General features: G+C 44.2%; 2 protein-coding genes across 3 annotated transcripts; both read right to left on the bottom strand.

Annotated features, from left to right (window-relative positions):
• Positions 1 to 31,204: 31,204 nt before the first annotated feature.
• On the bottom strand, positions 31,205 to 39,785 carry TAF11 (TATA-box binding protein associated factor 11). The gene is made up of 5 exons (XM_089677556.1): positions 39,634 to 39,785; positions 35,774 to 35,916; positions 35,596 to 35,683; positions 33,889 to 33,985; positions 31,205 to 32,405 (listed from the first exon to the last, which is right to left on the bottom strand). Exons 1-5 carry the CDS (start codon positions 39,763 to 39,765, stop codon positions 32,275 to 32,277), a joined length of 591 nt encoding a protein of 196 aa, XP_089533682.1. The 5' UTR covers positions 39,766 to 39,785; the 3' UTR covers positions 31,205 to 32,274.
• Positions 39,786 to 61,233: 21,448 nt separating this feature from the next.
• DEF6 (DEF6 guanine nucleotide exchange factor) lies at positions 61,234 to 194,508 on the bottom strand. 2 transcript variants are annotated; one of them, XM_089677554.1, is made up of 11 exons: positions 194,121 to 194,508; positions 149,268 to 149,408; positions 146,696 to 146,872; positions 118,688 to 118,906; positions 95,803 to 95,949; positions 91,352 to 91,460; positions 82,807 to 83,105; positions 78,208 to 78,374; positions 73,363 to 73,561; positions 72,223 to 72,313; positions 61,234 to 61,577 (listed from the first exon to the last, which is right to left on the bottom strand). In XM_089677554.1, the coding sequence occupies exons 1-11, from the start codon at positions 194,214 to 194,216 to the stop codon at positions 61,426 to 61,428; spliced, it is 1,797 nt and encodes a 598-aa protein (XP_089533680.1). In that variant the 5' UTR covers positions 194,217 to 194,508; the 3' UTR covers positions 61,234 to 61,425. The 2 variants fall into 2 exon arrangements, with proteins under 2 accessions (XP_089533680.1, XP_089533681.1); XM_089677555.1 differs by lacking the exon at positions 149,268 to 149,408.
• Between the last annotated feature and the right edge of the window lie 12,182 nt (positions 194,509 to 206,690).

Genomic DNA, 206,690 nt, shown 5'->3' with positions numbered 1-206,690 from the left:
AAATAGAGGATCTATAAAGAGTAATATATAAACCTCTTTCTCTAGTCATCTTCCAGGACAGTACACCTGAGAATGACTAGCTGCACCTGACAGGAAACACAATCAAAACAACAGTGTAAATTCCCCACCCTTCGCTCCACTCCTCAGTTTTTGATTGTTTCCCGGCAGCAAAACATTTGTTGTTTTCTGGAGACCTAGAAGCCTGAGGTTGTATGGTCCCCCTGGGGAGTTAATCCGTAAAAGCCGGGGAGGGCATGCTGGTTAGCCTGGGTGATTTACCCACTCCAGGGGTTCCCAAGGTTCAGAGTTTCCCAAGCACAGGGAAAGTGTGCCCGGCGCTTCACAGACCAGAGCTCTTCAACCCTTTTGCCCAGACAGCAGGGAGGAGGCTCCGGAGTGGATCTCGTGTGTGTGTGTGGGCAGTGGGGAGAGACAGCCGGCCCGGCGCTACTGTGCAGAGCAGGAAGTAGCAGGGGCCAAGCCTCGGTCTCGGACCAGCTCCCAAGGGCAGAGCTTCCGTTTTAAACATGGTGGCGCTGGTCAGAGTCTCTTCCCTTATGAGGCTGGTGAGGTGCTGCCGGGACTCCCCAGTGGAGTTGCGCGGTCAGGTGTCCCCTTGCCCTGCAGAGAAGCAGAACATCATGGAAGGGGGTGAACAGGCGTTGGCTGCAGCCAATGAGAAGATCACAGGTGGCGAGTCTGACTCTACTTGCGCTCCCCCAAGACCATGCTGAAGAATAGAAGGATTTTTTTGTTGCTGCAAACAGAGATGTTAGCTACCCTACAATCCTTTAACCACTTGCTCTCCAGAGGATTTACCCCCCCCCCCCCTTCCTGACCAGGCTGTTTTTTGCATTACAGCACTGTTACTTTAACTGACAATTGCGCGGTCATGCAACACTGCACCCAAATTAAATTTACATCCTTTTTCCCCAGGAATTGAGCTTTGTTTTGATGGTATTTGATCGCCTGTGTGTTTTTTATTTTTTTGCGATATAAAAAAGAAAAAGAACGACAATTTTGAGAAAAAAACAATTTTTTTACTTTTTGCTATTAAACATGACCAGTAAACAAATTTTAAAAAAAATCAAAACTTCATCATAAATTTACGCCAAAATGTATTCTGCTCCATGTCTTTGCTGAAAAAAAAAAAAATCCCAGTACATGTAAAATTAATTGGTTTGCGTGAAAGTTATAGCATTTACAAATGGCGGTATATATACTGGGATTTTTTTTTTCAATTTTACCAGCAATGGCGGTGATCAGCAACTTATTGCGGGACTACGGCGGACATTCTGACACTGAGGGGAACTGACTTGGTGCCACTGACATCCCAGGGACATCAATACAGTGATCGATGCTAAAAAAAACAAAAAAAAAGCACTGACACTGTACTAATGGCACTAAGCAGGAAGGGGTTAACATGAGGGGCGATCAAAGGGCTGTGTGCCGGAAGTGTTTTACTAGGGGGCTGTGTGTGTGTGATTCACTGTAATCACACTGTTGTGGATGGCTGTGCTGTACACAGCCATCCACAGCAGTGTGCCCAAGCTGACAGGGAGGAGGACTGTTAGTAAGCAAAACTGTCCTCCCTGTCGGAGATCCTTGGAAATCACCGAACGCCGACGAGTAATTACCTGGAAATGCAAATCACGTATATGTACACACACGTGATTTTGCACACCGCTGCCGCCCTGTAGCAGTATTTCTGCTCTAGGGTGTTCGGCAAGCGTTAAAGACAGCTCTGACATTCATTGAGGTGGATACACGGTCCTCTAGGGAAGGTTCATCTTCCCAGGAGGGGAGTTGGACGGGGAAGAAGTGGGGTGGGGTCTAGGACCCTCATCTTCTCAGGTCACGGAGGATGAAAACCTAGACGAGGAGGAGGTCTCTGACCAAAGCTCCCTGGAAGAGGGGGAGGATTTGGAAGGTGCTAGCCAGGCTAGTGAGGAATCCAGGCCGGGTAGACACCTATTTGTGGTGGAGGACATGGTAGGACTCCAAAGGGCTATTTATACCTCAGAGGACATCCCAGAACCACCGATGCAGGCCTCAGCCCAAAATAAGATGTACAGGGGTTTCGTGAGACCTCAGGCTAGGGCAGTGTTTCTCAACTCCAGTCCTCATGGACCCCCAACAGGTCATGTTTTCAGGATTTCCATTATTTTGCACAGGTGATTTGATCAGTTTCACTGCCTTAGTAATTACCACAGCTGTTTCATCTGAGGGAAATCCTGAAAACATGACCTGTTGGAGGTCCATGAGGACTGGAGTTGAGAAACACTGGGCTAGGGTAATAAAGTGCATCAAACTCTCAAGGATATTGTTTTGAGAGAATGGAAGGATCCTGAGAAAAAGGTTTTAAAATTAAGAACTTGGAACTTCAGTTGATAAGAGAGGCGTATTGGTTGGAATTCACTTTGTTCCCCCCTCACACCTTTGTGTTGACTCATCCCCCCAGAGACAGGACGAAGGCAGAGAGTCTCTTGGGAAGTGTCAAGGAACCAGCAGAACAAGGTGATTGTCCCAGTGCCAGCGGATCAGCTTTTCCGGAGTTTTATTCCCACATTTTTGTAGTCCCCAAACCCTCTGGGAAATTCCGCTTGATCATAACCCTAAGAAGGTTAAACAGTTTCCTGTGGTACAAGAAGTTCTGTATGAAAAATATTTACTGTATAGAAAAATCTGCTCAAGGGAGTTTTAATGGCCACCGTGGAGCTCAGGGATGCCTACCTCAATGTTCGCATCGCCCCAGAGTGCCAAGCCTTCTTATGGTTCACCATTCTCACAGAACAAGGGGTCAGTCAAGGCTGCCATCCCTTCCTTTTGGGCTGGTGGCCAGTCCAAGAATATTCACCAAGGTTTTGGCTGAAGTAGATGCTTATGTGCAACTCCAGGGGGTTTCCCTCATCCGATACCAAGATGATCTAATAATCTACGGCTTCTCACAGCAGCAAGTCTTCAGAGATTTGGAAAAAGTGATCCTCACCTTGGAATCGTTGGGGTGGAGAGTCCTCATTGACTCCCTCTCAAATCAAGTTGTTCCTGGGGTACGTAGCGGACTCCACAGTCCAGAGGCTCTTCTTATCCCCAGAGAAGACTGGAAAGGTAGTGGGGGCTGTTTCTGGGTTGATAACAGCTCCATATTGCTCCCGGAGGCACATCATGAGAGTCCTAGGACTCATGGCAGCCTGTATACCGGCCGTGGAGTGGGCACAGCTGCATTCCAGGGAGCTTCAGTGATTCCTTTTTCCTGTCCCAAGAGAATAGCAGGAAAAATTGAAAAGAGGGTTTCCCTCTTGGAAAATGTAAGAACCTCGCTGAGGGGGTGGCTCAGGCTCCAGAATCTGGGGGAAGGTTGACCGTGGGCTCACTAGGACCCAATCAGGGTAACCACGGACACAAATTAGTGGGGCTGGGGGGCTCGTCTAGAGGAAAAGCCCAGGGCCTGTGGAAGCCGTGTCTAAGGGGGACCTCCTCCAATTACAGGGAGCTTCTGGACAAAAATTGGCCCTTGAAGTCCTTCAAGGGCAGGATCTGGGGAAAGGTAGTCCAGGTCCTGTCAGACAATATGTCGATGGTGGCATACCTGAATCACAGGGGGGTACCAGATCCTGGAGGCTCCTGGACCTATCCCAGGAGATTCTGGGATGGGCAAAGAGCACAGTCGTTTCAGTGGCGGCAGCCCACATAAAGGCGTCAGCCAATAGGAAAGCAGATTTTCTCAGCCGACAGTTTATTCCGCCAAGGAGAGTGAGAACTCAATCTCAAGGTCTTTTTACAGCTAAGTCAGGTTTTTGGCAGTCCAGAAATAGACCTATTTGCCTGCAGGAAAAACAGGAAGGAAAGGCAGTATTTTTCCCTGGCCCGGGAGCAGGGTTCTGAGGGGTTGGATGCGCTATCACAGGAATGGGATTTCAGGCTGGCATATGTATTCTCCCCCCCCCCCCCCCTCTGGCATTGATCCCACGCGTACTATAGAAGCTGAACAGGTCAAGCTGCAGACTGATCTTGCTGGCCCCACGGTAGCCAACAAGAACCTGGTTTGCCACTTTGAAGAGGTGGTCCGTGGCTCCCCTGCAGCATTTTCCAGTCAGGAGGGATCCTCTCTTGCAGAGGCTAACTCTGCACCCCAATCCAGAATTTTTTCGGTTAACGGCTTGGCTCTTGAAAGGGAGATCCTTAGGAGAGGGGGTGTCCTGAGAAGGTGACCGAAACTCTCCTCAGTAGGAAGCCTGTCACTACAAAGATATGCGCCAAGGTGTAGAGTGTTTTCTAGCTGGTGTCATTAGAAAGGGGTCTCCTTTCCCACGGTCCTTGTGGTCCTAGACTTTCTGCAAACTGGGGTGGATAAGGGGATAGCCATGAACACCCCTAAAGGTGCAAGTGGCTGCCTTAGCGTTCTTTCCAGACCAAAGACTTGCGTCAGAGCCCTTGCTTAAAAGATTTCTGGGGGCCAGGAAAAGGGTGATCCCCATTAAGATACTTAGTTTTCTGGCTTAGGATTTGGCCTTAAGTGTTATAGGCTTTAACCTTTTGCACAGATTTCTGTTAGAGTTTTATCTTTTAAGTTAGCCTTCCTTTTAGCCGTCACAACAGTAGGATAGGTAGGTAGGATAGGCAATCTACAGAGCCTGTCAATCAAGGAACCCTTCCTGGTAGTATTAGGACAGTGTAATACTTAGACAGGATCCTCTATTTGCCAAAGGTGTCCTCACAATTTTATAGGACACAACAGATGGTCCTACCGTCTTACTGTCAGAACCCTAAGAATGAGAGGGAAATTTTTTTTCCTTTTTTAGATGTCAGGCAGTGTTTGCTGATGTATTTGAATAGAGTAAGTGACTTGAGAAAGTCAAGTCAACTTTTGATTCGTTTCGTGGTCCGAGGAAGTGACAGCAAGCATCTAAGCCAACAATAGCTAAATGGAGCAGACAAGCCATCTCCGTAGCTTAGGAGCAGTCAGGAGGTTTCAGTTCCCTTACACCTGAGGGCTCAGCCTAATGGATCCCTGGCGATCTCTTGGGTAGAGAAGGCTGGAGCATCAATTGAACAGATCTCCAAAGCGGCCACATGGACAAGCCAGGACACCTTCGTGAGACACTACAAGGTAGAGGAGTCGTGACCTCAGGTGCTGGCGTTCGACAGGAAAGTATTACAGGCAGTGGTAGGCCCAAGTTCCTTGCTTCTCGTCTCAGTTGTGCCATCCTGGAAGATGACTAGAGAAAAATACCAGTTACACTTACCTGTATTGGTGTTTCTGGGAAATCTTACAGGACGGCAGGCCTACTTCCCACCTATGTTTGACCAAGTGGAGGCAAAATACCCTTCGTGCACCAGGGTGTGGGAATACTCTTGCATAACTGAGGAGTGGAGGGAAGGGCAGGGAATTTAAACTCTGTTTTGATTGTGTTTCCTGTCAGGTGGAGCTAGCCATCTCTCAGGTGTGCCGTCCTGGAAGATTTACCAGAAACACCGTTACCGGAAAGTTTAACTGGTATTTTTTTTGCCATAGGTTAATGGTACTATCCTTACCTCAGCTCCAGCAATGCAGTGTCCTTGAGCTCCCTGCTGACATCTTCTGTCAGCCTGCTTCCAGCTACCGAGCTCTGGCCACACTACAGGCCAAATAGGCAGGTAGGTCATTTTAAGGCAAAAGAGATAAAGCACATCCCTTTATGCATTAAAAATCTTGCCTGTTCACCCATTTTTGTTTTTTACATATAGTTCCACTTTAAGGAATAAGAAGCAATAATAAGACAAAAAATATAACCATTAAATCTAATATAAATCAGGAGTTGCATCCAACTTCACTTTGAGGTCAAAAACAGTTGGAACACTAGCATTTCCAAAAGGAAGTCAGCAATGGCAGCCTCTGTTTCTTTTGCTATTCAATATTTTTTTTTCCCAACAACAAAACACAGCACAATCTAGGTTAAAAGAGAACACACATATAGCTGTCCATGTTTGCCAGGTGGAGAGAAATTTCTCCATTTCATCATTGAGTTTAGCCTCCTGTTTTTAATGCAAAAAAAAAAAAAAAAAAAAGGAATTCATCCTAAACATGGTTTCATGCAAGGATGCTGTATGGAGATGTAATATCAATTTAAAGTTGTGTTTAGATATACCCGGGGGGTTAAGGTTAAAAAGATCATGTTGAGCGATAAAAGGAATTAGAGAAACGGAGAGGTTGGAGGTTATATGTAGAGATGAGCGAAGTATTCAAAAATTCGATTCGACTGATTCGGCGAATTCGTGAAAAAATTTCGATTCGAGTCGAATATATTCGCTGCGAATTTAACTTATAAAAGGGTGTTTCTAGGCTTCAGAGAGCCTTTATATTAGTGCAGAACACTGTACCTTTAATTTAAATGCCCTTGGAGTCTGCTGGGGAAGAGAAATAATACTGTCAGTCAGTATGACATGCAGATGAGTGCCGTCAATCTTAGAATCACCGCACACTTCACTCATTTGGGCAGTCACGGGGCCAAAACCAGAGTGTGGAGCCACAGTGTGGCGGTGGAGGCAGCAGCAATGGGAGGCCATACAGCACCCTATGACAAAAATGGAAACCACCAGCAGTGTGAGGAGACCTGAAAGTGGCACATGGCAGAGTGTGGCGATGGAGACAGCAGCAATGGGAGGCCGTACAGGGACCCATGACACACTCTGGACCTGGCAGCAGCATGAGGAGGCGGTACAGGGGCCCATGACAGATTACGGGCCTGGCAGCAGCATGAGGAGTCGGTATGGGGGCCCATGGCAGATTAGGGGCCTGGCAGCAGCTATGGGAGGCCCGTAATCTGCCAGCACCCTATGACAAAAAATGGAACACACCAGCAGTGTGAGGAGACCTGAAAGTGGCACATGGCAGAGTGTGGCGATGGAGACAGCAGCAATGGGAGGCCGTACAGGGACCCATGAGAGACTCTGGACCTGGCAGCAGCATGAGGAGGCGGTATAGGGGCCCATGGCAGATTAGGGGCCTGGCAGCAGCTATGGGAGGCCCGTAATCTGCCAGCACCCTATGACAAAAAATGGAACACACCAGCAGTGTGAAGAGACCTGAAAGTGGCACATGTTTGGGGCATGATTCATGGCGGATTTAGTCAGTTGTGTCAGGAACTGGTGGTTTGAAATCCAGACTAATCCACGCCTGATTCATTTTCACAAACGTGAGTCTCTCCACACTTTGGGTGGACAGTCGTGTCCTCCGCGGAGTTGCAATACCTCCTGCCGCACTAAACACGCGCTCCGATGCCACGCTACTGGCCGGGCATGACAGGCTATCAAGGGCAAATTCAGCTAGTTGGGGCCAAAGGTCAAGTTTCGTTGCCCAGTAGTCAAGGGGATTGTCTACCTCGGTTGGCAGGGTGCTGTCCAAGTAGGCCCAAGCCTGTTGTTTGAGGTCCTGCTCCAGGTCCACCTGATGCTGCTGCTGCTGCGGCTGGTTAGTAGTTTCCTCACTGCGCTGGTGAAGAAAGCTACTCATCATCGACTGCAGACTGAGGCAGCCGCTGCTGGTGGAGCTACCACTGCTCCTACCACCCCACCCCTCCCCTGCTGCCATGGCAGCGGAACGCGAGCGCACAGGGCCCACAGTGTCTGAGGATGGACGTTGGCGCACAAAGGCAGAGACCAACTAACTACATAGGTGGTTTTTATAGTACGTTATTTTGGCCTCCCTCTCAGCAGGTGTGAAAAAGGCCACCATTTTTGAACGGTAGCGAGGGTCCAACAAGGTGGACAGCCAAAAGTCATCCCTCTGTCTGATGGTTATTATTCGGCTGTCGCTACGCAAGCAACCGAGCATGCTATGGGCCATTTGTGCCAAGGAATGCGAGGGACTCCCTGCCTCCATCTACACAGCACACTGCCACGGTGCGTCTGGGTCCTCTGTCTCCTCTTCCTCCTCCTCTACCAGATGCTCCTGCTCCTCCACTCCTGTCCGCTGAGTGGAAAAACCACCCATTTCACTCAATAATTCCTGAGCACCAATGTCCTCCTCTACCTCCTCCTCTTCTTCCTGTCCTGCCCCCACAGGGGTCATGTGGCGTTGAGATCTGTGCGCCACGTCTACCGCACCCTGACCAGCCATTGTTAACAGCATTTGTTCCAGGACGTGCAACAGAGGAATGACGTCGTTCATCCCATAGTCCTGCCGACTCACGAATAGCGTGGCCTCCTCAAAGGGCCTGAGCAAGCGCAGGTGTCACGCATGAGCTGCCAATGGCTGACATCTAAGTTACACAGGGAGTACCTTTATCCGCTTTTAACATCAGGAAATCTGTGATGGCCTTTTGCTGTTCGTAAAGGCGGTCTAACATATGTAGGGTTGAATTCCACCTTGTTGCAACGTCACAGCATGAGGAGTCGGTACGGGGGCCCATGGCAGATTACGGGCCTGGCAGCAGCAATGGGAGGCCCGTAATCTGCCAGCACCCTATGTCAAAAAATTGAACACACCAGCAGTGTGTGAGGAGACCTGAAAGTGCACATGGCAGAGTGTGGCGATGGAGACAGCAGCAATGGGAGGCCGTACAGGGACCCATGAGAGACTCTGGACCTGGCAGCAGCATGAGGAGGCGGTATAGGGGCCCATGGCAGATTAGGGGCCTGGCAGCAGCTATAGGAGGCCCGTAATCTGCCAGCACCCTATGACAAAAAATGGAACACACCAGCAGTGTGAGGAGACCTGAAAGTGGCACATGGCATGAGACACTGTGGACCTGGCAGCAGCATGAGGAGGCGGTATAGGGGCCCATGGCAGATTAGGGGCCTGGCAGCAGCTATGGGAGGCCCGTAATCTGCCAGCACCCTATGTCAAAAAATTCAACACACCAGCAGTGTGTGAGGAGACCTGAAAGTGGCACATGGCAGAGTGTGGCGATGGAGACAGCAGCAATGGGAGGCCGTACAGGGACCCATGAGAGACTCTGGACCTGGCAGCAGCATGAGGAGGCGGTATAGGGGCCCATGGCAGATTAGGGGCCTGGCAGCAGCTATAGGAGGCCCGTAATCTGCCAGCACCCTATGTCAAAAAATTGAACACACCAGCAGTGTGAGGAGACCTGAAAGTGGCACATGGCATGAGACACTGTGGACCTGGCAGCAGCATGAGGAGGCGGTACAGGGGCCCATGGCAGATTAGGGGCCTGGCAGCAGCTATAGGAGGCCCGTAATCTGCCAGCACCCTATGACAAAAAATGGAACACACCAGCAGTGTGAGGAGACCTGAAAGTGGCACATGGCAGAGTGTGGCGATGGAGACAGCAGCAATGGGAGGCCGTACAGGGACCCATGACAGACTCTGGACTTGGCAGCAGCATGAGGAGGCGGTATAGGGGCCCATGGCAGATTAGGGGCCTGGCAGCAGCTATAGGAGGCCCGTCATCTGCCAGCACCCTATGACAAAAAATGGAACACACCAGCAGTGTGAGGAGACCTGAAAGTGGCACATGGCATGAGACACTGTGGACCTGGCAGCAGCATGAGGAGGCAGTACAGGGGCCCATGGCAGATTAGGGGCCTGGCAGCAGCTATGGGAGGCCTGTAATCTGCCAGCACCCTATGTCAAAAAATTCAACACACCAGCAGTGTGAGGAGACCTGAAAGTGGCACATGGCAGAGTGTGGCGATGGAGACAGCAGCAATGGGAGGCCGTACAGGGACCCATGACAGACTCTGGACTTGGCAGCAGCATGAGGAGGCGGTATAGGGGCCCATGGCAGATTAGGGGCCTGGCAGCAGCTATAGGAGGCCCGTCATCTGCCAGCACCCTATGACAAAAAATGGAACACACCAGCAGTGTGAGGAGACCTGAAAGTGGCACATGGCATGAGACACTGTGGACCTGGCAGCAGCATGAGGAGGCGGTATAGGGGCCCATGGCAGATTAGGGGCCTGGCAGCAGCTATGGGAGGCCCGTAATCTGCCAGCACCCTATGTCAAAAAATTGAACACACCAGCAGTGTGTGAGGAGACCTGAAAGTGGCACATGGCAGAGTGTGGCAATGGAGACAGCAGCAATGGGAGGCCGTACAGGGACCCATGACAGACTCTGGACTTGGCAGCAGCATGAGGAGGCGGTATAGGGGCCCATGGCAGATTAGGGGCCTGGCAGCAGCTATAGGAGGCCCGTAATCTGCCAGCACCCTATGACAAAAAATGGAACACACCAGCAGTGTGAGGAGACCTGAAAGTGGCACATGGCATGAGACACTGTGGACCTGGCAGCAGCATGAGGAGGCGGTACAGGGGCCCATGGCAGATTAGGGGCCTGGCAGCAGCTATAGGAGGCCCGTAATCTGCCAGCACCCTATGACAAAAAATGGAACACACCAGCAGTGTGAGGAGACCTGAAAGTGGCACATGGCATGAGACACTGTGGACCTGGCAGCAGCATGAGGAGGCGGTACAGGGGCCCATGGCAGATTAGGGGCCTGGCAGCAGCTATAGGAGGCCCGTAATCTGCCAGCACCCTATGACAAAAAATGGAACACACCAGCAGTGTGAGGAGACCTAAAAGTGGCACATGGCAGAGTGTGGCGATGGAGACAGCAGCAATGGGAGGCCGTACAGGGACCCATGACAGACTCTGGACTTGGCAGCAGCATGAGGAGGCGGTATAGGGGCCCATGGCAGATTAGGGGCCTGGCAGCAGCTATGGGAGGCCCGTAATCTGCCAGCACCCTATGTCAAAAAATTGAACACACCAGCAGTGTGTGAGGAGACCTGAAAGTGGCACATGGCATGAGACACTGTGGACCTGGCAGCAGCATGAGGAGGCGGTATAGGGGCCCATGGCAGATTAGGGGCCTGGCAGCAGCTATGGGAGGCCCGTAATCTGCCAGCACCCTATGTCAAAAAATTCAACACACCAGCAGTGTGAGGAGACCTGAAAGTGGCACATGGCAGAGTGTGGCGATGGAGACAGCAGCAATGGGAGGCCGTACAGGGACCCATGACAGACTCTGGACCTGGCAGCAGCATGAGGAGGCGGTATAGGGGCCCATGGCAGATTAGGGGCCTGGCAGCAGCTATGGGAGGCCCGTAATCTGCCAGCACCCTATGTCAAAAAATTCAACACACCAGCAGTGTGTGAGGAGACCTGAAAGTGGCACATGGCAGAGTGTGGCGATGGAGACAGCAGCAATGGGAGGCCGTACAGGGACCCATGACAGACTCTGGACTTGGCAGCAGCATGAGGAGGCGGTATAGGGGCCCATGGCAGATTAGGGGCCTGGCAGCAGCTATAGGAGGCCCGTAATCTGCCAGCACCCTATGTCAAAAAATTCAACACACCAGCAGTGTGAGGAGACCTGAAAGTGGCACATGGCATGAGACACTGTGGACCTGGCAGCAGCATGAGGAGGCGGTATAGGGGCCCATGGCAGATTAGGGGCCTGGCAGCAGCTATGGGAGGCCCGTAATCTGCCAGCACCCTATGTCAAAAAATTCAACACACCAGCAGTGTGAGGAGACCTGAAAGTGGCACATGGCAGAGTGTGGCGATGGAGACAGCAGCAATGGGAGGCCGTACAGGGACCCATGAGAGACTCTGGACCTGGCAGCAGCATGAGGAGGCGGTATAGGGGCCCATGGCAGATTAGGGGCCTGGCAGCAGCTATAGGAGGCCCGTAATCTGCCAGCACCCTATGTCAAAAAATTCAACACACCAGCAGTGTGAGGAGACCTGAAAGTGGCACATGGCATGAGACACTGTGGACCTGGCAGCAGCATGAGGAGGCGGTATAGGGGCCCATGGCAGATTAGGGGCCTGGCAGCAGCTATGGGAGGCCCGTAATCTGCCAGCACCCTATGTCAAAAAATTCAACACACCAGCAGTGTGAGGAGACCTGAAAGTGGCACATGGCAGAATGTGGCGATGGAGACAGCAGCAATGGGAGGCCGTACAGGGACCCATGACAGACTCTGGACCTGGCAGCAGCATGAGGAGGCGGTATAGGGGCCCATGGCAGATTAGGGGCCTGGCAGCAGCTATAGGAGGCCCGTAATCTGCCAGCACCCTATGTCAAAAAATTCAACACACCAGCAGTGTGAGGAGACCTGAAAGTGGCACATGGCATGAGACACTGTGGACCTGGCAGCAGCATGAGGAGGCGGTATAGGGGCCCATGGCAGATTAGGGGCCTGGCAGCAGCTATGGGAGGCCCGTAATCTGCCAGCACCCTATGTCAAAAAATTCAACACACCAGCAGTGTGAGGAGACCTGAAAGTGGCACATGGCAGAGTGTGGCGATGGAGACAGCAGCAATGGGAGGCCGTACAGGGACCCATGACAGACTCTGGACCTGGCAGCAGCATGAGGAGGCGGTATAGGGGCCCATGGCAGATTAGGGGCCTGGCAGCAGCTATGGGAGGCCCGTAATCTGCCAGCACCCTATGTCAAAAAATTCAACACACCAGCAGTGTGTGAGGAGACCTGAAAGTGGCACATGGCAGAGTGTGGCGATGGAGACAGCAGCAATGGGAGGCCGTACAGGGACCCATGACAGACTCTGGACTTGGCAGCAGCATGAGGAGGCGGTATAGGGGCCCATGGCAGATTAGGGGCCTGGCAGCAGCTATAGGAGGCCCGTAATCTGCCAGCACCCTATGTCAAAAAATTCAACACACCAGCAGTGTGAGGAGACCTGAAAGTGGCACATGGCATGAGACACTGTGGACCTGGCAGCAGCATGAGGAGGCGGTATAGGGGCCCATGGCAGATTAGGGGCCTGGCAGCAGCTATGGGAGGCCCGTAATCTGTTAGCACCCTATGTCAAAAAATTCAACACACCAGCAGTGTGAGGAGACCTGAAAGTGGCACATGGCAGAGTGTGGCGATGGAGACAGCAGCAATGGGAGGCCGTACAGGGACCCATGACAGACTCTGGACCTGGCAGCAGCATGAGGAGGCGGTATAGGGGCCCATGGCAGATTAGGGGCCTGGCAGCAGCTATAGGAGGCCCGTAATCTGCCAGCACCCTATGTCAAAAAATTCAACACACCAGCAGTGTGAGGAGACCTGAAAGTGGCACATGGCATGAGACACTGTGGACCTGGCAGCAGCATGAGGAGGCGGTATAGGGGCCCATGGCAGATTAGGGGCCTGGCAGCAGCTATGGGAGGCCCGTAATCTGCCAGCACCCTATGACAAAAAATGGAACACACCAGCAGTGTGAGGAGACCTGAAAGTGGCACATGGCAGAGTGTGGCGATGGAGACAGCAGCAATGGGAGGCCGTACAGGGACCCATGACAGACTCTGGACCTGGCAGCAGCATGAGGAGGCGGTATAGGGGCCCATGGCAGATTAGGGGCCTGGCAGCAGCTATAGGAGGCCCGTAATCTGCCAGCACCCTATGTCAAAAAATTCAACACACCAGCAGTGTGAGGAGACCTGAAAGTGGCACATGGCATGAGACACTGTGGACCTGGCAGCAGCATGAGGAGGCGGTATAGGGGCCCATGGCAGATTAGGGGCCTGGCAGCAGCTATGGGAGGCCCGTAATCTGCCAGCACCCTATGTCAAAAAATTCAACACACCAGCAGTGTGAGGAGACCTGAAAGTGGCACATGGCAGAGTGTGGCGATGGAGACAGCAGCAATGGGAGGCCGTACAGGGACCCATGAGAGACTCTGGACCTGGCAGCAGCATGAGGAGGCGGTATAGGGGCCCATGGCAGATTAGGGGCCTGGCAGCAGCTATAGGAGGCCTGTAATCTGCCAGCACCCTATGACAAAAAATGGAACACACCAGCAGTGTGAGGAGACCTGAAAGTGGCACATGGCAGAGTGTGGCGATGGAGACAGCAGCAATGGGAGGCCGTACAGGGACCCATGACAGACTCTGGACCTGGCAGCAGCATGAGGAGGCGGTATAGGGGCCCATGGCAGATTAGGGGCCTGGCAGCAGCTATGGGAGGCCCGTAATCTGCCAGCACCCTATGTCAAAAAATTCAACACACCAGCAGTGTGTGAGGAGACCTGAAAGTGGCACATGGCAGAGTGTGGCGATGGAGACAGCAGCAATGGGAGGCCGTACAGGGACCCATGAGAGACTCTGGACCTGGCAGCAGCATGAGGAGGCGGTATAGGGGCCCATGGCAGATTAGGGGCCTGGCAGCAGCTATGGGAGGCCCGTAATCTGCCAGCACCCTATGTCAAAAAATTGAACACACCAGCAGTGTGAGGAGACCTGAAAGTGGCACATGGCATGAGACACTGTGGACCTGGCAGCAGCATGAGGAGGCGGTACAGGGGCCCATGGCAGATTAGGGGCCTGGCAGCAGCTATGGGAGGCCCGTAATCTGCCAGCACCCTATGACAAAAAATGGAACACACCAGCAGTGTGAGTAGACCTGAAAGTGGCACATGGCAGGGGCATGATTCATGGCGGATTTAGTCAGTTGTGTCAGGAACTGGTGGTTTGAAATCCAGACTAATCCACGCCTGATTCATTTTCACAAACGTGAGTCTCTCCACACTTTGGGTGGACAGTCGTGTCCTCCGCGGAGTTACAATACCTCCTGCCGCACTAAACACGCGCTCCGATGCCACGCTACTGGCCGGGCATGACAGCCTTTCAAGGGCAAATTCAGCTAGTTGGGGCCAAAGGTCAAGTTTCGTTGCCCAGTAGTCAAGGGGATTGTCTACCTCGGTTGGCAGGGTGCTGTCCAAGTAGGCCCAAGCCTGTTGTATGAGGTCCTGCTCCAGGTCCACCTGATGCTGCTGCTGCTGCGGCTGGTTAGTAGTTTCCTCACTGCGCTGGTGAAGAAAGCTACTCATCATCGACTGCAGACTGAGGCAGCCGCTGCTGGTGGAGCTACCACTGCTCCTACCACCCCACCCCTCCCCTGCTGCCATGGCAGCGGAACGCGAGCGCACAGGGCCCACAGTGTCTGAGGATGGACGTTGGCGCACAAAGGCAGAGACCAACTGACTACATAGGTGGTTTTTATAGTACGTTATTTTGGCCTCCCTCTCAGCACGTGTGAAAAAGGCCACCATTTTTGAACGGTAGCGAGGGTCCAACAAGGTGGACAGCCAAAAGTCATCCCTCTGTCTGATGGTTATTATTCGGCTGTCGCTACGCAAGCAACCGAGCATGCTATGGGCCATTTGTGCCAAGGAATGCGAGGGACTACCTGCCTCCATCTCCACAGCATACTGCCACGGTGCGTCTGGGTCCTCTGTCTCCTCCTCCTCCTCCTCTACCAGATGCTCCTGCTCCTCCACTCCTGTCCGCTGAGTGGAAAAACCACCCATTTCACTCAATAATTCCTGAGCACAAATGTCCTCCTCTACCTCCTCCTCTTCTTCCTGTCCTGCCCCCACAGGGGTCATGTGGCGTTGAGATCTGTGCGCCACGTCTACCGCACCCTGACCAGCCATTGTTAACAGCATTTGTTCCAGGACGTGCAACAGAGGAATGACGTCGTTCATCCCATAGTCCTGCCGACTCACGAATAGCGTGGCCTCCTCAAAGGGCCTGAGCAAGCGGCAGGTGTCACGCATGAGCTGCCAATGGCTGACATCGAAGTTACACAGGGGAGTACCTTTATCCGCTTGTAACATCAGGAAATCGGTGATGGCCTTTCGCTGTTCGTAAAGGCGGTCTAACATGTGTAGGGTTGAATTCCACCTTGTTGCAACGTCGCAGATTAGGCGATGCTGTGGAATTCCGTTCTGCCGCTGCAGCTCAAGGAGGGTGTGCTTTGCGGTGTAGGAATGGCTGAAATGCATGCAAAGTTTACGTGACATTTTAAGGATGTCTTGCAGTGGGATGGTGGATTTTAGGAACCGCTTGACAACCAGATTGAACACGTGAGCCATGCATGGCGCATGGCACAACCTTCCTTGACGCAGAGCAGACACCATGTTCTTTCCGTTGTCGGTCAACATGGTTCCGATTTTGAGTTTGCGCGGAGACAGCCATCTGTCGATTTCTCTGTTCATTACACTGAGAAGTTCCTCCCCTGTGTGACTACGTTCGCCAAGGCATACCAGGTGCAGCACAGCGTGACACCGTTGCGCCCTGCACATGTGATATGCCGGTCGGGTAATGGGACTTGGCACGGGGGTGGCGGCTGAGGACACGGCGGAAGAAGAGGTGGTAGAGGCGGACATCTTTGCCGGACCAAGGATGTGCAAACGTGGAGGCAAAAGCGGCGTGACCTGTCCAAGTTGCTGGTGCGGCTGTGACGGCACCACGTTCACCCAGTGGGCCGTAAATGACATGTACTGTCCCTGACCGTAGTTACAGCTCCACACGTCGGCGCTGCCGTGCACTTTGGCAGAGACCGACATGCTCAAAGACTGGCCCACCATGTCTTCTACATGTGAATGCAGGGCTGGCACTGCCTTTTTGGCGAAGAAATGACGGCTTGGCACTCTCCACCGCGGCGCGGCACAAGCCATCATTTCTCGGAAAGGTGCTGAGTCCACCACTTGGAAAGGGAGGGACTGCAGCACCAGCAACTTGGACAGGAGGACGTTCAGCTTTTGCACCGTCGGGTGCGTGCTCGCAAACTGTTGTCTCTTGGAAACGGATTCCAAGAAAGACTGCTGACGGAATCCGTGAAGAGGAGTAGCAGGAGAAGGAGCATCTGAACGAGCGGAAGATGCCAACGAGCGACAACTCCCCTCAGCAGAGGTGTTGGAGCCTTGACTGGCTGATAGAGGGCGATTGACGTCGGGTGACGGAGCAAGTAACGGAGCGGGTGATGGAGCGGGGGCTGGGGCGGGCAGAACCGCCGTATCTTTATCACGGTTTTCCCAGGCCACCAAATGGCGACGCTGCATATGCTGCCGCAACGCTGTAGTCCCAACATGGGCCCCCTGGCCACGCTTGACTTTCTGGCCACATAGTCGACATACGGCTACGTTTACTTCCTCGGGCGGCTTGACAAAAAATTGCCACACCGCCGAGTAGGAAACTTTGCCCCCGATACTCCTCACTGGCTGACTGCTGCTTCCTCCGTGCACACCGGCACCACTACTGGCCGTGGTGGTAGGCTGCAGTGGAGCTGGTGCTGTACTCCGTGGCCGTTTGCCTCCACTGACACTGCTGCGACCCTGCTGCCTCCTGGGCAACCCACCGACTGTTTTGCTCGCTGCCAAGCTGCCACCCTCTTCTCCTGATGATGCGGAAGCAATAGCCTGATGACGACGAGGCTGCCAAGTGCGATCAGCCTCCTCATCATCAATTAGGGTCTCCGCCTCACTACTAGCCCCCTCGGCTGCGTGTGGGTCAGGAGACAGACCTGTCTCTAGACCGGCTACCAAGCCACTCTCCTCGCCACTACTTCTTCGCCTGGCTGCTGAAGAGGCGGATGTCTCCCCCCGTTCCTGACCGCCCTCTGTTTGCTCTTCCTCACTGTACAGTGGGGCTGAGCCCACAGCATGCGATACTTCGCTTGGTGAGGGAACACCAAAGGACAGGGGCAGGTAGAGGACACGTGATTTCAGTGGGCTTGGTCCCGGGCCATGCCAACTAACGGTTGTGTCTGACGTACCCACCGACCGTTGGCTGTAGGTGTCAGAGGTGACCTGGGAAGAGGAAGACGACCGAGCCAACCAATCGATGACGGCAGGGTTGTCGGTGGAGACACGACCGCTGGACGACACCGGGAGCACTGGCCTCTGGCTGCGAATAGTGCTGCCTCGACCCCTTCCTCTGCTGCCACGTCTGCTCGCTCCTAAAACATTGCCTCCTCTGCCACTCCTCTGTATGTTGTCTGACATACTCTTTAATTAAACGATTCTGTGTCCCTGAGTAACAATTCTGTGTCCCTGAGTAACAATTCTGTGTCCCTGAGTAACGTTTCTGTGGCCTTAAGTAACAGTTCTGTGTCCCTCAGTAACAATTCTGTGTCTGTCCCTGAGTAACAATTCTGTGTCCCTGAGTAACAATTCTGTGTCCCTCAGTAACAATTCTGTGTCCCTCAGTAACAATTCTGTGTCCCTCAGTAACAATTCTGTGTCTGTCCCTGAGTAACAATTCTGTGTCCCTAAGTAACGGTTCTGTGTCCCTCAGTAACAAATCTGTGTCCCTCAGTAACAATTCTGTGTCCCTAAGTAACGCTTCTGTGTCCCTAAGTAACGATTCTGTGGCCCTAAGTAACGTTTCTGTGGCCCTAAGTAACGTTTCTGTGGCCCTAAGTAACGTTTCTGTGGCCCGAAGTAACATTTCTGTGGCCCTCAGTAACATTTCTGTGGCCCTCAGTAACAATTCTGTGTCCCTCAGTAACAATTCTGTGTCTGTCCCTGAGTAACATTTCTGTGGCCCTAAGTAACGTTTCTGTGGCCCTAAGTAACGTTTCTGTGGCCCTCAGTAACAATTCTGTATCCCTCAGTAACAATTCTGTGTCTGTCCCTGAGTAACAATTCTGTGTCCCTAAGTAACAATTCTGTGTCCCTAAGTAACAATTCTGTGGCCCTAAGTAACGTTTCTGTGGCCCTAAGTAACGGTTCTGTGTCCCTCAGTAACAATTCTGTATCCCTCAGTAACAATTCTGTGTCTGTCCCTGAGTAACAATTCTGTGGCCCTAAGTAACGATTCTGTGGCCCTAAGTAACAAATCTGTGTCCCTCAGTAACAATTCTGTGTCTGTCCCTAAGTAACGTTTCTGTGGCCCTAAGTAACGTTTCTGTGGCCCTAAGTAACGATTCTGTGGCCCTAAGTAACGTTTCTGTGGCCCTCAGTAACAAATCTGTGTCCCTCAGTAACAATTCTGTGTCTGTCCCTAAGTAACAATTCTGTGGCCCTAAGTAACGTTTCTGTGGCCCTAAGTAACGGTTCTGTGGCCCTAAGTAACGGTTCTGTGGCCCTCAATAACAATTCTGTGTCTGTCCCTAAGTAACAATTCTGTGGCCCTAAGTAACGTTTCTGTGGCCCTAAGTAACGTTTCTGTGGCCCTAAGTAATGATTCTGTGGCCCTAAGTAACGATTCTGTGGCCCTCAGTAACAATTCTGTATCCCTCAGTAACAATTCTGTGTCTGTCCCTGAGTAACAATTCTGTGTCCCTAAGTAACGTTTCTGTGGCCCTAACTAACGATTCTGTGGCCCTAAGTAACATTTCTGTGGCCCTCAGTAACGTTTCTGTGGCCCTCAGTAACGTTTCTGTGGCCCTCAGTAACGTTTCTGTGGCCCTCAGTAACAATTCTGTGTCTGTCCCTAAGTAACAATTCTGTGGCCCTAAGTAACGTTTCTGTGGCCCTAAGTAACGGTTCTGTGGCCCTCAGTAACAATTCTGTGTCCCTCAATAACAATTCTGTGTCTGTCCCTAAGTAACAATTCTGTGGCCCTAAGTAACGATTCTGTGTCCCTCAGTAACAAATCTGTGTCCCTCAGTAACAATTCTGTGTCTGTCCCTAAGTAACAATTCTGTGGCCCTAAGTAACGTTTCTGTGGCCCTAAGTAACGATTCTGTGGCCCTCAGTAACAAATCTGTGTCCCTCAGTAACAATTCTGTGTCTGTCCCTAAGTAACAATTCTGTGGCCCTAAGTAACGATTCTGTGGCCCTCAGTAACAAATCTGTGTCCCTCAGTAACAATTCTGTGTCTGTCCCTAAGTAACAATTCTGTGGCCCTAAGTAACGTTTCTGTGGCCCTAAGTAACGATTCTGTGGCCCTCAGTAACAATTCTGTATCCCTCAGTAACAATTCTGTGTCTGTCCCTAAGTAACAATTCTGTGGCCCTAAGTAACGATTCTGTGTCTGTCCCTAAGTAACAATTCTGTGGCCCTAAGTAACGTTTCTGTGGCCCTAAGTAACGGTTCTGTGGCCCTCAGTAACAATTCTGTGTCCCTCAATAACAATTCTGTGTCTGTCCCTAAGTAACAATTCTGTGGCCCTAAGTAACGATTCTGTGTCCCTCAGTAACAAATCTGTGTCCCTCAGTAACAATTCTGTGTCTGTCCCTAAGTAACAATTCTGTGGCCCTAAGTAACGTTTCTGTGGCCCTAAGTAACGATTCTGTGGCCCTCAGTAACAAATCTGTGTCCCTCAGTAACAATTCTGTGTCTGTCCCTAAGTAACAATTCTGTGGCCCTAAGTAACGATTCTGTGGCCCTCAGTAACAAATCTGTGTCCCTCAGTAACAATTCTGTGTCTGTCCCTAAGTAACAATTCTGTGGCCCTAAGTAACGTTTCTGTGGCCCTAAGTAACGATTCTGTGGCCCTCAGTAACAATTCTGTATCCCTCAGTAACAATTCTGTGTCTGTCCCTAAGTAACAATTCTGTGGCCCTAAGTAACGATTCTGTGGCCCTCAGTAACAAATCTGTGTCCCTCAGTAACAATTCTGTGTCTGTCCCTGAGTAACAATTCTGTGTCCCTAAGTAACGTTTCTGTGGCCCTAAGTAACGTTTCTGTGGCCCTAAGTAACGATTCTGTGTCCCTAAGTAACGTTTCTGTGGCCCTAAGTAACGTTTGTGTGGCCCTTAGTAACAATTCTGTGTCCCTCAATAACAATTCTGTGTCTGTCCCTAAGTAACAACTCTGTGGCCCTAAGTAACGTTTCTGTGGCCCTAAGTAACGATTCTGTGGCCCTCAGTAACAAATCTGTGTCCCTCAGTAACAATTCTGTGTCTGTCCCTAAGTAACATTTCTGTGGCCCTAAGTAACGATTCTGTGGCCCTCAGTAACAATTCTGTGTCTGTCCCTAAGTAACAATTCTGTGGCCCTAAGTAACGATTCTGTGTCCCTCAGTAACAATTCTGTGTCTGTCCCTAAGTAACAATTCTGTGGCCCTAAGTAACGTTTCTGTGGCCCTAAGTAACGATTCTGTGGCCCTAAGTAACGATTCTGTGGCCCTCAGTAACGATTCTGTGGCCCTCAGTAACGATTCTGTCTGTCCCTGAGTAACAATTCTGTGGCCCTAAGTAACGTTTCTGTGGCCCTAACAAACGATTCTGTGGCCCTAAGTAACGTTTCTGTGGCCCTATGTAACGTTTCTATGGCCCTAAGTAACGATTCTGTGGCCCTAACTAACGTTTCTGTGTCCCTAAGTAACGTTTCTCTGTCCCTAACTCTCTCCCTGCATACAGCCAGGTCTGCCTCTGTTGAATGACTGGAGGCAAATGGAGAATTCTAAAATGGCCGCCATTTATAGCTCGACCATTACACTGTGCTGGCTGGCTGGCTGCTGATTGGCTAATGCGATCACATGTCATGAATGAATGCATTATGGGTCAGCGCGCCTTGTCTGCGCGCCTTCCCAGACATCCCCGCTTCGTCGCCGCACATGTCGCCGCCATTTTAGGAAAAATTTTCGAAAAAAAAATCGAAATTTTCCTAATATTCGAAACGAATTCCACTTCGCCTACTTCGATTCGCTCATCTCTAGTTATATGGTATCTAGAAGAAAATTGGTGTACTACAGGGCAGGACCACCACACATGAAAAAGGTGCCCCGCTGACCTACTCTTCTTGTTTCTTTTAGTAATTATGGTACACTAATAAAATACAAAACTGTTCACTTTGTGACACTGGTCAAAATTGCATGTGAAAGTGTTAATTGGGAGGAATGGTTTCCGTGCTGAAATGGTTTCCGTCTTAATTTATGTTCATATGAGAACTAGGATAGTACTTGGGTATGTGATCCTAGTTCTGGAGGGGTATCATCGGAAACCTACACTGGCTAATAAAGGTTGGCATTGTTAACCCCCTGGAAACTGTAGCCCAGCCCATGGAATAATCCCTCCTACTAACATCATGTCCTCAGGCTAGTGTCCTAGGATGATTGATGTTTTTTTATTTAACTCTGCCGTTTTAAAAACTAAACGTACGACTGCTTTTTTCTTGTCAATTAGGACTCCTCTACACTTCTGCTGGTGGTTTACAACCACCAAATTGCAGTGACCTGGTACAGTCGTTGTTGGCTTAGTATGGGGCTTTACACACTAAACAAAAAGATATTTCCCAGCACACTTATGCATGGAAATATATAGCAATGGCTAATTTGAGAGTGGGTTTTGCTTGTTAAGGTACAGCAACACAACAGAAGCACAGCCGTTACCCAAGGCAGATAAAAAACGCCCCAGTGTTTTCTGTACCAAATCCAACTGCTTAATTCAATGTAAAAACCAAACACTGGGCATCTTGAATTTCATAGTTTCACACACACTTTAATAGCTTTCACCTTTATGTGCTGCTTGCTTTCATGTAAACTCTTCCAAATGCAGTATTTAGCTGCCCCAAAAACTTCAGTCCTACATCGCATCCGAGGCCTCTGTTGCCCTTCTGTGTTTATTTATTAACAGTGCAACCTTTATGCTACTGCAGGTGACTATATATTAAAAGATGTTCTCCCTGTATTAATGAGAGGACAAAAGACACAGTAGGGATACAGGGATTGGAAGAAGGAAGCACAAACTGCCTTCCAAGTATAACTCCTGTTTCTAATAGGCTTGGACAAGATACAGTTCAAAAAAGTGCACAACCCCAACTAGAGGCTGTGTCAGTGCTCCTGCATACAAGTTCAGTTAAAGGCCAACTCCATGTTTAAGATGCAACAGGTTGCTAAGCAATCCCTCCCACCCCCAAAGTGCTCTGTGAATGAATTACAAGTCCCATCTGCCACAGCCGTAGACCATAGCAATGGAATTCGAGTGCAGTGATCACTGCACTTCAAGTCTATTGACACTTCCTCCAGCTATCTAACTGAAAGCCTGTACTGAGGTTGAGACATAGAGCTGGAGGAAGGGTTTGGGGTTGCAATGCTTTATATTCTCCTGTGAAAAATAATAAATACACAATTTTTTTGTGCTGCAAATATATTTATTTATTTATATATACCTAGTCTTTAAGCTAAGTGTCCCAAGGAGCTAGGACATCTGCTTGCTGGATTTATAGTTTCTGGAGATTCTTCTGTCAGCTGCTTTTGTTGTCAGATCTGATCACCAAATCCTGCATATTTACTCCAATCGCCAACATATAGTAAAATGACGGATGCAAGGCGGTTCTCTCGTTCTCGCTCTGGGAGCACGCAGTGCGGCGATCGGCGGTGCACTGTGTCTCTAGGACACAGCGGATCAACGGAAAGAGCCGAAGCTGTCGGCTCGTGCATGTGATCAGCTGTGTCCAATCATAGCTGATCCCATGTAAACAGTGACATGCCGGTTATCGGCTTTTCTCTCCTCACAAGCTGTCACGCTGACAGCTCATGAGGAGAGGAGAGCTGGTAATCGGCATTCCTTGGAGGGGACATGTACACAGATCATCAATGCCAGTCAGTGCCGCCTATCAGTGTGCATCAGTGCCGCCTATTAGGGCTGCCTTTCAGTGTCCATCAGTGCCCCCTATCAGTGTCCATCAGTGCCCATCACTACAGCCTCATTAGCGCACATCATTGAAGGAGAAAAATCACTTAATTTACAAAATTTTATAACAAAAACTAAGAAAAAACTTTTTTTTTTCAAAATTTTCAGTGGTTGTTTAATAAAAAAACCCAGAGGTGATTAAATACCACCAAAATAAAGCTCTGTCGCAAAAAAAAGGATACAGTTTTCATATGGGTACAGTGTTGCATGACCGCGCAATTGTCATTCAAAATGTGACAGTGCTGAAAGCTGGAAATTGGCCTGGGCAAGAAGGGGGTATAAGTGCCCTGTAGGCTAGTGGTTAAAGACCACCAAATTCAGTTTTGTCACTGATGGCTCAATCATTCCAAGGACTCATCCATTACGGACTCATCCATTACCCTCCAAATTCGTGAATCTCTGACCAATTATTTTAACCACAAGCCTACAGGGCACTTATACCCCCCTTCCTGCCCAGGCCAATTTCCAGCTTTCAGCGCTGTCGCACTATGAATGACAATTGCGTGGTCATACAACACTGTACCTATATGAAATTTTTATCAGTTTTTTGTGACAGAGCTTTATTTTGGTGTTATTTAATCACCTCTGGGTTTTTTATTTTTTCTTAAACCAAAAACCTCTGAAAATTTTGGAAAAAAACCTTTTACTTAGTTTTTGTTATAAAATTTTGTAAATAAGTGATTTTTCTCCTTCACTGATGTGCGCTAATGAGGCTGCAGTGGTGGGCACTGAAAGGCAGCACTGATACATGGCACTAATAGGCAGCACTGACTGGCACTGATGGGTGACACTGAAAGGCAGCTCAGATGGGCACTGATATGTGGCATTGATGTGCACCGGTAGGCACTGACAGGTGGCACTGCTGGGGCTACACTGATCATCAGTGCTCTGATGACCAATATACATGTCCCCTCGCGGAAAGCCGATTACCGGCTCTCCTCTCCTCTCAAGCTGTCAGCGTGACAGCTCAAGAGGAGAGAAATGCCGATAACCGGCATTTCCCTGTTTACATGTGATCAGCTGTGATTGGACACAGCTGATCACATGACCAAGCCGACATCTTCGGCTCTTTCCGTGATCCGCTGTGCCCTGCGCTCTCTGAGCCGTGCATGCGCGGTGAGAATGGGAGGACGTCATATGACGTCCTCCCAGAACAAGAGAACCACCTTGCGCCCGTCATTGGGCTATATGGCGGGCGCGAGGTGGTTAAAGAAAATACGTCCCTGGAAACGACACCTCTCATTCAATCGGAAGCACACAAATGTGCGATACGTGGGCTCCTTCTTTCAATCACTGCTTCTCGAAAATGCATAGCTCAGGCATCTTTTACTTCTATACTTCATAAAGTACGTAAACTTGAATGCTCACATAAATGCTCGAAGGCTGTAAACTCTGCGACCGAAATTGATCAGGCACGCAAACAACTTTGAGACATTGTGGAAAAGGAAACCAAGCGTAATTTTACTTTATCTCAGAAAAACTCTTTTATGAACATGGAAATAAGAGCGGCAAATCTTTAGCCAGGGCCCTGCAATCTAAAAAACAGGTGAAAACGAACTTTCCTTTCGCATGGCAGTCCGAGGCCATTACATACTTAGGAATCCAATTACTGACTCACCTTACAGAACTCTATGCCAAAAAGTTTTTACCCATTTTACGTAGCATCACCAAAGATCTACAGACATGGGACAAACCATTTTTCTCTTGGTTTGGCAGAGCAGCTATTCTTAAGATGAATGTGCTTCCCAGACTACTATACCTGATGCAAACGATTCTAATTAAACTGCCCAATTCCTTCTTTAAGTCCTATAAAACATTATGTACCTCGTGTCTATGGTGTAATCGACGCCCCAGAATTGGTTTTGAACAACTTACCATGCCCAAGATGGGCGGAGGTATTGGACTGCCTGATATCACCTGCTACTATAGAGCCTGTCACATGGCAAGAATAGTAGATTGGTCTACGAACCGCAACCGTAAGGCTTGGGTTAATCTGGAAGCTGCATTTTCGGGGACACCGTTCGCCACTTCCCCTTGGCTGAAAAATTCCCACATCCCATCTGAGTTCAGGGAACACCTTCTTAAAGGCACTACTCTATCATGTTATCATCTGATAAGTCAGAAAACAGGTTTTTCTTCAACCCCTGGTCCACTCACTCCTATCAAAATGAACCCAGACCCCCCCCCCCATGTATGTCTCATGCCTTTCTCGCCGGGTCTAACCCCCTAGACAATTTGACTCTGCATCAACTCTTCAAAGATGGGACATTCTTACTCAGAGACCACCTTTTGAACAAATGGCCATCTCTAACCCTGACACTGTGGATGTACAGACAGCTCCACCACTTTATACATAGCTCCTCATAGCTAAAAAATCCAAACACCATTGACCTTCTGTCTAGGAAAGCTTGCAAGGCCTGGAGCTTTTACTTACAACTCCAACTATCGCCAGAAGATTGGGATCACATTTACGAACATATACAGTCAGGTCCATAAATATTGGGACATCGACACAATTCTAACATTTTTGGCTCTATACACCACCACAATGGATTTGAAATGAAACGAACAAGATGTGCTTTAACTGCAGACTGTCAGCTTTAATTTGAGGGTATTTACATCCAAATCAGGTGAACGGTGTAGGAATTACAACAGTTTACACATGTGCCTCCCATTTGTTAAGGGACCAAAAGTAATGGGACAATTGGCTTCTCAGCTGTTCCATGGCCAGGTGTGTGTTATTCCCTCATTATCCCAATTACAATGAGCAGATAAAAAGGTACAGAGTTCATTTCAAGTGTGCTATTTGCATTTGGAATCTGTTGCTGTCAACTCTCAAGATGCGATCCAAAGAGCTGTCATTATCAGTGAAGCAAGCCATCATTAGGCTGAAAAAACAAAACAAACCCATCCGAGAGATAGCAAAAACATTAGGGCGTGGCCAAAACAACTGTTTGGAACATTCTTAAAAAGAAGGAATGCACCGGTGAGTTCAGCAACACCAAAAGACCCGGAAGACCACGGAAAACAACTGTGGTGGATGACTGAAGAATTCTTTTCCTGGTGAAGAAAACACCCTTCACAACAGTTGGCCAGATCAAGAATACTCTCCAGGAGGTAGGTGTATGTGTGTCAAAGTCAACAATCAAGAGAAGACTTCACCAGAGTGAATACAGAGGGTTCACCACAAGATGTAAACCATTGGTGAGCCTCAAAAACAGGAAGGCCAGATTAGAGTTTGCCAAACGACATCTAAAAAAGCCTTCACAGTTCTGGAACAACATCCTATGGACAGATGAGACCAAGATCAACTTGTACCAGAGTGATGGGAAGAGAGGAGTATGGAGAAGGAAAGGAACTGCTCATGATCCTAAGCATACCACCTCATCAGTGAAGCATGGTGGTGGTAGTGTCATGGTGTGGGCATGTATGGCTGCCAATGGAACTGGTTCTCTTGTATTTATTGATGATGTGACTGCTGACAAAAGCAGCAGGATGAATTCTGAAGTGTTTCGGGCAATATTATCTGCTCATATTCAGCCAAATGCTTCAGAACTCATTGGACGCAGCTTCACAGTGCAGATGGACAATGACCCAAAGCATACTGCAAAAGCAACCAAAGAGTTTTTTAAGGGAAAGAAGTGGAATGTTATGCATTGGTCAAGTCAATCACCTGACCTAAATCCAAATGAGCATGCATTTCACTTGCTGAAGACAAAACTGAAGGGAAAATGCCCCAAGAACAAGCAGGAACTGAAGACAGTTGCAGTAGAGGCCTGGCAAAGCATCACCAGGGATGAAACCCAGTGTCTGGTGATGTCTATGTGTTCCAGGCTTCAGGCTGTAATTGACTGCAAAGGATTTGCAACCAAGTATTAAAAAGTGAAAGTTTGATTTATGATTATAATTCTGTTCCATTACTTTTAGTCCCTTAACAAGTGGGAGGCACATATGCAAACTGTTGTAATTCCTACACCGTTCACCTGATTTGGATGTAAATGCCCTCAAATTAAAGCTGACAGTCTGCAGTTAAGGCACATCTTGTTTGTTTCATTTCAAATCCATTATGGTGGTGTATAGAGCCAAAACTGTTAGAATTGTGTTGATGTCCCAATATTTATGGGCCTGACTGTACATAAAGGATCCATATGTGTCTCCACACAAGAAAACAATTTTAAACTATATTCTAGATGGTACAGAGTTCCGTCCCTGCTTCACAAATTTGACCTTAACATCTCAGATTCGTGTTGGAGATGCCACCAGGCGACGGGTACATTCTTGCATTTCTGGTGGGACTGCCCATTGCTGCAGCCTTTCTGGGAGAAAATCCAACTCATAATCACGCAAGTAACTACGTACTTCCTAGACCTCTCCCCCACACAATTCTTGCTCCACCATTCCACACTTTCATTTAGGACATACCGTAAATCACTCGCCATGCACATGGTAAACGTGACAAAACAATGTATCCCAGTCCACTGGCGCTCAACACATGTTCCCACTATTCAAGAATAGTTTGCTAGGATCAACAAAATTGAGGAAATGGAGAAATTGATTTCTGTAGCAAAAGATCATCCCGAGAGATTCAGGAAGACATGGGCTTGTTGGAGTAATTTCAAAACCACCACTACCTATCACCTATTATTGCATGACCAGCCTACAGCCCCTGACTAAATAATTGGACACAATGTTATCTCAAAAGACACCCTATCCACCAGTGACGCATTTAATGCACATTTACAGTTGCAAGAAAAAGTATGTGAACCCCTTGGGATTACGTGGAGTTTTGCATGAATTGGACATAAAATGTGCTCTGAACGTCATCTAAGTCACAACAATAGAAGAACACAGTCTGCTGAACATAATACTACACAAACATTAGATGTTGCCATGGTTTAATTGCACATAACATGTAAACATTCACAGTGCAGGGAGGAAAAAGTATGTGAGACCCTAGCTTAATGACTTCTCCCAGAGCTAATTGGAGCCAGGAGTGAGCCAACCTTGACTCCAATCAGTGTGATGATATTGGATGTGTTGCTGACAGCTGTCCTGCCCTTAAAAAACACACATCTGTTTTGGGTTTACTGGTTTCAAGAAGCACTGTCTGATGTGAACCATGCCTCGCAGAAAAGAGCTCTTAGAAGACCTACGATCAAGAATTGTTGACTTGCATGAAGCTGGAAAGGGTTACATAAGTATCTCCAAAAGCCCTGATGTTCATGTGTCCACGGTAAGACAGACTATCTACAAATGGAGAAAGTTTATCACTGTTACTACTCTCCCTAGGCGTGGTCGTCCTGTAAAAATGACTGCAAGAGCACAGCGCAGAATGCTGCATGAGGTAAAGAAGAATCCCAGAGTGTCAGCTAAAGACCTACAGAAATCTCTGGCACATGCTAACATTTTTGTTGACACCTCTACAATAAGGAAAACATTAAACAAGAATGGAGTACATGGGAGGACACCACGGAGGAAGCCATTGCTGTCCAAAAAGAATATTGCAGCACGTTTGAAGTTTGCAAAAGAGCACCTGGATGTTCCACAGCACTACTGGCAAAATATACTGTGGACAGATGAAACCAAGATTGAGTTGTTTGGGAAGAACACACAACACTATGTGTGGAGAAAAAAAGGCACAGCACACCAACATCAAAACCTCATCCCCACTTTAAAACATGGTGGAGGGAGCATCATGGTTTGGGGCTGCTTTGCTGCCTCAGGGCCTGGACGGATTGTTGTCATCGATGGGAAAATGAATTCCAGAGTTTATCAAAACATTTTGCAGGAAAACGTACGACCATCTGTCCGCCAACTGAAGCTCCACAGAGGATGGGTGATGCAACAGGACAATGACCCAAAGCATACAAGCAATTCAACAAAACAATGGCTGCAACAGCACAGAATACGCCTTCTGGAGTGGCCCAGTCAGAGTCCTGACCTCAACCCGATTGAAATGCTGTGGCATGACCTTGAGAGAGCGATTCACACCAGACATCCCAAGAATATTGCTACACTGAAACAGTTTTGTGAAGAGGAGTGGTCCAAAATTACTCCAGATCGTTGTGCAGGTCTGATCTGCAACTACAGGAAACGTTTGGTTGAGGTTATTGCTGCCAAAGAAGGGTCAACCAGTTATTAAGTCCAAAGGTTCACATACTTTTTCCTCCCTGCACTGTGAATGTTTACATGTTATGTGCAATTAAACCATGGCAACTTCTAATGTTTGTGTAGTATTATGTTCAGCAGACTGTGTTCTTCTATTGTTGTGACTTAGATGACGTTCAGAGCACATTTTATGCCCAATTCATGCAAAACTCCACGTAATCCCAAGGGGTTCACATACTTTTTCTTGCAACTGTAGATGGATTGAGACTCAACATCATAACCTACCTTTCAGGTTCTTGACCCACATATTGCCCCATTAAATGATCTTGCACATATTAAATACTAAGCTATATAGCTATCTTTCTGGCTCGTATAAAACAATGCGATTTATTTTATCTGCAGCTACCCATTCTAATATCCCCCCCCCTCTTTTTTTTTTTCCTCATACTCCCCCTTACTACATCTCTTCTTACATCTATTCACCTCTCTGACTTCTCTTTATCTCACACCTTTTGTACGCTTTCATCATTCACATATCACCAGCAAAACATAGCATTTAATCTCTGGTACAAGTGTGACTAATTTCACACACTCCCGAAATGGGCACAGAAATCATAACGCACACATCATCATGTGCTATTCTTTCCCAGCACTTCACATTCCCTCAACATAAGGGCTTATAAGTAGATAGGTCAGTAATTAATATACCTATAACGATGTATCTATTACACTCTTTGTATCTGCTGGTTTTCTATACACCTTTGATATAAAGATATACCTCATCTCGATTTGTACTACAATTCAAACCCATAGCCCGTCTGCGAAACGGGATGCTGCATATTGTGTCTATGTTCAGACTGTAATACATATTTGTATGTACATTGATCTGCCTTAACTTTTCTAATAAAATTATTTTTGGAACAAAGAAAAAAAAAATCATTCCAAGTGGCTCTCAATTAGTGACTTTAGTAAAAGCTGTATTGTGGATCTCACATATTCAGTGAGCACATTGATCAATCACTGGAACCCTCAGGTGTGATTGCGGGTAGCATTTCAGGCTTGCATTCATTACCGGTGCTTGACAGCTTTGTATCCCAATCATCCAATGTGATGAACCAGGACATTAAACTTGCAGGAAGCGACACCCTTCATCTCCCGTGGAAGCCACTGGCATAGGACCTAGAAGATTGGAGCCACACTGTAGTAGTGCCGATTGCTTCAGTGATTGCCTGCTTCCCTGGCAGCTTCTCATGTACAAGATATGCATACCTACATTGGTCCAAGCTGGACCAATGCAAGTATGCAATTATCATACCTGGAGTTTGGCTTTAAAGTAGTAATAAACTCTCAGCAGTCCTTAACACATTTAGCAAAATAAAACAAACATTCACCAGTAAACTATGTTAAAATTCTTACCCCAGCACTTGCAGTTTTCAACTTTTATTGCTGCTGGATCTTGCTTTCTCAATGCTGCTTTCCTGAACTTCTGGTGTTGACAGAGTTAACAGTGGACAATGCAGTCTCCAGTCAGTCTGTTAGCATGGATGGAGGAGCAGGGGAGGACCTTTCCATCCTAGGCTATTGGGCTGTGTATTTTTATTGATGCACACAGTGTTGGTAAACACAACTCTAGTCCCTGCATGAAAGGGTAACTCCATAGAATGCTGCAGGAAACCTGGGACAGCAGTCAGGGTGCCAGCTTAAACTGGAACATAGGCAAGGATTAGAAGATTATGAGGTTGCATACTCAGTAAATGATTGTACTGCTTTGTCCACAATATGCTTTATTTATTACAATCTCTTAATCCCATGTTGATAATATACATCGCAAACAATAACTGCACAAAAGGCAGTGGAGAAGCCTGTAGTTTTATGGTAAAAGACGATTACAGATTTGTTGCTGCACCATTTTAATTTTTTTGTTTAATTAAATAAAGCCATATAAAACTGTTACTACTAAACATGGTATAATCACATAAAAAAAACCCCATTTTACTAAAGAAAAAAAAATGTATGTATATTCATAAATGTGTTTGTAAATACACCTGACAATATTTTGATCTAATATGGTACAGTTATTTCTACATCTTATGCATCTTTCTTCACTTCCCATACACGTTATGAAACAGTACACATCTTGCAGTATCGACGACGGTCAGTACATTATTCTGCAATACTCATCGTGTAGCTTATATTTAAAGTGAACATAGTGAAAAATGCCACTGCTGACTTGTTTTAGGCTTTGTATATATGTCCTTCAGTATGAGCAAATCCTTCAGAAAGCATGGAGATGTTAAACATAGATCTTAATGGTAGCACTGACTGTCACTTTGAACAAGCTGAAGCCTGCTGAAAGGCTGCTAGCAGCTAATTTAAAGTTACAGTCAGCACTACACTTGAGGGGTATCAGACACCGCCCACAGTGGAGGCAAAGGGAAATATAGAGGCATTCAACAAACAACAGCATGTGCTTTTAGAATTTGTTAGCAGTCAAATGGATGTATTGATGCTATGTGTTGTTATAAAATTATTTTTGTCCTTTAAAAACAGGTCAGCAATGGCAGCTACACATACTTGCTTTCTTTTTGCCCATCACTACTTTGTTTAATCATCGGGCATGAAGAACGAAAGCCCTAGTTAAGTTTCAAATCATGCTTTTTCTTATGTTCTTGGCAGTCAAAGTAACAAGGATGCAAAGTAAAGTTTCGTATGTACTGCTGGTGGGGATAACCTGTTGCTTGACCCTGCAGGAGCAAAGCTGCAGGTTTACCACCAATCCTCAAAGCAACCGCTCTCTTCTTAGAAGGTACAATAGGTCAATCTCATGTCCAATAATATTAACTGAACAAGATTTTTTTATACTTGGAATCTGGAATTTGCCCCCTGGACTTCAATCTTCTGAGTGCTTCTCTCATGTGTCGAGGCTGCAGTGGAGGGTTTTCTCCCCATTTTTCACAAACATCCAGAGCTGAGAAAACAAAATAAATATAAGATGAGGATGTCATAGGAAGATATGGCTTATAATTGAAGACATAATATACCAAGAATTGGGCACCCCCATCTCGGAGCTTCTAGCGGATATCCAAGAGAAGAACTGACTGGTAAATTAGGTGCTACAGTCAAAGAATTTTGTGTGACCAGTCAGCTGACAGGTTCGCTGACTGGCAAAGAGGTCATATTCGAACCACTATGGCTGGTGTCTCAAACTGGAAAAGGGAACTGCAAAGAAAGAAGTATTTGAGGGAGAGGGGATGTGGAGGGGAGCAGGGGGAGTGGGTACTCCATCATGGCTAACTGGATGCTGTGGAAAAGTGATGGTTTGATCAATGATTGGTCTGAATTTCCCTCTCCCAAAATAGTGTGTAGGAGGGGAGGTCTGGTATGGGGGCAACTATAAGAATAGAATATAGTTGGGCGATAGTATAGGTGGGTCTTTCTGTAGAAGGTGAGATTCGAAGGTAGTGGAGTCAGGAGTGATACTGGTGAGTTTGTTAATGGATCGGAGGTAGTATAGAATCTGCTGCCTTTGTAGCCATTGTATAGGAATGTGTGATGAGGTGTTGGAAGAGGTATCTATGGTCAATGGTTTGGATTGTAGAACCAGGGAGTGTTGTCGATGGTCTTGTATGCTGAAGCTTTCTTGTGTGCTAACCAAACGTTTCGGGGAGCACTGAACCTGGTACAAAGTGCAGGGCAAACACAAAAATTACAGTCAGTAGAATTTGTCCTTCCTGCTTATTCCTCTTATGTTAGTGAAAATCTTCCTCCACCATAATCTGTACTACACTACAGCTTCAATGAATGGAAAGCAATGAATGTAAGACATGCGGATGATTAATAGGTTTGTCCCCACCAATTATAGATCTCGTTTCATTCAAAAAGCTGTAGTACGGCTTTTACTCAGAATAGCGGATCGAGGCTCTTTTGATAACAGCCTACGACTGCCCGTTAGTTCTATTAACCCCTACAGAAAAGGAATCAGCACAAGGGACACATCCTACTGACTTGTAAGTTACGTGCCTTTTACTGATTTTTCTCTTTGTGATTTTGGCTGCTCTTAGGTTTTAGAAATTCTCGTTTTCACAGAGAATTTACAATACAATTCTGAAGGGCTCTTTCAACACCATGAAGCATAACCCAACACGTGCCCCTAACGAAGCAGTAAAAAATTAACTGGCAATTAAGAGTTAGCATATCATACATCCCACATAATGTATGGAACATATCTTCAAGTAAATTCTGTGAATCACATTCCTGATTTTAATGCAAAGTGAAGTAGGAGACACATACATATAAAGGGTTTTTGAGGCTGCTGCAAAGATATACAGTCACCTTCTATGAGGGGAACTAGCTACCACTCAGAAAATCTAGTTCTCTTGGAAGTCCTCAGAGTTTGATATATCGGCACAGCAGCAATACTCAAGTTTTTAAAAAGCAAGTTCTAAAAATACCTTCTTCTACAACCTCTCCAACAAAAACCTTTGAAATACCAGACATGGCAATCACCACATTCTGTGACACAGAGCAGCCTGTAATGGACTGAATCAGCTGAAAATAAGAACAAAGAGAAACAAAATGAAACAATTCAAGATATTTCCAGAGACTAATCTTCAATAAAAAAAAGAAAATAAATTACAGAACAGCACAGGGGTCTATTTATATATTTTTCACCCAGGATTCAAATTTTCTTCCAAATGAATCCAATTAGAAAAATGTTCAAAAGTTGTGTAAATCTCATGTGAAAAACATGCATAAATAGACTCAATCTGTTTTGTTTTTTTTTTAAACTTAATAAACTTTTCTCATGTTATCACATTTTACAGTAAGTAATGATAAATAGTACAGTACTGACCTCAAAAGGAAACTACATGAAATTAATTGCTTGGCATGTTTGTGTGAATAACCTGGAGCTTAGGGAACCAATGTCCAGATGAAGCTAATCAATAGCTCTAGGATGTTTGGCCCTTCAGCAGAAACCAAATAAATGCAGATGCATTCATTTTGCAACTAAGCACTGGAGGGATGCTAAAATAAGTATTTTACATACAAAAGAACACTTTCTGCGATTAATGTTAAAATCACAACTGCAGGCTCCTATCAAGCAGTATTTTATGTTTTATACGTACCTATTACAGATGCCTTTAAACAGATCACATAATACCCCAGGGTCCAGATTTCCCCGATGAAGCCATGTGACTTAGTGGTGTAACGTATAGGGAGGATCTTGACGACATAACGCTCGAGGTTTAGTGAGATGTGGTAATTATCAGCTGGTTGTATACTGATCAGTGTATGTGCATCATTGGATTATACTTGATGTGCGATATAGTGTAGTGTGCGAAGACACCTTGCAAATGTGAGTTCATTTATTGGAAATGATTTATATAAATACATTTTAAAAGGCTAAGCACTACGTTGGTGATTTTTTGCTTATGTATGTATGGCTGAGGAGGATCGATAGGAAAAGGAGAGGTGGAAACATAAGGAGTGCGGTTTCATCTGACCCAACTGGGAACACATCACTCCTATATTAAGGACATAGGCACTATATGACCTCACTTAACGGTTTGGTCATGTATTCACGGTGAGAGCACATCTGGTGAAGGGTGGTGTGTCACCATGCTGGAAATATTATTTTGGCACAAAATGGTGGCGGAAGAAGTTCCTATATTTGTGAAGTTGACTCATAACTGAAGAAGTTCTTTAAGTAGGAGTATCCTTTAGAATTATTTATTCACAATTATGTGCGTGAACATTACATTTATGATGTTGATGATTATTTAATGCACTAGTGTTATATGTAGAATTTTGGCGCATAGCAATTATTAATTGCAGCGCGGCACTTTGATGGTTGTATTAATAACGCATTTATATTAGAGTGTGATTAGTGTGGGAAATTCACATTATTGTATAGATTTATATATTGATAGCAGCTCACAAGATTCACTTGGTTTTTGAATTTGCCAGTTGCCTTGCCACCCCTCTAGCTTAAATGCATTAAAGCAGGAAATAGAAATAATGCAAAGGCTTTGTGACTTTATGCAGACTTTTCTAGTTTTTAAAGTGACCCTGTGGTCACTTTAAAAATTATTACTGAATGTTTACAAAGATGGTACAAGTAACTTTAAATAAGGGTTCAAGCAAATTGAACATCGTACCCGTTTAATAGCGGCTTTAGGGAATGCAGAGCGTCTATACATCTCATAGCGATTTAGTTGTTCTTCTGAGAAGGATGACACCAGAATTCTACATAAAAAACAATGGGTGACATATTTAGGTATGACTGTAATAAAAAATCTCAGGAGTGTCAGTTCCAATGTATTCACAGTTACTTACTGCATCTTCTGTATCTCATCCTCATCCACTTTCTGCTTCTTTTCTTTTTTCTCCTTTACTTCCATTTTCATTTTCTTAGAATTGAGTAACATATCTGGTGTCTCTCCAACTGCTGCCGTCACAGGGATTTCCTCTGTTTTCACCTTGAAGATAGAGTTTTGAGTAATAATAGTAATGCAGAGGTTTACTACATACAAACATATAAAACATGAATAATCACAAATAGAAGGTTTTCTTTCACCCCTGCCCAGAATTTTTATTATAAGTGTATAAAGACTTCATGAGGGAAGTAGGATACATCTCAAGATTCATACATGGTAATCAGGTATGAATGGCTAAAGCTGGACCTATTCGGCTCAAGTATTGGCAAATTCCTGTATAATTGCCTAAACTTTGAGCCATGGGTGGCCCTGCAAGCGCCACTTAGCTTGACAAAAGTCGAGTAAACGTCGAGCTGGGTAGAAAATGATTACCAGAACAATGCAAAATCCTATCAACTGCAGTTACTGTTCAGGTGTTCATACAGCTGCTGAATACAATAGCAGGCAGTGGAGATTTCTTCATCCATAGTTTTTAGTGTGAATGGGGGACTCAAGTGATTTTTCTCTCATGGAATCTGTGGACTGAACAAAAGAAATCTGGCTGTGTATGGCTATTTGAAAAAGCAGTATCGTGGTACTAAATAAGTGAATAATTTAAACAATAATGGATGTTGCCTGCTCTAAGCCAGCAGAAGTTACCAGCTGCCCCTAAAAAGTGAAATGCATGTAAACAAATGAATATGTGAATAAGCGCTGTAATGATTATATAACACAAATGAAAAATAAAGCGAAATAGCAATATCATTAAACAAATAGTAGTCCTGAACAAAATATGATGAATAGTGAATATATTATGGTGACAGTCCCATAAAAGTGTAGTCCCATAGACCAAAAATATGATCTTTCACCACGTGCAGACAATAAGTGAATTTCTCACTCACCAGAAAAAATTGACCCCGTTTAATGTGGTCAAATATTGCTTTCTTGTAAGTATTGATGACCAGCAACAGGCTCTCCTGGAACAGACCTCTCGGTCTCCTAATAAGAGATATGGATCCAGGGGGTCAAAGATGACTGCCCCCAGTTGGAAGATCACAAGATTCTGGGTGCACAAATGGTGGATTGATTCACACTCCCAGACTTTCTTCAAGATAAAGATAATGCTCCAATCAGCAGTGCAGCTGGTAAGAAGCTGTTGAATGAAGCTGTCTGGGAGATCTGTACGATCCAGGGTCGGGCTCTGTCGGTCATGTATCATGTATGTTCATATTGAGATGAGATCCACACACATGTGGGGCATGCTCATGCCCCCTGCTAACCTGCACTGCAGTTGGACACAGCAGGATCTTACCAATGATTTATGGTTGAGACCTGCTGATAGTGCCATGTCCATTCACAGCACAGAGCCCTGTGTTTAAAAACACAGACCAATGATCTTGGTGTTTCTTCTCCCTGCAAAGCAGGGAGAAAAAAAAACAAACAGCCAAATCTCTTAGTAAAAGCAGCACACATCAGGCACATAGTTAACCCCTTTACTGCCTCCAAATGTTAACCCCTTCCCAGCCATTGTCATTAGTACAGTGACAAGTGTACAGTGTTAGCACTGATCACTGTGATTAGTGTCATTACTGTCAGTAAACCTTCCAGCCAGTGTCAGCTAGTTCCAGATTGCCCACCATACTATCACAGTCCCAATATAAGTCACTGATCACCGCCATTACCAGGACAGCGTCATAGCTGTATAAATTCCAGTATATATACCATAGTTTGTAGACACGATAACGTTTGCACAAACCAATTAATATACTCTTATTGGGATTTTTTTTTTTTACCAGGAGACATGTAGCAGAATACTTTGTGGCCTAAATTTATGAAGAAATTTTCTTTTAATTGGATACGTTTTATATGAGAATGTAGAAAATATTTTTTCTCTCCAAATTTTTGATATGTTTTTGCTTATATAATAAAAAAATAAAAAAAAACATTTGTGATCAAATACCATCAAAATAAAGCCTATTTGTGTGAAAAGAATGATAAAAATGTTATTTCCATATAACCGCGCAATTGCCAGTTAAAGTAGCGCAGACAAATTGGTTTGGTTATGCTGGTGGTTAACAATGTCCTCAAAACAACAATACCATAGAACTGTAATTATATAAATGAACTTGTGAGCCACTGGAGTCAAAAATCAGTGTATTAGATCGCTGGAATTTTTTCTCACCCTCATAAGATGTAGACTACATAAAAATAATTGATAATTACCGCGCTCTAATACTACCGTGCCAATACTATATACTTAAAAATACCACTAATTAATATATACTGTGACAATATCAACTTATCAGCTGCATTACCAAAATTAATCAAATTATATTCCCACAGTGATTGGTAAAAAAATATAAATAAAGAATATGTGAATAAATCCAATAGTGATAATTTTACAATATAAATATCTCATTAAAAATAAATTCATAAAAGTCCACTGTGCAAATGTGTAAAACAAAAAATAATTATAAATATCTCATTAGAAATAAATAAATTCATAAAGTCCAATGTGCAAAACAAAAAATGAATTATATATATATATATATATATATAAAATAAAAATTTTTTTGAAAATATATATAAATTTATGAAGTTTCAACAGCAAAAAAATGTGCAAAAAGGAAGATGTGCAAAAAAGTTTTTTTAAAATTCAGCAGGGAGAAGATGATGATAATATACTCTCCTTTCAAGCTGCTTATGATGGTGTGGTTCGAAACCTACGGATTATCTTCTTAGCCTATACAGGCATAAGGATTTCTCCCTTCTACAGCCTCTCCTCACTCCAATGCTCAATCAGCCTGGGGAGGGGGCAGTGACGTCACCACGTATCGGATCATCATTACGGCGAGTACTGACGGAGTATGATAACACTCCTACGAGGCTGATCATTACCGCACTCTGCGGCTTAAATTGCAATACATGCGTGTTTATTGTTGAAACACTGTGAGTGCAATATGGGAGCACATTAAAGAGTGTTTTTATTTACCTTGGATAAGGCACTATATCTTTTATTCTTTTTTCCTATGGGTCATATGAGGATACATTGAGCATTGGAGTGAGGAGAGGTTCTAGGAGGGAGAAATCCTTATGCCTGTATAGGCTAAGAAGATAATCCGTAGGTTTCCAGCCACACCATCATAAGCAGCTTGAAAGGAGAGTATATTATCATCATCTTCTCCCTGCTGAATTTTAAAAAAAACTTTTTTGCACATCTTCCTTTTTGCACATTTTTTTGCTGTTGAAACTTCATAAATTTATATTTTCCAAATTTTATATATATATATATATATATATATATATAATTCATTTTTTGTTTTGCACAATTTGCACATTCGACTTTATTTCTAATGAGATATTTATAATTATTTTTTGTTTTACACATTTGCACAGTGGACTTTTATGAATTTATTTTTAATGAGATATTTATATTGTAAAATTATCACTATTGGATTTATTCACATATTCTTTATTTATATTTTTTACCAAACACTGAGGGAATATAATTTGATTAATTTTGGTAATGCAGCTGATAAATTGATATTGTCACAGTATATATTAATTAGTGGCATTTTTAAGTATGTAGTATTAGAGCGCGGTAAGTATCAATTATTACCACAGAACTGTACTTGTGTTTACTGAGACTTTCAATGTGGTACCAGAGCTATGTACCGTATTGCTGTGTAGTCCATTTATCAAAGGAAACACGTCGCCATTACTTGTTTCTTTATACTGATTAGGTGAAAGTATACATTCTTTTCCATGCATCCCCCTCACCACGTTCTCCGCCTCATCCACCTTCTCCTGCATTTCTGCGGCTTCAGCTGTAATCTTCTCCTCGCTCGGAGCTGCCGGTTCTAACTCCGCCATGTTTTCCTTCCAGATGAACTCCGGTGACATCATATGCATGCGACCCGTAAGAACACAATAGAGGAGGACGTGATGACGTTTCCGAGGAGGCTAGAAGGAGAATACGTGATGACGCTGCCGGTGAGGCGGTCAGGCTTTTCACGTCAGTGCTTGCTGAGAATACGTGATGACGCTGCCGGTGAGGCGGTCAGGCTTTTCACGTCAGTGCTTGCTGTGAGTCTAGAGAGTCTAGAGAGGTTTTGTTATGGGACGTCTATAGGTATTGGTAGGGGAATACGTTTTCCATCTAAAGCTACATCTCTACGTGTTAAAAAAGGGATTTCTATATTTTATATTTTCTTTGCTTAGAATACTCCCTAGGGTCCCATTACTAGAATGCACAAAAAACTGCCTGTGTGTTTATGTGACTTACATGATGTATTGCGTTTATGTGTGTCCTGAAGTGTCACGAGATGTGCAGAGGGGTACAGCCTACAGGGCCTCATCGCAGTCAAACTTCAAAACTCCTCTTTTGTTTTTAATGAGTTGCATTATTATGATACAAGATTTATATAGCACCAATTGTTTGCACAACACTTGATTTGCATTGTGTTTGCAAGTGTTAGTGGAAGTTGCTTTCTGAAAAAAAGCAGCCTGCTCCATTATTTAAAGGACAAGTTCACCTTTGGGAACATGTGATATATTCCCCCCCCCCCCCCCGCCCTGTTTTTAGGGTGGAACATGTAGCCATAGCTGCAGCCAAGCTCTGACAGTACAGGGATAAGTTTCCCCATACTGTCAGATTTGAAAACTGAGGCTCCGCCCTCACAGCCGACAAGTCCCGGCATCCTTAGCGGCTGTGGGCTTGTACTTTTCAATCAACTACAGCGGCACTGTGGTAGTTCATTGATGCTTCCTGTCAGTATATCTGCTTGCTCGTACATCCCATAATGCTAAGCAGATATTCTGGCAGGTCTGCAGGAGACCTGCATGGTATCAGGGATCTACTGATCACTGGTGCAATGCTTTCCAGGCCCCTGTAGACAAAAATAATAAATGCAAATTTTTTTACCTGCAAAAAAAAGTGCATTTATTATTTTTGTCAAAAAGGTGAACTTATCCTTTAATCGCACATCACCACAACACAATGATGTGAACTACACTTATTACACACTATTTTGTATTGTCTATGCATTTACAAACACATCCAAATGAGTCTGGTGTGAACAGGCCCTAAGCCCCGGTTCACATATATGCGGTCATGCAGGCCATTTGAATTCATTCATTTGAATGGACTCCCGTGACCCTGCACTTCTTCCGAAAATGCAGCCCGCACGGCACCTCGGTTTCCAGTACAGTTGCATTTTCCAGTGCGGGTGGCGTGCCATTAGAACTACCGGCACTTGCACGCGGGTCCATATTCCTCAGTGCGGGTGGTGCGGCTGCACGGATTTTCGTTCAGATCCGCAGCGGCACCAACTGCACAGGTGTGAACCTAGCCTGAAAGTACGTCTAATGGTTTCTGTGAGATTGTAACATTTAAAAATCATTATCATTCCAGACAAATCATAACAAGGCATTGTTGGCAATGTGAATATTATGAAGCTGATTTAGTAAAAGTGCTGAGTCCACAGTATAAATCATGTAAATATTCACTTCAATGATGCAATCATGTAAAAAGCGAATTTCTGTTTCCTTCATCTGCATGTGATTGAATCATTGAACTGAAAATTTACGTTATTTATTGTGTTGGATGTTACATAGGTTGAAACAAGACACAAATCCAACCAATAGAAAATTTCCATATGCACAATCCTTTACCCATTGTTGAGCCAAAAAAATGCTTCTTGATTCCCCAGAAGGCAATTGTATGTTCCCTAGATCAACTACCACTAGTGTTATTAACTTTCAGCGGAACTAAACACATCAATTTAAAGCAGAACTTTACCCATAACAATTTGATAAAAAATAATATTCTTTAGCAAGGAGCATACATTCCACATGAAAAATTATGCTTTCAAAATTAGTGTGTGCTGTAAATTGCCTCCAGCGTTGTTCCTGTTTCTTCTTGCTGGAGGCTGCCATTTTGCTGAAGCCCAGAGCCCCTGAACAACAGGAAATCATAAAGCGGAACTAAACCCATCAGTTTAACAGTTTCAAAAACCAGTATCATTCCTGGAATGCCGGGATTGCTAACTGTTGCATTTACTTTTGTGTCCTCAACCAAACTGTGAAACCATCACATGGCTGGAGTCAAAACTGATCACATGTGCAGCACCATTGCAGTTGCAGATCAAACAAAGCACCTTCCTTGGCTGTAAAGGATTTGAATTTCAGAACATGGCTATATTCTCTCTATTCTATTCAAATTCAAATTTCAGAAGACGACTATATTTTTTATTGTATTCCATTCTGTTCGAAATTTGAATTTCAGATTTTGAATTTCGGAAGACAGCTATATTGCTTCTGTTCTATTCTATTTTATGTTTTCTGTTCTATTCCTTTATTTTCTATTCTACTTAATTTGGTTTTATTCTATTCTTTATTACATTCTGTTCTATTCTTTTCTTTTTTTACTTTCCATTCTATTTTATAATATTCTATTCTGTTTTATTCTATTTTATATTCTACTTTTTTTCTGTTCTATTCAATTCTGTTTTATTTTAATCTATTCTTTTATATTTTCTACTATTTTCCCCTTTTTATTTTCTATTCAATTCTATACTTTTTTTTTCAGTTCTATTCTACTTTATTCTATAAAGCAGCCTAAGTAGGAATCATCATCTTATTTCACTTGTATACCTTACTAAATAACTTACATATGTATTGAAATATGTTTCCATTTGGAACTCAAATTCAGTTTCTAATTCTAATTTATTTTCCAGTGCAAATTCCTTTTTTCGAATTTTAATTGGGATACTACATTTCCTTATTTATTTTGTAATCATTGAAATTCATTACTACTGTGAGTCAGAAGTTCGGATACATGCAAATCTCTAAGTAACAAACACTTCGTCCGAAGATCCGTAACTACATAAATTGCATATGTCTAGTATTGGGCACAGTAAGAAGTGGCATACTCTATAAAGCGCTCATTGACCTCCTTAAAGTAGTAGTAAACACCACTTGGTGACTTCTACCTACAGGTAAGCATATAACAAAGCATACCTGTAGGTACAAAAAATATCTCTTAAACGTCCACTGTTTAGGAGATAATCACTTTTTCTTTTTTTTGTTTGTTTTACCATACATTGCTTATAGGGCCGTAGCCTCCACAGCAAAAATGTCCTACATTGTGGTGGGAGACGTATATGGGAACATAGCTGATGTGTACATACCAGGATGATGGCACAAACTGGCAGGTACAGAGTCACTAGGAGGTGGGGAGTGAAACATAGACCTCAGAAGGTGAAGGACACTTTGCCTCGCCCTCAGAGCAGCAGCACCTTGCGGTCTAGCATACCGGATAGCATTTTCTATCTGTTGGAGGGAAAAAGTAGACACCTTAGGTGTCTAGGAAAGTGGAAAAAGAAATAGAGGAAAAGAGGTGGGACGGTGGAGTTAATGGTGCAAGAAGTCAGGTTCCCCTAGAGCAGTGTTTCTCAACTCCAGTCCTCATGGACTGGATGAAACAGCTGTGGTAATTACTAAGGCAGTGAAACTGATCAAATCACCTGTGCAAAATAATGGAAATCCTGAAAACATGACCTGTTGGGGGTCCATGAGGACTGGAGTTGAGAAACACTGCCCTAGAGGAATAACCTCAATTTAGCAATAAGTAAAATATTCATTCGAGAAATAGAACATGTCCCAGTATAGCCAGTGTGTGTTGTGTTCCTCCATCCAGTCCCTGAGGGCAGCAGTCAGTTGTTCCATCTGTTGAATAACGTTCACCCTGGCAAACCATTGCAAAACAATGGATAGGGATTGTTGTTTCTATATGCTGGGGATGCATGCCCTGGCTGCATTCAGAAGATTCTTCAAAAGGTACTTATAGTATCTCTTTTTTTTTTTGCATGATACAGTGGGGCAAAAAAGTATTTAGTCAGCCACCAATTGTGCAAGTTCTCCCACTTAAAAAGATGAGAGAGGCCTGTAATTGGCATCATAGGTAGACCTCAACTATGAGAGACAAAATGAGAAAAAAAATCCAGACAATCACATTGGCTGATTTGGAAAGAATTTATTTGCAAATTATGGTGGAAAATAAGTATTTGGTCACCTACAAACAAGCAAGATTTGTGGCTCTCACAGACCTGTACCTTCTTCTTTAAGAGGCTCCTCTGTCCTGCACTCATTACCTGTATCAATGGCACCTGTTTGAACTTGTTATCAGTATAAAAGACATCTGTCCACAACCTCAAACAGTCACACTCCAAAATCCACTATGGTGAAGACCAAAGAGCTGTCGAAGGACCCCAGAAACAAAATTGTAGACCTGCACCAGGCTGGGAAGACTGAATCTGCAATAGGCAAGCAGCTTGGTGTGAACACATCAACTGTGGGAGCAATAATTAGAAAATGGAAGACATACAAGACCACTGATAATCTCCCTCGATCTGGGGCTCTACGCAAGATCTCACCCTGTGGGGTCAAAATGATCACAAGAACGGTGAGCAAAAATCCCAGGACCACACGGGGGGACCTAGTGAATGACATGCAGAGAGATGGAACCAACGTAACAAAGGCTACCATCAGTAACACACTACGCCGCAAGGGACTCAGATCCTGCAGTGCCAGACGTGTCCCCCTGCTTAAGCCAGTACATGTCCGGGCCCGTCTGAAGTTTGCTAGAGAGCATTTGGATGATCCAGAAGAGGATTGGGAGAATGTCATATGGTCAGATGAAACCAAAATAGAACTGTTTGGTAGAAACACAACTCGTCGTGTTTGGAGGAGAGAGAATGCGGAGTTGCATCTAAAGAACACCATACCTACTGTGAAGCATGGGGGTGGCAACATCATGCTTTGGGGCTGTTTCTCTGCAAAGGGACCAGGGCGACTGATCCATGTACAGAACAGAATGAATGGGGCCATGTATCGTGAGATTTTGAGTGCAAACCTTCTTCCATCAGCAAGGGCGTTGAAGATGAAACATGGCTGGGTCTTCCAACATGACAATGATCCCAAACATACCGCCCGGGCAACGAAGGAGTGGCTTCGTAAGAAGCATTTCAAGGTCCTGGAGTGGCCTAGCCAGTCTCCAGATTTCAACCCCATAGAAAACCTTTGGAGGGAGTTGAAAGTCCGTGTTGCCCAGCGACAGCCCCAAAACATCACTGCTCTAGAGGAGATCTGCATGGAGGAATGGGCCAACATACCAGCAACAGTGTGTACAACCTTGTGAAGACTTACAGGAAACGTTTGACCTCTGTCATTGGCAACAAAGGATATATAACAAAGTATTGAGATGAACTTTTGATATTGACCAAATACTTATTTTCCACCATAATTTGCAAATAAATTCTTTCCAAATCAGCCAATGTGATTGTCTGGATTTTTTTTCTCATTTTGTCTCTCATAGTTGAGGTCTATCTATGATGCCAATTACAGGCCTCTCTCATCTTTTTAAGTGGGAGAACTTGCACAATTGGTGGCTGACTAAATACTTTTTTGCCCCACTGTATCTTTTTTATTTATTTTCCAGTAATCTTGTGTTATCATATATAGATCTATTTGGGAAAAAACAAGAAGGGAAGAAAAGAAGAAAAAAAAAAGGGGGAGGGAAGGAAGGGAAAGGGGAAAAAATGAGGAAAAAGGTTACAATACAATTCATACCACTATAGATTTGAAACAATACCTATATGTATTTTAAATTATTTTTTCTACAATTTTATTTGCCAGAAAATATGAGGGATATGTGAAATTGGTGTTTTATCCCTTTGATGGTCTTATACTTCCTCTACAGATGAAATCTGTGGAGAGTAGTAGATCCATGTAGCCCATGTGAAATTTCTCATAACTCCCCTTACACTTATGTATCCAACATTCTGCTTCCATAATCTTTTCCACCTCTGATCTTTATTCCTGCACTGTGGGACGTCTCACATTTCTTCGATAGCGTGGTATTAAGCTTTTAGCCACATTTACAAGAAAAGGTAGTATACTACTTCTATATCTTTTAACCGATAATGTTGTATTATGAAATAGAGTTCGAAGAGGGTTTTTCTTAACTGGAAGAGGAGAGATTCTATTAATCCATATTAGGACTTCTTTCCAGTATTTCTGTATTTTTGGGCAATGCCACCACAAGTCCACGAATGTTCCCAGTTGGGTACAACCTCTCCAACACTCTGGTGAGAGCTCCTGATTCATATGTGCTAATTTAACTGGGGTTCTATACCATCTGGAGGTAAATGTATATCCTGATTCTTGTATTTTTGTACTTATAGCTGTAGAATGCGTGAGAGTAAATATTTTTAACTTATCTAATGGAACCTTTTATTCTAGTTCTCTTTCCCATTCCGTCCAGAAAGGTAGTTCCTCAGGTGTATGTGAATCATTTGTTTTACTTAAATCTTTTTTCCCATATTGTTAAGGAATTTTTTGGGCATAAGGGGTTGTCTAAAGTTTTAATAAAGTGTGAAAGCTGTAGGTGTCTCCAGAAGTCCATTCTAAACGAACAATATTGCTGCCGTAATTTGCCACTGGGAGCTAATTCTCCACAGCTTATCACTGAACTTCCTCCCCAGGTACCAAAAAAGGATATATCCTCTCATAGTACAAACCAGGGGAATCCTCCCAGTGAAGCAAGTGGAGATACTGCAGGGGCCAATTTCACTGTTCTGGTTAATGTGTCCCATAATGTAGAAGTAGTTAATGGGGAAACAGCCTCTGACAGACCTCTATATTCAGCTGGTACCCAGAAATCATGGGTGAGGTGTTGTCCGGCCATGTGATTACAGTATCTTTTAGTTTGTGAACGATCTGCAAGACATGTTGACATGCGTTTGTCACAGAATTTCTCTACAGTATGTTCAAAATAAATGTTTATTACCCAAAATAAAGAAAAAAAAAAACTTACATTAAAGAGAGCGCAACAATGGTACATTTTAAAATTAAGGTTTTAATTAATTTTTCCTATTCCTCCCACTGGCACCAATGATAGGGCACTATTCCTCCCACTGGCACCAATGATAGGGCACTATTCCTCCCACTGACACCAATGATAGGGCACTATTCCTCCCACTGACACCAATGATGTGGCACTATTCTTCCCACTGACACAAATGATAGGACATTATTCCTTTCACTGACATGAATGATAAGGCACTATTCATCCCACTGACCCACTGATACCAATGATGGGGCATTATTCCTCCCACTGATACCAATGATGGAGCGCTATTCCTCCCATTGACACCAAAGGTGGGATGCTATTCCTCCCCCTAATACTAAAGATGCATGGTTTACTTCCACTGATGCCAGGACAATTTCTGATCCCAAAGACCACAGTCTGGCCCCCAAAAACCTCAAGGACCGTAAACTGGCCCTTTGATCTAAATTTGGGGTCTTCAAACTTTCTAAACAAAGCATATTCATGGCCCAGTCACAGTCCAGACCGAAATCCAATGGAGAATCTGTAGCCAGACCTGAAAATTGCAGTTCTCAGACGCTCTCCAACCAATAACAGAGCTTGAGTGATTGCAAAGAAGAATGGGCAGAAATGTCCCTCTGTAGATGTGCAAAGCTGAGAGAGACATCCCCAAAAAGGCTTGCAGATGGAATTGCAGCCAAAGGGGGTCCTACAAAATACTGACTCCAGGGGGCCGAATACAAATCCCACCACACTTTTCACAGATTTATTGGTCTCAAATGTTGGAACCATTTCTCATTTTCCTTCCACTTCACAATTATGTGCCACTTTGTGTTGGTCTATCACATCCAATCCCATTTAACATGACAACATGGTGCACATTTCAGGGGGGGGGGAATACATTGTAACATGACAACATGGGGGACATTTCAGGGGGGAATACATTGTAACATGACAACATGGGGGAAATTTCAGGGGGGGAATACATTGTAACATGACAACATGGGGGACATTTCAGGGGGGGAATACATTCTAACATGACAACATGGGGGACATTTCAGTTGTGAGGAAGACTTTTTCAAGCCACTGTATATATCACTGATATCTGTACATTGCGTGCTATTCCCTATATATAACACTGATATCTGTACACTGGGTGCCACTCAGTGTACAGATATCACTGTTTTATATAGGGAATATAGAATAGAAAACTACTATTAACCCCTTGCCTACCGGGCACTTATACCCCCTTCCTGCCCAGGCCAGCTTTCAGCGCTGTCGCACTTTGAATGACAATAGCGGTCATGCAACACTGTCCCTGTATGAAATTTTTATCCTTTTTTTGAGACAGAACTTTTTTTGGTGGTATTTAATCCCCTCAGGGTTTTTATTTTTTGCTAAACTAACCAAAAAAAACTGAAAAATTTGAAAAAAAAGTTTTTTTCTTAGTTTCTGTTATAAAATTTTGTAAATGAGTAATTTTTCTCCTTCACTGATGTGCGCTAATGAGGCTGCAGTGATGGGCACTGATAAGGCGGTACTGATGGGCATTGAAAGGCGGCACTGATGAGGACGCACTGGTAGGTGGCACTGATGGACATTGACAGACATCACTGATGGGCACTGAAAGGCAGTACTCATATATGGCACTGATAGGCAGCACTGACTGGCACTGATATGTGGCATTTCTGTGCACTGGTAGGCACTGATATGTGGCACTGACGGGCACTCATAGGCGACACTGACTAGCACTGATAGGCAGCTCAGATGGGCACTGATATGTGGCATTTATGTGCACTGGTAGGCACTGATATGTGGCATTGATTGGCACTGATATGTGGCATAGATTAGCAATGATATGTGGCATTGATTGGCACTGACAGGTGGCATTGACGGACACTGACAGGTGACATTAATGGACACTGACAGGTGGCACTGATAGGGCTACACTGATCAACAGGGCACTGATCAGTGCCCTGATGATCAGTGTAGATATCCCCTCTGAGTAATGCCAATTACCGGCTCTCCTCTTTTCACCAGCTGTCAGCGTGACAGCTGGTGAGGAGAGGAATGCCGATAACTGGCATTTCCTTATTTACATGCGATCAGCTGTGATTGGACACAACTGCTCACATGACCGAGGTGACGTCTTCGGCTCTTTCCGCTGATCAGTGATCCGCTGTGTCCCAGGGACACAGTGCACCACCGATCGTTGGAGTGGGAAGATGTCATATGATGTCCTCCCAGAACAAGAGAACCGCCGCCCACCTGTCATTTCCTTATATGACGGGCAGGAGGCAGTTAAGCTGCAGTGCTGTCAGTATCACCGGGGGTCAGGGGTTTACACACTGACCTGCTGCAGGATACAGGGCAAGTCAGCACAACGATGACTCCGCTCTCTTCTCTGGCTGCCCGTCCTGTGGCAGGGATGTGGGACCCGACCCTCTGAGGAAACTCCGAGGAGAGGCGTCCGAAGCGCCTGCCGCGGCGCTGCCCTGTTGCAACATTTCCTTTTTTCCAACTTTCAGTAGCGGCATATCCAGAAGACGGACTGAGCTTCTCATGGGGCCCTCTAGTGACCCCTTAGTTGTATTCTGCAGCGTTACCCTAAGGGCTTGTTCACATGTAAAGTTGGGGGGGGTGGTGGTAAAACCCTGCTGTTATATAAACATGCATGATATCACTCTGAGGGTGATCAATAAATACAAAAGTTCAGTGTAATAGTGCGGATCATGGAGAGATCCCAATTCAAGGTGAGTGGACGTCCTGATCCAAGGTGTGATGGTAGGTGTGATCACACAAATAGGTGGAAAACGCACTCACCAGATGTGCGTTTAATAAACGCAATAAGTAATCCTGCGTCACCAGGCCATAAAACGATCATCAGATCTCAGATCAGATTGTACCCAGATCACCATCTCAGTTCCACAGAAGTGAAGTCATCTGAAACCGCTACCAGGTATCACCACCAGGGTCCTGAGTCCTCCAGATAGGCACTGCGAATGATAGCACTCACACAGAGTGCCCAATAAGAGACCTCATAGCGTGATACTGCTTTAGATGCTTTTATTCAGGGTTGGTTGGTGTGGGGTACATACAAAGATAAACCAAAAGTTTACTGACCATATGCATTCCTAGGTGGTTAGGTGTCGGGGCTGCTGCTGCTGCCCCCCTGACGCGTTTCGTGCGATGCACGTATTCATAGGGTCCAGGGCTGGCCAGGACATCCTCATCAGTGCTATTTATAAGTGTAAATGGCAAATTTGCCTAATACGGCCGCCATTTTCTCGGCTATCCGCGCATACGCAGAACGCCGGCGTCGTCTTCCCACACTACTGCGCATGCGCGAGCGATCGACGCCATTTTGTCGTGGATCGCGGATGCGATCTACAGCAGGAAGTCTCCTACAGTGCGGCGCCATTTTGTTGGCAGTGTAAAGTGATAAGGGAGCAGTATTAACTGCTCAGGATTTATACAGCCAAAAAAGCCCTTACAAAGGCATCCCTGTGCAAACCGAGAAGAGAGATTGCTCACACTCCTCAGATCAGATTCAGTGCACAGGGGATATTCTTTAGGAACCAATTGTAAATAAGAAGACCTGGAAGTCGCTCAGGATTATATATATATATAAATATATATATAAAAAAACTATATAATATTACATAAACTCCATTCTATTTTGCTGAAATCAAATCAGGTCAGAGATTAAATCAGCATAAATATTCTCTATTAATATACAAATATAAATAGCACTAAAATATATGGTCAGACAGAAATGCATAAATACAATATATGTGTACAATTAAAATTAGCAGTTAATGTATATAAATATATATGAAAACATATGGTCAAAAACTTCAATACAATCCAAAATCTCATGATTACATAATAAAAACACATGATTAAAATAATATGGTACTAAATCCATATATCACAATGAATATTTAATATTGAATATTAAAAATTAAAAACGCCAATTAAAAACGTCTAAAAAACGATGACGGGAACTGAGAAGAGACATTTCATTAAAATAATGATAACAGGAAATCGGCCCGATTATTGTATGCCAATAACATGTGTATGGTTATATTCATAATAATATGGTATTTAATCCTAAAATGTTCATAATAGTTCAAGTAAAAATCTATATATATCTATATGGACCCAAAAGGGTAGGAATACTTCATCCTTCTGTTATCTATTGTCTAAAAAGCAATTTAGATCGATCTAAATTGCTTTTTAGACAATAGTTAACAGAAGGATGAAGTATTCCTACCCTTTTGGGTCCATATAGATATATATAGATTTTTACTTGAACTATTATGAACATTTTAGGATTAAATACCATATTATTATGAATATAACCATACACATGTTATTAGCATACAATAATCGGGCCGATTTCCTGTTATCATTATTTTAATGAAATGTCTCTTCTCAGTTCCCGTCATCGTTTTTTAGACGTTTTTAATTGGCGTTTTTAATTTTTAATATTCAATATTAAATATTCATTGTGATATATGGATTTAGTACCATATTATTTTAATCATGTGTTTTTGGATTGTATTGAAGTTTTTGACCATATGTTTTCATATATATTTATATACATTAACTGCTAATTTTAATTGTACACATATATTGTATTTATGCATTTCTGTCTGACCATATATTTTAGTGCTATTTATATTTGTATATTAATAGAGAATATTTATGCTGATTTAATTTCTGACCTGATTTGATTTCAGCAAAATAGAATGGAGTTTATGTAATATTATATAGTTTTTTTTATATATATATATATTTATATATATATATATAATCCTGAGCGACTTCCAGGTCTTCTTATTTACAATTGGTTCCTAAAGAATATCCCCTGTGCACTGAATCTGATCTGAGGAGTGTGAGCAATCTCTCTTCTCGGTTTGCACAGGGATGCCTTTGTAAGGGCTTTTTTGGCTGTATAAATCCTGAGCAGTTAATACTGCTCCCTTATCACTTTACACTGCCAACAAAATGGCGCCGCACTGTAGGAGACTTCCTGCTGTAGATCGCATCTGCGATCCACGACAAAATGGCGTCGATCGCTCGCGCATGCGCAGTAGCGTGAGAAGACGACGCCGGCGTTCTGCGCATGCGCGGATAGCCGAGAAAATGGCGGCCGTATTAGGCAAATTTGCCATTTACACTTATAAATAGCACTGATGAGGATGTCCTGGCCAGCCCTGGACCCTATGAATACGTGCATCGCACGAAACGCGTCAGGGGGCAGCAGCGGCAGCCCCGACACCTAACCACCTAGGAATGCATATGGTCAGTAAACTTTTGGTTTATCTTTGTATGTACCCCACACCAACCAACCCTGAATAAAAGCATCTAAAGCAGTATCACGCTATGAGGTCTCTTATTGGGCACTCTGTGTGAGTGCTATCATTCGCAGTGCCCATCTGGAGGACTCAGGACCCTGGTGGTGATACCTGGTAGCGGTTTCAGATGACTTCACTTCTGTGGAACTGAGATGGTGATCTGGGTAGAATCTGATCTGAGATCTGATGATCGTTTTATGGCCTGGTGACGCAGGATTACTTATTGCGTTTATTAAACGCACATCTGGTGAGTGCGTTTTCCACCTATTTGTGTGATCACACCTACCATCACACCTTGGATCAGGACGTCCACTCACCTTGAATTGGGATCTCTCCATGATCCGCACTATTACACTGAACTTTTGTATTTATTGATCACCCTCAGAGTGATATCATGCATGTTTATATATTGTGTGTATAAACTGTGCTGTAGCATTTAGCGCTGCACCATTTATTTAATATATATGTTTGATTTGGAGGTTTTTACTTGGTTACCTTTTCGGTGTATCAGCTGCTCACTAACGTTTTTGTGTATACACATTGATACACTTTTTGCATTTAAGTCGCGCTCACTATAACATCTTTTATTACAAAACCCTGCTGTTGAATCACAGTTTTAATGTCCTCCAATTCCTACCCCGTTTAGCTGCTGAGGCAGCAGCCAAAGGTGTACACATGCCGCAGCAGGATTTACGCCCCCTGTTGCTTTTGGTGGGTGCTACCGCCTGTCAACCAAGATCCATTTAATTAAATGGGCCACTCTGCAAGTGCCATGCAACTGCATGCTTTTGCGGGGTCCAAGGGCAGAGGCATAAATAAGGTGGTGAAAAACCAACACACCACTGCCTGTTTAACCCCTTGTTTGCTGTACTGCACAAGGTTGCAGGGCAATTGCAGAGCGGCCTCATTCACTTGAATGGGTCATGTTACACCCACCAACCATGACAGGGTGTAGGAGCAGCACAACAAAAGAGACATCAACTTATGCGGCTCTTGCTCCCTACTACAGCTCCAACTTTAGAAGTAGTTCCTCTGCATTGCACTCTGTTTGATGCTCTGGGATGGCGGGTCAGGAAGCCCCTATCGCAATCTACCAGTCACATGGCGAGATCTACTGGTTGCTGACCCCAATTTAAACCATCTCAAACTAAGTGGAAGGGTCTTGCTCCGCATTCGTGGATGGAGAGTCTACCCAAATATCCCAAACCTTGTGAAATTTGTGGGGATATCCCCGAGATAGGTAGGTAGTCTTATACAATGAGATCATGGAATTAACCTCTTCCGGAAATTAGAAATGAGTGCATCCAGAGATTTCCAATTCAGCACAATAATTTTCCTAGCATAAAACAATAAGATTCCTGTTAGGGTTCTGTAGGCCCTACTGTGTGCCAGAGAGTTGACCAACCCCAACACGACTTTTGACCATATTAAATTAGGGTTTTCACTGAAAGTATAAGATCACTATTACCACTTTTAATTTTTTACTTACAGTACCACTAGAGGTCACTATTGTAACAGCACTCTATATAGTAGGAATACAAACAATAGTTGAATTTTTACCCTCCTAAAGTAGGTGACATCCATCATGTTTTGACTTTGAAGAATCCTTTCCATATGTGGAATTAAATACAGTCTCAAATCCTTTAGTAAATAAGTCTCAATGAGGGTTGCAACAGCCCATTAGCTTTGGCACCATTCGTTACATTAAAAAAGGTTAGTTCACCTTTACCAAAAAACTGTCTGTGCAGATAAGTAATGTTTGTCGTTAAAAAAAAATCCATCTTTGACCAAAGTTGACTAACCTCCCTGGCGGTCTGATTATGTCAATAATTTTGAATGTCAAAGCGGTACATTGTTTTGCATGGAAATTTTGTTTTATATTGTAGGCCTGTAATCCTTAAATCTGTCCAAACAAGAGTCTAGTAAATATCCCTGGTATGATATGATTGTTTTTGTTTTCTCTAAAAATTGTCAGTCTTTTTTTTTTATAGCACAAAAAATAAAAAAAACTCACATGCGATCAAATACCACCGGAAGAAAGCTCTATTTGTGTTGAAAAAAGGACGTACATTTAATATGGGTGCAGCGTTACATGACCGCACAATTGTCAAAGTAATGCAGCGCCGTATTGCAAAAAATGGCCTTGCCAGGAAGGGGGGGGGGGGGGGTAAATCCTCTGGATGGCAAATGGTTTACAATGGATGACTCATTCAGCTGTCACCTGGGTTCCCCTGCTGACAGCTGAAGAGTAATGAAAGGCAATTGGACTTGTCAGAGAAAAAAAAAAAGCAGTTTCTGAACAACATTGTTCAGCCAATAAAACAGAAAGATAAATAGAAACATTGTTTCATTTTGTATATTTCTCTTTATTTATCTACAGATCAAAGGGATGAACTTACATCTGCAGATTAAGTCAGTTACAAGCAACCTGCCAACCAGACTTTACCTGGGCTCCTGTCTCTCCCCTCCCAGAGCATGCTGGGATTGCAGTTTTCCCCTGTCCATTCAAATGGGGCTGCCTGTCTTTCAGGACTACATATCCCATTATGCTCCTCTCTGCCTGCTGATTGGTCTCTCTCTGCTGCCATAAGGGAGAGGGAAAGAAACAGTATGGGCTGTGACCCAAGTAAGAGCCACTCAGTCTCCCAAAGTAGCAGCGTGGGAAGGGGAGAGGGAGGAGACCGCAACAGCTCCACATGGTAGCACAGCCGCACCGGTTCCTATCCCAGTCTCCCAGAATGGGGGGGGGCACAAGTGGGGAGAGCTGGGGAAAAAGTCACACTGTGTGTGTCTTTAGATGTATACAGCTCGGCTTGGGATCGAGCCCGCATGATTGCTCCCATAGCAAGTGGTTTGGTTCTGTGCCTAATTAGGGATCATGGTACATTTCAGTACAGAAAACAGCCACAGATCCCCATCAGATTGGACTTAGTGTAAGGGATGTGAATGTCTACTGTTAACCTTGGAAGACAGCCCACATGCCTCTCTTTGCCTGTGCCGTGAACACACTACATGGGCAGCACCTGCATATAAACAGGGAAAGCTTCTGTTCCTGCCTAAATATCTGGCTGTGAACCCATTAATTGATTAACAGATTTTCTCCTCTCAGCTGAGCGCGAAGCTTCATCTGTCCTACTCTCTCTATGCCATGTCTGGTGCAGACTCAGCATAGTAAACAAACAGGTATAGGGGTTTGCTGCCTTCTACTGTCTGAATTTGTAAATGGATTTTGTTTTTTAATTACCACAGAGTTAATGTGTATAGGCAGGTACTTCCTGCCCCTGCTACTTGGGTCAGAAACCCCCATGGAGGACTGTTGTTATATAAAAGTTGGTCTTTCTATCCTTCACATTTCCCTTGTGAGTGGCATTTTAGTTATGCTCTGTAGGTGTGGATATTCAAACCGGGACAGCCACAGGGCAATTTGAGTATGTGGTGATCTCTTTATGGGATCCAACTATTTGGTAAGGAGTGTGTCACACAAGCACACAAGGTGGTGTTTTGGAGTGCTTTTGTTTGCCATGTCACCACCAGTTCTTCCCTGAATATCATATGTGCAGCTATTGCAAATTTTTCACTTGTGGGACTTTTGTTCATTTTTTTTGTTTATTTTTCACAAACGTTACACACCTAAAAATCTTTAATGAAATATGAACATTTGAATACTATTTATTTATTGATTGTATTGATTACAAAATGTATTTAATGATTGTATTTATTTGCTAAATTTGCACCTTTAAAGCAGCAACACACTATTTTTTGTGCACCACTGAACTATGCGCAGGGTTTTGTTTTTTTTTTCACAAGGAGTGAATCAAGCCTGCCTTTGAGTTACACAATGCACAGGTTTTCATTGTGCACCATTACAACCTTCTAGCCCCCGGCATCCTAACAACCAATGACAACATTGCTTGATAAGGAGGATGTCGAATGCCTGCACAGCATACTTGTTTGCTCCTCCCCGTCAGAACTGGGATCGCATAGCTGAGTGAGGGAGAGGAACTGAGGGAGAAGAGAAACGATGGAATACTAGTCAGTACCAGTGTGCAAAAGTGTGTTTGCTTTGGAAGAATAAATCATCTCTAATGTTGGTGTCCTGCTATGTGAATGTTGCTGTATTATGTAAAACCATGAAATCAAAAAGCATATGGGTATAGGGTTAATATTCCCTCTTGAGGTATCATCCCTCAATATTGATGTGAGACAACAGCACTTAAGAGTTGGGACTGTAAATGTACCTCCTGAGGTATAAAACAAGAACAGATGTCAGTACATAAAGGTAGTATTTTAATATTCACATATATTAGTATCACAAATACACATAAAAAACTAATAAAATGAATAATGTTGCTTGGACTATAATCCATATAACTGTTCAAAAGATCAAAATATATATATAATTAAAGACATCATATAACAGTCATAGCGCTTTCCCTTCCACATAACTTTCTATTAATGTGCTTTGATACAGCACTTTGGGAACATCCAACTTCTTTTGCAATTACCTTTTTTAGGCTTTCCCTCCTTATGGAGGGTGTCAATGATGGTTTTCTGCACAACTGTCAGGTCAGCAGTCTTTCCCATGATTGTGATTCCTACTGAACCAGACTGAGAGACCATTTAAAGGCTCAGGAACCCTTTGCAGGTGGTATGGCTTAATCAGCTGATTAGAGTGGGACACTTTGAGCCGAGAATATTGCACCTTTTCACAATATTCTCATTTTCTGAGATTGTGGATTTGGTGTTTTCATGAGCTGTAAGCTATAATCATCACAATTATGACAAATCACGGCTTGAACTATCTTGCTTTGCATGTAATGAGTCTATCGCATATATTAGTTTCACCTTTTAAGTTGCATTACTGAAATAAATGAAGTTTTGCATGATATTCTAATTTTTTGAGTTTCACCTGTAGGTAGTGAACCTATGATTTCATGGTATGTGGAGAGAATCAATGGTTTACTTTAGTTCCCCCAAACCAATAGCCTCCACATGGACTAGCCAGTAAAATCCAAGGTTTCTGATATTACACATAAATTATAATAGATATTCCTGCATTTGGGTTTTTTTTTTATTTTAAAATTTAGGGTTTATTTATTATGCTACTAAAATGTTAGCAATTCATTGATAAGTGTAGCAGTAAGTTGTCAAACAGGTGTAAACACAGATCCCTACTGCATAAATTACACAAGTAACATCGATTCATGCCATAATAACTGCTATAATGGCTGCTATATGCTACATGTACATTAAGGGAATTGAAAACTAACTGATGACCATCAAAACCCTTTTTTCCTTTCCTCGATGCTAGCTATGAATTCATGATTTCTTCACACATCTGATATGGACAGAAGATGCAGCAAAATTATGAAAAAAGGTGCCAACTCAACATCTACACCTTTCATTATGATCCTACTAGCATAGCAAGGACTTAATATCTTCTTCTTAGATGTTTTATTTCAAGGATTCCTAAACAGATTCTCCGGAGTTATGTTATGGACCTCCTATGTTAATGGTGACCTTAGCTGAGATGGATCCAGTGTATTGGGGACTGGGGAGGGACCATGTAATAGATGCCTGATGCTGAATAACATTTAGCTTCATCAGTGGCCTCATCAGCCTCTGGAGGCCAGTGGTTCTCAGTGCTGTAAAAGTACTGTATGTCCTCCTCAGCCTCCAGGTGATTCCTGATGTATCTCCACTGGGGAAATTTCCTCTAACTTCCTGTCCTAAAGATACAACAGAAAGTGAAAGGGGTTTTTCTTAATAAGAAAACAATACACCTCTGACACTTGTCTCTAGAACAGGTGCTAGCTTTGGCAGATTGTGCTCTACTCTTGTTCCAGTGCCAGCTGTAATATTTTAGATTTCTTCTCATCCTTTTTTTAGATTTCTTTTCCCATGACCACCAGCAGGGGTGTGCCTGACATGTTTGACACCCAGGGTGGATTATTTTTTTTAGCACGTCCCCTCCACCATGCATTAATGGGTCAAAATGACATATCAATAAGAGTTTTTTTTTAAGAAAAATTAAAATGAAAAAAATAAAGTTAAGTCAATAAAGATTTTCTTCATCTGAATGTTGTATATAAATAATGTTAGTAAAAAAACAAAAATGGTAAAAATAAAAATTAACACTGCTACTATCCCCATGTTTTACTGAAGCACAATATGCTTTGATAGTGATGGGTCCACATTATAGTCTACATTATTAGGTCTACATTCTTATTAGTCTACATTCAATCACAGTGGCCTTTTACTACATGATCAGCTCTGCCCAATGACACAGATCACCGGGTAAATACAGTTGCCGGTTATCTGCTGCACTTTCCTCACGCTGTCACAGTGTGAGGAAAGTAATGCCGATAACTGGCAATTGTTAGAGGACGGATCGGCACTGACGATCAGTGCCAGCCATCTGTGCCCATCACTGCCACCCACCTGTGCCCATCAGTGCAGCATCATCAGTGCATCCTATCAGTGCAGTCTCATCAATGCACATCGGTGAAGGAAAAAAATTACCTGTTTGCAAAATTTTATAATAAAAAAAACCTTTTTTTTTAATTTTTAGCTTTTTTTGTTTAGCGCAAAAAAATAAAACACCCCAGTGGCGATTAAATGCCACCAAAAGAAATCTCTATTTGTGTGAAAAAAATTATTTAAAGTTCATATGGGTACAGTGTTGCATGACCGTGCACTTGTCATTCAAGGTGCAACAGCGCTGAAAGCTGAAAATTGGCCTGGGCAGGAAGGGGGTATAAGTGCCCAGTAGGCAAGGGGTTAAAGAGTAACTTCACATTTGTTGAGAAAAAAAAAAAACTGTTCTCCTCTGGGTGATCTATGTACGTTGTAGTGATTTTAACAAACCTTGTTATTCCAAAGAAATAACTTTGTTTTTCTGTGTCCATGTGCAGAGTGAATCTAATGGGAGTGATTTTATAATTGTCAATCACCTGCTGCACCTGTAGGGCTCTAATGAGGAAAGTGGCAGGTTTTGCATTCATTTGGATGTGTTTTTTCTTTGGTAGTATCTCACTAAAAATGACATTTTTGTTGCAGGGGATGCCCAAAATCTGACTTGTATCTTAGTTCAGATGTCTGGGACAATCACTAAGCCAATCACACAAGCAGGAAATTACATTTCTTAGGGTGTTCTGTACACCATCTGTGTACAGAACACCTCCAGGTAGCCCTACTGCATTGAACTTTACAGAAAATTACTGTGCTGCAGATTGAGGCTGCATTCACACGTGTGTTTTGTAGCTCAAAGCTCCAAAAACGCTCAGACTTAAAAAATCAATTGTTCTCTATGGTGCTTGTTCCCCTGATCAGGTGTGAACAAGCACCATAGAGAACAATTGATTTTTTAAGTTTGAGCTTTTTTTGGAGCTTAAAGCTACACAATGCTCAAGTGTGAATGCAGCCTGAAAAGGGAAGGTAATTTTTAATAATATTCAATGACAATAGGACTTTGAAAATTATATTTTGAAATTATACATGCTATGTTAGTTTAATATGCTATTCCCCCCCCCCCCCCGAAAGTGGTGCTACACTTTAAAGACAAAACAAAAACAAATCTAATTTAACATGTCTATATTGAACACACCCATGAACTAAACAAATTAACGCTGTCACCTTCAGGCTGCAGTGGTAGGCTTGTTTTGTCAATGAAGTTACCAGCCTACATGTGACCTCTTTGTCTTTACTGACATAATGATCACATAGTCAAAGAGCAGGGCCCTCGAACCCCTCGTGTATTGTATTGTTACTGTCTTGTCTCATGTTCTGTCCCCCTTGCTACTGTACAGCGCTGAGCAAACCCTTTGGCGCTATATAAATACTGTATAATAATAATAATATTAGTCATGAAACACTGATTGGGTCTCAGTGGGGACCAGTGAGCCATCTGTGACAGTTGGGTTTAAGAACCACTAGCTGTGCAAAGTTGTGGCTGGTGACTTATAAATGGAGGATGTTTATCAATTGTATCCCCTGCATGGATCACCATGCTGAGGAATGTTAATATTCAGATTGCAGTTGGGAAATTGTTAACTAATGCATAGACTCCAAAGGAATCCTGTACAGTATCAAGAAAGAAGACAGTTCCTGTCAGCAATATTAGAAAATCCTTCCAGATATTTATCTATACACCCTTTGTGGTGGGGCAACATGAAGAGGGGGATGAAACACAATCACCAATTCCTTTGCAATGTTACATTCTTCTCCTGTGTTGAGGCTTCATTCCTCCTCCATTGTCATTGTGCAGCTTTACTGGAGACCAACACGCTATAGAGAGATCATTTGTTGAGAAAATTATGGTGGTGGACTACTCTCAAAGAATGAAGCAAAGAGATTAAAAATGTACAGTCACCGTACACAGTCCAAAAACAAACATAGTGGGGTTTATTTACTAAAGCTGGAGAGTGTAAAATCAGGCTCACTTCTGCATAGAAATCAATCAGCTTCCAGGTTTTTTTGCCAAACCTTAATTGAACAAGCTGAAGTTAGAAGCTGATTTATTTCTATGCAGAAGTGAGCCTGATTTTGCACTCTCCAGCTTTAGTAGAAAAACTCCCGTGCACACAGACCGCACACACCCACAGGCAGATTCAGTAAAAGTGCATCCTTAGAATGTGTATGTGAAATTGAAAGAACCAATAGGTTAAAACAGGGTATCTGACCCTAATCCATTAAACTCTGCAAATATTGTCTCTAACAATTTGCTCTATTTTCACACTTCAATTTAAATGCTGCCAGTAATTCTAACAAAAGACAGAGAAGTATACATTTGTGTATATTTAAGTGTTTAACATCCCACACCATAAACAACTTGATTAGAATCCATTTCCTTTAGCTCATGAATGTGACAAGGAAATTACCAAACTAATTTTGGTTCTCTTATATACATCACTCTGCTCATTACTAAAAACAGATTGAAAAAAAAGATCCTCTTTGCAGTAACTGTATGTACAATAGATAGGAAATTGTGCAATATGACTGTAAAAGATGTACAGCATGTGTGCTTTCTTGTCTCATACTACTGCAGTCTATATCCCTCTTTTTTTTTTTTTTTTTATTTCATTCTCGGTTAACTAGAACAGTAATTGTAATAAGGCCAATGACACAGGATTCAGATTTTATGTTTTAATAGTTACAAAGAATCTCATAAGAATGATTAAACAATAACAATTGCAATACACTGATATCGAAATGCCTTTTTTCTTTTTTTTTTTTTTTTTTTTTTTTTTTTTTTTAGAATATATACATAAATGTTTCATTATCTATACACACAAACTAAATTTCAGTGGCTGACAGATTATCTCATAGGTTTACTGAATTTTCCAATTGGTCTCCAGTACTTTGAGGGGCTTTTTTCTCCTCTAACATCTGCAGTCTTTTAATAGATAAGTCCCGACGAATGAGACTTGGGCCCCATAATCCCTGAAATCCACCAGCAGAGGCTGAGCGTTTTTCTGGTCAAATAAGAAGAAAGGTATTTATAAATGTAGTTAAGGTGTTCTGCCCCTTGATGCCCCAAGGTAGTCTTTCAGACTCCTCTTTCCCCTGTGTGTGGTTGTCTGCACCAAAAGAGAAAGCAACTAATGGATTTTTGAAAATGAAACAAGGAAGCCAATTGTTTTCTGGGGCCATCACAGACATCATGCTGACCTATTAAAATGCTGCTCATGTGAAGGTTATCATAGTATCCCACATAAAAACTTTGTTGCAGAAGCATTGTATATGATGTTTGTAAACAATATGTGTTGGGGCTTACTAGTTTTTTTTGTCCTGCATGAAATATGTTTTCAGGTTACTTTTACCAACAAAGTATGTAAAGTCAAACCAAAATTACTGAAAGTAAACGACTTCACCACAAATTAAACAGTCTGATTTTCACTCTTCCATGAACAAACACTAAAAAAATCAGAGAAGACACCCACGCTCATTTCAATGTTACTGTTCTTAACCCCTTCATGGCTAAGGGTAAAACAAACCTAAATGCCTAAGCACAATTTTGCAACGTTGACATGTGTTAGTAAAACCGTACATATCATCACAACTACTATGTACATCCAGGTGAATTATACCTTGTTTTTTTCAGGACAAATTGGGCTTTCATTTGGTGGTAAATGGTAATGGATATCTCCTGATTTTTTTTTTTTTTTATATCAAAGGTAAACTGGCCCAAGATGGTAAAATAATACTTTTTTTAATTTAACTTTGTGTTTCTTGTTACTGCCATAACCTACCACCAAAGAACAACCCAAAATAAATTCTCCAGCTCTTGACGATCGCATCATATATGTGTATGTTATTTGTTGTTTGTACCCGTAGTACAGCCCAGAAACAATAGTGCGCATTTTGTTTTTGTCTTTTTTTTTTTTTACCTAAAACACACCAATTTTTTTTAATCCTGACCTTTGACCCTGACCTTTTGACCCAAACACTAACCCTGCACTAGATCAAACCTTGATCTAGGTATTTTTTTCTTTTATTTATCTTTTTTTTTTTTTCTACAAACTTTTTTTTTCTCTCTATGCCAGGAGTTAGGAGATACAATGTATCTCTCTTCTCCATTTATAGAGAAAAAAAACAAGGGGGCTGGGCTGTACAGTGACTGATCACTGTGATAGCCAATCAGAGGCTATCACAGCGATCATGTGAGCCGGAATCTGGAGTCCTGGGTCCCGATCGGTAGAACGGGACCCGGGGCTCTCTATGACACTGAAGTCTTTGTGCTGAGAGCGCGCTGTGCGGCGCTCTTCCAGCACAAAGACAGGTATGCAAATATGCAGCCCCACGGAAAAAAGCCCAGTTCCGTGAGGCCGCATATTTGTGTTACGTCAGCGTCAAGGGGTTAAATAAAAGCTAGCATCTGGGTTTTTTTACGAGTTTGTGGGATTTAACCTTTAAATACGGAAAGGCTTCTTTATGATAAGAGCTGTGAAAATGTGTAGTAAACTCCCTCTGGTTTTAGTCAGCTCAGTAAATTGTTTTTTTAAAAAGGCCTGGATTTTTTCCTAAATGCACATACTATAACTGGATACTAATATTTATAGGATTTTATGATTAGGAATTTATTTCCCTTTCTGGAGCAACCTGGATCATGCTTTATTGGGGGTTTTGCCTACCTCAGGATCAATTGTGGGTATAGGATTGTGTATATATGATGTCGCTCCATTTCCTCATGCTTAACTTCTCAAAAACAGAGCTCCTTGTCTTTCCCCCTGCTCACACCCCCCCCCCCCATCCTATCCATCACTACCAACAACACCACCATCAATCCCGCCCAGCAAGCCAAAGTCCTTGGCGTCACTCTGGACTCAAACCTTTCCTTACAACCTCATGTCAAATCACTTACAAACACATGTAGGCTCCACCTCTGCAACATCGCCAAGATACGCTCCTTCCTTACCCCAGACACCACTAAACTACTCGTTCACTCCCTAATTGTCTCACGCCTTGACTACTGCAACTCCCTTCTCACCGGCCTACCCCAGTGCAGGCTCTCCCCACTTCAGACCATCCTGAACTCAGCGGCTAGACCAGGGGTGGGCAAACTTTTTGACTTGAGGGCCGCAATGGGTTCATATATTGGACCCGGGGGCCGGACCAAGAGTAGATGAATGATGTGTATGTGTCATCCATAGTAAGTATAGTAATATTCCCCCATAGTAAGCATAGTAATTAATCCCCCATAGTAATTAATCCCCCATATAGTAATTAATCCCCCATATAGTAATTCATCCCCCATAGTAATTCATCCCCCATATAGTAATTCATCCCCCATAGTAATTCATCCCCCATATAGTAATTCGTCCCCCATATAGTAATTCGTCCCCCATAGTAATTCATCCCCCCTATAGTAATTCATCCCCCATAGTAATTCATCCCCCATATAGTAATTCATCCCCCATATAGTAATTCATCCCCCACATAGTAATTCATCCCCCATATTAATTCATCCCCCATATAGTAATTCATCCCCCATATAGTAAGTCCCCCATATAGTAATTCATTCCCCATATAGTAAGTCCTCCATATAGTAATTCATTCCCCATATAGTAAGTCCCCCATATAGTAATTCATTCCCCATATAGTAAGTCCTCCATATAGTAATTCATTCCCCATATAGTAAGTCCTCCATATAGTAATTCATCCCCCATATAGTAAGTCCCCCATATAGTAATTCATCCCCCATATAGTAAGTCCTCCATATAGTAATTCATTCCCCATATAGTAAGTCCCCCATATAGTAATTCATTCCCCATATAGTAAGTCCCCCATATAGTAATTAATTCCCCATATAGTAAGTCCCCCATATAGTAATTCATTCCCCATATAGTAAGTCCTCCATATAGTAATTCATTCCCCATATAGTAAGTCCCCCATATAGTAATTCATCCCCCATATAGTAAGTCCCCCCCCTGTGTCAATTCACTTACCTTTGGTCCGCGCGTTCCTCTCGTATTCCCGCGCCGTTCTGGTCTTCAGGGAGGACTGTGAGAGGAGTTCGTCACGCTGCCCCGCCTACATCCTGACAGCTGCAGAGTCCTGACGTCCGAGAGGAGGGAGGGGGGCGGCCATCCGAGAGGGGGGGCGGCCATCCGAGAGGAGAGGAGGGGAGGGGAGAGGAGGAGAGGAGGGAGGGGAGAGGAGGAGAGGAGGGAGGGGAGCGGGCGCCCGGCACACAGGAGAGCCGCATCTAAATTTGTAAAGAGCCGCGGCTTGCCGACCACTGGCCTTGCGGGAGCCTAGCTCCGCGGGCCGGATTAAAAGGTCCGCCGGGCCGTAGTTTGCCCATTGCTGGGCTAGACTGATCCATCTCACCAACCGCTCCACCTCTGCCACCCCCCTCTGTCATTCCCTCCACTGGCTCCCGGTTGCCCAACGCATCAAATTCAAACTACTGACTCTGACCTACAAAGCCATTCACAACACTGCCCTACCTACCTCACCAACCTGATTCCCAAGTACCACCCTACCCGTACCCTTCGCTCCTCACAGGACCTCCTTCTGTCTTGCTCCCTGGTCTCCTCCTCCCACGCATGACTGCAAGACTTCTCCAGGTCCTCCCCCATCCTCTGGAACTCACTGCCCCAATCCATCAGATTGTCGCCTTCCCTCCTCACCTTCAGGCGCTCCCTGAAAACCCACCTCTTCAGGGAAGCCTACCCCACCCTTACCTAACAGCCATCCTCCTTCATTTCTCCTACCACTCCATCCCCCACAGCCACTTCCTCCTGTGCCACTACCCCCTCCCTCCTAGATTGTAAGCTCGAAAGAGTAGGGCCCTCTAACCCCTCGTGTGCTGTTTGTTGTTGCTGTGCTGTTTCATGTATTGTCCCCCCCCCCCCCACTATTGTACAGCGCTGAGCAAACCCTTTGGCGCTATATAAATCCGATGTAATAATAATATGGAGGTTTTCCATTTGTGTATGCGTGTGGGTTGAACTGGATGAACTTGTGTTTTTTTTTTTCAACCAACTAACTATGTAACTATAGCAGATGCTAGTGGGTGCACCCCCCAGTACAACAACAAAAAAAAGTAAAGAAAGAAAAGGCAGTGCTACCTCCTCACAATCCTGTGTGAGCCAAGATAAAACAATTCACTCAAAAACTCTATAGAGTGCAAGCATGAAAAAAATGTGTATACTTTTAAAAAATATTCATGTTTACAATACTATGCAGATGTGTACAAAAAATAAAGCAATATGTAATAAACAAAAAAATTAAAGAAAAATCGCACTAGGGCTTAAATATGTGAAAACAATAAACAGCAGCTGACACAATACCCTAATACCTGGTAACATAATCATTATGAATTAAAATATATGTGCAGAAATAGAAGTTCTAAAACGAAAGCTAAATGTCCCAAATTAAGAGCTGAAAGACAAATCAGATCTTCTGTGTATAGCAAGAGGAAACTAACCGTAGATCCCCACAATAAAGCTGCGCACCACCTCAGTGTGAATAGAAAGGGGGGGCTTATCAGAATTGAGTAACCCCAGTAATGAGTGGTCATACAACGCTTTGCGCACTCCAAAAGGATATCCAACTCTCCCTTGATGGTCAAACAACCACACCACCACAATCTCTCAGGTCAGTATACAATTGGGCTCAAATACACTGCTCAAAAAAATTAAAGGAACACTTGGAAAATGCATCAGATCTCAATGGGGAAAAATATCATGCTGGATGTCTATACTGAAATGGACTGGGTAATGTGTTAGGAATGTAAGGATGCCCCATCATTTGATGGAAATTAAAATTATCATCCTACAGAGGACTGAATTCAAAGACACCCCAAAAATCAAAGTGAAAAAATCATGCAGCAGAGTAGTCCGTTTTGTGTAAATTTCATTGCAGCAACTCAAAATGGTACTCGGTAGTTTGTATGGCCCCCACGTGCTTGTATGCATGCCTGACAACGTCAGGGCATGCTCCTAATGACATGACGAATGGTGTCATGGGGTGTTTCCTCCCAGATCTGGACCAGGTCATCACTGAGTTCCTGGACAGTCTGAGTTGCAACCTGGCGGCTTTGGATGGACTGAAAAATAATATCCCAGAGGTGTTCTATTGGATTTAGGTCAGGTAAGCGTGGGGCCATTCAATGTTATCAATTCCTTCATCCTCCAGGAACTGCCTACATACTCTCCCCACATGAGGCTGGACATTGTCATGCACCAGGAGGAATCCAGGACCCACTGCACCAACGTAGGGTCTGACAGTGGGTCCAAGAATTTCCTCCCGTTACATAATGGCAGTCAGGGTGCCATTGTCTAGCCCAGCAATGGGCAAACTACGGCCCGGCGGAAATCCGGCCCGCGGAGCTAGGCTCCCGCTAGGCTCCTCTCACAGTCCGCCCTGAAGACTGGTGTAGCATGAAAATCTGTCTCCTATGAGGATCTGTCCCCCTCGACGTATCTGCGCATATGCCGGAGATCGCCGATCGGCTGCTAATGCCTGAAACTGGCACATGCGCAGATACGTCGAGGGGGACAGATCCTCATAGGAGACAGATTTTCATGCGACACCGGAACGGCGAGAGGAACGCGCGGAGCAAAGGTAAGTGAATTGACACAGGGGGGACTTGGGGACTTAATATGGGGGATGAATTAATATGGGAGATGAATTACTATATGGGGGATGAATTACTATGGGGGATGAATTACTATATGGGGCATGAATTACTATGGGGGATGAATTACTATGGGGGACAAATTACTATATGGGGGATGAATTACTATGGGGGATGAATTACTATATGGGGGATTAATTACTATGCTTACTATGGGGGAATATTACTATACTTACTATGGATGACACATACACATCATTCATCTACTCTTGGTCCGGCCCCCGGGTTCAATATATAAACCCATTGCGGCCCTCAAGTCAAAAAGTTTGCCCACCCCTGGTCTAGCCTGTAGAGGTCTGTGCGTCCCTACATAGATATGCCACCCCAGACCATCAGTGACCTACCACCAAAACGGTCATGCTGAACAATGTTACAAGCAGCATAACGTTTTCCACGGCTTCTCCAGACCCTTTCACGTCTGTCACATGTTAAGGGTGAACCTGCTATCATTTGTGAAAAGCACAGGGTGCCAATAGCGGACCTGCCAATTCTGGTGTTCAATGGCAAATCCCAATCGAGCTCTCTGGGGCTGGGCAGTGAGCACATGGCCCACTAGAGGACGTTCGGCCCTCAGGCCACCCTCATGAAGTCTGTTTTTGCTTGTTTGGTTATTTTGTAGGGCTCTGGAAGTGCTCATCCTGATCCTTCTTGCAAAAAGAAGCAGACACCAGTCCTGCTGATGGGTTAAGGACCTTCTACGGTCCTGTCCAGCTCTCCTAGAGTAACTGCCTGTCTCCTCGAATTTCCTCCATGCTCTTGAGACTGCTGGGAGACACAGCAAATCTTCTGGCAATGGCACGTATTGATGTGCCATCATGGAGGAGTTGGACTGCCTGTGCAAGCTCTATAGGGTCCAGGTATTGCCTCATGCTACCAGTAGTGACACTGACCCTAGCCAAATGCAAAACTAGTGAAAAACAGTCAGATGAGTATGTCAGTGGCCTCCACCTGTAAAACCATTCCTGTTTTGGGGTCATCTCATTGTTGCCCATCTTGTGCACCTGTTGTTAATTTCATTAACACCAAAAGCAGCTGAAACTGATTAACAACCTCCTCTGCTACTTAACTGACCAGATCAATATCCCAGGACTTAATGCAATACTCTCATTAAAAAGTGTTCCTTTAATTTTTTTGACCAGTGTATATTATGAAAGTGCTAGGTCCTGCCACTGTGGAAAAATAGGAAAAAGTGACACAGGGTTCTCACAGCTGCAGAGTGGGGGTTCCAGAATGTCAATTCTGAGCAGAGAGACAATTTTTAATTTCTGGATTAGGGTCTGGATTCTTTCAAGAGCTTTGGTAGGAAAGAAACCTCCAACCTTGTGTTGAGTGTTACTGGAAACCAACAGACTGAGTGTACAGGTGTGTACACCCTTTATAATCAATGGCATAACAGCAGGTCAGGGCTCCCCCCCCTTCCCAGGAGTCCATGAGGCTGCAAGGGACCAGCCAGAGGTGTGTGTTTGCACTGTACCAGTGAAGTCTTTGAGGAAACAGACAGGGCCCTTAAGTCTGAGGGCAAAAATGTGCAGGGAGCTGTGAGAAGTGCAGAGATTGCACATAAGCACTGTGAGGCAGTCTGAGGGATCATACCAGAGGCCAAAGCTTAAGGTATGAGTAGTGGTGCTGCAGAAGCAAGCCAGGAGGCTTAATGACATTTATTTTTGTGTTGTTGGTGGAACCCCCTGTGAGGGCAGCAGTGTATTTTCTTGGACTACATATTCTTTTCAATAAAAAGTGGGCCATCCAGCCCTGAACAGTACTATGGCATGGTCTGAGCTCACTGGAAAACTCACTACACTTGAACCAATACCCCTGCAATATTACAATATACAACCCAAATTCCACAAAAGTTGGGACACTGTGTAAAGTCTACATACAAACAGAATGCAATGATTTGCAAGTCTCATAAACCCATATTTTATTCACAACAGAAAATAGAAAACATATCAATTTTTTAAAATGAGAAAATGTACCATTTTAGGGGAAAAAAATTAGGTGATTTTGAAATTGATGGCAGCAACACATTTCAAAAATGTTACATTACATACTTCGGACACCTGCATTTTGTACATTACATACACCTGATATCTACACTTTGTATGTTTCATACTTTTGACCCCTGTGCTCTGTACAAGCTTTATATCCCTGCTGCAGTTTTACCACACCCAAATTTCTCCAGGATACAGACTGCCTGCAGGCTAAAAAAAGGGTGGTCAAGCTCAGCCCCTGGCCTTGTGAGGTGGGTGGGCCCTGTCAGGTAGGCTGTATAGGGTCCTATGACTTCCAGCAGTGGCCCTGCCTAAACTACTCACAACATATACAGTAATTTTGTTTAACCTCTCTAGCGGTCTGATTATGTCCATATTTCTGTGCTCAAAGCGGTAAATTTTTTTGCATGGAAATATGTAGTTTTTTTATTGTAGGCCTGTAATTTTTTAGGAATAACTCACTGAAATCTGTCCAAACAAGAGTATAGTAAACATCCCGGGTATGTTAAAATTTGAAACACGAAATCAAATTATAATTTAATAATCATAAAAAATAATAAATTTAATTCAATAATATAAGCAAACCAAAAACACTGAAATTTGAAATATAGCGCCAAGTTTGCACATCACTAAGCAACGTCGCAAAACGGAACCTGTAAGACGGAGGACATTGCCGGGGACACTGCAGGGAGGACATTGCGGGAGCACAGGACAAGGTAAGTGCAGAAGAGATCCCGGAGCAGCGCTGCAAGGTGTTCCTGAGTGTAGCTCGGGGTTACTGCTTGTGGTGCTGAAACTTTACCCCGAGCTACACTCGGGAATACCGCCAAGGAGGTTAAGACTCCAAGTAAAATCTGCAAATATACCCAATCAAAAAGAATTGTAGCTATGTGGTTTACTCAGCAAAAGCACATACATGCAATGCTATTTGGAGGAATTAGAAATCATTCAACACAGTATAACAGACTTTATGTCCTGTACCAGGCATATTCCTTTACAAATACATTTATTTCTGTTTTGCGTCCACAGGAATATACTGTATAGATGTTTTGATTCTGTAGGAATTTACCTTGTTGGCGCCCACATAACAAGTGTGGCGGCAAAAGAGTCACCACATATATGAATCACTGGTCAGCTGATATTTCTTTGCACAGAGCATGCTTACTGCAAGTTTCCAGTACAGAGACCAAACTGTCAAAGACAGCTCTTGGTCCCCACTATTGATCAGAACTTGGCGGGATCAGCTCCCAATTATGTGAGCACTGTGGCAGCCAATTGCAGTAGTCACATGATCACCCTATGGGCATTTAGAACACTTTAAAAGGATGCCAGAGTAGGCGGCATGGGATTAAGAATGAGCAAAACTAAAACAAATAATATTCCGTCCAGCCCGTGCCTCATTGGCCTACATCATCGCAGGCTATCCCCTCTTCAGTCTATCATGAATGCTGCTGCCAGACTCATCCACCTTACTAACCATTCTGTATCTGCCACCCCTCTCTGCCAATCCCTGCACTGGCTTCACATTGCCCAACGGATAAAATTCAAAACGCCCCAAATGACATCACCGATCTTGTCTCTAAATACTCTCCGCTCCTCGCAAGACCTCCTACTCTCTAGCTCCCTTGTCTCCTCCTCCCATGCTCGTCTCCAGGACTTCTCCAGAGCTTCCCCCATCCTCTGAAACTCTCTACACCAATTTATTAGACTATCACCTACTCTGCTCACTTTTAGGCGATCTCTGAAAACCTATCTCTTCAGGGAAGCCTATCCTGCCCTCAGCTAATACGGGAATCTTCTACTCTTCCAACCAGTCCATCCCCCACAGTTACTACCTTTTGTACCACTAGCCCCTCCCTCCTAGATTGTAGGCTCCTATCCCTCTTGTATTGTTGCTGTATTGTCTCCTGTTATATTGTAAAGCGCTGAGCAAACTGTTGCCACTATATAAATCCTGTATTATAATAATAATAATAATATGAACTCATAGTAACACAATATGTTCAGTTTAAAAGCCCTGAAAGTGAACCTGTGCTCTACCGATGCAGCACAAAGCAGAAAAACATTGAGTGGTTCACTGAGTCTACCCGATTTTTTTTTTTTTTGCTTTTGTTTTTTTTCTTTAGGGGGGGGTGTTGTGTGTGCATTTTATGTTTTGTTTTTAGGGGTTCTGGGTTTCTTTTTTGTTAACTTTTTTTGTCTGAGTATAGATCTATGTTTGTCCCAAGCATGTTTGAAGCTATTTACTGTTGACTGGCTCACTACCTCTGCTGGAAGTTTATTCCAAGCATCAACTACTCTTTCAGTAAAATAGTACTTTCTGAGATTAGTTTTGAACTTTCCTCCAGTTAGTTTTAAGGTAATGTCCCCATGTTCTTGATTTTGGTTTCATGTTTAAAATACTGCCCTCCTGAACTTTATTCACCTCCTTGATGTATATAAAGGTTTCAATCATGTCTCCCCTTTCCCTTCTTTCCTCCAGACTGTACATGTTAAGTTCCTGAAGTTGCTCTTGCTATGTTTTATCCCCCAGACCTTTCACCATTTTTGTTACCCATCTCTGGACTTGTTCTATCTTATTAATATCTTTTTGTAAGTGAGGTCTCCAGAACTGGACATAGGATTCTAAATGAGGTCTAACTAAAGATCTATATAGTGGAATCAGAACCTCCTCCCTCCTGTTTGCTCATTTTGTAATCATCTGAAATAAGTTCCCCCAAGTCTTTTTCCTCTGAAGTGCTGACTAACCCTGTACCCCCAATGTTGGACGTGAAGAGAAATTTCCAGTACATTCTCCCATGCGAGAGTGTTAGGGCTTGGATACTGGCTGCTCACAGACCCAACACTGTCATCCTGCACAGGCAAAGCACACAAACAATTTAGTGAGGGACCCATTTTTCACAAAACATTTAGTGAGGGACCCATAAATGCAGCTTTCAATGCAGCTAATTTAAAATGGAAATCTGTACATAGAGGACCCACCTCCAGGAGATATAGGATGCATTAACCTGTTCATCTGAACGTTCCAATGTCGGACATTTGTACTGGCTTGGTGAAGTTTCCTTTGTGCCACCTGCATTTAACATACATAAATACAATTTTAAACAAAATAATATTAATCTGTGGGTAATAAAATCTGTTGTTTTCTAATTGACTTAAAGCAGAACTACGCTGTATCTGAGCACCAGAAACCAAAAGCGCAATGTAATTTATTTTTAATATTCAAAGCAAACTCACCCATCCATGTCTAAATGCTTTATTTTGCTGACAAATCACTTTTCAAAATACCCCTCTTTCATTTCTGTCTGTGGCCATCTTGAGTAAGGGCAGATGAAACCTGTAGCATTTACTTCCTGGAGTCCATCTGTCCTTACTATAGCTCAAGCATGCAGACAGGAGCATGTGCTTAGCTAAGAAAGCCCCTCCTCCCCTCCTGAAGACTCCTGGGATGTATAACATCATTTGCCTAGGCATGGAAACTAGCAAGTAGCTAAAAAGATGTAAAAACTGTTTTAAACAAGTAAATATAATATACTTTCCTTTCTATTTACTAATTCTAGCAGCATAAGGATTCAAAATAGTCAATGTTGATTGAGCATATGAAGTTTACTTTAAGCAGCTAAATTAATTTGCTTTATTTTAATCTTTCAAACCATAACAGTACAAAACCTCTTTAGGGCACATGTTCACAGGCATTTGTTTACTTCAAGTGGGTTTTGCATTTCTATAGAAGTCTATGGGAATGCAAAACCTACTTGAAGCACATGAAAATGCAAGCCAGAAGGAGGACAACTGCAGGTCAAATGCATCTGTCAATTTATTATAAATTATCACAGAAGCAACTCAAACTGATATCAAATGGATGCCATCAACACAAAGCCTGTGAGTCCATCAACACAGGCCTTCTGCAAAGAGAACATATGCATTGTGAGCAGAGGCCAGTCTCATTTCAGAGTAGAAGAAAACAGCTATTACCCTTACAAGGGCATGGAAGGGCCAACATACAGTTTTTCCTATCAAGGCTGCAATAATTGCAAGTTTCAATATCTTGAACTTCTTAGCTACTAACGAGCACAGTGATGACAAAGGCACCATTTTAATTGACCTTAATGGACTACACACCTGTACATCTCTGTCAGCTCTTTGTCTGTTTTCCCTTACATCTTCTAATTGTCTCTGTGCCTCTAGTAGTTCTTTGTTCTTTATCTCCATTTCTTGTTGCAGCTCCTGTTTTTCCCTCTGCGCTCTCTCTACAAAATGTGCCTGTTCTTCCTGCATTCTAAGAAGAACTTGCAGTTTGTCTTCTTCTTGCATAAGCAGCCTGCCGGGGGAAAACATACAACAGAAAATATATATGAAAAAGTATAGTCAGACAGCACAATACAGTACTACGAGCAGAAGTACCTTGACTGAAAAAATTTCCCATAACCCTGAAATAATCTGTCCTTCCCTGCTTTTGTGCTTAGATTATAGTCCAGATAATTCACTGGCAGTCACCGTGGTAAGTGTAGTGGGTCTTAAATGCGGGCCCTGACGTGTCCAAGGGGTCTTTATTAGCTTTGTTTTTTGTTTTTGTTATTTATTAGGAGGGGGGTAGACAGCTTTTCAGGCCTTATGTACACATGATGTTCCCTAGATGTTTATCTCTCCTGGCAGCAGAAAAATGCTAAACGTGGCAAAAATGCATCTATACACGGTACCGCACTTACCAGCATTTAGCGTTTGGACATTTATTCATTTGATTGGCCACAGTATTTTCAATTGACATGAATAAATGCACAAGTGCTAAACGTGGCTAGTGTGTAGATGTGTTTACATGCGTTTTTGCCACGTTTAGGGTTTTTTGGCCAAAACTTTCCTCTCCTTAACGCAATTCTTCTGCTTTCAGGAAAAGGAGCGTTTAACTGCCCCTAAACTCTGCTGCTCCTAAACTCTGGTAAAAGCCTATGTGTACATGGACACATAGGCTTTTACTGAGTCGAGTTCAGGGGCTTTAGCAAACAAATGCCAAAAGCTCCTAAACTCATGTTTAGGATCAGCAGTGTACATGAGGCCTTAATCTTTAGATTTGGATTAATGTTATTTTATCTAATATGTTTTAATTAGGTAGAAATAGGGAAAAGATGGAAGAAAATGCATATTCCTATGCTTTTCCTAACACAATGTTTTATATTAACCTGAAATATAAAAGAGCAAATCTAATTAAAAGGATATCATAAGTATAGTTTTTAATGTAATGCAGTGGCATTGTAAAGCTCAAAGTGAAATTTTGGACTCTGATTTAGAAATCCTTTTTTCCTCCTTTTTGTCATTGCATTGTAACACACATTAGAATAAACATGCTTTGTTTATATAAATGTTAGGTTTACATTAAGATAAAATCCATTTGCAGACTGAAATTAGCACGATGATGGCATTTTTACAGAATTGCGAGTATTAAATTCCAAACTGCATTATGCTCGCTAACATTAGTATCTCACATAAATGTCATATAGGGCACTCAACATATTTTTTGGGGCCTAGGGATTAATCGAGAGAGGGAATTGTGTTTAATCCGTTAATTGAATTTACCGGTTTTAAACTTGATTTTTTTTACACTTTCTTTATGAAGCCATCTGAGCCATTAAGAAAAGAAGTGTTGGAGAATTTGGTCAATGACCCTTTATCGAAATTATCTTCTCTTTGCTTTATGTGATCAACATTTATTTTTAAATTATGGGCCGTGATGATGAATTAAATGTTTTACCTATGCATGCTTCTAAGTTAAGCAAGGGAGTTTTTCGATTTACTACCCTGATTCAGTCAATATGGCACTGAGTGGAGGGCAAAAATATTGCAGTGAGCTATGCCTGCTTGGCTACTTTGTCATGTATAGTGCAATATACAAGACTAAGTTGCAGTCTTTGCTGGGAGGTAGGTTTTCTTCCAATGGCAAAGACTTTAAAAATGTTATGCTGTATGGTAGGGGTACATTATATTATTAGGCACAATCTGTTTCTATAACAAGGGATAATACAGTGAGAGTGCAAGATTACAAAGAATTATGCTCAGGTTTGCAAGATAAAAAAAGTTGATACAGTATTATATAGTTTTGATGCACATTAGTAGAGTTATTGCACCACACCTTCACAGAAGGTACCACACCTCTGCACGATGGTTAAAACAACTCCAACTCACTATTATTTAAAAATGTAGCACAAAATGTAAGTCACTAAAGTGGTCCCCAGATACTGCAGGAAATGCCCTTTACTAATGGTTCTCTGAAAATCTTTTTGCACAAAATTGTAGGTACTGCACATAGACAAATCCACACTATACTAAAAAAAAAAACAATTCACTCATTACAGTTTATTTCAAGTATTCAGTACAACATAACTAAAATATGCATAGTAACAAATTTTTTAATGTATTTTTCTGTGCTTTCAGTTAATGAAGCGCTAATTTTTTAATGTGTGTAAAATAGGCCCTAAAGGGAAATGGTTAGGCATTATCTGCACCCTAAAGTAATGCAGACTGCACAAGATGCCTAGAACCTTTACTATCCAACTATATTAACCTAGCTTGTTTTGGCACCAAGCCCGAAATCATCTGCCTCTTCTATATTGGCCATAAAGAGTACTGTCAAAGGACAGGGGGAAGGAGTGTGCAGCTCTGGGATATATCTTAGTCCCAAAGTTAGGAAAGTTAAGCCCTTAGTGAAACAGGCACATACCATCCTAAACATTAGTAACACTTGCTGTACCATCCAACCACAGCAGATGTCAGTCTCTTATAGACTTTTACAGGCTGCCGACAGGGGTCTGGACAGTGCACCTGTGCATTCCACTGACCACCTAATCATTGAAGCCTCATGCACCAGGCTTAAGGCTCCATTCCCTTCTGAGCATAGCGGTTTTCAGCGTTTTTAGCGCAATTTTTCGTGCCTATTTTATCGCAAATTTCATGCGTTTTTACACAGCGTTTATAGCTGTTTTTTGAGCTTTGGCATTTTTTATTACACAATAGAGAAAAATGGGCCGCCGAGTCCCTAACGACCTATGAGTAATCAGCTGTCAGCGGGGTTCCCCACTGACAGCTGAATGTAAAAAGAAAAAAAAAAGCCAGCAATTACAAAATAATACAAAAAAATGATGTGGGGTCCCTCCTCCATCTATACCAAGCCCTTTGGGTCTGGTTGGGATTTTGAGGGAAACCCCCACGGCAAAATAATTTTTTTTTTAAATGGTCTGGGGTACCCCCCAAAATCCATACCAGACCCTTATCCGAGCATGCAGATCACTCGTCCTCCCCCCCTCCTGAACTGTACCAGGTCACATGCCCTCAACATGGGCCTCTTTTCCACAACCCTGGGGTGCGGGGGTTTATCGGAATCTGGAAGCCCCCTTTAATAGGGGGGCCCAAAATCCCGCCCCCTCATGTGATTGAGTATGGGGTACATGGTACCGCTACCCATTCACAAAAAAAACCTGTAGTGTGAAAAAAGACAACAGACAGTTTTTGACAAGTGCTGGCTTGACAGTTCTTAAATATGTAATGGGCGGGGCCATCACATATGTGACCCTGCCCCCATGTGACATCATTGACTCAGCATGCCCCAGTCGCTGTCACATGGGGGCGGGGTCACGGGGGTGATGTCACTGGGTTGCCTCACCCCTTACATATTTAAGAACTGTCAAGCCAGCGAAAGAGTCAGATGGTGGGAGCCAGCTTTGGGAGCAGAGCCTTTTCTTTTCCTTTTTTCGGGTGGCGGCAGAAGTGGGCATCGTGATTAACGTTGGATCTACTTCGGGAGACATTCTTTTATTTTCCCTCTTTTAATAAAGGACTTGTCAAAGACTGTCTCCTGTCTTTTTTCACACTACAGTTTTTTTGTGAATCGGTAGTGGTACCATGTACCCCATACTCATTCACATAGGGGGGGCCAGGATCTGGGGGTCCCTTTGCGAAAGAGGGGCTTCCAGATACCGATAAGCCCCCTGCCCGCAGACCCCCACAACCACAGCCCAGGGTTGTGAAGAGGCGGGGACCCTACGCCATTTTTTTTTTTTTTGGCGTGGGGGTTCCCCTTAAAATCCATACCAGACCCAAGGGCTTGGTATGGATGGGGGGGGGGGGGGGGCGGGCCCATGCTGTTTTTTAAATTATTTTTGAATTGCCGGCAATTCTTTCATTTAAATTCAGCTGTCAGCGGGGAATCCCGCTGACAGCTGAAACATTAACGCATGGTTTTCATTACTAAAATATCGCATGATTTGATAAAATAACTCATGCTGTATTTTAGTAGCGTTTTTCTTGTGAATTCAAACTTTTTTCTTAAAAATGCTATGCAGTATCCTACCACATACTCGGATGCGGTAAGATACCGCTTACTGAATTGTGCGCAATATCATCTATTGCATCATTTATGCTAAGTAAACATTCCAAAAATGTGCAAATCTGCCCAATTTGAGCTACAAAAGTAGCTACAAAACTTTTTTGAGCTTCAGGGGACTTGGAGTGGAGATGTGAACCATCTCCATAGAGGAATATTGATTTTATTTCCCCCTGAGCATTTTGGAGCTTCAAGTTTTGCACTACAAAACGCTCAGGTGTGAATGCAGCCTTACACCCAGGGGCTGATTTACCAAAGCTGGAGAGTGCAAAATGTGGTGCAGCTGTGCATGGTAGTCAAACATTTTCTAATTTCAGCATGTTCAATTAAGCTTAGAGAAAAAAAAAACTGGAAGCTGATTGATTTCTATGCAGAGCTGCACCTGATGTTGCACTTTCCAGTTTTAGTAAATCAACCCTCCCCCCCCCCCCAAGTGTTCATAGGGCCTTAAAATACTTATAATGTTTATATTTACTGAACAGTTTTCAAATAGGACGTAAACTAAGCACTACTTGTATCTAATGTGGAAACGTGTGATGTAAATTCAGATAAATGATCCTCTCTGTGACAGAAAAGTGATGCTAATGATAATTTACTTTGCTTGTGCATGTCTGTACTCCTCTTCATCTTGACGTGCTTTGATTTCTTGAGCCAAAGCTTCCTGCAAACGCTCCTGCAGTTGTTCCAGCTCCTGAATCCTTTGTCTCTGGCGCAAAGCCTCCATCTCCTTCTGCTGCATCTCTGCCTGCATAGAAGCACGTGCCTTGTGGAAAAGTTACATAAAAGTGAGCTTGTAAAAAGCAGTGGGCCTCTTTTATGAAAAAACTGTAAAAAAAAAAGTTTCAAAATATCTGTGCTGCCCAATAGCAACAAACAAGATTCTGCCTTTCATTCTCAAACACAACAAATGAAAAATCTGAGAAATGGGTTTTGTTCCCTATAGACAAGCAGGGGACGTCATCAGACAAGTTCTGCAGTTGCAACATCTGGCTCATATTTGCAAAATCGATATGCTGCTCTTATCCTTGGACATCAACTAGGCTTTTGACACTTTATCCTGGCCTTACCTTATGTCGGTCCTTCACCATTTTGGTTTCGGTCCCTCGTTCTTGCGTTGGATTTCGTCGCTGTATACGTGTCCCCAAGCAAAACTTAAATATTATGGATTCGAGTCTTCAATGTTCCCGATTGGTAGGGGTACTAGACAGGGTTGCCTGCTTTCCCCTATACTTTTCATTTTGGCTTTGGAACCCCTGGCAGAAGCTATTTGTATGCATCCTGATATTAAGGGACTGGATGTTGCTGCCTCTCAGCATAAGTTATCCCTGTTTACTGACGAATCCGAGGATCACTCTGCCAAACCTACTCGCAGTTTTGGATTCCTTCGCTTCTCTTTTGGGCCTTCATGTCAATTCTGACAAATCTACGGCCATGTCTGTAACCCTTTTAACGTCATTGTTGGCGACCCTGAAGCATTCATTCCCTTTTCAATGGCTCCCGGGATTGCCATATTTGGGGATTAAGCTCACCCCGTCTTATGAGGGACTTTATCAGGCTAACGTCCCCTCTGTTTTTAAGGATTTGACAGAGATGTCCTCCTGGACTCATTTTCCGCTTTCATGGTTCGGTAGAATTAATGCGATTCGTATGACTTATCTCCCTATATTACTGTACGTGTTTCGAGTTTTACCGGTCCCTGTCCCTTCACATATATTGTGCATTCGTCAGCGGAAACTTCTCTTTTATTTGGGGCTCCACTCGACCTAGAATTAACAAACAGATTTTATTTGTCTGTAAGACTGTAGGAGGGTTGTCCGTCCCGAATCTTCATTCTTACTATTTAGCGGCTAATATTGCTCCCCTAGCTCATCTTCATGCATCCCGCAATATTCCCTTGTGGGCTACTGTGGATCTGATGGATTCTCACCCAATACCACTTTTTTCTTTGTAGTGGCTTCCTCCTATTCATTGCCCTTCACCCCTTAGCCTGATGTTGACGCACACACTTCGACTTTGGGTTTCTATTAAATATTCTGCTGGTCTCATTTCTCCCCATCTGCCTTTGCTATGTTTGCTCCATAACCCATTATTTCCCCCAGGCCTTGACAATCCCGGACAGTTTACATGGTGGACAGCTCATGGCTTCCACGATGTACATTCTTTGCTTTCTGCCACCCGGATACTCACCTATGAGACTCTGCGTTCTTCCTACGATATCCCATTGTGGGAGCACTTTGGCTACCTTCAAGTCCGTCACTTTATCAATACATTAATACATGCACATTCGGGACCCTATAGGTTGACCCCTTTTTGAAAGTTTTTGCCGGCATAGATCCCATGCCCCAGGCTTGATCTCTCTTGTTTACTCTGCAATTATTTCTTACAGAACGCCCCCGGTTCGCTCTTTTCATCAGCAATGGCAATCGGAACTCGGGGGGAGTCTGGATCAGCAAGACTGGCAGATCGTGACTCAGGCATTGTCTAAATGTTCGAGGAATGTTATCTTAGAAAATACCTATAAGGTATTTTATAGAGGGTATTACAAACCCGCACGTTTGGCCTGTTTTTTCCCCGCATATTCCCCAATTTGCTTCCGGGGTTGTCAGCAAATAGGCACCATGGCCCATATTTGGTGGACATGCCCCAAGGTTTGCAGACTGTGGATTAACGTTTATGCCCTTCTTCACACTGTTTCACACAAACATTAAGTGTAACCCATACGAAGCATTACTATTTAAGCCATTAGTGGGCCTACTCCGTCCTGAGCAGCAGCTGGCATCACATCTATTTATGGCTACCAAATCGGATGAATTTTATAATGGTTAATGAAAAACTGACGGCTATGTTGTTGGACACTCACCCAAAGTTTCTACAGATGTGGCGCCCCTGGCTTGATATAGTCCAACCGTTTAGATTTGATCAGACCCTTTTGTCAATATGAGACTTTTTTTGCTGAATCCCCTGAAACCCTTTCTTTTTCTCTTTTTTTTTCTTCTTGTCTTCATTCCTTTCTTTCCCTTCCTCTACTCTGGTCGGTTTGTCGTCATGATATTTGTGCTGATTGTAACCTCTTTTTCTTTTTTATATAAACAAACTGCACTACTGTATCTATCTGTTGGACTTCCTCGGGAGTCCTGGATGTGGAATGCCAGTGTGCCTCCGGTGAGACTCTGTGGTCCACCTTTCCTGCCTTTTGTAGGCGGATCATGTGCTGATCTTTGATCATTGTGTACTAATTCCTTGGTCTCTAATTGCCCACCATTTTTGCAAATTGTGATGCTTTATTTTATCTCTTCATATGCTGCACTTGTGTATTAAGTTTATTCCTTGTCTATACGTATGTGCATTTTTTTGTACTATTCATCAGAAAACTTGTAAGTTTTATTTGTTGTTGGTCAGTGCCCTTGTTTCTGACTGTTACTCTAACGTCTATTATATAATAAAATCCATTGTAAAAGAAAAATATGAGAAATGTAGGCTGACTAAGATGCTTTCATTCACAAGACAGTAGGAAATCACAAATATTGGAAAAAATATGGTAGATAATGATTAGAAACACAAGACTTGAAATGTAAAACTTTGTTATAACTCCTTTACAACACAAGTCTATACCACCTCCTTTAGACACAAGTCTATACTACCTTACTACAAGTTTTTTTTACACTGTGCTAGGTTTCATTTAATTTACAGGAATGGAACTATGACTGAAATTTGCAGCAATATGCACATATTGCACTTTTGTGCTTTTTTTTTTTTAATTTTCAGCTAAGAGATCATAAAAAGCTGAACTCTAATTCCTTATTGATCAGTGAAGTTTAATGCAAATGTGTCGTAGACTGCAAATGTGTCACAGACTATATTCTCTTTTCCTCAAGTTATGGTAGCCATAACCCTATGTATTAAAATAATTTAGATTTAGGCATCATTTGAGATGACCGTGTCTTTACTATGTACCACCCTCCTAGGTAGGTGCTAGGATTTGTATAGTTAGGATAGTATAGCTGTGTTTCTCTGCTTATCAGAGAGGCTGTCATGAAAATCTAATTGGGCTCTCTGCTTAACAGAGAGTTGACATGAATTAGTAAGGTCTGCTCATGATGCTCTGGTGCTGTTTGTTTTGAGTTCCCCCCACCTTCTGAAAGCAACTGGAGCCTTCCAGAACCTGGGTGGGAGCTAGGCATATGAACAGCATGAATATGGATGCAGCCCTAGCCAACTGCAGGGGAGGGTGGCCCTTTTGCATGCTAGGAGTGGTATTTATGTTCTGTGAGCACAAGGGCTCTGGGTCTTTCCCTGGAGACGATTGCACCAGGCCTCACCTCACCTGGCACTTGCTGCTATGCGGCCTCAGGTGAATGACCTGAGGGCGTAGAACTAGAAAGAACAACCCTGGTTTGCTGACTGAGGGGAGCTATCTGCAAGGGATCTGTCTGGTATCACTGAAGGGTGTCACTGGGAAGATTGGAAGGAGGCTACCATTTTGTCCTTCCTGAGAGATCTTGGGAACTCTATATGCTTGCTACCCTTCTGGTGCTTGATAGTCAGCGTGGGTCTGAGAAAAGGGAACACTGGCTAGTGTTCTGAAGAGCTTGTCCAATTGTCGCTACTGCTAAGGGACTTTGTGCAACTCTAACCTGCTTGTTGCTATAGTTGAAAAGGAAGTCTGCTATCTGCTTTCTCCAAGGACTTCAACCGTGCCTAACTAAGAGATCAGCTAGATGTCCTCTGATGTGACTAGTTCTAATCTTGGAGTATCCTACTAAAGTTCCCAATCCCTATCCCCAGTTCTACAATAAAACTCCAAAAACAACATCCCCTAGACTGGTCATTGAAGACAGCGAGCAAAAGTGTGTGTGTGTGCAACTAGTAATAGAAAATACCTTGTGCCTGACTGCGGGGCGAAGCAAGGGGAGACCCCGGGCAAAAATACAAGCAGCTCCTGCGGGGTTAGCGCTACAATTAGGGAGAAGTAAAGTGTGCTGATCACCAGTGGTGCTCACTATTGCCTATAAACGTTTCCTAACTTGTGTGAAAATTTTTTTAATGAGCAGAGAAACTACTTCTCTATTCTATTAACACACACTGAATGCCAGTCAGACATAAGACTGTAGTAGGGTCTTGCTGTTGCAGAAAGATTTGAGGAGTGGTAGATGTTTCAAAGACAGATTTTATCAATATCCACTTCTCTCACTCACCTCCTCTGCCTCTTTTAACTTTCCTGCCAGTAGTCGCTGCATCTCTTCTTGCTGTTCTCTTTGCCTGTGCTGTTCTTGTATCATGGCTTCTTCTGCCTTTTTTTGTGCCTCTCTCAGCTGCTCCAATTCCTTTTGCTGTCTTTCTCTTTCACTCTGAAGTTCTGCCAGTCTCTGCAACTCCTGCTCTCGTGCAAGTCTGCGCTGTTCCCGTTGCTCTCTCTGTTCCCTTCGCCTACTTTGCAGCTCACGGTGTAACGAGACAGAGCTGGACTGCTGGAGTCGGATAGCTGTCTGGATAGCTGCAATAGTAAAGACATAAATGGTATTGCTCACAGCATCAGTCAGAAAAGCTACTGCTGTATTGACGCAAATTGATTAACCATTTCAAACTCCTAACTGTCCTGTTTAAGGGCAGAACCTACATGGTGCCTGCTGTTATTATATTAGCCAGAAAGCCCTTTGCTGTGTGCACTTTTGAAACTGGTTTCACATTGCCATTAAGGGTCTCACTTAACTGATTTCAGGACTAAACCGCACCCACCACCTCCCTTTCCATTGAAAGAACCCTGACTGCACACTGAGGTTCTTTCATCAAACAGAGGTATTGCATTAGTAAATATACTGATCCATGGGCCACCACTTTTAACACCTCTTCCTCAGAGGTGTGCTGTAAAGGGTGGAGAGTGTCCTCCGCTTGACTGACACGGGCCTCAGTCTCAGTGACCCGGTCATGGAGCTTCTGCATGTCTTGTTGTATGAGAGAGATATCTAACTTCACCTCCTCTATTTTCGTTGTTAGTGTCGCCTGACACGAGGATATTGCCTCAAGAACTCTTGCTGTGTCAGTGGCAGTAGAGCCCTTCCTCCAGAGGGCCCCACTCCTGTGTGCAAAATTTGTCCAAGGAAGGTGTAACAGAGGCAGTCTTCTGAGGGGGAGACATGTTAGAAGATGAATAGAAGGTTCCGGGTAAGCAGTGTCAGTTGCAACAGCTCGCCCAAAAACAAGATAAGCTGGAGAACTGGTCTCGATGATCTAACCTCCGCTTTATTGGCCTCCCAGACAGCTCAAAGGGCCGTGACCCGGCTATGTTCTTGGAAAACCTGCTCATTACTACTTCTGGCAGGGAGGCCTTCTCGTCCACCCTGGTAGTGGAACGAGTGCATCACATGCCACCCTGCCAGCCCCTCCTCGAACCTTCATTGCAAAACGACTCAATTTTAGGGATCGAGACACTGTACTATGGCTGACTAGAGAGACAGGCAGCATCTCCTACCAGAATGTTAAAATATTGGTGTTCCCTGACTTCTCGGCTGAGATTCAACGTCAACAATCCCGCTTCATGGATGTCAAACGGCGCCTCCGACCTAAACACTTGAAGTATGCCATGGTTTTCCCTGCCCGCCTTTGGGTGGTGGGTGAGGATCGGGTGCACTTTTTCGAGGACCCGGAGACAGCCTCATCCTGGCTCCACCAACATGATGAACATCACAGTCACCCCGCTTGACCCCGTTACCATCTTACGGAGTTCGTGAGACCCTCCTGTTTTGAATTTGGATGTTAAATCTCTCCCGGGTCCCCATCTTTTCTTTTTTCCCAGTGACTCCTATGGCTCAACACATCATCGAGGACCTCACTATGCTCCTTTCCTTCTACCCTCCCCTATCATTTTTCTTCCCTCACTTTGGCCCCCCTATCACTGTCCCCATCCTGCTCCATTGATACTAACACCCCCCCACTTTTTGCCCCCCTCCATGTTCCTCTTATTCCCACCTCAAGCTACCTGAGATTGGAGGACAGACGGGATATTCTCTTTCTTCATAAGGGGGGCCTACTACTCTGGATTCTGCACCATTGAGCGGACGCTCTCACATCTAACCAGCTTTCCAACGGCCTGCCTCAAGTTGACATTTGTACCTTGTGTTCTGCTGCCCACACATCTCTCCAGTGAGAGTTTGTCCCCTCATGACTGTGCTAGCTTCTTATGGGATTGATGCCCCCACCAAGTCTGGGATGTGGGGGTTGCGGAAACGTTTAGGTTTGTTCTCACATTTGTTATAGTTTGCATTTATCAGAACTGTTGGTACAATGTAACATGTTTCATAATTGCACTATATTCAGGATGCTCCTCAAAGTCTCAGCCAAGGGGGTTCTGCTACCTGTTGCCTGCGGATCCATGATACACAACACCTTATGGCTCCGGTGAAGTTTCTCACTTGGAATGTCCGCGGGATCCATGATAAACTCGAATGGTCAACCATGTTCAACTGCCTTAAAACTCATCAGGCAGACATAGTAGTGATGGTCAAAATGCATGTCAGAGGCCAACTTCAGATGGCCTTAAAACGACCATGGATAGGCTGGGCATACCACATACCATGCCACACACACTCAGTATCCTTGTGGTGTGTCTGTGCTGGTGACTAAAACGGTATACTTTGAATTGATTTCCCTTAGCATTGATCCCCTTAGCAGATACATTTTTATGCATGTGACCTTGCATTGGTGCCCCTATTTAATCCTGGCTTATTATATTCCACACCCGTATAACTCCGCGGTGGTTGGTGAGGGTTTTCTTTTCTTGGCTGAACACCCACCGGTACCTGCAATATGGCTTGGTGACTTCAGTATGGTTTTGCATTCCACTCTGGACCGACTGCACTCCTCGACAGACCCCCCTACCCTGACAACGACCAGACTTAGCCATTTGTTTACTGACTTTGCTCTGACAGACACCTGTTGTTATAGATACCCCTCACACGCATGCGTTCTTTTGTTTTTCGGCGAGTCACTCCACCATGTCCCATATAGATCTCATACTGGTGTCCGCAATTTTGCTACCTCTATTGAAAGATGCAGGATTCCACCCAAGAATATTATCTGACCATGCCCCTTGCTGGACCACTCTTCATTGCACCCTTTTTGGTTATCTGCCCTAACAGACCATGAGGATATCCAACAGGAATGGCAATATTACTTTAATGCCAATCACAACACGGCGTTGGTGGGATCGGTGCGGGACTCATTTAAATTACATGCTCGTATGGTGCTTTCAACATGCATTAATAGACTGAAAGGCTCTTCTAACCTCACTCTGCGACAGGCCATCGACTGTTTGACTTCCTTGACTAATACTTTCCAGACTTATCCCTCCCCTTCCAACTCTGCTGCATTGAGCTCTCACACTCGTCTAGTTGAACAGCTACACTTTGTAAAAGCCAAGGGGGAATGAGCTGGTAAACTGTTAGCCTACTTTTCTCATCAGAACTCGAGACCACAAGTGGTCGTTACACTCACAGACCCTGTCAGAACCCATATCACTGACCCAAAGCTGACCGTGCAGAATTCTATAGGTACTATACTTCTTTATACTCCTCTCAGGTGACGGTTACAACTCAGGAAACCTGTTTATTTCTGCAAAATATAACTCTCCCACGGTTGTCTGTATTCCAGAAGAATGACCGTAAGGCCCCTATTTCTGCATAGGAGATTGCCATGGCTATCGCCACCTTAGCCCCAGCGAAGTCTCCTGGCCGAGATGGGCTTCCCCTGAAATTCTATTCTATCTACTCGGAGGTTCTGGTTCCCGGAACTACAGCACCTCTACAAAAGTATTTTCACAGAGGGTGCTCTGCCGGATTCTATGCATGAAGCTCTAATAATAGTGATCCCTAAACCTGGCAAGGACCCCTCCCATCTAGAATCATATTTCCCTTTTACAGGTAGATATTAAGATCTTGGCTAAAATTTTGGCTTTACGTCTCAACCAGGTTATCCTATCTTTAATACATCCTGACCAAACAGGATTTATGGGAAAAAAACCGCTATGAATATTCGTTGTTTATATATGAATATACAAGCCTCCCATGATGAAGTCGGTACTAGGGCAGTGGTAACACTGGATGCTGCGAAAGCATTCAACTCAGTGGAGTGGCGTTGTTTCTGAGAGTGTCTGGAGGGCTTTGGATTTGGGCCCAATTTCATTAAATGGGTGCAATTGCTGTATTACTCCCCTATTGCCAGGGTGGCCATCAAAGGGTGGATATCAGACACCTTTCCCTTGGGCCGAGGGACCCGTCAGGGTTGCCCTCTGTCCCCTTTGTTGTACGCGCTTGCAGTGGAACCCCTGGTCACTTTGCTCAGACGTCATCCTGATATTAGGGGCCTCTGGGTAGGCTCCTTGGTGGAATCAGTTAGAATGTATGAGGATGATATGCTTCTTTACCTGGCTGACACAGGCCCCTCTCTAAGCACCGCTTTACAGATCATTGAGGAGTTTGGAATACACTCTGGGCTATGTGTCAACTGCAGTAAGTCGCTGATCCTTCCCCTGGATGCATGTCCTCCCCCATACATTTCTGGTACCCTGCCCTTATGCAGAGTCTCTACAATTCAATATCTGGGGGTATACAGTATCTCACAGAAGTGAGTACACCCCTAACATTTTTGTAAATATTTTATTATATCTTTTCATGTGAAACACTGAAGAAATTACACTTTGCTACAATGTAAAGTAGTGAGTGTACAGCTTGTATAACAGTGTAAATTCTCTCTCATACTTGTCACTGGAAGTTCAGCATGGCAACTCATGGCAAGGAAGTCTCTGAGATCTGAAAAAAAGAATTGTTGCTCTACATAAAGATGTCCTAGGCTAGGGCTTGAAAAACCGCTCGCCCACTCGCCAATTACGACGAGAAATTCTTGTGTGGCGAGTGGCGAACACAGATGATGGAGCGGCTGCACCTGCGCTCCAAGCCTCATTGTGAAGCTGAGTTCCGGTGTCCAACTTCCGGTTTCCGGCTTCTATGGCACCGCCATTACACTGGCAGCACCGCTGAGGGGACAGGTGCAGGAGAGGTCCACTCTCCTCCGCTGAGAGGAGACACCCTCTCCACCGCCGCAGGGGACTCGAGGAGAGGTTTGCTCTCCCCCACCGCGGGAGACACGAGGAGAGGCCCGCTCTCCACCGCCTTGGGGGACATGAGGGTATTACACAAGTCTTGGTCCTGCTGTACAACAAAAACCATTGCAAATATTGATGTGAAACTTGCTTCCTACTGCTTTTTGTCATCCAAAAAATGATTTTTTTTTTTGGTGTTTTTTTTCTTAATTGAATAGAATGCAATCTACACACAGCTATTGAAGTGGTATTTTGCATCATTTTGCGGTTGGGGGCAGGGTTGGGCCGGGGGTGGGGTTGGAGGCAGACCTGGGCAAGGTTGGGTGGGGCAACTGATGGAGAGTAAGGTTTGTGCCTGGCTAGTAGATCTAGACTCAAAATTTTAAGCCCTCGCTTAGGCTATAAGAAGATTGCCATGAAAACCCTGAAACTAAGCTGCAGCACGGTGGCCAAGACCATACAGCGGTTTAACAGGACAGGTTCCACTCAGAACAAGCCTCGCCATGGTTGACCAAAGACATTGAGTGCACGTGCTCAGTGTCATATCCAGAGTTCAGGTGGTGTCAAGCGTGTGTGGTGGCAACCAGGTAAGGAGTACAAAGACAAATGTGTCTTGCCTGGTGGTGGGAGTGTCATGGTCTGGGGCTGCATGAGTGCTGCCGCCATCGGGGAGCTACAGTTCATTGAGGGAATTATGAATGTCAACATGTACTGTAACATACTAAAGCAGAGCATGATCCCCTCCCTTCGGAGACTGGGCCGTAGGGCACTATTCCAACATGATAACGACCCCAAACACAACTCCAGGACGACCACTGCCTTTCTAAAGAAGCTGAGGGTAAAGGTGATGGACTGGCTAAGCATGTCTCCAGACCTAAACCCTATTGAGCATCTGTTGGGCATGCTTAAATGGAAGGTGGAGGAACGCAAGGTCTCTAAAATCCACTAGCTCCGTGATGTCGTCATGGAGGAGAAGGAGGACTCCAGTGGCAACCTGTGAAGCTCTGGTGAACTCCATGCTCAAGAAGGTTAATGCAGTGCTGGAAAAAAAAGGTGGCCACAGAAAATATTGACACTTTGGGCCCAATTTGGACATTTTCACTTAGGGGTGTACTCACTTTTGTTGCTAGCGGTTTAGACATAATGGCTGTGTGTTGAGTTATTTTGAGGGGACAGCAATTTACACTGTACACTCACTACTTTACATTATAGTAAAGTGTAATTTCTTCAGTGTTGTCACATGAAAAGATAAAATGTTTACAAAAATGTGAGGGGTGTACTCACTTCTGTGAAATACTGTATGTTTACTAGAGAGCTCCGAGACTACCCGACGCTTAATATCGAACCACTATTTACCATCCTCAAGGCACGCATCCAATCGTGGGCAAGGCTCTCTCTGGGGGTTATGGGAAGAATTAACCTAGTTAAAATGATCCTCCTGCCTAAAATCCTTTACATATTCTGGCACTCCCTGATACTGCTACCCCTAAGAACCTTCAAAACACTTAAAGGAATTCTTAGTTCATTCATTTGGGGATCGGGTAGACACAAGCTCTCCTGGCTCATTCTCAAGAACCCTACTACGATGGGGGGAGTGGCCCTCCCAGATTTTCACTCCTACTACCTGGCAGCACAGCTCTCCCATTTTTTTCACATAGCTAAATCGGAGGCCGATCATTATCAAGCCCTGGTGTGCGAGCAGCCCGGCTGTACCTTGTTTTTCCCCCTGCAGGTGGTGTTGTGAGACAGCAGGCATCTCGGTACCCATGCGCCTCGTGACACAATAGCGCACCACCACAAACGTACCTGGGAACAGGCTCTCCGTTGCCCCCCTTATCATTCACATGTTCCCCTTTGGCTCAACTCCAGGCTGCTTGAACTCCTCACTATCCCCCAACCTGAAATTTGGTCTTCTATGGGCATCATATATCTCCACCAGGCAGTTACGTCTACTGGGCCCAAGCCATTCCAAACTTTAAAATATTTGACCCCCCTAACCATATGTTATTTAGATCTCTACAACTACGTCATGCCTTGAGGGCCCAATTTTCGAAACCAGCTCCTCTACTTCAACCCCTATCTTTGATAGAAGTGGTGCTTGGGTCCAAAACTACCAAGCTGATTTCGGTTTTATACACCGCTGTCAGGAATGAACTCGCCAATGGTGGTGAGACTCACCTGCCTTGTGGGCTACAGTACCAGGGCTGGCCAGCGGGGGTGCTCTTAGCAGCTAGAAGCTCACTCCTGCAATAAAGCCATCACCTGAGGCTGATTGCAGGAGGTGTATTTAAGGAATGGCCAGGCCTGCAGTCAGGGCCTTTATGTATTGTTCCCATGAGCCCCTGTACCTGCATCCTGTCTGATCCTGACTCTGCTTGAGCTCTGCCTGCACCGACATCGGCTACTCCTGACCAAGTTTCTGCCTACTCCTTGCACCTTGTCTGCCCGTTCGCTACCGACCCGGCCCGCCTGACTACGTTGTTCTCCATATTTATATATATATATCAGTTAAGGTTTGGGTTTGTTGCACCTTGTTGTACGTATTTGTGTTAGTTTTGGGTTTGGTTTGTTGCACTGCGTTTATGTTTGTGTTGCCCTTAATAAATTATATTGTTTTACACGCTATACCTGAAGTCTGTGTTTCCCTGTGTCGGTCCACACACCTCTGGTCATACCCGGAGCCCTGACAATTGTACACTTCCACAGTAACTAGTGTAGTGGAGGGGGCAAAATCCCACTGGGTGCCAGATATCAAGGCATTGGAAACAGAGATCTGGGATGAAATATTGGAGGGCACCAAGTTGGCTTCACTGAGACTCCCTGACAGACTTACTCAGCTTTATATAGTGCATCAAGCTTACCTTACCGCATTTCCGGTCTCTAGATTTTGCCCAGAGCAGAGCCCTCTTTGCCCCCGATTCCTCAGGGACCCTGGCACCTTTTTCCACCTTTATATGGTTCTGTCCAATTATCAGATGTACTGGGAACAAATCAAGTTCCTGCATGATCATATGGGCTCACCTTTACAACTAGATCCCAGAGTGTCTTCTTGATCTCCTCCCAGACCTGCCTGAGGACAAATTCCTTGTTATTCCCTTACGTGAATCCCTATTTAGTGCCCGAAAAATAAATCGCACGCCACAGGATGCAGACAACCATCTCCACCCTTCAGGCATGGTTAACTGAAGTCAATTCAACTCTTAAAAAAAGTGCTAATAAAGCTTCTTTTTTTCCTATTAAAATAATAAACATGGTATACTTACCTGCGTCGGTGGGAAACTGTTATACTTACCTGCGCCGGTGGAAAACCTGAGAAGACATTTCCTATGGGGGCACTTGTGCATGCTCGCTCCCAAACCACCCTGTTTGCATCTATTGACACAGCAGGATGGCTCGGCCCTGCCCCCCTGCTCCCTCGTCAAAGGATTTGATAAACAGCAGCTGAAGCCAATGGCTCCTCCCAGAGAGGAGGGACATAGCTGGGAGAACTTCTGCTCTCATGCACAGCGCTGGATCAGGAATGGGCTCAGGTAAGTATAGGGGGGTGGGGGATTCTGTTACGCAGAAGGTTTTTTTAAACCTTAAAGCTTTAGAACCACTTTAAATTTGTTTTATAAAGCTGCAAATAGTTAAAAACACACATATACCTGTCACCCATTCTTGCCGATGCTTTGTGTCAGATGCACTCATTTCATGGGTTTTTGTGGGAGTTTTAACGCAGAACATACATCGACGGCCATCTCTGTCAGGAAGTATCTAAGACAGAAAGATTGTATAGGTAGTACATATGTAGCCAACCCATTTCTTGAAAATGTATAATTTAGGAATTATGCAAGGTTAGTACTTCTTAATTTAAAGCAAAGAAACCCAACTAAAAACATTTCAATTGATAAAATAACATCTGTAAAAATTATATTCTATTCTGTGGTTGGTTAGTGTGGGTTATGCAAGTACGGATCATACCTGCTCTTATTATAAAAAGTCACATTAATGAGGACAGAGTAAACTTCTGTACCACATCAGGATTTCCCAAGATACTAGATTTCACTAAAAGAACATTGCGGAACTGGAGAAAGTACAGAGAAGGACAACCAAACTGATAAGAGGCATGGAAGAACTCCGCTATGAGGAAAGATTAAGGGAAATAAATTTATTCTCTCTTGAGAAGAGGAGATTAAAGGGGTTATGATCAACATGTATAAATACATCAGTGGTTCATATAGTGAACTTGGTGTAGAGCTATTCACCCTGAAGTCATCACAGAGGACAAGGGGGCACTCTTTACGTCTGGAGGAAAAGAAATTTAATCTCTAAACACGGAAAGGTTTTTTCACCGTGAGAGCTGTTAAAATGTGGAATAGACTCCCTCAAGATTTGGTTCTGGCCAGTTCCGTGGATTGCTTTAAAGGAGGCCTGGATTCTTTCCTAGATACACAGAATATAATTGGATACTAACATTTATAGGTAAAGGGAATATCCGATTGCCTCTTGGGGGATCAGGAAGGAATTTTTTTTCCCTGCAGGAGCAATTTGTGTCATGCTTTGCTGGGTTTTTTTGCCTTCCTCTAGATCAGCAGTTCTCAACCTGGGGGTCGAACGACCATTTCACAGGGGTCGCCTAAGACCATCGGAAAACACATATTTCCGATGGTCTTAGGAACCAAGACACCGCTCCTCTGACTCAGGCGATGTGTGGGCGGGATGATACGCTGCCCCTGTCACCTGGCCACACCTCCGGGATCACTCAACAGCTCCGCCTCCTCGCCGCTGATTGGCCACCGGAAATGTAGCTCAGGAGAGGCACACAGGCGGCCAATCACCGGCGAGGAGGTGGAGCTTGGAGAGGAGGAGCCGAGCGGCAGCACGCTTAGATCAAAGAAGATCGAGGGAGCTGCCGGAGTAAGTGAAGAGGAGAGCGGCCAGAGAAGGAAGACAGCTGACAGGTAAGTGAGAGAGCGAGCCCAGGCTGGAGCAGGGGTCAGCAAGGTAAGTATCATTGGTGTCAGTGGGAGGAATAGTGCCCCATCATTTGTGTCACTAATACCAACGATGGGGCACTATTTCTCCCACACATACACCAACGATGGGGCACTATTCCTCCCCCCACTGACACCAACGATGGGGCACTATTCCTCCCCCCACTGACACAAACGATGGGGCACTATTCCTCCCCCCACTGACACCAACGATGGGGCACTATTCCTCCCCCCACTGACACCAACGATGGGACACTATTCCTCCCCCCACTGACACCAACGATGGGACACTATTCCTCCCCCCACTGACACCAACGATGGGGCACTATTCTTCCCCCCACTGACACCAACGATGGGGCACTATTCCTCCCCCCACTGACACCAACGATGGGGCACTATTCCTCCCCCCACTGACACCAAGAATGGGGCACTATTCCTCCCCCCACCGACACCAACAATGGGACACTATTTCCCCCCCCCCACCGACACCAACGATGGGGCACTATTCCTCCCCCCACTGACACCAACGATGGGCACTATTCCTCCCCCCACTGACACCAAGAATGGGCCACTATTCCTCCCCCCACCGACACCAACAATGGGACACTATTTCCCCCCCCCCCCCACCGACACCAACGATGGGGCACTATTCTTCCCGCTGACACCAACGATGGGGCACTATTCCTCCCGCTGACACCAACGATGGGGCACTATTCCTCCCGCTGACACCAACGATGGGGCACTATTCCCCCCGCTGACACCAACGATGGGGCACTATTCCCCCCGCTGACACCAACGATGGGGCACTATTCCCCCCGCTGACACCAACGATGGGGCACTATTCCTCCCGCTGACACCAACGATGGGGCTCTATTCCTCCCGCTGACACCAACGATGGGGCACTATTCCCCCCGCTGACACCAACGATGGGGCACTATTCCCCCCGCTGACACCAATGATGGGGCACTATTCCCCCCCGCTGACACCAACGATGGGGCACTATTCCCCCCGCTGACACCAACGATGGGGCACTATTCCCCCCCGCTGACACCAACGATGGGGCACTATTCCTCCCAATGACACCAACGATGGGGCACTATTCCTCCCAATGACACCAACGATGGGGCACTATTCCTCCCGCTGACACCAACGATGGGGCACTATTCCCCCCGCTGACACCAACGATGGGGCACTATTCCCCCCGCTGACACCAACGATGGGGCACTATTCCCCCCGCTGACACCAACGATGGGGCACTATTCCCCCCGCTGACACCAACGATGGGGCACTATTCCCCCCGCTGACACCAACGATGGGGCACTATTCCCCCCGCTGACACCAACGATGGGGCACTATTTCTCCCACTGACACCAACGATGGGGCACTATTCCTCCCACTGACACCAACGATGGGACACTATTCATCCCACTGACATCAGTGATGGGGCACTACTCCTTCCACTGACACCAATGATGTGGCACTAGTCCTCCCACTGCAAAATTACAGTTATGAAGTAGCAACGAAAATAATTTTATGGTTGGGGGTCACCACAACATGAGGAACTGTATTAAGGGGTCGCGGCATTAGAAAGGTTGAGAACCACTGCTCTAGATCAACTGTGGGTATAGGATTATAACTTTTTTTTTTTTTTTATTCATTGAACTGGATGGACTTTTGTCTTTTTTCAGCCAGACTAACTATGTAACTAGGCGAACCAGAATTCCCCTGAGCACAGCTTTGGCTTTATATATGTACCAAATTAATTTGCTTGATCATTCGTGTACTTTTAGAAATTCGGTAAGGATGAGTGATACATCTACCTAAAGTTAAGGCAGGAACAAACTGTTGGGGTTATATCCATTTGGAATGGATATAACCTTTAATTGGATAATACGATAATGTGCTGTTATAGCCTAATGCTCAAACAACTCCCCAACCAACTATAATTTAGCCTTTTGGGAAGTCAGTGTGGTCAGACTAAAGAAAGGTGAACTGTGGCTGGTTTTATGAATAGTTACCACATGTACTTTTTTCTACTCATCTGATCAAGTTCATGAACCCAAGTGGCCCTGAGTAAAGGGAAGTGAAAAAGTAGATTATTTGGAGCAGGATCTTAAACTGAATCATTCTAGGAAACTAGTTCTGTGGTTACTCCTAAAAGAAGGAAAAGTAACCATGCAGTGATGCAGGTAAACATCAGCACATGCTGCAAACCTAATTGTCCCCTAATGCTGCACCTTCCCTGTATGTGTTCTGATGTAAAGGGAGGCTGATATCAAGTCAAATACAATACTTTATGCTAGTTACATTTAAAATTTAACATCTAACGATTTTAATGAAATTTTAACCAAATTAACTTGTGATTTTTTTTTTATATTTGCTTGGGCTTTATTTTAAATTAGGGAAAATTTTAATTTTACAAATGTAAGATTTACATGATTGTCACTCATAAATAATTTTTGTACACAGCATTTCACATAGTCCTGAATGTTAATGTCCAAACCACAATATACAGCTCTACCACAATATTGTCCTTAAAGTGACTGTAGAGGTAATTCATAAAACAAACAAAAAACAAACATGTCATACTTACTTGAGCCCAGTCTCAATCCAGCAATGTGCATGAGAGCAGAGGCTCTCTCGGCTCTCTCCCTCCTCATTAGACAGAGAAGCAGCAGTGGGAGCCAGTGAGGAGGAGGGGGGATTCAGCAAAAGTCTGATAATTGGAGGAGAGAAGCACAGCCAGAAAACTGACCATATTGTGCTGTCTTGCCTAGTGTGGTCAATTGTTAGCAGGAAAGCAGAGGGACTGGCAGGAACACCAGGGATTTCACACAAAAAAGAAATAAGAAAGAGAACAGGATACATTTTCATACAAGTACATGGGACAGGAATATGAAATGTTGGTTTACATATTCTTTAACTATTGTATGTAGAAAAAGGAAGTGTCCAAAGTACTATGTATACAATGCTGCCCCTGTTCAGTGAGAAATGCAGTAGGATCCTAACACTCATAACTAAAATGAGAAAAAAACAAGAAGTGGTAAAGGAAAAAAGTGTTCTAAAATCAGCAATGGTTGAAGATGAAAGAATAAGCACAAAAATTGTGCCTACATACTGACCTCAACACCACAATCTTTGTCTATAGCAATTGTGCCCTTTTTTTCTTTACATTCTTCGCTCACATAGTAGCAGAAAACATTAGGCTTTAGAACAAACCAACGCTCAGTCCATGTTCTTCTCAAATTAGCCTTCTTTAAAAGGTACCCCTGGAACAATATTCAAGACACAACCGAATGAATGGGCTCCATAAATAAAGAATAAAAGTTATAGGATTTAAACAAGAAGTCATATACAGTGTGCAGGTAAAAAGAAAAAGGGCAGAAAAACCTTATAACAAGAATATAAGTGTAAAACTATTCTTCTATACATTAGATGGCTCCAGCATCCCTGGATCAACTTTACCTATAAATCCAGTTAAATTATGTGTTTCTAGGAAAGAATCCAGGCCTTTTTAAAAACAAACTACTGGCCAGAACCAGCTCTTGAGGGAGTCTATTACACTTTTTTACAGCTCTGACTGTGAAGAAGCCTTTCCATATTTTGAGGTTAAATCTCTTTTCTTTTAGGCATAAAGAGTGCCCCCTTGTCCTCTGTGACCTTAAAGTGAATAACTCTAACCCTCTCTGCCTGTTTAATCAGTTTGTGGCCAAAGGCTCTCAATTGCCATCGCTGTCTTGACAAGCTCTGCGAGATCCTGAACCTGGCTGGTCTGCTCCTCTGGAGCATTCCTGGATCGAGACATCCCCTCTAACTTATCTTACTGAGCCAATGTTACCAGTCTAGGACTGTTCCATCTCATTTCCCCAGGGACATTTGGACTAGAGGTGCAAGGGAGGTCCCCTTGTGACTTCTGTCTCCAGCAAGTTATTTCCACCCCCTTCCCCTAATTCGCCTTTCTCCCCTTTCCCTCTCTCTCTTATCTGTCTCCACTCCCTCTCTCTCTTTCTTAACCTGTGTTCTCTCTCATTCAGTTTTCCTATTTCCCTCCCTCTCCCCCCCTTTCCCTCACACATTAAAAGCCCTGTCTAAATGCTCATTTGCATATTCACCCACTACACAAAGGCTGCTCAACTATATGGCTACTTGCTCTCAATCAACAACTGCCCTGTTGGGTTTTCCTTGCTCAAACAGCACCACAGGCTATAGTCTGTGGCGCTAATCAGTGTATTCTGTTGGCAGGGGAGTTTCCCCAATATCGGAATACAATAGCTCAGCGGGAAGATTCCACTATCCACCCCAAATGTGTGGTAAGCTTTTTTGAACTAAAGAACTGACTCATCTATGGGCTGCCTTATACACCTGTGATTGGACACACATGGGCTAAATGCCTAGTGTGTAAGTAGCATACCAATTTCACTAACAGCAGGGAAAAAGACAGCAAAATAGATTGCTTTCAGGCACACATATTGGGCACATTTTATCAAAATCTCCACGGATAAAGAACCATGTCTCCATGTTGATATGGACAAGGGTCTCATCGCCACCACCCTGGGAAGTTGTGGGGGTGTGGGGTGATCATAATCTAGAAGCTCTCTTTAACAAAAGGCCCCCCAGATCCCAACCCCACTGTGAATGAGTATGGGATACACAGTACCCCTGCTCATTCGCCCAAATGGCCAAAGTAAATAAGAACCTGGGGCCAGTTTTTGGCAAGTCCTTTGTAAAAAAAAAAAAAAAAAAAAAAAAAAAAAAAAGGAAAAAAAAATTGTCCCCTGCACGAAAAAAAACGCCCCAAAAAACGGTCTGCACCTGACGCTTGGCTCCCGTCAACTGACAGCTCCACTACCCACTTGCCACTAAATAACTAAGGGGTGTGGCCACCCGGCGACATCACTGGATGACCCTCCCATGGTGACATCATTGACTGGGACATGCTGGGAGACAACCTAGGGGACATCACATGGAATGTTTAGAAAAGTGAGAAAAGTAATTTGGAAATTGTTTGTTTATAAGCCCTGTGATGGAATTATATTTCTGGTAAGAGTATCCTGGCACAAAAGAGATAGTGAGCATGGTGGAGAGTGGAATTTCTTTTGGGGCACTGTGAACCACAATTTTATGTGAGCGAATTATATTTAATTTGCACATAATATGTGTATGGAAGAACATACTACACTATAGAAGATTTTTGTTTGTCTGTTTATTCATGCTGTGGTAGACTACAAACACATATCAATCTGTGGGAGATTATTCGGCTCGATGATGATAGGGTGATAAATTCTGGTAAGTGCAGATCTGCATGCCGGATAGGATACATGAGGGAGATGGTGTGTGGTAATGACATGCAAATCATGTAAGCGCAATTATGATTTGATATGTCAGGTGTGTTTTATGGCATACTACACTATAAATTTTTTGTTACACTTCTCAGAGCTTGAGCATGTGGAACAGAGAAATACAGACCACATGGAGGATTCTTACATCTGGAGGTGTTTTTTGAGCCTGATATAACCTGTTCACATGTGTAGGGTCAAGGAAATTTGATGAGAGTTTATGATTTTATGGGGAGGAGGAAGATGGTAGTACATTGAAACACCTTGTGTTTTGATTATAAAGGACTTTTGTCACTGACAATTTAAAGTGATATTAAAGCTTCTTTTTTTCCCTATTAATATAATAAACATGTCATATGCACCTGCGCTGTGCAATGGTTTTACACAGAGCAGCCCTGATCCTCCTCTTGCCGGTTCTCCCTTGGTGCTCCTGGCCCCTACTTTTTTGGTGAGTGCTCCCTTAGGAAGGAGCTTCCTATGGGGGCATTCGTGCAGACTCACTCCTTAGCCACCCTGTCTGTGTCTATTGACAGATAGAAAAGCTCAGCCCCGCCCTCACTCTGTTCTCATAGGATTAGACTGACAGCAGCCAATGGCTCTTGCTGCTATCAGTCTACCCAGAGAAGAGGGGCATAGCAGGGAGAGTCTCTGCTCTCATGCACAGTGCTGGCTTGTGAATAGGCTCAGGTAAGTATAAGGGGGAAGGGGATTCTGTTACACAGGTTTTTTTTTACCTAAATACATAGAATGCATAATTACATAGTTACATCGTTAGTCTGGCTGAAAAAAGACAAAAGTCCGTCCAGTTCAACCATTAAAAAAAAAAAAAAAAAAATTTTTAAACCTACACCCACAGTTGATCCAGAGGAAGGCAAAAAAAAAAAACCCCAGCAAAGCATGATACAATTTGCTCCTGCAGGGGAAAAAATTCCTTCCTAATCCCCCGAGAGGCAATCAGATATTCCCTGGATCAACTTTACCTATAAATGTTAGTATCCAGTTATATTCTGTGTATCTAAGAAAGAATCCAGGTCTTTTTTAAAGCCATCCACTGAGCTGGCCAGAACCAACTCTTGAGGGAATCTATTCCACATTTTCACAGCTCTTACTGTGAAAAAAACCTTTCTGTGTTTAGAGATTAAATTTCTTTTCCTCCAGACATAAAGAGCGCCCCCTTGTCCTCTGTGATGACCTCAGGGTGAATAACTGTACACCGAGTTCACTATATGAACCATTGATGTATTTATACATGTCCTCTTCTCAAGAGAAAATAAATTCAGTTCCTATAATCTTTCCTCATAGCTGAGCTCCTCCAATGCCTCTTATCAGTTTGGTTGCCCTTCTCTGTACTTTCTCCAGTTCCCCAATGATCTTTTTGTGAATTGGTGCCCAAAATTGAACTGCATATTCCAGATGAGGTGTTACTAATAATTTGTACAGGGGTAGAATGATATCTCTCTCTCTGGAGTCTATACCTCTTTTAATAAAAGAGAGGATTTTCCTTGCTTTAGAAACCGCAGCTTGGCATTGCATGCCATTATTAAGCTTGTGATCTACCACAACTCCCAGATCCTTCTCCACCATTGATTCCTCCAGTTGTACTCCCCCTAGTATGTATGATGCATGTATATTCGTAGCCCTTAAGCACATAACCTTACATTTATCAACATTAACCGTTTTCCACCTGGCCACTGCACAAAAATGGCCAGGTGGGAGCTTCGCCGTTCTGGGTGGTCGTTCAGGAACGTCCTTCAAACCGTACAGCTGCATGCTCTCGTTGTGCCTGTGTCTTTTGGAGACAGCACAACACTACTTGGTAGAAGGGCCCTCTGATTGGCCCTTCTGACCACATGATGGCGTCCAATCACAGCCGTCATGTGATGTCAACAAAGACGCCATTCAGTTGAACGGCTCTGCCTCTCCTCACACACAGCCTATGAGTGAGGAGAAGCATAGTTGATCTGTGAGTACACACAAGTACATCGCCTCCACATCTGTCACAGTGCCAGTGATCCACATCTGTCACAGTGCCAGTGGTCCACATCTATCAAAGTACCAGTGATCCAAATCTGTGATTCACATCTCTCACAGTACCCGTGATCCACATCTGTCACAGTGTCAGTGATCTACATCTGTCACAGCACCCGTAATCCACATCTGTCATAGTACCAGTGATCCACATCTGTGATCCACATCTGTCACAGTACCCATGCTCCACATCTGTTACAGTACCCATGCTCCACATCTGTCACAATACCAGTGATCAACATCTGTCACACAGTATCAGTGATCAACATCCGTCACAGTGTACCACTGGTCATCCACATCTGTACCAGTGATCCACAACTGTCATGGTGTACCAGTGTAAAATTCACATCTGTACCTGTGATCAACATCTGTCACTGCCTACCAGGGTCAAATCCACATCTGTCACAGTTTGCCAGTGCTCAATGTCTCTCACAGTGCACCAGTGTCAAATCAACATCTGTACCAGTGATAAACATCTGTACCAATGAGCATCAAAATGTCTAACAAATTATACACCAGCGAGGAGGCTTTCCAGATACTGAGTATGACGGATGAGAGTAGCGGGGAACTCTCATTGTCAGACTCAGATTCTGAGTATGAGCCAATTTAAAGCAGTGGGTCAGCAACGGATTCTGAGGAGAAGAGAGTCCAAACAGGTTCAGGAGATCTGAGGAGCAGGCATCCACCAGTAGCGCAGCGGGGAGTACAAGCAGCTCAGCACTCCCAGAAGATATGCAGACATCCAAGGGTAATTCCATTGGCCTGGTGCTTCAGGGCCTTCAACACTGTGATAGGTAATCAGGAAATAAGATGTGTAATTTTTGCCTCGAGAACGCCTGTAGGTCCTACTTGGATGTTAGGCCTCTGTATGTGGCCAGACTGTGGAAATGTCTTACACATGTGGTATCCTCATACTCAGGAGGAGTAGCAGAATGTATTTTGTGGTGTAAATTTTGGTATGTACATGCTATGTGCTAGAAATATCTTATAATTGGACAACTTTGTGTAAAAAAGAAAAAAAATACATTTTTGTTTTCTTTACACATTTTCTGAAAACGTGTGGAAGAAAATGACACGTTCAAAAGACTCATTATGCCTTGTAGAATATACATTGGGGTGTTTGCTTTCCAAAATGGGGTCATTTTGTGGGTAATTCTATTGTCCTGGTGCTCCAGGGCCTTCAAAAATGTGATAGGTAGTCAGGAAATGAGATGTGTAATTTATGCCTCCAGAACACCTGTAGGTCCTACTTGGATGTTGGGCCTCTGTATGTGGCCAGGTTGTGGAAAAGTCTTACACATGTGGTATCCCCATACTCAGGAGGAGCAGCATAATGTGTTTTGGGGTAAAGCTGCAAGTATGCATATGCTGTGTGAGAGGAATAACCTGTTAAATTAACAGCTGTGCGAAAAAAAAACACAATTTTATTTACTTTCTTCATTTTCCAAAGAATTGTGGGAAAACAATTACAGGTTCAAAAAACTCACCATGCATCTTACTAAATACCTTGGAATATCTACTTTCCAAAAAGGGGTAATTTGGGGGGTATTTGTACTGTCCTGGCTTGTTAATGTCTCAAGAAATGAGATAGGCCGTCAGTACATCAGGTTTGATCAGGTGTGTTCAATTTTCAATTAGTGGTACCTTGAAGACTTTATAATGCAGGCCATAGACGGGGAGAAAAACGGCCGATTTTTCTTTTAAAAAACGAAAAATCGGTCGTTCAAGCGGCCGACGTTACCAGCAATGGTAAAAAAAAAAAATCGGCCGATTTTCATCCCGTCTGCAGCCGGCAAAAAGTGTCCCTGCAGAGAGCTCTGCTATTTCTTTGACAGTTCTCGGACAGTTCCTTGACATTTACACAGTTTGCAACAATGTATCTATTTGTATCCATTTAGGATACAGATGTTTTTATTTGGAAACAAATAGATACAATGTTGCAACCTCTGTAAATGTCAAGGAACTGTCAGAGAACTGTCAAAGAAATAGCGGAGCTCTCTGCAGGGACACTTTTTGCCGGGCTGGAATTCCTCTTATTTTTCATTCTTCTTCTTCATCATCATCCTCTTCATCATCATCATCATCCTCTTCTTCTTCATCATCATCCTCTTCTTCTTCTTCTTCCTCTTCTTTTTCATCATCATCATCATCCTCTTCTTCTTCTTCTACTTCTTCATCATCATCCTCTTCTTCTTCTTCTTCATCATCATCATCATCCTCTTCTTCATCATCATCCTCTTCTTCTTCTTCATCATCCTCTTCTTCTTCTTCATCATCATCATCATCATCAGCATCTTCATCATCATCATCATCCTCTTCATCATCATCTTCTTCTTCTTCTTCATCATCATCATCATCCTCTTCTTCTTCATCATCATCCTCCTCTTCATCATCATCATCCTTCTACTTCTTCTTCATCATCACCCTCTTCTTCTTGTTTTTCTTCATCATCATCATCCTCTTCTTCTTCTTTTTCTTCATCATCATCATCCTCTTCTTCTTCATCATCCTCTTCTTCTTTTTCTTCATTATCATCCTCTTCTTCTTCATCATCATCCTCTTCTTCTTCTTCATCATCCTCTTCTTCGTCCTCTTCTTCTTTTTCTTCTTTTTGTCTTCCTTTTGCAGGTCACTGCTCATGCGCAGATTTTTTATTGGTAAAAAATCGTCCGATTTGCCCATTATTGCCGCGAAAATCGGCCGATCTTCAAAATCGGCTGATTTTTTTCCCAACTTTACCGAATAAAAAAATCTGCCAAAATACCGAAAAACGGCCGAACAAATAGCCCACTAATGATCCGAAAATCGGCCGATTTTATTCTCGGCCGAAAAATCGGCCGATTTTCGACCCATCTATGGCCTGCATAACTTCCACACAGACAAAATAATACACACTGATTTGGATTATTTTTACCAAAGCAATGTAGCAGTATACATTTTGGCCCAAATTTATGAAGAAAAATTACTTATTTACAAAATTTTATAAAAGAAACGAAGAAAAATGCATTTATTTTCAAATTTTTCGTTCTTTTTTAATTTACAGTGCAAAAAATAAAAAACCCAGTGCTAATTAAATACCATGAAAGGAAATATCTATTTGTGTGAAAAAAAGGACAAAAATTTCATTTGGGTACAGTATGGCATGACTGAGTAATTATCATTCAAAGTGTGACAGCGCTGAAAGCTGCAAATTGGTCTGGGCAGAAAGGGGATAAAAGTGCCCTGTATTGAGGTAACCTTATTTGCCACATAGTTGCCCAATTAAACAGTGCATTGAGGTCGGCTTGTAAATTGGAGACATCCTGTAAGGACGTTATTCCACTGCACAGCTTGGTGTCATCTGCAAAGACTGAAATGGGATTTATAATCTCAGACCGTATATTGTTTATAAATATATTAAAAAGTAAGGGTCCCAACACTGAACCTTGGGGTACACCACTGACAACCCTAGACCATTCAGAGTATGAATCATTATCCACCGCTCTCTGAATATGATCTTTTAGCCAGTTTTCTATCCATTTACATATGGATTTTTACAAGCCTGTAGACTTTACCTTACACATTAGCCGTGTGTGGGGAACTGTGTCAAACGCTTTTGCAAAATTCAAGTATACCACGTTCACCGCCACCCTTCTGTCCAAGGTTTTGCTCACCTCATAAATAGAAATCAGATTTGTTTGACAACTTCTGTCTTTCATGAATCCATGCTCTGTTGCTTAAAATATTTTTTTCCAGCAAGAACTCATCTTTGTGATCTTTTATTAACCACTTCCCGTCCGGCCGCTGTTTATAAACGGCAGGACAGGACACCTACAGGAGCGGGTTGCCGTCTCTAAACGGCACCTTGTATCTGAGGCTCGTGCGCGGCTCCTAGAGCGCGCACCCGCGAGCTCGATGATCGCCGAGTCCGACGGACACGGTGGATTACGTGACATGGTATGGGACCAATGAAATCGGTCCCATACCATGTGATCAGCTGTGTCCAATAAGGACACAGCTTAAGTGTAAACAAAAGCCGCATGGTGCGGCTTCCACCTCCTTCTCCTCTCACGGAGTTGTCTGTGAGAGGAGAAACAGCGAAGAAGAGGGTTGTAGCTAACTGCCCTCCACCTCAGTGACACCTGATCGCCCCTAAAGTGTCCCTGATCGCCCCTAAAGTGGCCCTGATCTCCCCTAAAGTGGCCCTGATCTCCCCTAAAGTGGCCCTGATCTCCCCTAAAGTGGCCCTGATTGCCCCACGTGTCCCTGATCACCCCAATAAGTGGCCCTGATTGCCCCAACAAGTGGCCCTGATCGCCCCCACAAGTGGCCCTGATCGCCCCCACAAGTGGCCCTGATCGCCCCCACAAGTGTCCCTGATCGCCTCCACAAGTGTCCCTGATTGCCCCCACAAGTGTCCCTGATTGCCCCAAGTGGCGCTGATTGCCCCAAGTGGCCCTGATTGCCCCCAAGTGGCCCTGATTGCCCCCAAGTGGCCCTGATTGCCGCACAAGTGGTCCAGCAGTGTCCCTGATCGCCGCAGTGGCCCAGCAGTGTCCCTGATCACCACAGTGTCCCTGATTGCCGCACAAGTGGTCCAGCAGTGTTCCTGATCGCCACAGTGTCCCTGATTGCCGCACAAGTGGCCCAGCAGTGTCCCTGATCGCCACACAAGTGGCCCAGCAGTGTCCCTGATCGCCGCACAAGTAACCCAGCATTGTCCCCGATTGCCGCACAAGTGGTCCAGCAGTGTCCCTGATCACCACACAAGTGGCCCAGCAGTGTCCCTGATCACCGCAGTGTCCCTGATTGCCGCACAAGTGGTCCAGCAGTGTCCCTGATCGCCGCAGTGGCCCTGATTGCCGCAGTGGCCCAGCAGTGTCCCTGACCACCACACAAGTGGCCCAGCAGTGTCCCTGATCACCGCATTGGCCCAGCAGTGTTCCTGATCACCACACAAGTGGCCCAGCAGTGTAACTGATCACCGCATTGGCCCAGCAGTGTTCCTGATCGCCACACAATTGGCCCAGCAGTGTCCCTGATCCCCACATTGGCCCAGCAGTGTTCCTGATCACCACACAAGTGGCCCAGCAGTGTCCCTGATCACCGGATAAGTGGTCCAGCAGTGCCCCTGATCACCGAAGTGTCCCTGATCACCGCAGTAGTCCAGCAGTGTTTCTGATTGCCACACAAGTGGCCCAGCAGTGTCCTGATCATCGCAGTGGCCCAGCAGTGTCCCTGATCGCCGCAGAAGTGGTCCAGCAGTGTCCCTGATCGCCCACAAGTGGCCCTGATTGCCCACAAGTGGCCCTGATCGCCCAACAAGTGGCCCAGCAGTGTCCCTGATTGTCAGTGTCCCTGATCACCACATAGTGGCTCAGCAGTGTTCCTGATCGCCACAGTGTCCCTGATCGTCACAGTATCCCTGATTGCCGCAGTGGCCAAGCAGTGTCCCTGATTGCCACACAAGTGGCCCAGAAGTGTCCCTGATTGCCGCAGTGGCCCAGCAGTGTCCCTGATCACCGCAGTGTCCCTGATTGCCGCACAAGTGGTCCAGCAGTGTCCCTGATCGCCGCAGTGGCCCAGCAGTGTCCCTGATCACCGCAGTGTCCCTGATTGCCGCACAAGTGGTCCAGCAGTGTTCCTGATCGCCACAGTGTCCCTGATTGCCGCACAAGTGGTCCAGCAGTGTCCCTGATTGCCGCAGTGTCCCTGATTGCCGCAGTGGCCCAGCAGTGTCCCTGATCGCCACACAAGTGGCCCAGCAGTGTCCCTGATCGCCGCACAAGTAACCCAGCATTGTCCCCGATTGCCGCACAAGTGGTCCAGCAGTGTCCCTGATCACCACAGTGGCCCAGCAGTGTCCCTGATCACCGCAGTGTCCCTGATTGCCGCACAAGTGGTCCAGCAGTGTCCCTGATCGCCGCAGTGGCCCTGATTGCCGCAGTGGCCCAGCAGTGTCCCTGACCACCACACAAGTGGCCCAGCAGTGTCCCTGATCACCGCATTGGCCCAGCAGTGTTCCTGATCACCACACAAGTGGCCCAGCAGTGTAACTGATCACCGCATTGGCCCAGCAGTGTTCCTGATCGCCACACAATTGGCCCAGCAGTGTCCCTGATCCCCACATTGGCCCAGCAGTGTTCCTGATCACCACAAAAGTGGCCCAGCAGTGTCCCTGATCACCGGATAAGTGGTCCAGCAGTGCCCCTGATCACCGAAGTGTCCCTGATCACCGCAGTAGTCCAGCAGTGTTTCTGATTGCCACACAAGTGGCCCAGCAGTGTCCTGATCATCGCAGTGGCCCAGCAGTGTCCCTGATCGCCGCAGAAGTGGTCCAGCAGTGTCCCTGATCGCCGCAGTGTCCCTGATTGCCACAGTGTCCCTGATCGCCACACAAGTGGCCCAGCAGTGTCCCTGATCACCGCAGTGGCCCAGCAGTCTCCCTGATCACCATACAGTGGCCCAATCAGTGTCCCTGATCACCTTACAGTGTGCCTGTTCATAAAGTGTCCCTGATCTCTGCCACACCAGTGGATCCTGTTCACTGCCATCGTCTGTGAGGAGAGAGATCCAGTACAGCTAACTGTGAGTAATTTTCAGCCTTTGCACAGAGTTTACACACACTCACAAAACATTGCCAGCCACCTCACTGTATCTCTGATTTTTGCCCAACAGTGACTAGTGTGAACCAACTGCAGCCAGATATCTGTCCATCACTGCAACACCATCCTGATCACTGCCATACCAGTGGGTCCTGATCAGTGTCAAAAATATGGCCAAAAGATCATATACAAGCGAGGAGGCATTTCAAATTCTGAGTATGACAGATGAGAGTGACGGAGAACTTAAAACATACCTTGGGGTGTTTGCTTTCCAAAATGGGGTCTTTTTATGGATAATTCCATTGTCCTGATGCTCCAGGACCTCCAAAACAGCAATAGGTAGTTAAGAAATTAGATGTGCGATCTTTGCCCTTAAAACGCTAACAGGTGCTTATTGGATGTGGAACCCCTCTATGTGGCCAGACTGTGAAAAAGTCTCACACATTTGGTATCACCATATTCAAGAAGAGTTAGAGAATGTGTTTTGGGGTGTAATTTTAAGTATGCCTATGCAGTGTATTAGAAATATCTCATAGATTGACAACTTTGTGTAGAAAAAAATAAATTTTCATTTTCTTTTTGCATTTTCCAAAAACTTGTGGCAAAAAATGAAGTCTTCAGAAGACTCTGCATGCCTCTTAAAACATACCTTGGGGTGTTTGCTTTCCAAAATAGGGTCATTTTGTGGATAATTCCATTGCCCTGATGCTCCAGGACCTCCAAAATGGCAATAGGTAGTCAAGAAATTAGATGTGTAATTTTTGCCCTTAGAACGCTAACAGGTGCTTATTGGATGTGGAACCCCTCTATGTGGCCAGACTGTGAAAAAGTCTCACACATTTGGTATCGCCATATTCAGCAGGAGTTAAAGAATGCATTTTGAGGTATCATTTTAAGTATGCCTATGCTGTGTAATAGAAATATCTCATAGATTGACAACTTTGCGTAAAAAAAAATACATTTTCATTTTCTTTTCACATTTTCCAAAAACATGTGGCAAAAAATGAAGTCTTCAGAGGACTCCCCATGCCTCTTAAAACATACCTTGAGGTGTTTTCTTTCGAAAATGGGGTCATTTTGTGGGTAATTCAATTGTCCTGGTGCTCCAGGACCTCCAAAACTGTGATAGACAGTCAAGAAATTAGATGTGTAATTTTTGCCCCTAGAACGCCTAAGGGTGCTTATTGGATGTGGGGCCCTTCTATGTGGTTAGGCTGTGAAAAAGTTTTACACATGTGGTATCGCCATACTCAGGATGAGTAGCAGAATGTGTTTTGGGGTGTAATTGCAAGTATGCCTATGCCGTGTGAGAGAAAGAACTTGTTAAATGACAACTTTGTGGGAAAAAAAAAAAGAATTTTTTTTACTTTCATCATTTCCTTAAAAAATTGGCAAAAAATGACAACTTCAAAAAACTCCCCATGCCTCTCATTAAATACCTCAGACTGTCTACTTTCCAAAAAGGGGTCGTTTGGGGGGTATTTGTACTGTCCTGGCATTTTAGGGCCCCAAGAAATTATATAGGTAGTCCGTGCATCAGGATTGATACATTTTCAAATATATCAAATATATATACCGTGGTCTGTGGACTCTATAACTTTCACAAAGACTAAATAATACACACTGATTTGGGTTATGTCTACCAACAAAATGTAGCACAATGGATTTTGGCCTAAATTTATGAAGAAAGTATATTTATTTGCAAAATTTAGTATCAAATACTAAGAAAAACATGTTTTTTTTCAAAATTTTCAGTCTTTTTTCATTTTTCTAGCAAAAAATAAAAACCCCAGTGATGATTAAATACCACCAAATTAAAGCTCTATTTGTTTGAAAAAAATGATAATAATTTCATTTAGATACAGTGTTGTATGCCTGAGTAATTGTCATTCACAATGTGAGAGCGCCGAAAGCTGAAAATTGGCCTGGACAGGAAGGGGGTAAAAGTGTCCGGACAGGAAGTGGTTAAACTCTCCAGTATCTTCCCAACTATAGAAGTTAAACTAACAGGTCTATAATTACTTGGTAAAGATTTTGACCCCTTTTTAAATATTGGCATCACATTGGCCTTATGACAATCCAGTGGTACTATGCCAGTCATTAAAGAGTCCCTAAAAACTAGAAACAATGACTTTGAAGTGACAGAGCTCAATTCTTTTAGGACCCGTGGGTGTATGCCATCCGGTTAAGGTGCTTTATTCACCTTTATTCTGTCTAAATATTATTGGATCATATCAATTGTGAGCCAATGTGGATCATCTGGAGCTGTGTCAATACCATGCCCATTATGGACAAGAGCTCCCCTATGCTCCTTTGTATATACAAAGCTGAAGAAGTTATTTAATACATTTGCCTTCTCTTTGTCCCCAGTCACCCACTCTAGGTTATTTTGTAAAGGGCCTACATGCTTGGACCGAACCTTTTTACTATTAATATATCTGAAGACTTTTTTGGGGTTGTTCCTGCTATCTTTGCAGTCTGTTGTTCATTTTCAAGTTTTGTGGCCTTTATTTCCTTTTTGCATATTCTGTTATATTCTTTGTAATATTTAAATAATGATAGCATTCCTTCATTTTTATATTTAATAAAAACTCTTTTCTTATTATCTATAGCTTTTTTAACTTTTAAAAATGTTTAGCCTTTTAAACTTATTGTCTATGGGAATACATTTTGTACTGTGTTCACATACAGTCTTTTCGAAGAACTCCTATTTCTGTGTTGTGTTCATTGATCCAAATATTCCCTCCCAGTATGAGTCTTGGAGAGCAGCTCTCAGCCTTGGAAAGTTAGCTCTCTTAAAATTAAGTGTCACGGACCGACTGGCAGTAGCCTCTAGTGACCCACAGGCCAGAATTCCTCAGGGCGCGGAGTCTAAGCCTCCGTCTACTGTTTCACCAGGGCCCCTGATGGTGGGGATGGACTTGAAGCAGCCTGAGACCAGGTCGCGACTCCCGAGTACAACCAGCTGTGGTAGAGGGGTTTTGCCAGTGGTAGGTAGCAGGTGAGAGCCAGATGTGAAGAGATAGTGTGTAGCGTCGTCAGACAGGCCAGGTCGGTAACAGCGGAGGCAGACGGTACAGATCGGCAGGCAAAAGGATAAATGAGTCACAGGCCAGGTTCAGCAACAGGAGGTCAGGTAAACAGGAGAAGGCAGAAGCATGGTCAGACAGCCAGGGATCAGGGCAGGAGAGGATCACGATAATCCGGGTCAGGCAGGTTCGGCAACAAGGAAATCTCAGAACTAGGAACAGGAACACAAAAATAAGACCATACGGCACTTGAGAATTGCAAGAGCCGGCTTTAAATAGAGCGCCCTGCGCTGTCATTGGTGACAAGCGCGCGCCCATGTGCGCGAGTGCGCATGCGCGGCTGCAACTGCTGCCGCAGGAGCCCAGGTCCTAGCGCCCGTGTGTTAGTGCGTTTTGGCAATCTGCGCATGCGCAGACCTATGCGCCGCGGCAATCCCTGACATTGCCCCCCCCCCTACGGGCAGCCTCCAGATGCCCAACTGCTTTCTCCTTTGTGGGTGGTTCCGAAAAAACTTTTGAACTAGTCTGGGAGCGTGGACATTTCGGGCTGGTTCCCACAAATTTTCTTCTGGTCCATAACCTTTCCATTTTATGAAGTACTGTGTCTCTCTTCCTGCTGTTTAGGATCGCTTCTACTTCAAATTCCTCCTCCCCCTGAACGTCTAGGGCCACTGGTGGCTTTGATCTACGGTCCAGGAACGGATCTGGAGTGGCAGGTTTTAGCAGGGATACATGAAACACTGGGTGTATTTTGAAAGACTCGGGCAAAGCTAATTCAAAAGCCACTTGGTTAATTTGCCGCTTCACCTGAAATTGGCCCACGAACTTGGGTGCCAATTTCCTCGATGGGCATGCCATCTTTAGGTTGGTAGTTGCTAACCAAACTTGATCCCCTGGGTGCACGACCAATTCCCCTCTTCTTCTTTTATCAAAGGCCCTTTTGCTATCTTCCTGAGCCTTTGCCATTGCCTCCTGTAACAGTTTGTTGTTGGACGCGAAGAATTTTAAGGAGTCTTGAACTGCAGGAACCAGGTTTTCTGGGATCAGGTTGAGCAAGAAGGTGGGATGGAAACCATAATTGGCGAAAAACAGGGACTGTCTGGTGGCAGAGTGATTTGCATTGTTATAGGCGAACTCCGCCAGGGGCAAGAGTGCCAACCAGTTGTCCTGTAAGAACGAGGTGTAGCATCTGAGCTATTGTTCCAACGTTTGGTTGGTCCACTCAGTCTGCCCATTCGTTTGTGGGTGATAAGCTGAGGAAAAGGACAGTTTCACTTCCAGACTTTCGCATAGAGCTTTCCAGAATTTAGAAGTGAATTGAGCACCCCGATCTGAGACTATATTTTTGGGTACACCATGCAGTCTCACTATTTCCCTGATGAAAACTTGTGCTGTCTCGGAAGCAGACGGGGTACTTTTCAGCGGAAGGAAGTGGGCCATTTTTGAAAGGCGATCCACCACCACGAAAATTGCAGTATGATTCTGTGATGGTGCTAGTTCCACTATGAAGTCCATGGAGATCATGCTCCATGGTCTGTCGGGCACCGGTAAAGGACGTAACAGGCCCCAAGCTTTGTTCCTGGAGGGCTTATTCCTGTTGCAGACCGCACAGGTTCTTACGTAAGCCTCGCAATCTTTGGCCATACTTGGCCACCAAAATGTTCGCTGCACCAACTCTAGGGTCTTGTGTACTCCGAAATGGCCTGCTAACGGATGGTCGTGGCAGTAGCCCATGACCAAGGTCCGAGCTCCTTCTGGTACCATGATCTGTTCCCCTTTCCATAAGAGACCATCTCTACTCTGTATCGGGACTCCAGGTAAGTTGGGGGGCTCCATAGACGCAACCTGTAATTTAGACCACCTCCTCCTATTACTCCACTCTCCCACTGAGCCAAACACCTCCACTAGTAGTTTCTCACGCTCCTGCACATCCCGCTCCCATGCCACCTTCCTCACCCTTCTCCTCCTAACCGCGGGGGACATCTCCCCGAATCCTGGCCCTCCACCTTCTCCCTCACCCGCACAACACCCTCCCGCCTCCACGTCCTGCCGCAACCCCCGTAACTTAGTATCTGTCCCCCTGCTCCCTAAAATCTCCCCCCCCGTTTTCATGTGCACTCCTGAACGCCCGATCGGTGTGCAACAAGCTTACCGCCATCCACGACCTCTTTGTTTCCCGCTCCCTCAACCTTCTAGCGATCACAGAAACCTGGATCCAGCCCACTGACTCTACCTCCCCTGCTGCACTCTCCTACGAAGGTCTCACCTGGACCCATTCACCCAGGCCTAACGGTCGTAAAGGTGGTGGGGTTGGTCTGCTCCTGTCACCGCAGAGCACCTTCCGAGTCCTCCCAAACCCCCCCTCCCTATCCTTCTCCTCCTTCGAGGCCCACTGCGTCTATTCTCCCCAACCCCCCTGAAGATTGCTGTGATATACCGGCCTCCTGGATCCATATCCCGCTTCCTGGATGACTTTTCCTCCTGGCTATTCTTCTTCCTCTCCTCTGAGCTACCCACCATCATCCTTGGGGATTTCAACATCCCTGTCAACCTCGACAACCCGGACACAACCCATCTCCTCCACTTAACCTCCTCCTTTGCACTTGCACAGTGCATACAATCCACCACCCACTCCAATGGTAATATCCTTGATCTCGTCTTCTCCAACCGCTGCGCTCCCCACAACCTCACTAACACCCCCTTCCCTCTCTCTGACCACAACCTGATTACCTTCTCTATCTCCTCGTCCTCCAACGCCTACCCCTCCAAATGTCACACTACTACCAGCCGTAACCTCCACAACCTTAACCCTGCCCCCCTCCAGCTGATCAACTCCACGACAGCATCCTACCCCTGTCCTGCCCCGTCTTGGCTATGACTGCCTACAACAACGCGCTGTCAACAGCCCTTGACTCACTAGCGCCTTTAACCACACGCAACATCAGACCCAGACCGCTCCAGCCCTGGCAGACTGATCACACCAAAACCCTCAAACGACACAGTCGTGCCCTGGAGCGACTATGGCGCAAAACCAAATCCCAACAAGCCTTCACCCGCTACAAATCTGCCTTCCACACCTACACCTCCTCCCTCCACGCAGCCAAACAAGCCTACTTCCTGACCCTCATCAAAGCCCTCTCCTCCAATCCTCGCCGACTCTTCTCCACCTTCAACTCTCTACTCTCTCCACCCCCACCTCCACCCAGCACCTCACTCACTGCCCTTGAGATTGCCAATCACTTCAAAAACTAGATTGACACAATTCGCAAGGACATCTCCGCAACTCACACGCCCTCTCAACCCGTCCCCTCTCACACAGCTACCCCCTCATCCCCCCTCTCCCTTGACATAACCCGCAGGGACTTTGTCACTGCTCAAACTCCCTCCAACCCTGTTCCCCCTCACTCCACTACCCCCTCATCACCCCTCTCCCACGGCCCCACCACTGCTCTGACCTCCACTTCCACCCCACCCTACATTCCTCATACTGAAGCCCCCCCAACACTCCGCACCTTTGACCTTACTACCATCGAGGAAGTCTCCAAGATCCTCTCTGATGCCCGCCTCACCACCTGCCCCCTCGACCCTATCCCCTCACAACTCCTACGACCTCCCTCCCCCTCCATCCTACGCTCCCTCACCCACATCTTTAATCTCTCCCTCTCCTCCGGCACTTTCCCCTCCCCTCTGAAACATGCACACATCACCCTCATACTTAAAAAGCCCTCCCTGGACCCCAATGACCGGAACAACCTCAGACCCTTCTCCCTGCTCCCATTTACATCTAAACTCCTCAAGCGCCTAGTCTACACCCACCTAAGCTCTCACCTCAATGACAACAACCTCCTCGATCCCCTACAGTCTGGCTTCCGTCCCCTACACTCCACCGAAACTGCCTTACTCAAACTCTCCAACGACCTGCTAACCGCCAAAGCTAATGGCCACTAGTCAGTGCTCCTACTCCTTGACCTCTCTGCGGCCTTCGACACAGTCGACCACCCCCTCTTCCTCAAAAAACCACACTCCCTCGGCCTCAGAGATTCTGCTCTCTGCTGGCTCTCATCCTACCTGTCACAACGCTCTTTCAGCATTACCTATAATGCTACCACCTCCCCCTCTCTGTTGGGGTCCCTCAAGGCTCTGTCCTCGGGCCCCTTCTCTTTTCCATCTACACCTCCTCCCTTGGCCAACTCATACACTCTCACGGCTTCAACTACCACCTCTATGCCGACGACACACAAATCTATCTCTCAACCCCCCACCTCATCCCCTCGGTCTCTGCCCGAATCACACACCTACTGAGCGACATATCAGACTGGATGTCGCTCCACTTCCTTAAAATGAACCTCTCCAAAACCGAGTTTCTTGTCTTCCCCCCCAGCTCGGACACCACCCCCCATTGACTTCTCTGTCACATCCAACAACGCCACCATCAAACCCGCCCCGCAGGCCAGAGTACTGGGTGTCATTCTGGACTCCAACCTATCCTTCCAGCCCCAAGCCCAATCTTTAACAAACTCGTGCAGACTCCGCCTCTGCAACATCGCCAAAATACGCACGTTCCTAACCCCAGAAACCACTAAACAGCTCATCCACTCCCTCATCATATCACGACTCGACTACTGCAACTCCCTCCTCACTGGCCTGCCTCGCCGCTGGCTATCCCCGCTTCAGTCGATCCTGAATACGGCTGCCAGACTCATTCACCTTTCCCACCGCTCCATCTCTGCCACCCCCCTCTGCCAATCCCTCCACTGGTTTCCGATTGCGCAACGGATCAAATTCAAAATCCTAACACTGACATACAAAGCTGTCCACCATACTGCCCCGTACTACATCTCTGACCTAATATCCAAGTACAGCCCAGCACGCACACTCCGCTCCTCACAAGACCTCCTTCTCTCTAGTTCCCTGGTCTCCTCCTCCCATGCCCGCCTCCAGGACTTCTCCAGGGTGTCACCCATCCTCTGGAACTCCCTGCCCCAACCCATCAGATTATCACCTACTCTCCTCTCTTTTAGGCGCACCCTGAAAACCCATCTCTTCAGGGAAGCCTACCCCACCCCCTGCTAACCTGCCAACCTCCTCCACTCTTCCTACCACTCCATCCCCCACAGCTATCTCCTCCTGTACCACTATTCCCTCCCTCCTAGATTGTAAGCTCCAAGGAACAGGGCCCTCGATCCCCTCATGTTTTGCATTGTATTGGTATTGTTCTGTCACATGTTCTGTCCCCCTTTGTAATGTACAGCACTAAGCGAACTTTATAAATACTGTATAATAATAATAATAATAGACAGGAGCTCTGATTGCAGTAATAGGAAATTACCTGCCGGCAGGATGGTATCTGGTTTGGGCATTTCTTTGGGGTCCTCATACATACGCGAGAGCGCGTCAGGTTTTGTATTCTTGGACCCTGGTCGATATGTTATATGGAAGCTGAACCTTGAAAAGAATAACGCCCACCTGGCTTGACGCGGTCTGAGGCGTTTGCTGTCCTCAGATATTCTAGATTTTTGTTATGGTCTGTGTAGACCAGAATGGGATGCAAGGCTCCCTCCATGCTGTGCTGTTCAAAACTACACTTTTTCGCTTTGGCGTAGAGCCCGTGCTGGGGAAGTCGCTCCAACACGCTCCTGGCGTGACCTCGATGTGCCTCCAAAGACGATGAAAAGATCAAGATATCATCTAGGTAAACTATTACAAAGATTTCCAAGAAATCTTTAAATATGTAATTCACAAAGTGTTGAAAAGTGGCCGGTGCGTTACATAACCCGAACAGCATGACTAAATATTCAAAGTGACAGAACCGAGTGCGGAAAGCGGTCTTCCACTCATCCCCCTCGTGTATACGGACCAGGTTATATGCACCCCTGAGGTCCAGTTTGGTAAAAATAGAGGCTGATTTCAACCTCTGAAATAACTCGGGGACTAAGGGGAGAGGATAACGGTTTTTAACCGTAATTATGTTCAGCTCCCTATAGTCAATACAGGGCTTCAGGGATTTGTCCTTTTTCTCCACGAAGAAGATTCCGGCCCCTGCCAGTGATGTAGACGGACGGATAAATCCCTTTTGAAGGCTTTCGTCAATATATTCCTTTAAGGCTCCTAACTCCCGTTCAGACAAGGGAAAAATTCGGCCTAAGGGAATTTCAGATCCCAGGAGAAGGTCAATGGGACAGTCATACGCCCTCTACGGGGGAAGAATGTCTGCTTCCCGGGGACTAAAAACGTCAAGGTAATGGTGGTATGCTGTAGGAACCGTTTGTGCTAGCTCAGTGTCTGTGTTTGCACAAAGCAGAGTCTGGGTGTCTGGTGGTGACCTCGGGTAGTAATGTTCCTGGCAATATGGTGAATTAAACTGAATTGACCCAGTCCTTCAATTAATTTTGGGGTCGTGTGCACGTAGCCAAGGAAGCCCCAAAATAACTGGGAATAGTGGGGACGCAATGGCGTCCAAGCGGAGGAGTTCTTGATGATGATTAGCCATTATACTGCATATAGGAGGGGTCTCTCGATCTACCAACCCAGATTTAACTTGAGTCCCATCGGCCAAGAGGATGTTCAGGCCGTGCTCTTTGGTCAGTAAGGGAATCTGCTGCTGCGCTGCAAAGTTAAGATCAATAAAACAACTGCAGGCCCCTGAGTCAATAATGGCCGTCACCTGCACGGTTCTTCCGGGGAGCTGAAATGAGATCGGTATGGCTAAGTGAGAGGGTTTATCTACACAAGCAGGAGTCATAGCAGAAGTAGTGGAAGAACATTTACTTAACTTCTCCGGGCAGGAACGTACCACGTGGCCTGCTGCTCCACAGTATAGGCAAAGGTTGTTTACCCATCGTCCCTGGCACTCTTCAAACGTTAGGGAGGGCCGCATCAACCCAAGTTGCATTGGTTCGGCTCCCTCTGATGGTTCTGGATTCCGAGTACCGGCAGGGGAGTTTGGAATGGTCAGAACCCATGGCAGCATGTGGGTTTTAACCCATGACTGGATCTTTCAGACCTTCATTCCCGAAGCCTGCAGTCAATCTGAATTGCCAGAGTTATCAATCCTTCCAGGGAGTCAGGTACACATACCCAAAGTATGTAGAACTGTTTCAGCCGAAGCAGCTCATTGCGGATAATCGTATAGTTCCGCCATTGCTTTAAAAAATTAGGAAACTGAGTCCAGGTGCGAATGGCGACTCTCCAACAGACGGTGGGCCCAGCCTTGGGGTTCCCCCTGTAGTAGGGATATGACGAACCCCACTTTTACAGATTCTGATGAAAAAGTCCGTGGCTGTAGGTTAAAGTATAATAGGCAGGAATTCTGGAAGGCCCTGAACTTCCCTCAATCCCCATTGATCCGCTTGGGCGTTGGCACTCGAGGTTCTGGCGGAGACATGGCGAACACTGCTCCAGCGGAAGATCCTGCAAGGCCCCTGGCAGGAGGCGGATCAGCCGGGGCTGATGGCGTGGTTGCTGGCGTGGTTAGGGTCTGAATACGTCCCTCCAGATGTGTATAGCCTTCTTGGAGAGTTTTGACAGCTTGGGTGAGTGCCGCCAGGTGTTGGCATATCTCATCCAAGGGTGAGGGACCTCTTCCTGGCTCAGTCATGGCCGTATGGTTCTGTCACGGACTGACTGGCAGTAGCCTCTACTGACCCACAGGCCAGAATTCCTCAGGGCGCGGAGTCTAAGCCTCAGTCTGCTGTTTCACCAGGGCCCCTGATGGTGGGGATGGACTTGAAGCAGCCTGAGACCAGGTCGCGACTCCCGAGTACAACCAGCTGTGGTAGAGGTGGTTTTGCCAGTGGTAGGTAGCAGGTGAGAGCCAGATGTGAAGAGATAGTGTGTAGCATCGTCAGACAGGCCAGGTCGGTAACAGCGGAGGCAGACGGTACAGATCGGCAGGCAAAAGGATAAACGAGTCACAGGCCAGGTTCAGCAACAGGAGGTCAGGTAAACAGGAGAAGGCAGAAGAATGGTCAGACAAGCCAGGGATCAGGGCAGGAGAGGGTCACGATAATCCGGGTCAGGCAGGTTCGGCAACAAGGCAATCTCAGAACTAGGAACAGGAATAAGACCATATGGCACTTGAGAATTGCAAGAGCCGGCTTTAAATAGAGCGCCCTGCGCTGTCATTGGTGACAAGTGTGCGCAAACGCGGCCGCAACTGCCGCCGCGGGTGCCCAGGTCCTAGCGCCCGTGTGTTAGTGCGTTTTGGCAATCTGCGCATGCGCAGACCTATGCGCTGCGGAGATCCCTGACATTGAGCATTTTTATTTTTCCCGTATGTGCTTGCTAACAATAAATTAAATCATGTTATGGTCACTGCTACCCAGATGTTCTTTTATATGGTCATTCGTAATAAGGTCTGCATGGTTTGAGATTACCAGATGCAGCAGAGCATCATTCCTAGTAGGAGCCTCTATGAACTGTACCATAAAATTGTCCTGTGGAAGGTTTAAATATTTTTGCCCTTTAACTGCTCCTGCAGTACCATTACTCCAGTCAATTTCCAGGTAGTTAAAATCCCCCATTATTATCCCTGTCCCAGCCCTTGCAGCCCTTTCGATCTGTGCAAAGAACTGAGTCTCCACCTCCTCAACACTGTGAGGCCTATAACAAACTCCAATGATTACCTTTGTAGTATGCACTCCCATGTGCAGTTCCACCAATAATGCTTCTTTTTTACTTGCACATGATTGGGCGACGGAAATCAGCAGAGCTTTACCACATTTACTAAGCTCTGGGGAAAATGAGTGCAACTGCACTTGTACAGTGCACAGTCTATTTGCCTTTGTAAATCCACCACAGCATGTATGTTGATTTTTCTGTCTGGCTATGCTCTATTTCAAACTTCTTGCATAACCAATAACATTTCTTCTTCTTTCAAAGAAAAAAAGGGAACCTTCAACTATTTAGCTTCTGTTGTATTAGCAGAAAAATCTGTCTATGCAGAGCCATCATAAGTACTACAGTATGCTTTAGTAACCATAGAGCAAAAGGGCCTACATGAATACATTTTAAAATAGAAAAGGATCTCACCTGCTTCAGTACATCTTGTATGATTTCTTCATACAGATCTTGGATTGCCATACTAAGTGTTTCCATGCTGATACCCCGCAGGATTTTTGGTGAAGTAACAAGATCAAGGAATTGCCAGACAGATATTCCTTGTCCTAAGGAGGACAACATCTCGCCCAGTTCCATCTCTCCTATTTCTGACCGGGCTGTTGTGAGCAGCTTCTGCAGAAGGTACTGCACCTTTAAAAAAAAAATCAACAAAATTCAGAATTGTTACTGGGAAGGAAGCCTTTATTTAGAGGTATTTCAGAAAAACTGCAACTAAAAAGCAATTTAAAAAAAATGAATTTCTGTCCAGTGTGCATGGAGTCTAAGCAATCACTAAGGCTCTACCACTCTGAGTCTAATTTAACAATGTAAATAATAATAATAAAATGTAACAATTATCCAAGAGAAAAGTACAAAGTAGACGGAGCAAAGATTTAGCAAATATGTTGTTTACTTTAGGTTCCTGCAAAAAGCTCACCCTGTAAAGAAGAAAGTGAACACTTCTGCTTGTGCTGCTACGTGTGGTTCCGCTGTAAATAAAACCCTCTGATGACGCGTCTTCCAAAATTGACTCTTCCAGGAGTGTCGGTTTGCTACGTCTCCTACAGTGTTTTCCTGCCAAACTCTATATTAAAACTCTATATTATTTGCGGATTTATTGCATGGTCATACCATCCCACACACTGGTGTCCGTTGTGTAGCTGGGTTGAGAGTTGGCGCCTTGCATTGTTAAAACACATAGTACGCTTCACCTTTGTTTTTTTCTTTTTACTTTACTGAAATGTCAAAATCTGTCATATTACTAATTTCAGTTGAGTTGTGGTGCAGTGAATGGCAGTGACATGGAGCGCACTATGAAAAAATGCAGCATTTGTTATACAAACACACTGCAACTCACCTCAAGGCAGCACTGTGGCGTAAACAGGATGCAGTTCTCTGTGCCCTAGTGTAACAACCTACATTGATCTATGCAGATACACACAGCTCATCTGAAGTGGTGTGTGTAATGGTTGTGCATATTAGGCACAGGGAAGCTGTAGGCAACAGCCATCTTGTTCAGGTCTCAGCCATTTTTTCTTTCATGAGCCCAGTGATCTTACCTCCTCCCTCCTCCTGCAATCTATGGAATTCATAACCTTAACTTTTAACACACTTCAAAAGAGCCTGTTATCTTACCTTAGGGACAGCAGAAACCAGCACACAGGCCTTGATCAGAGCTGTAAACAGGTAATTGAGTTCTGGAAGGATGTCTGATTCTACTGACCATAAAAACTGTACAGATTAACACTTCCTCTTACCTATCATAAAACTATGACAAAATTCTTCAGTTGTAGGGTGATTAAAGCACTAGGAACACCTAGCTTGCCATAAAATGTCTATCCAGAATAGTCAGGTATAGGGAAACCTCTCCTAAACCTCTACCCAGTTCAAAACTTAACAACTTAAAATCCACATACAATTCATAAAATCCAACAGGACCAAGACACATTAATATTAAGTATATATTTGAACAGGGAATATCATACCGAACAAATGAAGGTCATACAGTCATGGCCAGAGATATTGGCACCCCTGCATTTCTGTCAGTAAATGCACCACTTCGCCCAGAAAATTACAAATATTTAGGCATTCTCATGCTTATTTGTTTTGTTTGTATTGGTATGACACAAAAAAAGTGGAGAAACAAAAAGCCAAATTTAACACATTCCACACAAAACCCCAAAAATGTACTGGACAAAATTAATGGCCCCCTCAATTTAATATTTGGTAGCACACACCTTGGAAAAGAATAACTGAAAGCAATCGCTTCCTGTAACCATCAATGAGTTTCTTACACCGCTCTACTGGAATTTTGGACCTCTCTTTCGCCAACTGCTGTTTTGAGATCTCTCCACAGGTGCTCTATGGGCCAGCAATGAGGTCTGAACTCATTGCTGGCCAGTTCAGTACTCTCCAGCGCTTTGTCTTAAAACATTTCTGGGTGCTTTTTGATGTGTGCTTTGGGTCATTGTCCTGCTGTAAGGACAGACCGGGACCCAACTTTCTGACACTGGGCCCTACATTGCACCCCAGGATTCTTTGGTATCTTCAGATTTCATAATGCCATGCACATGGTCAAAACATCCTGAAGCAGGAAAGCAATCCCAAAACAATCAGTGAATTTTCACCATGTTTGATTGTATGGACTGTATTCTTTTTTCTAAAGGCCTAATTTCTTTTTATGAAAACAGCAGAATGATGGGCTTTACCAAAAAACTGTAATTTTATTTAGTCTGTCCACATCATATTCCCCCAAAAGGATTTTTTTTGTCATCCTCAGGTAGGTTTTGGCATAGTCCAACCTGGCTTTTTTATGTTTCTGTATCAGCAGTGGGGTCCTCCTGGGTCTTCTACCATAGCGTCCCTTTTCATTCAGATGGCAATGTATAGTGCGAGCTGACACAGTTGTACCCTGTACCTGAAGGTCAGCTTGAATTTGTCTGGAAGTTGATTGAGATTCTTTATTCATCATTCGAACAATCCTTTGTTGCAATCTTTGATCAAGTTTTTCTCTTTTGTCCATGTCCAGGGAGATTAGCTACAGTGCCAGCTGTAAACTTCTTGACAATGTTGCGCACAGTGGACACAGGAGCATTAAGATCCCTGGAGATGGACTTATAACCTTAAGATTGTCCATGCTTTTCCACAATTTGTGTTCTCAATTCGTCAGACAATTATTTGTTGCTCTTCCTCTTCTCCATGCTCCATGTGGCACACAGAGACACACAACAGAAGGGCTGAGTCCATTTTTTTACCATTTTACCTGGATGCTGGTGTGATTTCTATATTGTCAGCACCTGTTAATAGATACAGGTGAGTTTAATTACAAATACAGAACCATCACAAACTTGGAATGCAATTATTTCTTACAATTTTGAGAATAATTTTGTCCAGTACATTTTTGGGGTTTTGCGTGGATTGTGTCAAATATGGCTCTTTGTTTCTCCACTTTTTTTGTGTCATACCAATACAAACAGAAGAAATAAACACCAGAATACCTAAACATTTGTAATTGCAACACTTTTCTGGGCAAAGTGGTGCATTATCTAACAGAAATGTAGGGGTGCCAATATTTTTGGCCATGACTGTACATGACTAAGCAAGACCGTACGAAAGAGGAGATAACACTCTCCTACCTCTTGAGTGACAGACCCATCTGAAATACTGTTCAGTATCCCTGAACACAAAATGTAATGCTGAACAATAATCTACCAGTTTCCAGAATGCAACCTGTACATAGTGGAAGATTTTAATATTAGTATAAAACTGTGTGTGAGGGAGGGCCACGATACAGTCATAAAAGTGATGACCTCTCAGCTATCACCCCTTAAACCAGGTAATTAGTCAGATGGCCTCTGTCAACACTCCCCTTCATGTTAGATAAAAAAAGAGTGCAAGCATTTTGACAGCTCTCATTTAACATCTAACAAGGAACACCTTACCAGACTTGAGAGAGCCACTGTACCGTTTTTGCTTGATCATTGGACTACATTTTCAGCTCCTTTTTAATTCTCTGTTGCTTTATGGTCTCTTTGTTTCCTTGTAACATCCTTTTTTTGTAAATAATTTATTTGCACCATTTTGACCTTTTCATTATTAAACCCTACTTTGAAAATGTTGAAATTGTCTCTAACAGCGTTAATGCAAACTGAAAGAATCCCTGTCTCTTGAAGAGTGCAGCTGTATATGACAAATCTCTGAATATGCCTGTCTTTGGTGACAGTGTGTGTGCAGACCTTTATTTTTCATATATTTGTTCTTGCGAAGATTGTGAGTTTCTGCTTTCTCAGTCAAAAGGTGGTGGTGGTAGCTTACAGAGTTAATTGCTTAATCAACTTAACCCAGTGACAATCGTTCTCAGATACCTGGCACATAGACTGTGGTCCCGGGAGCTGGAAAATCTTTGTGCAGGGTGCAGCTGAGAATGGCATTGCTATGTAAGTGATAGCGTGTTGTGCGATTGGCCGGTCCTTTGGCATGAGTTGGTGAGAGAGGCAGGGGTCGGGATTCGCAGTGTCACAGTGTGCACAAGCCCTAAATCTTTAAACATAAGTGGCGCAAGGCTGACTTTGCAAATTAGATACTTTCTGGTTTACGGCAGGCCATACACAGGGCAAATTTCTCGATTCCCCCCATCAACACAGACAGTGTTGATAGGGGTATCCCTCTCACTTAGCCAATGTATTTTCCCGATGGGGGCTATACCAGCCGGTAGCGATAAACATATGTAATATCCAGCAGGCTGGTTGCACCCAAGTTGATCAGTAGATCAACTTGGGTACACTCAACCTACCCATACATGGTTCGAATCTTGGTCAGTTGCTGCTGAACCAATTGGAACCGTCTATGGCCGGCATAAGGTCAGCAATAGAAAATCAATCTGGCAGTGAAGGTGTGTATTTACACTACTGAGATTCTAAGAAATGGTTTCATTAAACCCAATTAAGCTAAAGCTAAGGCAGTCCTTGTTCACATATTTTCTGTGAAACCTTGGGGAAACAAGGTCATACTGGTCTACAGAGAGAGACTGTGTGATGACTTGTAAGTCCAAGCTATTGTTGTGTTAGGTTTGACAGACAGAACATTTCATTGATAAAGAGCAACTTGAACTGTGTAGTAACTGTTGGAAAGGCTAGGATTTATTTTATTTTGGATGTTTTTTATACTGTGAAAAATGCTTCCAAAGTTGTATGATGCTGAAAATGCTGCCTATGTTTATTTGACACTAAAAATACAACAAAGCAGTTTACAATAATTTTTAAACCTTAACTGTATGTGGACTAATGTGTGATTATGTGGTGTGCATACTCTATAATTAAAATTATTATTATTAGTACTAGCATATTGATAGACTGTGTAGGGGTTTAAGCACCCTAAAAAAATTATGTATTACTGATTGCTATATAGAGTAGATCAAGGGTCCCCAAACTATGGCCCACAGGCTAAATCTGGCCCTCTGCAAGATTTTACTTGGCCCTCTGATGTAAGATGGGGACTGTCACGTAAGGGTGGACTCTGAGGTAAAGAGGACTCTAATGTAAGAGGGTGCTGATGGGGACCCTAAAGTAAGGGGGGACCCTGATGTAAGAGTGGGGAACTCTGATTTTAGGGTAAACTTTGGAGGGACTCTGATGCGCTCACGTTTGTTTAAAATTTCTCTGCTTTGTTTTCCTGATTTTTTTATCTTTTGTTCTAAATTGTATCAAATGCTTAAAAAAAAATCTCAAAGTAAAACTTATTTATTCATTTATATTTGATTTCTTGATTTAGAAAACTCCGCTCCCATGAATTTGATAACAAGCAAATATCTTTTAGGAATTTTATGCCCAAAACAGGGCGAATGCATTCATTCAGCTTTAAAACTGAATAGATTTTGAGTAAAACCCTTCAACCTTTCCTTCTGTGCCTTGTGTCTGATGTTGAGGCAAGGCCCCCCAAATATGCCCATCTTTGAGGAGAAACTGGCAGATTGGAGGTTGGGAATCAAGGAGGGGGTAGAGATAAAAATTCTATTTTGTAGCCCCTTGAAACGACAGATTGAATCCAGTATTCTAGGACATATCTAATCCATACTGATGCATATGCCAACAGACATCCTCCCCGCTCTGTGCAGTGAGGGTGCGTCATCATTGTGAAGGTTCTGGGCTCCAAGACTTGAGACAAAAGAATGGATCTGTTCTTGAGGGTGCCTCAGTGGAATGAAAGAACCCTTTTCAGTGGAAAAAGGTAGTAGCTAAGGTAGTTGTAGGCTTAGGCTGTTTTTGTGGGGTTTGTGTTTTTCCACCCTCATAACTTCCTAGACACATTTTTCAAGGGATTCCCGAAACAACCATTCACCATCAAAACGCATGCCTAAAAGATGCCTTTTGCAAGCAGGGTCTGCAGACCAAGCCTGATTAACCACACAATTCTGCACATATGTACAGACAGTAGGGTCATGCAAAGATAGGATTGCGTTCTCTAGTCATTTGCCCAGTCTAATTAGCAACTGTTTGACAAATGGACATAGCCACAATGGCCGGTTGTAAGACAGGACCAGTGAGAGCAAAGGTTGACTTCAGTAGGTTTTCTAAGCATTTATCAACTCATTAAAAGGAGGGAACAGACTCAAAAGGAACAGTGAGATGCTTGCTGAGAAATGGCAGGGTCCACAAACGGACAGACCAATTTTCATAAATTCCTTTTCCATAGAATATAACTGAGCAAAAATTTTGGAGGAAGGAATACTTTTTTCATGATCTGGACAATCTTTATGCAAGGTACGGGTAATTTGCGTGTGCAAATGAAGTCTTTCTAGACTTCACCAGCCATTTTGCATCCATAGCTGAGGAGATTACAGTGCTTCTAGGCAAAGGCTAGCATGCACTGCATCAATAAGTGAACACACAGAGGAAAGCATATGGTATGAAACCTTGGCTTAGGGTATTTGCATGTCCAGAAAAGGAGCTGCTATAACCCTGACACTGACTGATGTGTCTCTGGAAGATAGGCTGTCAGGCTGTTGCTGGCTGTTAGGCCTCACCTCACCCCTTCAGTCTCCGCCCGTATCACCCACCTACTGAACAACATATCAGACTGGATGTCGCTCCGTTTCCTCAAATTGAACCTCTCCAAAACCGAGCTCCTAGTTTTCCCCCCAGCCCGCGCCCCCCCCCCATCCTCTCCATCACAACCAACAACGCCACCATCAATCCCACCCCGCAAGCCGAAGTCCTAGGTGTCACCCTAGACTCAAACCTGTCCTTCCAACCCCATGTCCAATCGCTGGCAAATTCATTGTATTGTATTGTACTGTCCCCCACTATAATGTACAGTGCTGAGCAAACCTTTTGGCGCTATATAAATACTGTATAATAATAATGTTGGAAGATCAGCCAACGTTCTCCTGACATTCTTGCCAGAAATAGCAGGAAGTGCACTTGCATACAACTCTGTTACCACCCAAACAGCAATGCTGAGTGGGAAACCCACCAAATATATAAAATTTTAACATTGTAACAACACTACCTGCTATCAACAGAGTTGAGACATTTACAGAGAAAGAAACCACACTAACTGAACAACACCCCACATATAAAAACATATATACCTGGAAACCTTGACTCACCTTATCCACACTGCAGGTTCCAGAAGGGACCAAACTACACCCATCATAGTGGGAATACCCCTGAATGGGTCTCTAGGGCCTAGGTACAATAGGAATGGACTACAAAGCAAACATTGCAGACTAACCCCGCTGCTGCAGAGTCCAGGTACAGATCCCAAGATTTAAAATGAGGGTAAATGAACTGGAAACTGCCAAGCTCTGAGGAAATAAGCAGTTGGATCCTGATAGAAGTGTCAGTCCAAGTAGTGAAGAAAAAACTTAAAAAATAAAGAATAGATTAGAAACCACTCCACAGCAGAAGAGGTACATTGCTTCAGGACACTGGAGTCCCACAGAGTGGGTGGGGTTATATGAGGGTGCACTGGGGGGGAGGGTTTCCCAGCAATGGTTTTGAAAGTGTCCAGTCACCTGAAGGAAGCACATTTCAGTTTAGTTGAAAGAAATTAAAAGATGTAGTGTTCTCCCTAGGGCTCTTTTCCCAGGTACTTAACCTAGGTGCTTTTTTTGCCCACCCAGCACCTGCAGACCTGTTTTTTGGGAAAGAGCCCTGGTAAAACCATGTTTCAATGGCCAGTCATTTGCTGAGCCATCAGTCATTTTTGACAATCATTTCCAATCTCAGGGATCCAACAAGCCCTTCCAATCCTCAATATTTAGTAAGTGTACAGGTCACCAGAAGGTTGGAAGCCTTCTGTCACGATTCAAAATGATGGCATTACTGTTGTACACTGGATCAAGCCTTTTCCTCCTTGTGCTGCAAATAACAATACATAGTTTGTCACAGAGCAAAATTAAATCAAGGTGAGTCAGACCTCTCAGGGGAATAAAATCTAGGGAAAATGCTAGTAATATGCAAGCCACCAGGCAATCTCACTGTTGAACTGTGACAAGTTGTTAGTCAATATAAAGGCCAAAACACTGATTGTTCCACCTGCAGAGGCTCTTTCATATTGACCAGGTGGACTTTATTTCATACAAGAAACCATCCTGAGCACCATATGAAAGACCTCATGTTGATCCACTCTACTCAGTCAAAGGACACATTGCTGCTCTAGTTGTTTTGACAATAGAGTAAACTTTTGAGTAGGCTAAAAGTTGATGAAACTGACCTTAACGCAGGTCAATCTTCCACTGTATATGCTATCTTGGATAATCACAATAGAATCATCCCTTAAAGTGTTATTAAAGTGATATTAAAGACTTAATTTTTTTTTTAAATAACAAACACATCACACTTACCTGCTCTCTGCAGTGGTTTTGCATAGAGCAGCCCAGATTCTCCTCTTCCATGGTCCCCTGATGGAGCTCCTGGCCCCACCCTCCTGTCAGGTGCCCCCACAGAAAGCAAACCCTCAGCTCTGTGTGTCCATTCAGACACAGAGCCATGACTTGGCCCCACCCCCCTCTCTTCTCATCGCCAATCGCCATCCCTGCTTGCTGTCTCCGCCAATGAGGAAAGGGAGTCCCGGGATTGCGGAGACTCAAGTGCACATTGCTAGATCAAGAGGGGGCTTAGGTGAGTATTGAGGGGGCTGGGGGATCTGCTACACAGAGAAGAAATTTTTTTACCTTCATGCATAGAATGCATGAAGATAAAAAGCCTTGAGCCTTTACAACCACTTTAAATCTAAAAGCAAACCTTTATTATATTGCAGCCTACCAATTCTTAGATGGCTAAAGGCTGCGTTAGGTTTATTGTTTTTTGGCCTTCTTTCCTTTATTTTCACCTGGTGATCGGGCCAGTAAGTCTGTTGTTTTTCAACAGAACAAGCTGTCCTGCAGATGAAGCATCTAGAGGGTTGAGACAAACCATTTAACACTGACAGGTGAGCTTACAATGATCAACATTTATTCATTTATGTGCAACCTTTATCCCCCAAAAAACTGTTGCTCTAACTGCTAATAAAATGTAAGCTGGAGTTTGGCTTCAAAATTGTTGGTGTATCTAAATCTGCTAGTACATCTAACACTCCTCTCCCCCCTAGGCTGACAATGCTGCTGTCCAAAGGTGCTCCTGTGTTCATTCATCCAGAGTGCAGGCACTCTAATACAGTAACAGTGTGTTACTGGCAAGATTACCAGGTGAAAACAGAAGGAAAATGACTAATAAAGGAAACCAATGCAGCCACCACATCTAATGATCAGTAAGCAACAATATATCACATTTTGGGTTTATTACCGCTTTAAAAGATACAATGATATTCCTTTCTGAACTCTTCCAGCTTGCCAACAGAACCTTTATATGGTTGTCCCTTTCCCAATGTTTTTAATTCTGTCTCTAAAGCAATTTTTAAAAATGATTAGATATATTTAAACATCAGGGCACTCTAGGAAGGTCATAGAAAAAATAAGGTAACTGCCTATACAGAAACATTGTTATATTTCATCACTAAACCTCATATCTCTCCCAAAGCTATTAAAAGAGCCAAAAGTGTTCAACTCCCTATCAAAATTTTTAATAACAACCTACTAGATTTCAAAGTCCTAAACAACTCCATCACACAATCCCAGTTAGATATGTTTAAACCTAAATGTCTTTTCAAATTGCAAAATCAATAAAAATACTTGAGAAGTTTAATTTCTGCAGATCTATTTAAATTAGAGAACTCAATTCCAAACATTAGGTTCACTATCATACCCTCTGCATTCGTCCCTTACACATTCAACCTACATAATACCCTACTACACATACTGTCATATTTTCTGCTATCCCCTTGTACACATAATGGCCCTTGTCATACCTTCTGCATTCCCATCCTGCCCACTGTCATACACTCCACACTCCTATCTTGCACATACACCCCACATTCCTCTCCTGTACACAGCACTCACCGTCATACCCTTTACACAACCCCCTTGCACATAACGCTTGCTATCATATACTCTACACTTTTCTCTCTAAATATTCTGCCTACTGTCATACCCTCCACATTCTTCTCCTGCACATACTACTCAACAAAACACTTCTTCACAACTGTAATATCCCCAAGGTTGCCTTGTCCGCTAATATCCCTAAATCCATACACAGGACAGGTGTCTCAAATCCAGTGATCTACCATAATGAATGTCACCTAGTGAGAATAATAGACTGGTAATGAATATAAAGGTTCTGAGTTGTGGACATCTGTAAAACAATGAGGTATGTTCTATGCCAATTTCCTAACTTCCATAGGCAAGTTCTGTAATTTCTAACCAAATGTACTTCAGCACAATTATATCACCCTAATAGTGCTCTACCATAGACTGCTGCTGCCACTATATGCGTTCCCACATATATATCAGAATACATTATTAACAAAGTGCAACACTGTCATATATTCCACTTGTCAGGACTCTGTCCTCGGCAGAGGTGTTAGGAGACCTGGCACCCCTGCCAGTACCTTGCATGGCCACAGAATGTTCACATCAGCTCAAATTTGGCTCCAAACGGCCTTTATAAGGAAGCCCTGCCCTACTCTCAGGTGCTGATGAATCTCTGGCTTCCCAGTACCTTGTTCCTGTGCTATTGTGATCTGTGATTTCCTGATACCGACTCTGACCTGTCTTCTCTGCTTAACACTTGATCTGACCTCGGCTTGGCTAATGGATATTCCCTCTTGCTCCTCTGTGTATGACCTCGGCTATCCCATCTGACTATGTCTGCTCTGATTTCCACCTGCTACCTGACCTTGGCTTTGAACTGGCTATCCTGTGATCCTCAGTTTCCTGGAAGGCTTGCATACCTCGCATAGGCACCACCTGTCTGCAGATCCCATCTCAGTGCATCAGCTGTGCTCCTGGGTGGACCACCAACGAGCACTCCTACAGGCGACCTATGCCACTTTGGGCCTGACTCCTGCTGTCCCACTCTCAGGGGAGTCTGGAACTTAGCCATAAGGGAAGCCCTCTCTCCATTGTCCTCTATCACCAGGTACGTGATAGTATCAACCAGCTAATATGTCTGAGGCCGAAAGAGGTGCTTCCGCACTAGAGGCCATATGCCAACAGATGACGGCCCTCACGCAAGCAGTAAAAAATCTGCAAGAAGGATACTTTCAGCTGGAAGGACGCCTTCATTCACTTACTACTTCCACGACTTCTGCAGACCAGAGTCCGTTGGTTAGTCTGAGCCCTATAGTCGCACCAGCCAGTCCGCCTCCTACCGCTACACCTGCTGTGGTACTACCGCCTCCAGAGCCCAGGGTCCCCATCCCTAAACACTTCCTAGGGGACCGACAAAAATTCCAAGCCTTTAAAAATGCTTGCAAACTGTATTTCGCATTGCAACCAAGGACCTTCTCACTAGAGGTGGTTAAAGTGGGGTTCATCATTTCTCTTCTGTCTGACGAACCTCAACCGTGGGCACACAGCCTACTAGAACAAAAGAACCCCCCACTCAACTCCGTGATCACATTTTTCGAACCCATGACGGCTCTCTATGATGATCCCCAGAGAACCTCCACTGCTGAGTCCGCCTTCCATACTTTACAACAAGGCCGACGGCCTGTGGAGGACTACATTGTGGAATTCCGCAAATGGTCAGCCGACACCGGGTGGAATGATGCAGCACTAAAATACCAGTTCCGTCTGGGCCTGTCCGAATCCCTTAAGGACGAACTAGCTAGGGTGGAAACTCCCTCCTACCCAATTAGATCAACAACTACGGGAAAGATGTTACGAACGTACCTAGTCCTTTCGCCCTACGTGGGTTCTGCCAAAGTTTCCAAGACCAATGGCTCCTGTCCCTATTCCTCTGCCCATTGGCACCTCAGAAGTAGAACCCATGCAAATCGTCCTTCTCCGACCTGCTTTAACTCAACAGGAAAGAGCACGCAGACGGCAAGACAACCTATGTCTTTACTGTGGGGCCATGGGCCAGTTCTTACGCAACTGCCCTGTGCGACCCAGTAAGTCCAGCCAACCTCATCCCTCGTATCTCCAGTTGTCCGTAACCTTAACCACTCATGTCATTCTACCCATGTCATTACAGGTGGCTGGAAGGGAAGTCAAGTTGCGGGCAATCATTGATTCAGGGGCTTGTAGCTGCTTCTTGGACATCAACCTTGCCAAGAACCTAGAAATTTTGCTGCTTCCTTAGAAACAATGGCTGGATGTATTACTGGCAGACGGCACCTCCCCTAGTTCAGGACCCATTACCCAGGAAACCATTCCCATCCTAGCGACAACAGATTCCGGCCACCAGGAATTCATCCGCTTCCATGTCTTTAGATCCCCTATGTTCCCAGCCATCCTAGGAATACCTTGGTTGCAAGCCTACAACCCACAAATCGACTGGCCCAGGAACGAAATTACCTTCCCATCGAGTTACTGCCTTCAACACTGCAGCAGCTCCACACCCTCCAATGTCCCCGTGTGCCTCTCAGTTCGGCCTACTTCAGATGCCAGTCAATCCGTTCCCTCTGCCTACCACAGTTTCCTGGACGTGTTTGATAAGAAAAAGGCCAACACTTTGCCTTCTCATCGATCCTACGACTGCCCTATTGAACTGCTTCCAGGGGCAGAAATACCGTTTGGACGAATTTTCCCATTGTCCAAACTGGAGCTGGAAACCCTCCGGCAATATATTGACGGGAACCTTGCCAAAGGATTCATCCTCCCTTTTTCCTCCCCTGCCGGGGCAGGTATTTTCTTCATTGAGAAGAAGGATCAATCTCTCCGACCCTGCATCGACTATAGAGAGCTCAACAAGATCACCATTAAGAATCAGTACCCACTCCCTCTCGTTCCCGAGTTATTTCAGAGGTTCCGGACAGCCCAAGTGTTCACTAAACTAGATTTACGAGGGGCCTACAGTTTAGTTCGCATTAGGGAAGGCGATGAGTGGAAAACTGCCTTCAGAACACGCTTTGGGCACTTCGAGTACCTGGTAATGCCGTTTGGATTATGCAACGCCCCTGCGACATTCCAACACTTCATAAATGACATCTTCAGGGAATACCTCGATCTCTTCTTGATCGTCTACCTGGACGACATCTTAATTTTCTCAAACTCTCTGGAAATCCACCGAGACTATGTTAAGAAGGTACTGACTACACTGCGGGCGCATGTCCTGTACGCTAAGGCGGAGAAGTGCGAGTTTGAGAAACAGTCTATCCAGTTCCTGGGGCTGGTCATCTCCACTGAAGGAATCTCCATGGATCCTCAGAAAATCTCCGCCATCTTGGAGTGGCCTGCACCTACTGACAAGAAAGGGGTCCAAAGATTTGTGGGTTTCGCCAACTTCTATCGGAAGTTTTATCCAAGGTTTTTCAACCATTATTGCCCCGATTACTCAACTCACCCGCCAGCATGCACGTTTTTTCTGGAGCCCGGAAGCACAAATAGCCTTTGAGCAACTAAAGAAGCAATTTATATTGACTCCTGTGTTACAACACCCAGAACCAAGAATTCCCTTCATCCTGGATGTGGGCGCATCGGAGGTGGCTACACGAGCCATGCTCTCGCAACGCCAAGGTCCAAAAGCCCTGCTCCATCCGGTAGCCTTTTGTTCCAGGAAACTAAGCAAAGTGGAAAAGCACTACGATGCAGGCGATAGGGAACTTCTGGCTATCAAAACGGCCTTCGAAGAATGGAGGTACCTTTTTGGAAGGAGCTAGTCACCCAATTATGATCTTCACAGATCATAAGAATCTATTTAAGATCCGCCAAATGCCTAAGACCCCGGCAAGCTAGATGGGCCTTATACTTCTCCAGGTTCAATTTTCATATAACCTACCACCCAGGAACCAAGAATGGGAAGGCAGACGCTCTATCCCGTATGTTCCCAGATTCAGTTGAACCTTCGCCCCCCAACACCATCCTGTCTGCCCCAAATTTTTTGCTAATCCAACCCAGTCTAAGATCATTGATTGAAGAGGCCTCGGCACGCTACACCGAACCTGAACCAGACTCGTTAAGGAGGCAGAATGGATTTCTGTGGCACCAGGATAAGATCTTTGTACCCCAGGAAGTAAGATCCCAGGTTTTCAGGACATTCCACGACCATCAACTTGCTGGACACTTCGGGGCCCGTAAAAATATGGAACTAATCCAATGGTCCTTTTGGGGGCACAACTTAAGTCAGGACTGCAGAGCCTACGTAAAATCCTGCACAGTGTGCCTACGCAGCAAGGGAGACAAAACCAAGGCATGGGGGCTACTGAGACCCCTGCCCATTCCTAATCGCCCCTGGGAAATGATTACAATGCACTTTATTGTGGACTCCGAGGGGTTTACTACCATCCTAGTGGTGATAGATTGGCTATCCAAAATGGCCCACTTCCTGCCAATGATAGGTACCCCGTCTGCGCCTGAGACAGCACATGCCTTTATCAAGGAGATTGTAAGGCTACACGGACTACCCAGCAATATTGTTTCTGACCAAGGGGTGCAAATTACCTATAGGTTCTGGAGAGCCCTGTGCAAAACCCTGAAAGTGGAACTTTGCCAATCATCTGCTTTCCACCCTCAAAGTAATGGCCAAACAGAGTGGACAAACCAAACTTTAGAACAATATCTACAATGTTTTTCCACCGTTTCCCAGGATGACTGGACATCCCTACTACCATTGGCAGAATTTGCCTACAACAATTCTATCCATTCTGCTACGAATCAGTCGTCATTCTGGGCTAATTATGGATTCCACCCTTCCTGCCTTCCGGATAGCATGCTCGAAGCCTCAGTACTCACAGTACAGGACAGACTTATCAGGATACAGGACAATTATCAAGCTCTCCAACAGTCCATACAACAATCGCAAACAGACTATAAAAAGTACTATGACAAGAAACGAAGGGGAAATCCTGTTCTAAAGGTCGGAGACAAGGTTTGGTTGTCAACAGCCAGCTTACAACTTCCTTGCCCATCATGAAAATTGGGTCCAAGATACATTGGCCCCTTCCAAATCAAACGAGAAATCAACCAAGTAGCATATGAACTAACCCTTCCCGAATCACACAGGATTCATCCAGTCTTCCATGTCTCCCTGCTCAACCCTCAAGGGGGGGGCACTGTCAGGGCTCTGTCCCCGGCAGCGGTGTTAGGAGACCTGGCACCCCTGCCAGTACCTTGCATGACCGCAGAAGTTCACATCAGCTCAAATTTGGCTCCAAACGGCCTTTATAAGGAAGCCCTGCCTTACTCTCAGATGCTGGTTGATCTCTGGCTTCCCAGTACCTTGTTCCTGTGCTATTGTGATCTGTGATTTCTTGATACCGACTCGGCTTGCTCTTGGACCTGTCTTCTCTGCTTAACCCCTGATCTGACCTCAGCTTGGCTAACTAATATTCCCTCTTGCTCCTCTCTGTATGACCTCTGCTATCCCATCTGACTATGTCTGCTCTTATTTCCACCTGGTACATGTCCTCAGCTTTGAACTGGCTATCCTGTGATCCTCTGTTTCCCGGAAGGCTTGCATACCTCGCACAGGCACCACCTGTCTGCAAATCCCATCTCAATGCGTCAGCTGTGCTCCTGGGTGGACCACCAATGAGCACTCCTACAGGCGACATGTGCCACTTTGGGCCTGACTCCTGCTGTCCCACTCTCAGGGGAGTCTAGAACTTTGCCCCCTCTCCATTGGCCTCTAACACTAGGTACGTGATACCACTCAGTATCATATAACTGTGTCTTATACATATATTAGTGAAAGTTGTGCAAACCATGTGTAACACCCTCCAGGTTAGCCAGATAGCAGTTTGTTGGTTTATTTTTTAGGCAGAGGCTGAGTAGCATGCTGGGATGAGTCAGCCTGTGAGGCAGGAGTTCACCTCAGTACAGGCTAGGGAGGTTCTGAACGTCAGGGATTCTGGAGCCCTACCACCTCTCCAGAAACCTGAGCGATTTCTGGAGGAGGGATGGAGGAAGCTTGGATTTGCATGCTTAAGGGACTTTGGCCAATCCCCTGGAAGGAGGCTGGACATGGTGACCAAGACAACCCTTAAGAATCACAGAGTCTGGGAGCAGTCAGAGAATGTCAGGTGGAAGGTTGAAATGTGGAGCCTGGAAGGGGACCCAGGAAAGGGTCTTACCTACAGGCAGGTGCTTGAGAAGAAGATCTCTACTGTACCACAGTCTCCAAGGGAGGACATCCTGAGCAGCTGGGAAGGAGCCATCCCAGCGAAAGACCTGAAGACAACCACCAACCCATTAAGCTGGCAAGAAGGAAAGTGTGAGAACTCCTACACTCCCTGGGCCAGACAAGGGGAGATGGCAGTCAGGTGGAAAACCCAACTAGCTTTCCATCAGGGCTGCTGTGCTAAATTGGTAGTTTCTAGGCCCCCTTGCACAGGGAATACCCTCAGTACAGCTGTGTGAAGAGCAGGATTCATCTGGGATCTGAAGAGGTACTCCAGAGAGCTGGAATGCTCTTAAAGGAGAGTCTACTTTTGTCCACACCTGTACATAGTTGCTAAGGAGTTTGTCCTCAATTTTATACAGTTCCTTGGGCATCCCATACACCCCTCAGCCCCATCCTACTTATTAACCCCTTAATAAAATCACCAAACCAAGCTCATGGACTGTTTATTGAGTGCAAAGTGTGAAGAAAATTGCATGTTGCCTGGCTGTGCAGAGCTTCAGGGGGACCCAAAACTCAGCAACTCCTAAGGGGGTAGTTATACACATGCATAAATTGTAAAAATACCAAAAATCATAAACCATAAGACAGTATGTATTTTTAGACATATATTTATTTATTTTAAAGCGGAGTTCCAGTGAAAATACAAAAAAAAAATAAAAGTCAGCAGTTACAAAAACTGCAGCTGCTGACTTTTAAAAAACAGCCACTTACCTGTCCCTCAATCCTGCAGTGTCCTCCCCACAGCCTGTTTCACCGGCCGCCCTGTGTTCCCTGCACTGGCATCTTCAGTGTGGGTACCCAGCTGTGACAGTTTGCTCACTGCGTATGCACGAGTAGTGCTGCGCTATGTGAATGGTCCTGTAGTCTTCTAGGACCTGTCACATGTCCCAGAAGACTATGGCGAGGGGAGAGTACAACTTCCGCTTCCGATCGCCTAGACGAGCACAGCGGAAGTGGATGCGGGTACCTGTCAATTTCGGGTACCCACTCCCTCCTGCGCCCCAAAGCTGCCAATCCTTAATGGGAGAGGTGGACCAGTCCTTAAAGTGGAACTTCCCGTTTTGGGTTGAGCTCCACTTTCATGTAGTATATATATTCAGATTTGCATCAATTAATTTTATCCATTATATATTCAGATGTGCATCAATTTATTTTAGCTATATAATATTTATGGGATCATTCTATATACAGTGTACATATGGTATTTATATAGTATGCATTCATTTATTTTAGCTAGCTTATAAGTTTATATTTATGGGACTGTTATATACATAGTTGTTATATAGTGCATATTTAGGGGATTGTTATATATAATATGCATGATGTGGAAGATGGTAAGGGGAGGTAATCCAGATATATTAGTATGCATTGTGGAGTATACATGAAGGATTAAAATTTCTCACAAGTTGAACTGGCTAAGCTGCGGAATAATACTGAAGAAATGGCCACAATAGACTATGGTATGAGCTACAACAAATGGCAACCACAAATGTGATCTATTTGTCTAAGGCAATGTAAACAGAGTGTAGTATTAATAGGTGGCTGTATGTCCAACGACTAATCCCTGATGAAGTCACATGGTAATGATGTAGAGTGTAGGGCGGGCCGATGACGTCAAGCCGCACACCCAGAAGTTTGCGAGCCACCATCTTGTAAGTGACCAAAGAACCTAATCCATTAAGAGAACAGAAGGCCTTTTACTGTGGTGCTCCAGTTGGGCACTTTTTATTGTGAGTGCAATATAATTTTTAATAGATATTGTTGGGAAACATTTTATTATTATTATTATACAGGATTTATATAGCGCAAACAGTTTTCTCTTTACAATATAAAGGGACACAATACAGCAACGATACAATACAGCAACGGTTCAATAGAAGAGGGTTAGGAGGGCCCTGCTCCTTGGAGCTTACAATCTAAGAGGGAGGGGCTGGTGGCACAAAAGGTAATAACTGTGGGGGGTGAACTGATAGGAGAAATAGAAGATCAGCAAAAGGCAAGATAGGCTTCCCTGAATAGATAGGCTTTCAGAGATTGCCTAAAAGTGAGCAGAGTAGGCGATAGTCTGATTAAATGGGGTAGAGAGTTCCAGAGGATAGGGGAAGCTCTGGAGAAGTCCTGGAGACGAGCATGGGAGGAGGAGACAAGGGAGCTAGAGAGCAGGAGCTCATGCACGGAGCGGAGAGTACGGTTTGGGTGATATTTTGAGACAAGATTGGTGATGTAATTTGGGGCAGAGTTATAAATGTTTTTTTACATTATTGTTAATGATTTGAATTTTATCCGTTGGGCAATGGGAAGCCAGTGGAGGGATTGGCAGAGAGGGATGGCAGATATGGAACAGTTGGTAAGGTGGATGAGACTGGCAGCAACATTCATGATAGACTGAAGAGAGTTGGCCTGTGATTAGCTAGGCCAATGAGGAGGGAGTTACAGTAGTCAAGGCGAGAGATAACAAGGGAGTGAATAAGTCGCTTAGTTGTTTCAGAGGTTAGGAATGGGCGTATCCTGGAAATGTTGCTGAGGTGAAGTCTACAAGATTTGGACAGTGATTGGATTTGGGTCTGAAAGGACAGATGAGAGTCTAGGATTACACCTAGTACCCTGGCATGAGGGGAGGGACTGATGGTTGTATTATTGATCTTGATGGATAAGTCAGGGGAGGGGGCATGGGCTGGAGGGAATGGTATGAGCTCCATTTTAGAAAGATTTAGTTTGAGGAACTGGATGGACATCCATATGTCACTTAGTAGGTTAGTAATGCGAGAGGAGACTGAAGGGATGAGGTGAGGAGTAGAAAGATAGATTTGTGTGTCATCAGCATAGAGATGGTACTTAAAGCCATGGGAGTTTATCAAGTGACCAAGGGAGAAGGTGTAGATGGAGAAGAGAAGGGGTCCAAGGACAGAACCTTGAGGGACCCTTACAGAAAGCGGAAGTGGGGAGGAGGAGACGGAGTTATAGGTAACACTGAAGGAGCAAGGTGATAGGTAGGGGGAGAACCAGGAGAGAGCAGAGTCTCGAAGGCCAAGAGAGCGGAGTTTTTTTGAGGAGGGGATAGTCAACAGTATCAAAAGCTGCAGAGAGGTCATGTAGTAAGAGTATGGAGTAGTGGCCATTGGTTTTAGCAGTTAGTAAATCATTAGGGAGTTTTAGTAGGGCAGTTTCAGTGGAGTGTAGTGAGCAAAAACCAGACTGTAAAGGGTCAAGAAGGTTGTTGTCAGTGAGGTAGGAGGGTGTTCACGGGAGCAGGGAGATGGGTCTTCAGTTGTTCAGATTGGTGGAGTCCAGCAAGGGCTTTTTAAGTATGGGAGTGATCTGTGCATGCTTTAGAGGGGAGGGGAAGATGCCAGTAGAGAGGGAGAGATTGAAGATGTGAGTGAGGGAGCATAGAATAGAAAAGAGGGTGACCGTAGTAGTTATAAGGGGACAGGATCCAGGGGGAAGATGGTGAGACGGGTTTCAGAGAAAACTTTAGTGACCTTTTCAGTAGTAGCAAGGTCAAAAGAGGAAAATGTTGAGGGAGGTTTAGAATAAGGTATGCTAAGTGGGATAGATGTCTGTGTAGTGGAGATGCCCCTACAAATTGCATCAATCTTGTTTTTGAAATGTGTGGCAATCTCATAAGCAGTGAATGAGTTACTGGGTGCAGGTGGAGAAAGTAGAACGTTAAATAGAGAGGAGACATCGAGGACTGGATGACAAGGTATTAATAAGAGTGACAAAGTAGGCTTATTTGGCAGCATGGAGGGAGGAATTGTATTTTAAGAACGCAGATTTATATAGGGTGAATGCTTGCTGGGATTTAGTTTTACGCCACAGTCACTCCAGTGCACGACTATGTCTCTTAAGCTTTCTGGTGTCGTCAGTCTGCCACGGTTGTAATGGTTGGGGGCCTGATACTTCACGTAGTTAGAGGAGCAAGTGAGTCTAGTGTGGATGAAAGTGAACTCTTGTAGACAGCAATGGACAGGTCAGGGCAGGACAGGGGAGAGATTCTGTCATAGAGGCAGTCAGTTGTAGAGTGGAAAGAGAAGGGTTAAAGTTGTGAAGGTTTCTGTGGGTAATTGTTTGCTGCTTGGAGGTATAGGTGTTTGAAGATGAGGACACTGTGAAAGTGATGAGATCAGAGAGGAAGGGGGGTGTTTGGGAGGTTTTAGGGAGTGCAAAGATGGGAGAAAAAAAGGTCTAAATGTATTCCCATTAGAGTGAGTGGAGGACTGTGTTCATTGTGTTAAGGCAAAATATGAGGTTAAGCTGAAGAGTTGGGATGTAGCTGGGTTGTTCACATTAATGGGGATGTTAAAATCTCCAAGAATGATAGTGGGTATTTCAGTGGAGAGAAAGTAGGGTAGCTAAGCAGAGAAGTCATCAAGAAAGTGTGACACCAGTCCAGGAGGCCGATAAATCACTGCAATCCTCAGAGAAATGGGAGAAAACAACCAAATGCAGTGAGTCTAGAAAAAAGAGAAGGATAGAGAGGGAGTTTTAAGGAGGACTTCAAAGGTGCTCAGTGGGGATTGAAGCAAACCACCTCCACCTCCTTTCCGATTACTGGGTCTGAGCGAGCGAGTCCAGAGAAGGCTTCCATAGGAAAGTGCTGCAGGAGAAGCAGAATCTGATGCTTGAAGACAAGTTTCTGTAATTGCTAGTAGGGTAAGGGAGTCGGAGACAAAAAGGTCATGGACAAAGGTGAGCTTATTACAGACAGAGTGGGCATTCCAGAGTGCACATGAAAATGAAAATGAAAATGGAGGGTGATTTTTAGGAGCATAAGGATAGAGATTAAATTGAGTGGATTGTGGCTATTCCTGGAGGAAGGAGGGTGCCTGGTGTGGGGGTGAGACACTGGAGGACCAGGGTTCAGGTAGATATCCCCAGAGGTTAGGAAAAGGAGGGTGCGGAAAGTAAAATGGGAGCGGGATGTATATGAGTGCACATGCCTTCCTGTCCTGGTGTTTGGGTCAGCAGGTGAGTAAGGTATTAGCAGGAGGTTATGAGAGCAGTAGTAGGGAGACGGTACAAGTTAAGGTGATATGTATACGCTCTGGGGTGGAGCAGAGGGTAAAGAAATTAGATTTTGAGAACAGAGTATAGTAATGTGAAAAGGAGGAGTAGAGGGGACATATTAAAAGGTAGATGGAGTGGGAATCAGACTTGTAGGAGATGTTTCTCAGGGTGTTTTGCTTGCAGTCTTTCTAAAGTGCAGTACAGTCCTTTGTTGTATCTCCTTGCGGCTTTAGTTATCTTGCTGTGTTCAACTGCTGTTTTGCACTCCAGTATAAAATGCACTCACGCAGGACAATGCCCCTGTCTGTGACCTCCCCCCTAAGCTAGTGTAAATTTATAGGGAGATGATCAACTGAGCAATTCTTCTCTGCCCCAATTAGGAACTGATAAGGAACACCTGAATTTGGGGGGAGATTGGTCAAAGCCAGATCAGTCGCAGACACAGGCCAGGGTCATAAAAGATGATTGATTCTCTGATCACAGAAAGGCAAAAAGGAAGTGAGAATCAATCACCACAAGCAGACAAAAAGATATAGACTAATTATCATGCGATTTGCAAAAAGTCAGTGTGTAGCAGTGAGACAGTTTAAGGTGGAGATCAGACAGCTGCAATTACCCTAAGTTTGCAGAAAGTCAGTGCGTAGCACTGAGACAGTTTAAGGTGGAGATGAGACAGCAGCATGATATGCTAATTTGGAAGCAATATCGTGTATGGATTAAATGGATGCCAATGAATTACATTACATCGGAAACTGGAGGCTCGTGTAGGAGGCTTTACCAACCCTGGTTAAAGGGAAAGGTGCTATTTGACCTACATCGTATAGATTAAAAACAGGAGGTGAGCAGGGGCAGACTGACAACTCATGGGGCCCCTGTGTCCTTGCCCAAACTCAAAAAAGCATATGAAAAAGGTACCAGGGGCATCTCATGTGACCCCCTACTGACCCCGGGCCCTCGGGCAGTGCCTGAGTTTCCAAATGGTCAGTTCGCCCCTGGAGGTGACAGTATATATGTATGTTGGTGAAGGATCATATACAATACAAGGACAAAGATTTGCATATAAACATAGTGTATTTAAAGGACTCATTTAGAATTATGGTTTTTGTTAATATCACAATTTATGCATGGTATGCACAAGTTTCACTAATAAATGTATAAGATATATGTTACAGTTATATGATATTGAGAGGTATATATGACAGCTCTGCACTTTGTTAATACTGAAGTTCTGTATTTTTTTTATTATAAGAACTTATATAGCACCGTCAATTTATGCAGAGCTTTTCATAAACATAGGGGGATATTTACTAAAGCTGGAGCACTCAGAATCTGGTGCAACTGTGCATTGTAGCCAATCAGCTTTTAACATCAGCTTGTTCAATGAAGCTTTGATAATAAAACCTGGAAGCTGATTGGTTTCTATGCACAGCTGCACAAGATTTTGCACTCTCCAATTTTAGTAAATAGTATACATTCACATCCGTCCCTAACCCTCAAGGAGTGTACAATCTAAGGTCCCTAAGTCACATTCATACATAAACATACTAGGGCCAATTTAAACACAATCCAATTAACCTACTAGCATGTCTTTGGAGTGTGGGAGGAAATTGGAGTACCTGGAGGAAACCCATGAGGGCACAGGGAGAACATGAAAACTCCATGCAGGCAGTGCCATGGTTGGGATTCGAACCAAAAACCCTAATGCTGCCAGGTGGAAGTGCTAACCACTTAGCCCCTGTGCTGCCCTATCAAAAGATACCCTTTGATTGGCCCCACTCTTCAGTTTCCCTCAAGGTACTTCTAGCCTAGCCCAATAAGATTTCTCTCTACCCCTCCATATTGATGCCAGTCTTTTGCAACCCCAATTTTCTGCCTTCTATAACAACAAAGCATTCCTTTTCCAGATTTAAGTCAGTGAACTTAGGGCTACGCTCTTTCTGATGGACCTTTGAAAGTGCTACCAGTCATGCCTTTTCCCTCATCTCACAGAATTTGACCATTCTCTGACCCAGTAAGGTCTCATTAAATCCCCTGGACTCCTAATAAATTAAAGGGAATGTATAGTTGTTTTGTACATATTTTTCTTTATAAGGTTCCTGCACCATTCTACAAATGCAGGGACTGGGAAATCGCATGGTACTTTTGCACCATGAGCACTTTGGCCAAGGACACAGGGGCCCCATGATCCCTTATTGCCCGGGGCCCCCATGAGTTGTCAGTCCGCCCCTGCACATGAGCATACAACAAATATGTTATATGCACATATAGTTCCAATATGGGGCAAACAGACTCAGATGGAAATGAAATGAGCTATAGGGCAAAATCCAGCGATGCATGTCCACAATAGAAAAATATACACAGTCTAGAAGTGTGGGTTAATAAGTGGCACTATGCATCTCATTTTCACTGAAAAGTGCCACTTTAGTGCCTTGTGCTCCCTCTCAACACTGTGCTTTACAACCTCCTCCACAGGGGCGGACTGACCCTTAGGGCATTGCCCGAGGGCCCAAGGTCAGTAGGGGGCCCGGTGAGAGGCTCACTGGGTACAATTAACTAGCATTTTTTTTTAAAAAAACATCTGAATTCACAAAAAAACGCTACTAAAATACCGCATGAGTTATTTTATCAAGTTATGCGGTATTTTAGTAGTGAAAACCATGTGTTAATGTTTCAGCTGTCAGCGGGATTCCCCACTGATAGCTGAATGTAAAAGAAAGAATTGACAGCAATTAAAAATGTAAAAAACAGCGTGGGGTACCCCCTCCATCCATACCAAGCCCTTCAGGTCTGGTATGGATTTTGAGGGGAACCCCGCCACAATTAAAAAAAAATGGAGTGGGATCCCCCCCAAAATCCATACCAGACCCTTATCCGAGCCTGCAGCCCGGCAGGTCAGGAAAGGGGGGGTGGACGAGCGAGCGTCCCCCCCTCCTGAACCATACCAGGCCACATACCCTCAACATGGGGGGGAGCTTTGGGGGGGCTCCCCTCCCCAAAGCACTTTGTCCCCATGTTGATGGGGAAAAGGGCCTTTTCCCCACATCCCTGGTTGTAGGGGTCTGTGGGCAGGGGGCTTATCATTCTGGAAGCCCCCTTTAGCAAGGGGGCCCCCAGATCCCGAGGTCCATGGTACCGCTATCCATTCACAAAAAAAAAAAAAGTGTAGCGTGAAAAAAGACAGGAAAGATTCTTTGACAAGTCCTTTATTTAAAGAAGGAAAAAAAGAATGTCCCTCGAAGTAGATCCAACGTAAATCACGATGCACGCCGCTACCGCTACCCGAAAAAAGAAAAAAAAAAGGCTCTGCTCCCGACGCTGGCTCCCGCCATCTGCCTGCTCCACTGGCTTGACAGTTCTTTAATATGTAAGGGGCGGGACCATACCAGATCCGAAGGGCTTGGTATGAATGGAGGGGGGGACCCCACGACGTTGTTTTATTATTTTTAATGCCCTTTCTATGCAGCTTAGTTGCAATATGTAGACGGGTGTTGTGTGGGTGTGGCTTTGGCTTTAGTGTAGGCGGAGACACAGGGGGCCCCATTATCTCTTATTGCTCGGGGGCCCCATGAGTTGTCAGTCCGCCCCTGCTCCTCCCTCTCTCTTACCACTACTGCTTCCAGAATACCTCCCTCCTCCTCCAACCACCACCTGTCAACACCAATCTGCACTCACTGCCACAGCACAGACATACATGTCTGTATTTGATTCCACTGCACATATATCTGTCCCCCATCCGCCCCCTTCCTGATCTCAACACCTCTTCTACATGCCTCCACTGCTCTCGCCACTGTACCTACACACTCCTTGGCATTTATTGTCACTCTACCAGTACATCCTTCCTTATTCACCCCCTTTTAATGGACTGGTACTCTTTTGCTAGTAACATTTAAACTTAGCTGGGACCATTGGTTTATCTGGTAATTGCAAGAAACCATTTTTTGTAGATGAGCTGAAAAGACAAAAGAGTAGTTGGATGTAAACACGATTATAGTTTTAGATCCAAGATACAAAAAGAGGAACTATACGCCTTAAATATTTGTTCACTGGTTAACAATTGATGAGAATGTGGCCGTCTTTTTTTTCCTAAAATGAACAAACCTAACAAATTTGCAAGCCACCGAACAAACATTTGACATGTAGCACAATACTCATAAGGGCTGCTTGTATTTTTGCCCAGGTCTGCCCCATTCTTTGCCCCGCAGCCAGGAACACGGTATTCTCCACAGCCAGCCAGACACACCCACTCACACACACACACACACCAGTCTAGGGGATGTTTGTTTTTGCAGTTTGTAGAACTGGGTATAGGGATGGGATACTCCAAAATCAGAACTATTCACACAGAGGACATCTAGCTGATCTCTTAGTTGAGTGCTTTTAAAGTCTTGGCTGAATCAGATAGCAGACTTCCCTTTAATTTGTAGCAGTAAGTAGTTTAGGAGCCAGCAACGACAGACTGCAACAACCCAAAGGTAATGTAGCTGAGCCAGTGTTCCCTTTCTTAATGGCAACCAGAGTGCCATTGTCTAGCCTGTAGAGATCTGTGTGTCCCTCCATGGATATGCCTCCCCAGACCATCACTGACCCATCACCAAAGCGGTCATGCTGAAGGATGTTACAGGCAGCATAACGTTCTTCATGGCTTCTCCAGACCCTTTCACGTCTGTGACGTGCTCAGGGTGAACCTGTTCTCATCTGTGAAAAGCACAGGGCGCCAGTGGTGGACCTGCCATCTCTGGTGTTTTAATGTGAATGAAACCTTAGCTCTGTTACAACAGGCTTATGATGAACATTCCATGAAGAAATCAACTGTTTTTGAATAGTATAAGGTGGTTTAACCACTTTCCCTCCTGAGGATTTACCCCCCTTCCTGACCAGGCCATTTTTTGCATTATGGCGCTGCGTTACATTAACTGACAATTCCGTGGTCATGCAACTCTGCACTCAAATTAAATTTTTGTCCTTTTTTTTCCCACAAATTTAGCTTTCTTTTGGTGGCATTTGATCACCTGTGCAGTTTTTATTTTTTGCGCTATAAGAAAAAAAAAGACAATTTTGAAAAAAAAACAAACAATATTTTTGACTTTTTGCTAGTAAGCATGTCCAGTTAAAAAAATTTAAAAAAATCAAATTTTGTCATAAATTTAGGCCAAAATGTATTCTGCTACATGTCTTTGCTAAAATAAAAACCCAATACGTGTAAATAATTGGTTTACGTGAAAGTTATAGTGTATACAAATGGCGGAATACATACTGGGATTTTTTTTTTTAATTTTTACTAGTAATGGCTGTGATCCGTGACTCATAGCGGGACTGCAGCAGACATTCTGACACTGGGGTGGAACTGACTTGACATCCTCAGTGACACCAATACAGTGTATGAGCGCTAAAAAAAAAAAGCACTGACACTGTACTAATGGCACTGGACAAGAAGGGGTTAACATGGGGGGCGATCAAAGGGTTAACTGTGTGCTGTGTGTGGTTTACTATAGGGCAGTGTCTGTGTGCTTCACTGTAAACACACTGCATTGGATGTGTGTGCTATGCACAGCCATTCAAAGCAGTGTGCCCAAGCTCACAGGGAGGAGAACTGTTAGCAAACAAAACAGTTCTCCTCCCAATCAGAGATCCTCGGTAATCACGGGGCGGGCCCCAATGACTGACAGCCATGGGCTGCGAATGGCATGCCCTTTACCCGGAAATGCTAAATCACGTATATATACGTGATTTTGCACACCCGTGCACTGTAGCAGTATTTCTGCTACAGGGCAGTCAGGAAGCAGTTAAGGAGGGGCTAGAAGATGTGCACGATGACATAAGAAGTGGGCAGCCAAAAAACAAAGGAGGGATACAAATGTGGATAGAGTGTGAACCTTTGTATACTCAGATCGCAAGAGCGTGCAAATTATGGCAGAAGAATTGAACATGAACAGGGAACCTGTGCAGCAGAATCTAACAGAGGGTTTAGGAATGAGAAAGATTTCCACAAAGAGGGTGCATTGGATCTTGACAAATGATCAAAAAGAATGGTGACTTTAAATTTCATCCAATCTTTTGAAGAATGCAGAGGTGTTTATTAGGGTTATTACTGTAACGAAACATGGTGTTTTCAGTGTGATTCCAGAGCATGCAAAGGAAAACAAAGAAAGCACGCATGTCTCATTCTCAGTTCAAAACCATGCTGATGTATTTTTTTTTGTTACAAGGGGATAGTTCACTATGAGTTCATAGAATATGGTACAATAGTCAATCAACAGTGTTACTTGAAAATTCTGAAAACAATATGGGAATCTGTTTGTAGGAAAAGACCAGAACTCTGGCTTGACAAGTGGATTTCTCACTATGACAATGCTCCTGCACATTTGCAGGAGCACTTTGCAAGTTCCTGGCCCAGAAATCTATTCCAAAACTTGACCAACCACCTTATTTCCCTTATTAACACCCTGAAACTTTGGGCTGTTTTCCACAATTGAAAAATTTTAAAAGACATAGATTTGATAACATTCAGCGCACCATGTCTACTACACAGCATTCCGGAAAATTAATTCCAGGAATCTTTCTGGCAGTGGCATGGTCATCTAGAAAAGTGCATTGTTTCACAAGGGAACTACTTTGAAGGTGACAAAATCCACCAGTGTATAGTTAAGCAAACAACCAGTGTATAGTTAAGCAAACATTTATCCTTACAGTCCATTCCGGGAAATAGATTGACACACACACACACACCTGCAGTGTGCATATATAGCTAAAATGTATTATGTCTCACCTCGTCAAGGACCATTATTAGAGGGTATGTATCTTCTGACAAGTAGTTGAAAAGGCACCAAAGGCAAAAAGCATCCCTATTAGAAATCACTTTTTCAGCCGGATGATAGTTCTTTTTAGCTGTTAGAGTCCAGCATAACTCATGGAAGCTCTCCTTTACAAATGTGCCTTCTACCACCTAAGGGTAAACAAAGTAAGAAATGTGTCAAAAGACCACAAAGAAGAAATTGATTGTTAAAGGAGAATGATACTTACAGCAAACATCTATGTAAATGTATATCATATATCCACTTTTCATTATTACATACTTTGATAGTGCTTTACAATCCACACAGGAAAATGGTTGTCACAAATGCAAATACATTTTGTACTCCCATGTATAGAGAAGCATGTGACTCTTGCCACATGACAGCACTGGGCCAATCACTAAGTAACAGTATTGTCACATGAGGAGAGTCTATAGCCCTGTTTAACCTACGACTTGTAGATAACACAGAGTGGCTTCTTCTGCTCCTATTGGTTGAACAATGTGGCAAGGTGCAAAGAATTGTAAAGAATGTGCTGCTGGGGAAGGGAGAATAAAGCAAAGCTTTACCCAAAAGGGAAAGTTACACCTAAAGCCTCCTCCCCCACCTAGGCAACCCTAGGACCACATCAGAGATCCCAGAAGACTGCAGGGCTATTCACAATGTGCAGTGGGCACTCGACTGTGAAGCTGCAAGCTTTCGGAATACCGCCACTAAGGACTGAAGACCAGGGAAGCAAAGGGCTCGGATGAGCACAGCGCTGGAACCTGGGAAAAAGTGAGCATTTGTTTATTAAAATTCAGCAGCTACAGTTTTTGTAGCCGCTGACTTTTAATTTTCACAAATTAGACTGGAGCTTCTCTTTGATGTGACCCTCTTATTTTATTCTGTATGAGCAGAGCACAATTTCACTTTAACAAATTACTTGATGCTCTTTTTTAAACTATTCACAGATACTAAGGACTTCTTTGAGAAGACTTCCAGAAAATTACATATTTATTAAAAAATGAACTGGGGTCAAAATCTTTACCAAGTATTTATAAACCTGTTAGTTTAACTTCTATAGTTGGGAAGATATTGGAGAGTTTAATAAAAGATCACAAAGATGAGTTCTTGCTGGAAAAAAATATTTTAAGCAACACACAGCATGGATTCATGAAAGACATAAGTTGTCAAACAAATCTGATTTCTTTTTATGAGGGGGTGAGCAAAACCTTGGACAGAGGGGTGGCGGTGGACGTGGTATACTTGGATTTTGCAAAAGTATTTGACACAGTTCCCCATACACGGCTAATGTGTAAGGTAAAGTCTACGGCCTTGGAAAAATATGTATGTAAATGGTAGAAAACTGGCTAAAAGAACGTATTCAAAGAGTAGTGATTAATGATTCGTACTCTGAATGGTCTAGGGTCATCAGTGGTGTAGCCCAGGGTTCAGTGCTGGGACCCTTAGTTTTTAATATATTTATAAACGATATAGGGTCTGAGATTCAAAATCCCATTTCAGTCTTTGCAGATGACACCAAGCTGTGCAGTGGAATAACGTCCTTACAGGATGTCTTCAACTTGCAAGCTGACCTCAATGCACTGTCTAATTGGGCAACTACTGTATGTGGCAAATGAGATTAAATGTAAGGTTATGCATTTGGGGGCTAAGAATATGCATGCATCATACATACTAGGGGGAGTACAACTGGGCGAATCAATGGTGGAGAAGGATCTGGGAGTTCTGGTAGATCACAAGGTAAATAATGGCATGCAATGCCAAGCTGTGATTTCTAAAGCGAGCAAAATCCTCTCTTGCATTAAAAGAGGTATAGACTCCAGAGAGAGCGATATAATTTTACCCCTGTACAAATCATTAGTAAAAGCTCATCTGGAATATGCAGTTCAGTTTTGGGCACCAATTCACAAAAATAACATTGGGGGAACTGGAGAAAGTACAGAGAAGGGCAACCAAACTGATAAGAGGCATGGAGGAGATCAGCTATGAGGGAAGATTAGAGGAACTGAATTTATTCTCTCTTGAGAAGAGGAGATTAAGGGGGGATATGATCAACATGTATAATTACATCAGTGGTTCATATAGTGAACTCGGTATAGAGCTATTCACCCTGAGGTCATCACAGAGGACAAGGGGGCACTCTTTATGTCTGGAGGAAAAGAAATTTAATCTCCAAACGCGGAAAGGTTTCTTCACAGTGAGAGCTGTTAAAATGTGGAATAGACTCCCTCAAGAGTTGGTTCTAGTTAGCTCAGTGGATTGCTTCAAAAAGGGCTTGGATTCTTTCTTAGATGCACAGAATACAGCTGGATACTAATATTTATAGGTAAAGCTGATCCAGGGAGTATCTGATTGCCTCTTGGGGGATCAGGAAGGAATTTTTTTCCCAGCAGGAGCAAATTGTATCATGCATTGCTGGGTTTTTTTTTTTACCTTCCTCTGGATCAACTGTGGGTATAGGATTATAACTTTTTTTTTCTATGGTTGAACTGGATGGACTTTTGTCTTTTTTCAGCGAGACTAACTGTGTAACTATGAACTTACCTTGTCCAGTATGTATTGATTCAAATATGGCATATAACCCTGACTGGACACCGGGCCATCATCATCATCACGAAAATGATCTTCCAGTGCTACAGGATCATGAGGTATGCATAGTACAGTGTATAGATTGTGGGACAGTACCTGGGTAAAGGAAAAACACAGATCACTGTGTAATAAAAATAGTAGAAACATAGATAAAAGATACTAGATACATACACTGTTGGCTCTAAGTCATTTTTGCATCAAGTAAAGCCATAACTGGATCCCTCTCAAGGTCTTCATTGCTTCCAATGAGCAATGTCTCTCTCATCATGGACATGGACATGAAAAACAAAGTTCTGCTGTAATTTGAACTTCCTGGTGTGATGCAACGTAGTGCCCGACCCCTGCCCTTCTCACCAAGTCATAACAAAGGACCAGCCAATCTCACATTGCGCTGTCACTTGTGTAACAATGCCACTCTCAGCTGCACCCTACACAAAGATTTTCCAGCTTGCAGGACCACAATCTATGTACCAGCAGCCTGAGAGCGATTGTCAGTGGGTTAGGTTAATTACGCAATTAACCCTTCAAACTCCAAACTGCTTCACAATGTTAGCAAGAACAAAAGTGAACAATAAACATATGTAACACACACTGTCACCACAGACAAGTATATTCAAAGGATTATTATATACAGTAGCAGGAATGTTGAATTCCTATCGCCTGGAGCCCGGGAAATGTAGTTCCGGGCACCAGACAGGTAGTTTTGTTTTTATCTTCAGCCCTGCTGCAGATCCTGCGTGCTCCGTTTGAGCAGGCACAGCAGCCCATTCATTTGAAAGGACTGCTGTACTTGTGAGCAAAAGCTGAGAAAAAGTACCTGACCCTTTTTTAAAAACATGGTCAATAAAATCATTGGAGCACCATATGGTTTCACACAGCTGAAAACATGATGCATGTCAGAAAAAGGGAAGCACATTTTGCCTGTGGGTCAGGGAACATATGTGATTTACATGCGTTTTCGGACCCGCTACTTTGTGAACCTAGGCCAAGTCCTTAAAGTGATAATAAAGGCTTTTTTTTTTAACAAACATGTTCTGTGAAAGGGTTTTGCACAGGGCAGTCCCGATTCTCTATTTCTCGAGTCCCCTATCAATGCTCCTCCCCCCTGCCAAGTGCCCCCAGAGCAAGCCACTTGCTCACTCCCAAGCCCTGCTCTGTGTGTCCACACAACACATAGAATGGGGCTCAGCCCTGCCCCTGCTCCTTACTGACTGTGATTGACAATGGCTCCCGTTGTTGTCTCTTAGCCAATGAGGAAGCAGAGAATTGGGACAGCAGCTGTTCTTGTGCACATCGCTGTATTGGGATTGAGTTTAGGTGAGTGTTGAAGGTTGTGGGAGAGCTGCATACTGAAGGTTTTTTGCCTTCATGCATAGAATGCATGAAGGTAAAAATCTTCAACTTTTACAACTACTTTAACAAAGTTGTGCTGCCTAAAAACTGCAAGGGAGAAAAGTTCTGTGCTATTTGCCTAGTTGTCTGTACTACAAGACTAGATGGACATAATTACAAATCATTTAACAGGTAAAGCATTTGACATTTTTAATTTTGAATTTAGTTGTTTGCCTGGCTTTCATCTACAAGGTTCAAACATGCATGTACAATACTATACAATAATATTGTAATATTTTATGTTGGACAAAATACTTCATTTTGAGAATTAACAATGATTACAAAAAACACATAAGGATTTTGCATGGTTTAATCCGATTTGTACTTGGTGAGTATGGTCTGCCAGCAACTAATCTGCACAGCCATCTTTATACCAGTGGTTAAGGACATTTTGTGCAGTTTACAATGCTGACTGAAATGCAGGAATTAAAGAGAAGCACAGATAAGTCTTGTATTCATGCCTTGTATAGTTATGACTTTTCCCCACCCTCACCACTTCCGTTCCTCTTTTACTTCCTGCACTGCTGAGGTTTTCCTGCTACATAAAAGCTGCTTGCACTAGCCTAGATCACTTACAAGTGATATACATATTCAAGGAGATACAAAGAAATGCAGAGAACATGGAAATATCAGATACGCATTACAGTTAATCTACCATATTTGCAGTAATACAAAGACTGCTCATTGCTGTACAAGTTTACGCATAACATATACATTATATTGCCAAAAGTATTGGGACACCCCTCCAAATCATTGGATTCAAGTGCTCCAATCACTTCCATTGCCACAAGTGCATAAAATCAAGCAGCTAGGCATGCAGACTGCTTCTACAAACATTTGTAAAAGAATGGGTTGCTCTCAGGAGCTCAGTGAATTCAAATGTGGTACCGTAGTAGGTTGCCACCTGTGCAATAAGTCCATCTATGACATTTCCTTGCTACTATATATTCCATGGTCAACTGTTAGTGGTATTATAACAAAGTGGAAGAAACTGGGAACAACAGCAACTCAGCTACGAAGTGGTAGGCCATGTAAAATGACAGAGCTTGCTGAAGCACACAGTGTCACAGAAGTCGCCAACTGTCTGCAGAGTCAATAGCTAAAGACCTCCAAACTTCGTGTGGCCTTCAGATTAGCACAACAGTGTATAGAGAGCTTCGTGGAATGGGTTTCCATGGCCAAACAGCTGCATCCAAGCTTTACATAACCAAGTGCAATGCAAAGCGTCAGATGCAGTGGTGTAAAGCACGCCGCCACTGGACTCTAGAGCAGTGGAGATGTGTTTTCTGGAGTGACAAATCACTCAAACGGCACTTGCCTGACGGCATTGTGCCAAGTGTAAAGTTTGGTGGAGGGAGTTGGTGTGGGGTTGTTTTTCAGGGTTTGGGCTTGGCCCATTAATTTCAGTGAATGGAATTTTTAAGGTGTCAGCATACCAAGACATTTTGGACAATTTCATGCTCCCAACTTGGTGGAAACAGTTTGGGGATGGCCCCTTCCTGTTCCAACATGACTGTGTACCAGTGCACAAAGCAAGGTCCATAAAGACATGGATGAGCGAGTTTGGGGTGGAGGAACTTGACTGGACTGCACCTCAACACCTTTGGGATTAACTAGAGCGGAGACTGCGAGCCAGGCCTTCTCATCTGACATAATTTCTTGACCTCCCAAATGCGCTTCTCAAAGAATGCTCAAACATTCCCATAGACACACTCCTAAACCTTATGGACAGCCTTCCCAGAAGAGTTGAACCCTATGGAACAAGACTGCGATGCCATTAAAGTTCATGTGCGTGTAAAGGCAGGTGTCCCAATACTTATGGTAATATAGTGTATGTTATGTGTTCCCCATGTTCTCAGTTTTATTTATCTGCCTTTTCCTTTACCTGTGCCCTGGCCCACCCATTTTTCAGATCTTATTGATTGTCATAGATTATCTTTTCACATAAAGAGCTACTACATGTACAGACAAAATGGCTGCAGGAATCAACTTCATGTGAATGTACCATTAATGTCAATGTAGGTCACATAAACACCATAAATAAAGCAGTGCAAACGAGGAAGTTGCCCACATAAAATAATAAATAATAAAAAATGAAATCCTAAGCACATGAAATTTAACTAATGTAAGAGTAATATGAACAATGATTGCTGCGTATGGCCCCCATACCGGAAATGACGTCACAGCAGAACCGGAAGTTCCTCCCCACGTACCGACGCGTTGCGTCACGCTTACCATGTGACTTGCTCAGGGTATCTACCATATTGGAACACCTTTCCAGATACCCATGCAGTACATCCTTAGCATGTGGTAGAAAAGCGAGGATGTAAAGTATACAATGTGAGTGGGCATTTTATATTTATTTATGCTGGATTAAACAGTTTGCACTATGGAGGATCTTTTTTGTTTCATTATGATCCTGGGAGATGCTTGCTGGTAGCTGTGTGGAGACTTGGGATTGAAGGACGTATACCATCACTGAGGGGAAGCCTGTGAGGAGTCTGTCCTTATTAGGATCGGTGTGATCCCTAAAGCGAGCTGGCCCTTAGGGGTCTATGTAAGGAGGTGAGGGGGCATTTTGGCCACTGAACGATAGTCACCTATCGATCACCTACACATCACTACTTGCATGAGAGCGGAGTTGGATCAGTACCATATGTGTTGTTGTTTTGGGACTTTTGTTCATGGTTATTTATTTGTTTGCTGTTGGCTCTGGATATTTATTAGTGTTATTCACATATTTGTTGTGTGTTGTATGACACTTAACACCGTTTGTACTGTTTATGTTCCCAAGAAGAGGGAATTCATGTGTTGCACATATTATTTATTTGGATCCCTCAAGTGTGCTTTTAGGGGGGATTGATTGTTGTGCACGTATATTTATGGTTATCACATAATTTATTTATTGTCCACATTATTAATTAGTTTTGTTTTAGCGCTACACTGTGTTATTTATAATCCTAAATGTGGACCTAAATCTTAAATGTGAGTATGGAGGTATATTGAGCTATGGCTATCTTCTTTCTTGACATTTATATCAAAACAGCCTGTTAAATACCTAATATTCACACAACAAAAAATGAAAGACCACGACAAGAACTAAGTTGCTGTAAAGTTAGAATTGTTTTCTTTTATCATTTTATTGTTCTTTCATTTTCCTTTTTGAAATGCACAATTCTAAAATTATTAAACACAAGCAGTGGCGTCCCGAGGCAGGTGCGGGGGGTACGGTCCGCATGGGGTGACACCGGACCCGTTTTAACCGGGACATGCGCAGTTGCTTCAGGGGGACATGTCTACATGGGAGACACATCTTGCTGCTACACCAGACCCGCTCCAAGAAAAGGTAATTTGTAAAGAAAGTCAACGATCCCCGCAGGATGGTTCAGATCTGCGGATTGAGCATAATGGATCGGAGTCTGATCCATTATGCTCAATTAGAAGATCTGATCCATTCTGCGGGGATGGTCGGATGGGGTGTCACCAAGTGTTACCGCGCCGGGTGACACCAACCCTAGGGACGCCTCTGAACACAAGATATATGGGTATGCTCTAGTCACACAAGGATTGTTTTCTGGTCAGATGCATATCTATGTTGGAATTTCAAAAAAGAGCCTATTTTTGTCTGCTATCTGACCATTTGCTATCAATGTCTGTTCTGGTGAAACTCTTGAAAAAAAAAAAAGAGGCTATTGAGATATGTAAGCACAACTAAGCACTCTGTTATCTTTTCATTGAAAAATATGCAATGATACAGAACAAACCTGTTACTGTAATATTGCGGTTTTCTGAACTGGATAAACACCAGTTACCACTAGGACTAAGCACTTTGAAAGTGCAGTTGCACTCAATTTCCGCAGAGCTCAATAAATGTAGTAAATCTCTGCTGCACTTGAGTATTCTTTACAAAGTGAAGCTTTACCACATTGACATTTACTAAGAAAAGAGAGAGCAACTGCACTTGCAAAGTGCACAGTATATTTGACTTTAGTAGTCCACCCCATAGGAAACAAATGCTTTTTATGTACCCCATTCACACTGCCCCCCCACCATGGCTCCCTGCAACTGAAAACTGACAGCTTCCTGCATGTTAAAATAGAGTGTTTAGTTGGTGGGTTCTTAAATGTGTTAGAATGTAAACGAACAGTAGTCACTGAGATAAAGAAATGGGGTTGTGCTCATGTAGTCTAGCAAAGGAAACAATGGCAGGGCTAATAATGATCAGAATTTTAGTGGTAAAATGGCATTGTTGTCAGTCAACTAACAAAGAAAGGAATAAACTGCATTTCGGGGAGGACCATCAGGAATTTTTCAGTACTTTTATAACTCTTAATGCGAAACTTAACACTGGAAAAAATGTGAACACGCAGGTTCTTTATGGCAGAAGGCACATGCAACGTCTCTTCTGCAATAAAATACACTTTACCTGCCTGTGAAAATTTCTTTGCAAATACACAGAACTGTGCATGCATAGCTCTGTTTACATTTTAGACACACTGCCAGTGTGCCAGGATGACTGCACTCCCCCACCAGTCAATCAAGACGGCTGAAGACTGTACAAATATTGGAATATATATACAGTTGTGTTCAAAATAATAGCAGTGTGTTGAAAAAAGTGAATAAAGCTCAAAATCCTTCTAATAGCTTTTATTTCCATACACACAAATGCATTGGGAACACTACACATTCTATTCCAAATCAAAACATGAAGAAAAATATATCAAATTTGTGTTGTTCCTCTAAAAAAATTGAAGAAAAGTGAATATTAGACTGTTCAAAAAAATAGCAGTGTTTGTATTCTTCTTTACAAACTCAAACATTCACTATATAAACTGAAAAATGTTTGAAGATTTTGCTTTCCTTTGAATCACTTAATTAATATTTAGTTGTATAAGCATTGTTTCTGAGAACTGCTGTACATCTGTGTTGCATGAGGTCAACCAACTTCTGGCACCTGTGAACAGGTATTCCAGCCCAGGATGATTGGACTACATTCCACAGTTCTTCTGTATTTCTTGGTTTTGCCTCAGAAACTGCATTTTTTATGTCACCCCACAAGTTTTCTATTGGATTAAGATCCGGGGATTGGGCTGGCCACATCCATAACGTCAATCTTGTTGGTCTGGAACCAAGATGTTGCACGTTTACTGGTGTGTTTGGGGTCGTTGTCTTGTTGGAACACCCATTTCAAGGGCATTTCCTCTTCAGCATAAGGCAGCATGACCTCTTCAAGTATTTTGATGTATTCAAACTGATCCATGATCCCTGGTATGCGATAAATAGGCCCAACACTGTAGTATGAGAAACATCCCCATATCATGATGCTTGCGCAACCATGCTTCACTGTCTTCACAGTGTACTGTGGCTTGAATTCAGTGTTTGGGGGTTGTCTGACAAACTGTCTCCGGCCACTAGACCCAAAAAGAACAATCTTACTTTCATCAGTCCACAAAATGTTGAGCCATTTCTCTTTAGGCCAGTCAATGTGCTCTTTGGCAAATTGTAACCTCTTCAGCACATGTCTTTTTTTCAACAGTGGGACTTTGCGGGGGCTTCTTGCAGATAGCTTGGCTTCACATAGGCGTCTTCTAATTGTAACAGTACTCACAGGTAACTTTAGACCTTCTTTGATCTTCCTGGAGCTGATTGTTGGCTGAGTCCTTGCCATTTTGGCTATTCTTCTATCCATTCGAATGGTAGTTTTCCGCTTTCTTCCACGTCTTTCAGGTTTTGGTTGCCATTTTAAAGCATTTGCGATCATTTTAGCTGAGCAGCCTATCATTTTCTGCACTTCTTTATATGTTTTCCCCTCTCCAATCAACTTTTTAATCAAGGTACGCTGTCCTTCTGAACAATGTCTGGAACTACCCATTTTCCTCAGAATTTCAGAGAGAAATGCACTGTAACCAGCATGTACAACATTTGCTGCCTTCCTTCCTTAAATAAGGGCAATAATTGCCACCTGTTTTTCAAAGAATGAATGACCTCACTAATAGAACTCCACACTGCTATTATTTTGAACATGCCCCTTTCAATTAGTGATTCAATTACACAGAATCAGCAGCATGCATGTCATGACTGTTGGGTCTGTTGGATTTCTATTACTCTACTACACCTGCTAGTAAATTATTTGCCATGTAAAAATATCATTTCTACCAAAAACAGTGATGTGATTGATCAGGTTAGTGATGTCTGACTGCTATTATTTTGAACACAACTGTATATATATGTATATATATATATATATATATATATATATATATATATATATATATATATATAATACTGTACATATATTGACCAGGCCAGAATATGACTGGGCTAGATGTATTTTACACAACAAAAGGATAGCCCAGGACTCTTTGCTATGTTAATTTTATGCAATAACACCTTGGTTCTTGGGGACCACTTGTTACATTTCAAAGGAGGTAATTTTCAAACTTGCAAGGGTGATAAAACACAGATAGCTCAGTCAGACTTGAAAGGATTTTTCAGACTATCTAATAAACATGAAAATAGCATTCTTCAAAGGGTAACTTGTTTATCTAATTAATAGTAAAAGAATGCAGTTTAGGAAATATCTGGACAACTTTGATTAGAATTATGACTACAGCTGTCCAAGCCCAAAAGGCATTACCCGTCACGCAGAAGATCAAAGGGGCTACTAAAAGTGGCCAATCAGAGTGCTTGCCATTGTACTGAATGGGAAAAATGTGTATATTATGGGAGCTTCTTTTTGGTTAAATGTCACAGGAGAAAGGGGTTCTCGCAAGGTTTCTAATGATTGCATGAATATTCTAAGTATCCTGTCATCTGCCTTGTCTGTACCTCTGTCTTATGAACTGTCACTGAAATGATTAAATGCATCTCTCTGGAAAAGAACTGTTGGACTAGTTGGTACAGGAAAAGAACATTTATAAATATACACTGGTCATCCTTCATCCTCCATCATTGATATAAGACAACAGATATATCTTATGAACTGTTTCTGTGTGGACCTCATAATTGTTAAGACAACAAAGACCAGCACCTGGAAGAAGCCAAGGAGAAGGGGCTGGGCAGCACTGTGGCTTAGTGGTTAGAACTTCTGACTTACAGCACTATGTGGAGACTGCATGTTCTACCTGTGCTTACATAGGTTTCCTTCAGGTACTCTGGTTAACTCTCAAACTCCAAAGACATGCTGGAAGGTTAAATGTCTGCTGTCTAAATTGGCAGGGACTGATGTGAATCCACAGTATGTAAGGTGTTGCATAAATTGATGGTGCTATATAAATACCTGTAATAAATAAATAATCGCTAATTAGAGCATTCAGAGATTCAGTTTAAGGATTCTGAATCATTGTTTTAATGAAAGAAGAAGAAAAACAGTACAAAATAAATATTTACAGAAAAAAAAATTCTGAAACAGACAAGCAACAGCAAAACACAGGATTAAAAGGGAAAAGTTTGCCTAGCCTTTGATTTTATGCAAAGTAAATCTACTCTGATATACCAGAGTCACTGGCTCTCATAAATGGCCCTTACATTACTTTATACTTTTGATGGTTCATAAGAGCTGCAGTTGCCAATTGAAGCAACTTTTTTGTTGACCCTCTAAAGCAGAGGTTCTCAACCATCAGGCCATGACCCAACGCCGGGCCCCAGTCTCCTTCCTCCTGGGCCTCCTGCTAGCTGCAGGTCCCCTAATGTCCCATTGTGCCTCCCAGCTCCCATAGTGGCCCCCCTCACATCTGCAGGTAGACAATCAGAATTACTCCACCCATTGACATCCAGACCAACACAATCGCTTATGAATCAGTGGGAAAGTCTCATCCAGTACTGGATGTATCCGCCATCCAACATTGCCAAACATTTTCAAATTTCTTCGGGCATCCCCTATATAAATATGTGGCCTTGTATAAGGGCAAAGATTTATTAATGATACCTTTCCAAAATTATAGGGATGAGGGTTCAGATTTCTTCCAATATAGTAATATAGATTTGCAGGCATAGAATAAGGTAATAGACAGGAATACCCTCTGAGCTCTATATGGTGCTATTTCATCAACCAATCCCAGGAGGCATACTGATATTGTCAGTGGGACCTGTAGAAGTGTGAGCTCCTGTAAAGTACAGGTGACTGCAAACCAAAGTCTGCAGGCGATGCTGAACACCTTCAACACTCCACTGAGGAGGTCCCATAAATTTTGGCCAATTTAGCCAAATGTATAATAAATACTATGCAAAAATTTTAATTGGATGAGACAATCCCTAGCTGAAACCAGAGCTTTGAATGGTACCTCCCATATATCATCTCAATAATCGCCTTGATAATTGGGTATATGGGCCATCCATTGTTAGTCTCGCTGAAAAAGACAAAAGTCCATCCAGTTCAACCAGTAAAAGAAAAAAAAAAAAGTAATAATCCTATACCTACAGTTGATCCAGAGGAAGGCAAAAAAAACCCAGCAAAGCATGATCTAATTTGCTCCTGCAGGGAAAAAATTTTCTTCCTGATCCCCTGAGAGGCAATCGGATATTCCCTGGATCAACTTTACCTATACAAGTTAGATACACAGAATATAACTGGATACTAAGAAAGAATCGAGGCCTTTTTTAAAGCAATCCACTGAGCTGGCCAGAACCAAGTTTTGAGGGAGTCTATTCCACATTTTCACAGCTCTCACTGTGAAGAAACGTTTCCATGTTTGGAGATTAAATTTCTTTTCCGCCAGATGTAAAGAGTGCCCCCTTGTCCTCTGTGATGACCTCAGGGTGAATATCTCTACACCGAGTTCACTATATGAACCACTGATGTATTTATACATGTTGATCATATCCCCCCTTAATCTCCTCTTCTCAGGAAAGAATAAATTCAGTTCCTCTAATCTTTCCTCATAGCTGAGCTCCTCCATGCCTCTTATCAGTTTGGTTGCCCTTCTCTGTACTTTCTCCAGTTCCCCAATGTTTTTTTTGTGAATTGGTGCCCAAAACTGAACTGCATATTCCAGATGAGGTGTTACTAATGATTTGTACAGGGGTAGTATGATATCGCTCTCTGGAGTCTATACCTCTTTTAATACAAGAGAGGATTTTGCTCGCTTTAGAAACCGCAGCTTGGCATTGCATGCCAATATTAAGCTTGTGATCTACCAGAAATCTCAGATCCTTCTCTACCATTGATTCCCCTAGTTGTATTCCTCCTAGTATGTATGATGCATGCATAGTCTTAGCCCCCAAGTGCATAACCTTACATTTATCAACATTAAACCTCATTTGCCACATAGTTGCCCAATTAAACAGTGCATTGAGGTCAGCTTGTAAATTAAAGACATCCTGTGAGGACGTTATTCCACTGCACAGCTTGGTGTCATTATAAATATATTAAAAAGTAAGGGTCTCAACACTGAACCTTGGGGTACACCACTGACAACCCTAGATCATTCAGAGTATGAATCATTAACCACTACTCTTTGAATACGATCTTTTATCCAGTTTTCAATCCATTTACATACAGATTTTTCCAAGCCCGTAGACTTTACACATTAGCCATGTGTGGGGAAACGTGTCAAACACATTTTTTTCCAGCAAGAACTCATCTATGTGGTCTTTTATTAAATTCTCCAGTATCTTCCCAACTATAGAAGTTACACTAACAGGTCTATAATTAGTTGGTAAAGATTTTGACCCCTTTTTAAATATTGGCACCACATTGGCCTTACGCCAATCTAGTGGTACTATGCCAGTCATTAAAGAGCCCCTAAAACTTAGAAACAATGGCTTTGAAATGACAGAGCTCAATTCACCTTTATTCTGTCTAAATATTTTTGGATCATATCAATTGTGAGACAATGTGGATCATCTGGAGCTGTGTCAATACCATGCTTATTATGGACAGGAGCTCCCCCATGCTTCTTTGTATACACAGAGCTGAAGAATTTATTTATTAAATTTGCCTTCTCTTTGTCCCCAGTCACCCAATCTAGATTATTTTGTAAAGGGCCTACATGCTCGGACCAAACCTTTTTACTATTAATATATTTGAATTATTTTTTTGGTTGATCCTGCTATCTTTTGCAATCTGTCGTTCATTTTCAATTTTTGCGGCCTTTATTTCCTTTTTGCATATTCTGTTATATTCTTTGTAATGTTTAAACGATGATAGTGTTCCTTCATTGTTATATTTAATAAAAGCTCTTTTCTTATTATCTATAGCTTTTTTAACTTTGGCCGTAAGCTACATAGGTTTGATTTTAAGCCTTTGAAACTTGTTGCCCATGAGAATATATTTTGCAGTTTGTTCACACACAGTCTTTTTGAAGAATTCCCATTTCTGTGTTGTGTTCATTGATGCCAATATTCCCTCCCAGTCTAAGTCTTGGAGAGCAGCTCTCAGCCTTGGAAAATTAGCTCTCTTAAAATTTAGTGTTTTTATTTTTCCCGTATGTGCTCGCTGTTTACAGCTAACAATAAATTAAATCATGTTATGGTCACTGCTACCCAGATGTTCTTTTATATGGACATTTGTAATACGTTCTGCATGGTTTGAAATTACCAGGTCCAGCAGAGCATCATTCCTAGTAGGGGCCTCTATGAACTGTACCATAAAATTGTCCTGTAGTAGGTTTAAATATTTACTCCAGTCAATTTCCGGGTAGTTAAAATCCCCCATTATTATCACTGTCCCAGCCCTTGTAGCCCTTTTGATCTGTGGAAGGAGCTGAGTCTCCACCTCCTCATTAACACTGGGAGGCCTATAACAAACTCCAATGATTACCTTTGTAGTACGCACCCCCATGTGCAGTTCCATAATACTTTGAGCCTCATCACACTCTCCATCAACTAGGTCCTCTTTCACACTCGCTCTGAGATCACTTCTCACAAAGGGACAGACACCACCTATTAACCCTGTCTCTCCGAAAGAGAACATAGCCAGGAATATTAATGGCCCAGTCATGTGAAGAATGAAGCCAAGATTCAGCAATACCAATTAAATCATAGTTCTCTTCATGCACCAACGCTTCCAACTCACCTATTTTGCTTGGCAGACTTCTGGCATTGGTGAACAAACACTTTAATTCATTGACACCTTGTTCACCAGTATATTGCATATTTTTTATTTTCATACAAATGATACCAATTCCACTGGTTGCTTGCAACATGGGAACCTTCTTATGTGCCATAGCCTTCCCCCCATCTTTCCTCATTCCACTCAATAATACGTACTGACCCATGTCTAATCTGTCTACCCTATTATAATCTAATTGTCCCACCCCCTCGATCCTAGTTTAAATACTCCACCAGCCTTTCCATAAACCCATAGCACAGCAGACTCCCTTCCATTTAGGTGCAAACCATCTCTAGCATATAGGTTGCACACCAATGAAAAGGCAGCCCAGTGCTCTAGAAACCCAAATCCTTCCCTCTTACAGCAGGTCTTCAGCCATGCATTGAGTTATCTAATCTCCCCCTGTCTTTCCTGAGTTGCGCATGGCACAGGTAATATTTCAGAGAATATCACCTTGGAGGTCCTTCCCTTCAACTTGCAGCCTAGTCCTTTAAATTGATTCTTAAGGAGCCTCCACCTTCCATGTATTCTCTCATTGGTTCCAACATAAACCAAGACAGCTGGGTCATGCCCAACCCCTCCCAGTAATTTATCAACCCGGTACACCACATGCCGAACCCTGGCACCAGGGAGACAGCAAACCATTCGGTTGAGGCGATCCTGGCAACAAATTAATCTATCTGTCCTTCTGATTATAGAATCCTCTACTACCACCAGCTGTCTAGGCCTTTCTGCACTACCCTCACCACCCCTCCCAGATGGTCTGCTCTCCCGGCTGTTAGGGATAGCAGTGACATCCAGGGCTGCCAACCCTGAGCTTGCCACCTCCACATCTTTACCCAACTTGGCAAATCTGTTTGGGTATACAAACCCAGGGCCGGCCTTCCTTTTCTGTGAGCCTCTACCACTCCCCCTCATTACAGTAAACCATCTTCGTACCTGATAATCTTGATTGAGCAGAAGACTTTCGAGGTTGTCGGTTCTGCCCAGTGTTGCAACTTGCTCCTCCAGATCTCTAACACAAGTTTTTAGAAGGCTCATCTGCTCACATCTGTCACAGCGGTACCCATACTGGAGCTGTTGCTCCATTGCTGCATACATATGGCACACTATGCACTGCACAAAACCTTCCACCCTGCTAGCCCCCCGTTACAATATTAACAGGAAATATCAGTTGTCACTTATAGGTTAGTAGACTCCTGTTAGAAACCTGCTATAATCAACTGTTTTCAACTCCAGTTTTTAACTCCACTTATCAAATGTCCACTTAGTCAAAGGTCCAGCAAGCAAAATACAGGCAAGCTCAGAGTGAGCTCTACAGCAAGTTATATAGGACCTGTTTCACCTGTGACCAATAAACCCTCTCCTTAATTAGCCAAGACAAGGAAGAAAAACAAATGCTATTTAACCAGTTGCCGCCCGACCAAATGGTGGCCGGGCAAACACTTCGTCCCTCCGGGAGGACGCTATATGGCGTCCTTCCCAGATCGTGCATTGTGCCTGCCTGCAGGGTCGCGCTGTGGTGAGATCTGTCACCGGCCGTGCATCTCAGACACGGCTGATGACAGATCTGTGTACCGGCCCCATTGCCAGTACCATGTGACCTGCTGTCACCAATCAAAATTGGCCTGGGCAGGAAGGGATTAAAAGTGCCTAGTATTGAAGTGGTTAAAAAGTGACAGAACAAGTGATTTAAAAAAGTAGAAGCTATTAGCAAGACCCAAAGAAGAAAATAAAACAACTAAAAGCACCAGCAATCACCAGCAATCAAAAGTAAAACTTTCACTCTACACTCAAATTTCCCACTCTTTTTAGATATCAGCCAGCAATAAATGCCAGGTCTCTTTACATTTACCTATAGGTTTAGGACAAGTCACAAATAATTCTTTATATATTTCAGAAACTGGCTTGGTCTTGGAGTCATGTACCAAAAGTTGTTCCAAAGTAGAAGATTGAAGGACCAGGTTAACAGACCCAAACTGGCTGATAAAAACATGCCACAGTTGGTACCTAAACAAATATCAGTTTGGTAGGTTACATTTAGATGTTAAGCTGTCAAAAGTGCACAATTTCCCCCCTTCCACTATGTTCCCCAACCATTGCAGGCCATTGATTGCAAACAAGATTTGTTCATTTGCACACACAAAAAAGTATTTTACCTAACAAATTCATTCAAGACCATGTTGCAAAAATGAATACACCCCAATGAAAGTCTTAGGAGCAAAGTTAAATTTTAGACAACAAAATCCAATTAACAAGAATTCAACAACAGGTGAGTCTAATTATTCATTAAACAGATGTCCAGCAGACAGTTGATTATAGACAGGCATTACTTAACAAAAAAAACCCCTTCCCATTTCATGCTGTCAGCAATCTCACCACATGGAAGAGAAATGTCACAAGGCCTGAAAAAGAAAATCTCACACAAGAAAGGCTACATGAAGATGAGCAAAGTTTTACTTATCAGTCAGAATACGGCAGCAAAAGTGGTACAAAAATTTACCAAAGATAGAATTGCAACCATCTCACAGAGATGTTCAGGCTGTCCATGGAAGTTAACACCTCGACAGAAGCATCTTCTGATGAGAAGGGTTAAAGAAAATTGCCATGCAAGTTCACTGCAGTTAGCTAAATAAGTAGAAATCCAAATTGGGGTGATTCCCATGACACAATATGGCATACACTGCAGAGGAATTGCATGCATAGGTGTCATCCATGAAGGAAGCCTCTCTTTACAAGTCCATGCACAAAAAAGCCCGCCTAGAATTTGCCAGGGCCCATACTGAAAAAGAGGAGTAATACTCTGTACTCTGGAGTGATGAGACCAAGATAAACGTTTTTGGAACTGATGGATTCAAAACTGTATGGTATCGCAAAGGTGAGGAGTACAAAGAAAAATGCATGGTGCCTACAGTGAAACATAGTGGTGGCAGTGTCCTTCTGTGGGGCTGCATGAGTGCTGCTGGTGTTGGGGAGCTGCATTTCATTGATGGTACCATGAATTCACAGATGTACTGCTCTATATTGAAAGAGATGCTACCATCACTCCATGCTCTTGGTTGTCGTGCACTTTTCCAACATGACAATGATTCAAAACACACATCTAAGGCCATTGTTGCATTTTTGAAGAACAGGGTAATTGTGATTCAGTGGCCAAGTCTCCTGATCTGAACCCAATTGAAAACCTGTGGGGAATTCTGAAGAGACAAGTTGAGCATCACTCTCCATCCAGCATCCAGGCTCTAAAAGAGAAGAGAGTCGGAAGTTCTGCCCCCCTCCTTCCTCCCACAGTCTCCTGGGAACCTTCATAAGCCTCAGAAGACTGCCAGACCAATCAGAATGCGCAGCGTGACTCGAGATGTGCAGTGGGCACCCGGCTGTGAAGCCGCAAGCTATCACAGCCTGGTGCCCAAAGTTGTGATGCCAGCCCTGGGGAGAGAAGAGGCAGAGAAGGGACGGCGTGGGTGAGCACATTGCTGGATCCTGGGACAGGTGGGTCTGTTTATTAAAAGTCAGCAGCTACAGTTTTTGTAGCTGCTAACTTTTAACCTCCCTGGCGGTATTCCTGAGTGTGCCTCAGGGTAAAGTTTCAGTACCACAAGTGGTAACCCCGAGCTACACTCGGGAATACCATGCAGCGCTGCTCCGCGATCCCTTGTTTACTTACCTTGTCCTGCGCTCCCGCGATGTCCCTCCTGCAGTGTTCCCGGCAATGTAATCTGGCAGATGCTGGCATCTGTCTTCTGGGGTCCGTTCCCTGCAAGCGTTGGGACGTACGGGGGACGGAACGGCGGGAAATTTGAAAATGACAAAAAGTGACATTCACTAAAATCACATAGTAAATCATTACTGTATCAAACCATTTCACATACATTTTGTCCCTAGTGCTTTGTCCTGTGCCCTGCCTGCATTTTTACTGTTCTTTCTACCTGGAAACTGAGAAACGTCCATGGCGTCCAAAAAGTGTCCCTTTAGGTCAAAAGCGGTTTTAGACCACCTAGAGAACAGCGATAGTAAATCAGAACCTCTTGCAGAATTGAGTGATGATTCGTGAGGAAATTCGTCATCAGACACTGAAAACAATTTTGCGACTCTGCTCAGTGATGTGCGAACTTGGCGCTCTATTTCAAATTTCAGTGTTTTTGGTTTGATTATATTATTGAATTAAATTTATTATTATATTATTATTTTTTATGATTATTTATTAAATTATAATTTATGATTTCGTATTTTAAGTTTTATCCTACCCGGGATGTTTACTAGACTCTTGTTCAGACAGATTTCAGTGAGTTATTCCTAAGAATTACAGGCCTACAATATAAAATCCCAAATTTCCATGCAAAATAATGGTACCGCTTTCAGCACCAAAAATCTGAAATAATCATACCGCCAGGGAGGTTAATAAACACAAAACTGACTGGAACTCCGCTTTAAACTTACTTTCATGTAATGAGCTAAACAAATATTCTATAAAACTCAGTTTTGTCAAAATTTTGGAAATTGTTCTTGTGTTCATTGAGATATTGATTAAAATCTTACTTTTCAAAAGGGGTGTACTCATTTATGCTGAGCACTGTATGTTAACCCTGTAGTAGATGTCTTAGATGTGTTTAGAGTCTGATTGTTATTTTCTTGTATGTTAGTGTAACCACTTTTTATTAAGGTAACTCTATCATAGCAGGAATTAAGGAATGCGAATAGGGTTCAAAAGAGGAATGAAAAAGCCAATAGGGAGATTGGAACCCCCTCTTAAAAGGTCAGGGTAGGTACCTAGACCTGAATAATGAAGCATTATCTTGCTACAGTCTCTGCAAGATACTGGGAACTATAAGGTGGTTTACACCTCTAGTATTTACCAAAAACTACAGCATAAAATGGTTGAAATAAGGTAATCAGGTAATAAAGAAAAAAGAGTGAATCTGCCCAGCAATGACTCTGACAGCAATAAAAACCTGACTGGTGTTCTAACCTTTTCCTGTTCTGTAAAAAACAAAACGTTTGTTACATTTTATGTCTTCCTATGGCATTACAGAAGAGTCTCAAAAATATGAACACGTTTTGCCTGTCGCAGTAGAAAAAGTTGGTGCTGAATGAAGTAACACGGCTGAAAAACAGAAAAACAGTTTGGGGTGAGGCTATGTTCCAATCCCACACATGTGCTGCTTTCTACATACAGGGGCTGCAACTTTTTTTCATAGCCATTGTCTGCACCAAGAGCCTGCACAAAGCATAAACAATGTCTTTGACAGCTAAAGGCATAGCGGTAGCACTTTTTTTTACAATTGCTTATTAGTTGTCAGGGTCATTTTCTGTACCTGGAGCCAGCACACAGCACTGGTAACATCTTTGACTACTTAAGGACTGAAGCAATTGTAAAGAGAATTGCACTGTTTTATATATAATTATGTGTTGCACTTTATTGTTCCACTTGATACATTTACTTTTTCATTGTGTTTTTAGCGCTGCACTTTTTTATACAAATTATATTTACTTGGTTTAAACTTCTTACATTTCTTCTGCTACTTCCTGATTTCCATGCCTATGCAAATGAAGTCATACATCTCCTGAATCTTCAGGAGGGGTTTTCTTCGCTAAGCACACTCTCCGGTCTACATGCCTCAGCTAAGGGCAGATGTATTCCAGGAAGTAAATGCTATATTAATCATCTGCCCTTATTCTAGATGGCCATGGCCAGAAATGCCTTTCAATATGATTTCTTAGCAAAATAAATGGATGGATAGGGCAGCTTGCTTTAAATATTAATAAATTAACCACTTGCCCTCCAGAGGATTTACTCCCCTTCCAGACTAGGTAATTTTTTACGATACAACCCTGTGATAATTTAACTGACAATTGCGCGGTCATTCAATGCTGTACATAAATTCAATTTATGTAATTTTTTTCCCCACAGGGCTTTCTTTCAGTGGTATTTGATCAACTCTGCGTTTTTTATTTTTTGTGCTATAAACAAAAGTCTGACAATTTTGAAAAAATAACAAGATTTAGATTTTTTTGCTATAAAACTCAAAAAAAAAATCCAATAAAAAAATTTTAAACATTTAATTTCATCATAAATTTAGGCCAAAATGTATTCTGCTACATGTATTTGCTAAAAAAAAAAATCCCAATACATGTAAATTTATTGGTTTACGTGAAAGTTATAGCATCTACAAATGGCGGTATATATACTGGAATTTTTTTTTATACAAGTAATGGCGGTGATCAGCGACTTATAGCGGGACTGCAGCAGGCATTCTGACACTGGGTGAGAACTTACTAACTGCCACTGACATTCCCAGTGACACTATTACAGTGATCAGTGCTAATAAAAAACACTGACACTGTACTAATGACACTGGGCAGGAAGGGGTTAACATCTAGGGCAATCAAAGGGTTAACTGTGTGCTGTTTTACTATGAGGCTGTGTGTGTGTTTTACTTTGGCGACATGCTGTTTTGTACCTCTCTGCTGTTCAGAGAGGTGCAACACAGCATGTCCATGCTGAAAGGAGAGAAAACTGTGTTATTCACTCAGGTCTATCCCCTGTCAGCTTTCCCCAATGATCGTCAGGTGCTAGTGGGACCCGGTGATTGACATCCCTAGCCGCCAATGGCGGCGTGTACGACCCTACCTGGAAATGCAAATCACGTATATATACGTGATTTAGCGCAGTCCTGCCACCCTGTAGCAGTATTTCTGCTATATGGCGAAAGGCAAGTGGTTAAACTGCGTTTTTGCTTTGTGGTGCTCACATGCAGTGAAGTTCCACTTTAAAGTCATGTATACAGTAGATATAAAAAGTCTACACACCCCTGTTAAAATGTCAGGCTGCTGTGATGTAAAAAAATGAGATGAACATAAATAATTTCGGAACTTTTTCCACCTGTGACCTATAAACTGTACAGCTCAATTGAAAAACAAACTGAAATCTTTTAGAGGGGGAAGTAAACATAAAAATCTAAAATAATGTGGTTGCATAAGTGTGCACACCCTCTTATAACTGGGGATGTAGCTGTGTTCAGAATTAAGCAAACATATTCAAAATCATGTTAAATAGGAGTAAGTACACACCTGCCATCTTTTAAAGTGCCCCTGATTAACCCCAAATGAAGTTCAGCTGCTCTAGTAGGTCTTTACTGACATTTTCTTAGTCGCATCCTACAGCAAAAGCCATGGTCCGCAGAGAGCTTCCAAAGCATCAGAGGGATCTCATTGTTAAAAAGTATCAGGAGAAAGGTACAAAAGAATTTCCAAGGCAGTAGATATACCATGGAACACAGTGAAGACAGTCATCATCAAGGGGAGAAAATATGGAGCAACAGTGCCATTACCAATAACTGGACGTCCCTCCAAAATTGATGAAAAGATGAGAAGAAACTGGTCTGGAGAGGCTTACAGCAACATTAAAAGAGCTGCAGAAATATCTGGCAAAGTACTGGCTGTATGATACATGTGACAACAATCTCCCGTATTCTTCATATGTCTGGGCTATGGGGTAGAGTGGCAAGACAGAAGTCTTTTTTTACGAAGAAAAACATCCAAGCCCGGATAAATTTTGCAAAAACACAACGGAAGTCTCACAAAAGCATGTGGAAAAATGTGTTATGGACTGACCAAGGTTGAACTTTTTGGCCTTAATTCCAAAAGATATGTTTGGAATAAAAACAACACTGCACATCACCAAAAGAACACCATACCCACAGTGAAGCATGGTGGTGGCAGTATCGTGCTTTGGGACTGTTTTTCTTCAGCTGGAACTAGGGCCTTAGTCAAAGTAGAGGGAATTATGAACAGTTCCAAATACCAGTCAATATTGGCACAAAACCTTCAGGCTTCTGCTAGAAAGCTGAACATGAAGAGGAACATTTTCACCTTTCAGCATGACAACGACCCAAAGCATACATCCAAATCAGCAAAGGAATGGCTTCGCCAGAAGATTAAAGTTTCGGAATGCCAGCCAGAGCCCACACCTGAATCCAACTGAAAATCTGTGGGGTGATCTGAAGAGGGCTGTGCACAGGAGATGACCTCGCAATCTGACAGTTTTTGCAAGGAAGAGTGGGCATATGTTGCCAAGTCAAGATGTGCCATGCTGATGGACTCATACCCAAAAAGACTTAGTGCTGTAATAAAATCAAAAGGTGCTTCAACAAAGTATTAGTTTAAGGGTGTGCACACTTATGCAACCATATTATTTTAGTTTTTTATTTTTACTTCCTTCCACCTAAAAGATTTCAGTTTGTTGTTCAACTGAGTTGTACAGCTTATAGGTTACATTAAAGGTGGAAAAAGTTCTGAAATGATTTATCTTTGTCTCATTTTTTTACATCACAGAAACCTGACATTTTAACAGGGGTATGTAGACTTTTTATATCCACTGTAAGTCCATACATATTTTGAAAGTATAACAGATTTTCTAAAATGATAAAAGGACCTTCATGTGGCCAATTTCAAGAAAGGATTACTCACTGGAGTTTGCTACAGGTAGACTACCCCACACTCTCTCAAAAAAAAAAAAAAAAAAAAGGACAGGCAAACATCATACACACCTCCTAGAGACTCGACGCAAAAGGAGAATGTCAAGAACTACTAACAACTACCAACACCTAAAATATTAAAAATAGGGGGCGCATGCGCAGGCGGCTCCGGGATGACAGCTTTGTGAAGAGAGCTCCGTATCCCCGCCAGCCATAACCCGGCTTACACCGGACCCAGCGACATCACAGACCTCTCCCCGCACTGATAAGGGAAAGCAGGTCTCCTCTGGATCACCAGGGAAAATGCCCAGATGCCGCAGATCACCAGGGAAGCCGGGAAAGCTGACAAGCTTTTTCCCAGCTCTCAGCCCCTGCAGCCAAGATGGCGCCGCCTCCTCACACCATGAGACCACACAGCAGGACTGCAGCAAGGAGCACACCACAGACCCCAGGCTCAAAGCATCCCTGTACCCTGGAGACCCTGGTGAGTCCTCTCCGCCCCTGTCTCCCACCACAAGCAGCCCTGCTATGTCCAGACCTAGGCTGGACACAGAAAATCCTCCTATCTCTCAGCCTTCCTATTCTGCACTTAATTCTGCTATATCTGCTCCATCCTTAATAGAAAATTTTCCTGTTTCAGACCAATCTATCACTGAACTGTCTATGAAAAATATGCTTCTCTCACTGCGACAAACTTTACATGATGACCTGACGACGAAGCTATCCCAAATTTCATCCGCGGTACAACAACATGACAACCGTATCCGCCATATTGAAAGTAAAATGGGAGAAATGTTCGCCGCCCATAACGACCTCATAGATGCATACACCGACCAAGGCACCGACATAGAACAGATTAACCTTAAACTAGCGGATCTAGAATACCGCTCAAGGCAGAACATCAAATTCCACGGAATCCCAGAAACCATTAATTCGTACGCCATAGTACTGTACTTACAAACATACATGAAAAACCTCATCCCCTCCTTATCAGATGTGGAACTCGCTATAGACCGTGCACACAGGTTACCTAAACCGTCGTTCCTATCGGCTGCAGTACCTAGGGACATACTGGCACGCATCCACTTCTACCATGTTAAAGAAAAAATTATGATTGCCGCGAGAAACACTGCATCATTACCACCAGACCAAGCAAGTATAAAATTATTTGCAGATCTATCTAAAGCCACACTTCTCAACCACAAGAAGCTTGTTACTATTACAAAAGCATTGCGGAACCATGGAGTTGGCTACCAATGGGGCTTCCCCACAAAGCTCATTGTTAAACAACAAGGATGGCTCTTTACGAATAAATCCCTTGAGGCAGGCATTGATCTCCTGAAAGCCTGGAATTTCCTACCGGCAGAATCTCACCAACCCGCCTCCAACCATATACAGCGCATGGAAGCTGAGTGGTCAGGATCCTGAGATCATCACCATCAACAACCACCCAACAAGCTGGGACTCTATCAACCACTAATGGCTGGCAGACGGCCCCATTACGACCATCATTGAACCCCAAGTTGCTCGTCAACCTGACTTACTACGCGAGTCATGTATGCTCCAATTCCCCCGTCACTCAGTAGCAATAAGTGCTACACATATCACTTGTATTTTCAATAAGTTTTTTTTTACCCCCTTTCCCTCCTACCTCTACCAGTCGATCGTCTCCACCCCTCCTCACTCTAAATGCCGACCTACAAGATGGAACCTCCACACCAAACCAGCGACCGCATCCAGCACGATATCCCTTCTTTGTGGAACTTCTCCAAAAACGACAAAAAGATATGCCTTCACTCTGTATGACTCATGAAATACCTCTGCTACTCCGAATAACTCGCCTACATCCAGAACTATGATTAAAATATCATCCTTAAATGTCCGTGGCCTCAACTCGCCATTCAAAAGATCTCTACTACAAAAAGAGGCTCGCTCCTTGCAAGCTGATATCATATTCCTTCAGGAATCCCACTTTGCCACCAACAAAATCCCCAACTTCCGCATACACCATTTCTCTCCATTTATATGGCAAGCAACCCCAAAAAGAAAAACGGCGTCATCACGGCCATAAAAGACTCTCTCCAATACCACTACATTTCAGAAGTCGCAGACCCACAGGGTTGCTACCATATCCTGATATGCAAAATTAATGGAATTCTATACACCCTGGTCAACATCTATGGTCCGAACACCAACCAATTGCAATTCTACAATAAAATCAATTCCACAATTTCTGCTCAAAAACAAGGCAGACTAATTATAGGAGGAGACTTCAACATCATCGGCAACCCTCTACTGGACTCTTCTTCTAGCAAACGCTCCTCCAAACAATCTCTTAACGTCTTTCTACATAACAATGACTACTATGACATATGGCGCTGCCACCACAGTATGGAAAAAGACTACACCTACTATTCCTCCTCTCAACTCTCATACTCCAGAATTGACTTTTTCATCACGGACAAGTGGACTCTGCAACACACCACATCTTCCGAAATTGGTACCATAACCTGGTCTGATCACGCTCCAATCTCCATCTCTTTAGATCACAATCAACACTCAACAATCCCCCGTATCTGGAGACTTAATGCTCTTTTATTGAAGAACCTGGACCACAAAAAAGCTATATTAGATGCACACAACATGTTTTTTGACATAAATGACTCTCCTGAAATATCGGTATTCACTTTATGGTCTGCATATATGGCATACAATTAAACTCCTGTACCTCCAAACAGAGAAACCGACAAATTGAGGAACTTCTCTCAATTAAAACAAAAGAAGAATTAAACAAAAAAAAACTAATTCTACAACAGCCGCCCAACTCACCGCTGACAGAAATACACTTAGAACCCTCCTGCTCTACAAATATGACCTCAACCTTCAAAAAACAAAAACTACATTTTACTCCCTTAACAACAAAGCCAACTCCTTACTAATCAAAATGATTAAACGACGACTAAGAAATAAAATATGCACAATTTATCATTCATCCTCACGAACCTTAACCACAAACCCGCAAGATATAGCTAATGCCTTCGCGACCAACAACTATATAACCTTAAAGATGACCCTAACACCATCCAACCAACACCTACGTCCATACAACAATTCCTCCACACAATTAAACTCCCTCAACTTTCTTCAACCCAACTTGATGACCTATCAATACCAATCACTTCCACTGAAATAGAATCCGTCATTAAAACGCTCCCCCTTAATAAGTCTCCAGGAAACGATGGCTATATAAATGAGTACTACAAACAATTTGCCCCTAACCTTTCACCATATCTGACCAGACTCTTTAACCACGCAGCCACCAATGGCACATTCCCCAAAGACATGCTACAGTCGACAATATCCACAATACCAAAACCTGCAAAGATCCGCAACATGTCCAAAATTATAGACCAATTTCCTTACTTAACACAGACGTCAAGCTTTATGCAAAAATTATAGCGCGCAGACTACTCCCCTATCTTCCCACTTTGATACACCCAGACCAGGTAGGTTTCATACCAGGCCGTCAGGCACCTGACGCTACTAGAAGACTCATATCCCTCATTCATCACTTAGAGCAACCCTCATTGCTTTTATCGTTAGATGCCGAAAAAGCATTCGACCGCATACACTGGCTATTTTTGCAAATGACTCTACAAAAATTTGGCATCACATGTTGGATGTCAACAGCCATTTTGGCACTATACTCCCTCCCCTCAGCCAGAGTATTAACAGACAGAACACTATCAGATCCCTTTGATATTACCAATGGCACCAGACAAGGCTGCCCTCTATCTCCTATCATATTCGCACTACTCATTGAACCCCTAGCATCTAAACTTCGGGATGACCCAATGTTCACTGGCATACGGCACCTTAACACTGAGCACAAAATTAGCCTATTCGCAGACGACATCATATTGGTGATTACCAACCCACTCAAATCCTCTAAACAATTCGTACCCATCTCCAGCAATATACAGTTGCAAGAAAAAGTATGTGACCCCCTTGGGATTACGTGGAGTTTTGCATGAATTGGGCATAAAATGTGCTCTGAACGTCATCCAAGTCACAACAATAGAAGAACACAGTCTGCTGAACATAATACTACACAAACATTAGATGTTGCCATGGTTTAATTGCACATAACATGTAAACATTCACAGTGCAGGGAGGAAAACGCATGTGAACCTTTGGACTTAAAAACTGGTTGACCCTCCTTTGGCAGCAATAACCTTAACCAAATGTTTCCTGTAGTTGCAGATCAGACCTGCACAACGATCTGGAGTAATTTTGGACCACTCCTATTCACAAAACTGTTTCAGTGTAGCAATATTCTTGGGGTGTCTGGTGTGAATCGCTCTCTTAAGGTCATGCCACAGCATTTCAATTGGGTTGAGGTCAGGACTCTGACTGGGCCACACCAGAAGGTGTAACCCTTTCCAGCTTCATGCAAGTCAACAATTCTTGATCGTAGGTCTTCTGAGAGCTCTTTTCTGCGAGGCATGGTTCACATCAGACAGTGCTTCTTGAAACCAGTAAACCCAAAACAGGTTTGTGGTTTTTAAGGGCAGGACAGCTGTCAGCAACACATCCAATATCATCACACTGATTAGAGTCAAGGTTGGCTCACTCCTGGCTCCAATTAGCTCTGGGAGAAGTCATTAAGCTAGGGCCTCACATACTTTTTCCTCCCTGCACTGTGAATGTTTACATGTTATGTGCAATTAAACCATGGCAACATCTAATGTTTGTGTAGTATTATGTTCAGCAGACTGTGTTCTTCTATTGTTGTGACTTAGATGACGTTCAGAGCATATTTTATGCTCAATTCATGCAAAACTCCACGTAATCCCAAGGGGTTCACATACTTTTTCTTGCAACTGTATGATAGTCTCCTATTATAAACGAAACGAGCCCAAATCCTCAATTTTAAACCTCCACACACCATATTTCACTCAACTATCCCTTGCTAAACAATTCCCCTTTACATGGGAAAAAAATACCATCCCATATCTGGGAATCAAACTCTCTGCTACAACAGACCAACTATTTAATTTGAACCATAAAAAATTTCTTGAAACTATACCCCAAGAATTTGCCAACCTTTGTACATCAGAATTATCTAAAATAGGCAGAGTAGCGACACTAAAAATGCTCATCCTACCAAAAATTCTTTATATCTTTTGCACTCTCCCTATACCAATCCCCAATACTTTCTTCTCCAAATTTCAATCGATATTTACCAGATTCTTATGGAATTCCAAAAACCCTTGATGTACCATCAATTTTCTAATCAGACCACGCTCCAAAGGAGGCGCTAGCCTACCACACCTCAAATCTTACTATAATGCCACTCTCATGGACCAAATTTATTTTTAGTGGCACCCAACCAGAGAAAAATCCTGGTCCATAATGGAAACCTCACCCTTCCACTTAAATCACAACATCTACTCTTAACCACAATATTCCCACAAACCACATATCACTTAAAGCACCCATGCATCCAAGCCACTCTTCAAGCTTGGAAAGATCTTTTATCCACAGATTACGCAGATTCCAAACAACTCCATACCCCACTCAACATACTACACTCCATTACGCCCTCGTTAGATTTAACCCAGTGGGAAAAACAAAACATACATCACATATCAGATCTTTACAAAAATAACATCCTACACTCATTTCAATACCTCCACACCAAATTTAGCCTCCCGGCCGCTGAATATTTCACCTACCTACGAATCATTCACTGCATCCGAACGAACAAAATACCCCAAACCATAACAATGGCGGCTACGGCCTACACGTATTTCTCCAAACCGCATTACCCAAGTAAAAGCATCTCCACCATCTACAAATATTTAACAGACCTACAATTTACCTTAAAATCTACCTCTTTATCCAACTGGGAAAAAAGTCTAGCGGAAACCATCCCAACCCACTCATGGACTACTGCATTTAATTTACACTTACAAATCCTCTCACTGCAGCTCACACTGGGAATCTTATTTAAAATTACTTCATCAATGGTACCTAACCCCTGCCAGACTTGCCATTTTCTATCCAAAACACTCCCCTTCCTGTTGGAGACAATGCGGGGATGTAGGTTCCACTCTTCACATACTTTGGTCTTGCAAATCTATTAAATCCTTTTGGAATAGCGTATTCCAACTAATAGCCGAAATCTCCAAAATAATGATAAACCCCAATCCGGCACTTGCACTCCTAAATATTGGGATTAACAAATTCCCATATACCTCCCGTACCATCATGGTCCACATTCTTTTTGCAGCAAAACTAAACATAACCCGACTCTGGACTACCACCACAGCCCCTTCCTTTCAATCGCTAATCTCAGATCTTAACTTCCAATGCGAAATGGAAAAAAGACTGGCCACTAATAACTCCACCCAACATAAGTTTAATTCTCTATGGTCTAACTGGTTACAAAATCCTAACTGCTCCGTAAAACCCTGATACTGTACAAACAATCGCACAAACTATCCACGTCAGACAGGTACCTCTCCCTCATCCTCACACAACCTATCCTCCCCCCCTCCACTTCCCCCCCTATTACTCTCTCCTCTGTTTAATCCCCCTCAATACCTACTACACCTCCCTACGGTTCAGTCCACCCCAAGCATACCTCTGATGCTTATGCCGAACTATAGCTCCGACCCTAGCCAAAAGGTGGGGTAACTGTCTAATAAAGCTGTATTGTATGCATACATTCTAAACTGAACCAAATGTTTATCTCTGTTAAAATTTTTTCTTGAAAACCTTCAATAAAAATTTAAATTAAAAAATATCAAAAATAACCACAACCTGTCAAAATCGTTATCTTATTTACACTTGTAACAGCTACCCCCTGGCCTGGGGGTAATGTTTGTGAAAATATTTGGGGAAGGAGTAAGTAGAAACTGCAGTCTGATATTGTGGGCTGAAAGCGAGGCGTAGAAAGTAAAAGCACACTTACGTTTCTGGGGGGAATTGAAGCCCTGAACATTGTTTGACACAACTACAAATTTGGAAGTAGCCATCATGGTGGATAGAGAGCAGAGTAGCTAAATAACGCAGCAGAGGTCCAGGTCAACTCAAGTGCAACAGGCTTGGGTTGTCTGATGTCCAGAAAAACATGAAAAAACGGGAGGTAGAGTAGAAGGAAATAAAAAGAGAAGAAAAGGCTAGGATGGGCGCAACCACAAGGCCTACCGGAAAAGAATTGCTGCAGCAATCAGTGGCGGTGGACATATACACTGCCAGAGGTGAGGGTAACCTGAGCCGGCCGGGTGTGCATTGTATATCATGATAACATAAGAATGTTAAAGATGAAACTATTGTCTGACATTGAAACTATAGGGAAGGAGGGGAGGAGAAAAGAAAAAAGAAGAAAAAGGGGGGAGGGGAGTGCATGTAGCCATCCAGACATACACTTGCAGGCACACCTAGGTACACTTAGCAGGAAGGGGACAGAGAAGGTCACCGCCAATCCAAGGGGATTTTTAATAGGGTCTAGCCTTGTGCTAGATAGTGGGACAGGTGAGAACGTGGGCGGCCCAAGCAGCGAGGCTCCACTGAATTGCCCATGTAGTTTAGGGCAATGAAGATTTAGTCATTTTCAAGAGGGTCTCCATGGAGGGTGATGAACCCCCAACAATTAAACATACATCAACGTGTGCAATAGCAGACAGGAATGCAAGAGAAAAAAAAGAGGGAGGGGGAGTCCATGGACAATTGTAATGACCAGTATTACTATATAAATGTGGTTGTCCTCAAGCACCCTAATGATAGGCACAGAAGGTCCAAAAAAGGCAGACCAGCCTAAAGGAGCTCCTGTAGTAAAGCAGTGACTACAGAGTTTAATTCCTCTACGAATTCAGGGAGACCTCTGATCCAGAGGTTTCCTCTTCTGCTATGGTTCTCTAAGTCCTCACGTTTTGAAGCCAGATCCAGTTTGATCGTGTCAATATTTTGTTCATGGTTATTGATCACTTAGCGTCATCCATTTTGTGTTCTAGGTCATCAATATCAGACCCTATGTCCCTGATCTTAGTAGTGAGTTGTTCCGTAGCACTATTCAATTCCTGTTGGAGAAGGAGTTTGAATTTCTTAAGAAGGACCGAGTTTTGGACCACTACCATGGTGGGATCTGTTATGTAACAGAAAGGCTGTCATTGGAAGAGTCATCCAAGTGGAATATTAGTTCCTGAGAAGAGTGGAAGTTCAGGTGAAGGTTGTGGAGAAGCAATTTTGGACATAGGCCGTTTAGCCAGGGTAGCTGAAGTCTTGGAGGTGCTTGTGGGTGATTTGGCTGGTGTAGTAGAATATTTCCCCATGGTCCGAGGAAAACCAGGGATGCTGAAGCGAGGGGCTGTCCAGGTATAGTAATGTGTGAATATAGGTAGCTCCTGTAAGTGTCGAAGTCCACAGATCAATTCCAAGGAGGTCAGATTTACAGATGGTGGCTGGAGGAGCGCTAGAAGGGTGTCCAGTGTCTGAGTCTGGCGGAGCTGGAGTCAGGGAGTTGTGCTATGAAAACTGAGAAGATAAAGAATAAAAATTAATAGAAGGAAAAGCAAACAAAAAGGTCCCTGATACGGTCCCACAATGGGAAGGGCAGCACAGGATCTGATTGTGAGAATTAGGTATAGGGCTCCTTGCAGAATCCCGCAGTCAGTTGAAAAGCACAGGTGCCATTGTCCGCAGGGAATGTGGCCCCCCTGGACTAGTGGGGAGTAATAGATGAATAAGAGTATGAGCAACCATAAAGCAAAATATATGGTAAGTCTGTATTTGGAGCTGTCCCTGGCCGTGGTAAAGGATCCCAGTGCCACCGACAAGGAATACAGAAGCACTACTAGAGTGCTGTCGGCCTGTGGTAATTGCTTGCTTGGTTTCAATAGCAAAAATGGCCTCCGTTACGGGTCCAGGGAGGCTGCAGATTACTGTGGTGTCAAAGCTGTGCTCAAAATAAAACATTAGATAGGTTAATTTAATGCAGCCTGTTCAGTGGCTGTGTGGAATGTCCCTCAGCTTTGCCACAGGGAGTACTGACTACCCAGGGCTGGCATGGAGGCGGGTGGCAAATATGTCGGAGGATCGGTCTCGCTGTGATGGTTCAGGCTGCAAGCGCCAAATGCAGTCTGGGAGCCTGTTGGGGGACAAAGTGAGGGACTAAGGTGGGTCTGATGTCAGTGCAGGCTGTCATTAGGTCTGTGGAGCGGGGGCAGATGTGATGTACTCACGCTTGCTTCGGAGCACATGGTGCGGGATCCCGCTGGTGGCACAGGTACAACGATCAAAAGACGGTGATGCAGCGGTCCTGGCCTGTGAAGTGCCCTGGGTAAGACCGCGGAATATCAAGGAGGCTGAAGGTCGGATATGGTGTGTCAGGCTCGATGCTGGCAGATGCTAGGAATTATTGAATGCCCGGGCGGTGAGGAGCCGGTCTAATGTGTGGCCATCTTCGTCAGCTGCTCAACAGTGCCCCAGAACTTTTGAAATATATATGAGTTGTGTACTTGGTGTAACGCTAAATGGTTGGATTTTAAACACTGAATATTAAAACATAAGGATTTTTATTTATTTTAATGTTATGTTATATATTTATTAATTATGATTGATTGATTAATGTACACTCACTGAACTTAATGGTTGGAGCAACATAGATACATAGCATCTGGATATATATCTGTTTAACAAAGTGTCCTAACACTTATATCTGAGAATCTCCATATTGGAGCACATATAGCAATAGAAAATCAGAAATGCTGTATAAACTGTACACTTTAAACATTTGTTGATAAGATATGGCTGGAGATAAACATGTACAACTAACGTAGGAGGATTTTGTATAATCTCTGTGTAATTCCTGAGGCCAGTCACTTCACTGGGTATATGTAAGGGTTTACTACCACTTTAAAAACTGAAAAATCAGCACAAGGGACATAACCTAGAGTCAGCATGGTGTTTTCTTTTGAATAATTCCTCTTCTTTTAGCAGAAATGCTCCTTCATCCATGCCCCTCTTCCCCCGCTGCCATAATCTTTTGGTGCAGCAGGGGTTAATATAACTAAAGGGCTGTCACAGGCTTTCATCAACAGTGGCCAACTATGCAGGCCCTTTCTGCCTAGCTGCATCATTCTCAAACAGCAGCTGCTCTGCCTGCCACCCCCCCCCCCAATCCATTCACAGAGGGCTTTGGGGTCAATTCCCTAAGAGAAAAATACCACATGCATTTGTGAGTTACAATAACTCATGGCATGTTTATCTCAAAAGTAGCTGATTCACTAATAAATACGTATTATTTACAAAATATTTATGTTTTGTGATAATTATCACCTAAATTTTGCATTATTTTTGGCATTTTTAAAATTTAATTTTATGTTTACATGCTAACACTTCACTAGAGAAAGATACAGTAGTTCTGTAATGAAGGCACACCAAAATATGAAACTGCGAGAACATTTTCTAGTATTTTTTTATTTGCAGATCTCCCTCTGATGAAATGTTACAATTTATTTTCCTTCCTGAGCTCAAGTCAGAACATTTCCACACTGACACTTTGTATGCTTTTAACTTACTGGCCAGTGCAGAGTTCCTCTCATTGTTATTTTGTACATTGCTAAAATAGCGACTGCCTACTGGCAAGTGATAAATAACGAATGTGTGTTCTTTAGTGAATTGACTTTTAATGATTTATCTATTCTTTTGCGCTATTTATCTCACATTCGATACATTACTTTGATTAATTTTTTTTTTATCCCATGAGATATTACCAAAAAAATGGATCCTGTGACGTTCATATCACATGCAGAATCCTTTAGTGAATTAACCCCTTTGTATTTTGTAAATGGATGCACATAAAACCAAGCACTCTATGAATCCTCAGGGGGGCATGCAGAGTGGTTGCTGTGAATCTGCAGCTGTTGGTGCTGAGACCAGGAGGTCCAGTGTCAAAGCATCGAAAGTATAGTGATAGCTTTGCTCCCAGCACTCAGTAAAAATCTAAATTGTAAATTAAAGAGATAACTCTGCAAGGTGGTATGTACCTTGTTGGACTAAACCCCTAGTAATCCAGCACATTGTACACAAGGTGATCAAGAATTGTTTACTTTATTAATAGAGAAGAGCAACCAGCCTTGGAGCACAGGAAGGATTCTCAGCATAACACACTGATTGTCTGAATACATGAACAGTTACTTCATCTGATTGGATGCATCTTTGATTGTTAGATCAACAATTGAGAAGCAGGGAGGTACTGACAGTGCCACCCACAGGTCATATTTCATCCAATTCTGGAATCGACTGAAATTCGAGTCATGCATGGTCAGTTTTAGTCTCTACTTAGGGTCCTATTAACTGACCTTCCTCCCAAGGTCACTCTGCTTACAATGTAAGGCTTCATTCATGGGGATTGCAAAGCCAGTATGGTGTGAAAGAGCTGTTTGTTTATGTGGCTTTAACTGCCTGGCGCTGTTTGCAGGCAGCCTATGTTACTGAATGGGAATGCAGCAGCTGTACAGATACATTCACCACATTCTAATTTGACAGGCGTTCAGGGGTGGGTGAGCAGCTCCATCTACGTTAACTAACTGCTCATCAATGCTGTACGGGCTTCAGCACCCATATGAATGAGATCTAAGCTACTCCGCCCCCTTTGCTTCCTACTTAGTAAGTTACAACAAAGCTGTAGTAAATGTAAAATGCATTTTAATTTTTTTAGTTAAAGTGCTTCTAAAGGCTTCTGTGTGCAGCCCTCCCAGCCCCCCTAACGTATACCTGAGCCCCATCCCAATCCAGCAATGTCCACGAGAGCCTCGGTTCTCTGGGGCTCTCACTCCTGATATGCTGAGGCACCAGCAGGAGCCACTGGCTCCTGCTGCTGTCAATCACAGTCAGTGAGCCAATCAGGAGAGGGAGGGGTAGGGCTGAGCTATGGCTCTGTTTGTGGATGGACATGTAGAGGCATGGCTCAGGAGCATGGCTGTTCAGGTGCTCCCATAGCAAGCTGCTTGCTGTAGGAGCACCCAACAGGAAGGAGGGGTCATGAGCACCAGCACGGACCCCAAGAAGAGGAGGATCTGCAATGTGCAAAACCACAGCACAAAACAGGTAACTATGACACGTTTTTTTTTTCTTTTTCCAAAAAAAGCAAGACTTTAATATCAATTTAATATTAAAGACCAAATAAACTTTTATATTATATAAATACATTCCAGATGCAGCAAAATGTAATGTGTGTAAAGTCTTACAGTGTGTTTTCCTTAGAAAGCTGCCACAGCCCAGACTATAATATGGGACCTTTAATTAGTTCCTTCTTAATGTCATTAATACTATGTATATTTCCCATGCTGGAGGTTAAGTACTGTATATGATATTGTTACCTTATATTGTTTTCTTTTCTTGAAAAGGTAATAAAAACGATTGAAACAGAAAGCAGCCACAGCCCAAGTAAAAAAGCCTGTCCTCTTCCAGCATGCTGCAAGGAAGGAAGCCTGCTCTCCATGTAAAAGCAGTGGTCTCTTTGCAGATGTCTGCCACACCCTTCTGCGAATGGGTGTTCTCTCTTTTTATTTGGATAGACCTTTTTAAATTTGATAGCTCACAAATGACTTTTGAAAATTTTAAAAAACCTACTTTCCCCCGCTTTTTCACAAGTACTACAGGGCAGCACAGCTGACACAATTACTGTATATCAAATTTATTTCAACCTCTACAAAGCAAAATGGATCTCATTGGAAGCACAAGCCTGTATACCCCTGCCCCTAAATCTTTTAATATAGACTTTATTTACAAAACATCAAGCGACACTTTGTCCTCTTTCACACTCTATGCCTCTTTGAGAGTTCTGCAAATTAACACCCCTGAGATCTCTGCACACACTGGTAACACTAATTTTTAATAACCCAGAAATACTTTCTGGTTTGCAGTCTCAACAGTTTTAATGGTGGATGGAAAATATACTGTACCGCATAGGATACTTTTTGGACAGCAATGGTATTAGAAAGGTGAACTATTACCTTCAACAATATTAAATGCCACAATCTGAACACTTCCACTTCTGCCAAATCTAACACTTTCTTATATCCTTGCAAAGGAGGGCTGAGGATCTCTCACTACATATGGCCTTTGAAACCAGAGGTCTGAAGTGAGTAACTCAAAGGGGTGGTATATCGTTTCTGTATTGACAATTGGTTAGTTCCCCTCAGAGACTCTTGTATAGACTCACAAGGGAAAAAGACTTGGAGACTGAGATCACAGTGAAGATCACATGAAGACGATATAAATGATTATATCATAAAATAAAGAAAATGTTCATAAAGTGACAGTTTGTGCTAGGGTGCCAATCACAGCTGTTGATTACTTCAATATTCAGGGATGTGCCCAAAAGTGTGGTAAAAATACGCACTCACCAGATGCGTATTATAAATACGCATGTAATATGCATAACCAGAGGTCCCCTTTAAGGATGGATGAGGTAAACCGGGTACAGAATCTCCTCCCTCTGGATGGTATACAGCCAACGGATGTCTCCTGGATACACCATGAACTATTCCTACCAGAGGTCCCTTTTAAGTGCTTGCAGCCTGAGATTGAAACTCCCTCCTCTGGGTCCTGTTGGATACTGCAGCTAGCTTCCAGGCTGGGCTCTGCAAATTAATTAGCTCAACAGGGAGCCAGACAGTGCAGTATTGTAAAGGTAAGGTTTATTAATATCCACGTGGTAAATGTAATACAAATGGTAAAACAACAGGTGCTGGTATGCAGTGCTGTATGAAGGGACTGACCGTTCACTGAGCAAGATGGCTGGCAGACCTTCACGAGGCTCCAGCGGCGTGACGTCACGGCGTATTGGCTCCTCCTTGACATTGGCAATTCTTCTGAAGAAGTGCGTGGCACAAAACGCGTCAAAGCGGAGCCAATACGCCGTGATGTCACGCCGCCGGAGCCTCGTGAAGGTCCAGGGGCCATCTTGCTTAGTGGATGGTCAGTCCCTTCATACAGCACTGCATACCAGCACCTGTTATTTTACCATTTGTATTACATTTACCACGTGGATATTAATAAACCTTACCTTTACAATACTGCACTATGGGCAATCTTCTGTCTGGCTCCCTGTTGAGCTAATTAATTTGCAGAGCCCAGCCTGGAAGCTAACTGCAGTATCCCACAGGACCCAGAGGAGGGAGTTTCCATCTAAGGCTGCAGACACCCATCCATGCTTAAAGGGGACCTCTGGTAGGAATAGTTCCTTGTGTATCCAGGAGACATCCGTTGGCTGTATACCATCCAGAGGGAGGAGATTCCGAACCCGGTTTACCTCATCCATCCTTAAAGGGGACCTCTGGTTATACATATTACATGCATATTTTTAATACGCATCTGGTCAGTGCGTATCTTTACCACACTTTTGGGCACATCACTGAATGTTGAAGTAATCAACAGCTTTGATTGGCACCCTAGCACGAAATGTCACTTTATGAACATTTCCTTTATATTATGATATATTCACTTATACCTATTTTAACGGACATAACTTGATTTATTGTAGATTATAGCACTGCACCTTTCAGTTCATAAATTTGAGGTTTTATCTGGTTACCTTAGTGTGAAATAGCAGCTATTTTTGAGCGCTCACTGATCCCTACTTTTTACATGAAGATGGGAATGCATGGAACTCTAGAATATATAAGGGTATCATGAACATCCACTTAATAGAAGCTAAATACAAGGTCTTGTCATGTTGGTACCTAGCTGTCCAGAATGTATCCTGTGTTAACCGCCATGTGTTTTCAAGGATGTGGCCAGGAGGGTACGATGTTTAACACCTGGTGGACTTGCCCTAAGATTAGTAAGAGTGCACACTACTCGGTAACAATTATCAATGTGCCTAAAAAAGCTCAAGTAGCTCTTCTAAATGAACAAGCCGACAACATTATCAAGCACTTGCAGACTCTTATTTTTTATATGTTTTACGCAAAATATCTGTTGCTACTGCTGTGGTCGCCCTAGCTGTAATGAAGCGTTAGCTTACCTGGGTCATGCTACATGAAAAACTGGTAAGCATCCTAAATAAACATGCTAAATTCGAAAGAGTATGGGATCCTTGGCTACACTGCTTACAATGTCCTTCCTAGTATCTGTTGTATGACGTGTAGGGAGCGCAGAGTCCTGGTCAGATGTCTTTATGTCAACAACAAATAAATATTCATAGCTCACTTACCAGCCAGCCTGCAACAAACCGAATTACCCTGTCTACTTAAAACAAGGGCCCCCCTCCTCTCCGCCTTGTTCCCCAGTTCTCTTTCCCTTCCCCCTCAACGGTTTGCCCATATACTTATTTAAAATTGGTGAACCCCACTTTCTATGCTTTATATGTTAATGACCCAAGTATATTTCACTGCTCCGTTCAGAGTTTACTTATACTATGGTATTATATGCCGTGTACTACCTCCTTAGCCCTTATTGATGGCAACTGTCTAATTGCCATCAATGCTTTTTATAGCTTTGTACTGAATTTGTCTGTGCCATCAACCATTTATTTTTGTGTCTACTTGTAATTTCTTGTAGCCATTCAATAAACTTACAGTTAAAAAAAACATGTTATGATTTGCTCTTGGTAGATGCCTAATGACTGCTAAACTTAATACATATGCTACATTAGGGACTATTCCTGTGGAGTACTATATTAGGTAAGGGAAGACCCCCATATACCTGCCAACATCCCTGTTTAAGAAATATACAAAAATGGATTCCCCTGTATAGATGGGACTTTCAAGGCAGAAACACCATATATTAAAAGTACAATACTCTATTTAATTATCATCATAAAAGTTTTTTTCTTATATTAAAAAATTGTCCATTACAATTTATTAGTACAAAATCATGATACATAACAATAAGATTTTACATGTTTACAAAGATCCAAAGATCAATATCCAACGCATTTCAGAGACTATGGCTCCTTCTTCAGGGTAACTTGTTTAAACAGTGCAGTCTAGTATTTATTAAAACCTACACTGATTAAAATGTGTTAAGGAGATCATCTTCCAAAAGGATTTCCACAAAAAAAACAACTTGCACATTTAGTGGGAAGAGGAAGGAGGTCTCCAACTCATATTGCAGCCACATGCAACGTACACTGAGATTGCCTGTACCCAAAAAGATGAAAGGGGAAATGGATGGGGAGAAAGATGCTCCCCAGAACTTGAGGATAATCCTTATCCACTGTGCAGTGACCCCTACTACTCTGGACAATTTTTTAATATAAGAAAAAACTTTTATGATAATAATGGAATAAAGAGTATTGTACTTTTAATATATGGTGTTTCTGCCTTGAAAGTCCCATCTATATGGGGAGAATCCATTTTTGTCTTTTCTTGTTGAGGGGATGATTATACTTTTTCTCCCTCTTATGAATCTCTCTATGACTTCTTCGGATACATTTGTATTTCTCAGGAAACCAGCCTGTATATCTCAAGATGATTGTTTTGGGAACCTTTTGCTTATTGACAACTGAGCAGTTAGAATGTTTTCTGTCATACTTTGTACTCATGTGTTTCTATTGAATATCCTGTATACAACTCATGCTGTGCAGACATGAGGACACTGAACACATTGTTCGTTTACTCGTAAGTTTATTTTCTTTGTACCCCATAAAAATTATTGCAAAGCAAAAACCTTTCAGTCAATAAATCTCTTTAGCTGGCCACACATGTTACAACCTGATTGCGCAATTGTTTTTAGAATATTCTGAGAATTTTCATAAGACTTTTCCTAAGAATTTTAGTTCCAAATTCTATCCATCTAAGGCTAACTTAAGAGTCCATCTAAACAATCCACTCAAATTATATCCAATTATTTAAGCCCCCACACTGCATAATTAATAGAAAATAAAAACCAATGGAGATTGAATAGTCACATTTCAACACATATGGCCAGTGGGAAGCCATACATGGCCCTATGTCGGCTACCCATCCTCATTTGGGATCCACTCTTAACTAACAGGTGTTAGCACCACTAAAAGTTTTCTTCCTTTTTTACCACTGGAAAAATACAGTACACATTGGCATGGTATGTCTGCTTCTATCCATGTATATGCCACATTGTTTTTTTTTCAATAAAATAATTGGTAAATAATAAATACAGTACATATTGGACTTTTAGTTGCAAATAGAAAATAATATTAATTCCCATCAATCAGAAAAGATTGTTATCATATCAATACTTGTCCTAGTTGTCGTAAGAGATGCTCAGAATGCACCCATTGCTTGTAGATGCTAGGCCATGTATGGCTACCCTTAAGCCTTATGAACTGGCTAGAACCTGCATAGTGAGTAGCTCTGTTGACTGTTTCCCACCCAACATCCTTAGACTTGAAAAATCTAAGCAGCCAGGTGGAAATTTGTCAACTAATCAGTGTCTGCAACCATTCAGATGTAGCCTCTGCTTGGGTGTTGTGACTGCCAACGGTGCCAGAGTCGAAAATACACTGCTCAAAAAAATTAAAGGAACACTTTTTAATCAGAGTATAGCATCAAGTCAATTAAACTCCTGGGATATTGATCTGGTCAGTTAAGTAGTGGAGGGGGTTGTTAATCTGTTTCAGCTGCTTTGGTGTTCATGAAATTAGCAACAGGTGCACTAGATGGGCAACAATGAGACAACCCCCAAAACAGGAATGATTTTACAGGTGGAGGCCACTGACATTTTTTCCCTACTCATTTTTCTGACTGTTTTTCACTAGTTCTATTTGGCTAGGGTCAGAGTCACTACTGATAGCATAGGGCCCTACAGAGGTTGCACAGGCAGTCCAACTCCTCCAGGATGGCACATCAATCCACTGGTAGACTTACGCGCTCCTGTACATCCCGCTCCCATGCCACCTTTCTCACCCTTCTTCTCCTAACAGCGGGGGACATCTCCCCAAACCCTGGTCCTCCACCACCTCGCTCACCCACAAGGCACCCTCCTACTTCCACGAACTGCCACAACCCCCTCAACCTAGTACCTGTCCCTCTGCTCCCCAAAAACAACCCCCCCCCGTTTTCCTGTGCACTCCTGAACGCCCGATCAGTTTGCAACAAACTCACCGCCATCCACGACCTCTTTGTTTCCCGCTCCCTCAACCTCCTAGCGATTACTGAAACCTGGATCCAAGCCACTGACTCTACCTCCCCAGCGGCACTCTCCTATGGAGGTCTCATCTGGACCCACTCACCCAGACCCAGCAGTCGGAAAGGTGGTGGGGTTGGTATGCTCCTGTCACCGCTGAGCACCTTCCAAGTCCTCCCAAACCCCCCTCCCTATCCTTCTCCTCCTTTGAGGCCCACTGCATCCGACTATTCTCTCCAATCCCTCTGAGGATTGCTGTTATCTACTGGCCTCCTGGACCCGTGTCCCGCTTCCTCAACGACTTCTCCGCCTGGCTACCCTTCTTTCTCTCCTCCGAGCTACCCACCATCATCCTTGGAGACTTCAACATCCCTATCAACATTATTAACCCGACTACATCCCAACTCCTCCACTTAACCTCTTCTTTTGCACTCGCACAGTGCATACTGTCCAACACCCACTCCCGACGGGAACACCTTGGACCTTGTTTTCTCTCATCTCTGCACTCCCCACAACCTCACAAACACCCCCTTTCCTCTCTCCAACCACAACCTTATTACCTTCTCCGTCTCCTCATCCTCAAACACCTACCCCTCCAAATGTCAAACTATCACCAGCTGAAACCTCCGAAACTTGAACCCTGCCCCATTCCAATCTGCAGCTGACCAACTGTACGACAGTATCTTTCCCCTGTCCTGCCCTGACCGGGCCACTACTTTTTATAACAACTCGCTGTCAGCCGCTCTAGACTCGTTAGGGCCTCTAACCACATGAATCATTAGACCCCGACCGCTTCAACCCTGGCAGACTGACAAAGCTGGAGTGACTATGGCACAAAACCAGATCCCAACAAGTGTTCACCCGATATAAATCCGCCTTCCTCACCTACACTTCCTCCCTCCACGCTGCCAAGCAAGCCTACTTTGTGACCCTCATCAATACCCTCTCCTCCAGTCCTCTCCGGCTCTTCTCTACGTTTAACTCTCTGCTCTCTCCGCCCCCACCCCCACCCTCTACCTCACTCACCGCTCACCGCTTGCCAATCACTTCAAAAACAAGATCGACACAATTCGTAGGGACAACGCCACCACTCAGACTTCCACCCCACCTAGCATCCCTAATACGAAAACCCCGTCAACTCCCCTCTCCTTCAACCTCGCCATTGTCTAGAACTCCACCCCACCTAACACTCCCCACACAAAAACCCCCTCAACACTCCTCTCCTTCGACCTCGCCACTGACCAGACCTCAATCCCACCTAACATTCCTCACACTAAAAACCCCCTCAAAACTTCACTCCTTCGACCTTGTTACCAGAAGAGGTCACTAAGGTCTTCTCTGAAGCCCGCCTCACAACCTGCCCCCTTGACCCTGTCCCCACATCTCCTACGATCACCCTCCTTCTCCATCCTACGCACCCTCACTCACATCTTTAATCTCTCCCTCTCTGCTAGCGCTTTCCCCTCCCCTCTGAAGCACGCGCACATCACTCCCATACTTAAAAAACTCTCCCTGGATCCCACCGACCTGAACAACCTTAGACCCATCTCCCTGCTGCCATTTACATCCAAACTCCTTGAGCGCTTAGTCTATAATCACCTGAGTTCCCACCTCACCGACAACCTCCTTGATCCCCTACACTCCACCGAAACTGCCCTACTCAAACTCACCAACGACCTGCTAACCGCCAAAGCTAATGGCCACTATTCAGTGCTCCTACTCCTCGACCTCTCCGTGGCTTTCGACACAGTTGACCACCCCCTCCTCCTCAAAAAACTACACTCTTGGCCTCAGAGACTCCGCTCTCTCCTGGCTCTCTTCCTATCTATCACAGCGCTCCTTCAGTGTTACCTATAAAGGTACCACCTCCCCCTCACTCCCCCTCTCTGTTGGGGTCCCTCAAGGTTCTGTCCTAGGGCCCCTTCTCTTCTCCATCTACACCTCCTCCCTTGGCCAACTGATACACTCTCAAGGCTCCAACTACCATCTCTATGCCGATGACATAAAAATCTATCTCTCTACCCCTCACCCCCTCAGTCTCTGCCCGAATCACTAGCCTACTGAACGACATATCGGATTGGATGTCACTCCACTTCCTCAAATCAAACCTTTCCAAAACCGAGCTCCTAGTTTTCCCCCCAGCCCGCGCCCCCCCCCCCGACTTCTCCATCACGTCCAACAACGCCACCATCAGTCCCACTCCGCAAGCCAGAGTACTAGGTGTCATCTTAGACTCCAACCTGTCTTTCCAACCCCAGGTCCAATCACTGAAAAAACTCATGTAGACTCCACCTCCGCAACATCTCCAAAATACGTCCGTTCCTAACCCCGGAAACTACTAAGCAACTCATTCACTCCCTTATCATATCACGACTCGACTACTGTAACTCCCTCCTCACCGGCTTACCTCACCACAGGCTATCCCCGCTTCATTCTATCCTGAATACTGCGGCCAGACTCATCCACCTTACTAACCACTCCGTATCTGCCACCCCCCTCTGCCAATCCCTCCCCTGGCTTCCGATTGCCCAACGGATAAAATTCAAAATGCTAACATTGACGTACAAAGCTGTTCATAACACTGCCCCAAACTACATCACTGACCTGATATTCAAATACTACCCTAAACGTACTCTCCGCTCCTCACAAGACCTCCTACTCTCTAGTTCCCTGGTCTCCTCCTCCCATGCCCGTCTCCAGGACTTCTCCGGGGCTTCCCCCATCCTCTGGAACTCCCTACCCCAATCCAGACTATCACCTACCCTCCTCTCCTTTAGACGCACCCTGAAGACTCATCTCTTCAGGGAAGCCTATCCCGCCCTCAGCTAATTGCCGATCTCCTCCACTCTTCCTACCACTCCATCCCCCACAGCTATTTCCTCCTGTACCACTATCCCCTCCCTCCTAGAGTGTAAGCTCCAAGGAGCAGGGCCCTCAAACCCCTCGTGTATCGTTGGCACTATATAAATACTGTATAATAATAATAATAATCAATACGTGCCATTGCCAGAAGGTTTGCTCTGTCTATAAGCACAGTCTCAAGAGCATGGAGGAGATTCCAGGAGACAGGCGGTTACTCTAGGAGAGCTGGACAGGACCGTAGAAGGTCCTTAACCCATCAGCAGGACTAGTATTTGCTTCTTTGTGCAAGGAGGAACAAGATGAGTACTGCCAAAGCCCTACAAAATTACCTCCAGCAGGCCACTGGTGTGAATGTCTCTGACAAGACAATCAGAAACAGACTTCATGAGTGTGGCCTGAGGGCCCGACATCCTCTAGGGGGTCCTGTGCTCAATGTTATGCTGCCTGTAACATTGTTCAGCCTGAGGAGGCATATCCATGGAGAGATGCACAGACCTGTACAGGCTAGACAATGGCACCCTCACTGCCATTAGGTATTGAGATGAAATCCTTGGACCCATTGTCAGACCTGTGCAGTGGGTCCTGGGTTCCTCCTGGTGCATGACAATAACCGGTCTCATGTGACAAGAGTAGCAGGCAGTTCTTGGAGGATGAAGGAATTGATACCATTGAATGGCCCCCACGCTCACCTGACCTAAATCCAATAGAACACCTCTGGGATACCATGTTTCAGTCCATCTGACTCTGGTCAGGTTGCGCCTCAGACTGTCCAGGAGATCAGTGATGCCCTGGTCCAGATCTGGGAGGAAATACCCTAGGACACCATCCATCATCTCATTAGGAGCATGCCCCGATGTTGTCAGGCATGCATACAAGCACGTGAGAGCCATACAAACTACTGAGTACCATTTTGAGTTGCTGCAATGAAATTTCAGCAAAATAGACTAGCCTGCTGCATCATTTTTTCACTTTGATTTTCAGGGTGTCTTTGAATTCAGTCCTCTGTAGGTTGATCATTTTCTTTTCCATCAAATGATGGGTCATCCTTGCATTCCTAACACATTACCCAGTCCATATCAGTATAGATATCCAGCATTATTATTATTATTATACAGGATTTATATAGCGCCAACAGTTTGCTCAGTGCTTTACAATACTAAGGGAGACAATGCAGCAACAATACAGCTCAATACAAGAGGGTTAGGAGGGCCCTGCTCCTTTGAGCTTAAAATCTAAGAGGGAGGGCATGATATTCTTCCCCATTGAGATCTGATATGTTTTCAAAGTGTTCCTGTAATTTTTTTGAGCAGTGTACAATAGCTACCAATTCATCCATACCTTAGGTACAGAAGGAACCTGGAAGCAAGCAGTCACCAAATCAGCTCTCAGTCAGCCATGGCCAGGGCATTCTCTGCCCCACACAACCACCATTTGTGACTACATGAACATATGAGGTGAACGACATTGTCCACATATGGCCAGGTGGCTGAGAATGCTCTTGCTGTGGCTGATCTGGAACTTATGGTGAGAAAGACAACTTTCTTCTAGGTGAGGTCCAAATCCATGCTTATCTGTAATTGCTAACAAGATTATGCAGCATCTGTACCAGTGATGGATTGACATTTTGCTGCATCTGTCTACAGGGGAAGCATTCCATAGAGACAGGCAGGCAGCCTTTTTAGCAATCCTGCCTGGTGATTTGTCTCTAGAGGTCCATTCACCATCACTGAACCTGTTCCTGGTAAAGAACTTGCCAATGTTTACATAACTACTAATCAATTTTGTGTGGGCTGACCAATGGATACCTACAAGTTCAACCAGGTTGCCAGCAGACACTATACACCTTCAATAAGGCTAGGTTCACACCTGTGCAGGTGGTTGCTGCTGCAGAACTCCCACCTCTTCCCGCAGCTGCAACCACCCGTACAGTGAAATGCAGGAGATGTGGACGGTGCCATTAATCTTAATGACACGCTGCCCGCACTGGAAATCGGTACTGCACTATACTTTCAAAAATAGCGCAGGGACCTTTTCCCTGCGTTTCATGAGGCACCATAACCTATTCAAATGAATTGGCTGCTGTACCTGAGTAAACCGCGGCGCGCACAGCCACATATTTGTGCACCCATGGTAAATGATTGATTTCTTTTCCAATCGATCTCTCCTGATTAGAATAATCGATCTATAGTCAATAACCCATGTGATCAATATGCCATACCTGGAGATGTGTATTTCAATTGATAGTTAAGATAAGATTGTAACCAGGGGCGGACTGACCATTTGGAAACTCAGGCAATGCCGGAGGGCCCAGGCTCAGTAGGGGGCCCCAAGAGATGCCCCTGGTACCTTTTTCATAGGCTTTTTTGAGTTTGGGCAAGGACACAGGGGCCCCATGATCCCCTATTGCCCGGGTGCCCCATAAGTTGTCAGTCCGTCCCTGATTGTAACTTAGGATAGTAGGCCATCAATAGCATCTCTGTCTCTACCATGTCATCTCATAATCCGATTGTTCAAAATGATTATATTCATGAATTCACTGCTGCAGATCAATGAAAAACCATTGATAATTTTCCGCCCTGGCTGATCGACTGCATTTGATCTTGTTGAACTGAGTCTAAATCGATTGGAAAGGAAACTTATGGATATTCAATACTTTGCAAATTCGATCGTTTTGAAGAAATTGTAGATGGATTGGATAATAAAGAAAGAAAAGTGACAAGCACAGCTATACTACATTTTTAAGACATATGTCTCCTTTGAGGACAGTTACTGACTGAATAAAATGACTGAATTGATGAGTCAGTGTTTTGCTCAGCCAGTTGCTGAACTCTGTGAGTATAATAGACAGGTATACAGACATAGAAGATGGCAGTCCGAGGAGCCTCCTTAGTAGAGCAGTGCACTAACCTTCAGCTGGGACTTGGACACTTTGCCGCTCTTCTCGGTGTCGAGCGAAGTGAAGGCATACCACACGGACTTCAGCAGCTCGCTCCTCAGGGACATCCTCCGTCCTCACCCCTGACTACACACAGCCAACTCTACTCCGCTCTATATACCCGTACAGCTGTGCTCATCACACGACACTGCCATGCACTCAGCACACATCTGCCATTAACACGCTACTCGCTAAACTTTACCTACGGACACAGTCAGATATATGTCCTCTATACAGCCCTCACACAACCCGCCACACTCGGCTACACTGCACTCTCTGTTCTGTTCAATGGCGCGCTCCGCTAGACTCGCTACAACACGCTCTGCTGCACAGGAGACCGCAGCCTCAGGCACACTCACATCACCACACTCCGTTCAGACACTGCTACAGCCACCACTTCCTGCTGACAAAGCCACCCAATCACACGAAATGCTCTCATCACCGCAACTACTGGGCACAGTGACATCATGTATGCTTAGGAGATTTATACCTTACCGAAAACTAGAGAAACTTGTGTATACCATAGCATGTACAGAGGAGATATATACCTTATAGAGGTGATATACTGTATGCCTCACTGTATATAGGGGATGCGTAGCCTGTATAGGAGATCTACTGTGCGCCACGCCGTATATAGGGGATGCGTAGCCTGTATAGGAGATCTACTGTGCGCCACGCCGTATATAGGGGATGCGTAGCCTGTATAGGAGATCTACTGTGCGCCACGCCGTATATAGGGGATGCGTAGCCTGTATAGGAGATCTACTGTGCGCCACGCCGTATATAGGGGATGCGTAGCCTGTATAGGAGATCTACTGTGCGCCACGCCGTATATAGGGGATGCGTAGCATGTATAGGAGATCTACTGTGCGCCACGCCGTATATAGGGGATGCGTAGCCTGTATAGGAGATCTACTGTGCGCCACGCCGTATATAAGGGATGCGTAGCCTGTATAGGAGATCTACTGTGCGCCACGCCGTATATAGGGGATGCGTAGCCTGTATAGGAGATCTACTGTGCGCCACGCCGTATATAGGGGATGCGTAGCCTGTATAGGAGATCTACTGTGCGCCACGCCGTATATAGGGGATGCGTAGCCTGTATAGGAGATCTACTGTGCGCCACGCCGTATATAGGGGATGCGTAGCCTGTATAGGAGATCTACTGTGCGCCACGCCGTATATAGGGGATGCGTAGCCTGTATAGGAGATCTACTGTGCGCCACGCCGTATATAGGGGATGCGTAGCCTGTATAGGAGATCTACTGTGCGCCACGCCGTATATAGGGGATGCGTAGCCTGTATAGGAGATCTACTGTGCGCCACGCCGTATATAGGGGATGCGTAGCCTGTATAGGAGATATACTGTGCGCCACGCCGTATATAGGGGATACGTAGCCTGTATAGGAGATATACTGTGCGCCACGCCGTATATAGAGGATATGTAGCCTGTATAGGAGATATACTGTCTGCCTCGCCGTATATAGGGGATACGTAGCCTGTATAGGAGATATACTGTGCGCCACGCCGTATATAGGGGATACGTAGCCTGTATAGGAGATCTACTGTGCGCCACGCCGTATATAGGGGATACGTAGCCTATATAGGAGATCTACTGTGCGCCATGCTGTATATAGAGGATACGTAGCCTATATAGTAGATATACTGTCTGCCTCACCGTATATAGGGGATACCTTGCCTATACAGGAGATATGCTGTGCGCCACGCCATATATATAGGGGATAAGTAGCCTGTATAGGAGATCTACTGTGCGCCAAGCCGTATATAGGGGATACGTAGCCTATATAGGAGATATACTGTGCGCCACGCCGTATATAGGGGATGCGTAGCCTATATAGGAGATATACTGTGTGCCACGCCGTATATAGGGGATGCGTAGCCTATATAGGAGATATACTGTGCGCCACGCCGTATATAGGGGATGCGTAGCCTATATAGGAACTATACTGTGAGCCACGCTGTATATAGGGGATGCGTAGCCTGTATAGGAGATATACTGTGCGCCACGCCGTATATAGGGGATGCGTAGCCATATAGGAGATACACTGTGCGCCACGCCGTATATAGGGGATAGGTAGCCTATATAGGAGATCTACTGTGCGCCACGCCATATATAGGGAATAAGTAGCCTGTATAGAAGATATACTGTGCGCCACGCCGTATATAGGGGATAAGTAACCTGTAAAGGAGATATACTGTGCGCCAAGCTGTATATGGGGGATACATAGCCTGTATAGGAGATATACTGTATGCCTCGCCGTATATAGGGGATATATAGCCTGTATAGGAGATATACTATGCGCCACGCCGTATATAGGGGATACGTAGCCTGTATAGGAGATATTCTGTGCTCCACGCCGTATATAGGGGATATGAAGGCCTGTAAGGAAGATCTACTGTGCGCCACGCCGTATATAGGGGATACGTAGCCTATATAGGAGATCTACTGTGCGCCACGCCGTATATAGGGGATACGTAGCCTTTATAGGAGATCTACTGTGCGCCACGCCGTATATAGGGGATACTAGCCTATATAGGAGATCTACTGTGCGATACGCCGTATATAGGGGATACGTAGCCTGTATAGGAGATATACTGTGCACCAAGCCGTATATAGGGGATACGTAACCTATATAGGAGATATGCTGTGCTCTACGCCGTATTTAGGGATACTTAGCCTATACAGGAGATATGCTGTGCGCCGCGCCGTATATAGGGGATACGTACCCTGTATAGGAGATCTACTGTGCGCCACGCCGTATATAGGGGATACGTAGCCTGTATAGGAGATATACTGTGCGCCACGCCGTATATAGGGGATACGTAGCCTATATAGGAGATATACTGTGTGCCACGCCGTATATAGAGGATACGTAGCCTATATAAAAGATATACTGTGCGCCACGCCGTATATAGGGGATACGTAGCCTGTATAGGAGATATACTGTGCGCCACGCCGTATATAGGGGATACTTGGCCTATATAGGAGATATACTGTGCGCCACGCCGTATATATAGGAGATATACTGTCTGCCTCGCTGTATATAGGGGATACGTAGCCTATATAGGAGATATTCTGTGTGCCACGCCGTATATATAGGGGATATGTAGCCTATATAGGAGATATACTGTGTGCCAAGCCGTGTATAGGGGATACGTAGCCTATATAGGAGATATACTGTGCGCCACGCCGTATATAGGGGATACATAGCCTATATAGGAGATATACTGTGCGCCACGCCGTATATAGGGGATACGTAACCTATATAGAAGATATACTGTGCGCCACGCCGTATATAGGGGATATGTAGCCTGTATAGGAGATATACTGGGCGCCACGCCGTATGTAGGGGATATGTAGCCTGTATAGGAGATCTACTGTGCGCCACACCGTATATAGGGGATACGTAGCCTATATAGGAGATATACTGTGCGCCACGCCGTATATAGGGGATACGTAGCCTGTATAGAAGATCTACTGTGCGGCACGCCGTATATAGGGGATACGTAGCCTATATAGGAGATCTACTGTGCGCCACGCCGTATATAGGGGATACGTAGCCTTTATAGGAGATCTACTGTGCGCCACGCCGTATATAGGGGATACTAGCCTATATAGGAGATCTAGTGTGCGCCACGCCGTATATAGGGGATACGTAGCCTGTATAGGAGATATACTGTGCGCCACGCCGTATATAGGGGATACGTAGCCTATATAGGAGATATACCGTGCGCCACGCCGTATATAGGGGATACGTAGCCTATATAGGAGATATACCGTGCACCAAGCCGTATATAGGGGATACGTAGCCTATATAGGAGATATGCTGTGCTCTACGCCGTATTTAGGGGATACGTAGCCTATACAGGAGATATGCTGTGCGCCACGCCGTATATAGGGGATACGTAGCCTATATAGGAGATATACTGTGCGCCACGCCGTATATAGGGGATACGTAGCCTATATAGGAGATATACTGTGCGCCAAGCCTTATATAGGGGATACGTAGCCTATATAGGAGATCTACTGTGCGCCATGCCGTATATAGGGGATATGTAGCCTATATAGGAGATATACTGTGCGCCACGCCGTATATAGGGGATACGTAGCCTATATAGGAGATATACTGTGCGCCACGCCGTATATAGGGGATGCGTAGCCTATATAGGAGATATACTGTGCGCCACGCCGTATATAGGAGATATACTGTATGCCTCGCTGTATATAGGGGATAGGTAGCCTATATAGGAGATCTACTGTGCGCCACGCCGTATATAGGGAATAAGTAGCCTGTATAGAAGATATACTGTGCGCCACGCCGTATATAGGGGATAAGTAGCATGTATAGGAGATATACTGTGCGCCAAGCCGTATATGGGGGATACGTAGCCTGTATAGGAGATATACTGTATGCCTCGCCATATATAGGGGATATATAGCCTGTATAGAAGATATACTGTGCGCCACGCCGTATATAGGGGATAAGTAGCCTGTATAGGAGATATACTGTGCGCCAAGCCGTATATGGGGGATACGTAGCCTGTATAGGAGATCTACTGTATGGCTCATCGTATATAGGGGATACATAGCCTGTATAGGAGATATACTGTGCGCCATGCCGTATATAGGGGATACGTAGCCTGTATAGGAGATATACTGTGCGCCACGCCGTATATAGGGGATACGTAGCCTGTATAGGAGATCTACTGTGCGCCACGCCGTATATAGGGGATACTAGCCTATATAGGAGATCTACTGTGCGCCAAGCCGTATATAGGGGATAGGTAGCCTATATAAGAGATATGCTGTGCTCTACGCCATATATAGAGGATACGTAGCCTATACAGGAGATATGCTGTGCGCCACGCCGTATAAAGGGGATACGTAGCCGATACAGGAGATCTACTGCGCGCCACGCCGTATATAGGGGATACATAGCCTGTATAGGAGATATACTGTGCGCCACGCCATATATAAGGGATACGTAGCCTATATAGGAGATATACTGTATGCCTCGCCGTATATAGGGGATACGTAGCCTGTATAGGAGATCTACTGTGCGCCACGCCATATATAGAGGATACGTAGCCTGTATAGGAGATATACTGTGCGCCACGCCGTATGTAGGGGATACGTAGCCTATATAGGAGATATACTGTGCACCAAGCCGTATGTAGGGGATACGTAGCCTATATAAAAGATATGCTGTGCTCTACGCCATATATAGGGGATATGTAGCCTATATAGGAGATATACTGTGCGCCACGCCGTATATAGGGGATGCGTAGCCTATATAGGAGATATACTGTGCGCCACCCTGTATATAAAGGATAAGTAGCCTATATAGGAGATATACTGTGCACTACGCCATATATAGGGGATATGTAGCCTACATAGGAGATATACTGTGCGCCACGCCGTATATAGGGGATGCGTAGCCTATATAGGAGATATACTGTGCGCCACGCCGTATATAGGGGATCAGTAGCCTATATAGGAGATATACTGTATGCCTCGCCGTATATAGGGGATAGGTAGCCTATATAGGAGAAATACTGTGCGCCACGCCCTATATAGGGGATAGGTAGCCTGTATAGGAGATATACTGTGCGCCACGCCGTATATAGGGGATACGTAGCCTGTATAGGAGATCTACTGTGCGCCACGCCGTATATAGGGGATACGTAGCCTGTATAGGAGATCTACTGTGCGCCACGCCATATATAGAGGATACGTAGCCTGTATAGGAGATATACTGTGCTCCACGCCGTATGTAGGGGATACGTAGCCTATATAGGAGATATACTGTGCACCAAGCCGTATGTAGGGGATACGTAGCCTATATAAAAGATATGCTGTGCTCTACGCCGTATATAGGGGATACGTAGCCTATATAGGAGATATGCTGTGCGCTACGCCGTATATAGGGGATACGTAGCCTATATAGGAGATCTACTGTGCGCCACGCCGTATATAGGGGATACGTAGCCTGTATAGGAGATATACTGTGCGCCACGCCGTATATAACGGATACGTAGCCTATATAGGAGATATACTGTATACCTCGCCGTATATAGGGGATACGTAGCCTATATAGGAGAAATACTGTGCGCCACGCCGTATATAGGGGATACGTAGCCTATATAGGAGATATACTTTGCGCCACGCCGTATATAGGGAATACGTAGCCTATATAGGAGATATACTGTATGCCTTGCCGTATATAGGGGATATGTAGCCTATATAGGAGATATACTGTGCGCCACGCCGTATATAGGGGATGCGTAGCCTATATAGGAGATATACTGTGCGCCACGCCGTATATAGGGGATAGGTAGCCTATATAGGAGATCTACTGTGCGCCACGCCGTATATAGGGGATAAGTGGCCTGTAAAGGAGATATACTGTGCGCCAAGCCGTATATGGGGGATACATAGCCTGTATAGGAGATATACTGTATGCCTCGCCGTATATAGGGGATAAATAGCCTGTATAGGAGATATACTATGCGCCACGCCGTATATAGGGGTACGTAGCCTGTATAGGAGATATTCTGTGCGCCCCGCCGTATATAGGGGATACGTAGCCTTTATAGGAGATCTACTGTGCGCCACGCCGTATATAGGGAATACTAGCCTATATAGGAGATCTAGTGTGTGCCACACCGTATATAGGGGATACGTAGCCTGTATAGGAGATATACTGTGCGCCACGCCGTATATAGGGGATACGTAGCCTATATAGGAGATATACTGTGCGCCACGCCGTATATAGGGGATACGTAGCCTATATAGGAGATATACTGTGCACCAAGCCGTATATAGGGGATACGTAGCCTATATAGGAGATATGCTGTGCTCTACGCCGTATATAGGGGATACGTAGCCTATACAGGAGATCTACTGTGCGCCACGCCGTATATAGGGGATACGTAGCCTGTATAGGAGATATACTGTGCGCCACACCGTATATAGGGGATACGTAGCCTATATAGGAGATATACTGTGCGCCACGCCGTATATAGGGGATACGTAGCCTATATAAAAGATAAACTGTGCGCCACGCCGTATATAAGGGATACGTATCCTATATAGAAGATATACTGTGCGCCACGCCGTATATAGGGGATATGTAGCCTGTATAGGAGATATACTGTGCGCCACGCCGTATATAGGGGATGCGTAGCCTATATAGGAGATATACTGTATGCCTCGCCGTATATAGGGGATATGTAGCCTGTATAGGAGATATACTGTGCGCCACGCCGTATATAGGGGATAGGTAGCCTATATAGGAGATCTACTGTGCGCCACGCCGTATATAGGGGATAAGTGGCCTGTAAAGGAGATATACTGTGCGCCAAGCCGTATATGGGGGATACATAGCCTGTATAGGAGATATACTGTATGCCTCGCCGTATATAGGGGATAAATAGCCTGTATAGGAGATATACTATGCGCCACGCCGTATATAGGGGTACGTAGCCTGTATAGGAGATATTCTGTGCGCCACGCCGTATATAGGGGATACGTAGCCTTTATAGGAGATCTACTGTGCGCCACGCCGTATATAGGGAATACTAGCCTATATAGGAGATCTAGTGTGTGCCACACCGTATATAGGGGATACGTAGCCTGTATAGGAGATATACTGTGCGCCACGCCGTATATAGGGGATACGTAGCCTATATAGGAGATATACTGTGCGCCACGCCGTATATAGGGGATACGTAGCCTATATAGGAGATATACTGTGCACCAAGCCGTATATAGGGGATACGTAGCCTATATAGGAGATATGCTGTGCTCTACGCCGTATATAGGGGATACGTAGCCTATACAGGAGATCTACTGTGCGCCACGCCGTATATAGGGGATACGTAGCCTGTATAGGAGATATACTGTGCGCCACACCGTATATAGGGGATACGTAGCCTATATAGGAGATATACTGTGCGCCACGCCGTATATAGGGGATACGTAGCCTATATAAAAGATAAACTGTGCGCCACGCCGTATATAAGGGATACGTAACCTATATAGAAGATATACTGTGCGCCACGCCGTATATAGGGGATATGTAGCCTGTATAGGAGATATACTGTGCGCCACGCCGTATATAGGGGATGCGTAGCCTATATAGGAGATATACTGTATGCCTCGCCGTATATAGGGGATATGTAGCCTATATAGGAGATATACTGTGCGCCACGCCGTATATAGGGGATGCGTAGCCTATATAGGAGATATACTGTGCGCCACGCCGTATATAGGGGATAGGTAGCCTATATAGGAGATCTACTGTGCGCCACGCCATATATAGGGAATAAGTAGCCTGTATACAAGATATACTGTGCGCCACGCCGTATATAGGGGATAAGTAGCCTGTAAAGGAGATATACTGTGCGCCAAGCTGTATATGGGGGATACATAGCCTGTATAGGAGATATACTCTATGCCTCGCCGTATATAGGGGATAAATAGCCTGTATAGGAGATATACTATGCGCCACGCCGTATATAGGGGTACGTAGCCTGTATAGGAGATATTCTGTGCGCCACGCCGTATATAGGGGATATGTAGCCTGTATAGAAGATCTACTGTGCGGCACGCTGTATATAGGGGATACGTAGCCTATATAGGAGATCTACTGTGCGCCACGCCGTATATAGGGGATACGTAGCCTTTATAGGAGATCTACTGTGCGCCACGCCGTATATAGGGGATACTAGCCTATATAGGAGATCTAGTGTGCGCCACGCCGTATATAGGGGATACGTAGCCTGTATAGGAGATATACTGTGCGCCACGCCGTATATAGGGGATACGTAGCCTATATAGGAGATATACTGTGCGCCACGCCGTATATAGGGTATACGTAGCCTATATAGGAGATATGCTGTGCACCAAGCCGTATATAGGGGATACGTAGCCTATATAGGAGATATGCTGTGCTCTACGCCGTATATAGGGGATACGTAGCCTATACAGGAGATATGCTGTGCGCCACGCCGTATATAGGGGATACGTAGCCTGTATAGGAGATCTACTGTGCACCACGCCGTATATAGGGGATACGTAGCCTGTATAGGAGATATACTGTGTGCCACGCCGTATATAGGGGATACGTAGCCTATATAGGAGATATACTGTGCGCCACGCCGTATATAGGGGATACGTAGCCTATATAAAAGATAAACTGTGCGCCACGCCGTATATAGGGGATGCGTAACCTATATAGAAGATATACTGTGCGCTACGCCGTATATAGGGGATATGTAGCCTTTATAGGAGATATACTGTGCGCCACGCCGTATATAGGGAATACGTAGCCTATATAGGAGATATACTGTATGCCTCGCCGTATATAGGGGATATGTAGCCTATATAGGAGATATACTGTGCGCCACGCCGTATATAGGGGATGCGTAGCCTATATAGGAGATATACTGTGCGCCACGCCATATGTAGGGAATAAGTAGCCTGTATAGAAGATATACTGTGCGCCACGCCATATATAGGGGATAAGTAGCCTGTAAAGGAGATATACTGTGCGCCAAGCCGTATATGGGGGATACATAGCCTGTATAGGAGATATACTGTGCGCCACGCCGTATATAGGGGTACGTAGCCTGTATAGGAGATATTCTGTGCGCCACGCCGTATATAGGGGATATGTAGCCTGTATAGAAGATCTACTGTGCGGCACGCCGTATATAGGGGATACGTAGCCTATATAGGAGATCTACTGTGCGCCACGCCGAATATAGGGGATACGTAGCCTTTATAGGAGATCTACTGTGCGCCACGCCGTATATAGGGGATACTAGCCTATATAGGAGATCTAGTGTGCGCCACGCCGTATATAGGGGATACGTAGCCTGTATAGGAGATATACTGTGCGCCACGCCGTATATAGGGGATACGTAGCCTATATAGGAGATATACCGTGCGCCACGCCGTATATAGGGGATAGGTAGCCTATATAGGAGATCTACTGTGCGCCACGCCATATATAGGGAATAAGTAGCCTGTATAGAAGATATACTGTGCGCCACGCCGTATATAGGGGATAAGTAGCCTGTAAAGGAGATATACTGTGCGCCAAGCTGTATATGGGGGATACATAGCCTGTATAGGAGATATACTCTATGCCTCGCCGTATATAGGGGATAAATAGCCTGTATAGGAGATATACTATGCGCCACGCCGTATATAGGGGTACGTAGCCTGTATAGGAGATATTCTGTGCGCCACGCCGTATATAGGGGATATGTAGCCTGTATAGAAGATCTTCTGTGCGGCACGCTGTATATAGGGGATACGTAGCCTATATAGGAGATCTACTGTGCGCCACGCCGTATATAGGGGATACGTAGCCTTTATAGGAGATCTACTGTGCGCCACGCCGTATATAGGGGATACTAGCCTATATAGGAGATCTAGTGTGCGCCACGCCGTATATAGGGGATACATAGCCTGTATAGGAGATATACTGTGCGCCACGCCGTATATAGGGGATACGTAGCCTATATAGGAGATATACTGTGCGCCACGCCGTATATAGGGGATACGTAGCCTATATAGGAGATATACTGTGCGCCACGCCGTATATAGGGGATACGTAGCCTATATAGGAGATATACTGTGCACCAAGCCGTATATAGGGGATACGTAGCCTATATAGGAGATATGCTGTGCTCTACGCCGTATATAGGGGATACGTAGCCTATACAGGAGATATGCTGTGCGCCACACCGTATATAGGGGAAACGTAGCCTGTATAGGAGATCTACTGTGCGCCACGCCGTATATAGGGGATACGTAGCCTGTATAGGAGATATACTGTGTGCCACGCCGTATATAGGGGATACGTAGCCTATATAGGAGATATACTGTGCGCCACGCCGTATATAGGGGATACGTAGCCTATATAAAAGATAAACTGTGCGCCACGCCGTATATAGGGGATGCGTAACCTATATAGAAGATATACTGTGCGCTACGCCGTATATAGGGGATATGTAGCCTTTATAGGAGATATACTGTGCGCCACGCCGTATATAGGGAATACGTAGCCTATATAGGAGATATACTGTATGCCTCGCCGTATATAGGGGATATGTAACCTATATAGGAGATATACTGTGCGCCACGCCGTATATAGGGGATGCGTAGCCTATATAGGAGATATACTGTGCGCCACGCCATATATAGGGAATAAGTAGCCTGTGTAGAAGATATACTGTGCGCCACGCCATATATAGGGGATAAGTAGCCTGTAAAGGAGATATACTGTGCGCCAAGCCGTATATGGGGGATACATAGCCTGTATAGGAGATATACTGTGCGCCACGCCGTATATAGGGGTACGTAGCCTGTATAGGAGATATTCTGTGCGCCACGCCGTATATAGGGGATATGTAGCCTGTATAGAAGATCTACTGTGCGGCACGCCGTATATAGGGGATACGTAGCCTATATAGGAGATCTACTGTGCGCCACGCCGTATATAGGGGATACGTAGCCTTTATAGGAGATCTACTGTGCGCCACGCCGTATATAGGGGATACTAGCCTATATAGGAGATCTAGTGTGCGCCACGCCGTATATAGGGGATACGTAGCCTGTATAGGAGATATACTGTGCGCCACGCCGTATATAGGGGATACTTAGCCTATATAGGAGATATACCGTGCGCCACGCCGTATATAGGGGATACGTAGTCTATATAGGAGATATACCGTGCGCCACGCCGTATATAGGGGATACGTAGCCTATATAGGAGATATACCGTGCACCAAGCCGTATATAGGGGATACGTAGCCTATATAGGAGATATGCTGTGCTCTACGCCGTATTTAGGGGATACGTAGCCTATACAGGAGATATGCTGTGCGCCACGCCGTATATAGGGGATACGTAGCCTGTATAGGAGATCTACTGTGCGCCACGCCGTATATAGGGGATACGTAGCCTGTATAGGAGATATACTGTGCGTCACGCCGTATATAGGGGATACGTAGCCTATATAGGAGATATACTGTGCGCCACGCCGTATATAGGGGATACGTAGCCTATATAAAAGATAAACTGTGCGCCACGCCATATATAGGGGATATGTAGCCTGTATAGGAGATATACTGTGCGCCATGCCGTATGTAGGGGATACGTAGCCTGTATAGGAGATCTACTGTGCGCCACGCCATATATAGGGGATACGTAGCCTATATAGGAGATCTACTGTGCGCCACGCCGTATATAGGGGATACGTAGCCTTTGTAGGAGATCTACTGTGCCCCACGCCGTATATAGGGGATACTAGCCTATATAGGAGATCTACTGTGCGCCAAGCCGTATATAGGGGATAGGTAGCCTATATAAGAGATATGCTGTGCTCTACGCCATATATAGAGGATACGTAGCCTATACAGGAGATATGCTGTGCGCCACGCCGTATATAGGGGATACGTAGCCTGTATAGGAGATATACTGTGCGCCACGCCATATATAGGGGATA

The sequence above is a fragment of the Staurois parvus genome, unplaced genomic scaffold (genome assembly GCF_062004578.1).
Source record: "Staurois parvus isolate SC_StPar_1 unplaced genomic scaffold, SC_StPar_1.0 ptg000188l, whole genome shotgun sequence".
NCBI classification, from domain to species: domain Eukaryota; kingdom Metazoa; phylum Chordata; class Amphibia; order Anura; family Ranidae; genus Staurois; species Staurois parvus.
This window is presented reverse-complemented; position numbering and strand designations above follow the sequence as displayed.

Excerpts from the sequence above, each read along its gene's own strand:
- TAF11 (XM_089677556.1), bottom strand. The coding sequence starts at position 39,765 with ATGCATATGATGTCACCGGAGTTCATCTGGAAGGAAAACATGGCGGAG. Across the intron at positions 35,684-35,773 it reads GATGAGATACAGAAGATGCA|AATTCTGGTGTCATCCTTCT; the intron begins GTAAGTAACTGT and ends TTTTTTATGTAG. Across the intron at positions 32,406-33,888 it reads TGGAGAGGTTGTAGAAGAAG|CTCTGGATGTTTGTGAAAAA; the intron begins GTATTTTTAGAA and ends TTGTTTTCTCAG.
- DEF6 (XM_089677554.1), bottom strand. The coding sequence starts at position 194,216 with ATGTCCCTGAGGAGCGAGCTGCTGAAGTCCGTGTGGTATGCCTTCACT. Across the intron at positions 95,950-118,687 it reads TACAAGATGTACTGAAGCAG|GGGTACCTTTTAAAGAAGGC; the intron begins GTGAGATCCTTT and ends ATATTGTTCCAG. Across the intron at positions 72,314-73,362 it reads GAGCTGACAGAGATGTACAG|GTGGCACAAAGGAAACTTCA; the intron begins GTGTGTAGTCCA and ends TGTTAAATGCAG.